This window comes from Pristiophorus japonicus, chromosome 11 (assembly GCF_044704955.1).
Source record: "Pristiophorus japonicus isolate sPriJap1 chromosome 11, sPriJap1.hap1, whole genome shotgun sequence".
Lineage (NCBI taxonomy): Eukaryota > Metazoa > Chordata > Chondrichthyes > Pristiophoridae > Pristiophorus > Pristiophorus japonicus.
This window is the reverse complement of record NC_091987.1, coordinates 127,485,749-127,772,573: the sequence shown is the minus strand read 5'-3', so window position 1 is coordinate 127,772,573 and position 286,825 is coordinate 127,485,749. Positions and strand designations below refer to the sequence as shown.

The window sequence follows — 286,825 nt, the reverse complement described above, 5'->3', positions numbered from 1 at the left end:
CCCCCCCGCCTCCCCACTTCCCCCCCACTCCCTCCAACACCCTCCCCTCCCTCCTCACCCCCCCACTCCCTCCCCTCCCACTCCCTCTCCCTCCCCCCCACTCCCCCCCCGTACACTCCCCCCCCACATTCCCCCTCTCCCCCCCCACACTCCCCTCCAGTCCCCCCCCACTCTCTCTCTCTCCCCCCCACTCCCACTCCTCCCCCCCCAGTCCCTCTTCCCCCATCCTCTCTCCCCCCCCACCCCACTCCCTCTCCCTCTCCCCCCACCCCACTCCCTCTCCCTCTCCCCCCCACCCCACTCACTCTTTACCCCGCCCCCCACCTCTCCCCCATGCCGAAACTTGGACCCTATAATGGGGCAGAATTCCCGACCTCCTCGGGTCTGTACGGAGTGCATATGGATCCGGGAAGACATCGCAAAAGCCAGTTTTTGGCACGTAATGCGTATGCGCCGAAAACCGGCTTTTCCGATCTGTCAAGCTCTGGTTTGACAGATCTTCCGTATCCCCACAGCCAGGACATTCGCATGGGCAAGACTGCGCCATTTACCCATCTCTTGCCCAGCAAATGTCCTGAAAACTCTTGCGCCTGGTTAAAGCAGGCGCAAAGCCTACTTTTACCAACGTAAAAGTTTTAAAACATACAAAAACATATAAAATAAAATTTTAAAAATACATTTTAACGTTAAAAACCCTGCCCACAAAGGTAAGTTTATTTTAAACCATAATTTAAAAACTTTTTTAAAAATCCGAAAAATATATTTTTTCTAAGACTTTATTAACTTTAATTTAAATTAATGTTAAATATGTTAGGTATTTTTTCTATTTTTTATTGATGTTTTGGTGTTGTTGGGGTGAGGATGGGGGGGGTGTGTGTTTCTCAATCATAATAATGAGAACTCCTACTTACAGAGTTCCCATTATTATGAACGAGAAAATACTTTACCTGGGTTAACTGCCCAGCGCCACGTGACTCCAGCTCCAGCTCTACGTCCGTCCAGATGTGCACGCGCTCCGATGCGCAGGGAGAGGCGGCCTCAGGACCGGGATCGCTGGTGGGCGCAGCAGGCAAAGATAAGTGTGCATCTTTTTAACCATTTTCTGCCCGCAGGAAGCAGAGGAACGGGATTTCAGGGCTATTATTTCCTCGTTTGTCCAGCTTGAATTTTGTGGACCTTCCATAAACTTAAGCTCATTCAAAGCTCTGCTGCTTGTATCCTAACTCGCACCAAGTCCTGTTCAGATTTCTGTGCTCACTGACCTACATTGGTTCCTGGTCCATCAAAGCCTCAATTTTAAAATTCTTATCCATAAGTTCAAATCCCCTCCTTATCTCTGCAATTTCCTCCAGCCCTACAACCCTCCGAGGATGCTGCGTTCCTCCAATTCTGCCTCTTGTGCATTCCCGACTCCCTTTGCCCCACCACTGGTGGCCGTGCCTTCAACTATCTAGGCCCCAAAGTTCTGGAATGTACTCTCTAAAACTTTCCACTTCTCCTTAAAACCTAACTCTTTGACCAAGCTTTTGGTCACCCATCCTAATGTCTCCTTCTTTGGCTCGGTGTCAAACTTTGTCCGATTACGCCCTTGTGAAGTGCCTGGGGACAATTTACTATGTTAAACATGCTATATAAATGCAAATTGTTCTTATTGTAATCTTCGAAAGGACCAATCATAGCACTGTAACCCGACTGGTGGATTAATCCTAACTCAGAACGTCGAGATCTGTTAATAACATCGACCTGCGATGGACATAACTTAATAGGAAGTGGATTTAAACTTTGGCCCCAGAAGCTCCATTGAACACCTGCGTGACTCACAAAGGCAAAGAACTTGGACACCTAATCTAGCTGAAACACCGCAGGTTCCTGATGAGAATTCAGCCTCCCCGAGGGCTCAATACCTCCCTCCCAGCCACTTCACCATTGATAACCAAACCAGTCACCAGTTAATCTTCCACATTCGGGTTGCCTACTCTGGTTGGATGTATTCTTGGAGGTTTCATCACATGACCTCTTGTGTCCAATCACACCGCCCAATCAAACAGCCTTTTAGCCCCATCACAAATATTTTTATAATTAACAAAAGTGAGGGAAAAAAACGTAATTGCTTATGATTTTTCTCCTGGGGCTGCTCATAGGAGATTCATCTTTAATCCCTAGAGACTCCAGGAAGGTTGGCAACCCCTCGCTCACATACAAAAAAAGAAGCCACTAAACCCTCATCCAATTATTTCTCATGGTTTGAGTGTTAAGGCTCCAGAAAATTAGATAGTCTCCTGCGAGGCTGGCGATAGGTTTTTGGTCATAAAGTACGCTTGGCTCAGTTGGTAGCACTCTCGGCTCAGTTGGTAGCACTCTCAGCCTCCGGAGTTAGGAGGTTATGGGTTCAAAGCCCACGCCAAGCCTTGGGCACATAACCTAGGCTGAAATTTCAATGTAGGCCTGAGGGAGTGCTGCATTGTCAAACGTTATGTCTCACGGATGAGATGTTAAACCAGCACAGGTGGCTGCAAGAGATCCCAAGGCATTATTTGAAAAGCAAGGGAGTTCTCCCAGACTCCTAGGCAACATTTAATTATCCACCAACACTTAAAAATAATCAAAGCGATCATTGATCTCAGAGGAGAGTGTATACAAGGTGCTCCCAATCTCCCACCCTAACTTTGGCAAGATATGTGTAAACACTTGTCTTTAGGTATTTAAGGATTTGTTGTGAGGCTCCACTGATCTCCTTCTGGAGAAGCCCAGCACAAATTCCAGCCTTCAGTGGCAGCACTCCCACCTTGGAGTTAGAAGGTTGTGGGTTCAAACCCCATTCCAGAGACTTGAGCACATAATCCAGGCTGACAATGCCAATGTAGTACTGAGGGAGCACTGCACTGTCGGAGGTGCCTTCTTTCAGAGGAGACTTTGGGCTGGATTTTTGGCTTTGATGTTTTTGGGGTGATAATGGCGGCGGGGCAGGCAAGTTAGCTCCCGGGAACAGTTTGCGCCTTAGTAAGTTTGGGCAGCTGGGCCCTGTCAGGGGTGCAGCGCTAAGGGAGGCTGTACATCTCTCTTAGGGCGGTAGGATGGGAAACTCCTGAGCTAAAGAGCCGGGCCGGGAGCACTCCGAGAGATGCTGGGGTTGGGGGGGGAGGGAGGGGGGAGGGTGGCGCGGAGACAAAAAAAAAACATTGCCCAGCCACCACAACACAAATCGCAAGAAAAATGTAAAGAAAAAAACAATCACACATACCTTAACATAAGAAATAGGAGCAGGAGTAGGCCATTAGGCCCCTTCGAGCCTGCTCCGCCATTTAATAAGATCATGACTGATCTGATCATGGACTCAGCTCCACTTCCCTGCCCGCTCCCCATAACCCTTTACTCCTTTATCGCTCAAAAATTTGTCTACTTCCGCCTTAAATATATTCAATAACCCAGCCTCCACAGCTCTCTGGGGCAGAAAATGTCATAGATTTACAACCCTCTGTGAAAACAAATTCCTCCTCATCTCAGTTTTAAATGGGCGACCCCTTATTCTAAAACTATGTCCTCTAGTTCTAGATTCCCCATTAGTGGAAACATCCTCTCCGCATCTACCTTGTCGAGGCCCCTCATTATCTTATATGTCTCAATAAGATTACTTCTCATTGTTCTGAACTCCAATGAGTACAGGCCCAACCTGCTCATCTTTCTTCATCAGTCAACCCCCTCATCTCAGGAATCAACCGCGTGAACCTTCTCTGAACTGCCTCCAATGCAAGTATATCCCTCTTTAAATACGGGGACCAAAACTGTATGCAGTAGTCTAGGTGTGGCCTCACCAATACCCTGTACAGTTGTAGCAGGACTTCTCTGCTTTTATACTCTCTCCCCCTTGCAATAAAGGCCAACATTCCATTTGCCTTCCTGATTACTTGCTGTATCTGCATACTAACTTTTTGTGTTTCATGCACAAGGACCCTCAGGTCCCTCTGTACTGCAGCATTTTGTAATTTTTCTCCATTTAAATAATAATTTGCTTCTTTATTTTTTCTGCCAAAGTGGACAACCTCACACTTTCCCACATTATACTCCATCTGCCAAATTTTTGCCCACTCACTTAGCCTGTCTATATCCCTTAGGAGTCCATTACTTACCTCTTTGCTGTCGGGATTGTTGGACCGCCCGATTTCCCAGGGGTTCCCTGTGGGACGTGCTTTGGGATGTACGGGTGGAGCTGAAGTTCAAACTCGCGTCGGTGTCGCAACCAGGGGCGTTGCACACCGGGAGCAGCTCTGCCGCTAAACCGGACCTGAGGATCGCTGGAGGCTGACCACCCAACCAAAACACCTCATCGCCACCATTGGCGCAAAAAACAGAGCGGAGAGGAGCCAAAAATCCACCCCTATAAACTTCAAACTTCTCCGGAGGACATAAAAATGCCCTGGTGTTGTTGGAAGACCAGGACAGTTCTCCCTGGTGTCCTGGGCCAGGATTTATTCCCCAACCAACATCACTAAACGCAGAGTAGTATCTGGTCATTATTTCATTGCTGTTTGTGGGAGTTTGTTGTGTACAAATTGGTTGCTATGTTTTTTAAACTACAACAGTGACTGCACTTAAAGTGCCTCATTGTTTGAAAACGCGCTTTGGGACCTTTTGAGGTCGTGAAAGCCGCTTTATAAATGCAAGTTCTTTCTTTCTAAATAGGTTCGCAGCTCGGTGGATTTTTTTCTTGCGTCTTTGTCGCAAACTGCTGATTTGTTTCTATTTTAAATGTTTAAAAATATCCCAAAAAGCAGATTACCTTCAAGGCTCCGGTTAAATGTAACAAAAGGGCTTTGTGGCCGCCTCGTACCAGCGACTTACCAGGGTCAAGTGGACGATGGTATCATAGCAGAGCCAGCCCAGCACCGCCCGGTCCAGCGGCGAGCAGCGCTGCCCCAAGCACAGCGACAGTGCCCAGGCCAGTGGCACTTGAGCGGCGCACAGCAGCAGCGAGCACAGCGCTGCCCGGCTCAATAGCGGTTCCTCGCCCATCCCTGCGCCTCTGCTGGCTCGGTGCGCACACAACCCAGCGGCCTGCGCCACCCCAGGGCGGGACCAGCAGAGCCTGCTCCATGCTCAGCTGACCTCAGGCTCCAAACATCACTGGGTTCTTCCTCCCCTCTTGACATCTTTCAAACAGTGGGTGCAGTAACCATCAGCGCTATATATTTTGTAATTATTCATTAACTATCTCCCTATTTGATCTCAAGATTTCCCCCCTTTGCAACAGAAAGGGTCATCTCTCAGTGCTCAAACACTGCTGAAACTCCCCGCTAGGGTGGGTCTCTCAGACTGTTGATTTACCAGAATGATTCCTGAACTGAGGGACTTCAGTTACATGGATAGACTGGAGAAGCTGGGGTTGTTCTCCTCGGAGCAGAGAAGGTTGAGAGGACATTTGATAGGGGTGTTCAAAATCACAAGAAAGTAAAACTTGCAGTTATATAGCTACTGGATGTCTCAAAGCACTTTGCAGCCCATGAAGTACTTTTTGAAATGTAGTCACTGTTGTAATGTGGGAAACGCGGCAGCCAATTTGTGCACAGCAAGCTCCCACAAACAGCAATGTGATAATGACCAGATAATCTGGTTTTGTTATGTTGATTGAGAGATAAATTTTGGCCAGAATACAGGGGATAACTGCCCTGCTCTTCTTCAAAATAGTGCCAGAGGATGAGTGAGCAGATCGGGCCTCGATTTAACGTCTCAACCAAAAGACGGCACCTCCAACAGCGCAGCCGAGGCTCCCTCAGCACTGCACTGAAGTGTCAGCCTGGATTTATGCGTTCAAATCCCTGGTGTGGGACCTGAACCCAAAACTAAGGAAATAAGGGAGGGTATCAAATTGAAAACAAAGGCATACAATATGGTGAAGACTAGTGGGAGGCCAGAGGATTGGGAAATTTTTAAAAGCCAGCAGAGAACGACTAAAAAAATTAAGAGAGGGAAAATAGATTATGAAAGTAAACTAGCACAAAATATAAGAAAGTAAGAGTTTCTACAGGTACATAAAAAGGAAAAGAGTGGCTAAAGTAAATGTTGGTCCCCTGGAGGATGAGACTGGGGAATTAATTGGAGAACAGTGAAATAGCAGAGATGTTGAACAAATATTTTGTATTGGTCTTCACAGCAGAAGACCCTAACAACATCCCAATAGTGGATAATCAAGGGGCTATAGATAGTGAGGAACTTAATACAATCACTGTTACTAATGAAGTAGTATTAGGTAAAATAATGGGACTAAAGACGGGCAAGTCTCCTGGACCTGATGCCTTACATCCTAGGGTCCTAAGAGAAGTGGCTGCAGAAATGGTGGATGCATTGGTTGTAATCTACAAAATTCTCTGGATTCTGGGGTGGTCCCAGCAGATTGGAAAACCACAAATGTAACGCCCCTATTTAAATTGAAGGCAGACAAAAAACAGGAAACTATAGACCAGTTAGCCTAAGATCTGTGGTTCAGAAAATGCTGGAGTCCATTATTAAGGAAGCAGTAGCGGGACATTTGGAAAAGCTTGATTCAACCAAGCAGAGTCAGCATGGTTTTATGAAAGGGAAATCATGTTTGACAAATTTGCTGGAGTTCTTTGAGGATGTAACAAGCAGGGTGGATAAGGGGGAACCACTGGATGTGGTGTATATGGATTTTTAGAAGGCATTCGATAAGGTGCCACATAAGAGGTTACTGCACAAGATAAAAGTTCCCAGGATTGGGAGGAATATATTAGCATGGATAGACTAACTATGGCTAACTAACAGAAAACAGCGAGTCGGGATAAATGGATAATTTTCCGGTTGGCAAACAGTGACTAGTGGGGTGCTGCAGGGATCGGTGCTGGATCCTCAACTATTTACAATCTATAGTAATGACTTGGATGAAGGGACTGAGTGTAATGTTGCTAATTTTTTATCCACTCACTTAGCCTGTCTATATCCCTTTGCAGATTTTTTGTGCCTTCCTCTCAATTTGCTTTCCCACTCATCTTTGTATTATCAGTAAACTTAGCTACATTACACTCAGTCCCTTTCTGGAATGTTGGCCTTTATTGCAAGGGGGATAGAGTATAAAAGCAGAGAAGTCCTGCTACAACTGTACAGGGTATTGATGAGACCACACTTTTGGTCTCCGTATTTAAGGAAGGATATATTTGCATTGGAGGCTGTTCAGAGAAGGTTCTCTAGGTTGATTCCGGAGATGAGGGGGTTGACTTATGAGGATAGGTTGAGTAGATTGGGCCTATGCACATTGGAGTTCAGAAGAATGAGAGATGATCTTATAAGGTAATGAGGGGGCTCGACAAGGTGGATGCAGAGAGGATATTTCCACTCATAGGGGAACCTAAAACTAGGGGGCATAGTCCCCGAATAAGGGGCTGCCAATTTAAAACTGAGATGAGGAGAAATTTCTTCTCACAGGGTTGTAAATCTATGGAATTCTCTGCCTTAGAGAGCTGTGGAGGCTGGGTCATTGAATATATTTAAGGCGGGGATAGATTTTTGAGCGATAAGGGAGTAAAGAGTTATGGGGAGCGGGCAGGGAAGTGGAGCTGACTCCATGATCAGATCAGCCATGATCTTATTGAATGGTGGAGCGCAGGCTTAAGGGGCCAAATGGCCTACTCCTGCTCCTATTTCTTATGTTCTTACTCCAAGATGAGTGTGCTACCCACTAAGACACAGACACAGAGGGGTCTGGATAAAGTAGATAGAAACGGTTCCCAATGGGAGAAGGGTCGAGAACCAGAGAACACAGATTTAAGGTGATTGGCAAAAGAACCAAAGGCGACGTAAGAAAAAACCTTTTTGCGCAGTGAGTGGTTAAGATCCAGAATGCGCTGCCTGAAAGGGTGGCGGAGGCAGACTCAATTTTATCTTTCCAATGGGAATTGGATAAGTAGCTGAAGGAAAATAAATGAAGGGCTACGGGAAAGGTGGGGGAATGGGACGAGCTGAGAGCCGGCACAGGCTTGATGGTCCATAGAAACATAGAAAATAGGTGCAGGAGTAGGCTATTCGGCCCTTTGAGCCTGCACCGCCATTCAATGAGTTCATGGCTGAACATGCAACTTCAGTACCCCATTCCTGCTTTCTCGCCATACCCCTTGATCCCCCTAGTAGTAAGGACTTCATCTAACTCCCTTTTGAATATATTTAGTGAATTGGCCTCAACAACTTTCTGTGGTAGAAAATTCCACAGGTTCACCACTCTCTGGGTGAAGATGTTTCTCCTCATCTCGGTCCTAAATGGCTTACCCCTTATCCTTAGACTGTGACCCCTGGCTCTGGACTTCCCCAACATTGGGAACATTCTTCCTGCATCTAACCTGTCTAAACCCATCAGAATTTTAAACATCTCTATGAGATCCCCTCTCATTCTTCTGAACTCCAGTGAATACAAGCCCAGTTGATCCAGTCTTTCCTGATATGTCAGTCCCGCCATCCCGGGAATCAGTCTGGTGAACCTTCGCTGCACTCTCTCAATAGCAAGAATGTCCTTCCTCAGGTTAGGCGACCAAAACTGTACACAGTACTCCAGGTGTGGCCTCACCAAGGCCCTGTACAACTGTAGCAACACCTCCCTGCCCCTGTACTCAAATCCCCTCGCTTTGAAGGCCAACATGCCATTTGCTTTCTTAACCGCCTGCTGTACCTGCATGCCAACCTTCAATGACTGATGTACCATGACACCCAGGTCTCGTTGCACCTCCCCTTTTCCTAATCTGTCCGAATTGCTTCCTTCTGTGCTATAACCATTCTATGACTCTGTCACCATCTGCTGGCATCGCGGGTATACAGCCGTTTTTGTGGTTGTTGTCCCTGGTGGCTGGCTCTGGTAATTCAGGCAGTGTTTGCTGCCCCTCGGTGGCGGGTCTGGGTATTTCAGACGGCGTTTGCTGCACCCCCGGTGGCGGGTCCGGGTATTTCAGACAGTGTTTGCTGCTCCCTGGTGGCGGGCCCCGGTATTTCGAGCGGTGTTTGCCGCCCCCGGGTGGCGAGCCCCGGTATTTCGGGCGGTGTTTGCTGCCCCCCCGGTGGCGGGCCCCGGTATTACGGGTGTTTGCTGCCCCAGGAGGCGCACCCCGGTATTTTCGATGGTGTTTGCTGCCCGCCGGTGTTCGGTCCCGGTATTTCGGATGGTGTTTGCTGCCCCCCCCCGGTGGCGGGTCTCGGTATTTCGGGTGTTTACTGCCCCCCTCCCCCCCCGGTGGCGGGTCCCGGTATTTCAGGCGGTGTTTGCTGCCCCCCCCTGGGTGGCGGGCTCCGGTATTTCAGGCGGTGTTTGCTGCCCCCCGGTGGCGGGCTCCGGTATTTCAGGCGGTGTTTGCTGCCCCCCGGTGGCGGTCCCCGGTATTTCGGGTGTTTGCTGTCCCCGGTGGCGGGATCCGGTATTTCGGGTGTTTGCTGCCCCCGGTGGCGGGACCCGGTATTTCGGGTGTTTACTGCCCCCGGTGGCGGGCCCCGGTATTTCGGGCGGTGTTTGCCGCCCCCCCGGTGGCGAACCCCGGTATTTCGGGCCGTGTTTGCTGCCCCCAGGTGGCGGTCCCCGGTATTTCGGGTGTTTGCTGCCCCCGGTGGCAGGACCCGGTATTTCGGTTGTTTACTGCCCCCGGTGGCGAACCCCGGTATTTCGGGCCATGTTTGCTGCCCCCGGTGGCGGGCCCTGGTATTTCGGGCCGTGTTTGCTGCCCCCGGTGGCGGGCCCTGGTATTTCAGACGGTGTTTGCTGTCCCCTGGTGGCGGGCCCTGGTATTTCGGGCGGTGGAACATTCTCCGGTCTCCTCGGCGGCGGCGGGCGGAGCAGCGCGATGGCGGATAGCAGCGGAGCCGAGAATCACCGCATTAAAAGCTTCAAGAACAAGGGCCGCGATGTGGAGGTGAGCAGGCCCGGGGGCGAGGGGAGGCCCGGGCCTCCGCGCGGCGGTTGTCGCCGGGCCCTGGGTCGCTGTGAGGCGGGGAGCGGTTCCGTCTCTCCCGGGCCCAGCACCTCGTGCGATCACCAGGTTTCCCCGGAGCTCGGGCTCCAGGCCCGGCTCAGCCCGACGGTGAGGCCCATGTCCGGGGAGCGGCCTCCCGCCCGCCGTCCGGCCCGCTTCATTCCCGCATCGAGCGGGGCCTCGGCGGCTTCGCATCGACCGGCAACAGCGGGCCCGCAACCGGGCCCTGGGCCCGGGCCCGCAAGGCAAGCGGGAGACGCCCCCCACGCACCCCACAGGCGTCTTCTCTCCCCCGCCCCTCGGTAGGGCGTCCCCCCCGTCAGATTCCCAGCTCTGTCAGATTTCTTCCCCACATCACCACCCCCCCCCCCCCGTCAGATTTCTCTTCCGTCCCCCCTCTGTCAGATTTCCCCCCCCACTGTCAGATTTCCCCCCTCCCACTGTCAGATTTCCCCCCTCCCACTGTCAGATTTCCCCCCCCCACTGTCAGATTCCCCCCCCCACTGTCAGATCCCCCCCCCACTGTCAGATACTCCCCCCACCCACTGTCAGATTCCCCCCCCCACTGTCAGATTTCCCCCCCCCACTGTCAGATCCCCCCCCCCACTGTCAGATCCCCCCCCCACTGTCAGATCCTCCCCCCACTGTCAGATACTCCCCCCACTGTCAGATACTCCCCCCACCCACTGTCAGATCCCCCCACCCACTGTCAGATTCCCCCCCCCCACTGTCAGATTCCCCCCCCCCACTGTCAGATTCCCCCCCCCACTGTCAGATTCCCCCCCCCCCACTGTCAGATTCCCCCCCCCCCCACTGTCAGATTCTCCCCCCACTGTCAGATTTCCCCCCCCACTGTCAGATTTCCCCCGCCCCCCACTGTCAGATTTCCCCCGCCCCCCACTGTCAGATTCCCCCCCCCCACTGTCAGATTCCCCCCCCCCACTGTCAGATTCCCCCCCCCCCACTGTCAGATTCCCCCCCCCACTGTCAGATTCTCCCCCCACTGTCAGATTCGCCCCCCCCCGCTCACTGTCAGATTCCCCCTCCCCCCCCCACTGTCAGATTTCCCCCCCCCTCACTGTCAGATTCCCCCCTCCCCCCCACTGTCAATATCCCCCCACCCCCCACTGTCAATATCCCCCCTCCCCACTGTCAGATTCCCCCCCCCCCACTGTCAATATCCCCCCACCCCCCACTGTCAGATCCTCCCCCCCACTGTCAGATCTCCCCCCCCCCACTGTCAATATCCCCCCACCCCCCACTGTCAGATCCCCCCCCACTGTCAGATCGCCCCTCCCACTGTCAGACCCCCCCCACTGTCAATATCCCCCCACCCCCCACTGTCAGATTCAGCCCCCCACTGTCAATATCCCCCCACCCCCCACTGTCAATATCCCCCCACCCCCCACTGTCAGATTCCCCCCCCCCCCCACTGTCAGATTCCCCCCCCCCCACTGTCAGATTCCGCCCCCCCACTGTCAGATCCCCCCCCCCCCACTGTCAGATCCCCCCCCCACTGTCAGATTCCCCCCCCCCCACTGTCAGATTCCCCCCCCCCACTGTCAGATTCCCCCCCCCCACTGTCAGATTCCCCGCCCCCCCCCCGTCAAATTCCCCCCCCCCCCGTCAAATTCCCCCCCCCCCCCCAGTCAAATTCTCCCCCCCCCCAGTCAAATTCTCCCCCCCCGTCAAATTTCCCCCCCCCCCCGGTCAGATGTCCCCTCCCCACCCCCATCAGATCCCCCCCCCCCACCTGTCAGATTCCACCCCCCCCCCCGTCAGATCTCGGCCCCCCCCAGTCAGATTTCTCCCCCCCCCCCCCCGGTCAGATTTCTCCTCTTCCCCCCCGGTCAGATTCCCCCCCCAAAATCAGATTTTTCCCCCCGTCTGTCAAGTTTTGCTCCCCCCCCGGGCAAGTCGCATTCTTTGCCACATCCATTGCATTTACTACAACAACTTGAATTTATACATCCCCTTTAATGTAGCAACACACCTGAGAATTGTTATCAGCTTCAAAAATTTGACACTGAGGCATTTGAGACATAAGTCAGCTGGCCATAAACTTGGTTAAAGAGGCAGGTTTTAGGGAGCATCTTAACTGAAGAGAGGGAGATGTGAAGCAGAGAGGTTTCGGGAGGGAATTTCAGCGCTTGGGCTTTAGGTAGCTGAAGGCATGTCCACCAATGATGGGGCAAAAGAAGTAGGATTGCTCAAGGGGCAAGAGTTGGAGGAAGCAAAGATCTCGGCGGGTTGTAGAGCTGGAAAGGAAGATTTACATTTATACAGCACCTTTCACGACTACAAGATGTCTCAAAGCGCTTTACAGCCAGTGACTACTTTTGCAGTGTAGTCACTGTTGTAATGTAGGAAACGTCACCAAGCTCATGGTCTGCAGGGTTGTAGTAATATCCGCCCTCCTGTATGGCTCAGAAACATGGACCATCTACAGTAGACACCTCAACTCGCTGGAGTAATACCATCAATGATGTCTCCGCAAGATCCTACAAATCCCCTGGGAGGACAAACGCACCAACGTTAGCGTCCTCGACCAGGCCAACATCCCCAGCATTGAAGCACTGACCACACTTGATCAGCTCCGCTGAGCAGGCCACATAATTTCCATGTCAGACACGAGTCTCCCAAAGCAAACGCTCTACTCGGAACTCCTTCATGGCAAACGAGCCAACGGTGGGCAGCGGAAACGTTTCAAGGACACCCTCAAAGCCTCCCTGATAAAGTGCAGCAGCCCCACTGACACCTGGGAGTCCCTGGCCAAAGACCACCCTAAGTGGAGGAAGTGCATCCGGGAGGGCGCTGAGCACCTCAAGTCTCATCACCGAGAGCATGCAGAAAACAAGCGCAGGCAACAGAAAGAGCATGCGGCAAACCAGTCCCACCCACCCCTTCCCTCAATGACTGTCTGTCCCACCTGTGACAGAGACTATGATTCTCGTATTGGACAGTACAGCCACCAAAGAACTCCTGTTAAGTGGAAGCAAGTCTTCCTCGATTCCGAGGGACTGCCTATGATGATGATGATGGTAGGAAATGCCTATTTGCACACAGCAAGCTGCCACAAACATCAATGCGATAATGACCAGATAATCTATTTTTAGAAACATAGAAACATAGAAAATAGGTGCAGAAGCAGGCCATTCGGCACTTCTAGCCTGCACCGCCATTCAATTAGTTCATGGCTGAACATGCAACTTCAGTACCCCATTCTTGCTTTCTCACCATACCCCTTGATCCCCTTAGTAGTAAGGACTACAACTAACTCCTTTTTGAATATATTTAGTGAATTGGTCTCAACAACTTTCTGTGGTAGAGAATTCCACAGGTTCACCACTTTCTGGGTGAAGAAGTTTCTCCTCATCTCGGTCCTAAATGGCTTACCCCTTATCCTTAGACTGTGACCCCTGGTTCTGGACTTCCCCAACATTGGGAATATTCTTCCTGAATCTAACCTGTCTAAACCCATCAGAATTTTAAACGTTTCTATGAGGTCCCCTCTCATTCTTCTGAACTCCAGTGAATACAAGCCCAGTTGATCCAGTCTTTCTTGATAGGTCAGTCCCGCCATCCCGGGAATCAGTCTGGTGAACCTTCGCTGCACTCCCTCAATAGCAAGAATGTCCTTCCTCAGGTTAGGAGACCAAAACTGTACACAATACTCCAGGTGTGGCCTCCTCAATGCCTGTACAACTGTAGCAACACCTCCCTGCCCCTGTACTCAAATCCCCTCGCTATGAAGGCCAACATGCCATTTGCTTTCTTAACCGCCTGCTGTACCTGCATGCCAACCTTCAATGACTGATGTACCATGACACCCAGGTCTCGTTGCACCTCCCCTTTTCCTAATCTGTCACCATTCAGATAATAGTCTGTCTCTCTGTTTTTACCACCAAAGTGGATAACCTCACATTTATCCACATTATACTTCATCTGCCATGCATTTGCCCACTCACCTAACCTATCCAAGTCACTCTGCAGCCTCATAGCATCCTCCTCGCAGCTCACACTGCCACCTAACTTAGTGTCATCCGCAAATTTGGAGATACTACATTTAATCCCCTCGTCTAAATCATTAATGTACAGTGTAAACAGCTGGGGCCCCAGCACAGAACCTTGCGGTACCCCACTAGTCACCGCCTGCCATTCTGAAAAGTCCCCATTTACTCCTACTCTTTGCTTCCTGTCTGACAACCAGTTCTCAATCCATGTCAGCACACTACCCCCAATCCCATGTGCTTTAACTTTGCACATTAATCTCTTGTGTGGGACCTTGTCGAAAGCCTTCTGAAAGTCCAAATATACCACATCAACTGGTTCTCCCTTGTCCACTCTACTGGAAACATCCTCAAAAAATTCCAGAAGATTTGTCAAGCATGATTTCCCTTTCACAAATCCATGCTGACTTGGACCTATCATGTCACCTCTTTCCTAATGCGCTGCTATGACATCCTTAATAATTGATTCCATAATCTTACCCACTACCGATGTCAGGCTGACCGGTCTATAATTCCCTGTTTTCTCTCCCCCTCCTTTTTTAAAAAGTGGGGTTACATTGACTACCCTCCACTCGATAGGAACTGATTCAGAGTCAATGGAATGTTGGAAAATGACTGTCAATGCATCCGCTATTTCCAAGGTCGTCACCTTAAGTACTCTGGGATGCTGGCCTTCAATCCCGTTAATTTCCCCAACACAATTTCCCGACTAATAAGGATTTCCCTCAGTTCCTTCTCCTTACTGGACCTTCTGACCCCTCTTATATCCGGAAGGTTGTTAATGTCCTCCTTAGTGAATACCGAACCAAAGTACTTGTTTAATTGGTCCGCCATTTCTTTGTTCCCCGTTGTGACTTCCCCTGATTCTGACTGCAGGGGACCTACGTTTGTTTTTACTAACCTTTTTCTCTTTACATATCTATCGAAACTTTTGCAATCCGTCTTAATGTTCCCTGCAAGCTTCTTCTCGTACTCCATTTTCCCTGCCCTAATCAAACCCTTTGTCCTCCTCTGCTGAGTTCTAAATTTCTCCCAGTCTCCGGGTTCACTGCTATTTCTGGCCAATTTGTATGCCACTTCCTTGGCTTTAATACTATCCCTGATTTCCCTTGATAGCCATGGTTGAGCCACCTTCCCTTTTTTATTTTTATGACAGACAGGAATGTACAATTGTTGTAGTTCATCCATGCGGTCCCTAAATGTCTGCCATTGCCCATCCACAGTCAACCCCTTAAGTATCATTCGCCAATCAATCCTAGCCAATTCATGCCTCATACCTTCAAAGTTACCCTTCTTTAAGTTCTGGACCTTGGTCTCTGAATTAACTGTTTCATTCTCCATCCTAATGCAGAATTTTGTTATGTTGATTGAGGGATAAATATTGGCCAGGACACCAGGGATAACTCTCCTGCTCTTCTTCACAATAGTGCATTGGGATCTTTCACGTCCACCTGAGGGGGCAGGCGTGGCCTCGGTTTAATATCTCATCCGAAAGCCAGCACCTCTGACAGTGCAGCACTCCCTCAGCACTGCACTGGAGTGTCAGCCTAGATTTATGTGCTCAAGTCCCTAGAGTGGGAACCCACAGCCTTCTGACTCCGAGGCGAGTGTGCTACCCACCGAGCCACAGCTGGCACTGGAGGAGGTTACAGAGAATAAGGTAGGGCGAGGCCGTGGGGAGATTCGAACGCAAGGATGAGAATTTTAAAATTGAGGCATACGGGTCCAGGGGCCAATGTGGGTCTTTGAACACTACTTTCACTTTCTCCTCCTCCCACAACAGAAAAATGTGTGGAGAGAGAGAGAACAAATGTTCTTGGAATAAGATAATGACTGCATTTTCCTGAAGTGATGTAGGCTGCCCATGTTGTGGAGGAAAGTGAGTTTGTATCTGATGCCAGAACAAGTTGGTTCAGAGACTTTCCTCTGTGGCTTCTTCATTAGCTCATCCTCTCCAGGCAGGTAACACCATACCCACGTTGAGTTGTCTCGCGTTTGCACATCAAACGCTTCATCCGCGGGTTAGTAGCCGAGTGAACGTTTGGTGCAAAGACACTTTTGCTGTTTTCTCTGTGGAAGCCTTTGTTCTGTTAGCTCATTGTAATGCTTGACGACTAGATTAAATATATCCAGTGTAAAGATGGTAGATACCTGTATAGCGTGTATTTCCTTGTCTGTCGCACTCAACGTTCTGCGTCACACTTTACAAAAAAGTATAAGGAAACGGTAAAATTCTTGAACATAAAATAATGGGGCTAGGATGCCTGCACTTTATTAACTGACCTCTGTATGAACTCACCCACGTCTCAACAGCGGACGCCTTTTAATTGTGCTCTTTATTCTCCAGAGATTTGAGCACAAAAATCTCGGCTCACACTCCAGTGCAGTGCTGAGGGAGTGCTGCATTGTTGGAGGATCCGTCTGTCAGATTAAACTGAGGCCTGTCTGCCCTCTTGGACGGACACAAGATCCCGTGGCACTAATTTTGAAAAAGACCAGGGGTCTTAACCCTGGTATCCTGGTCAATATTTATCCCTCAATCAACATCACTAAAACAGATTAACTGGTCATTATCACATTGCTGTTTGTGGGAGCTTGCTGTGCTCAAATTGGTTGCTGCATTTCCTACATTACAATAGTGACTACGCTTTGGGACGTCATGAGGTAGTGATAGGCACTATATAAATGTAAGTTTTTCTTTATGAACTGAACACTTAGTTATGAACAGTTGGGAGTTTGAAGGGATACAGGTCTACATTTTATATGGTATGATCTCTGATTTACCATGAGCAGTGTCATAGGACATGGATAAGTAATATATTTGATGGTGACTGAGTTTGTGTAGATGTCTACAGAGGCAAAACAATCTTCAGAAAAAAGTTCCTTACTGGAGCCAAGCTGAGGAGTACTTTACAATGTATAAAGTTCCCTGACCAAACAACAATTAAAGTTTGTAGTTACTTTAGTGCAACAAAGGGGCACAGCTCTTCCCCTTAGCACAATATGGAATAATGCTCCTGTTCTTATAAAACAGCATTTGAAAATACTTTAGTTGATACAAGAGCCAGAATGTCTGTAACCCTTAATGATCTTGCCAATCACAGTCTTAAAGAAAGAAAACCAGAATTTGTGCCTGCTGCTTTAAGAAAAAGTAAAATCTCTCTCCCGGTGTTTACACAACAATAGTCTTTGTGGCCTTGAATACAGTCAGTTTTGGACACTACTTTGCTCCTGAGGAAGGATTTAAAGGCCTTGGAAGGGATCATCATCATCATCATCATAGGCAGTCCCTCAGAATCGAGGAAGACTTGCTTCTACTCTTAACATGAGTTCTTAGGTCCAATACGAGAACCACAGTCCCTGCCACAGGTGGGACAGACAGTCGTCGAGGGAAAGGGTGGGTGGGACTGGTTTGCCGCACGCTCCTTCTGCTGCCTGCGCTTGAGTTCTGCATGCTCTCGGTGACGAGACTCGAAGTGCTCAGCGCCCTCCCGGATGTGCTTCCTCCACTTAGGACGGTCTTTGGCCAGGGATTCCCAGGTGTCGGTGGGGATGTTGCACTTTATCAGGGAGGCTTTGAGGGTGTCCTTGCAGCGTTTCCGCTGCCCACCTTTGGCTCTTTTGCCGTGAAGGAGCTCCGAGTAGAGCGCTTGCTTTGGGGATACAGTGCACTAGAATGATACTGGGGCTGAAAGGTTTAAATCCTGAGGACCAGTTGCATAGGACTGTGTTTCCTTGAGTAGAGAAGATTAAGGGGCAATGTAGTTAAGTTTAGGATGATTTAAAGGATTTGATCGGGTCGATAAACTATTTCCTCTGGTGGGAGGAATCCAGAACCAGGGGGCATTATCTTAAAATTAGATTTGGCAGTTCAGGAAGCACTTCTTCACACAAAGGGTAGTGGAAATCTTGAACACTCTCCCTCAAAAAGCTGTTAAGCCTAGGTCAATTAAAAAAATTCAAAACTGAGCTTGATAGATTTCTATTAGGCAAGGGAATTAAGGGTTACGGAACCAAGGCGGGTAAATGGAGTTCAGATGCAGATCATCCATGATCTAATTGAATGGTGGAACAGGCTCGAAAGACTTAATGGCCGACTCCAGTCCTTGAGTTCCTAAATGGACAGAGTTTCATCTTTCCAATAGAATAACACAAAGTGCATTTGATGGTCTGATGGTGCTTTTCTTGTATAAGGGTATCTTGTTTGCCACACTGTGAGCAATGCCTTGGAAGGTCTCTTTTTGTAGCACATTACTACCAGTGCAATTTGTTCAGCAAGCTGATTAATTCAGGCTGATGCCTCTTCTGTTGCAGACTATGAGAAGACACAGAAATGAAGTAACAGTGGAACTAAGAAAGGTAAATTATTCTGTTTTTTCTGAAGCTGCATCATTGTTCCTTGTGCCTTGAACGGTTTTAATGTATAACTAATTGATGTCAATCACTTTAATGAACCCGTGGGCTGCTGTGTGTTTGATGTGTTTCTAACTATATATGGGCTACTGGACCATGTTTTGGATCCTGTGAAACATGTGTACAGGCAACAAAAAAAAATAGTCTCTCTTACCCCCTTGCCTTTCACCAGCACCCTGCCACTCCCACACTGTGCCTTGTGCATCCCAGGTAGAATGGCTATGCTCCAGACACCATCCAGTGCTGTTGTGGATAGTGTGTCCTCTTGCTGTGTCTTGTTTCAGCTTTAGTGTTGCATGTAATGACTGAACTGGGGGGGTCAAGCTGAGTTCAAATACCTACTTTAGTCCAACTCACCTGCTCTTTCCCCATAGCCCTACAATATTTTCTCTTTCGAGCCTTTTGAAAGTTACTGCTGAATCTGCTGCCACCACCACCCTTTCAGGCCGTGCATTCCAGATCATAACAACTCACTGCATTAAAAAAATCTCTTCTCCCTTCGGTTCTTTTGCCAATTATAGGGTATCTTAAATCTGTGTGCTCTGGTTATCGATTCTCCTGCCAGTGGAAACAGTTTCTTCCTATTTACCAAACAAAACCTCCTTCATTTCGAACACCTATTAAATCTCACTTAACCTTCTTGACATTTGTCAAAAGTCTTAAATATTTTGGGATAATACTCTTTGTAGATTCAATGTATTGGTATGAGTTTGTGTTAACTCCTTTCACACGTTTACGGAAAACCCAGTGGACCACATGTGCAGGATGTTTGTGTTGTGACACAGCAGTAGCAAATGGCAAGCTGTCTGGTTAGCCGCTGGCTCCATAGGGTTAACAGAAGCAGAGGACCATCTTCTAGTGTCTTAAATCCAGGACATTTGCCAACATAACTTTAGATATCAGTGTCACTGGATATCTTTGTCTGGAGGTAGGACCCGAGATTAGAAGATGGTCACGCTAAATGGAGCTTACGATTATTAAATGCTTTACCTTTCATCTTGCAAGAGAAGCATGTGACTTTTAAGTTGTTCTGGATTCATTTACATAGAAAAACCCCACCTTTAAATTTCTCTGTAAATGCGCACGTCATGTTAAAAGCACCCTTCAAATAATCTTTGGAGGAAGGCGGGGAAGCAGCATATCGAAGTAACATAGATAGAAACATAGAAAATAGGTGCAGGAGTAAGCCATTCAGCCCTTCTAGCCTGCATCGCCATTCAATGAGTTCATGGCTGAACATGCAACTTCAGTAACCCCTTCCTGCTTTCTCGCCATACCCCTTGATCCCCCGAGTAGTAAGGACTTCATCTAACTCCCTTTTGAATATATTTAGTGAATTGGCCTCAACTACTTTCTGTGGTAGAGAATTCCACAGGTTCACCACTCTGGGTGAAGAAGTCTCTCCTCATCTCGGTCCTAAATGGCTTACCCCTTATCCTTAGACTGTGACCCCTGGTTCTGGACTTCCCCAACATTGGGAACATTCTTCCTGCATCTAACCTGTCTAAACTCGTCAGAATTTTAAACATTTCTATGAGGTCCCCTCTCATTCTTCTGAACTCCAGTGAATACAAGCCCAGTTGATCCAGTGATCCATCACTCAATGGCATTATGTTTGCTTGCAGCAACGTGTCGGATATACTTGTGACCTTTTACTGGTAATGGATCAGTATAAAATACAGGCTGGTCAGTGATGCATTTAAAGCTTATACAACCCTCAGGCCTCAGCTCTTGAGCACCAAAAAGTCCAAAGCTATCAAGACTGTGTGAAACTTTGGCAGCCTATATGTGATTTCTTTTTTACCTACCCAGTTTCTAATAGTTGGTCATCATTGCACCATAGTGAGTTGGCATCAGAAGCCAATAGGTCATTTGCAGTTAGTGCCTTATGTTAGGACAAATGTGCAGCATTGTGTCTGATAATAAGCTGTCATGATATATCGAATGTAAATTGTAACTTTGCTCAGCCTCCAGGCATTCAGGCACGCTATTGCTGCACGTTTAAAGTGTAGTTCTTGTGTGAGCACATTGTAGTGGACTCATTATTGGGGATGCAATTTGAATGTGCAATGATTGTCCTTCAGTGTACCCTGTCGCACTGAGATAACCATATTTAAAAAACCAGGAGATGAGTAATCACAACAGAATGAGCACTTAGATGTTTGCTAAATCAAAATGCTCAGAGATGTCAGTCAGGTAATTGAAAAGGGGCAATTGAAGCTTAATAAGTGCGTGGTAGACTATAGAAGAGTTACTGGTGTGTAGAGGTAATATTCTTTGAGCTTCATGGCCAGACACAGTGATATCTCCGGATTACGAGATCGGGTTCGAGATACTGAGCCTCACCACTTCGCTGTTTCTATTACAATCTCTGGACCAGACTCTGTCAGTTTGCAGTTATTATATCGTTTCTCACTTTTGCTGGAAGGACTTGTTTATATATAATGTGCTTGTCTGCTTTTTGACTTTCTTTGCAAAGCTTTGCTCTGTTTCTCCGATGTTTGTTTGTCTCTGGATAGATTGTGCACTAAACAGCCACATTGTTCCATGCCGAGCAGTGGCAGTAAGAATCGGCGTCCTTGCAGTTTCCCAGGTCTCTGTGCCCTCTCTGGTGGAAGTAGCTCTGTTGCCTTATCCTGATCCAAATTTTTTGTGCAATCCAAATTGCACAGCATCAGCCTTGGATCAGTGGTCGCATTCTCACTTCGGAGTCAGAGCTTGTGGGTTGAAGTCCCACTCCAGGAATTTGAGCGCATAATTTAGACTGGCACTCCAGTGCAGTGCTGAGGGAGTGCTGCACTGTCGGAGGTGCCGTCTTTCGGACGAGATGTTAAACCTAGGCCCCATCTGCCCTCTTTAAGTGGGCGTAAAAGATCCTATGGCACAATTTCGAAGAAGAGCAGGGGAGTTCTCTCTAGTGTCCTGACTAATATTTATCCTTAACCAACACCACTAAAAACATAATGGGTTATTATCTTATTGCTGTTTATGAGACCTTGCTGTGCACAAATTGGTTGCTGCTGTTCCTACATTGCAACAGTGACTATATTTCAAAAGTACTGAATTGGCTGTAAAACGCTTTGGGACATCCTGAGATCACGAAAGACGCTATATAAATGCAAGTCTTTCTCTTCTTTCTCATCCGGGTATGGGGAGTGTACACTAGAATTGTGCGTCGTTGTGATGTATTCCAGAGGCATGAAACGTTCCTTCCTGCGAGCCTTTTATACCGGTGATCGAGTTCTGCTGCAAATCCTGTCATGGATCATTTTAAAACTAAATGGGTTAGGAAAGGTGACTGCAAAAGGTGGTCTGTTTCATCATACTGTGTTCTTGTTGAGATTGGTGTGTTGCACATCCTTCATTGATGACATAGACTGATACAGCACAAAAGGCGGTCATTCGGCCCATCTTAGAAGGAGCTGTCCAATTAGTCCCATTCCCCCGCTCTTTCCCCAGAGAGTTGCCTCCGTTGATTTGGTAATACCGAGTGAAATCCTTGATTGCCGTGTGCTATTTAGCATAAAGAAGGGAAATACAGAAATGCTGGCTTGTCAGAGCCACAGACAGCTTGGAACATTTTTGATGGTAGAACGTGAGGGAAATAGGAAAGGCAAGATGTGTGGCAGTATTCTGTTGAACTGAGGCGCTTTGCGTGAGAAATGACTGTCTAAGTGATTTAAAACACAGCCAGAGTGTTGGGATTCAAAGTGCTTCTTAATCATAGTGTCTTACAGGACAGAGTCATTTTAACAGGGTTTGTTGATGACATTTTATTCATCATCAATTTGGCAGTTGTATGTGGTTTAGCTGGAATCTGTGCCCTCGGAAGACCCTTTAAACGTGTATGCCTGCAGAACTTTAATGTAACCACAACCTGTGCAGAGGGCTGAGACCCTCTGAAGCGGCAGTGTGGTGCCACATGGGGAATACCTGCAGTTTGTTTGACCAGGTTTTAAAGGTGCTCTTATTTTAATAAAAACATAAGCACGGGCTTGCATTTATATAGCACCTTTCATAATTACGTCCAAAAACACTTTACAGCTGATGAAGTACTTTTGACGTGTAGGCACTGTTGTAATGTAGGGAAATAAGAACATAAGAAATAGGAGCAGGAGCAGGCCATTTGGCTATCGCGTCTGCTCCGCCATTTAATAAGATCATGGCTGATCTTCGCAGTAGTCAGTGAGGTCCCACAAATGGCAATGGAATGAATGACCAGATAATCTGTTTTTAGTGATGTTGGCCAGGACACGGGAGAAGTCACCCACGTCTTCAAATAGTGCTATGGGATTTTTTTTTTTACATCCACTCGAGCAAACTGGCGAGGCCTTGGCTTCACGATTCATCTGAAGGACGGGTAGTGCTCACAGTTTGTTATAAGCATCAATGCCCAGAACACGCTCCTGGCAGGGAGGATTAAAATCTGAGCCGGGTGATATAAATAATGTACTGCCTGGTTGGGATCGTCTGTAGTTAACGGTCTCGCACCAGTAGCTACAGTACAAAAGTTCTGTCGGCTTCCCGAGAATTGAGCACGTAATCTCGGCTGACAGTCCAGTGTCCAGCTCCAGAGTGTAGAGCTATTGCAGTGCAGATTAGGTGTATGTCAAGTGATGGCCTTGCTTTAGTTACAATCGGGAACAAAGAAAACCATTATACTTAAAACATTAATCTCGTGGTCACATTGGTTCTATGCGCTTAGACATTCATCTGATCTGGAATAATAAAAGTAATCCTGAATGAATTGGACATGAATGCTCTATCTACCCAGCCAGCTATAGCAGTAGGTATGATTAGAGTGCTGAAGTAATCTTGTTTTTTAATGAAGGTATCTGTTTTTGTTTTTTTAAAAGCCTTTAGCGTACCGCGCTGTGGTTTACTGGGGCGGACCCCGTGCCGCGATTTATCGGAGCCGACCCCGTGCTGTGGTTTACTGGGGCGGGTCCCGTGCCGTGGTTTACTGGGGTGGACCATATCACCACCTTGGAAGTGATGAGTATGCTATTTGCTGCGTTTCTGAGAGTCAGAGATTAACTTTGTCGTGTGATGTGACCATGTCAATCATCAGTGTTGAGGCTCTTGATTGTTTGACAAACGAGCTTCTAAGTTGCTTTTTCAGCCAATTAAAGCCCAATGTCTAAAAACAAATTTCTGCAGCCTCCAAAATTGACATGGTAGAAGGAGCAAATTAATTGATGGTTTTAAACCCCTCCCCCCGCAAGAAAAAAATAGTTGCAGAAAAGATATATTTGGTTTGTTTGGTTAGGTAGAGGGAAAAAGAGTAAAACCAAGGTTTTAAAAAAGGAAGGTCTGAAAGGGGAGAGCATGGAGTAAGTTGGCACAGAGAGACGGCTGTTTAAGTGTCTCTACTAGCAGTCTTAAGTGTTAAAAGTATTTTCTACCATGTAATGTACCAATTCAGCCAAGAGGGCATGTAAGAATCTACTACGCCTCTATCCCAGGTTATAAGCATGAATCAGTGGACTTGCATTTATATAGCGTCTTTCATGATCTCCGGGTGCCCCAAAGTGCTTTATAATCGGTGAAGTACTTTTGAAGTGTAGTCACTGTTGTAATGTAGGAAACGTGGCAGCCAAATCTCTCTCAGCAAGCTTCCACAAACAGCAGTGAAATAAATGACCAAATAATCTGTTTTAAGTGTTGATTCGGGATAAATGTTGCCCAGGCCACCGGGAGAACATTTAGGAAAGCGTTATGGGATCTTTTACATCCACTTGAGAGAGCATCCAAAAGATAACCCCTCTGACATTGTGCATGAATCCCAAAAAGTTAGTTTGCAGATGCAACAGGTAATCAGGAAGGTGAATGGAATGTTGGCCTTCATTGCGAGAGGGATGGAGTACAAAAGCAGGGAGGTCCTGCTGCAACTGTACAGGGTATTGGTGAGGCCGCACCTGGAGTACTGCGTGCAGTTTTGGTCACCTTACTTAAGGAAGGATATACTAGCTTTGGAGGGGGTACAGAGACGATTCACTGGACTGATTCCGGAGATGAGGGGGTTACCTTATGATGATAGATTGAGTAGACTGGGTCTTTACTCGTTGGAGTTCAGAAGGATGAGGGGTGATCTTGTAGAAACATTTAAAATAATGAAAGGGATAGACAAGATAGAGGCAGAGAGGTTGTTTCCACTGGTCGGGGAGACTAGAACTAGGGGGCACAGCCTCAAAATACGGGGGAGCCAATTTAAAACCGAGTTGAGAAGGAATTTCTTCTCCCAGAGGGTTGTGGATCTGTGGAATTCTCTGCCCAAAGAAGCAGTTGAGGCGAGCTCATTGAATGTATTCAAATCACAGATAGATAGATTTTTAACCAATAAGGGAATTAAGGGTTATGGGGAGCGGGCGGGTAAGTGGAGCTGAGTCCACGGCCAGATCAGCCATGATCTTGTTGAATGGCGGAGCAGGCTCGAGGGGCTAGATGGCCTACTCCTGTTCCTAAATCTTATGTTCTTATATATGACAGTCCAGCACTCCCTCAGCACTGCCCTGGAGTGTGTGCTCAAGTTTCTGGAGTGGATCTTGAACCCACAAGCTTCTGACTCCGAGGAGAGTGTGCTACCCACTGAGCCAAGGTTGACATATCATAGAAGGTCTGTGAGTGTGACTGGGAATTGGTTTCCCTTCCACCTCTCCATAATCCTGTTGGTAAGCTTCTGTACTAAGGATACCTCCTTGTAATGGCAGAGCTGAGCCCAGAAGCTTGCCATGTCGCTGTGTGCCCTAAGTGCACTTGTGCCTGCCCAGTTTTGCGGTGAGGGATTTGCTGGGAATTTCACCTTTGATTCCCAGCTTTAGCTGAGATCAGCCATGCCATTACTCAATGAATATACTGTAACCGCAAGGTTAGATCTTCAATCCTTGCTGCGCTAGTGGGATTTTCCGACCAGTTTTCCCCAGCACCCATCTTTGTGGTTTGCCTCGAATTGTTGGTTTGTGCTGAATGTAGGCAGAGGAACAGAGTAAGCCATTCAACCCCTCAAGCCTGTTCCTCAACTCCATTAACCCGTCTTTGATCCATATCCCTCGATACCCTTACCTAATAAAAATCTTTCGATCTCGAGTCTTGAAAATTTCAATTGACCCCCAGCATCTACAGCCTTTTTGGAGGAGAGAATTCCAGATTTGAACTACTTTATGTGGAAAAAGTGCTTCCTGATTTCACTCCTGAATGGCCTGATACTTAACGTTGAGATTGTGTCCCCTGTTCTGGGTTCTCCCACCAAAGGAAATCGTTTTTCTGTATCAACCCTATTGAATCCCTTTTATCATTTTAAACACTTCAATCAGATCATCCCTCAACCTTCCAAGCCAAGCCAAGATTATGCAACCTGTCCTCATAATTTAACCCTTTAAGCCCTGATATCATTGTGTTGCAGCAAGCAGAAAGAGAGAAGAAACAACTTTCATTTATATAATGCCTTTCGAGAGACACCTTGGCTTCACGGCCAATGAATTCTTTTTGAAGTGTGCTCAATCACCTTGTAGGCAAACGCAGCAGCCAAGTTGTGCACAGTGAGGCCCCTACAAAAACCAGAGAGATAAATGACCACTTAATCTGTTTTGGTGGTTTTGGCCAAGGGATAAATGCTGGCCAGGACAGAGGAAACGTTCATCCCATCAGTCTAAACTGGATCCAAACGTGGCTGTTCTGGATGATGAAACCACGGATTCCTAAAGTGAGCTGGTAGGATCAGTATCTACAATAAAATGACAAGTTGACTAGCAGTGCCGATATATGTTTTGACATAATTTCACTCTCAGCTTTGATATCTATAAAACTAGCAAAAAGGAAGAATAACTGACCCCAATCCGACTTGTAAATTTGAGCAATTCCTCTGCAGCCAGTCCTGGCCCGGACTGGTCCCTGCCTGACCCGGACTGGTCCCTGCCTGGCCCGGACTGGTCCCTGTCTGGCGGTCCCTGCCTGGTCCGGACTAGTACCTGCCTGACCCAGACTGGTCCCCGTCTGGCCCAGACTTATCAATGAGACAGTCCTTGGCCTTTGTGAGGCTGGTGTCACTGCTGTTCTGATACTTGCATTGCAACTACACTGGGTCTGCAGACTTTGCACACATGGCAACTAGCGTGGATCTGTTTGTCTTTCCTCCCATCCTTCAAGTACTCTTTAAGAACAAAATCCTCTTGTGCTACCCTGGATGAGAGGAGAGTCTGCCTCTTCTCTGACATCTGCTAGCAGTTGTGAAAGCCCAATGGGCTGATTGTATGAATGCTTGCAATATAGACACACACTTTTTTCCCCCCCTTTTTATATCTTTCTGGAGGAGTGTCTGTCATCAGGTTGTTTCCCAGGAATACTGGTCGATGTAAATGCTGATCGCCGTGCGCTGCGTTGATCTGCAGTCATGTCCACACTGCAGTAATAATAGCAGTGCAGTCCTTTGCAGGCTTATTCACACATTGTCTGCTGTTGATCATCAGGCCCGGTATGTGTTGTACTGTTTTAAAGCTTTGTAAGTGGGATTTATTTTGTTTCCTGCTCCATTCGCTGATTATATGATCGTATCTGCTACTGAACATCAGTCCTTTTTTGGAATTCTTTGGCGTGTTCTAATTTTTTCTTTTCAACTGCCCAGAATTTGTGTTAGAGCTGCCAAAATGAAATTAAGTACTTTTATTTTTAAGAAAAGTTTTATACAAACTTGCCATTTTATGATCCAAATGTCCAGTTAGTCTTGCTTTGTGCAAATCTGCCGTACACCCTGCACGCCCGATAGGCTTTGTGGAATTTGGCACATCAGAACAGGAGAATATCAGCAATGGAAGGCCATTATGTCTAATAAACATAAAATTATGTACATCATGTATTTATATAGCACCTTTAACATAGCGCTTCACAGGAGAGTTATAAGAAAAAACAAACAAATGTGACACCGAGCCACATAAGAATTTACGGCAGATAACCAAAAGCTTGGTCAAAGAGGTGGGTTTTAAGGAGCATCTTAAAGGAGGAAAGAGAGGTAGAGAGGCGGAAAGGTTTAGGGAGGGAGTTCCACATCTTGGGGCGGAGGGAGTTCCAGAGCTTGGGGCCTAGGCAGCTGAAGGCACGGCCACCAATGATGAGCAGTTATAATCAGGGGTGCTCAAGAGGGCAGAATTTGAGGAGCGCAGGCATCTCGGTGGGGAAGATTGTGACCATGGAGAAGTGGTGGTGAGGTAGAGCTGGGTGTCATCAGCCTGAATGAGGAAACTGACGCTATGTTTTCAGATGATGTCGCCAAGGGGCAGCATATAGATGAGAAATAGGAGGGGGCCGAGGATAGATCTTTGGGGGATACTAGAAGTAACGATGCGGGAGTGGGAAGAGAAGCCATTGCAGGTGATTCTCTGGCTACGATTGGATAAATCAGAATGGAACCAGGCGAGTGCAGTCCCACCCAGCTAGACGATGGTGGAGAGGCGTTGGAGGAGGATGATGATGGAGTGGTCAACCGTGTCAAAGGCTGCAGACAGGTCGAGAAGGATGAGGAGGGATAGTTTACCTTTGTCACAGTCACAAAGGATGTCATTTGTGACTTTGACGAGAGCTGTTTCGGGACTGTGGCAGGGCGGAAACCAGATTGAAGAGATTCAAACATTGAATTCCGGGAAAGATAGGCACGGACTTGGGAGGCGACAACACATTCAAGGACTTTGGAGAGGAGAGGGAGGTTGGAGATGGGGCGGAAGCTAGCAAGCACAGTGGGGTCATGAGTTTTATTTTGAGGAGAGGGGTGATGACGGCAGATTTGAAGGAGAGGGGGGCCATATCTGAAGAGAGAGAACCGTGAACAATATCGGCTAACATGGGAGCCAGAAAAGCAAGTTGGGTGGTCAGCAGTTTAGTGGGAATAAGGTCAAGGGAACAGGAAGTGGGTCTTATGGACAAGATGAGCATGGCGAGATCAAGAGGGGAGATCAGAGAGAAACTGGAGAAAGATGTGAGTTTAGGGCTAGGGCAGGGGGAGCCTCAGAGGAAGTTGGCCCAGTGGGCTTGGGAAAGGAAGGGAACTCGCAGAGGCAGCAGATCGGACGGTCTCAATCTTTGAGACAAAGAAATCCATGAGCTCTTCGCACTTGTTGGTGAGTGTGGAGGAGACAGGGGAGAAGGGTTTAAGGAGACGGTCAGCAGTAGAGAATAGTCACCGGGGGTTATCTTTACATTCCAGAATGGTCCTGAAATAGTGAGCAGTTTTTGTAGGCAAGAGTACGACCCGATAATGCTTTATGTGGTGCAGCCAGATCTGGCGGCGAATGGCTAAACCAGTTGTTCCCGCACATCCGTTCTAGTCTGCACCCCTTGGACTTGAGGGAGTGAAAATGAGGCCTGTACCAGGGGGAACGGCCAGGGTGAGAGTCAGTCATGGTTTTAATAGGGACTAGGGCATCAAAGGTGGTGGTGAGGGTGTGGTTGAGCAGATCGGTGGCTGCAGAAAAGTCATGGTGAAAGGAGGGCCAAAGGCTGGACAGTTTGGAGTTGATAAGTGCAGTTGTAAGGGAGTTTGGAGAGAACTATTTCCAGGGGCGGATGCAGAAGGGAGTAGGGTTAGGTGGGAGAAGGGGGATGTGGATGGAGAGTGATACAAGGAATGGTCAGAGATGGCCTTATCTGCAATTGATACGGTAGGAATAACGAGGCGAGGAGAGATGGCAACGTCAAGGGGGTAGCCTTGAAAATGGGTTGGAGAGTTCACATGGAGGGAGAGATTAAGGGAGGACAGGCAAATAGTGAACTCACAGGAGAGAGAGCATGATGAATTGGGATGGAGGTTGAAATCATCGAGTATGCAAAATCGCTCTGTGCAGAGGCTGAGGGACGATATCATGGCAATAACATTTTTATCGTACTTGGTTGGGCGGTAGAGAACGAGAATTTTAAATGAGAGGCGAGAATAAGCTGAGATGTTCAAAAGAGGAGTAGGGGGACAGACCAAGGTATGCTTTGGTGATGATAGCCGCACCGCCACCATGGCGGTCTGGGCGGGACAAGTGGTGGAAGGTATAGCCAGGCGGGGCGGCTTCGTTTAAAGGTAAGATGTCATCATCCCTCAGCCAAGTTTCTGTAGGGGCCATGATATCGATACAATCATCCACAATAAGCTCATGGATGGCAAGGGCATTGTTCGCAAGCAAACGGACATTCTGCAAGGAGATTCGAAGAGGATTGGTGATGGCTGATTCACTGCCAGCATACACAGGGTCAGCGCTTGGAAGGATGAGTTGGATGGGGAGGAGATTGGTAAGGTTAGCTCCCTGCTGGCAAACTGGGCGGTTAGGTTGGTGACCGCGTAGGATGGAACAGTTGGGGTTGTGCCCGTGAGGAGAGTGCCACGATGGGCCCTTCGGCGAATGCCAATAGAGGCAGAGAGGGAAGCTGCAGGCTTGTCTAAAAGGGAGTTGAACCTGGGATGGCAGCAGGAGAGTAGGAAGGTCGAAGAGTAATGAAGGGTTGGGGTAGGGATTTTAGGAGGACAGAGTATCCGAGAGAGGAGAGATGAAAGGCGGCGTGACGACAGGAGAGAACGGTCAGGGCGGGATAGAAAGAAAAGAGAAATCAGGAGAAATAAATGGAAATAGAAGTGAAAGCTCGGGTCCGAAGCGGCAGCCAAAATGCGTACAGGGAAAAACTCAGGTTACCATAGGCTATGTTACATAGTTACATTCCCCACAACAGGAAATGTACAGTTTTGAAATGCAGTAAAACTGTCACAACAGGGTGCTGTTACATCCCTCCCTAGCTGGTGACAAGAAATTAACTGGTCATTTGAGTCTCCCAAATTTGGTCGTACACATGAGGTATAACAGGCATTAATAGGTTAATAGGTCAACTATAGAGTGCAAAACCTTCCTCTGTCTCTCTTGTTGACGATGGCAAGGAATTATTTATTGCCCATCCCAAACTGCTCTGAGGGCATTAAGAGTCAACCAAAATAGTGTGGACATGTTTGTAAGACCAGGTAGGGGTGGCAGTTATATTGGACAGTGACAGTTCTGTTACTTAATGCAGCATTGATGTTAATGAGCTGCTACAAATTCTCCCAATAAGATCACCCCTAAAAATGGAATGCTTGTGTCTGTGGATTTTGTATGTGGGGAAATTTCTCCTATTCCTGAGTTTCTGATTCATTACATTGAGGGAAGGGAGAAAAAGTCTCATTGCTACTTAGCTGGCATATAGTCAGGGGGTGGGGAAAATATCTTGAACACAGCAGTTACGGTCCCTTCTCTGAAGGATATGAGTTAACCAGTTGGGTTTTTATGACAATCTGGCAGCTTTCACAATTATCCCACAAATTCCCACATTTATTTAATTCCCAATTTTCCATAGTTGCATTTGAACTCCTGACCTCAGCATTGCGAATCTTGTACCGTAAGCACTAACAAGCTGTTTATCCTTGGCCTCAACCTAACTAACCTAATGAACTAGATCAACCAAAGAGTAGGAGATGCTCTCGCGTTCTCTCTTCCTCCCCACTTACTCAGCCTGGATTGTAATGCAGGCAAATTCAAAGTACCAGCAGTCTTAGAATTGTTCAAAATTGCTACTCTACTCGTTGCGACTTTGAAAGAATATGAAATAAGACATTGGAGCCCTGAGAACTGCAGGCTTCTAGGGCTGACCAGCTCATTCCATTTTATTTTTAAACTCCATATACCAGTAATAAATACTTAATTGTTCGTTACAAACTCTATGGTATGTAAACCCTTGAATTGAAAAACGGTTTTAAGCAGTTTGTTTCTGAGCACCTTGATTTTGCCTTTCCACATTTCCTCTTGACTCTTTTTCAATCGTTTTCTTTCTCTCTTTATTATACCTCATTCAAAAGTTTCATTTTAACCTTTGTAATGCTTACATTCTAAACTTCCCATTTTTCCGGAGCCTCCACGATTTTCTGACCACTGGGTGATAAGTTCATAGTGATGTTCGAGATTGGTCAGATTGAAAACTGGGAAACTCGAGGTTCAGGGCTGTAAAGATTGAAGTGGTCACACCTAATTGTGACTTGTTTTTCAAATGCCAGGCAGACAGCTCTCCTAGCCAGTTCTCTCAATAGTGTCACCACTAGTCCGGTCACATGCTGGATAGAATCTGGAAGCCCTCCAAAGGCTTTAAAAAAAAATAAAGCCCTATTGAATACAGTGTACTAGATATATAGCTTATCAAAACAGTTCTTTATTATATAATATAAAAGCAAAATACACTATTAATGTCTGAAAATAAAAACAGTAAATACAAGATGTACAGGAAAAGCGAAGAGGGAGGGAACAAAGAATGTTCCATGTATCCCACGAAAAGGCAGGCATTGCTGGGACCCACACTGGTTCCTATAGCAACACCTTTTATTTGGAGGAATTGAGTGGTGTCAAAGGAGAAGTTGTTCAATGTGAGAATAAGTTCAGCCAGGCGGAGGAGAGTGGTGGTGGATGGGGACTGGTTGGGCCTCCGTTCAGGGAAGAAGTGGAGGGTTCACAGGCCATCCTGATTTGAGGGGGGGGCGGTGGGGGGGGATGAGTGGGTATGTGTGTAGAGGGACTGGATGTCAATGGTGAAAAGTTCTTTATTATATCTGCTGGTCAGTCAGCAGTTTCACCAACTGGTAAACATTTAAATTGTGCCTGGAGGCAAATGTCTTCTTGCACAGAAAATCTCAGTCTGTTTAAACATAAAAATTTGACTTTCAGTCTGAATATTCCCACTTAGAAGTGCATAACAGTTAAGAGTCAACCATGTTGATGTGGGACTAGTCACATATAGGCCAGACTGGGTAAGAATAGCAGATTTCCTTCCCTAAAGGACATTCTTGAGCTACTTGGGTTTTTAATGACAAAACAACAACTCATGGTCATTTTTACTTGACACCAGGTTTTTAAAAAAATGAATTCAAATTCTCAATGTCACGGGGAGGATTTGAACTCATGTTCTCTGAAATATTATTCCAGGCTTCTGATTACCAGTCCAGTAACATAACCACTACACTGTCATACTGCTCTTTCTAGCTGCATTTGTGTGGTGATGGGAGTGCCAAATTATACTGTCTGCCTGCACCGCATTGAGTGTGGCAGAGCTGAATGGACTGCACTGTACCCGGCTATAGCTCTGGTGTTTGATTGGAAAAGAACTGATGCTAATCAGAATAATATAGCGCGGTGGTACAGGGGGCAGCTTCGGTGAAAATTATACAGTGATCTGCATAAAGTAAAAATGGGGCAAGACCAGAGCTTGGATGTTGGTGTGATGCAGGTCATGTCAGCATAAGGAAAATCGCGGTGATACCAGCTCCAATAGTGCAATTAAAATGTGCAGCTTTAGATTTCCATGTACTTTCAGCATATAGAGTAACACCATGGTCTGATGTCAAACAGCAACTAATGGTAGATTTATTGGACCCAAGTTTTGGCGCAGCCCCGACCTGGACGCCCGTTTATCGCGCCAGAAAGTGCGCCTAAAAATACTTATCGATTCTCCGGCTCTCTGCAGGTCCTCTGGAGCTGGACGCGGCGCAGCACAAGCTGTGAAAACAGTGCTGGGACCTCTGCACAGGCGCGCTACAGTGGGCGGGCATGTGCAGTAGCTCCAGGCGCCCAAAACTGTGTGGGAGGGGCCAAAGCACGCTGCCCCTAGCCCTGGCCGAATGGGGTCACTGGTACGGCGTGGATCAGGCTGCACCTCCCTCGCCCAGCTCCTGCTTCCTCCCTTCAGCTGGCTCTCAACCCACACCCCCCCCCCCCCAGCTCCCACTCCGACTTCCGACCCGAGTCGACTCCTGACCCCTGACCCCCGCTCCCACCCCCTCGGACCCGACCCAACTCGGCTCTCTCTTCCCCCCCCCCCCCCCCCCCCGACCCGACCCCCACTTCCCCCCCCCCGGCCCGGACCCGATCTGACTCGACTCCCTCTCTCCCTCCCCTCCCCTCCCTCTCTCCCTCTCCCTGCCTCTCTCCCTCTCCCTGCCTCTCTCCCTCTCCCTGCCTCTCTCCCTCTCCCTGCCTCTCTCCCTCTCCCTGCCTCTCTCCCTCTCCCTGCCTCTCTCCCTCTCCCTGCCTCTCTCCCTCTCCCTGCCTCTCTCCCTCTCCCTGCCTCTCTCCCTCTCCCTGCCTCTCTCCCTCTCCCTGCCTCTCTCCCTCTCCCTGCCTCTCTCCCTCTCCCTGCCTCTCTCCCTCTCCCTGCCTCTCTCCCTCTCCCTGCCTCTCTCCCTCTCCCTGCCTCTCTCCCTCTCCCTGCCTCTCTCCCTCTCCCTGCCTCTCTCCCTCTCCCTCCCTCACCCTCCCTCTCCCTCCCTCACCCTCCCTCTCTCCCTCACCCTCCCTCTCTCCCTCACCCTCCCTCTCTCCCTCACCCTCCCTCTCTCCCTCCCTCGCTCCCTCTCCCTCGCTCCCTCTCCCTCTCCCTCCCTCTCTCCCTCTCCCTCCCTCTCTCCCTCTCCCTCCCTCTCTCCCCCTCCCCTCGCTCTCCCCCTCCCCCTCCCCCTCCCCTCGCTGTCAGAAACACAGACACTGACAGACAGAGAGTGAGAGACACAAAGACAGACAGAGAGATAGAGACACAGACAGACAGAGACACACACAGACAGACAGCGAGATAGAGACACACTGGGGGTGGGGTGGGGGGGGAGGGGGCGTCCCAGCATGCTGTTGGAGGGCTCCCGGTGCTGCAGTCGGTAAGTAGAAAATGTTTTATTTATTGATTTTTTAATTAAAAAATTTTTTTTTTTAATTTTTTTTGATTGGTTTATTGGTTGTTTTATTAATGTATTTATCATTTATTATTGATGATGGCTCTTTATTTGTAAAACTGAAGTGTTTAATGTTTGTAAACTTCTCTTTTAAACCTCCACCCCCCTATTCCCTACGCCTGATTTGTAACCTACGCCTGGTTTTCTAAGTGTAGGCAAGGTTTTTCTGAAAAAATCTACACCTACTCCATTCTAAGTTAGTTTGGAGTAAGTTTTCACTGCCTAAACTTTCAAAACGGGCGTAAGTGGCCGGACACGCCCCCTTTTGAAAAAAAAAATCTGTTCCAAACTGAAACTGTTCTAACTGACTAGAACTGGAGCAAACTAAATGCCGAGAATTGCAATTTCTAAGATACTCCATTCTAAACCAGTTGCTCCAAAAAAACAGGAGCAACTCCGACCGAAACTTGGCCCTATTAAAAGGAAAAGCTGTTATCGTTGTATAAACCCATTTAAGATACTGCATCATCTGATAGCAAAGAGTTCGCCATCCTAATTTTTAGCCTGCTGTTCGTCTGAATGAGACATATTCCATACTCGTGTGCCTTGCTCATACTAACCGTGTTAAGTTAACTTGTAGTGGCAGCACGCTGCATGCCCGCAAAAGCTCAATACCACTGTACTGCATCTACAATCGTGCGTCCTATGCACACACCCTACTTCACCCAGTCATGTTCACTTAAAATCTGTTCACCAGTGTATGCACGGCAGTCTGAAGAGGGTCTGACTGATGCTCCTTTATAAGGCGACTTCACCGTGCATTAAGACATGCTTTGGTTTCTGGGACACAGCACTAGCTTCAGCTGTTTAATTGTGAATTTAAGAAGCTCAGTGCCACTCCAGTATCAGACCACCTCAGGGCTTGGCACTGGACTGTGAGCACTGGAAGGATACTGGACTGGGATGGGTGTGTTTCACAGCCAAACCTGATCCTGTCTTCAGACACCTGTACTCGCAGACTTTTCAGACAGCATTAGTAGATAACGATAGACAAGAAATATTTGCATTTATATAGTGCCTTTCACAACCCCAAAGTCCCAAAGTGCTTTACTGTAAATGAAGTACATTTTTTGAAATGAGGTCACTGCTGTAATGTAGGAAACACGGCAGCAAATCTGTGCACAGCAAGCTCCCACAATCAACAAAGTGATTAATAACCGAATAATCTGTTTTTAGTGATGTTGATTGAGGGATAAATATTGGCCAGGACACCAGGGACTCCCCTATTCAAAATAGTGCCATAGGATTTTTTACGCCCACTTAAGAAGGTTTAATGTCTCATCCAAAAGACAGCACCTCTGACAGTGAAGCACTCTCTCAGCACTGCACTGGAGTGTCAGCCTGGATTTCTTTTGTGTGCTCAAGTCTTTGGTGTGGGAATTGAACCCACAACCTTCTGACTCGGAGGCGAGAGTGCTACCAATCGAGCCAATGACTGTGAATAAGAACTTCTGCTGATTTCTCCCTCCACCCTTCGCCCCCCCCCCAAGCCCAAGAATACTAAGGTCAGTTGAGCCCCCACTGACATAGCTCAGCTCAGCTTACTCCACACAGGAGCAGACCTTTTTAATGTGATTTTCTATTGCCGCTTGTTCAGCTTGGATTGCCAGAGATGAGCGTTTGTATGAAAGCTCCCCATCTTTACACGGATGACTCTGGCTTTCTTACCCTGGTGGTACGGTGATAGACCTAGAAAAAAGTAGGATTCTGCTGTCGGGATAAGGGAGCGAGATTGATTAGGAACAATGTGGGAAGCTGAAACACGAGTGTTGATCCAAAGTAAACGAGCGCCAAATGTAAAGCTATCTTACCAACCCTTTGGACTTCACAACAGTTAACTATTCTCTCTACCTAGATTTTGGGACGTGTGGCCAAAACTTGTTTTCAATCATTTGGAAGTTTTTAAAAAGCTGCTCTGCAGTGAGTGTGATATCCTGGTATGGGAGACCAGATTTATAAGGCTCGTATATTCTATTAATGAAGCAGATAGGCATTTAATCAAGCTGGACTTCACATCAAGTTGTGTAATCCAACTGCCATCTGGTCAAATTTTTGTTTCTTGTGGGTTAATAACTAGTATTAATAGACAAAGTGGCCGCTTAGTTCAGATAATAACATTTTGGCAAGCAAGTCGCATGTTGATGCTGTGTGCAAATTAAATGTATTTCTTGTTTTAAAACCCAAGAGGATTGTTTGATGGTCCATGTGCAAGATGCTGCAATACTAGCAATACTAGTGGTAATAAAACCAGATGAATAATTTAGGGTCTTTAAAGAAGTCATTAAAAATAAAACCCTGGGAATCAATTGTCATCTTGTTAATTACAGTGCTGGAGCATTTAGAACCAGGCTTTCTAAGTGCTGGGGGTGTAGGGATAGTTGGTGTTTGCTTAAATAAGAGCAGTGTTTTACAATGTGCCACAGTCGGCAAAGTGGCAGTATCTGTCTTGTTGAAGTTATTTTAAACGGTGTTTCAAAAAGCCTGTGTAGGTATGGTAGTGTAGTGGTTATGTTACTGGACTAGTAATCCAGAGGGTACAAATCCCACCATGGCAGTTTAAAAATTTAAATTCAGTTTAAAACAAATCTGGAAATTAAAAGCTAGTATCAGTTGGCAGAAGAATGAGATTGTCATTAAAAACCCAACTTCAGTAATGTCTGTTCGGGAAGGAAACCAGCCATCCTTGCCTGATCTGGTCTATATGTGACTCCAGTCCCACACCAACGTTGACTCTTAGTTGCCTTCTGAAGTTGTATCAAATCATTACAAATAGCAGTTTGTAGTGTAAGAGGAAGGCCCACCTTCTCAAGGCAACTAGGGATGGGTAGTAAATGTGGCCTTGCCCACCATGCCAGCAACGTCAATGAAAAAAGATGTACCTTCACATGCATTCCTGCAGGAGTCTATCTCTGTGGAGCCACTTAGTAATCTTGCGTTCACTGAAGTCAGTTAACTGCAATAAACACATTATAAGGGCATTTCTGCAACCCGTCATAAGTATATTTTCAATTTAGACAGAAGTAATTTTCAGCAAATGAATAGGTGAGCTTGTTAGCTTGGTTCGTGAAATAACTATCCAGTTGGGCCTAGTAATATGCATGTCATATAACTGCAGCATCCTAGCAGTGTGGTTCAAAAAAGTTGCCTTTCTGAAATATTTGCATTTATATTTAGAAATGAAATGCATGCGGTTTGTGAAAACCATTGATTTGTACAAATTAACGAGTCATCCGTAGCCCCCCTTTTTAAAAAGATGCGCAAGTCACTTGTTTTGCTTCTTTTTAACCCATTGAGACTTTGTACCCAATTCCAGTGTGCTTTGAAAATATTGATGGAGATGTGCAAGCCCCTTGCCCCATTTCAACAGTGCGCTTGTATGGAAATGATCAGAGACTGGATCATTGTTTACCTTTAGCTTCCTGAACCTTTTTGCCAAGCTTTACCTAGTATTACACATTATCTTGTGCTACTAAGGGTTTTCAGTTGTCTGTCTCGCTGAATTCGGACACCTCTCCTTTATTTTTCCCAATGGTAAAATAGTCACAAAATAACGTAGTAATTCCACCATTTGCTTGTCCTCTGATACCACCACCTCACTGCCACTGGTAAATAGTCCAGTGTACCTCTGCAGCCTTCTCTTGCTCTTGATTTACGTAAAGAACACGTTCTTGTTGTGTTTCATATTTTATGCTACATTCCTCGCATGTTCCCTCGGGTCTCATTAATTTCTTGGCCTTCCTCTGCTTGATTTCAGTAGTTCTTCCTATTTTACTACTTCCCTGTACATTCAGAATTTTATCTTTTATACTCCTCAATTGTGCCTGTGACTTCCCTTTTCACATGCATGATCCTCTCTTGTTTGGTCTTTGACTTGTTTCTGCGATTAAAATGCTGCAATATTTATAAAACAAAATCTCCTGAAAAACACAACAACACCAACAACTTGTATTTATATAGCGCCTTTAACATAATAAAATGTCCCCAAGGTGCTTCACAGGAGTATTGTAAGAAAAAAATTTGACACCACGAAATTAGAGCGGGTGATTATGGGGCTGGAGGTGGAAGAGATTACAGAGCTAGGGAGGGGGCGAAGCCATGGAGGGATTTGAAAATGATGGTGAGAATTTTGAAATTCTTGGGAGCCAATGAAGGTCAGCAAACACAGAAGTGATGGGTAAGCGGGACTTGGTGCAAGTTAGGACACAGGCAGCCAATTTAATTTACGTAGGGTAGAATGTGGGCGGCCAGCCAGGAGTGTGTTGGAATAGTACAGTCTAGAGGTAACAAAGGCATGGATGAGGGTTTCAGCAGCGGATGAGCTGAGGCAAAGGCGGAGATGGGTGATGTTATACTGCGGATATGTGGTTGGAAGTTAATTTCTGGGTCGCACATGACACCGAGGTTGTGAACAGTCTGGTTCAGCCTCAAACAGATATTGGGGAGAGGGATGGAGTCAGTGGCTAGAGAACCAAGTTGGTGGCTAGAGAACCGAATTGGTGGTGGGGACCAAAAACAATGGTTTCGATCTTCCCAATATGTAGTTAGAGAAAATTTCTGCTCATACAGAACTGGATGTTAAACAAATGGTCTGACAATTTAGAGATCGTGGAGGGGTTGAGAGAAGTGGTGGTGAGGTAGAGCTGGGTGCCATCAGCATACATGTGGAAACTGATGCTGTGTTTTCGGATGATGTCGTCAAGGGGCAACATGTAGATGAAAAATAGGAGGGGGCCAAGGATAGATCCTTGGAAGACACCAGAGGTAACAATGCGGGAGTGGGAAGAGAAGCCGTTGCAATCTACGATTAGATTGATAAGAATGGAACCAGGCGAGTGCAGTCCCACCCAGCTTGAAGACGGTGTAGAGACGTTGGAGAAGGATGGTGTCAAAGGTTGCAGACAAGTCAAGAAAGATGAGGAGAACGTCATTTGTGACTTTGATGAGAGCCATTTCGGTTCTGTGGCAAGGGCGAAAACCTGATTGGAAGGATTCAAACATGGAGTTGCTTCCACTCCCACGTTTACGTCCACCTGAGCAGGCAGACGGGTCTTTGTTTTTTGTCTCACCTGACAGACAGACAACTGTGACAACGCAGCAATCCTCTGTGCTGCACTGAAGTGTCCGTCTCGATTATGTACTCAAGTCCTGGTGTGGAGCTTGAACCTATGGTTTTCTCATTCAGAGGTGCTACCATTGAGCCAATGCTGAAACTTGATTGATGAAACTTGCGAAGTTGGATTCAAAATGACGCGAACCCTGGAAATTCTGACTTGTGTGTTTGAAGATGTGTTTATCGCTAAGTTTTGAGACTGCCCTATAATTACCTGCTTGCATCAATTCCTGATCAAAATTGCATTGGTTAATAACATAAACCATATTCTGGTTAAACAATTGAGTCCCACTTAATTCTGTCTACTTTTTGTGATACAAGGAGAAAACTGGCATAATTAGTATATTGGATTTGATTCTTATTTCATCTTGGCCCAATTATGTATTTCTAATATTTAGGTTTTAAAAGTAGCTTGCTCATTTGTGAAACTGAACAGTGAGTGTGAATAATTGCGTACACACAAGTACACAGCCCCTTCCAACTGATTATTTGTCACTTTCAGAACAAGAGAGACGAACATCTACTCAAGAAAAGAAACGTGCCACAGGAGGAAAGTTTAGAAGACTCTGATGTGGATGGAGATTTCAAAGCTGTAAGTGTTGTCTTTGAGTTCATTATATGGGGTAATATGTATACCTATATAAGCATTCATTTTTTTACCACTAGGTTTTCTTGTGTGCAAAGGACATTTTTACAAATAGTTGCTACATAACAGATTAACCCAAATCAATGCAGGGATATGGCAGGGGTAGCATCTAATGTCATCGCTAATTGTTTCACAGTAACCTTTTCAGAAAGGAGATCTTGTGAAGTTTGAAGTATTAGTCTGTTTGGTAACACGGGTCCAGATTGGTGAAAGCTAGAGAGACCTGTAATCACCAGCACTTCGTCGTTACACAGCTCAAAGTGCTCTTCCCAGGTACAATTCAAGGTGTATTCAAGTGGACATGGTACCAAAATGTAACATTTTGAAGGAGAGAACTACTCTAGCTGTGTGAAACTTTTACATATTGAAATCCTAGTGACAACACTGAGCATTCTTTGTAAAAAGGCATTGCCTTCAGTTCAAGAATTGGAAACATCTTAATTTTTTAAAACCGTTTTTTTATTGTGATTTGTGGTGTACATATTCTTATCATTTTGTTAAACCGCCACTGGATCAGTTTTTAAAATCGGCTAATGGTGAAACAAATCACACTGCATTTGTGGTGATTACTTTTACCAAACGATACATAAGCAGGAGATGTGAATCTATGCACCTGAATTGCTGCGTTCCATCAATGCTGAAAAATTGGCTATTTTCAGGGTTTGATTTTGCAAATACTGCGTCTACATTTTTGTTGAAAAACAACAAAGGTTAAAGATGGCCAGCCATGAAAGATAAGCAAATTTGTCATTAAGCTTGCACTCAATAAATTTCAGTCCTGCAAAACAGGCAAGATCTTAAGTAGGTTTTTAAAAAATTACTAAAGCGAGAAATAAAAAGATATATAAAATCTGTGTGAATTGAGCAACAGGTGCAGCGCCTAAAATCTGGAACCTGAGGCTGTTTCGGATTCCGGGCTTTTCCGGACTTCAATTTGCTTTCTGACGTCACGAATCCGGAAACACCCGAGTCCAGGTACGGCAGAAAGGGGAGGGGAATTCCCGCTGAAGAACTGTTCGGGCCATCCGGCCCCGCCGAGGATGTCGCTGGGCGGGACCCCACCGAGAAGCTGTTAGCGTCGGGCGGGGCCCCGCCAAGGTGGTGTTCGGGTGGACAAGCCCTGCTGAGGAGGTGTTCGGGTGAGCGGGGCCCCACCGAGGAGATGTTCAGGCGAAGGAGGTCGTCGGGTGGACCAGCAGGAGGCCCCGAGGTAAGGACAGCGGCGGCGAGACCTGAGGTCGGGCAGTGGCGGGGCCCCAAGGTCGGCAGGGTCGTCTGGTCCGAATTCCAAAACATTTTACGGATTCCGGACGACCCCGCCACCGATCGTTCCGGAACTCCGGATTCTCGACGCTGCACCTGTAGTGTGTCTATTTTACTTTTTTTTAAAACAAAGTCTCATTGAGTTCAGCTTAATTTAATTGATTTTGTGCCTTGGATTTTTATTTATAAAGATGCCCGGTAAATTGCAACAGTTGAATTTGGTTGTAGATGATATCTGATAATTTTGTTTGGAAAGCAAGATAAGCCAAAAAAGGCATTTCTTCTTTAATAAACTGGTACCGCATGTTCATCAATTCCATTTCTCTAATAAATACTGGAGTTACTGATGGATCAGCATAAATATGTTAAGTAACCATTTAATGATACAATTCAGTTGCTGTTACAATAAAGTTTTCTGTCTAGCTTTTGGAGCTGGAAAATCTTTTAGATGCTTCTAATGTCAAAATAATTATTCCACCAAAGTATTCAGGGTAGCTTTTCGGACACTGCAATCATATGGGTAGATGGAGTTCATTAACTGTTAGGAATTGTCAATGTTAGACCATCATCATAGACAATAAATAGCCCTGATTGTACGTGCACAATGAGATCTAGCACATAGGGCCCAAGTTAGGCGCAGCCCCGACCTGGATGCCCGTTTTTTGCGCCACATAGTGCGCCTAAAAAAAACTTACAGATTCTCCGGCTCCCTGATGGTCCTCTTTAGTCAGGCGCGGCGCAGCACAAGCAGTTGGGGGCGGAGCTAGGTCCCTGCGCTGAAAACGGTGCTGGGACCTCTGCACATTGGCACTACAATGGGCGCGCATGTGCAGTAGCTCCAGGTGCCCAAAACTGTGTGGGAGGGGCCCAAAGCATGCAGCCCCTAGCCCCGGCCGAATGGCCTCACTGGGGCTGCATGCATAAGGCTGCCTCCCACGCCCAGCTCCTGCTTCCTCCCGACTCGACCCGACCCGCCCCGCGCTCCCCCACCTGACCTGACCTCCCTCTCCCTCCCCCCCCGAACCGACCCGACCCGTGCTCCCCCCTCCCGAACCGACCCGACCCGTGCTCCCCCCCCCCCCCACCCGACCTGACCTCCCTCTCCCTCCCTCCGACCCGAACCGAACCGACCCGACCTCCCACCGCACCCCCGACCCCGACCCGCGCTCCCGACCCCGACCCGCGCTCCCGACCCCGACCCGCGCTCCCGACCCCGGACCCCAGACCCGTCCCGACCCAACCTACCCGTAAATCTGGTGCTGGGGATGGGCCCTGCCCGAAGTCTTGGGCCCGGCCCGTTCAGCCTCCCCCCCCCCCTTCTCCTTTCCCCCCCCCCCTTCTCCTTTCCCCCCCCCTCTCCTCCTTTCCCCCCCTCTCCTTCTCCTTTCCCCTCCCCCCTTCTCCTTTCCCCTCCCCCCTTCTCCTTTCCCCTCCCCCCTTCTCCTTTCCCCTCCCCCCTTCTCCTTTCCCCTCCCCCCTTCTCCTTTCCCCTCCCCCCTTCTCCTTTCCCCTCCCCCCATCTCCTTTCCCCCCATCTCCTTTCCCTCCTTCTCCTTTCCCCCCTTCTCCCTTTCCCCCCTTCTCCCTTTCCCCCCCTTCTCCTTTCCCCCCTTCTCCTTTCCCCCCTTCTCCTTTCCCCCCTTCTCCTTTCCCCCCATTCTCCTTTCCCCCCCTTCTCCTTTCCCCCCCTTCTCCTTTCCCCCCCTTCTCCTTTCCCCCCCTTCTCCTTTCCCCCCCTTCTCCTTTCCCCCCTTCTCCTTTCCCCCCTTCTCCTTTCCCCCCCTTCTCCTTTCCCCCCTTCTTCTCCTTTCCCCCCTTCTTCTCCTTTCCCCCCTTCTCCTTTCCCCCCTTCTCCTTTCCCCCCTTCTCCTTTCCCCCCTTCTCCTTTCCCCCCCTTCTCCTTTCCCCCCTTCTCCTTTCCCCCCTTCTCCTTTCCCCCCCTTCTCCTTTCCCCTTCTCTTTCCCCTCTCCTCTTCCCTTCTCTTTCCCCTTCTCCTCTCCCCCCCTTTCCCCTTCTCCTTTCCCCCCCCTTCCCCTTCTCCTCTTCTCCCCCCCTTTCCCCTTCTCCTCTCCACCCCTTCCCCTTCTCCTCCCCCTTCTCCTCTCCCCCCTTCTCCCCCTTCCCTCCCCCTTCTCCCCTTCCCTCCCCCTTCTCCCCTTCCCTCCCCCTTCTCCCCCATCCCTTCCCCTTCTCCCCCCCCCCCCTCCCTCTATCCCCCTCCCCTCGCTGTCAGAAACACAGACAGAGAGTGAGAAACACTGACAGAGACATACTGGGGGGGGGGCATCCCAGCACGCTGTTGGAGGGCTCCCGGTGCTGCAGTCGGTAAGTAGAAAATGTTTTATTTATTGATTTAAAAAAAATATATATTTCTTATTAATTTTTTTTGATTGATTTATTGGTTGATTTATTGATGTTTTTATCATTTATTATTGATGATGGCTCTTTATTTGTAAAACTGAAGTGTTTAATGTTTGTAAACTTCCCTTTAAACCCCCCCCCCCCCCCCCCCATTCCCTACGCCTGATTTGTAACCTATGCCTGATTTTCTAAAGTGTAGACAAGGTTTTTTCGAGCATACAAAAATCTTCACTTACTCCATTCTAAGTTAGCTTGGAGTAAGTTTTCACTGCCGAAACTTTGAAAAAAGGCGTAAGTGGCCGGACACGCCACCTTTTGAAAAAATAATTCTGTTCCAAAGTGAAACTGTTCTAACTGACTAGAACTGGAGCAAACTAAATGCCAAGAATTTAAATTTCTAAGATACTCCGTTCTACACCAGTTGCTCCAAAAAATCAGGAGCAACTGAGGCTGAAACTTGGGCCCATAGTGTTAAAACGCTCAAGAATAATGGTGACAAAAAAGTTTGTCGTCTAATTTTGCTTTTAATTTATTTTCTAGCAAAATATAACGTTAGATGCTATTCTTCAGGTAAGGAAACTTAACTGAAATTTTTGATGGATCTTTGTAATATGATGCTGCTGCTTTCCAAGTAATTACAGTAGATATGTTCATTTCTTTTTATATTGTACTTATGAATGTAAAATAAGGCACTAATGCATGTTATTTATTCTATAGTTCAAAAAAAATTACATTGAGAATACTAGGTACTTGTTATGATTATAAGGCAGGAATCTCATTCAGCAGCTCAGATAGCTTTTGTAAACAGCGAGATAAAAGTTTGAACAGTTGAAAGCCTAATATCTGACCCCAGAATAAGATGACTAGAACCATTCCAATGTTGCTGTGCTCTTTTTGTAATGTACATAATCCAGAGGAGCGTTAGCAGTTTGAGTCATGCATTTGTTTGGCCTTATCCTGGAGCATTCCTTTAGTATGACAAAATGGTGCTGACACTGACCGTTACTGCTATTTTTTCACACCGGATTATAATTCACATCTCAGAGTTCTCGCTTTCAATTCATTATAAAGCAGTTAACACTGCAGTCCATAACCATCCACACTCCATGACTAGACACTGTGCTGTTACATCAGTATGCCCACTTTCACACTCCTCTTGTCCCTCTTAACCAATCCGCTTTACTGAATTTGCAGTAGTTTATAATGCAGTCGGATTCATTTCAAAACCAGTCACTAACATCTGAATTCTTGTCTCCTCCTGGCCAGTTTTGACTCCTTTTAATGAGGTTCTCCCTTGCATTTCTATATTCCATTTTTACTCTTATCCACGGTGACTTCAAAAACACAGTTTTCATCCCTGCACTCACGGTTTGTGAACCGTGTGATGCAGTGGATTAGAGCTTTGTGAAGCAATGCAATCCAGGAACATTTCTGCAAAAAGTCACATTTTGTAGCCATTTATATAGTGCCTTTCAGGTACTCGGGACGTCCTATGAAAGAGTTTCTTGTGCATCAAGGCTAATTGTTTAAATACACAGAAGACTAGAGTTTATAAAATGTTATTTTTCAACCACTGTAGTATAGAAGTTAAACAAGTCTGCATTTTTTTCCTTACTTTGCTTTATAATTGCAGAATGCAACTAATGAAAATCCAGTCATTCAACTCAGTGCTGTACAGGCTGCAAGGTGAGGTGTTGTGTTGGCTTTGTTATTAACTGCTGAATATGCTGAGACTATTTGCACTGAATTGGTACTTGTGTTAGTTCAATACTGCTTTTCACTGGTACTTTGGTACCTTAATTATATCTTGAATAGATTAAGTATTTTACAGTCAGCCTTGAGCATAAAATACAGAACCATGTAGATGAGCTTTTAATGGCAAATGTGCAAAATCTGGGTTTCAGTATCTGAATGTTAAACTTAACAGCAAACAGACCTTCTCATAGTCCTCGACTCAATGCTGCTCTTATAGCTGTTTTGCAAATATAGGGGGAAACTAGTTTCTCCTTGCACATGTATTTTTAGGTTACAACAAAAACAGCTTGCATTTAATGTAGAATAATATCTCATGGCACTTCTGAGGAGTAATCAGACAAAACGGAACGCTGCAACAAAGAAAGAAATATTAGGAGGCATGACCAAAAGCTTGATCAAAGAGTTGGGTTTTAAGGTGGGTCTTGAAGGAGATGGAAGGGTTTAGGGAAGGATTTCCAGAATACAAGACCTAGACAACTGAAAGCATGTCTGCCATTAGTGAGGTGAAGGGATTGGAGGCCAGATTTGGAGGAATGCAAAGCTCTTGAAGGATTAAGATTTGAAGAGGATTTAGAAGGGAGGGGTGAGACCATGAAGAGATTTAAACACAAGTATGACAATGTTAAATTAGATGCTTTTGAGGGTCCAGGAGCCAATGTAGGCTAGTGAGCACGGGGGTGAGCAGGACTTGGTGTGGAATAGGATATGGGCAGCAGAGTTTTTAATGAGTGACGATTATGGCAGGTGGAGAATGGGAGACCAGCCAGGAGAGGATTGGATTAGTCGAATCTGGAGTTAATAAAGGCAGGGATGAGGGTTTCAGCAGCAGATGGGCAGAGGTGGGTGATGTTCAGGAGGTGAAAGTGGCGGTCTTTGTGCTGGACAGGATATGGAGTCAGAAGCTCAGCTTGGTGAAATAGGATGCCGAGGTTGCAAATAGTCTGGTCAACCTGAGAGTGTCTGAGAGGGAGAGGGAATCGGTAACGAGGGTACGGAGTTTATGGCGGGGGTCAAAGATGATTGCTTCAGTCTTCCTAATGTTCAAGTTTACATGTATACAATAAAAATCTTGCGTACTTGTGCACTTCTGGTCATGCTTTTCTGTCAACATTTAACAATGAAACTGCCTATGTACTTATCTAGAATAGAAATCCTATATATAAACAGTTACCTATAATGGTATAGTTGCTGACTATGGCCAGTGGGTGGCTCTGTGGAACGAGTTTCTGAAGTCTCCATGTTGAATCGGTTGTATGGCCATCTTACTAGTAATTTGAAAAATGTATGTTAGAATCATTGGGCCCAAATTTCCACATGATTTGAGCCTGATTTTTAGGGGCAGCTGGTGGAGAACGGACTATTTTAGAAATCGCAATTCTCCGCATTTTTTTTTCTGCAGTTCTAGTCAGGTAGAACAGTTCTACTTTAGAACAGAATTTTTTCTTCAAAAGGGGGCGTGTCCGGCCACTGACGCCTGATTTGAAAGTTTCCACAGTGAAAATGTACTCCAATCTAAAGTAGAATGGAGCAAGTGAAGATTTTTGTAGAACTGAAAAAACCTGTTCTACACATTAAAAAATCAGGCGCAGGTTACAAATTAGGCGTCCAGAACGAGGTGGGGGGGAGGGGGGCGGAAGGGAACTCATTAAATTCGACAATAAATCCTTATTTATACTTATACAAATATTATACAAATAAATCCAACCTGAATAAACATTTATAAGCAAAGAAAAGATGAAATAAACCATCTTCCTACCTGTGTGAAAGTGCTTCAGGCAGCTCAGCGATGTTCCCGCGAACGGGAGGGAGAGGGGGGGAGGGGCAGGCAGTAACGAGGCAGCAAACAGCTTTCCACTTGAGGTGGAAGCCTTAGTCAGCTCAGCGATGTTCCCGCGAACGGGGGAGGGAGAGGTGGGGGGAGAGGGAGAGGTGGGGTGGGGGGAGGGAGGGAGGGAGAGGTGGGGGGAGGGAGGAGGGAGGGAGGGAGGGAGAGGTGGGGGGAGGGAGGAGGGGGGGAGGGGCAGGCAGGCAGCCAAAGATACAGCAGCAGGCTTCGAGCTGTGAGGGGGATTGAGACCATTTGGACAGGGAGAGGCAGCCACATCGGCAGTTTTATATTTACATTTGCAGAATGGGTGCTGCATTGTCAACACCACGTATTATGCAATGGTTTGCCATCAATTCACTGCATAGGAGAGAATTGATTAGAGCTCACCGCAACAGGAACGTCGTAGCCCGTAGGTTGATGGGCAGGAGACCTTACCCACGTCGACAATATCGAACCAGGCGCTCGTACCTGGACATGAGCGAGGCTGATTGTATGAAAAGGCTGCGTTTTCGCAGAGAAATTGTCACTGACTTGTGTTAATGGAACATGAAACAGTTTTAATGAAAAAATATTTTATTGAAAAGTTAACGTCACTCTAATAAAATATTTGTTGTATCAAACTATACTTTTTAATATGACTCTTGAAGATCACTTAAAAACTTTAAGATCACTTATAAACTTGTAAAGTTACAAAACACTTTCTATGTGAAAAATTTTACACTCTAAGATCACTTAAACTTCAAGATCACTTTTTAGATGCAAAATTAAATAATTTACAGAATGTGCGAGCATTTACACTATAAGATCACTTGAAAACCCTGAGATCACTTATAAGTTGTAAAGTTACAAAACTTACAAAACAATTTCAATTTGAAAAATCTTACACTCTGAAGAACACTTAAACTTCAGGATCACTTTTTAGGTGCAAAATTAAATAAGATACAAAAAAATGTGAGCGCATTTACACTATAAGATCACTTAAAAACCATAAGATCCCTTATAAGTTGTAACGTAACAAAACTTACAAAACAATTTCAATTTGAAAAACGTTACTACAGCAAATAAAGAACAAGAACAAAAGCAGCAAAGAAAGGCTGCAACAATCTCTCATCCACATCTCAGTGAACGTTCACTTCCTCATGGGGATGTCATTTAATTGGCCGGGCTGTGTGCCCTTATTGCAGCAGCTACCTCAACCAGGCCCTCCCTGATGGCCTGTGCCGACACTTGCATGCCCTCCCTGACGGCCTGTGCCGACACTTGCATGCCCTCCCTGATGACCTGTGCCGTCGATTGCACTCCCTCGGACATTCCCTCCCTAAGTTCCCGTGTCATTACTGCTATTTCTCCCGTCAGGCCCGTCAACTCTTCACCTACTGCATTGACGCCACCGATGAGTGATCGGGTAAGCTCATTGGTCTCCATAGCCAATGCCACAATCTGAGCCGCATCTGTTGCACGCTGCATCTCAGGAGAGTGTGTCTCCAATCTCCTTCTCCTCCTCTGCCTGGGTCTGCCTCGTGGCACCACTACACTGGGAGGCGCGGGCACGGACGGTGGGATGCTCGGTGTTGCAAGCGGCACCACTACACAGGGAGGCGCAGGCTGGGACTGTGGGACGCTCTGTGTTCCAGATGGCTGAACTGGAGGGAGAGGCTCGGGCTGGAATGGTGGGATGCTCTGTGTTGCAGATGGCAGCGCTCGAGTGCGAGCCATGGGCTGGGATGTTGGACGAATGGGTGTAAACTGCTCGATGATATCAGCAGCAACACTCGGACCCGAAGCGTCGGAATCGAAACCATAGCGGGTGGAACCAGAACCTATGCGAGAAGGAGGCGTAGGCTGGGACGGTAGTGCAGTGACTGTAGAAAGCTGCATTATACCAGCAGCACCACTGGGACCCGCAACATCGGAAGCGAAACCATGGATGGTGGGACCAAGACCTATGCTAGGGGTTGAAACTCTGATGCCCCTTGATGGGGGCTCATAAACATTAAATTGGAAGCTCCCCCCTGCAGACATTTCAGTCATCGCTGCCATCATCCAGTCTGGATCGTCTGCAGCTGGTTGTACTGGTCCTTGTTCTGTACCCTCAGGATCCTCAGGGTTGGCAGCAGCAGCATCGTCATCATCATCATCATCATGTTCTGCAAAATACATCAGAACAGTCAAATGCTGAACAGCAAGGGAGGGGGCCGGGTGGGTGGCATGAGTACGCTCACACATAGCAGGCCAGGCAGCAGGTTGATTTAAAGGGCCACGATGCATTTTCAGGACTTACCCTCTTCCTCGCGTGCGGGCTCAGCTTGTGCTGTACCAATTGCTTTACTCCATGTCCGACTCATCATAGCAGCTACCCTTTGTTCCAAGGGTATCAGTGGATGCAGATTGGGCATGCCTCCTCCTGTTCGAGTTGCTTCCCTTTTGTTGTGGGCCAATTTCTTCTGCAAAGAGTGAAATATAACTTTTTACAGAGTGTGTCAGTCTGCAAGGTGGGACATACAGATAGCCAGGTTACAATTACGATTAAATAAAAAATGGGAAATACTACTTACACTAACTACTTGACCAAGGTCGTGCCATTTCTTTTTACACTGACTTCCAGATCTCCTGGTATGCACCACTGCGCAGTAATCTTCTGCAACTTGGTTCCACCGTTTCTTCATTTCTTTTGGTGGCACTTTTATGCGACCTCTGTTGCTGGTATCTAGCCCCTGCCATCTCTGCTCAATTACATTCACTAATATCTCAACTTCCTCATGTAAGAAATTCTTTTTTCTTGGTAGAGGTTGATCCATTGCAAAGTTGAATTGGCACTTTTTTTTCTCCAAACACAGTCCTTAATTTGCAGGCACAGGTACTGCAAGTTTAGCAGTGAAAAGCTGAACTCACTGATTTCAGCAGGTGATTTCTTCAGCTGTGCTGCTAAAAGCACTCCCTCACATACAGAAATATCAATAAAATTAAAATACAAGCCTTTGCAGGGGTCCAAGAACAAATCTTCACGTTTTCTGCAGCACTTTCTAAAATGGCCGAGTGCCAATGTTTTTTTTCACACTGCGCATGCGCGAACGCTCCAACGCGTGTGCGCACACGCTCCAACGCGCACGCGCAGCGTTGCCGGCAGGGAAAAAAACTAATTTAAATAGTACCCGCCCCCTCCCACTTACAAAATCGGCGCGAGTGTAGGCTCCGCCCCCCTGCACGTCGCGCCAGGCAGACAAGGAGCTGCAGAACGCACGAGAATCGCGATTTTTTTTTTGGGGGCGCCTGTTTTTTTTCTTGTGGAAACTTGGGCCCATAGAATGGTTACAGCATGGAAGAAGGCCGTTGAGCCCGTGCCGATTCTCAGCTAGTCCCACTCGCCTGCCCTTTCCCTGTAGCCCTGCAATCTTTTTTCCTTCAGATACCTATCCAACTCCCTTTTCAAAGAAGTTGTCAAATTTTGTTTTGTAGCCAGAGAACAATAGTTTTGATGATAGTTTCTTTATTATAAATATTACCAGCAGCTATTTCTAGTCAAAAGTATTTTTTTCTGTGAGCTAAAATTCTAGTTAAACTCTGAAAATTGTATTTTACTATTGTCTCATACTTTTAATGGTACCACAACCACAATTTTTCTCTTCTTGCGTGGTACTTTCTATTGTGCTGCATGGCAGTGGGAAAAACTAGAGGAAACTTATCCATTTCATCCAAGCTAAATGATGGATTGCATGTAATGTTACAGTGAACTGTGAAATCAGGAGTGGTTCTTGTTTACAAGTTTTCTATTGGCAATGATGTCACATTGGATATCTTCGTGCGAAACGGTAATTGGAATAGTATCATTCAATGAGAAAGGGAGGCTACAGAACAGATGTCAGATAAAAAGGTTGAATAATAATTGCACATTAAGCAGCCTACTGTCTAAAAGTTCAAAATACTTTCTGTTGTATACCTGTAAAGCATGCACTCGCATGTTCCGCCACCAGGGAGCGCATCCCCTGAAGTCCCAAAGGATCCCAGCATCCCTTGGGAGTACTGTATATAAGCCGGCCCCTAACGGTCTGCGGGCACCGACCTATAGCCTCATGAAGAATCTTCTGGCTCCGGTGAAACCCACAGATAAGTCGTATGAGGAGCTGTGTACACTGGTTCGGGTGCACCTTAACTCGAGGGAGAGCGTGTTGATGGCGAGGTATCGGTTCTATACATACCAGCGATCTGAAGGTCAGGAAGTGGCGAGCTATGTCGCCGAGCTAAGGTGACTTGTGGGACATTGTGAGTTTGATGGCTACCTGGAGCAAATGCTCAGACACTTTTTTGTACTGGGCATTGGCCACGAGACCATCATAGAAACATAGAAAATAGGTGCAGGAGCAGGCCATTCAGCCCTTCTAGCCTGCACCGCCATTCAATGAGTTTATGGCTGAACATGAAACTTCAGTATCCCATTCCTGCTTTCACGCCATACCCCTTGATCCCCCGAGTAGTAAGGACTTCATCTAACTCCCTTTTGAATATATTTAGTGAATTGGCCTCAACTACTTCCTGTGGTAGAGAATTCCACAGGTTCACCACTCTCTGGGTGAAGAAGTTTCTCCTTATCTCAGTCCTAAATGGCTTACCCCTTATCCTTAGACTGTGACCCCTGGTTCTGGACTTCCCCAACATTGGGAACATTCTTCCTGCATCCAACCTGTCCAAACCCGTCAGAATTTTAAACGTTTCTATGAGGTCCCCTCTCACTCTTCTGAACTCCAGTGAATGCAAGCCCAGTTGATCCAGTCTTTCTTGATAGGTCAGTCCCACCATCCCGGGAATCAGTCTGGTGAATCTTCGCTGCACTCCCTCAATAGCAAGAATGTCCTTCCTCAAGTTAGGAGACCAAAACTGTACACAATACTCCAGGTGTGGCCTCACCAAGGCCCTGTACAACTGTAGCAACACCTCCCTGCCCCTGTACTCAAATCCCCTCGCTATGAAGGCCAACATGCCATTTGCTTTCTTAACCGCCTGCTGTACCTGCATGCCAACCTTCAATGACTGATATACCATGACACCCAGGTCTCGTTGCACCTTCCCTTTTCCTAATCTGTCACCATTCAGATAATAGTCTGTCTCTCTGTTTTTACTACCAAAGTGGATAACCTCACATTTATCCACATTATACTTCATCTGCCACGCATTTGCCCACTCACCTAACCTATCCAAGTCACTCTGTAGCCTCATAGCATCCTCCTCGCAGCTCACACTGCCACCCAACTTAGTGTCATCCGCAAATTTGGAGATACTACATTTAATCCCCTCGTCTAAATCATTAATGTACAATGTAAACAGCTGGGGCCCCAGCACAGAACCCTGCGGTACCCCACTAGTCACTGCCTGCCATTCCGAAAAGTACCCATTTACTCCTACTCTTTGCTTCCTGTCTGACAACCAGTTCTCAATCCACGTCAGCACACTACCCCCAATCCCATGTGCTTTAACTTTGCACATTAATCTCCTGTGTGGTACCTTGTCGAAAGCCTTCTGAAAGTCCAAATATACCACATCAACTGGTACTCCTTTGTCCACTTTATTGGAAACATCCTCAAAAAATTCCAGAAGATTTGTCAAGCATGATCTCCCTTTCACAAATCCATGCTGACTTGGACCTATCATGTCACCATTTTCCAAATGCGCTGCTATGACATCCTTAATAATTGATTCCATCATTTTACCCACTACTGAGGTCAGGCTGACCAGTCTATAATTCCCTGCTTTCTCTCCCTCCTTTTTTAAAAAGTGGGGTTACATTGGCTACCCTCCACTCGATAGGAACTGATCCAGAGTCACTGGAATGTTGGAAAATGACTGTCAATGCATCCGCTATTTCCAAGGCCACCTCCTTAAGTACTCTGGGATGCAGTCCATCAGGCCCTGGGGATTTATCGGCCTTCAATCCCATCAATTTCCCCAACACAATTTCCCGACTAATAAAGATTTCCCTCAGTTCCTCCTCCTTAATAGACCCTCTGACCACTTTTATATCCGGAAGGTTGTTTGTGTCCTCCTTAGTGAATACTGAACCAAAGTACTTGTTCAATTGGTCTGCCATTTCTTTGTTCCCCGTTATGACTTCCCCTGATTCTGACTGCAGGGGACCTACGTTTGTCTTTACTAACCTTTTTCTCTTTACATACCTATAGAAACTTTTGCAATCCGCCTTAATGTTCCCTGCAAGCTTCTTCTCGTACTCCATTTTCCCTGCCCTAATCAAACCCTTTGTCCTCCTCTGCTGAGTTCTAAATTTCTCCCAGTCCCCAGGTTCGCTGCTATTTCTGGCCAATTTGTATGCCATTTCCTTGGCTTTAATACTATCCCTGATTTCCCTAGATAGCCACGGTTGAGCCACCTTCCCTTTTTTATTTTTACGCCAGACAGGAATGTACAATTGTTGTAATTCATCCATGCGGTCTCTAAATGTCTGCCATTGCCCATCCACAGTCAACCCCTTAAGTATCATTAGCCAATCTATCTTAGCCAATTCATGCCTCATACCTTTAAAGTTACCCTTCTTTAAGTTCTGGACCATGGTCTCTGAATCAACTGTTTCATTCTCCATCCTAATGCAGAATTCCACCATATTATGGTCACTCTTCCCCAAGGGGCCTCGCACAATGAGATTGCGAATTAATCCTCTCTCATTACACAACACCCAGTCTAAGATGGCCTCCCCCCTAGTTGGTTCCTCGACATATTGGTCTAGAAAACCATCCCTTATGCATTCCAGGAAATCCTCCTCCACCGTATTGCTTCCAGTTTGGCTAGCCCAATCTATGTGCATATTAAAGTCACCCATTATAACTGCTGCACCTTTATTACATGCACTCCTAATTTCATGTTTGATGCCCTCCCCAACATCACTACTACTGTTTGGAGGTCTGTACACAACTCCCACTAACGATTTTTGCCCTTTAGTGTTCTGCAGCTGTACCCATATAGATTCCACATCATCCAAGCTAATGTCTTTCCTAACTATTGCATTAATCTCCTCTTTAACCAGCAATGCTACCCCACCTCCTTTTCCTTTTATTCTATCCTTCCTGAATGTTGAATACCCCTGGATGTTGAGTTCCCAGCCCTGATCATCCTGGAGCCACGTCTCCGTAATCCCAATCACATCATATTTGTTAACATCTATTTGCACAGTTAATTCATCCTACGAAAACTTTTGACTGTAGAGACACCGACCCTCAGTAAGGCCATTGCGATAGCACAAGCGTTTATGTTCACCAGTGCTAACACCAAACAAATCTCTCAGCACACAAGTGCTAGCAATGTTCATAAATTAACTGGAACTATGTTTGCAAGCAGAAATGTACAAGGCAGAAACTATGAGTCTGCAATAGCCAGCAGGCCTCAGGTGACCCAGATGACTCAGAGTCCGCAACAAAGGATAAATGCAAGGCAATTCACACCTTGTTGGCGTTGTGGTTGCTTCCATTCAGCCTATTCATGCTGCTTCAAAGGGTATGTTTGCAAGAGCTGTGGAACAATGGGGCACCTCCAACGATCTTGCAGACGAGCAGCAAGCTCTGCAAAACCTGCTAACCACCACGTGCCAGAGGAAGATTGGTCCATGGTGGATCAAAGCAATTTCGAGCCTCAGAGAGGAGGCAAATGCTGAAGTACACGGGGTGCACACATTTTCGACGAAATGTCCACCTATAATGCTAAATGTAAAATTGAATGGCTTACCCGTAGCCATGGAACTGGACACTGGCGCTAGCCAATCCATGATGAATAAAAAGATGTTTCAGAGGCTGTGGTGCAACAAGGCACTCAGACCAGCCCTGAGCCCCATCCACACGAAACTGAGAATGTACACCAAAGAGCTTATCACTGTCCTGGGCAGCGCCATGATCAAGGTCACCTACAAGGGCACGGTGCACGAACTGCCACTCTGGATTGTCCCGGGCGGTGGCCCCACACTGCTTGGAAGGAGTTGGCTGGGCAAAATCCGCTGGAACTGGGATGACATCTGAGCGCTATCACATGTTGATGAGTACTCATGTACCCAGGTTCTTAACAAATTTCCTTCCCTTTTTGAACCAGGCATTGGAAACTTTTCCGGGGCGAAGGTGCGGATCTCCTTGGTCCCAGAGGCATGACCCATTCACCACAAGACATGAGCAGTACCTCACATGATGAGGGAGAGAGTGGAAATCGAGCTGGACAGGCCGCAACGCGAGGGCATCATCTCCCCAGTGGAATTCAGCGAGTGGGCCAGCCCAATTGTTCCAGTACTCAAATGTGATGGCACGGTCAGGATTTGCGGCGATTATAAAGTAACTTAATCGTTTCTCGCTACAGGACCAATACCCGCTACCTAAGGCAGACAACCTATTTGCGATGCTGGCAGGAGGCAAGATGTTCACCAAGTTCGACCTGACTTCGGCCTACATGATGCAGGAGCTGGAGGAGTCTTCGAAGGGCCTCACCTGCATCAACACGCACAAGGGACTGTTCATCTACAACAGATGCCTGTTTGGAATTCGGTCGGCTGCAGCGATCTTCCAGAGAAACATGGAGAGCCTACTCAAGTCAGTACCGCACACGGTGGTTTTTCAGTACGACATATTGGTCACGGGTCTGGACACCGCCGAGCACTTACAAGACCTGGAGGAGGTCCTCCAGCGACTGGATAGCGTAGGGCTGCGGCTGAAGAGGTCTTCATGGCAACAGAAGTGGAGTTTTTGGGGAGAAAGATCGCGGCGGACGGCATTCGGCCCACAGACGCCAAGACAGAGGCTATCAGGAACGCGCCCAGGCCACAGAACGTCACGGAGCTGCGGTCGTTCCTGGGACTCCTCAACTATTTTGATAACTTCCTACCGGGGTTAAGCACCCTCTTAGAGCCCCTACATGTGTTATTGCGTAAAGGTGAGAACTGGCTATGGGGAAAAAAACCAAGCAATTGCTTTTGAGAAAGCCAGAAACATTTTATGCTCCAACAAGCTGCTTGTATTGTATAACCCGTGTAAAAGACTTGTGCTAGCATGTGATGCGTCGTTGTACGGAGTCGGGAATGTATTACAACAAGCTAACGTTGCGGGGAAGTTGCAACCTGTCGCCTATGCATCCAGGAGCTTGTCTAAGGCCGAGAGGGCCTACAGCATGATTGAGAAAGAGGCATTAGCGTGTGTGTTCGGGGTAAAGAAAATGCATCAGTACCTGTTTGGCCTTAAATTTGAGCTGGAAACAGATCACAAACCCCTCATATCCCTGTTTGCTGAAAACAAGGGGATAAATACTAATGCCTCAGCCCGCATACAAAGGTGGGCACTCGCGCTATCAGCGTATAACTATACCATCCGCCACAGGTCAGGCACCGAGAACTGTGCGGATGCTCTCAGTTGGGTACCATTGCCCACCACGGGGGTGGAAATGGCGCAGCCTACAGACTTGTTGATGGTGGCGCAGCCTGCAGACTTGTTGATGGTCATGGAAGCGTTTGAAAATGATAAATCACCTGTCACAGCCCGTCAGATTAGGACTTGGACCAGCCAAGATTCTCTGCTGTCCCTAGTGAAAAAACTCTGTACTGCATGGGAGCTGGGCCAGCATCCCCGTTGAAATGCAAGAGCTAATCAAGCCATTCCAGCGGCGAAAGGACGAGCTGTCCATTCAGGCAGACTGCCTGTTGTGGGGTAACCGCGTAGTGCTACCCAAAAAGGGCAGGGAGATGTTCATCTCGGATCTCCACAGCACACACCCGGGTATAGTAATGATGAAAGCGATAGCCAGATCCCACGTGTGGTTGCCTGGTATCGACTCTGACATAGAGTCCTGTGTACGTCAATGCAGCGTGTGCTCAGTTGAGCAACGCGCCCAGAGAAGCACCACTAAGTTTGTGGTCCTGGCCCTCCAGACCATGGTCGAGGATCCATGTCGACTATGCGGGCCCGTTTCTCGGTAAAATTTCCTGGTGGTGGTGGATGCTTTTTCAAAATGGATTGAATGTGAAATAATGTCAGGAAGCACCGCCACCGCCATCATTGAAAGCCTGAGGGCCATGTTTGCCACCCACGGCATGCCTGACATACTGGTCAGTGACAACGGGCCATGTTTCACCAGTGCCGAATTTAAAGAATTCATGACCCGCAATGGGATCAAACATGTCACCTTGGCCCCGTTTAAACCAGCCTCCAATGGGCAGGCAGAGCGGGCAGTACAAGCAATCAAACAGAGCCTTAAACGAGTCACAGAAGGCTCACTTCAAACCTGCCTTTCCCGAGTACTGCTCAGCTACCGCATGAGACCCCACTCGTTCACGGGTGCCCCCGGCTGAGCTACTCAGGAAAAGGACACTTAAAACCAGACTCTCGCTGGTTCACCCCAACCTGCATGTTCAGATAGAGAGCAGCGGCAGCAACAAAATGTAAACGATGGTCGCGCCACTGTGTCACGGGAAATTGATCTGAATGACACTGTGTATGTGCTAAACTATGGATATGGTCCCAAGTGGATCGCGAGCACGGTGATAGCTAAAGAAGGGAGTAGGGTGTTTGTAGTCAAACTAGACAATGGACAAATTTGCAGAAAGCACCTGGACCAAACGAGGCTGCGGTTCACAGACTGCCCTGAACAATCCACAGCAGACACCACCTTTTTCGAGCCCACAACACACACCTAAAGGATCAACGACACCACCCCGGACCAGGAAATCAAAGCCATCACGCCCAACAGCCCAGCAAGGCCAGGCTCACCCAGCAGCCCTGCAGGGCCAACAACACGCCAGCCCAGCGAGGGCACAGCCAACAAATCAGAACAGACATTTGTACCGAGGCGGTCCACCAGGGAAAGAAAGGCTCCCGACCGCCTCACCTTGTAAATAGTTTTACTTTGACTTTGCGGGGGGAGTGATGTTGTGTATCTGTAAAGCATGCACTCCCATGTTCCGCCACCAGGGAGCTCATCCCCTGAAGTCCCAAGGGATCCCAGCATCCCTTGGGAACACTGTATATAAGCCGGCCCCAAGGCCTGTTCCTCACTCTGGAGTGTCTTATTAAAGACTGAGGTCACTGTTACTTTAACCTCCTTGTGTGCAGTCTCATCTGTGTTAGGAACACAACACTTTCAGTTGGAACTGTTAAGTATGTCGAGTAGGTTATTGTTTCCCAGTAATGTAAAATGATTTTCACCTTTCTTCAGGGGTGTCTGGCCACTCCTGTGTTGAAAGGCCAGATTTGGATTAAACAGTGCGGTTTGTTGATGCTGTCATAAGTTAATTGTGCTGCTTTAACTAACGTGGTGCAGTTTATTTAGAATTGGTGCTTTGTAGATGTATTTCTCCACCTGCTAACAGATATGGTAGTGGTTTACGTGATCAAAACATTTGTGCTTCCACTAGCATTCATTACTACCAGATTTTATTTGTTGTAGATGTTGAGGCTAATGGAAAATATAACTTGCGTTTCTAACTTTGTTCCTCAATATCTTGCAGGAAGTTGCTGTCAAGTGATAGAAATCCTCCAATTGATGAATTAATAAATTCTGGAATCTTACCAGTGCTGGTACGATGTCTAGAGAGAGACGACAAGTAAGTGTTGTGATATAGCAGTTTTCAGTGTTTACTTTTCATTAACATATATGAATTGTGAAGGGTATTGAAAGCAAAGTATTGCTGCTTTGTCTGCTAACGTTTATGCTTTCCCGATTGAGAATATGATTTTAAATGCTGCAGTACAATTAGATTAGTGTGCAAAATTAAAGCACATGGTATTGGGGGTAATGTACTGACGTGGATAGAGAACTAGTTGGCAGACAGGAAGCAGAGAGTCGGAATAAACGGGTCCTTTTCAGAATGGCAGGCAGTGACTAGTGGGATGCCGCAGGGTTCAGTGCTGGGACCCCAGCTCTTTACAATATACATCAATGATTTAGATGAAGGAATTGAATGTAATATCTCCAAGTTTGCAGATGACACTAAGCTGGTGGCAGTGTGAGCTGTGAGGAGAATGCTAAGAGACTGCAGGGTGACTTGGACAGGTTAGGTGAGTGGGCAAATGCATGGCAGATGCAGTATAATGTGGATAAATGTGAGGTTATCCACTTTGGGGGCAAAAACACGAAGGCAGAATATTATCTGAATGGTGACAGATTAGGAAAAGGGGAGGTGCAATGAGACCTGGGTGTCATGGTACATCAGTCATTGAAGTTTGGCATGCAGGTACAGCAGGCAGTGAAGAAGGCAAAATGGCATGTTGGCCTTCATAGCTAGAGGATTTGAGTATAGGAGCAGGGAAGTCTTACTGCAGTTGTACAGGGCCTTGGTGAGGCCAAACCTGGAATATTGTGTTCAGTTTTGGTCCCCTAATCTGAGGAAGGACGTTCTTGCTATTCAGGGAGTGCAGCGAAGGTTCACCAGACTGATTCCTGGGATGGCAGGACTGACATATGAGGAGAGGGGATCTCATAGAAACATATAAAATTATGACGGGATTGGACAGGTTAGAGGCAGGAAGAATGTTCCCGTTGCTATGGAGTTCCAGAACCAGGGGTCACAGTCTAAGGATAAGGGGTAAGCCATTTAGGACCGAGATGAGGAGAAACTTCTTCACTCAGAGAGTGGTTAACCTGTGGAATTCTCTACCGCAGCAAGTTGTTGAGGCCAGTTCATTGGATATATTTAAGAGGGAGTTTAGATATGGCCCTTACGGCTAAAGGGATCAAGGGGTATGGAGAGAAAGCGGAAAGGGGTACTGAGGTGAATGATCAGCCATAATCTTATTGAATGGCAGTGCAGGCTCGAAGGGCCGAATGGCCTGCTCCTGCACCTAATTTGCATGTTTCTATGTTGTTCTATGTTTCTATTCTTGCATGCATTATACTTTACTCTCTTACTCCCCCTTAGGTACCCTAAACACAATATTTTGAGATGTTAAGCTATTTTTGTTGCAAACTGAAGCAGGTCTCGACTGGTAATGCATGTCGATGCTGATTTCTAATAAAAATTTAGCTTTGTTCTGATCTAGATTTAACTCTACTTTGCATTGTGAGTATTTGATATGTTGACCAATTGCTGAACTCAAGTATTTTCTTTAGCCTCCTGAGGTGTCTACTGCCTCTTCATATCTCGTTCGCTTTCTCTCTTGATCCAAAATTGTTCATTGACCAAGCAAATTGTCAGGATTATTAATTTCCACACCATTGTCACCATTGACTTGGCTGCAAGAAGCTGCAGGGGGCAGCGGATTGAGTTGCCCACTAAAAACCCCCTCTGTTGAAAATCCTCGCTCAGATGAAGATGCAGGCTTAGGTCGGGAGTCCATTACAGGACTGTCCACATATCGTTATAATATACAGTAAACCCATCATTGCAATTCAGCTGGTGTGTGTTTCAATGAAGGGTGTGCCATAAGGGATAATTCACACTTCAGTGGACCAGCTGATTTGTTTCTCCAGTTTTGTTGGTTCATAATATTTTGCAATATCCTGTGATGCAATATTCACTTTGGTTTGTGCAGGAAAATAAAATGAGTTTGTAAGCTTTGAGGTCGAACAGTTGCCCATGTGCTCTGTAAATGCTGACTGAAGTTGGTGTTGGAATTCATGCTGTATGTTCGTGCACATTGTGGGTGCCTTGGATATAATTTCTGTGCTATGCCTTTGATTTCATAATCAAAGCCAATGTGCCAATTATTGCAAGGAATGTGTGCTGGATCAAGCCCTTGAACTTTCTTGAATGGTGACATTGAGTATTGGAAAGTCAATAATCATGCAGACAGAATGATAAGTTACAGATTGATTTCCTCACTCCATTGAGTTCCTGACCTCAGCCGTGTTGCTGTTTGAAGACAGTAGAGCAGAAGGCACGTGCCTTCAAAGAATTAGTGTCCTTTGACCGCACTCGCTTGCCTTCTACTAGATGGTTTCGAGTGAAGCTGACAGAGGCAAAAAGAGCAATCAAATCAAAGCCTCGTGTGTGTGTCAGGCTCAGATAAACACGTTTGGTTCGATGTTCCCCACCCCCCCCCCCCCCCCCCCCACCTTTGCCAACACCCACGATTGCCAGTGAAAATCACATTTAAAAGAATTCAGATCTTCAAGTTGTGTGGTATCATGGCCATTTTGAGCATGGATTCTCCCTACTACTCAGTCGAGATTGAAGATTTGATTCTCCCCACTCTAGTCAGTTCCTATGCTGAGTTAGAAGGTGCTGAGCAGAAACTGCAGCATCTCCTTGAAGAAGGGTGGGGTGGGTTGAATTTGGTTGTACTTTTGCTGTGCATTTATCATTGGCCTCCCTGTAACTAACCAAATTGGTAGAAACCTAGAAGAGGGTTGACAGACAAGTGGACAAAAATTGTAAAAGAACGAGGATTTGTGTGTTCATTTGAGAGTAAGTACCTTCAACAAAAAAACATCCCATGTGGATATTACACTGGTAACACCGTGTTGCAGGAGTGTAAAAGACACAAAATGGAAGTTGATGAGAGTACTGGGCATTAAGTACCCACTAAGTACAGGTAGAAATGTTATTTCTTTCCACAGTTCAGCTTTTAGCGCAGTGCAAATATCACTAAAGCTCATAATTATATTATTTAGAGTTTAGAAGTGTTTATGATTTGTTGCAGTCGAATAACAAGTGTTTATTGATGTTACAGTCCATCCCTTCAGTTTGAAGCTGCTTGGGCATTGACTAATATAGCATCTGGGACGTCTGCACAAACTCAAGCTGTGGTTGAAGCAAGTAAGTGAAAGAACCAATTTATTGGAGATATTAATGCAATCGTATTATAAATTGTGTTCTGTGTTGGTTACGTATGTCGCTCCATTCCTCATTTTGAACAGATTTACATATAACGATGTGTAAATGAACTGAAGATGATACCATCCGGTACTAAATGTCTCATGTTTTTTCTAAACACTGGCAGTGCTCAACAGAAACCTAGAACAGCATGTTTCCTATAAAACAATCTCTAGAATGACTGTCAATGCAGGAATACTTCAACAGTTTTATAATGTGTGAAAGCACAATGATTGCAGAGAGTACCGTTCTCAGACTTGAATTCAGTGCAAGTATCTTGGACGTGATTAGTTTTTCAATTGGCAATAAATCTAGAAAGGTATTTTAATGTAAATTTCAGTTCTGTACCATTGTATAACCATCCATGCCAAATGTTTCAACATAACTTTTTGTTTATTTTGTGAAAGAGGGAATGTACAAACAAGTGTTTGTTTACAGAAATGTTTCAGTTGTGATGTAGGCCTCTAAAAGTTGACTTACATCCTGCCCACAGCAGTGAGACAGCCTTAGTCAAAATCACTGATGATTTCTATGGCGGTGACCATGGTGCACTATTTCCCCTTGTCCTCCTTGATCTCTCAATAGCATTGAACATGACAAATCCTTCTGTCCTCCTCCACTGTCTCTCATTTCTAATCCACCTTCAGAGGTGCACCCATGACTAATTCTGCACTTCTTTGTCCCATTGAAGCCAGCAGAGTTTCTCCCTAGTCCTTCACTTAGTAATCTCCAGGGTACCACCTTTGGCCCCTTCCTTTTCCTTGTTTGTGCTGCACCTTGCAAACATCGTTTGCAGACGTGGGTCAGTTTCCACCTGTATGCTGTTAACACGCAACTGCACTTGCCACCAATGTCCTCAGTTCCACAACCACCTCCGTGTTATCTGGCTGCCTATCTGCAGTCAAGTTATGGATGAGGCAGAACATTCTACCAAAACTAGCAGCAGCAAAAAACTATTTGACCTTGATCTCGATTTTCAGGGTGCACTAGCCATTGTGTAACCTTGTGTCCTGTTTGATCCCGAGCTGAGCTTCACATACAGCATCCGATCCAACACCAAGATAATACACTTCCAGCTGCCCAACATTCTGTGTTCCCCATCCCAGTTTCTGCCCCTGAAACCTTTATCCAAGCTTTTATTGCCTCCGAGCATGATTTCTTGAATGTTCTCTTCATCTTCCTCCTGAACGTCTCCCTCTACAAACTCCAAATGGTCCAAATCCTACTACCAACATCCTGTCCTGCAGTAGGTCTTCCTCATCCATCATCCCATCCTTGCTGACCTCCATTGGCTTCTGTTTCCCAGCGCACTGTAATTCAAAATACTTGCGGTTGTTTACAAATCCTTTTGTGGCTTTGTTCCACCCCACCTCTGCAACCTTCTCCAACCCACACTGTGCAATCCTCTGATTTTGGTGGTCTCCTAGTAATCCTCATTTGGTGGTAGAACTATCTGCAGTCCTGGCACTACTCTCTGGAATTTCTCTTTAAATCGCTTTGCCTCTTTAAAGGTAACGTTGGCCAATTCTCCTAAATCCTTTACCAATCAATTCTTCTCCCATTCTCCTAAATTCTACTGCTTCTTCCAACTTTCTCTCTGAAGCGCCCAGAGGGTTTTTATTAGGTAATAAAGGTACTGTATAAATGGAAATTGATGTTGATGTGATTGTGTAACTTCTTTCCATCACTAGAAATAAATCTTAAGTACACATTGGCATTTTGATTTTCAGCAGTTATATAATGATTATGCATGCATTTGAAAGTTCTTTTGCAATAATTAAAATATCTTAGAGATAAACTTGCATTTATATAGTGCCTTTAACTTAGAAAACGCCTCAAGACCTTTTACAGACAATAAGGGAACTGAAGCAATGCCATGGAGGGAGACATTAGGAGGAGTGACTGGAAGCTTGTCCGAAAAGTGGTTAATAGAGAAGTGGAGAGTCTTTTGGAGAGTTACAGAAAGTAATACCAAGGCAACTGAAAGCTCTTCCACCTATAGTGGTGTGAAGGAATGGAGGAGGGGTTGCACGAAAGACCACAGCCTGAGGATGGAAGTGTGTGAATGGGGATATGGCTGGAGGAGTGAGGCCATGGACATTGACAGGGAGCCAATGTAGGTCAGCAAGGATGGGAAACAAGGAAAGTGGATCACTTGGACAAGGTGGTGTTTATGGAGGTTTGAAGATGGGAGGCCAGCAATGAGAACATTGGAGAAATTGAGTTTAAAGGTAGAAGAAGCATGGGTTTCAGTGGTCAGTATTGCAGAAGTGGAAATTAGTAATCTTGGTGGTGGATTGGATGTAGGGTTCGAAGCTTTGCTCCAGGTCAAATGGGATATCCAGGTTTCGTAGAGTCTTGTTCAGCCCAAGCAGAATCAACGGCAAAGGAGCAGAACTTATGGTGGAGGCAAAGAATGATGGTCTTCTCGGTATTCAAATGACGGAACTTTTGTCTCGTCCGTGAATTGATATCTGACAGTATGGAGATACTTGTAGGGTCGAGGGAGGTGATGGAGAGCTAAAAGTGTGGTTCCAGTTCCGTGTACATAGAGAGGCAATGGGCAGTAGGTCTTTGAGTAATTTGCGAGTTTTTGTTGCCCTCATTTTGGCAAAGCCTACTTGAAGATTGTCACCAGCACTATGCAATGTTGTGACAAGCTCTATTTAATGTATCGGTATCAATAAGCAAGCTGAAAAATTAAACTTGGGCCAAATATACTTCGTATGCAATATATTTATTGTGTGTAAGTCTTAATTCACCACTAGTGTTACAGTTCTGAATGTTTTCTTTAGACACAACATATTTGTATAGATAAAATCTATAATTGTAGTTATTTTTGCACAATAAAAGTGATGGCATACAAAAATCTTACATTCCCACCACTATTCTACTGAAACCCGAGTGATACCATTGTTGAGCTATTCCTCTGTGTAGTGAAAATTGACAACTTTGACTTAACAGGCAAACTTGTTAAAGGAGCATTTTCATGATTGAGCCTTCAAAACCGAATCCTAAAAATATAACTGCTCGCACAAAATAATCTGATACATCTTAAACCAAGTTAAAACCTGAGATTTCCTTATATGTTCTGTTTACTGCAATTCTCCGATTGTCATGTTGATTGGAATGGAGCTAACATTTTGTGTTTTGGTTCCAGATGCTGTGCCTCTCTTTCTGCGATTACTTCACTCCCCTCATCAGAACGTTTGTGAACAAGCAGTCTGGGCTCTAGGAAATATCATCGGTTTGTATCGCTGTTGAAACCTTTTTTATGCTGTTAAAGCATATGGGATCTTTAGCTTTATAAATAGAGGCATAGAGTGCAAAAACAAAATTACACTAAACTTTTATAAATCACTGGTTAGGTCTCAGCTGGAGTATTTTGTCCAATTCTGGGCACTACTTCAGGAAGGATGTCAAGGCCTTGGAAAGGGTGTAGAGGAGATTTACTGAAATTATACCAGGGTGAGGGACTTGACTAATGTGGAGAGAAGAGAAGCTGGAATTGTTCTCCGAGCAGAGGAGGCTAAGGAAAGATTTAATAGAAATATTCAAAACTATAAGGGGTTTTGGATAGAGTCAATAAGTAAAAACAGCTTCCATTGGCAGCAGGGTTGGTAACCATTGGATACAGTTCTAAGATAATTGGCAAAAAAACCAGAGAGGAGATGAAGAGACACTTATTTTACACAGCAAATTATGATCTAGAATGCAATGTCTGAAAAGGTGGTGGAAGAAGATTCAATAGTAATTTTCAAAAGGGAATTGTATATATACTTAAATGAAAAAAATTACAGGGCTGTAGGGGAGGTGGGTGGGAGAGCAGTGGAATGGGACTAATTGGTTAGCTCTTTCAAAAGAGCTGGCACAGGCACAATGGGCTGAATGGCCTCCTTTGCATTTTGATTCTAGTATTGAGTACCTAAGCTCGACTATTCAAACAAGACACCAAAATGTCATGCATTTTTGCTTTTAACTGTTTTAATGAGTTGGTGAACCAACATTTTCATCAAACTGTTGTGTATGCAACAGCCACAACATTGCTCCTTCCATAAAACTTTCCAGGTTCTCATCTCTAATGCAAACACTTTCATTTTCACTTCTTTAGGTGATGGTCCTCGGTGTAGAGACTACGTCATCTCATTGGGAGTTGTCAAACCTCTTCTGTCCTTCATCAATCCCTCCATCCCCATCACTTTCCTCCGTAACGTCACATGGGTCATAGTTAACCTCTGCAGGAATAAGGATCCACCACCACCAATGGAGACTGTTCAGGAGGTAAATAGATTGGACTACCTTTGTCTCTCTGGTTATTGAGTGAAAATACCATATGCTTTTGGCTGGAACAGACACATTTTTAAAACGACTGGTTAAAACTTGAATTTCTTAGTGCCTTGAACTCATTATAAAATTTCATTATAATAGGTCTGTATAGGTGATGAAGTTTCAAATGTGATGAGACCTCTTAGTTGTAGGGAATGAGTACAATTAAAGTTATTTGTCCATGGTGAAGAGGAATATTCAGGTTTGTCTCGTACTGAGAATTGGTATATAGCAAATTTATTTTTTTCATGTAATCACACCCAAATACCTGTTTAACAAGGGTACACGTCACTTCAACAATGGTGAATATAATGGATACTTACTGTTCCATGCAGCTAGGAATCTTTAAACATGGGAAGTGCAGATGTATTCAATGTTTTTGGAACAATTAGCATCAGCTGTTGGTCCTCTTCTGTTCAATGATGTAGAGTGGTTTACCATTGTAGAGCTTCGTTAGAGCAGAAATGGTGCTGTAATCCATGAAAATAGCCCTGTGATATGTGATAACTTGAAAGGAAATGGTAAAATTGGGGGAATTATTTTAAATTAAATAGAGAGGAGGACAAGGGGCCACTGGTTCAAAGTAGTAAAAGAAAATAAGAAAATTGCATTTATATAGCGTGTTTCATGACCGTAGGATATCCAAAAGCACTTTACAGCGACTTAAGTATTTTTAAATGTTGTAATGTAGGAAACGCAGTAGCCAAATTGCTGTTTGTGGGACCTCGCTGTATGCAAAGAGATAAATGACCAGACAATCTATTTCTAGTGGTGATTAATGGATAAATGTTGTTCAGGACACAGGGGATCTCCCCTGAGATTGTTTTCATTCAGCTAAGAGGGCAAGCAAGTCCTCATCCTCATTGTTTAATATCTCATCCGAAAGACAGCACCTCTGACTGTGTAGCACTCCCTCAGTACTGCACTGAAGTGTCATTTTGGATTATGTGCTCAAGTCTCTGGAGTGGGGTAAGAACCCACAACCTTCTGACTCAGGTGAGAGTGCTACCACTGTTCTGATAGAACAAGGAGGTTCAAACCCAGGATAGTGGAGAGTTGGCTGTTCAGAGCGTCAGCTCAGTTAATTTCGGTGACCTGCCTTAGCAAACAGAAAATTCTAAATCCTGATTACTAGTGACTACGTGCTAGAAAGTGGGTGTATCTGGACATTGGGTCAGGCTGTGTTGTCCAAAATGTCAAACATCCTAGTCGCCTATCTGAGCTCTCATATGAAGAATGGACACTTAGTGGATATGTGGAGGTCTGTTGGTGCTGATTCAACATGCAAATAGTGTATTCAAATGAGAATTGAGTGGAGGTTGAAGATAATGTCCTGGGGTACAATGACATACGTCAGCTGTATAAATAATATAGGATGATTTGTTAATAACCCCGCTTGAAGACCAGTTGCCCTTGAATGAGTGCAGTTGCAGATAAGTATTGACGATTGGCCTATGATTTTTATCATAAAAATCCTCTTGGTCTCAGCTAACTAATTATAGACTCATTTGTATAAATATTTTTAGTTTATAAATATTTCCAGTGCTTTTCCAGCTGACTGAATTCATGTAGGTTTACCGAATAATATTCACGCCACGCACGTGTAAATCAATGACCATTTCCAACAAGAGAGAGTCTAACCACCGCTCCGAGATTCAATGGCATTACCATCGCCAAATGCCCCACAATCAACATCCTGGGAGTCACCGTTGACCAGAAACTTAATTGGACCAGCCACATAAATACTGTGGCTGCACGAGAAGATCAGAGGCTGGGTATTCTGTGGCCAATGACTCACCACCTGACTCCCCAAAGCCTTTCCTCCATCTGCAAAGCACAAGTCAGGAGTGTGATGGAATGCTCTCCACTTGCCTGAATGTGTGCAGCAGATAAAGCAGCATGCTCGATTGGCACCCCATCCACCACCTTAAACATTCACTTCCTCCACCACCAGCGCACTGTGGCTGTCGTGCATAACATCTACAAGAAGCGCTGCAGCAACTCGCCAAGGCTTCTCAGCCGCACCTCCCAAACCCATGACTTCTACCACCTAGAAGGACAATGGCAGCAGGCACATGGGAACATCATTACCTCCAAGTTACACACCACCCTGAATTGGAAATATATCGCCACTCCTTCATCGTATCTGGGTCAAAATCCGGGAACACACTCCCTAACAGCACTATGGGAGTACCTTCACCAAACGGACTACAGTGGTTCAAAAAGGCAGCTCACCACCACCGTATCAAGGGCAATTGGGGGTGGCCAATAAATGCTGGCCGTGCCAACAGCCCACCATCCATGAATGAATAAAAAAAAAATAACCACCATGATCAGATGCTCCTGCTGTCGTGATACATTTTTCCCATATGTTGTATTGCACAGAAAATTGCTGCTGTGAGCCGTAAATCAGTTGTCTTCGGCAACTGTTGAAATTTATATCTCGGCTCCAATAGAAAGTATGAGGAGTTTGTGGACTTTGTCGCTAAGATTCAGACCTTTCGTTTTGCTGCTTCCCCCTTCCTCCTTTCCCACTGAGCCAAACTTTACCTTCAGGGTTCCCTGTCACAGCCCTGATGCAACATCCTTCTCCATTTTCTTCCCTAAGTTGAGCTTCAGACGCCATGTCCTCACCGTTACATAGACTGACTGCTTCCACCTTCATAACATCGTCCAACTATACTCCTGCCTCAGCCCATCCTCTGCTGAAACTCTCATCGTGACATTGGCCCTTATTTTGCTTTCAGCGGCAAAGAATGCCTCGCATTCAGATGCCCACAGAGCTTTCGCGGGCTTGTCAGCGAAGACTTCCAGTCATCCAACATCTGAACAGGGAAAGCAACAGCCAGGCTCTTCAACCAATCAGATTGAAGTATCCTCACAGGGACACACATAGTCTAAACCAGGCAGTTAAAAAACAGAAAATATAAATTATATTTAAATCATGTGCAGGAAGTGAAATAAAGATTGGGAAATGCAGATGGGATTAAGGGAAAGAGATAAAAGACACGAACAGAAATAGTAAAAAAAAAAATTACTTTAATTTTTAAAATTTGCAAAATTAATTTTCTTCTGAGGGAATGAGACACCACATTTGTATAATTAATTTTTCAGGGCCAGAGAGGTTGTTCAGCTATAATTATCACTTATTATGCAATTTTAAAAACTCACTTCTAAATGCACCAGCCCTAACTTTTTGGGCTGTTTTTAATGCGGAACTGGTGGGCAAGTACCCCAAGTTCACTCCATTCAGTGATTTCAGTGCCGAGTCTGTCAGTGAGGACTGCAACAGCACACCCTGTGGAGGATCAGGGTATCTCTGACAGCAACTTCTGGATTTCCGCCTTTGCGCATGTGCGGATGCCGGAAGTTGCTGTCAGATTTACCCTGTAATAACGGCGAGCGCATATAGCCTCACCATTATTCTTACCTCAAAACCTGTGCCATTGTCACCTCCAGACAATCCTCTCCTGGCTGACCCCACCCCCCACCCATCCTTCATCTCTGCTGCCTGTATCCTGCCCCACACTGTCCTGCTGAACCATCAGTCCTGTACTCACTGATCTGCATTGGCTTCCAGTCCACCAACACCTTCAATTTAAAATTTGCATAGGTAGCCATGCCTTCAGCTGCTCTTTGGAATTCCATTCTAAACATGTCTGCCTCTCCTGTTTCTCCCCCCTCCTCCTGCTCCTCTGTTAAGACCTTCCCAATATCCACCTCTTTCGACAGCTCATAATATCTCCTTCTTTGGCTCGTTGTCCATTTTTATCTGATTATGTCTGTGTTTAACACCGTGGGACATTTTTCTACATTAAAGGCGCTATCTAAATGCAAGTTGTTGTGTGAGGCCATTAGATCACATTGCATTAGTCACACAACTTCCTCCCAGCAACCATTATTTCATACATCTTCCCTTCCCACGTTTACAGTCATTATTATCATTGGTACTGGTCACAAATAACCAGTTGGTTATTGCCAGTGATTATTTGTTCAACTAAAAATATGTCCATGTCACGTGTGAAAAGTGTCCAATCATGTAAAAGGTGAAAGAAAAACTTGGAATTGGATACTGATTGTAACTGGTTTGTGCAGCTGTAGTGGTGAGCGTGCAATCCTAAATTGGTTATACGTACCATTTGTTTGTTACTGATCAGCTTTACTTTGTGCTGTTTAATTATTGGTCGAAGAATTTAATCATCTAATACATTATTCCTTTTTCCCCACAGATCCTACCAGCATTGTGTGTGTTGATATACCATACAGACATTAATGTAAGTGATGTACTGGTTCATGGTATGTAAAATGTGCAGTCTTTTGGAGACTGAAGTATTGTTCTCGGATAGATTTGGCTGATTTTAATATAAACAGAGTTTCAAGTGCAGGGAGTTTTCCAGGGAGTTTGGGATTTTTGACTAACTATAAAGCACAGCAATACTATTGTTTTTTGGAGGAACATAACTTTTGAGTAGTTGGAAGTTAAGTAGATGAATGTTACATAGAAACATAGAAACATAGAAAATAGGTGCAGGAGTAGGCCATTCGGCCCTTCTAGCCTGCACCGCCATTCAATGAGTTCATGGCTGAACATGCAACTTCAGTACCCCATTCCTGCTTTCTCACCATACCCCTTGATCCCCCTAGTAGTAAGGACTTCATCTAACTCCTTTTTGAATATATTTAGTGAATTGGCCTCAACAACGTTCTGTGGTAGATAATTCCACAGGTTCACCACTCTCTGGGTGAAGAAATTCCTCCTCATCTCGGTCCTAAATGGCTTACCCCTTATCCTTATGTGTCCCCTGGTTCTGGACTTCCCCAACATTGGGAACATTCTTCCTGCATCTAACCTGTCTAACCCCGTCAGAATTTTAAACGTTTCTATGAGGTCCCCTCTCATTCTTCTGAACTCCAGTGAATACAAGCCCAGTTGATCCAGTCTTTCTTGATAGGTCAGTCCCGCCATCCCGGGAATCAGTCTGGTGAACCTTCGCTGCAGTCCCTCAATAGCAAGAATGTCCTTCCTCAGGTTAGGAGACCAAAACTGTACACAATACTCCAGGTGTGGCCTCCCAAGGCCCTGTACAACTGTAGCAACACCTCCCTGCCCCTGTACTCAAATCCCCTCGCTATGAAGGCCAACATGCCATTTGCTTTCTTAACCGCCTGCTGTACCTGCATGCCAACCTTCAATGACTGATGTACCATGACACCCAGGTCTCTTTGCACCTCCCCTTTTCCTAATCTGTCACCATTCAGATAATAGTCTGTCTCTCTGTTTTTACCACCAAAGTGGATAACCTCACATTTATCCACATTATACTTCATCTGCCATGCATTTGCCCACTCACCTAACCTATCCAAGTCGCTCTGCAGCCTCATAGCATCCTCCTCGCAGCTCACACTGCCACCCAACTTAGTGTCATCCACAAATTTGGAGATACTACATTTAATCCCCTCGTCTAAATCATTAATGTACAGTGTAAACAGCTGGGGCCCCAGCACAGAACCTTGCGGTACCCCACTAATCACTGCCTGCCATTCTGAAAAGTCTCCATTTACTCCTACTCTTTGCTTCCTGTCTGACAACCAGTTCTCAATCCATGTCAGCACACTACCCCCAATCCCATGTGCTTTAACTTTGCACATTAATCTCTTGTGTGGGAGACCTTGTCGAAAGCCTTCAGAAAGTCCAAATATACCACATCAACTGGTTCTCCCCTGTCCACTCTACTGGAAACATCCTCAAAAATTTCCAGAAGATTTGTCAAGCATGATTTGCCTTTCACAAATCCATGCTGACTTGGACCTATCATATCACCTCTTTCCAAATGCACTGCTATGACATCCTTAATAATTGATTCCATCATTTTACCCACAACCGATGTCAGGCTGACCGGTCTATAATTCCCTGTTATCTCTCTCCCTCCTTTTTTAAAAAGTGCGGTTGCATTGGCTACCCTCCACTCCATAGGAACTGATCCAGAGTCAATGGAATGTTGGAAAATGACTGTCAATGCATCCACTATTTCCAAGGCCACCTCCTTAAGTACTCTGGGATGCAGTCCATCAGGCCCTGGGGATTTATCGGCCTTCAATCCCATCAATTTCCCCAACACAATTTCCCGACTAATAAGGATTTCCCTCAGTTCTTCCTCCTTACTAGACCCTCCGACCCTTTTATATCCGGAAGGTTGTTTGTGTCCTCCTTAGTGAATACCGAACCAAAGTACTTGTTCAATTGGTCCGCCATTTCTTTGTTCCCCGTTATGACTTCCCCTGATTCTGACTGCAGGGGACCTACGTTTGTCTTTACTAACCTTTTTCTCTTTACATATCGATAGAAACTTTTGCAATCCGTCTTAATGTTCCCTGCAAGCTTCTTCTCGTACTCCATTTTCCCTGCCCTAATCAAACCCTTTGTCCTTCTCTGCTGAGTTCTAAATTTCTCCCAGTACCCGGGTTCGCTGCTATTTCTGGCCACTTTGTATGCCACTTCCTTGGCTTTAATACTATCCCTGATTTCCCTTGATAGCCATGGTTGAGCCACCTTCCCTTTTTTATTTTTACGCCAGACAGGAATGTACAATTGTTGTAGTTCACCCATGCGGTCTCTAAATGTCTGCCATTGCCCATCCACAGTCAACCCCTTCAGTATCATTCGCCAATCTATCCTAGCCAATTCACGCCTCATACCTTCAAAGTTACCCTTCTGGACCATGGTCTCTGAATTAACTGTTTCATTCTCCATCCTAATGCAGAATTCCACCATATTATGGTCACTCTTCCCCAAGGGGCCTCGCACAACGAGATTGCTAATTAATCCTCTCTCATTACACAACACCCAGTCTAAGATGGCCTCCCCCCTAGTTGGTTCCTCGACATATTGGTCTAAAAAACCATCCCTTATGCACTCCAGGAAATCCTCCTCCACCGTATTGCTTCCAGTTTGGTTAGCCCAATGTATGTGCATATTAAAGTCACCCATTATAACTGCTGCACCTTTATTGCACACACCCCTAATTTCATGTTTGATGCCCTCCGAAACATCACTACTACTGTTTGGAGGTCTGTACGCAACTCCCACTAATGTTTTTTGCCCTTTGGTGTTCTGCAGCTCTACCCATATAGATTCCACATCATCCAAGCTAATGTCCTTCCGAACTATTGCCTTAATTTCCTCCTTAACCAGCAATGCTACCCCACCTCTTTTTCCTTTTATTCTATCTTTCCTGAATGTTGAATACCCCTGGATGTTGAGTTCCCAGCCCGGATCATCCTGGAGCCACGTCTCCGTAATCCCAATCACATCATATTTGTTAACATCTATTTGCACAGTTAATTCATCCACCTTATTGCGGATACTCCTTGCATTAAGACACAAAGCCTTCAGGCTTGTTTTTTTTAACACCCTTTGTCCTTTTAGAATTTTGCTGTACAATGGCCCTTTTTGTTCTTTGCCTTGGGTTTCTCTGCTTTCTGTCTTTTGCTTTTGCCTCCTTTTTGTTTCCCACTGTCTCCCTGCATTGGTTCCCATCCCCCTGCCATATTAGTTTAACTCCTCCCCAACAGCACTAGCAAACACTCCCCCTAGGACATTGGTTCCGGTCCTGCCCAGGTGCAGACCGTCCGGTTTGTACTGGTCCCACCTCCCCCAGAACCGGTTCCAATGCCCCAGGAATTTGAATCCCTCCCTGCTGTACCACTGCTCAAGCCACGTATTCATCTGCGCTATCCTGCGATTCCTACTCTGACAATTGTTGTAATGGATTCTAAAGCAAATTGGATCCAAAGAATTAACAGTGCTTGCTTTTTTTTTTCCTGTGTAAATTTGGTGTCCGATGGTTTACTGCAGCAGCACCTCTAACTTTTCCAGGTCTTGGACAATGCTGTGTGACTGTCCCTAAATATGTGGGTGTAGATAGTGATCTTGCAGCTCGGCTCCTCCTGTGATACCAATTGCCACTCCTGCTTCTGTTAAAACTTCCTCATTTATATTACAAGGGAGTTTCTAGAGCAGCACGATTTCCTTCATTTAAAAAAAATGTTGCACAGGAACAGTTGATTTAAAGTCGTAAACAACTATTGTTTCTTTCACTGAGGAAAGTTCTGTGCAGGCTAGTGATGGTTGGAAGCTCTTTGACCTATCCAGACAGTTGGGAGAACTTCAGCTGCTCAGCTTGCTATTGGCAAGGTTTTTGGCCACCTCCCCTTTGCTTCATGTTGGTTCTCGAGGGGATAATGCCATCCAGAGTGATTCTGAATACCGCCTACTTTGGTGTGCGCCATCTTTTTGTGGCACTTGTGTAACTTTTGAAGTGGCAAGCCACTAACACAAATTTGCTGTCATCGTTTCTTTGCAGATACAATCTGCAGTTGTTAGCCCATTGCTGTTCCATCATGCTGTGTCACAGAATGTTTACATAGTATTTGCAGCACAGAAACATCTAACCCAGTTTATTCACCACAGGAGCCTCCTCTCACCTTACTTCATCTCACACTATCAAGATATCCTTCTATTCCTTTCCCGCTCATGTACTTATCTTACTTCCCCTTAAATGCATCATGCTATTTGCCTCAACTACTCCATGTAGTAGCAAGTTCCACATTCTAAGCACGTTGAGTAAAGAAGTTGCTCCTGAATTTCCTATTGAATTTATTGGTGACTATCTAATATTTGATAAGACGATAAGTTGCAGGTTCATATCTAAATTCAGTTTTTTTTTTTATCAGAGATGTTAACCAGTTGTGATTTTGATGGGATCTAATTATTTTTATTTTTTTAAATATATTCAAGATACTAGTGGACACAGTCTGGGCTTTGTCTTACCTGACAGATGGAGGTAATGAACAAATACAGATGGTGATTGACTCGGGTGTGGTGCCTTTCCTCGTTCCACTTCTAAGTCATCAAGAGGTCAAGGTTCAGGTGAGAAAATATTTAAAAAGTTATAGGGCTAGAAATTCCGCTTTTGACGAACGGTATTTTTTCACCAAAAATACCACTTTTGCTTTGCTACATCTACGAGGCCTAAAATTCAAACTTCAATTTGCACATCGGTAAAAATCGGCTTTGCACAAGGATCTGTGACGCAAACCGTGAATTTTCTGCAACTTTATGCCGAGGCCGATACCGTTGCAAGAGGCCTTGGGAGGGGGGAAAACACTCCCCCCAAAAATGTGTAAAATCAAAAAATATTTACAAGACACAACTATCGAATTGCTGAAAAAGAATTTAAAAAAATAAAAACTTTAACTTACCATTTTTGCAGGTCCAAGGGCTGCAACGCAGCTTTTTACCTGCCAGTATTTTTCGCACTAAATACAGGTGCGCGCTGAGCCAAATTTTTGGTGAAAGCATTATTTCGAGTCTTGCACGGCAGTGGTCCGCTCTCAACGGTACTTAAAAACCGCTGCCGCAAGACGTCTCTAAATTTCCCACCAACCAGTTTTTGAAATATAACAAAAAAACAGGTCGCAAGTTTGGAGAATTTATAGCCCCATGGTGTCTAAAATAAGCTAGAAAAAGAAAAAACATACTTGTTGATCAAAACGTGCAGCTCTCTAAAATTGGTTGGATTTTTATTTCACTTGCAGACTTTTCCCATCTTTGACATTTCTTTGGTTGCCACAATGCTGTGTAAATTTTGACTTTGCCCATAAATATACTGGCACTTCCATTAATATTCATAGCATTAAATAGGATATACAGCACAGAAACAGGCCATTCAGCCCAACTTTCCATGCTGACATTTATGTTCCACTCGAACCTTCTCCCATCTTTCCTCATCTAACTATTAGCATAATCATCTTATTCCCTTCTCCCTCATATGGAACATAGGAACAGGAGTAGGCCATTCAGCCCCTCGAGCCTGTTCCACCAATCAATGAGATCGTGGCTGATCTGCAACCTAATTACATATAGAAACAGAGAAAATAGGTGCAGGAGTAGGCCATTCGGCCCTTCTAGCCTGCACCGCCATTCAATGAGTTCATGGCTGAACATGCAACTTCAGTACCCCATTCCTGCTTTCTCGCCATACCCCTTGATCCCCCTAGTAGTAAGGACTTCATCTAACTCCTTTTTGAATATATTTAGTGAATTGGCCTCAACAACTTTCTGTGGTAGATAATTCCACAGGTTCACCACTCTCTGGGTGAAGAAGTTCCTCCTCACCTCGGTCCTAAATGGCTTACCCCTTATCCTTAGACTGTGACCCCTGGTTCTGGACTTCCCCAACATTGGGAACATTCTTCCTGCATCTAACCTGTCTAACCCCGTCAGAATTTTAAACGTTTCTATGAGGTCCCCTCTCATTCTTCTGAACTCCAGTGAATACAAGCCCAGTTGATCCAGTCTTTCTTGATAGGTCAGTCCCGCCATCCCGGGAATCAGTCTGGTGAACCTTCGCTGCAGTCCCTCAATAGCAAGAATGTCCTTCCTCAGGTTAGGAGACCAAAACTGTGCACAATACTCCAGGTGTGGCCTCACCAAGGCGCTGTACAACTGTAGTAACACCTCCCTGCCCCTGTGCTCAAATCCCCTCGCTATGAAGGCCAACATGCCATTTGCTTTCTTAACCGCCTGCTGTACCTGCATGCCAACCTTCAATGACTGATGTACCATGACACCCAGGTCTCTTTGCACCTCCCCTTTTCCTAATCTGTCACCATTCAGATAATAGTCTGTCTCTCTGTTTTTACCACCAAAGTGGATAACCTCACATTTATCCACATTATACTTCATCTGCCATGCAAACAATGTACCTGCCTTTGGCCCATATCCTTTGATGCCTTTGGTTAACAAGAAGCTATCAATCTCAGATATAAAATTAACAATTGATCTAACATCAATTGCCGTTTGCGGAATAATGTTTGCTGCTGGGGCCTCAACTATTTGCAATCTATATTAATGGATGAAGGGACCGAGTATAATGTAGCCAAGTTTGCTGATGATACAAAGATGGGTGGAAAAGCTAGTTGTGAGGAGGACACAAAAAAATCTGCAAAGGGATATAGACAGGCTAAGTGAATGGGCAAACATTTGGCAGATGGAGTATAATGTAGGAAAGTGTGAGGTTATCTACTTTGGCAGAAAAAATAAAGAAGCAAATTATTATTTAAATGGAGAAAAATTACAAAATGCTGCAGTACAGCGGGACCTGGGGGTACTTGTGCATGAAACACAAAAGGATAGTATGCAGGTACAGCAAGTGATCAGGAAGGCCAATGGTATCTTGGCCTTTATTGCAAAGGGGATGGAGTATAAAAGCAGGGAAATCTTGCTACAGCTATATAAGGATTTGGTGAAGCTACACCTGGAATACTGCGTGCAGTTTTGGTTTCCATATTTATGAAAGGATACACTTGCTTTGGAAGCAGTTCAGAGAAGGTTCACTAGGTTAATTCCGGGGATGAGGGGGTTGACTTATGAGGAAAGGTTGAGTAGGTTGGGCCTCTACTCATTGGAATTCAGAAGAATGAGAGGTGATCTTATCGAAACGTATAAGATTATGAGGGGGCCTGACAAGGTGGGTGCAGAGAGGATGTTTCCACTGATGGGGGAGACTTGAACTAGGGGGCATGATATTAGAATAAGGGGCCGCCCATTTAAAACTTAGATGAGGAGAAATTTCTTCTCTCAGAAGGTTGTAAATCTGTGGAATTCGCTGCCTCATAGAGCTGTGGAAGCTGGGATATTGAATAAATTTAAGACAGAAATAGATAGTTTCTTCAGGGGATATGGGGAGCGGGCGGGGCAGTGGAGCTGAGTTCATGATCAGATCAGCCATGATCTTATTGAATGGCGGAGCAGGCTCGAGGGGCCGTATGGCCTACTCCTTTTCCTATTTCTTACGTTATGTATTCTAGTCCTCTAGATGTAAAAGCCACCATTCCATTAGCCTTTTTTATTATTTTCTGTACCTGTTCATGACATATTAATGATCTGTGTCCCTGGATCCCCAAGTCTCTTTGGACATCCACTGTTTTTAGCTTTACACCATTTAAAAAGTACCCTGTTCTATCCATTTTAGGTCCAAAGTAGATGACCTCACATTTGCTTGCATTGAAATCCATTTGCCACTGTTTTGCCCATTCACTTAATCTATCAAAATGCTTATCAAATCTCCCCTTCATGCATCTATACTATTCGCTTCAACCACTCCCTGTGGTAGCAAGTTCTACATTCTCACAACTCTCTGGGTATAGAAGTTTCTTCTGAATTCCCTATTTGATAAGCCCTATTCAAGGCTAATGTTTCTCATACAGTTTCCAGTGTTTATATTCTTATTTTCCAGTGCTTATTTTAGCCACGTTTCAGTTGCACTAAGATGCTTTCCATTATTGTTTTGTTAAAAGATAAAATTGGATGCAAAATAAAACTAATGCAAAGGTTTGTTGATTCATTCCTGATCAGAGTTTGTATTTGATGGGATAAATGCACGCTCTGTATTGCTTTTAAGACAAGTAAAGTTACTTTATATTCAAACATTTTTTATACAAATTTAATGTATGAAATGTAGGTAAACCTTCCTTAGTTTCAACATATTTTGTTCATGGAATGTTCTGTTTTCTCAGTTGCCACAATTGGATTTGATTTCATTACACTAGAATGTAAAGAATAGAATCGTGGATATTTTGCCTGGGTGCTGGTTTCACTTTTTGCTTGATACTTTTAATATACTGCAGGTGAAACATTGTGAAACAGCAGGAATGGGTTTGCAGAAGTTTTTCCTCGTAGGCTATGGTTTTCTTCCAGTAGGGTGGGGCAGAACCCTTCCTACCTCACTCAGTGACAGTGCCTTTCCTTCTACAGATTTTATTCATGTATTAGTACAAGGACCCTGTGTGTGAGGTCAGTTTCCCAGCGTGGAAGGGAGAGAAAGCAGCACCTTGCTTCTTGATGAGTAACATAGCTAGTCTGCATTGGGAGATATTGAGTCGCTTGCAGGAGGGAATAATGTCAATACAGTAATAAAGCTTGTCATTTTAATTGGTAGTTTGAATAAATTTACAAAAGAGTAGAATCTCACTATCTTTTCCCCCTCTCTATACAGACAGCTGCACTGAGAGCAGTAGGCAACATAGTGACGGGTACTGATGAACAGACGCAGGTGGTTCTTAACTGTGATGTACTGTCACACTTTCCCAATCTCCTGACCCATCCTAAAGAGAAGATCAACAAGGTAACACAAAAGTTGTCATGTTGCCAGTCTGACTTGAGAAGCTCTGTCGGTATCATCAAATAATCTTGTGACAGTAACACAATTTAGCTTTCATAGACTGTTCCCAGTTCTTCAGCTAGCAGTCATAGCCGGTTTCAATTTGAATCTCTTTTTGGTGGATCTCATGGTTGCAACTATCAACACTTAGAAGAATCTGAGCATTATGGTAACAGGTCCTTGCCAGTTTTGCTGGTGTTCTTTTTGGGGGAAATATGGGGGGAGGATTTTCTTTGTTCCAATAGTTCACACCACATTGTTGACTTGTTTAGGTTTAGTTTAATACACCATCGCCCTCGTGCTCCCTCCAAAAATCTTGTTTGCTTTTGCCTTTCTGTAGCTGCAAATATATCAACAGACTCATAGCAGCTTTATAATCCTCCTTGCCCCACTCTCCCCAAATCTAAAGCCTGAGCTTGCTTTGCCAAGTGGCTTGAGTGCACCTTATACTGAATGTGACTGAAAGCCCATCAAGGCCAAGACACAGAAATGGACAATTTAAGACTATTCCCACAAAGAAGGAAACTGTAATGGTATGTAAAACTAATGAGTTTGATAATTGAACTTTAGGCAAAGTAAATATGAGTGTAACTGGTAAAGCTGCATGCAGCAAAAGTAATGTCTGCACTAGTGCATTATCATTTTGAAATATTTATAAAACAGAAATGTAAAATAGTCAATTGTTGGGATGTATAAACCTCCCAGCACTGGATTATACATCCAGGTGTATGTCACTCCGAAGAAACTTTGTACATCTAGTATTTGCACTGCTCGCTGCTGTACCTATCTGAAGGATGTGGTGGTTCATCAGTGGAGTTGCAAGAACAATAGGATTGTGCTAAATTCACATAGTGCTATATGTAAACTGAAGGACTTGACAAGAAAGGAACAAAACTTTGCCAACATTTGAACGATGAAAGAATACGCTGCTTAAAAAGCAACGGATTGAAAGCCAAGAACATTTATATACACTTCACAAGCCTTGCATTATACATAATTACATATTTTACAATGCGTACAGTCAATGTTCCCTTCAATTTTTTTCAGGTGCGCGGCCCCTTTAAGGGACTACACGACCCATTTAAAATCCCGCACATGTTCAATTTTTCCTATTTAAAAGCAGATGAATCAGCTGCGCGGGAGCTGCAGAGCGTGTGGCCGCGCAGCTTAAAGGGAACATTGCTTATTGGTAATGGTTATATGCAAAGTAATAGTAATGAGTTTTTGTTTTTAAAAAACACAACCAGAATCAGTGCAGCCAGAAGCTTAACTGTGCTTCTTGTTCCACAGGATGGATTTTTGGTCCATCCTCTGTTTTTCCAGGTTATCCATATAAACTCCCCTATCCAAAATCACAGCCACCTTGCCATCTGGCATGGCCTTGCTACCGTGGATATGGCCATCTCTGATCACTTCCTTGTATCGCTCTCCACCCATTTCCTCCTTCCCCCTCCCAACCCCACTTCCTTCTAAGACCTGCCCTGGGAAAAACTCTTCCCCAAGTCACTTAGAACTCCACTTTCAAATTCCCAACTACCTAGCCTTAGGCCCGCCATTCAGTACAACATTTTTTGCAGCTACCGAGCTGCTCACAACCCCCCCCTTCACCTTTGATGCCCCAGTCCCTGTTAAAGCCATTATTCTCTCTCAACCCAGTCTTTCCCCCTGGTATCGCCCTCATCTTGAACATTTTTGACGGACAACTGGTTTAGCCATTCATCGCCAGATCTGGCTGGACCATATAAAGCATTATCAGATCCTGCTCCTCTTTGCCAAAACTGCTCACTATTCCAGGATCCTGAAATGCAAAGATGACCCCAGCTTCTCTTCTCCACTACAAACCGTCGTCTTGAACCCCTCTCCCGTCTCCAGCACCCTCGTCTCCAACAAGAAGTGTGAGAAGCTCATGGACGACTTTGTCACGAAGATTGAGACCATCCAATTAGCTGCCTCTGCCGCATCCCTCCTTTCCATTAAACCACTGGGCTAAACTTCCTCTAAGATTCTCCCTCCCTAGCCCTAAACTCGCATCTTTCTGTAGTTTTTCCCTTGTCTCGCCTCATGCCCTCTCCGGGTTCACCTTCTCCACGAGATCCACCTCCTGTTCACTCTACTCTATTCCTACAAACTGTTGCCCACCCAACTTCCCATTCTGGCCCCCATGTCAGCGGATATTGTTAACGGTTCTCTCCTCAGGTACTGTCCCCCTCCCCTTCAAATCTGCAGTCATCACCCATCAAAAAAACCCACTCTTGACCCCTCTGTCCTTGCAAACTACTGCCCCATCTCCAACCTCCCTTTCCTTTCCAAAGTCCTTGAACGGGCTGTTGTCTACCAAATCCATGCACCTCTTTCCTGCAACTCCATATTTGAATCCCTCTACAGGTTTCCGCCCCTGACACAGTACTGTACTGAAATGGCCCTTGTCAAAGTCACAAATTACACCTTGTGTGACTGTGGTACACTAAACCTCCTCATCCTTCTCGACCTGTCTGCAGCCTTTGACACAGCTGACACCATCCTCCTCCAACTACTCCCCACCGTTGTCCAGCTGGGTGAGACTGCACTCAACTCTCTCCGTTCTTATCTATCTAGTTGTAGTCAGAGAATCACCTGCAATGGCTTCTCTTCCTGTTCCCGCACCGTTACCTCTGGTGTCCCCCAAGGATTTATCTTTGGCTCCCTCCTATTTCTCACCTACGCTTCCCCCGCGACATCATCCGAAACCACAAAGTCAGGTTCTAGATGACATAGAAACATAGAAAATAGGTGCAGGAGTAGGTCATCGGCCCTTCGATCCTGCACCACCATTCAATAAGTTCATGGCTGATCATTCCCTCGGTACCCCTTTCCTGCTTTCTCTCCATACCCTTTAGCCGTAAGGGCCATATCTAACTCCCCTTAGAATATATCAATGAACTGGCATCAACAACTCTCAGTGGCAGGGAATTCCACAGGTTAGCAACTCTCTGAATGAAGAAGTTTCTTCTCATCTCAGTCCTAAATGGCCTACCCCTTATCCTAAGACTGTGTCCCCTGATTCTGGACTTCCCCAACATCGGGAACATTCTTCCCACATCTAACCTGTCCAGTCCCGTCAGAATCTTATACGTTTCTATGAGATCCCCTCTCATCCTTCTAAACTCCAGTGTTTAAGGCCCAGTTGATCCAGTCTCTCCTCATATGTCAGTCCAGCCATCCCTGGAATTAGTCTGGTGAACCTTTGCTGCACTCCCTCAATAGCAAGTACATCCTTCCTCAGATTAGGAGACCTAAACTGAACACAATATTCCAGGTTTGGCCTCACCAAGACCCTGTACAACCTCCAGGGAGTAAAACCTCCCTGCTCCTATACTCAAATCCCTTAAGCTATGAAGGCCAACATACCATTTGCCTTGTTCACCGCTTGCTGTATCTGCATGCCAACTTTCAATGATTGATGAACCATGACACCCAGGTCTCGTTGCACCTCCCCTTTTCCTAATCTGCCGCCATTCAGATAATATTCTGCCTTCGTGTTTTTGCCACCAAAGTGGATAACCTCACATTTATCCACATTATATTGCATCTGCCATGCCTTTGCCCACTCACCTAACCTATCCAAGTCACTCTGCAGCCTCTTAGCGTCCTCCTCACAGCTCACACCGCAGTTTAGTGTCATCTGCAAACTTGATGATATTACACTCAATTCCTTCATCTAAATCATTAATGTATATTGTAAAGAGCTGGGGTCCCAGCACTGAGCCCTGCGGCACCAGCTCTACCTCACCATCACCTCTCTCGGCCCCTCCACTTTCTTTAATTTGTCACATTGCTTGTCCGACATCCAGTACTGGATGAGTAGAAACTTCCACCAACTAAATATTGGGAAGACTAAAGCCACTGTCTTGGGTCCTCTGCCACGAACCCTCAGTTCTCTAGTCACCGACTCCATCCCTCTTCCTGGCAACTGTCTGAGGCTGAACCAAACTGTTTGCAACCATGGTGTTGAATTTGACCCCTAGATGAGATCCGGACCACATGTCTGCTCCATCACCAAGGCTGCCAACTTGCACCTCCGTAACACTGCCTGACTCTATAACATCGCCTGACTCCGCCCCTGCCTCAGCTCATCTGCTGCTGAAACCCTCATCCATGCCTTTGTTACCTCTAGACTAGACTATTCCAATGCTCTCCTGGCCAGCCTCCCATCTACCACCTTCCAAAAATTTGAGCTCATCCAAAACTCTGCTGCCCGTATCCTATCTCGCACCAAGTGCTGCTCAACCATCACCCTATGCTAATGACCTACATTGGCTCCCGGTCCAGCAATGCCTCAATTTAAAAATTCTCATCCTTGCTCTCAGATTTCTCCATGGTCTTGCTCCTCCATATCTCTCTAACCTCCTCCATGCCCTACAACTCTCTGATCTCGCCGCTCCTCCAGTTCTGGCCTCTTGCACATCCCCTGTTTTAATCACTCACCATTGGCGGCTGTGCCTTTAGTTGTCAAGGCCCTAACCTCTGGAATTCCCTCCCTAGGACTCTCTGCCTCTCTTCCCCTCTCTTCTTACCTCTGATCAAGTTTTTGGTCATCTGTCCTGATACCTCCTTCTGTAGATTGGCAACAGATTTTGTTTGATGACCCTCCTGTAAAGTGCCTTGGGATGTTAAAGGCGCGATAGAAATGCAAGTTAACATTTTTTCCATTTAACCATTCAGAAGCTTCCTGTTGGTCTGAGGTTTTTGATGAACCTTCTGTCTTCTCATATTTTGCTGTCTTATTTCCAATAGTATTCAGCCTTTTTAATGGATCTCAGTCAGTGGTGGTTTGAATTTTGTGTCCAGAAATAAATCACTTTCAGTGAGACACGTGAAGGCCTTAGAGAGGTAATAGAAAAGATTTACGAGAATGATTCCAGGGATGAGGGACTTCATTAATGTGGATAGTCTAGAGAAGCTGGGGCTGTTCTCCTTAGAGCAGAGAATGTTGAGAGGAGATTTAATGGAGGTTTTCAAAATCATGAGGGGTTTAGACAGAGTAGAGAGAAACTGTTCCTATTGGCAGAAGGGTCGAGAACCAGTGAATCAAAGACGACATGAGGAAAACTTTTTTTTACACAGCGAGTGGTTAGGATTTGGAATGCACTGCCCGAAAGGGTGGTGGAGGCAGACTCAATCGTGGCTGTCAAAGGGGAATTGGATAAGTAACTGAAGAAAAAAAATTTGCAGGGCTACGGGGAAAGGGCAGGGGAATGGGACTAGCTGAAATGCTCTTGCAGAGAACTGGCACGGGCTCGGCGGGCTGACCTCCTTCAGTGCTGTAACTATTTTATGATTCTATTTATGAACATTTTGGTTTGCATAGTGTACCTGCATTTAACTCCATTTCCCCATGGTGCAGCAAGGAGAAAACCCATTTGTACAGAGCCAAAGGCATGTTTTTGGTTTACATTTTTGCCCTTTTTTCTGTTGAAGTGAAGGTGAATGGCCAAGATCCATGAAAGAGATCCAGAAAAGAGTCGGAGAGATGAGGAAAGTTGGGGCGTGCAGAGCTTGGGTTTTAAAAGTCAGAAAGTTGGTGGAGTAAATGATTGAGCATGGTCATGAGGGCCACAGTTTTGAGGTCCTAGGAAAGATTGAGTTTGAGTCGAAGACTATGCAACAAGTCTTGATTTCATCACAGTGAGTGTTTAGGGAGGAGAAAGACCATGCAGGATGGTATATTTGTAGTTTAGAAAGAGGAGAGCTCAGAGGAGTGCGAGCCATAGTGCACTTACTACAGGTGAATTTTAATCGGATGTCTTTTCTTTTCCACTGACGGAATTTATTTTGTGCTGGGTCGTATACAAAGTATACTAAAGACCCACCTTTCTGCATCCATTTAATTCTTGTATTTGTATCTGTGTCTTTAAAACATTTTATAGTCAGAATCTGATGCTGGAGTATAATTTTGAAGATTGCTTGAAAGAGCTGTGGGTCTGAGATCAATTTTTCTTTCTGTTCCATTGGGTACAATTCGATGAAAACTATAAAATATTTTAAAATAGTGAAGCAGTTTCACAGTCTTGCCTGTGAATAGTTTGACCCAAGACTTTTTCTTAAGGTGGGTGGTAATGGCATCGTAAAATTCCCATGTGATTCCACAGTCTGTTAATTAAACAAGTGTTTATAAGACATAAGCCTGCCATGATAGTTATGAACTAGGATGGGAGGCATATTGTAGGTTTTAAAAGTTTGTTGGATAAAATCTGTGTGTGAATGACTGCAAAATTAAGCAGATGACATAGCTGCATATTCATGATTTATGGAGCCCACTGGATTCAGCTTATAAAAGTTCGGTTGAGGGCCGCGCTCGTTTTTGCCTATCTAACATCCAAGACTTAAGTGTCTTTCTCACCATCCTAAACCTATCTCAGTTTGTCTCCTTTTGAATCCATGCAACACTAAATGTTTAGAACACTTGTGGGAGTAGGTGGGATTAGAGCCAATTGTGTTTTAAAGAGCGAACCCTGGAAGCCTTTTTAATCATGTCCACATATTTAACCTGAAAGAAAATGTTCATTGGTGGTCAGAATCTATAGTTGATGCTTTGCTTGAATTGTTTTCTGCAGGAAGCAGTGTGGTTCCTCTCCAACATTACAGCAGGAAACCAGTTGCAAGTGCAAGCTGTAATAGATGCTGGTTTGATTCCCATGATTATTCATCAACTGGCTAAGGTAAGCAAACAATGAAACTGAATCAATATGAAGGTCAAACCTCCTTGCACAGATTGAAATCAGTTCAATGAGAATATTTTTTAAGTGAAATATTATTTAATTATCATAAAGCAAAGGAATTAAGGAGGGTCCGGTTATTTTCACCTGTGCGCCTATGAAACACAGCTCTACTGGGAGAACAGTCCAGATTTATTTATTTAGTGTATTTAGAATCTCACAGCTGGTGCCCCTCACAAATGTTTGGCTCATCTTCTGACTGCCCAAATGCAGGATCTCTAGCAGGTCCCAATTTGAATATGTGTGGATACATGTGATTCCTGGGAAAATGCAATCCACACATTTTGTGACTTGCAACTGAAATGGTGGGACAAGATACACTTAACACTTTGGAAGAAAACGTTTCTTTGTTTTTATTCGTTCCTGGAATGTGGGTATCGTTGGCAATGCCAGCATTTATTGCCCATCCCTAATTGCCCTTGAGAAGATGGTGATGAACCACTGCAGTCCGTGTGATGAATGAAGGTACTCCCACAGTGATGTTGGGGAGTTCCAGGATTTTGACACAGCGACGATGAAGGAACAGCAATATATTTCCAAGTCATGATGGTGTGTAACTTGGAGGGGAACTTGCAGGTGATGGTGTTCCTATGCGCCCTTGTCCTTCTAGATGGTAGAGGTCGCGGATTTGGGAAGTGCTGCCGAAGAAGCCTTGGCGAGTTGGTAGATGGTACACTGCAGGAACGGTGCACCGGTGGTGGAGGGAGTGAATGTTTAAGGTGGTGGATGAAATGCCAATCAAGCGGGCTGCTTTGTCCTGGATGGTGTCGAGCATCTTTGAGTATTGGATGTGCACTCATCCAGGCAAGTGGAGAGCATTCCATCACACTCCTGACTTGTGCTTTGTAGGTGGTGGAAAAGCTTTGGGGAGTCGGGAGGTGAGACACTCGCCGCAGAATACCAAACATAGAAACATAGAAAATAGGTGCAGGAGTAGGCCATTTGGCCCTTCGAGCCTGCACCGCCATTCAATGAGTTCATGGCTGAACATGCAACTTCAGTACCCCATTCCTGCTTTCTTGCCATACCCCTTGATCCCCCTAGTAGTAAAGACTACATCTAACTCTTTTTTGAATATATTTAGTGAATTGGCCTCAACAACTTTCTGTCGTAGAGAATTCCACAGGTTCACCACTCTCTGGGTGAAGAAGTTTCTCCTCATCTCGGTCCTAAATGGCTTACCCCTTATCCTTAGACTGTGTCCCCTGGTTCTGAACTTCCCCAACATTGGGAACATTCTTCCTGCATCTAACCTGTCTAAACCCGTCAGAATTTTAAACGTTTCCATGAGATCCCCTCTCATTCTTCTGAACTCCAGTGAATACAAGCCCAGTTGATCCAGTCTTTCTTGATATGTCAGTTCCGCCATCCTGGGAATCAGTCTGGTGAACCTTCGCTGCACTCCCTCAATAGCAAGAATGTCCTTCCTCAAGTTAGGAGATTAAAACTGTACACAATACTCCAGGTGTGGCCTCACCAAGGCCCTGTACAACTGTAGTAACACCTACCTGCCCCTGTACTCAAATCCCCTCGCTTTGAAGGCCAACATGCCATTTGCTTTCTTAACCGCCTGCTGTACCTGCATGCCAACCTTCAATGACTGATGTACCATGACACCCAGGTCTCGTTGCACCTCCCCTTTCCCTAATCTGTCACCATTCAGATAATAGTCTGTCTCTCTGTTTTTACCACCAAAGTGGATAACCTCACATTTATCCACATTATACTTCATCTGCCATGCATATTTGCCCACTCTCCTAACCTATCCAAGTCACTCTGCAGCCTCATAGCATCCTCCTCGCAGCTCACACCGCCACCCAACTTAGTGTCATCCGCTACATTTAATCCCCTCGTCTAAATCATTAATGTACAGTGTAAACAGCTGGGGCCCCAGCACAGAACCTTGCGGTACCCCACTAGTCACTGCCTGCCATTCTGAAAAGTACCCATTTACTCCTACTCTTATATGAGTCTATAGTGGAGCTTAAACCCACAATCTTCTGACTTATGAGTGAATGAGCCAAGCTGACACTAAAAGGGTCAGAAATAAACCACATAAAGGTGAGGAATGGGTGGAGCTTGGAAGCAAAGTTAACGAAATTCTAAAGACCTGAAAGCAGCACCAATACAGTCAGCAATCTAACAGAGCAAGACGTGTAAGGAAGGACCTTAGTAGGATTGGAACAAAGAATGTGACACATATCCTTCAAAAGGATAAGCATATCTGGAACCCATGCACGCTCCCATAATGATGTCTTTTAACTGGAGGAAGTGTGTGGAGTTAAAGGGGAAGTTGTTCAAAGTGAGACCAAGTTCAGCCAGGTGGTGATTGGGGCTGTTTGCGTCAGCGTCTGACTGGGGAGAAGTGGAAGTCCCAGAAACCACCCTGGTGAGGGATGGTGGTAAAGAGTGATCACATCCATGATGGAAAGGCAACAATTAGATTGGGGCTACAGAATCTGAAATAATCAAAGTGGCAGTGGGCAACAGAGGAGTCATGGATGTAGATGGGTAGATACTGGACAAGGGGAAAATAATAGGGCCAAGGAAAGAGGAATTAGTTTGGTGACTAAACCTCTGACCTGCTTTTGTTGCCACAGTATTTATGTGGCTGGTCCAGTTAAGTTCTTGGTCAGTGGTGACCTCAGGATGTTGATGGGGGATTCGGCGATGATAGTGCTGTTGAATGTCAAGGGGCGGTGGTTAGACTCTCGATTGTTGGAGTTAATTACTATCTGGCACTTGTATGGCATGAATGTTACCACTTATCAACCGAAGCCTGAATGTCGTCCAGGTCTTGCTGCATGCGGGCATAGACTGCTTCATTATCTGAGGAGTTATGAATGGAACTGAACACTGTGCAATCATCAGTGAACATCTCCATGTCTGACCTTATGATGGAGGAAATTTCATTGATGAAGCAGCTGAGGATGGTTGGGCCTAGGTTTCACATATATACAATTGTAAAAATGTTAAATTGCATACTTAACATGAATTTATTGGGTGACAGTAGGAACTGTTTCACTATTCATATGACAGGTGTGATTTAAGTCTGTATTTTACTATCAATCTAACTGAAGAACCCGAGAAGATTGGGGGAAGCAAAAGCTGTGTTCAGCTGGTCTTCCATTGTCGTAGACCATGTTCACAATCCATGCAGAGCATTTTCATCTCCCACTTGTCCTTCTGTCTGCCTTCCTTGTTGAAGCATTTTTTTTTTAAATGAATGCTTTAATCAAGTCTGGAATTTATTTGGCAAGTTCAGAACTCTTTATAGTGTGAAATAGTTAATAAATCTGCATTCTTGGTAATCTTGCAATGAAAGTTGAGCTGCATTCTTTTTGTTGTAGGGAGATTTTGGAACTCAAAAAGAAGCTGCATGGGCGATCAGTAATTTGACAATTAGTGGCAAAAAAGAGCAAGTAAGTGAAAGATACTTTTATAATCTGAGAATTTTGCCACACAGAAGGGTCAGCTCTCAGAAGGAGCTATCTATCTATTTGTTCCCATTCCTCTGCCCTTTCCCCATGATATCCACTTCCCTTTTCATGGATTCTGCTTCTTGTAGCGGCATTCTGTGTCCTAGCAATCCTCTGCACAAAAGGAATTCTCCTAACCTTTCCCTTTGTTCTTTTGGTGGCAATCTTAAGTTTATGCTTTACTGACTAGTAGAACAATTTTTTCCTGATTTGCCTTCTCAAAAGCTCTCAATCTTAGGAACATAGGACTAGGAATAGGCCATTTAGCCCCTCGAGTCTGTTCCACCATTCAGTAAGATCATGGCTGATCTGCGACTTAACTCCATATTCCTGCCTTTGGCCCATATCCGTTCATACCTTTGGTATAACAAAAGAAAATCTATAAATCTTAGATTTAAAATTAACAATTGATCTAGCATCAATTGCTGTTTGCAGAAGAGAAATTTCTACACCCTTTGTGTGCAGAAATGTTTTCTAATTTTACTCCGGAGATTTTTAGACTATGGCTCCTAGCCCTAGACTTCGGAAATACACCCTATCTGTTCTCCTTAATATCTTAAAAAATTTTGATCAAATCATCCCATAACCATCTAAATTCTAGGGAATAAAACCATAATTTGTGTAATCTCTCCTCGTAATTTCACCCTTGAAGTCCAGGTATCACTCTGGTAAACCTACGCTGCACTCCCTCCAAGGCCAATATATCTTTCCTAAGGTGTGGTGCCCAGAACTGCTTACAGTACTCCAGGTGTAATCTTGAGCACCTCAATCAGATCTCCTCTTAACCTTCTTGCTCTAATGAAAAGAGCTTAGTTTGTCGAGTCTCCTCATAACTAAAGCCTCTTATCTCAGGTATGACCATCGGTAATCTCTGCTGCACTCTTACCACGGCCATGCCAACTTCCTAAAGTAAAAAACCTAAAATTACACACCATATTTTAATTGCTGCCTAATCAATTATTTGTGCAAGTTTAGCATTGCCTCTTTGCTTTTGTACTCAATGCCTTTATTTATAAAACCTAAGATCCCATACACTTTTTTTAAAAAACAGCTTATTTTATTATTCATTCATGGGATGTGGGCGTCAACGGCAAGACCAGCATTTATTGTCCATCCCTAATTGCCCTCGAATATAACTGAGTGGTTTGCTAGGCCATTTCTGAGGGCACTTAAGAGTCAACCACATTGCTATGGGTCTGGAGTCACATATGGGCCGGACTGGGTAAGAACGGTAGCTTTCCTTCCCTAAAGGACATTAGTGAACCAGATGGGTGAACCATTACTGATACTAGCTTTTTATTCCAGATTTATTTAATTAATTGAATTTAAATTCCGCAACTGCCGTGGTGGGATTTGAACTCGTGTCCTGGATAATTAGTTGAGGCCTCTGGATTACTAGTCCAATAACATAACCAATATTCTACCGTACCTGTAGCTTTATCAACTTGTCCTCCAACTTTTCCCCCAAGTCTCTCTGCTCTTCTGCTTTTTCTCTTTATTCTTTCTCCCCAAATTGTTTTACACTATTTATCTTATTTCCATATAATTTGTTGATTATCATTTGATAACTCACATGAAGATTACTGGCTTGTATCTGCCATGACATTCGATACTAAGTACCAGAACAGAATGAAATCAGGTAACTAAATCATAGTAAGCATTGTGGGGAGTAAAATATACGAGTCATTTCAAGGCTGTAATTTCACAAGTGCAAAGCCATCCCAGGAGTGTCTCATCTCCAAGAAATGTCCAGCTCCTAATGTAGTTGGCTGTATGCTCACAGAAGTAAAATAGAATGTCTTCCAATACCAAAGAGACTTTCGCACTTGGTTCAAGCAATTTAGTAAGAAAGAAATGTAGGTTTACTGTCCTTCCTCTATACCAAGCACTTACTGTTGGTCACCTTTTTTATTTCTGACCCAACTACTAGGGAACATTCCAAACGCTCTTTAGACATGAGGCCTGAAATAGTCAACCTAATAGTCGAGTTGAAATGACGCAAAGGATTCCTCTGTTCAATTCAACCATTCAAAAGGGGCTCCATATCCAGGAAGGTAGGATTTCTCCTCAAACAAGTAAAGTCCCAACATCCATCATTCACAGAGACTCAATTTCTAATGTGCGTCAGCCCAGTTTGTCTCACTGGATTTGTCCATATGCTGTACCGTGTAAATGTGGCGATGAATCAAGTCAGCACATGCCATGATAATGTTGCTGAGCATTTTGACACACTACTGAATTTCCCATCCAACTTTACTAATGAAGTTGTAGATAAAGTGACAGTGACCCAGCCATATTAACATGGATGAGCGTCCCACACTAGAAGAAATGACCAACCCGATCAAAGTTTCTGGTCCTACTGGAATACGAGCAGTGGTTTACAAATACATTTCCTATTCTATAACTCTTGAGTCCATTCGCTCTTTTGATTAATTTGGAAAGATGATGCAGTCCTTCAGGATCTTAAAGATGTTGCCATATCCAAACATGAGGGAAGTCTTGTAACTACTGGGTCATCTTGCTCTTATCTATTGTTAGGAAAGTACTACCCAGGGCAGGGTGTTTAATAATTGCCTACTTGCCAAGATATCACAAAGTATACTTCCAGAAATGCCACATGGAGTCAGAGAAAATCAACATTAATTTTTTTTAAGGTTCTGCTTGTACCTAGGACGTTAGCCTGTCTCTCCCTTTTTACTGACTGATCTGTGCGTTTTCAGTATTTTCTGTTTTTTATTTTACACATTTTTGTTTGTCAAACGCAAGATATAAATGCCAAAACAGAAAGTGGACAGATCCTCATACTTTATAGTGCTGACAAAAGCACATGGAACAGTCAGCACTGTTGGAATAGAAACTGCTCTCACTAGCAGTGAAGAAACTGAACTCAATACGGTAATGGACTTCACCTAACTCTCAAGTGTGTTGTCAAACACTGCTCTTGTTGATCAAAAAGTGTACGCACTTAGATCAGCAACATGAGTTGCTCCTTTGGCAGGCTAAACAATTTGCATAGTAGGAGAAAGTAACATTTTAAGGATGCAGTGAAGTACAGCTTTAAACTGTAGCATTGATGCAAACAACAAATGGCATTCAGGACTATGACAGTGTGGATGATTTTGCAACGCAGTAGCATCATTGGTAGCAGCAACAACCAAGTGAACAAAACACCATTCACCTGCGTGCACACTGGGTCCATTGAAAACGTAGCCACACATGGGTCCATTGAAAATCAGCAATTCAAACTTGATCAAACCAGATATTTTAGTCTGATGGGATGCTAGGAATCACTTCATTTTACTGATCTCTTTACTATTCAACACCAGTGATTGATCCTTAAACATAGTCATAATGAAACAGTGTAGATTTGTATGTACATTACCCTTTGGTTTAGCCCATTAATGAATGGAACAGAATTCTTGCCCACTCTGCATCATTTATTGAAATGCTCAGGATCACCAAATTTGCAACCTCTTTCCATGTTTTCTCCGTAGAGGCCAGAGTGCCACAGGCAATTACTTGAATCCTTCCCAGTTGAAAATCCTCAGAATGTGTTTGGATGGGAATAGCAGCCTACACACTAGTGATAAAAGCTTGGTTTTTCTATCCCTGAAAGCTGAATTGCCATCCTGTTTTAGTTGTTTCTTAGAAGCCAGATCTGGCATAGCTCCTCTCAACCTACGGCAGATGGTTCAATTCTTGAGAGACTGTTGGATAAAAGTTGTCTGCCATCACTGATCGGTATGCTCTTCAGATCCCCAAATTCCTCCCCTCTGAGGTCATATAATACCAGGTGGAAGAGGCCGATATTGGGCATAGATCGATACACTGACAATCTCCTAGTTGCTGTCTGAGCTTGCAACCCGCATGGGTGTAATGTCTGTAGAACACTTTAAAAGATCAACCTAAATATTGTTGTCAATTAAAGGGTGGTACTTTTAATTGAGAAAAAGGGGAAAACACAATTAAAGTATAGTTAAAACCGATTTATAGTTAGCTGTTTGTATATTTTTAATTGTCTTTCCATAAACCTGTCTTGAGCACGTAGGTGTTGGTACCAGAAATTTTGAAATGCCATTTATAAATGAGTTTGCCCGAAATTCTTGAATGGAACAGGTTTGCAACTTATTTTTTCTTTGATTCTAGGTCGAGTATCTTGTACAGCAGAACGTAATCCCCCCTTTCTGTAATTTACTGGGAGTGAAGGATGCTCAAGTAGTGCAGGTTGTGCTTGATGGACTGAACAATATTCTAAAAATGGCTGGTGAGGAAGCAAGCACGATAGCAGAAATGATAGAGGAGTGTGGAGGTAAGCTTCCAGATCTTGAATTCTTTCTCATTGAGATCCATTTCATTTTTGGCCATGCCCACTTAAATCATGTAAACTGAGAGCGTATGTATGGATTGTAGATCTGAACTTTTTGAAAGCCTGCTGCTCCATTAGTATTTCAAAATGGGTTATAACCTACAAGATCTTCACAATTGTTTTTCTCTTGACAGGTTTAGAAAAAATAGAAGCCTTGCAGCAACATGAAAATGAAGAGATCTATAAACTAGCTTATGAAATCATAGATCAGTACTTCTCTGGTGATGATGTAAGTAGTGAATTGGGTTCTTCCAGAAGCTTGTTTAGTTCACAGGCAGTTGATTTGCAGGGAAGGGGAAAGTGGATATTGGAAATGTGGTCCTGTGTTTCCTGCCGGTCGAGCTGATTCCTCTCCAGGCACCGCGACCCCGTGCCATCCTCCTCACACGTGATCGAAGCACCTGCTTGACCCTTCAAACCCGTACCTGTTCATGCAAACATCTGTCCTCGATGGTGTTGAGCTTCTAGAGTGTTGCAGCTGCACCCATCCAGGCAAGCGGAGAATATTCCTTTACATTCCTGATTTATATCTCGTAGGTGGTTGAGAGACTTTGGGGCGTCAGGAGGTGAGCCACTCGCTGCAGCATTCCCAGTCTCTGACCTGCTCTTGCAGCCACAGTATTTATGTGGCTGGTCAGTTGAGTTTCTGTTCAATGGTGACCCCCAGGATGTTGATGTAGGGTTACTCTGGTAATGTCAATGAGAGGTGGTTAGACTCCCTTTGGCTATAATATGTACCAGACAAATATTAAGGTGAAATATTGAAATGAGGCCAGACAGTGTATTTTCCAGTAGTCCTGGTAAAGGAGATTCTGATTTATTCTTGCCCTTTTAATGCAAAATCTTGACCAGTTAATTTTTTAAAAAGCTTGTGCTCCCAAACTAAGACCCATAGCTTGTTGGGTGAAACCTAGTTAGGAAGCTTAAAAGGAAACCAAGTACCATGGGAACAGTGGCATTTTTTTTTTTAAGAAAAATAAGTGAAAAGCCAAAAGGACAGAGGCAAAGGTTACATTTGTTGCATAATAGTGAGTGCGGAAAAACAGGAAAATTTGTAGATTTTATTTTACAATTTGGGTAGAAGATCATTACAGGTGAGGTTTAGCTCGCAGCTTAACCTCATCTGTAATCCTCTTCTCTCCACAATGTAAAGTAAAAGTTTGCCAGTGTTTTTCAGCGTTGAGTCACTCTGTTCATCCCAACCACCAATCCCCTGCAGTATGCTGAAAGACACTGTTCGGAAAGTAACCTGTGACCTCAATCTAACCCATTATTGTAGCAATAAGGTTTACCTTGAGATCTGGCATAAAAGCTTCAGTAGTCATTGTCGTGTGGAATTTGCATTGTAATAAATTTAAGTCGTCAGGAATGAACAGGTCTGTTGGTATTTCAAAAGCAGGAAACCTGTTTCCCTTGAAGGACTTGCGTTTCTGTCAGGCCTCTTGCTCTATGCTAATGTTCCTCGTCATCATCATCATAGGCAGTCCCTCGGAATCGAGGAAGACTTGCTTCCACTCTTAGCATGAGTTCTTAGGTGGCTGTACAGTCCAATACGAGAACCACAGTCTCTGTCACAGGTGGGACAGACAGTAGTTGAAGGAAAGGGTGGGCGGCGGGGAGTCTGGCTTGCCGCACGTTCCTTCCGCTGCCTTGTTTGATTTCTGCATGCTCTCGGTGACGAGACTCGAGGAGCTCAGCGCCCTCCTAGATGCACTTCCTCCACTTAGGGCGGTCTTTGGCCAGGAACTCCCAGGTGTCAGTGGGGATGTTGCACTTTATCAGGGAGGCTTTGAGGCTGTACTTGTAATGTTTCCACTGCCCACCTTTGGCTCGTTTGCCGTGGACGAGTTCCGAGTAGAGTGCTTGCTTTGGGAGTTTCGTGTCTGGCGTGCGAACTATGTGGCCTGCCCAGCGGAGCTGATCAAGTGTGGTCAGTGCTTCAATGCTGGGGATGTTGGCCTGGTCGAGGATGCTAATGTTTGTGTGTCTGTCCTCCCAGGGGATTTATAGGATCTTGCAGAGACATCGTTAGTGGTATTTCTCCAGCGACTTGAGGTGTCTGCTGTACATGGTCCACGTCTCTGAGCCATACAGGAGGGCAGGTATTACTACGGCCCTGTAGACCATGAGCTTGGTGACAGTTTTGAGGGACTGATCTTCAAACACACTTTTCCTCAGGCGGCCGAAGTTTGCACTGGCGCACAGGAGGCGGTGTTGGATCACATCGTCAATGCCTGTTCTTGTTGATTGGAGGCTCCCGAGATAAGGGAAGTGGTCCACATTGTCCAGGGCCACGCCGTGGATCTTGATGACTGGGGGGCAGTGCTGTGCGGTGAGGACAGGCTGGTGGAGGACCTTTGTCTTACTAATGTTTAGCGTAAGGCCCATGCTTTCGTACGCCTCAGTAAATACGTCGACTATGTCCTGGAGTTCAGCCTCTGTATTCCTTGTATACATTTAATAACAGCATTAGTCTTAATTGATGCATTTGGAAGCATGTGGTGCATTTATGGAAGGATATCTGTCACCCCTGTATCAAACTATTTAGAAGTCTAAAATTTATGCATTTTTTTTTTCCTTTCTTCCCCTCCCCTACTGAAGGAGTCCCCTCCTTGCTTACAAGTATGGTTCCACAGGTGTTGAGTGCCCTCTAGTACTGTCCAATTGTACATTACTAATATGTGATTCTTGGCAGTAAGTGTTTGCCGTTCCACGTAACTGTGGATCCATCAGAGGACAGCCTGTTCCCGGCCCTGCGTGACATCCACGCACGCACTTCCACCGATTTGGGAATCCTGGCCAATTCCGCCCAACCCTAGGGATGCCTATGACAATTGCAGTACCTGTACCCCTACCAGCTGAGGTCCACTAACTCAGCTCAGACTAGGATCAAAACTGGCGATTTCTGAAATGCATCATTCAACTACTAATTGGGTCAACTCATTGAGAATGTAAGCATTTTAAGGAGCAATATGATCCAGTCTGGCTGAATTTTTGTTTACTCGTGCCATCCATTCAGAAGTACAAATATTAAAACTGGCAACTAACTTTGAAGTAAATTGCTTTTCTGTACTTTTGGCTTTGTGATCTGTTTTCTGCAAGAATTATTCAGTAAGGTTTTGTTTGTATTTTTATCCACAAATTTTGATTAAGATACGTTGTGCTGGCCATTTTAATGTGTGCAGTGGACTGGATACTATTATTCAAAATGCATAAATCCCAGTGAGTTTACCCAATGTGTAGCTGAGGAATACAATTCCGAAATTCAAAGTTTTGATCCTCAGTCTGCTGGGTTAGCTAATCTCGGCTGGTTTAGTACAGTAGGGATACGTCAGTTGATATAACAATGACCGTACAATGGGCACAAATTATCTGTCCTTGTGCATTTAGCTCAAAGTTTGCGTGGAAAGTACTGGCTTTAGCATCTTACCTGTTGATACTGATGATGTGTAAATCCTGTCGATAGTCTATTGTCCCTGAAAATAATTACAAGTTCTGCATGTATATTCAGTTTCACTGTTTGAAGCATCGGAGCAGGCTCGAGGGGCTAGATGGCCTACTCCTGTTCCTAATTCTTATGTTCTTATGTTCTCATGTATCATATTGCTTAATGAATAGCAATACACATCTCGATGTAGAAAAAGAACATTTATCACTTTGGACTTGTTCCAGACGTTCTAGTTCCTTTAAGTTTATATTCCTCGTTTTACAGAGAATAATTGGATTGCAAGCAATGAACATGGGGCTATAACCTTGTAAAAGGGTTCAAGCTAAACCTTGAAGCTGCAGCTCAGCGTCAGATAGGTTGTAGCTACTAGCCGAGACCTGAAGAGCCCCAAGTATCTTAATATTTACCATGGGTTAATGAGGCAATTTAAATAGAGGGGAAAGCATGAGGATCTTAAATATTCAAAACCATTTCTTACATAAACCATTTCCAAAAAGGCAGTAGTTTTTTTCTTATATGGTGTTTACTAATTCTGTCTTCTCCTCAATAGATTGATGAAGATCCCAGTCTCCTTCCTGAAGCAACTCAAGCTGGAACTTTCAGTTTCGACCCCACAGCAAACCTTCAAACAAAGGAGTTCAATTTCTAAGCTGAGAAGATGCTGTAGCTTCCCTGCCCCTTGCCAACCCGAAACACCAAAAACAATTCACCAAGCAGAAGTGTGATGGAGGCTTGAGAGACATCCGCGCATCTACATTTGATGCTTTTTGAAAAGCCTAATTATCAATCACTCAGCAATTGCCAAAATTTGCTACCACACGGATTGTTGACACGTGTGCATGATTCTTGTGAGCCCATGAGTAACTATCATATCAACAAACGAGAGTAATCCCCAACATCGCCTGTGATTCTACCTTTCCCTCCCTGGTACCTTACTCCTGTGACAGTAGTAGCCGTCTCACTCACAACGTTACATATTAGGCACACAAGATAGTAGCTCTCTACATAGCACAGGAAGATTTCTGAACGATTAGGTATTTATTAATGGGACTTGGAAAGAGACTTGGCTTTGACGTGTGAAATAGGCTTTTTAGAAGACTTTTCACCGGGGCTTACAATAGACGGATTTGCAAATACCGTAGAACCACCATTGGCCAAAGTAGTTCATGGATGAACCGAAACCAGGATTTTTATTTTTCTGGTGACTGCAAAAACATTTTTTTGCAATAAGGAGGTTTTAAAAAAAAAATCCTGCTTGCATCCATGTTAGATGTGCTTGCACTGCCTCACAGAATAGGGATGGAAACTAAACTTAATGAATGGAGCCAAGTTTAACCACAACTTCTTGACAGTTTGCGCAAGTTCTGTGAAAAGAGCCCCTGCTGATTACTACAACCACTACTAGGAACCTGTGTTGATTTTTTTTTTCCCCTGCTCTTTTGAAGTACTTAACAAATGCTGTGCATGGTGTTTTACCTGAGCTGCAATTATTATATCAATGTGACTTGAGCCTCTGCATTAAGCTGAAAGCAAGATTCACTCACGTTTCATGCTCACGTTCAATCTCTCGCTCGATTAGATAAATCCGAATCTGTACACAAAACAAAAAAGAAAAACACTTAAAATTAGCCATTTAATCTACTGAGAATCTTGCTTCCAACTGTTAGGTGAATCAGTATTTTTTTAAATTTCAGGTTAAGCCAATCCAGTAGTAAAATAAATTGTTGGACTTTTAGTGGGTTTAAACTGTGGAGCTTCCATGTTTGCAGTGACACACAGTCCTTAGACAGTCTTGCATCGTAAATTGACCGTTCCTTACTGTGGATACTGCTGATGGCTGTGAACCAGCAGCTCTTTTTATTAAATTTGGTCATGGACTTGAGCGTTATTGACAAGGATCTAAAGCCACACTTTTTTTTTCCAAATGACTGGAAGCAAATTGATGAAATGTACAAAAAGGAGTGTAAATCTTTACGGGGATTGCAATGTAAGCATTGTATAAGGCTGTACACAGGCTTACAGTTAAGTGTACATCTGGTCCATTAACGTCGAATGCTTTATTTACTGTATTTAAGATGCGCAGGGAGGTTTTTTTTGTAGGTATTGGGCTAGGTGACACCATTCAGGGATGGGTTTTGTTGCCATGGTGACTGGATGTAAACTTTCCCTCACGCATTATTGTAAAGGGACAGAAGATTGCATTTGAGCTAATGTAGTTATCAAGTGTGGGCAGTGTCTACTGTAATTGAATCCGAAAAATGCAATCAAAGCTCTGCTGATGAGTTGTTTCTCATTGATGAACAAAATTGTGCAGGTTTATATCCATCATAATACCTTGCCGCCGAGACTGAGCCACTTTAAAGACTACCATATCTTGTATCTCTAAAAGATACAAGCTTATATAAAACTGCAAGATTTTTACTTGCTGATGAAACTGTTTTAATGATACAAATAGTGTTTTGGCCTCGGTTATTTATATCCTTTTTATAAATTTTAAATTAAAATCTCTCTTTAAGGTGGCTCATTTCAGCTCTTCTGCCTGAAGAATGAGTTGGATTTCATTGTGCCTTTGTTTTTCCTATATATTTTTATGTTGTAAAATCTGCTACATATGGTAACTGCATAATATCCATTCGCACAATATAGAATTTAAAATGTTGTGTGTGTGATTTACTATGTGGAAAGGGACATTCAATATGAAATAACTAGAATCTAAAACTCAATCTCCAGTTTTAAAAACTATCTCCTGTTTTAATGGTCTAAAGGTCAACCCCTCCCCCCCCCTCCCAAACCTCCAAATTCCTCTCCTCTTTTGAGGGTGTTGATTCTCACTGGGATACAATTCAATGGGTATCCCTTCAGCAGCCCTGGAACCACACAAGACACCTGAGCCCAGGAAATCTGGCCCTCCCAGCCCAGCAGCTTGATCCTATTAGCGGTCATATTATTTGTCCCATTTGAATTTTCTTGGTCTGGAGGTTTTGGTAAGGCTGTCTCAATGGATAAATCCTAGAATCATAGAATGGTTACAACACAGAAGCAAGCCATTCGGCCCATCAAGCCCATGCCAGCTCTCTGCAAGAACACGTCAGCTAGTCCCACTCCCCCACCCTTTCCCCATAGCTGTGAGGTTCTTTTTACTTCAAGTATTTATCCAATTCCCTTTTAAAAGCCACGATTGAGTCTGCCTCCACCACCCTTTCAGGCAGTGCATTCCAGATTATAACCACTCGCTGCATAAAAAAGTGTTTCCTCATGTCGCCTTTGGTTCTTTAGCCAATCACCTTAAATCTGTGTCGTCTGGTTCTCGACCCTTCCACCAATGGGAACAGTTTCCCTCTACTCTGTCTAGACCATCATGATTTTGAACACCTCTATCAAATCTCCTCTCCACCTTCTCTGCTCCAAGGAGAACAACCCAGCTTCTCCAGTCTGTCCATGTAACTGAAGTCCTTCATCCCTGGAACCATTCTCTTAAATCTTTGCTGCACCCTCTCGAAGGCCTTCATATCCTTCCTAAAGTGCGGTACCCAGAATTGAATACACTACTCCAGTTGAGGCCGAACCAGTGTTTTATAAAGGTTCATAATGATTTCCACACTTTTGTACTCTATGCCCAGGATCACGTATTCCTTTTTTTAACCGCTTTCTCAATCTGCCCTGCCATCTTCAACGATTTGTGCACATATACCCACAGGTCTCTGTTCATTCATCCCCTTTAGTTTATATTGTCTCTCCTCGTTCTTCCTACCAAAATGTATTACTTCGCACTTTTCTGCGTTAAATTTCATCTACCACGCGTCTATCCATTCCACCAGCCTGTCTGTCTTCTTGAAGTCTATTACTATCCTCCCCACTGTTTATACTTTCAAGTTTTGTGTCATCTACAAATTTTGAAATTGTGCCCTGTACATCCAAGTCAGTAATATATATATTATATATCTCTATCAAGAAAAGCAGTGGCCTTAGTAATCCTCATTCGAACAACACGGTCTATGTAAATTAATGGGAATGTGCATTTAAACTTTATATATGGTCCGGATGGCTCCATGGTACATGCCTATTAGGCCCCATGAATATAAAAGTGTGGACGCTCCTGATAATAGAGGCACTGCAAGTTTCAGAGAGGAAACACTGTTAATACAGTATTTCATTGATATGTTCCTGCCATTCATTTATTTAAGGGGGAAAATGTCATGTGGGGGGGTTGTTTTTGGCTACATGACAAACAAAAATGGTTGGGTTTTTCTTTAAACCTTGGGCTGTTTGCCTTGATGTATTTTGAAGGGGTGAATTTGATGGGCTGTTTCCTGCTTCGACCGGGTGCTTTGGTTGCTGTACTTGTGTCGGGGAGGTGTAGAAAAAAGTATCTCTTTGTATGCTTATTGTGGAGAAACCACACACGGCTCGTTTTTTGGGGGTGGGGAGAAATACCAATCCCAGGAATATATTTCACAGCCAAATTTTTCCCTTTCTCGGAGTTTTTAAGATATTTGACGTCATTAAAACGATTTTACTAATTAATTCCATTAGTGATTTTTGTAAAACAAAAATGTTGTTAAATGACTAATTGGCATTTCCAGAGGGTGAAAATATGATCATTAATCATTTATTTAAGTATGATTTGTGTATAAGGGTTCAAAATTGAAAAAAATATCCCAATGAGACTTCAGGGCAAATCAATGTATCTGAGGAAATTTGATCAAATGTTTAGCCAGTGAGTGGACATAGAGTACAATGGTTGGTAGAATTTTGACCAAAAGCAATTACAGACATTGGCAATCTGAAATAAAAACAGAAAATGCTGACAACTCCGACACAATCTCTACCTGATACATTAACCCTCTCTTCTTCGAGAGGCTGACAGACCTGTGTGTTTACCAGCATTTTGTCTGTTTTTATACAGTGTATGCCACAATTGAGTAAATACTGTAATCTCTGCTAATTTTCTTGCTCATTATAAATCATAACCCACAACTGTGAACACAGTGACTACTTTGCACAGTGGATTTACTGGTAGTGGCCCTATTTGGCATTTTTGAAAAAAATTATTTCCTAGCCGGAGGTGCATGTTGAAACCCAATATGTAGCATAAACTAAACTGAACTATAGTTGGAATGAAGATGATCACTGAACAAGTCTTTTTTTCTTTCAAGACAATATTTATATGAGGTGGTGATTCTATATGCAAAACTGTTAATTTGAAAAGTCAAGTGTGCAGATTAAGCACTGCTAATTCTTATTTTTCTTTTCCTGCCCCTGGAATTGAGAGGCCAGTCCCTGCTCTCTATTCGATTAGCTGATCTCACCTTGACTTGCAGTAGAGGTACTGTAGTTGATCTCCTGGCTCCTATGCTAAGAAAGGGGGTCAAAATCAGCCAGAGCTCCTACTCCTGATCCCTATCCAGTAATCCTGCTGGAAAATGCATGACTGTGGGCATTTGGCAGAATTGAACCTGGTCCTGGTGTTTCCATTGTCAGAACAGCCTGTGGCATGCATTGTCGAGGCTCGTGCATGAAGGGTGACCACTTGGGTGAGGTACTGGAGGGATACAGCTGCACATGCAACCCTAGCGGATCATTTAGTTCAACCAGAGTTATAATTAAGCCTTAAAGGTGGTGGTGATAGGTCACAAAGTACCATGCTGTGCAGGAGTAAGTGGTCCTTTTGAAAAAGAGTAGATATGAACTAAAATGCTGCTTATGTAATTAATTTGATTGAACAGCTTAAAAACTAGAAAAATGTTTTTATTAAAATAATGCCCTTGGCAAGTTTTTTCGGAAGTATGCATTGCCCCCTTGTTGGCTATTACTCAGTTCTCTTGTTTGCCATCAAAATGGCTCTCATCCTTTGGTGAGAAAGCAAATACACAGTAGATTTGTAAACACTTGTAATTTTTGGATCTGTTTGTCTCTTCTTGTTACCATGTGCTTTTAACTTACATCTATTCTTAGGAAAAGAAACTCTTACCAAATTACAGCATTGTATGATAGTAAAGTTTACACATGTCTTATCTATTCACCACTTGCATTCATTATACCCTACATTTTCTTTGAAATATTAAATTCTATAGCCACTGTCTTAAGGCTGAGCATCCAAACCCATATTGCCTCCATCACAAAAATTGCCTGCTTCCACCATTGAACATCACTTGCCTCTGCTCCTACCTCAACTCATCTGCTACTAAAACCCTTCTCCATGCCTTTGTCACTTCCACAGTCAGTTACGCCATCCTCAACCTTCCGTAAGGTTGTACGTCCCTGTCTGGAGTAAAAATAAAACGGGGAAGGTGCCTCAACCGTGGCTAACAAGGGAAATTAAGGATAGTGTTAAAACCAAGGAAGAGACATATAAATTGGCTAGAAAAAGCAACAAACCTGAGGACTGGGAGAAATTTAGAATTCAACAGAGGAGGATTAAGGGTTTAATTAAGAGGGGGAAAATAGAGGACGAGAGGAAGCTTGCAGGGGACATAAAAACTGACTGCAAAAACTTCTATAAATATGTGAAGAGAAAAAGATTAGTGAAGACAAGCGTAGGTCCCTTGCAGTCAGATTCAGGTGAACTTATAATGGGAAACAAAGAAATGGCAGACCAATTGAACAAACACTTTGGTTGTGTCTTCACGAAGGAAGACGCAAATAACCTTCCGAATGTACGAGGGGACAGTGGGTCTAGTGAGAAGGAGGAACTGAAGGATATCCTTATTAGGCGGGAAATTGTGTTAGGAAAATTGATGGGATTGAAGGCCGATAAATCCCCGGGGCCTGATAGTCTGCATCCTAGAGTACTTAAGGAAGTGGCCCTAGAAATAGTGGATGCATTGGTGATCATTTTCCAACAGTCTATCGACTCTGGATCAGTTCCTATGGACTGGAGGGTAGCTTAATGTAACGCCACTTTTTTAAAAAGGAGGGAGAGAGAAAACGGATAATTGTAGACCGGTTAGCCTGACATCAGTAGTGGGGAAAATGTTGGAATCAATCATTAAGGATGAAATATCGCTTTTGGAAAGCAGTGACAGGATTGGTCCAAGTCAGCATGGATTTATGAAAGGGAAATCATGCTTGACAAATCTTCTGGAATTTTATGAGGATGTAACTAGCAGAGTGGACAAGGGAGAACCAGTGGATGTGGTGTATTTGGACTTTCAAAAGGCTTTTGACAAGGTCCCGCACAAGAGATTGGTGTGCAAAATCAAAGCACATGGTATTGGGGGTAATGTACTGACGTGGATAGAGAACTGGTTGGCAGACAGGAAGCAGAGAGTCGGGATAAACGGATCCTTTTCAGAATGGCAGGCAGTGACTAGTGGAGTGCCGCAGGGCTCAGTGCTGGGACCCCAGCTCTTTACAATATACATTAACGATTTAGATGAAGGAATTGATTGTAATATTTCCAAGTTTGCAGACGACATAAAACTGGGTGGCAGTGTGAGCTGTGAGGAGGGCACGAAGAGGCTGCAGGATGACTTGGACAGGTTAGATGAGTGGACAAATGCATGGCAGATGCAGTATAATGTGCATAAATGTGAGGTTATCCATTTTGGGGGCAAAAACACAAAGGCAGAATATCTGAATGGCGGCAGATTAGTGAAAGGGGAGGTGCAACGAGACCTGGGTGTCATGGTTCATCAGTCATTGAAAGTTGGCATGCAGGTACAGCAGGCGGTAAAGAAGGCAAATGGTATGTTGGCCTTCATAGCTAGGGGATTTGAGTATAGGAGCAGGGAGGTCTTACTGCAGTTGTACAGGGCCTTAGTGAGGCCTCACGTAGAATATTGTGTTCAGTTTTGGTCTCCTAATCCGAGGAAGGACGTTCTTGCTACTGAGGGAGTGCAGCGAAGGTTCACCAGACTGATTCCAGGGATGGCTGGACTGTCATATGAGGAGAGACTGGATTAACTGGGCCTTTATTCACTGGAATTTAGAAGGATGAGCGGGATCTCATAGAAACGTATAAGATTCTGACGGGACTGGACAGGTTAGATGAGGGAAGAATGTTCCCGATGTTGGGGAAGTCCAGAACCAGGGGACATAGTCTTAGGATAAGGAGTAGGCCATTTAGGACTGAGCTGAGGAGAAACTTCTTCACTCAGGGTTGTTAACCTGTGGAATTCCCTGGCGCAGAGAGTTGTTGATGCCAGTCCATTGGATATATTCAAGAGGGAGTTAGATATGGCCCTTACGGCTAAGGGGATCAAGGGGTATGGAGAGAAAGAAGGAAAGGGGTACTGAGGGAATGATCAGCCATGATCTTATTGAATGGCGGTGCAGGCTCGAAGGGCCAATTGGCCTACTCCTATGTACTCCTGTTTCTATGTAAACTTCAGCTTCTTAATAACTCTGATACCTTCCTAACCTGCACTAAGTCCCATTCACACATCACTCACTGATCTACATTGGCCACCAGCTCCCAATGTTTCATTTTAAACTTCTTGCCTTATGTTTAAATCTCTCCATGATCACATCCCTACCTCCCTACCTATGTAACCTCCAGCCCTACAAATCACCCGCCAAACTTTCTGTTCCTTAAACACTTGTGCTTCTCCACCATTCCTCATTTAAGACCTTCCTTAAATCCACCTCTTAAGTCACCTCGTAATCTATCTCGCTGTCCATTTGTTTCCTTACACCTCTGAACATCACTTTGGGATGTTTTTCTATGTTAAAGGTGCTATATAAATGCAAGTTGCTGCATCAGTTGGGTTATAAGTTGGCATTGGTACCAACTGAAATGCGTCTCTAAGGCACTCACCCAGTCACTTGTGAACCTGAAATAGTTGAATAGCAGTTGGCTTCTGCCATAGAAGAGCAGAAATAAAACTATAATACCTGTGTTGTTTCTGAATTTGGCGTATATGCCCTGAGAAACTTGTCTCAACTTGGGAATATCCTGGCTACCTTGGACCCAATCAGGCCTGACAAATTGGATAGATACCCTCTAGCCACAAAAAAGGGCCCTTTTACTCCCATTTGCCATACCTCATTTGATTCTCCGTGTGCAGGTGAATTAACTATTCTTGAGTTACACCCGTGTTATTGCAGAAGAATTTTTTTTAAAGCGGGTGGTATTACAGCCTCCCCAAGATAAAGTATATACAACTGCAGTGGGAGGGGAGGAGTTGATCACGTGACCTGCCTCTGATTCCCAAGTTTAGAAGATAGCCTTTTTGTTTATAGAAATGAATGAAGACTATTTACATCAGGTAACCTAGCTTTTATTATAGGTTTGAGATTCCTTACCAATGTAATAGCCTCTCAAGGGGGTCACAAACAAAATAAACTACAGTATTTTGACTGCCATTATTCTCATGTACAGAACTACAATTTATCTTTGGGTTGCACTGCTAAAAAGATGTAAAAGTGAAGTAATGGAATTGAAAGAGGGAAATTACCTAAAAGATATTGCTTACATGAATAAACATCAAAAGTTTTCAAACCTTTTAGTTTAGGGGAAGGGGTGGGACCTAACACACACGGAAATGCTACTATCATTGCAGAAAATATTTGTCAAGTATAGAAATGTAATCATTGCAGATCGCTGGAATCTGCTAGGATCCAGCTTAAAAACCTGTTGTGCTTCGTTCCTAGAATTTAATACGAAAATAGTAAAAGTTATAATGATGGGCATCATTTCTGATTCTCAGTAGAAATTAAATTAAAAATCACTAGTTAGAAACTAGAATGACCAAAGGTGAAGACTGTATAAGTAAAGATGTTCTGAGGAGTCTATGAATTCAGATGCCATAGGGAGAGTGTTTACATAGAAGATGTGCAGTAAAAGAAAGACATGCATTTAAATAGCACCTTTCACGACCACCGGATGTTTCAAACCACTTTATAGCCAATGAAGTGCTTGTGGTATAAATAAAGATGTCTTGAGAAGGAGTCTATGAACTCAGGGGCCATAGGAAGAATGTTTACACAGAAGATGTGCTGTATTGTATGTAACTACCAGATTTTATTGGCCATTTTAGTTGGATTGAGCAGGGCTGAAACATTCCATAGGCACAGTCAGCTTCAGGAAGGCTGTGTCGATGACCTTTTTTGAGAATCACTGGCGTGTTGGCATTCCTCCACACCCCCCACCTTTCACCAAGTTTGCAGTATTGTTTACAGATGGAGGACGTTAGAATGTAAGTATGCTCGAGCAAGATGTGAAATAATTGAGGGATAACTAGAAAAACTGGTTTTGGAAAAGAAAATCATCAGAGCCCAAAATAGATACAGTGCCCTTATGGCACACTCGGCTGTTGAAGGAAGTCAAAGATAATGTAGCAAAGTGTGGAGGAATAGAGGCACCTATGGGTTCAAATACATAATTCCCTTGAAAGTGCTGGTAGATGAATCAATAAATAAGACCAATAGATTTTATAAATAGGGGTATAGAGTAAATGACAATAACTTTTACTACCATGGGTAGTTTTGATGCCTCATCATTAAATGGCCATTAAAGTAAGAGTGTACAGTGTTGGTTGACCAGGATAATACTGGGGATAGGAAACTATTATGAGGAGAGACTAGAGAAACTAGGATCATTTCCATTGGCGCAGCAAAGGCCAAGAAGAGATTTAATAGAGGTCCTTAAAATTCTGAAGCATTTTTGAGGGGTGAACAAGGAAACGATTTCCTCTGGTTGTCAATGATAAGGGGGTATCAGTTTGAAATTGTCACGGTGAAGAGAGATTAGGAAACATTTCTTTGTGGTATTGGATTATGGAATGCTTTGCCACAGGGAGAAGTTAAGGCAGAGACATTAGGGGCTCTATTTTCTTCTTTGCCGATTTTAACGCCCACGAGGATGTACGGGCGATTTTTTTTTGTGCCCGTTTGCGCCGAAAAACAAAATCTCGACTTTCTCCAAAGAATTATTTGAATTTAGCGCAGCCCGTTCTGAAGTTAGCCTGGGGGTGGGGGGCGGTGGGGTGGTGGCGGTGGCGCGGAGCTTCAATCTGCGCTAAAAACTCTGGGCATGCGCGAAAAGTTGAAGTTGCCAGGGCAACTAGAGACGCTGAAGCCCGCTCCTGTCTTTAATTTACAATGACATTCACACTGAAGGATTATCGATTGTAAGACAACTTTACCAAGACACAGACGTCATTCGCAGTTGATCACTGCTGTATTCTGTACCCCAAAATGATAACCTGCTCATTTCTATACCATACAATCCAGCATTTAAAAAGTGAAATCCGCTGGACCCGCTTCAATCCCGGACCCCCGAAGGACCTCTTCCCCCGCTGGATCCACGTCAATCCCTAGCCGAGTGGCCCTCCCGCTCCCGAACATCAACTCGCAGGGACTGAGCGGGGGGCCATTCGACCTGGGATTGCAGCGGGGGAGCCCAGAAATCTTCCCTTGCTCCAAAGAGTTCCCTGTGCGAAAAAAAAGGTAATGTGCATTCTTATTGCCTCGCTCCTATTGTGTGTGCCGCGCTGATTCGTTAAGTTAACATCTGTTTTTTCTTGTGGGGCTTTTGGACAGTGTGCGCCGCGCTGAAAAAAATTGTGGATGGCCAAAATTGATGGCAGTCCACAAAAACGGCGCCCGATCCGTTTTGACTTGTGTCTGCGCCAAAAATGCTTAAACTGGCGCACATGGTTGGCGCCGGCGTCCAAACGTTGGCGAAAGTTGGAAAGTGATTATTTCACACCAAAAAACATTTGGACGCCAAAAACCGGCGCACAATCGTGGCGAAAATAGAGCCATAGATCTTTCAAGGAAACAGTGAAGGAAGATAAAGGTCTACGGGCTGAGAGCAGGGCAGCAGGATTAGTTTTGGATTGCTCCAGCAAAGATCCAGCACAGACACAATGGATTGAATGATCTCTTTTTGTGCTGTAAACTTCTCTGGTTATTATTTCCTCTTTTCCCTCCCATCTGGAACAATCATTTATTCCATGCTGAGGTACTTCCTACTGGGGCAAGGTACCATCCTAGACTGTTGGCAAGTTATTGAATCATGAGCAAGGTAGGAAATCGGATAGGAAAGCTGAGTTTCCTATCATTACTATCTGCACACATGCACATTTCCAGCAGTGGATGGTGATCAAGTGGAGTACCCTGGCCACTTGCCTCCCACTAATCTAATTTCGTAGCAGCCTTATTGCTCATCGGTTAATTTAACACAAGCTGGAGATTGAACTGGGGATCTTCCGCTCTTGTTCAGCCTTGACAAGCTAAGTTATGGAGGGAGCTATAGCTCGGCTTAAGCCTTGGGTTTTCCGTTCCTTTCATTATGGCTGTGAGTTGAAACCCATGAAACAATTCTTGAATGCCAGTATAATTGGCTTGGGGAGTGATGGGGGTAGAGAGGAGTCCCCTAATAATCCCAGAGCATCCACCACAATTTCAGATGTTTTTTGATAGAAAATTCATTTCATTACCAGTTTTTTAAAAATGTTTTATTCGTTGCCAATCTTTCCAATTCTTTGTCAGATCAACTTGTCAGATCATAAACGCCAAAGGTCACCTTGCGCCCAAACAAAGATCACTCTGCGCCAATGATTTTGCTCTTAGCCAAAAGGCCTAGAGCCAAGGCTGCACCGTTCCTGGAAGTACTGCAATACCAGGTTCGTGCCATGGAGGTGGACGGGGCAAGCCCCCCACCTAACTAACCAGTTTTTTTTGTTTTTTTTTTTAATTCGTAGCCAATCGTTCCAATTCTTTGTCAAATCACAAACGCCAGAGGTCACCTTGCACATGCCAAGGATCACTCTGCGCCAATGCTCTTAGCCAAAAGGCCTAGAGCCACTGCACCGTTCCTGGAAGTACTGCAATACCAGGTTCGTGCCATGGAGGTGGATGGGTCAGGTCCCCCACACACCTCCGTGGAGGTGGATGGGTCAAACCTCCCCACCCACCTCCTCCTAACTAACCAGTTACAACAGACACGAGGACTTGTCACCTTCTGCGACTGGGTCAGACTCGAGCTCTATCTGCATTTCACATAGTTGTGCACCACTTTGGGGTTAGAGGAGGGGAACCTGTAGTAAATTCTAGTTTATCCACCAGGGGACAATTATAGTTGTTTAAGGAAGCTATATCCAAAATTCAGGGATATGATCACTTAAATGTCTTTTTATGGTGGTTAAATTCTTCAATGAAATAGATATTCTGTTACACTCCATTCTAGTGGGGTGAGATTGCATTTAAAATCAGGTCTACTCTTAACATTATATAGACGCCAAACAAGGTTCACAACTATCAAAGTTGAACAAATGGGCTCCAGTGATGGTTGAGTGGATAAACGCACAATTGTTCAGAGATCAGAAATGTCCCAGACTTGCTTCATGGTCTGTGCCAAGTTATCTGATCTCGGTGGACACACCGGCAGGAAAATTAGTTTCTTCCTCCAACACTCTGGGGAGTGGCAATATCCTTGAGGGTTCCCTCAATCACCAAGCAGTCCCCCTGCTGGAAACTCGACATTGTTGACATTCTTTGAGCAGGTTCACATGAAGACTGGCAAGTTGGGTGAATTACTTTACGACAACTCATGCTTGTGGAACCGATAACCACTGAGTCACCACCTTCAAAAGAAGGAGTTCTAAAGCTGAAAAAAATTAGGATACTAAACTTACTTTTGTTTACATAACGCTGGTTCTACTGATTTACAATTTCAAGTTAATGCTTTAATAAATTGCATTTGTTTATTTAATTGTCTTCGGAACCTTGCATCCTAGAAGTAAATTTATTTAACAATTGAGAATATGAGTAATGTCCTGAACCTCTTGCTTGCTCACTTCAGGTTGCAGACTCCCATTGTCCTGAATCATTGTTGCTAATAGCTTTTTAAAAAAATAGTCTTGGACCTCAAGAAATACTCATTTGGAGTCAGTTCCTCAATGCATTACAGATTTATACTAAATCAAAGTCTAACTACCTTGTTCATATTCCACCTTGGGACAGGTAGCTAGCCCTTTATGAAACTTGACATAGGATTTCCTCCTTATCCCCATGTAACGGTTCCCTAATTTCATTTGTCTGCTTAGAGGTTATGATGATTTTTTTTCAAAAAAGTTTTTTAGGGCATTAAATTCCCTACCAGAAACACAGTGATAGAAGTAAAATCCATTACAGCTTTTTAAAATGGAAGTGGATAAATATTTGGAGGGAAAAAAATGGGACTGAGTGGATAGTTCAAGAGCTAGCACAGACTCAATGGGGTGAGTGGCCTCTCCCTGTGCCACAACATTGTGAGTCTATGACACTTAATATGGAAGGTATAATTTAAGAACATAAGAAATAGGAGCAGGAGTAGGCCGTACGGCCCCTTGAACCTGCTCTGCCATTCAATAAGATCATGGATAATTTGATCTTGGCCCCAACTCCCCTTTCCTACCTGTTCCTCATGACTCTTGATTCTCCTATAATTCAAGAATCTGTCTATCTCAGCCTTGAATATTCAAAGATTCAGTCTCCACAGCTCTCTCAGGTAGGGAATTCCAAAGATTCATGACCCTCAGAGAAGAAAGTCCTCCTCATCTGTCTTAAATGGGCGACCCGTTATTCTGAAATTATGCCCCCTAGTTCTAGATTCCCCCATGAGGGGAAACATTCTCAGCATCTATCTTGTCAAGCCTCCTCAGAATCTTTTATATTTCAATAAGATCAACTTTCATTCTTCTAAATTCCAATGAGTATAGTCCCAACCTCCTCATAAGACAACCCCTTCATCTCAGGAATCAACTTAGTGAACCTTCTCTGAATTGCCTCCAATGCAAGTATATCCCTCCATAAATAAGGAGACCAAAACTGTACACAGTACTCTAGGTATGGTCTCACCAATGCCCTGTACAGTTGTAGCAAAACTTCCCTACTTTTATACTCCATCCCCTTGCAATAAAGGCCAACATTCCATTTGACTTCCTAATTACTTAAGGTTAGCATGCAGCTACAGCATGTTTCTTGTACAAGGACCCCCAGATCCCTCTCTACTGCAGCATTCTGTAGTCTCCATTTAAATAATATTTTGCTTTTCTATTCCTACCAAAGTGGATAGCCTCACATTTTCCCACATTATACCCCATCTGCCAAATTTTTGCCCTCTCACTTAACCGATCTATATCACTTTGCAAACGCTTTATGTCCTCCTCACAACTTGCTTTCCTACCTATCTTTGTATCGTCTGCAAATTTGTCTGCAATACACTCAGCCCCTTCATCCAAGTCATTAATATAGATTGTAAATAGTTGAGGCCCCAGCATTGATCCCTGTGGCACCCCACTAGTTACAATTTGTCAACCTGAAAATGACTCATTTATCCCGATTCGGTTTTCTGTTAGCCAATCCTCTATCCATGCTAATGTATTACTCCCAACGACATGAGCTCTTGTGTGGTAGGCGGCACCCACCTTATTGAATGCCTTTTGGAAATACATGTTTTTCTACAATAATCTCTAGTGTCATATATAAATTACAAGCGTTTTGTAACAGCTGAACATGGCATTGAAATCGCAGCCTTTAATCAATTAGCTTGTGGTGCAGTCTTCTACATTTCCTATACTAGTAATGTGTGTCATGATGAATACTCACCGGGTGACTTAATGTAGTTTATGTGACTATCCCCAATGAGCAATCAATGATTTTGATGTACACTCATTAAGCTTATTGAGTGATAGTCCACAATTGATCGGAAAGTAACATGAAGTATAATGGACCGAATGTAAATAGATAAAAGAATCTTGCTAGACTTCTATAATAAATTCAAGTCTGCCGCAGATATCTTGCTCTAGTTCAGTGGTGGCACTCGCTCCCTTAAACAGTCTGGTTGTCTGCCTTTTTAAAAATAAAATTGAAGTTCACTATTTCTGCCCTGTACTGTGTAGTGGGGCACAGGAGAGTAACACAAACTCCCATGCGATCTGGTGTGTTTTAAGCACTCCTTTAATCTCTCCGAAGCTGGTCTGAGTTAACACTAGGTGGGGCATCATTTGGTTCAGTTTGTAATCTGTTCCTTCAACAGATTACAAATGGTCATTCATGTGCAGGCATGAATAATTGGTATTCCCTCTTACAAGGCATCATAGTAGAGCCTGATCCCGTTCTCACCTAACCCCTCTGTGCACACTGCCTACCATGGGTCACGGACTCTGGCTTATTTTACCCTTTCCCAGCCCCAGCCTCGGGGGCTAATTGTAGAGCCTCAAATGGTCACCTGGCCGAGATCAATTACCGCAACACAGACCGATGGTTGAACTTGGGGCCATCAACTTCAAATGGCTTTTTACATAGAATATATAGCACAACAGTCCATTTGAAACAAACTGATCTATGCTGGTGTTTATGCTCCTCACAAGCCTCATCCCACCCAAACAGAATATAAAGGGGAGGAAGTTTTGCTACAGCTATACGAAGCACTGGGTAGAGCATATCTGGAGTACTGTTTACACATCTGGGCACAGCACCTTAGAAAGAATATATTCATCTTGGCAGGAGTGCAGCGCAGATTCACCAGAATGTTACCAGCAAGATTACATAAAACTGGGTTTGTATTTCCTGGAATATAGAAAGTTATGGGGTGATTTATGGAAATTTTGAAAGGAATTGATAGGGTAGACAGAGAAAAACTTTTTTCACAGGTGGGGGTGTTTAGAACAATAGGCCATAGTCTTAAAAGCAGAGCAAGGCCACCCAGGAGAAGTTAGAGAATACTTGTTTATGCAAAGGGTTGTAGAAGTGTGGAACTCTCTCTCAAAAAGCAGTAGATGCTAGCTCAACCAATACTTTTAAATTTGAGATCAATACAATTTTGCTAGCCAAGGATATTAAGGGATATGAGACCAAAGCAGGTAAATGGAGTTAGGATACAGATCAGCCATGATCTCATTGAACATACGAAATAGGAGCAGGAGTAGGTCATACGGCCCTTCGAGCCTGCTCCGCAAATCAAGATATCATGGTGAACTTCAACATCAACTCCACTTTCCCACCATATCCCCAGATTCTATTAGGACCCAAAAATCTAGCATTCTCAGTTTTCAATATAGTCAACGACTGAGCATCCACAACCCTCTGGGGTAAAGAATTCCAAAGATTCACAACCGTCTGAATGAAGCAATCTCTCCTCATCTCAGTCCTAAATGGCCAACCCCTTATCCTCAGACTATGACTCCTAGTTCTAGACTCTCTAGCCCCTCAGCATAAGAACATAAGAAATAGGAGCAGGAGTAGGCCATTTGGCCACTCGAGCCTGCTCCGCTATTCAATAAGATCATGGCTGATCTGATCGTGGGCTCAGCGCCACTTCCCTGCCTACTCCCCACAACCATTTACTCCCTTATCACTCAAAAATCCATCCCCGCCTTAAATATATTCAATGACCCAGTCTCCACAGCTCTCTGGCAGAGCCCAGCACCTGAGTACAAAACACAAGGCTGAAAAGTTCGTAACCATTTTCAGCCAGTAGTGTGGAGTGGATGATTCATCTCCGCCTCCTCCCAAGGTCCCCACCATCACAGAAGCCAGTCTTCAGCCAATTTGATTCACTCCACATAATATCAAGAAACGGCTGAGCGCACTGGATACAGCAAAGGCTATGGGCCCCGAGAACATCCTAGCTGCAGTGCTGAAGATGTGCTCCAGAATGAGCCTCACCTCTAGCCAAACTGTTCCAATACAGCTACAACATTGGCATCTACCCGACAAAGTAGAAAATTGTCCAGCTATGCCCAGTGCACAAAAAGTAGGACAAATCCAATCTGGCCAATTACTGCCCCATTAGCCTACTCTCAATCATCGGCAAAGTGATGGAAGGTGTCGTCAACAGTGGTACCAAGTGCCACTTGCACACCAATAACCTACTCATCGATGTCCAGTTTGGGTTCCACTAGGACCACTCAGCTCTGGACCTCATTACAGACTTGGTGCATACATGGAGTAAAGAGTTGAATTCCAGAGGTGAGGTGAGAGTAACTGCCCTTGACAGCAAGGCAGCATTTTACCAAGTGTGGCAACAAGGTGCTCTAGTAAGATTGATGTCAATAGAATTCAGGGGGCAAACTCCATTGGCTGGAGTCATACCTAGCACAAAGGAAGATGGTTGTGGTTGTTGGAGACCAATCATCTCAGCCCCAGCCGACATTAAACCAAGGCCCCATCTGCCCTCTCAGGTGGATGTTAAAGATCCCATAGCACTATTTTGAAGAGAAGGGCGTTCTTCCTGATGTCTTGGCCAATTTTTATCCCTCAACCAACATCACTCAAACAGAGTCATCATCGTCATCATAGGCGGCCCCTTGTATCGAGGATGACTTGCTTCCACGCCAAAAAGGGATGAGATCACAGGTGTTTCAATGAAAGACATAATAATCCAGATCCCGAACTACATCTTGAAGGGTGGAAGATGCCTGTGTGTGGATTTTTTTAACGTGTGGTGGCCGTTGCACATCAGCCACCACACAGGCTTGACAGAGCTAGGCCTTGCAATGGCAAGGATTAACCAAGACAATTGGAGACCAGCTCTGCTGCACGGACCTAGTGAGCACACATACTCCTACTGTCCCTAGATCGGCTCTCCTGGGCCCCCGATTACGTCGCTCCACGATCACGCGCTGCTCCTTCAAAGGAGCAGCATGCGGCCCAACTTGGCACGGCAGCCCCGACTTGCAAGGTCTATCAGCAGGGCGGGGCCTTCAAAGGAGCAGTGTGCAACATACCACTTCAAGGTACAGGAGAGCGACGGCTGTGAAGAGGGCGACTGGATTGGATGTGTGGGCGAGGTTGGGGCGCAGGAGCAGCGAGTGATCAGGTTATCTAGTCATTATCACATTGCTGTTTGTTGGACCTTGCTATACGCAAATTGGCTGCCGTGTTTTCTACATTACATCAGTGACTGCACTTCACTGTACATTATTGACTATAAAGTACTTTGGGATGTCCTGAGATAGTGAAAGGTTCTATAGAAATGCAAGTTGTTTCTTTTTATGCAGACATTCAAATGCAAAGTTCATTGATGAGCGAGCAAGGGTTCTCAGACCATGAATTGACAAATCTGGCTTGCTGTACAATTTCTCCAAATCTTGCTGTGCTCCTATCAACAGGTTGAAGTTTACTGGATGTCTGTCCTTTCACTGTTGCCTCTCAAAACCTTGGCCTGCCACTTGATGCCACGACCGTAGCTTTGTCGACTGCAAGATATTATCCACCAGGAGAACCACTTTATGCCTCAAAAGAGCCTGAACTGTCTTTTTATAAGAAAAATGTTCTCACTTCTCTCCTGATGGCAGACTCTCACTGGGTTACAATTCAACAAGTGCTGGCTACCTCTCAGTATCTCGTCCAAGTGGTTATTCGTCATGTGTGAGCCGAGACAGCAAGTGCTGGTACGTTATTTGATGACGAAGGGCATCCCAGCCAAGCTCGTGTCCTCACCTGCCATCTACCATGACCCTCCCAGCAGGGGCCACTGAATAACAATCAGAAGGAGGGAACAGTGCTGGGTTATTTGTCACATGCCCAGCGACCTACAGACTGATGCCAAGGGGTTGAAATTCCATTGTATGCTATTTTGAAAAGACTGGTTAACACATCCATCTCAAATTCCTCTCCCAAATGGGTTAATGAGCTTGCTAAAATATCATACTGGAGAGCTTGACAAAGATGAATTAACCAGTTCACTAAAACTAGCAAAAAACTTTCAATGCCCAAGTCACATGGTGGATAAATTTTACTGATTGCATCTGATATTCAGTCATATTTACTTATGAGCCCTGAAGGTATACTTTGCTGCTCTAAGTATCTAGGTCTAGTTTCCAACTTGTGTACATATTTCTGTTGCTGTGCAGAAGATTTCTAATAATTAATCGGTGCTTGGAATATTGCAGAGGAACATTAGCTCTGTGTAGCCTGGGAATTTTGGCTTAAGTCAGTGCTTCAGGCATGATACTCCCTAAAATGGAGGATCCAAAAAAACACCAAATAACCTGAAATAATACTTCAGGCCCATACATGTCAGGCAGGGCCGAGGCTGCAACACAAGATCCACCTGGAGCTAGGATGAGGAAAACCAGTGCCTGCAGGCAGCTTCATAACAAAGGTGTTAAGGTGGAATAACTTTGGAAAAGCCCAAGACAACCCCTGCACCCTTGGAGCATACGATTGTGAGGAATGTGCTATGTCATGATCTAATATCAGAGCCTCTCTGGCCGTCCAATTCAAAACTTGTAGTGCTCAGCTGGAGAATGATTACTTAGGTCATGGCAGATAGGCATACCCCTAGGAATATGGAAGATAACAAAAGGTCCTCAATAACTTGATTTCTTCAGAACCCATGCAATATTTCCAGTTTAAAAAAAAATAAAGTAGATGTACAAGCATTTTGTACTGTCAATCATTTTGTAAAGCACAGAAATATAAATGATGTGTTTTTCAATAACAGGTAATTATAATCAGATTAAATGCCTACTCAATAGACTGCTGCTCCAAGCATTTCATCTTCAAAGACAAAACACATTCTAAAGACAAGTTGCGGCATTTATTCCGAATGGATTAACCATCACTATTATAAACAAAATGCAGGAAACACAAGTGTGACAGAATTTGCTCACATCATATAAAAATACATCAAAATAACTGTTACACATCACAGATTTGTATTTGAAACCAAAGGAAACCAACATCACTGCTAATCAGTATTTAAAAAATGATAGACATCTACAGAACATTTTCTTTTAAATTATAAATTTTTTCGGATGTGGGCGTAACTGTCAAGGCCAGCATTTATTGTCCATCCCGAGTTACCCTCAGCAGTTGGTGGTTGGCTTCCTTCTTCAATTGCTACAGTCCATGTTTGTAGGGGGTTGATACAACTGAGTGGCTTGCTGGGCCACTTCAGAAGGCAGTTAAGAGTCAACCACATTGAGTCACATATAGGCCAGATCGGGTAAGGACGGCAGGTTTCCTTCCCTAAAAGGACATTAGTGGACTAGTTGGGTTTTTAACAAAATGTTACTATTTTACTTTAATCGATTACTTTTATTTCTAGATTTTTAAAATTGAATTCAAATACTCGAACTGTGGGATTTGAACTCATTTGTTGGATTATAGTCCAGTAACATAACCACACTACCGTACCCCTATACATTGGAGATATGAAACAAATTGTGTCCAATGTCTCACTCAGCAGGAACTCAGAATAAACCAGGCAACTTTGAAAAGTAACATAGAAACAAAGAAAATAGGTGCAGGAGTAGGCCATTTGGCTCTTCAAGCCTGCACCATCATTTAATAAGATCATAGCTGATCATTCACCTCAGTACCCCTTTCCTGCTTTCTCTCCATACCCCTTGATCCCTTTAGCAGTAAGGGCCATATCTAACTCCCTTTTAAATATATCCAATGAACTGGCATCAACAACAACTCTGCAGCAGGGAATTCCACAGGTTAACAACTCTCTGAGTGAAGAAGTTTCTCCTCATCTCAGTTCTAAATGGCCTACCCGGTATCCTAAGACTGTGTCCCCTGGTTCTGGACTTCCCCAACATCGGGAACATTCTTCCCGCATCTAACCTGTCCCGTCCCATCAGAATCTTATATGTTTCTATGAGATCCTCTCTCATCCTTCTAAACTCCAGTGTATAAAGTTCCAGTTGATCCAGTCTCTTCGCTGCACTCCCTCAATAGCAAGAACGTCCTTCCTCAGATTAGGAGACCGAAACTGAACACAATATTCCAGGTAAGGCCTCACCAAGGCCCTGTACAATTGCAATAAGACCTCCCTGCTCTTATACTCAAATCCCCTAGCTATGAAGGCCAACATGCCATTTGCCTTCTTCACCACCTGCTGTACCTGCATGCCAACTTTCAATGACTGATGAACCATAACACCCAGGTCCCGTTGCACCTCTGCTTTTCCTAATCTGCCGCCATTCAGATAATATTCTGCCTTTGTGTTTTCGCCACCAAAGTGGATAACCTCACATTTATCCACATTATACTGTATCTGCCATGCATTTGCCCACTCACCTAACCTGTCCAAATCACCTTGCATCCTCCTCACAGCTCACACCACCACCCAGTTTAGTGTCATCTGCAAACTTAGACTGTGACCACTGGTTCTGGACTTCCCCAACATTGGGAACATTCTTCCTGCATTTAACCTGTCCAGACCCGTAAGAATTTTATATGTTTCTATGAGATCCCCACTCATCCTTCTAAACTCCAGTGAATACAGGCCCAGTCGATCTAGTCTTTCCTCATATGTCAGTCCTGCCATCCCGGGAATCAGTCTGGTGAACCTTCGCTGCACTCCCTCAATAGCAAGAACGTCCTTCCTCAGATTAGGAGACCTAAACTGAACACAATATTCCAGGTGAGGCCTCACCAAGGCCCTGTACAACTGCAGTAAGACCTCCCTGCTCCTATACTCAAATCCCCTAGCTATGAAGGCCAACATGCCATTTGCCTTCTTCACCACCTGCCGTACCTGCATGCCAACTTTCAATGACTGATGTACCATGACACCCAGGTCTCGTTGCACCTCCCCTTTTCCGAATCTGCTGCCATTCAGATATTCTGCCTTTACGTTTTTGCCACCAAAGTGGATATCCCGACTCTCTGCTTCCTGTCTGCCAACCAGTTCTCTATCCACGTCAATACATTACCTCCAATACCATGTGCTTTAATTTTGCACAACAATCTCTTGTGTAGTTTCACATTCTCTTTTACACAATTTTATGTCACATTCTCCTTTAAATTTAGAAATGGGCATTAAGCTTGTTGAATCTCCTTTTTAAACATATATCCAAAATACATCACCTAACCTGTCCAAGTCACCCTGCAGCCTCTTAGCATCCTCCTCACAGCTCACACCGCCACCCAGCTTAGTGTCATCTGCAAACTTGGAGATATTACACTCAATTCCTTCATCTAAATCATTGATGTATATTGTAAATAGCTGGGGTCCCAGCACTGAGCCCTGCTGCACCCCACTAGTCACTGCCTGCCATTCTGAAAAGGACCCGTTTATCCCGACTCTCTGCTTCCTGTCTGCCAACCAGTTCTCTATCCACGTCAATACATTACCTCCAATACCATGTGCTTTAATTTTGCACAACAATCTCTTGTGTAGTTTCACATTCTCTTTTACACAATTTTATGTCACATTCTCCTTTAAATTTAGAAATGGGCATTAAGCTTGTTGAATCTCCTTTTTAAACATATATCCAAAATACATCAGTTTTAATTATTTTAGTTAAAATTCACCTGATTAAGCCTCCGTGCTCTTCATGAGCCATCTCCATGTGTACCCAAGCAATGCCCATGTGCCAATGTATGCTTCGCCCACCGACACAATGGGTCAGATCTTGCTGGGAAAATAATGACGTGTTAACGACACCCAGTTATTAATATCCAAATTGGCCAGCAAGTTCAGGGGATCAAGAGATATGGCATGAGTTGCTATTCTCCAGAACATGCTGGTTGATTTATGCCGTACACAAACGGCATCTCACCCTTAGTCGCCCCGTTATTTTTAAGAACTTGGTGGATCTGCACATGTCGCAGAAAGTTAGGGTTTGTAAATACCCTTTTAACCACATGATAATTGTTAATGCAAATTTAATCAACCTTTCTGGCCCAGAAAGGGGACAATTTAAACTGTTCAGTTCCCTTCCTCTATGTAGTAAATTCTTCTTAGAGGTTTAAATTTAAAAAAATCTTATTTTTCTTTTTTCTCTCAATCCAATCTTTCTTTCCCTCTCTGTATTTCTCTTTCTGTACCTGATTTTATTCCTGTTTCTTCCTTAATCCTTAACTCTCATTGGTTAAAGAGCTACACTGAAGATCTCACAATTCACTAAGGTCTAAGATACCCCATTGCTCTCACTGTGCCATTATCAGCTCGCACTTCCAACAAGTTACAGCGCAAAAATTTCCAAGCTTAAGGGTGCAGGAAAAAGTCTAACAGCATACGGCACGAGATGCCCTGGTCCAGCAGGATTTGACCCAATGTGAAAAGTACTTGTGCAGCAATGTGAGCAAGGAGCCAAAGCGTAGCTGAAGAGTAGGGGGTAACACAGCTACGCACTCATGTGGGTGGTGAGGTTGCATTAATGCTGCTGTGAGATTTATTTTACTAACCCAGAACAGTTGAAACCAGTAACAAATGAACAGTGATACAGCAGGCGACCGTGAAAAGGCAATCGAGTCAGCTTTCCTAAAACATAAAGGTCACATGAGACCATCACTGGTGGCGGCCATCTTGTTTATGCTAAGGTAGGTTAAAGTCGCACGGGTAGTATTATACAACATTTGAGCAGTGGCACTGAAGGTGTAGTATAAAGACATCTTAAAGATCAGACCCCTGTAAACAGTTTGTTCTTTGATCTCAAGAGATTTTGTTCAGATTCAGAGTGGAAAAACAAAACATATTTATTTTTACAAAAAGACATTCAACTTACATCCATCCCAAATTCTAGTGTTTTTTTTACAATTTTAATCATTGATAGGCAAAATGTGCCAATATTTATTTCATGCCAGCAGTCACAGATTGACAGAGTATTTCAAGCGGCTGCTTTAACTGAATATATATTTATCTAAATAGAGCACAGTATTGTTATTCTAGCGTCGATCATATTCACTTAACACATTCCGCCTCTTTGGCACAAACCAGTTTTGCCACTATGTCCGGACAATCCAAAGCAAACAAAAACAAAATACACACACAAACACACACAGGGAACTCCTGCACTCGTTATGCTCCCTCTGAGTTTAACGTGAGGTGGTGTCACCAACAATTGATGCCAATAGAAAAATGACTGTCACCAGCATTCAAACTGTTTCAATTGCATTTGTTTCCAATGTTTGGAAAAAAAGTGAAAATTCAATTACTCCTGTATGCTGATGCCCGTGAAATTTCTTTTCCAAACACCGAAACGAGCCACCTGTAAGATATGTCCTCTCCACCTCTCTCTCCTACTTTAAGACTCTGCTTAAAAGTTACCTCTTCGGCCAAGTGTTTGATCAGCTGTCCCAATATCTCCTTCTTTGGTTCAGTGTCAATTTGTCTGATTACTCTCCGGTGAAGCACCTGGGGGCATTTTTCTATTCATGTCATTATCCTATTCAAACCACCTGAATTTTAGCTGGGGAAGTCAGAGGGCAGCAGCCATACATGCTGAACAGCAGTCTTGTGACTTGATTTGTGAAGCCCAGCAGTACATATACAGGTGGGAACTTTGTAGCTAGAAAGTGGGCAACAGGAGCAGAATCAAACAAGTCTACTGAAGTTACACTGAGGCTGCAGAATGTAACAGTCAGACCCCACCTGGTGCCGATTACTACATTAGAAAGTTATTGGATTAGGCGAGAGAAGCGGAAGGAAAATAATTCTACCTATGTAGAATATCCATGAGAAAAAATTATAACAGCTTAATCTCTACAGTTTAGTGGGAAGAGAGTTAAGAAAGGACTGCATGGAAGCATGTTAGATGAACTGGATAAAGGAACTCCTGATAGTACCTTAAAATAAGGCAGGATAACTAGTGAAAAATAAGGATAAACTAGTGAAAAATAAATTTAGGGACATCTTCATGCTAGGAGCCTGGAGCAAGCTATCTGGCAGGGCAATATACAGACTTTAGGGGTACTGGTGATAGGCTGTGAGAGTTAGAATATTAGAGGGATGAGCTTAGTTGGTCTTTTATCATCCTTGCCTTTTCTTGACCAGATTTCCTCCCAGCACTTTAGCTTCTCTTTGAAATCACATGTAGATTATGATGGTCTTTCACTGAAGTGAGCTAATCTTTCTCCAGATCTTTCATCATTTTAAGGAGCATTAAACCAATATTTATTGTGTGACCCAGAATTTTCATTACACAGTTCCGCCAAAACTTTGTGATCCTCCCTCACAATTTTGTGTTTAAGGAACTTCACTAAAATACCGAAAGATATTATTAACCAAAAAAAAAAGTGTTTAAAAAGGTGACCTCATTCATTTCGGAACCTTAATTGGTCTGTTCAGTTTTACAACACGAGGATATTGTTTAATGATTCAGTAAATAAGTATTACGAGGTGTGTTTTAAATACTGCCTCTTTAGGTCCCTTCGTCTATTTTCTACAATGGCCCGTCTAATTATAACTAGTTTCTAGGTCACTCTAAATTATTACAATGCTAACATTGATCACCCTGTATGGCTTTTCAGAAACCCGCAAATGAATGCACAAGTACATAATTCACAAAGATAAATTTTTGTTTATGTAACCGTAACGTCGCCAGTTTACAATATTAAAGGATTTATGCAACTAATTACAGAAATTAAGGCAGTAAAAACAACCTTATTTGTGGCTACTTTGGAGATCTGTGCAATTACTTTTATCAAAGACTCAAGAGTACAAGACATTAAAGAACACTCTTTGTGGAGATCATTCACCTTCCCCACAATGTACGGTGCATGCCACTTCTCAAATTTGTTTTGAAAAAGTACATGATTTCAAAAAAACTTTGTATGCTGTATTCTAAGCATAATAGACCTTATGCACAAGTCCAATCCTATGATAAACAATGTGCCAGGAATTAAGATTTTCCATGATTTTAATCAGCCACTAAAGATGAACTTCGAAGTTCTGCTCAGTTCTTTGAAGGTGATGATGGAGCTGATCAAAGTTACTTGATTCAGCCATTTCTCACATCAAAGTTGACAAAGGCTTTTTTTACTTAAAAAAATGAAATTGAGGGAGACATTTAATTATTCTCATTTTCCTTGTTTTGTTTAATCCTGGACACTGCACCCTAAACCTCACTGAGGGGCCAGCAGGTGACAGTGATTCTCTCCACTGCCAACCTTATTCATGCTTGAATGCCAGCTGATCAAGCCAAAAAGTTAAATTCCTGCTAGCAAGGCACCAACAGCCAAATGAAAGAGATACATTTAATCATTCCTTGCCCTCTACCCTATCACAGACAGGAGTCCCCCTTTTGTTCCTTTTCTGCTCCCACCCTTGCTTAAAAACTGTTCATCTCTAACATCTTCCAGTTCTGATGAAAGGTCATTGACCTGAAACATTAACTCTGTTTCTCTCGCCACAGATGCTGCCTGACCTGCTGAGTGTTTCTAGCATTTTCTACTTTAATTTCAGATTTCCAGCATCTGCAGTATTTTGCTTTTTAAAAAAATGAGCCATAATTTTTCAGGAGGAAATCAGTCCAACTGTGACCAAGAGTTGGAGCACTACATGCTACAACTCGATCAGATGACTATAATAATTTTCTGAATGACTGACAGTTTGGTCCTTACATTGTGATTAGTTTTGTGCTCAAAATAGTGTAGGTTTTAATTTCTGAACTATGGTTGTATTTTTGAAAATATTTCACGTGCAATATTGTACTTGTGACAGCATCAACAAAGGTTCGAAAGGATGCAAAACAGAATTAGGAACAGTACAGAGAGAAAGGGCAATGACAAGTAAAGCTGACAACCACAGCAGTGAGATGTAACTGCGACTGGGAAGAAAAAATAAATAAGGGCAGACAAGAATACAGTAAGGACAGAAAATAGTACATCCTATATAGCATAACGAAAGGAAAGCAGATTATAGCATAAAAAACAAAAATAAATACTGAGCAGAGTCAGGTGATTAAAAAATATACAAAAATGTGTACAATTAAAGTGTTTTGAGCCATGTTGCTAGTATAATATCTCATTTGGTATTTATAACTAACATGGAAAATACAGAGATCATGATGGTGTCTGTCTCCTGGACAAACAACTGAACTTTAATAATTTTTTTTAATCTTCCACTGAGAACAACGTGCATAAGGTCTATTATTTACTGCACCTCACGTTTATACATAATTACTCACTTTAAAAATACTGCTTTTTACGTTAAAAAACGTTGAAAGACGAATGCATGATAAACCTGACTTCTGTATGCTGTGTTGCCAATCGTGATACTGACAATTCAAACAACTTACACTTGAGAAACTAAAGACCAATAAAATTCAAAGTTACAGATATCTAAGCAGGACCAGGCTAGGTAACAGTGCGTGTGTGTGTGTGTGTGTGTGTTTACACAGTGTAAATCAGAAGATCTGCTGTTCAAACAAAATCTTTTCAAATCCTGGAGGCGGAGAGCTGTAAAATTCACTGAACTGGCAATCCAAAATTGCACTATCATCAACTGGAAAAGAAAAAGAAAAACAATTAGATAGTTAAGTATGTGCACGGCATTACTGACTGGAATTAAAAACCAGGGTTAAATGTAAGGAAATCTGATTTGGTCATTCACCACTCAATCCCATTTGTACAGATGAAACCGGTTACTACAAAACAGTGCCAGTACTTTGGTCACTGCAACTTGCTATAATACAGCAAGGCATTGTCTTCCAATATCATCAGATGTGTCTTGCAGTAACATGCTGCTGCCCATTTAAAATGCTTACAAGTTTTCAACAATAGTGCTTTATTGCAACGGGCCACAACCAAAAGGGTTGTAAACATGACTAAATATTGTGTGGAATCACTGTCAATGTTCAATGCTCAGTGGCTAGCAGACATCTCTATGTAAAATAACACACTCATTTGTGTAGAAATTGAACTGGCTTTTTAAAAGATGCGTGGCCAGGTACATAATTATGTAATACAGTCACATCAACCCAGCATACAGCTAGAAATTATTCCCATGTAAGCTTGAGTTGAGGTCAGACTATATGTGTAAAAGCACTTGGGTTTGTATCTGTATGACTTTGATGCTAAAGGAGGAAAATAGGACAGCTTTATTTTACAAAGGAAATGGAGTGCTGTCAGCAGTTGGATCTCAGCTATGAGGTTATAACCCAGGCTTGTAAAAAATAAACTAAAACAATGTCACAGAATATCCTTGTGTGTAACCATCAGGCTTAAAGGTTAAGAAAATAGAAACTGTCAAAGGCCAGGGTAAAAGGACAGAAATATATTGAGGATGTCAATATGGCCTAGGTTGTCCACTTGGCCAAAAAACAGAGCAGTAAACAGTGGAGTATGATTCACATCCATCAGCTGAGATCTGAGCTGACCCCAGCAGAGCTCCTGAAACCAGTCTAACTGGAGTAACAGTGGCAGTCGTCGGGAGATTGCCATTTGGTGTGCAGAAACTGGAGGATTTAAAAGTCAATACTTAAAGGGGCAAACCCAAAAGCTTTCCAGTCAAGCAGAACAAACTTTCATTTACTTAGCACCTTTCACTACCTCAGGATGTCCCAAAGCGCTTTACAGCTAATGAATTACTTTTGAAGTGTAATCACTATTGTAGTGTAGGAAAATGTGGCAATCAATTTGAACACAGCAAGGTCTCACAAACAGTAATGAGATAATTGAGCAGATAATCTATTTTAGTGTGTTGATTAATGGTTAAATGTTGGCAAAGGTATTGGGAGAACTCCCCTGCTTTTCTTTAAATAGTGCCATGGGATCTTTTACATCTACCTGAGTGGGCAGACAGGGCCTCAGTTTACCATCTCATCTGAAAGCTGGCTGCCTCAGACAGTTGCACCTCGATAGTGCTGAGCCCAATGTCCAAGCAGGATGCTTAACTAGTGCTGTGGGGGAGGGTTTAAACTAATTTGGTAGAGGATTGTGCACCAGGATGAAGCATTAGAGAGGAGATACAAGGTGCACAGAAGACTGGGAGAGACAAACAGCATTTGAATAAAGAGTGGTTCAGAAATAGGGAGGGGGATCAGACAGGGGGGAAATGCGAGTCGGACTAGGATGGATTTGGAGTGTGTGTGCGTCAGTGCACAGAGTGTGGTAAATAAGGTTGGTGAGGTGCAGGCACAAGTCACCACATGATACTATGATATAGTGGCAATAACAGCGACCTGGCTCAAACAAGGTCAGGGTTGGGCACTTAATATTCCTGGCTACAATGTATTCAGGAAGAATAGGGAAGGAAAAAAGGAGGGGAGGTGATCGTATTAATCAAAGATACTGTTACAGCACCGGAACGGGTAATGTACATGAGAGTTCAAAGACAGAATCTATTTGGTTAGAATTAAGCAACAATAAAGGAGCTATTATGCTACTGGGTGTATACTTATAAGCCACCAAATAGTGGGAAGAAAATAGAGGAATAAATTTGCAAGCAAATTGCAGAAAGTTGCAAGAACTTTAGAGTAGTGATAATGGGGATCTTCAATTATCCTAATACATAATAGTTTAAAGGACAGAAGGGGAGGAGTTCCTAAAATGCATACAAGAGAACTTTCTTGATCAGTGTGTTTCCAGCCCAACAAGGAGGGACCGAATGCTGGATCATGTGGGCAAGTGGAGCATGTTTCAGTGGGCGAGCATTTGGGAAATAGTGATCACAATATCATTGGTTTAGAGTAGTTATGGATAAGGACAAGGAAAAATCAAATGTGAAAATATTCAACTAGAGGAGGGCTAATTTCAGTGAGTTGAAAGGGGATTTGGGCCAGGTCGATTTGAATCAAAGATTGGCAGGTAAAACAGTAAATGAGCAATGGGAGGTCTTCAAAGAGGAAATAGTTTGGTACAGGCTAGACATATTTCCACAAGGGGGAAAGGAAGGGCAACCAAAGCTAGAGCTCGTTGGGTCACTAAAGATATAGAGATATAAATGAAACAGAAAAAGGAGACTTACAATAATTCAGTGGAAAACCAAGCTGAATATAGAAAGCACAGGCGAGAACTGAAATAGGAAATAAGTGGGGCAGAGTGAGCACGAGAATAGATTAGCGGGTAACATAAAAATGAACCCAAACATCTTTTCTAACCATATAAATAGTAAAAAGGGAAGTCAAAGGAAAGGTGGGGCCAATTACAGACCAAAAAGGAGATCTTCTTGTGGAGGCAGAGGGCATGGCTGAGATACCAAATGGGTACTTTGCATCTGTCTTCACTAAAGAAGAGGATGTTGCCAATATAGCAGTAAAGGAGGAGACAGCAGCGATATTGGTTAGGATAAAAATAGATAAAGAGGAGATATTTAAAAGGTTTGCAGCGCTCAAAGTAGAAATGTCACTCGGTCCAGATGGGATGCATCCTAGGTTGCTGTGGGAAGTAAGAGTGGAAATGCAAAGGCTCTGGCCACAATTTTCCAATCCTCCTTAGATATGAGAGTGATGCCAGAGGATTGCAAATGTTACACCCATGTTCCAAAAAGGGGAGAGTGCAGTTGATGTGCTGTAGAAATAAAGAACGGTATTAAAAACAAGGGCATACATAGTGGCCAACACTAGTGGGAGGACAGAAGATTGGGAAGCTTTGAAAAACCAGCAAAGAATGACTAAAAAAATGATTAAGCAAGGGAAGATAGATTATGAAAGTAAACTAGCACAAAATATAAAAACAGATAGCAAGAGTTTCTACAGGTATATAAAAAAGAAAAGAGTGGCTAAAGTAAATGTTGGTCCCTTAGAAGATGAGAGCGGGGAATTAGTAAATGGGAAATATAGAAACATAGAAAATAGGTGCAGGAGTAGGCCATTTGGCCCTTCGAGCCTGCACCGCCATTCAATGAGTTCATGGCTGAACATGCAACTTCAGTACACCATTCCTGTTTTCGCGCCATACCCCTTGATCCCCCGAGTAGTAAGGACTACATCTAACTCCTTTTTGAATATATTTAGTGAATTGGCCTCAACAACTTTCTGTCGTAGAGAATTCCACAGGTTCACCACTCTCTGGGTGAAGAAGTTTCTCCTCATCTCGGTCCTAAATGGCTTACCCCTTATCCTCAGACTGTGACCCCTGGTTCTGGACTTCCCCAACATTGGGAACATTCTTCCTGCATCTAACCTGTCTAACCCGGTCAGAATTTTAAACGTTTCTATGAGGTCCCCTCTCATTCTTCTGAACTCCAGTGAATACAAGCCCAGTTGATCCAGTCTTTCTTGATATGTCAGTCCCGCCATCCAGGGAATCAGTCTGGTGAACCTTCGCTGCACTCCCTCAATAGCAAGAACGTCCTTCCTCAAGTTAGGAGACCAAAATTGTACACAATACTCCAGGTGTGGTCTCACCAAGGCCCTGTACAACTGTAGCAACACCTCCCTGCCCCTGTACTCAAATCCCCTCGCTATGAAGGCCAACATGCCATTTGCTTTCTTAACCGCTTGCTGCACCTGCATGCCAACTTTCAATGACTGATGTACCATGACACCCAGGTCTCGTTGCACCTCCCCTTTTCCTAATCTGTCACCATTCAGATAATAGTCTGTCTATCTGTTTTTATCACCAAAGTGGATAACCTCACATTTATCCACATTGTACTTCATCTGCCATGCATTTGCCCACTCATCTAATCTATCCAAGTCACTCTGCAGCCTCATAGCATCCTCCTCGCAGCTCACATTGCCACCCAACTTAGTGTCATTCGCAAATTTGGAGATACTACATTTAATCCCCTCGTCTAAATCATTAATGTACAATGTAAACAGCTGGGGCCCCAGCACAGAACCTTGCGGTACCCCACTAGTCACTGCCTGCCATTCTGAAAAGTACCTAAAGTATTTACTCCTACTCTTTGCTTCCTGTCTGCCAACCAGTTCTCAATCCACGTCAGCACACTACCCCCAATCCCATGTGCTTTAACTTTGCATACTAATCTCTTGTGTGGGACCTTGTCGAAAGCCTTCTGGAAGTCCAAATACACCACATCAACTGGTTCTCCCTTGTCCACTCTACTGGAAACATCCTCAAAAAACTCCAGAAGATTTGTCAAGCATGATTTCCCTTTCACAAATCCATGCTGACTTGGACCTATCATGTCACCTCTGTCCAAATGCGCTGCTATGGCATCCTTAATAATTGATTCCATCATTTTACCCGCTACCGATGTCAGGCTGACCGGTCTATAATTCCGTTTTCTCTCCCTCCTTTTTTAAAAAGTGGTGTTACATTGGCTACCCTCCACTCCATAGGAACTAATCCAGAGTCTATGGAATGTTGGAAAATGACTGTCAATGCATCCACTATTTCCAAGGCCACCTCCTTAAGTACTCTGGGATGCAGTCCATCAGGCCCTGGGGATTTATCGGCCTTCAATCCCATCAATTTCCCCAACACAATTTCCCGATTAATAAGGATTTCCCTCAGTTCCTCCTTCTCACTGGACCCTCTGACCCGCTTTTATCTCCGAAAGGTTGTTTGTGTCCTCCTTAGTGAATACCGAACCAAAGTACTTGTTCAATTGGTCTGCCATTTCTTTGTTCCCAGTTATGACTTCCCCTGATTCTGACTGTAGGGGACCTACGTTTGTCTTTACTAACCTTTTTCTCTTTACATATCCATAGAAGTTTTTGCAGTCCATTTTAATGTTCCCTGCAAGCTTCCTCTCGTACTCTATTTTCCCTGCCCTAATCAAACCCTTTGTCCTCCTCTGCTGAGTTCTAAATTTCTCCCAGTCCCCGGGTTCGCTGCTATTTCTGGCCAATTTGTATGCCACTTCCTTGGCTTTAATACTATCCCTGATTTCCCTTGATAACCACGGTTGAGCCACCTTCCCTTTTTTTATTTTTACGCCAGACAGGGATGTACAATTGTTGTAGTTCATCCATGCTGTCTCTAAATGTCTGCCATTGCCCATCCACTGTCAACCCCTTAAGTATCATTCGGCAATCTATCCTAGCCAATTCACGCCTCATACCTTTAAAGTTACCCTTCTTTAAGTTCTGGTCCATGGTCTCTGAATTAACCGTTTCATTCTCCATCCTAATGCAGAATTCCTCCATATTATGGTCACTCTTCCCCAAGGGGCCTCGCACAACGAGATTGTTAATTAATCCTCTCTCATTACACAACACCCAGTCTAAGATGGCTTCCCTCCCCATGTTGGTTCCTCGACATATTAAGTCTAGAAAACCATCCCTTATGCACTTCAGGAAATCCTCCTCCACCGTATTGCTTCCAGTTTGGTTAGCCCAATCTATATGCATATTAAAGTTACCCATGAAAGCTGCTGCATCTTTATTGCACGCACCCCTAATTTCCTGTTTGATGCCCTCCCCAACATCACTACTACTGTTTGGAGGTCTGTACACAACTCCCACTAGCGTTTTCTGCCCCTTGGTATTCCGTAGCTCCACCCATACCGATTCCACATCATCCAAGCTAATGTCCTTCCTTACAATTGCATTAATTTCCTCTTTCACCAGCAACGTCACCCCGCCTCCTTTTCCTTTCTGTCTATCCTTCCTAAATGTTGAATACCCTTGGATGTTGAGTTCCCAGCCTTGGTCACCCTGGAGCCATGTCTCAGTGATGCCAACCACATCGTATCCGTTAACTGCTATCTGCACAGGTAATTTGTCCACCTTATTCCAACATGGAGATGGCAGAAACTCTGGACAAATATTTTGTATCAGTCTTTATGGTAGAGGACACTAAAAATATCCCAACAGTGGATAGTCAGGGGGCTATAGGGTGGGGGGGGGGGGGGGGGGAGGAACTTAACACAATCACAATAATGAGGTGGTACTCAGTAAGTTAATGGGACTAAAGGCAGATAAATCCCCTGGACCTGATGGCTTGCATCCTCGGGTCTTAAGAGAAGTAGCGACAGGGATAGTGGATGCATCAGTTGTAATTTGCCAAAATTCCCTGGATTCTGGGGAGGTCCCAGCAGATTGGAAAACTGCAAATGTAACACCCCTATTCAAAAAAGGAGGCAGACAAAAAGCCTAAACATCTATGATTGGGAAAATGTTGGAGTCCATTATTAAAGAAGCAGTAGCAGGACATTTGGAAAAACATAATTCAGTCAGGCAGAGTCAGCATGGATTTATGAAAGGGATGTCATGTCTGACAAATTTGCTGGAATTCTTTGAGAATGTAATGAACAGGGTGGATAAAGGGGAATCAATGGATGTGGTGTATTTGGACTTCCAGAAGGCATTTGACAAGGTGCCACATAAAAGGTTGCTGCACAAGATAAAAGTTCACGGGGTTGGGGGTAATATATGAGCATGGATAGAAGATTGGCTAACTAACAGAAAACAGGGAGTCGAGATAAATGATTCATTCTCGGTTTGGCAATCAGTAACTAGTGGGGTGCCACAGGGATCAGTGCTGGGACCCCAACTATTTACATTAATCTATATTAATGACTTGGAAGAAGGGACCGAGTATAACGTAGTCAAGTTTGCTGATGATACAAAGATGGGAGGAAAAGCAATGTGTGAGGAGGACACAAAAAATCTGCAAAAGGACATAGACAGGCTAAATGAGTGGGCAAATATTTGGCAGATGGAGTATAATGTTGGAAAGTGTAAGGTTAAGCACTTTGGCAGAAAAAAATCCAAGAGCAAGTTATTATTTAAATGGAGAAAGATAGCAGAGTGCTGCCTTACAGCGGGACCTGGTGGTACTTGTGCATGAAACACAAAAGGTTAGTATGCAGGTACAGCAAGTGATCAGGAAGGCCAATGGAATCTTGGCCTTTATTGTAAAGGGGATGGAGTATAAAAGCAGGGAAGTCTCGCTAGTTATACAGGGCATTGGTGAGGCTACACCTGGAATACTGCGTACAGTTTTGGTTTCCATATTTAAGAAAGGATAAACTTGCTTTGGAGACAGTTCAGAGAAGGTTCACTAGGTTGATTCCGGAAATGAGGGGGTTGACTTATGAGGAAAGATTGAGTAGGTTGGGCCTCTATTCATTGGAATTCAGAAGAATGAGAGGTGATCTTATCGAAACGTATAAGATTATGAGGGGGCTTGACAAGGTGGCTGCAAAGAGGAGGTTTCCATTGATAGGGGAGACTAGAACTAGAGGGCATAATCTTAGAATAAGGGGCCGCCCATTTAAAACTGAGATGAGGAATTTCTTTGAGAGAACCCTCTGTTGTAAATCTGTGGAATTTACTGCCTCACAGAGCTGTGGAAGTTGTGTCATTGAATAAATTTGAGAGATAGATAGATCGATAAGGGCTTGTGGGGAGCGGGCAAGGAAGTGGACCGGAGTCCATGATCGGATCAGCCATGATCGTATTAAATGGTGGAGCAGGCTCGAGGGGCCGTATGGCCTACTCCTGCTTCTTATGTTCTTATGTTCGATAAAGTACTGCATAATAGACGTGTTAGCAAAATTGAAGCCCATAGGATTAAAGGGGCAGTGGCTGCGAGGATACAAATTTAGTTATGGGACAGAAAGCAGAGAGTAACGGTGAACGGTTGATTTTTTAGACTGGAGGGGTGTGCAGTGGTGTCCCCCATGGGTCGGTGCCGAGGCCACTGCTCTTTTTGATAGATATTAATGACCTGGACTTGGGTATACAGGGCATAATTCCAAAGCTTGCAGATAACACGAAACTCAGAAATGTAGTTAACAGTGAGGAGAATAGCAACATACATCAGGACACAGACAGACTGGTGAAATGAGCAGACATATGGCAGATGACAATTAACCCAGAGAAGTATGAAATGATTCATTTTGGTAGGAAGCATGAGGAGAGGCAATAGAAACTAAATGGTACAATTTTAAAGGGGATGGAATAGGGAGACCTGGAGGTGTACATACACAAGTCTTTGAAGGTGGCAGGACAAATTGAGATGGCTGTTAAAAAAATATATGGGATCCTTGGCTTTATAAATAGAGGCAGAGAGTACAAAAGAAAGGAAGTTATGCTAGACCTTTATAAAACACTGGTTAGGCCCCAGCTGGAGTATTGTGTTCAATTCTGGGCACCACATTTTAGGAAGGCTGTCAAGGCCTTAGAGAGGGTGCAGGGGAGATTTACTGGAATGATACCAGGGATGAAAAACTTCAGTTACATGGAGAGACTAGAGAAAATGGGGTTGTTCTCCTTTGAGCAGAGAAGATTAAGGGGAGATTTGATTGAGATGTTCAAAATCTTGAAGAATTTTGGATAGAGTAAATAAGGAGAAACTGTTTCCAGGGATTTGAATGGTCAGTAACTAGAGGACACAGATTTAAGATAATTGGCAAAAGAACCAGAGGCGACATGAGAACAAAAATTTGCGCAGCCAGTTATGCTGATCTGGAATGCACTGTTTGAAAAGGTGGTAGGAGCAAATTCAATACTGACTTTCAAAAGGGAATATGATAAATAATTGGAAGTGGAAAGATTTACAGGGCTATGGGGAAAGAGCAGGGGAATGGGACTAATTGGATAGCTCTCTCAAAGAGCTGGAACTGGTATGATGGACTGAATAGCCTCCTTTTGTGCTGTATCTTTCTATGATTCGAATGTAGCATTCCCCTCAGTACTGCACTGAAGTGTCAGCCTAGATTACGTGCTCAAGTGTCTGGAGTGGGACTTGAACTCTCAAACTGCTGACTCGGGCGAGAATGTTACCACTGAGTCACAGCTGGCACCATTAGGAAGTGAAGGCAGATGAGGTATCTCCAATGGCTTAGCCACCTGGACACTGTCTGAACAGCAAGGGAGCCAGCTCTAATGCAAATGAAAAAATGTAAAGCAGTTGGCAGGATCAAAAAAAATCCAAGATTCTGTTAAGTTTATTTCTGTCTTCCCCTCCCAGCATCTAGCAACCCTGAATGCCCACTGCACATGGGCAAGATTAGTGCTGAGTGAAAACGAGGCAGTGATGACAGAAAAGGAGATGTATAACATTTTAATGGTTTTATTTGATTTTGCTGCCACTTTTAATGACCCATGTATCAGCACACCGAGCTCTACTTTAAAATCTTACAATTTTACAAACATTATGTAAGCTACACAGACTGCTAGTGGGATCCCTTGATAACATTTTCTGGAACAAGAGCACAGATGCTTATTTTGTTCTCTGAAAAGCAACCTTGCTGTGTTCTCTGCATCGATGAATGTATAACCAACACCTACACCAGACTCACTGTTTTAATTTAGTGCTGTAAAACTAAACTGGTCTGCAATTAGATTTAGTCCCAATCTGCTCCACTTCCTAGAATATTGGGCACCACACCCTGTGAACTGTGCCCAAACAGGCTGGATTTTCGCCGACTTTACGACCAGGTTTTCGCCACGATTTGACCCTCTGCGGCAAAAACCTGGTCAGCGGGATCCTCGGGCACCTCTTTGCTGTGGCGCTTCCACGTACCGCCGAGGAGAGGTGCGCCGATGTGCAACGGTGCAGACTGTGTTTGCGTCGCACTTTCGGCACTCTCCCGACCCTTACGCCGCGTCCAGAATACTGACAGGCCAGCAGCAGTAAGTATGAAGACCTGCAAAAAGGTAAGTTAAAGTTTTTATTTTTTAAATTATTTTTCAGCGAGTTAGTAGGTAAGGGTTTTTTGAATGTTTTTTGCAATCCCCCCACCCCCTGCCACCATTCCAAGGACTCTCTCACAGCGCTATGGCCCTGGACTAAAGTTGCCAAAATTTGCGGTTTGCGCCGTGAATCCTTGTGCAACGCTGACTTTACCGATGCAGCGCAAATGTAAAGGCAGAAAGTTAGGCCTAAAAATGGTAGCGCAGCGAAAACGGTAATTTTGGCGTAAAATTACCATTTTCGCCGAAAACCTAAAATCTAGCCCGTTAAATTGATAAACCGACCTAATATCCCAAATGATAAGTTGGGAAAAAGATACAGCAGGAGATCAGGAGAATCCTGCAGAAATTCAGGTCCAAATGTCTAAAATAGGTAGAAATCCCAACCTTTTAGAGACCATAATATCAGGAATATAAACCCTTTTATTCCTGATCTCATGACAGTTAGGACATGCCTGCCATCTTTAGTCTGGCTAGGGGATGGCAGGTTGTACAGCAATGTGACTATAAAAGCAGTGCTGTCGTCCATCTAACTGAAGTGCATGCTGCCTGCATGACCAGAGCAGATTGTTACCCTGAACTGTGAAAATACCAAGCCAGTCAGTGATTATACCCCATTTACTGGAAGGGGAGCCCCTGATATCCCGATTGCCGTCGGAGACAATATTGTGAAATAAACAAAGTAGCACCAAGACTTCCTTTGGAAATGGCGCTTCATTTGGTGCCTCTAATCACTGGGTGCCAGCAGTAGCAAAGATGATAAAACAGTGACTGGCAGTGGCAGTTAGGTCACGTCTACCATTTTTGACCTGGCCACAAGATTACTCACCCTCACCCTACCTGAACAGGCAATATGGAACCAGGGGGAATCCTGGCAAAGTCACAAACTTGACTTTGCATTAACTCCACAAACACAATTTTGGAGAAACTGCACATGCATGAATTTTGCACTTGTAGTTATCTTTTGTTACCGAACCTGCCTTGCCGTACAAATATGCAGAGCCAATAACAAGAGGACCATGTTATGTTGTCTTATATTGCGCTGCGCTATTCTATGTTCTGATGTGCCATGCTGTGCTGCACTGTGCCATGCTGCATTATACCAAGCAGTGTTATGTTCTACTTCGCTGTGCAATGTTATATTATGTAATGTTACTTTATGCGTAAAACTGACTTCAGCTTCCCTGGTTTAAGGAGCTGAAAATCATTCAGTAAAGGTAAATCCCAACTCCTGATCACTATCCAATAACCTATGCTGGAAACTTTATATGAATGGAAATGGGGTGGGGTCATGGTCAGGTTGAATTCAAATGTGGTCTGCCCACTGACTTGCCCAAATAGCTTGGCCATACTGTATAGGCTATTGTAGCAAATGTACCTGAGGGCAGCTGGCTCTCATGGAACCATAAATGAGCCAGCACCTTATAAGAGGAGAGGAATGGGGAGGAAAGGAAAGGGTAACAATCGGGGAAATAGATCAGCTTTGAAATCAATTAGATTTCAAATCCGATTGGTATAGAACATTTTCCAATGCAGAAAAATATTTAAAACATGCCAACAAAAAAATTAATCAAATGTGAAATAAATGTTGTGATGGCAGAACACTGATCCAATAACAAACAAATTACAATGCCAGCTCAACTTCATCTGGGTCACAAGGGTCTGAGTCAGCTTGCACACAACATGTTCTGTACCAGTGATCATAAATCTTTGCAGTTAGCACCCCCTAGTGTTTAAAAATTCCCCTGGTACTGATGTGAAGCAGCAGCACCATCACTGAACAATTCCAATTTCTTGGCCACTACAATTATGGTACAGTGGAATCCAAATAATAATAATAAATCCCTCCCCCACCCAAAAATATAGTCTTAAAATTATTTAATTTGAAGCAAGGTCCACTGTAGCTTTATCTAATCCAGGATTATAGTTCTCGGAAACCCATTTTATTGTGCAGAAAGCATTTCCCCATGAATTATTTTTTCTGACTCAGCTCCCTATTTCCTAATTTAGGTTAATCAGTGGAGGTGCCAATTCTAGGATAGAGAGCTGATAGATTTTGCCGCTACTAGTTCAGGTGAAGTTTATAAAAATCTTCTACTCTAAGCTCCTGGCTTAACCTCTTAGGGGCAGAGGAAAGGGAAAACAATTCATCTCAAACCACGATCATCCCAATTTTAATGGTTAGCTCAATAATGGGAATAGCAGAGGCTTGGGAGCATAGTCACCTGTCTGCCAAGGCGGGTGGGAGAAGCATTTTAAAATGGGGGAGCGGGTGGAATCAACAGCCTACATTTTTTGCATTGGGGAGGGGGAAAGAGATCTTTGAGGTCGTCTCCATTTTGTGTTGTGTGTGTGCAAAACAATGCTAAAGTACACCACCAATGATTGTCATGAATGCGAACCTCTTTCCTGACCATGACAGCCCAAGAGGGCAGACTCCCACAGCATTGGATTTTCCCAACATTTTTTTTTACCCGGCAGTGTATGTACAGCAGGGGTGTCCATGTCCAGCCACATTTAGGGCCCAAGTTTCTACACGAAAAAAAAACGGGCGCCCCTCCGAGCTGGGCGCCCGTTTTCCGCGCCTAAAACGGCGCCTAAAAAAAAAAATCGCGATTCTGGAGCGCTTTGCAGCTCCTTGTCTGCCTGGCGCGGCGCCCAGGGGGACGGAGCCTACACTCGCGCCGATTTTGTAAGTGGGAGGGGGCGGGTACTATTTAAATTAGTTTTTTTCCTGCCGGCAACGCTGCGCGTGTGCGTTGGAGTGTTCGCGCACGCGCAGTGTGAAAAAAACATTGGCACTCGGCCATTTTTGTAGTTCTTTGTAGCTGTTTAATTTTTGAAATTTTTTTAATAAAAGCACATTGCCATCAGCACGGAGGCTTCTTGCAACCTTCTCACTGTCACCTCCCCCCCTCCCCCCCAGGAACCAACGGCTGTTTCCTTCCCCCCACCCCTCCTGCTCAGCGGCAACGAATGGCTTTCTCCTCCCCCCCCCCTCCCGCTCAGCGGCAACGAACGGCTGCAGAATTCTCCCTGGCTGAAGCACTTTCACACAGGTAGGAAGGTGGTTTATTTAATCTTTTCCTTGCTTATAAATGTTTATTCAGGTTGGATTTATTTGTATAATATTTGTAGAAGTATAAATAAGGATTTATTGTAGAATTTAATGACTTCCCTTCCCCATCCCCCCCACCTCGTTCTGGACGCCTAATTTGTAACCTGCGCCTGATTTTTTAATGTGTAGAACAGGTTTTTTCAGTTCTACAAAAATCTTCACTTGCTCCATTCTACTTTAGTTTGGAGTACGTTTTCACTGTGGAAACTTTCAAATCAGGCGTCAGTGGCCGGACACGCCCCCTTTTGAAGAAAAAATTCTGTTCCAAAGTAGAACTGTTCTACCTGACTAGAACTACAGAAAAAAAATGTGGAGAATTGCGATTTCTTAGATAGTCCGTTCTCCACCAGTTGCTCCTAAAAATCAGGCGCAAATCATGTGGAAACTTGGGCCCTATGTTCCTGTGTCCTGGAAATCTGACCCTCAAAGCCTAAGCAGTGCTATTTGTCCTTGTACATACTCGCTGGTTTGTCCTTTTTAAATTTCGTGGGCTTGAAGGTTTGGAAAGAGCTGTTCCCAGCACTGTTGCCTCATTGGTGGATAAAATTAGAACACCAATTTAGCAAAGTCAGATACAAGCAAATTAATGGGAACATTAGATGTGGTTCTTGAGATTCCATACTACACACCTGTCTAGACCATGAAGTGTATAAGCTTGGATGTTCCTGTACTACATTGATACTACTACATGTATAAATTGACTTACCATACACAACTGGGTACACTGTGCCCCTAATTCCAGATGCTGGACAATGCATATTTTTTCCATTCAAATAAATGTTCAGTTCCACATGATCATAAGTGAGCCCCTTTTAAAAAAAAATGATTACATTTAATTAAATGATTGCATAATTCTATAGCTAAATGTAACTAATAAACTAAGCTTCAAGACAAAGGTTCAGAATTCACAAGCTCTACTTCTAAAACATGCTTTTTGAAAAAAAAATCTTGTGTGTGAAACACTAATCCCCCTCGTTATGCCTCCTTCCAAATTAATTCTCTGCTGCACCTGTCACTCAGGTTGGAAATGACAAACACAATGCCTGAAACATGGGGTCAAGAGGCAGCTGGGTTTGAATGCACAGCTGCAATCTGTTCATATCTAAAACAAAAGCTCTCGAAGGTGGTTTGAATGCTGTTTTTTTTAAATATCTAAAAGATTTAAGCTTTTTTAAAAAACTGGTTGATTCTCAGCGGCAGAACCCGAATTCTTGCAGTTCTACAGCATGGATTCATTCTGGGGTAAGTTCTCAGCAACCCTCCAGTATCTTGCCCAGTGAACGGCAGCAAGCTATTCAACCATGGGGGCCAACAAAGCTGAGTTTAATGCTGTGCCCGTCACTCAACTTGCACTGGATAAGTCAGGAGCAACAAACCTGCACTGATGTTCACCTTCTTAGTCCAAGAACTACGAGACAAATTCTAGCACTCCTCCTTATCGTGTGCTCATCATCTCACCCACCATCCCCTCCTTCCCTCAACTGCTACTGCCCTGACTGAAATAGGCTATTTCAGCACAACATTTTATTTTATTTATGTTAAAAGATTGCATAAAATAAAATACATTTTCATACAGTTTGTTACACTTTCTGAGTTTAAGATCTGAAATGAACTCTGGGAGCAGGTTTTGCAATGCACCAGCCAGGGAGTGAGTGTGATCACATCCAAGGTGCCAGTAGATTAGTAAATCTATATATGTATATTTCTAGTTTCTATTTTTTGGGAGGCAGCATCGATAATATTAATAGTTTGGTGGCTGCGCTCAGCCCAACACAGTGCTGCTGTGACTTTAGCGAAGGAATGCACATTATATTTTTGTAAAACAAGGAAAAGTCAAATCATCATTGCTAGCTATTTGTAACTTTAAAAAAAACTTTCCAGATAACGGTTTGAAATTAACGCATTGATTTGCCTTCCATTTGCCACTGTACGTGTAATCATTATGTTGTCTTTGATTTAAGAACATAAGAATTAGGAGCAGGAGTAGGCCATTCGACTCCTTGAGCCTGCTCCACCATTCAATAAGATCAAGGGATATGGGGACTGTGCTTTCCTGCACGACCCCCATATCCCTTGATTACCTTAATATTCAAAAATCTATTGAACTCTGTCTTGAATATACTCAACGACAGCCTCCACAGCCCTCTGGGGTAAGGAATTCCAAAGATTCACAACCCTCGGAGTGAAGAAATTTCTCCTCATCTCAGTTCTAAATGGCCGGCTCCTTATTCTGAGATGGCAACCCCTGGTTCTAGACTCCCCAGCCAGGGGGAAACATCCTCCCTGCATCTACCCTGTCAAGCCTTGTAAGAATTTTGTATGTTTTAATGAGATCACCTCTCAATCTTCTAAACTCTAGAGAATATAGGCCTAGTCTACTCAATCTCGCCTCATAGGACAATCCCCCCACCATCCCAGGAATCAGTTTGGTAAACCTTTGTTGCACTCCCTCAAGGCAAATATATCCTTCCTTAGGTAAGGAGACCAAAACTGCACACAATGCTCCAAGTATGATCTCACCAGGGTCCTATATACCTCTCGGGTGGGTTTCTGGTCATCAGAGGTGCGAGCCCAGATTCTGCCATCAACAACAACCTTCACAGGAGTGTCAAAATTAGATACTGTGCCACTGAAGGAGATATTAGGTCATATATTAGGCCTACTCCTGCTCCTAATTCTTATGTTCTTAAGACAAAGAGATAGGTTTTAAGAAGCATCTTAAAGGAGGGGAGACAGGTGGAGAGGTTTAGGGAGGGAATTCCAGAGCTTGGGGCCTAGATAGCTTTGGTCTCCATGTCACTGCATGGCAGTGTCTACATTGAAACAGATGGCAGAGGCAGCAGGGAGAGCTGAAGCCTTCCTACTCCTCCCTGTATGGAGAGCAACGCAGCTTCATTGTCACTCATCTATACTTTCCTTAAAGCAACAGTGCATGCGCGAGAATCAACACTTGTTTCAGCTAGAGCAGCCAGGCGCAAGAGGGAGACTTATCCCCAAAAAAGGTATCGCTATTAAAAGTAAAATAAAGAACAGTGAGGAAATCCTCAAAAATCAAAAGCCCTAGCGAGTATCTGCAAATCCTAAATCCCTTCTTACGTACCACAACATCCCCTTCCTGAGGAAGATTGTTAGCTGGAAGTCGGTTTCGCTCTTCATTATTGTGATAAATGGCTCCGTCGTGCCTAAGCACTAAACTTTGTGCATCCCTACCCAAAGGAATCTGGTTAAGGTTGACTTTTTGGGTAGCAACTCCAACTCCCCAGACTCCTAAAGTAGAAGAAGAATGCAATATGGTTACAATTCATACCAGTTTCCTGAAATCTAAACCACAGCCAAGTTTGCTTTAATTTCTTGAAAAGCATAATGCATGTTTAAAAGAAACCGTAGAAAATATAGAATCTTAACTCAAGACATCAGAGCCCAAATCACAATCCGAGATTCCCCTACATTTGAAGAAAAGCACCAAATAATTTCAGAAGTGCAACAACTGCTATGCTACTTGTAATGAGACCTAAAAAAATAAGAGATTTGTAGCATTAATGTAGCAACATTATGGGTCCAAGTTTCCACATGATTTGCGCCTGATTTTTAGGAGCAACTGGTGGAGAACGGACTATCTTAGAAATCGCAATTCTCCACATTTTTTTTCTGCAGTTCTAGTCAGGTAGAACAGTTCTACTTTGGAACAGAATTTTTTCTTCAAAAGGGGGCGTGTCCGGCCACTGACGCCTGATTTCAAAGTTTCCACAGTGAAAACATACTCCAAACTAAGTTAGAATGGAGCAAGTGAAGATTTTTGTAGAACTAAAAAAACCTGTTCTACACATTAAAAAATCAGGCGCAGGTTACAAATTAGGCGTCCAGAGCGAGGTGGGGGGGGGAGGGGGGGGGGGGGGAGAAGGGAAGTCATTAAATTCTACAATAAATCCTTATTTATACTTCTACAAATATTATACAAATAAATCCAACCTGAATAAACATTTATAAGCAAAGAAAAGATTAAATAAACCATCTTCCTACCTGTGTGAAAGTGCTTCAGGCACGGAGAATGCTGCAGTCAGCCTGAGGTGCCGTTCTTCCCGCCGGGGGGGTGGGGGGGGGAGGAGGAGGCGCCCGTTCTTTCCCACGGGGGGGGGGGGGAGGGGGGGGAAGGAGGCGCCCGTTCTTCCCGCGGGGGGTGGGGGAAGGAGACAGTGAGAAGGCTGCAAGTGCTGATGGCAATGTGCTTTTATTAAAAAAAAATTCAAAAATTAAACAGCTACAAAGAACTACAAAAATGGGCGAGTGCCAATGTTTTTTTCACACTGCGCGTGCGTGAACGCTCCAACGCGCACGCGCAGCGTTGCCGGCAGGAAAAAAACTAATTTAAATAGTACCTGCCCCCTCCCACTTACAAAATCGGCGCGAGTGTAGGCTCCGCCCTCCTGGGCGCCGCGCCAGGCAGACAAGGAGCTGCAGAACACTCCAGAATCGCGATTTTTTTTTTAGGCGCCGTTTTAGGCGCGAAAAACGGGCGCCCAGCTCGGAGGGGCGCCCGTTTTTTTATCGTGTGGAAACTTGGGCCCATTGTGCCAGAGTGGTAAGGCATGGGTTGGCATTTAGAATTCCTTACACCATTGAGTTCATGATCTTGTCCGAGATATTAAGGAAGTGCAGAAATTGAAGCCTAGGCACTATCCAACAAATGTAGCGAAAGAGTAAAAAGTCAGCATTATGGGCTGCTCTCTTGCTCAGAGAGGCCCTGTGAACGCAACTTTAAACAATAAGGAGCCGAAATTGCCCTCCGCCCCAAACGGGGCGCACGTACCCATTTTTTCTCTCTCGCCCCAATCCATTGTGCCGTTGTGTCAGGTCGGTCGCCGCTTTGACTCATCAGCTACAGTTAAAGAGGAGGGCTGCTGCATTTATTTCAGTTAGACTGGGCCACCAGGGAGGATTTCGGCCAGGCCAGCGGTCTGGCACCCAAGAGGGGGATGTCAGGCTGCCTGTTGGTGGCCCGGCCGAACCCGTGGCCACCATTGTCGGGCCGATCTCGGAGTCGGCTGACAATTAAAATAAAATGGCAGCCGCAGCTGTGCGACCTCCCCTTTAAGGACGGACACACCACCCAGTCACAGAATCTTCCCGCCGGGGAAAGCGGTCGGGGGCACCGACCGGCAGCCAATCCGCTCCCGCAGGGTAATTTCACACGCGGGGCGGAAAGGAGGTCGCCGCCAGTCGGTAAGGAGTCGGCGCGTGCCCGACGTGGCGGGAAGACAGCCGGTGTGGTCCCCTAAACCGCTCCAAAAATAAAGGAGGGCACAAGAACTCATACAAACATATTTCCCATTCAGGAACACTTCAGGATAAACCCGTCTAACCTTCAATGTTAATAAGACCAAAATATCTGAGGCTAAATAATCTATATTAAAAGACATGTGTTGGTGGGAATTATTACCGTAGTGTAATATTAATCTTTCAACCAATCATTTCGGAGAAGCAGAGCTCACTGTCCCTTCAGTCAATCATGATGTACTGAGTCCCCCCTCCTCACCAACCAGATCAACAATTTCTGCCAGTGGACTTTCCTCAGCGCCCCCCCCATCCACCGTTACAAACCCAGGAAATCCACTGGTTTCAACAAAACCACACAGCAGAAAGTTGCCGTCTTCTTAAATAGGACCAAATTTTATTAGCATTTCTGAAGTTGTGCCATAGAGACAGGATGTTCTGTCACTCCATTGTAACTTCTCTGATACTCTGTTGTGTATTGCTTTGAATGATAGGGCACGTGGCCACTTAACCCCCATATCTAAACATTTTGAAGCAGCAAAAGCCCCAAACAGCTCATTTTAAGTTCTTTCAATTTTAATTCATAAACGATTATTTATCAGACAAATAGTCAAGCATAAGGCCATTACAGGGTCTTATTCTGGAGTATAGCTTTAAACTAGAGGGCACTGGGTCTCACAAAACACCAATAAAGCCCCAAATCCCATGTAATAAAACCGCAACTTGATTGGTTCAGGGACCCTGGTTATAATCAGTAAGCAGCAACTATTATTAAAGCTATGAAAACTGAATCCAGACACTCCAGTTACAATGGACAGCTTCATCTTCAACTGCAGATGATTCTCTAGCTAAGTGTCTTCAGAGTGGGAGTGAATATTGAGGACTTCAGATTTAAAACACAGACAATCAGAAACACTATTAAGCTGGTCTCCTGAAATGTTAAGGGAATCTAACCTCCCGTCAAAGTTTACAATTCTACAGAAAGAACTTGCAATTATATAGCATCTTATGATATCTTCAGAATAGCCAAAGCACTTCATCGTTGATGAGTACATTCGTCATTTTGCAGTGCAGTCACTATTATGTAGGAAAATTAGTCAATTGGAAACTGGGGTGGTCTCTTCAAAAGATCCATTTACGAGGAGTACTCAAAGCATAAGTCATGGATTAGGCAAATACACAGCGCTTGTTTTAATTCAAGGAACTGGAGGGAGGAAGGTGGCAATAATACATAGGTCTATTTCATTCACAGTGCAGGGCCCAGAGGAGAGACAATAGATTTATTTGGCAAAGTTCAGAGTTATGTTGGTCAGATACAATTTCTGGCAATAACTTGCATTTATATAGCGCCTTTATCATAGAAAAATGTCCAAAGGCATTTCAGAGACATGTAATCAGACAAAAATGGACATTGAGCCAAAGAAGGATTTAATAGGGGGCGGTCATAGAGTTGGGTTTTAAGGAGAGTCTTAAAGGAGCAAAGTGGAGAGGCAGAAGTTTATGCAGGGAATTCTAGAGTATATGGCTCAGACAGCTGAAGGCCAATTGTGGGACAAAGGGATGTGGGGAAAATGCACAAGAAGCCAGAGTCAGAATGGCAGTGGTTTCCTCTAAAATTGTAAAGTTACCTAAACTTCCAACGATTACAGATGACAATTTTAATCTAGTTGGACCATTCTCAAAGAAATATAAAGACTCTTTGGGGCCCTGGGATCTTTTATATCTTGCAGCGAGATAGGCTTGATGGATACATGGATACTATACCATCCTAAACACAAGATTACTCCAAATGCCATGACATGCTTTCAAAAGGAAACACACTTTGAGTGACAAAATGGCTGCTGTAAGGATGGCAGTTCTATGGGTGAGCTCCTCATTGCTTCACCTCTACCCTTGGGAATCTTTGCCATCCTTTGCCCCTTCTCTACCAAATCTTCTTGTTTCCACTGTTCAAATTACCCTGGCTCCATCAGTTGATGCATTTTAGCCCTAACTACAAGTTAACTGATTTAAACCACCTTTACCCATAACCCAATCCCTGTTCTCTGCTTCTCACTCAGCGACTGATTTATTTTCTCAAATTGGTTTCCGAACTCGTGGATTTCTCTGGACATCTAGACTACATTTCTGCTTTGGACAACACTACAAGACTCATCTGCTGTGTCTCTGATTCTGCTGCTCAATTTTTTTTTAAAGTTCCTTTGCTGCTCTATCAAATCATCATAGGCAGTCCCTCGAAATCGAGGAAGACTTGCTTCCACTCCAAAAGTGAGTTCTCAGGTGACTGTACAGTCCAATATCGGAATTACAGTCTCTGTCGCAGGTGGGACAGTCGCTGGAGGAAAGGGTGGATGGGGAGTCTGGTTTGCCGTATGCTCCTTCTGCTGCCTGCACTTGATTTCTGCATGCTCTCGGCGACGATCCCGGAGGTGCTCAGTGCCCTCCCGGATGCTCTTCCTCCACTTAGGGCGGTCTTTGGCCAGGGACTCCCAGGTGTCGGTGGGGATGTTGCATTTTATCAAGGAGGCTTTGCGGGTGTCCTTAAAACGTTTCCTCTGCCCACCTGGGTCTCGCTTGCCGTGTAGAAGTTCTGAGTAGAGCGCTTGCTTTGGGAGTCTCGTGTCACTGAGGAGTGAGTCCGGGGTCGTCGAGAGGCCTACAAAAGGCCGCGAGAGGCAGCGGGAGTTCGTGGTCGCTGAGGCGTGAGTCCGGGGTCGGCGAGAGGCCTACAAAAGGCCGCGAGAGGCAGCGGGAGTTCGTGGTCGCTGAGGCGCGAGTCCGGGGTCGGCGAGAGGCCTACAAAAGGCCGCGAGAGGCAGCGGGAGTTCGTGGTCGCTGAGGCGTGAGTCCGCTGTCGGCGAGAGGCCTACAAAAGGCCGCGAGAGGCAGCGGGAGTTCGTGGTCACTGAGGCGTGAGTCCGGGGTCGGCGAGAGGCCTACAAAAGGCTGCGAGAAGCGTCGGGAGTTCGTTAGTGAGGCGTGAGTCCGGGGTCGGAGAGGCGTGGCTTGTGCAGCTACAGGGAGAAGGCAAAAAAGAAGTAGAAAGAAACAGAAAGGTGACATCACAGCTTAGGGGGTAAGTGATTGGCTGGTGATTGGCGAGTAGTTTTTCTTTTTCTTTTTTATATTAGTCAGTAACATTTAACATTGTTGTTGCCAATTTAAGTGTATCGAAGGGTTAAGTCATGGCAGGAGAGCTCGGTCGGGTGTTATGCTCCTCCTGTACCATGTGGGAACTCAGGGACGACTCCAGTGTCCCTGACGACTACGTGTGCGGGAAGTGTATCTGCCTCGAGCTCCTGGCGGTCCGCGTTGCGGAATTGGAGCTGAGGGTGGATTCACTCTGGAGCATCCACGATGCTGAGAATGACGTGAGTATCACGTGTAGTGAGTTGGTCTTACCGCAGGAGAAGGGTCCACAGCCAGATAGGGAATGGAAGACCAGCAGGAAGAGTAGTGCAAGGAAGGTAGTGCAGGGGTCCCCTGCGGTCATCCCCCTGCAAAACAGATACACTGCTTTGAGTACTGTTGGGGGGGATGACTCATCAGGGGAGGGCAGCAGCAGCCAAGTTCATGGCACCGTGGCTGGCTCTGCTGCACAGGAGGGCAGGAAAAAGAGTGGGAGCGCGATAGTGATAGGGGATTCAACGGTGAGGGGAATAGATAGGCGTTTCTGCGGCCGCAACAGAGACTCCAGGATGGTATGTTGCCTGCCTGGTGCAAGGGTCAAGGATGTCTCGGAGCGGGTGCAGGACATTCTGAAATGGGAGGAAGAACAACCAGTTGTCGTGGTGCACATTGGTACCAACAACATAGGTAAAAAAAGGGATGAGGTCCTACGAAACGAATTTAAGGAGCTAGGAGCTAAATTAAAAAGTAGGACCTCAAAAGTAGTAATCTCGGGATTGCTACCAGTGCCACGTGCTAGTCAGAGTAGGAATCGCAGGATAGCGCAGATGAATACGTGGCTTGAGCAGTGGTGCAGCAGGGAGGGATTCAAATTCCTGGGGCATTGGAACCGATTCTGGGGGAGGTGGGACCAGTACAAACCGGACGGTCTGCACGTGAGCAGGACCGGAACCAATGTCCTAGGGGGAGTGTTTGCTAGTGCTGTTGGGGAGGAGTTAAACTAATATGGCAGGGGGATGGGAACCAATGCAGGGAGACAGAGGGAGACAAAAAGGAGGCAAAAGCAAAAGACAGAAAGGAGATGAGGAAAAGTGGAGGGCAGAGAAACCCAAGGCAAAGAACAAAAAGGGCCACTGTACAGCAAAATTCTAAAAGGACAAAAGGGTGTTAAAAAAACAAGAATGAAGGCTTTGTGTCTTAATGCAAGGAGTATCCGCAATAAGGTGGATGAATTAACTGTGCAAATAGATGTTAACAAATATGATGTGATTGGGATTACGGAGACGTGGCTCCAGGATGATCAGGGCTGGGAACTCAACATCCAGGGGTATTCAACATTCAGGAAGGATAGAATAAAAGGAAAAGGAGGTGGGGTAGCATTGCTGGTTAAAGAGGAGATTAATGCAAGAGTTAGGAAAGACATTAGCTTGGAAGATGTGGAATCTATATGGGTAGAGCTGCAGAACACCAAAGGGCAAAAAACGTTAGTGGGAGTTGTGTACAGACCTCCAAACAGTAGTAGTGATGTTGGGGAGGGCATCAAACAGGAAATTAGGGGTGCATGCAATAAAGGTGCAGCAGTTATAATGGGTGACTTTAATATGCACATAGATTGGGCTAGCCAAACTGGAAGCAATACGGTGGAGGAGGATTTCCTGGAGTGCATAAGGGATGGTTTTTTAGACCAATATGTCGAGGAACCAACTAGGGGGGAGGCCATCTTAGACTGGGTGTTGTGTAATGAGAGAGGATTAATTAGCAATCTCATTGTGCGAGGCCCCTTGGGGAAGAGTGACCATAATATGGTGGAATTCTGCATTAGGATGGAGAATGAAACAGTTAATTCAGAGACCATGGTCCAGAACTTAAAGAAGGGTAACTTTGAAGGTATGAGGTGTGAATTGGCTAGGATAGATTGGCGAATGATACTTAAGGGGTTGACTGTGGATGGGCAATGGCAGACATTTAGAGACCGCATGGATGAATTACAACAATTGTACATTCCTGTCTGGCGTAAAAATAAAAAAGGGAAGGTGGCTCAACTGTGGCTATCAAGGGAAATCAGGGATAGTATTAAAGCCAAGGAAGTGGCATACAAATTGGCCAGAAATAGCAGCGAACCCAGGGACTGGGAGAAATTTAGAACTCAGCAGAGGAGGACAAAGGGTTTGATTAGGGCCGGGAAAATGGGAGTACGAGAAGAAGCTTGCAGGGAACATTAAGACGGATTGCAAAAGTTTCTATAGGTATGTAAAGAGAAAAAGGTTAGTAAAGACAAACGTAGGTCCCCTGCACTCAATCAGGGGAAGTCATAACGGGGAACAAAGAAATGGCAGACCAATTGAACAAGTACTTTGGTTCGGTATTCACTAAGGAGGACACAAACAACATTCCGGATATAAAAGAGGTCAGAGGGTCTAGTAAGGAGGAGGAACTGAGGGAAATCTTTATTAGTCGGGAAATTGTGTTGGGGAAATTGATGGGATTGAAGGCCGATAAATCCCCAGGGCCTGATGGACTGCATCCCAGAGTACTTAAGGAGGTGACCTTGGAAATAGCGGATGCATTGACAGTCATTTTCCAACATTCCATTGACTCTGGATCAGTTCCTATCGAGTGGAGGTTAGCCAATGTAACCCCACTTTTTAAAAAAGGGAGAGAGAAAACAGGGAATTATAGACTGGTCAGCCTGACCTCAGTAGTGGGTAAAATGATGGAATCAATTATTAAGGATGTCATAGCAGCGCATTTGGAAAATGGTGACATGATAGGTCCAAGTCAGCATGGATTTGTGAAAGGGAAATCATGCTTGACAAATCATCTGGAATTTTTTGAGGATGTTTCCAGTAAAGTGGACAAAGGAGAACCAGTTGATGTGGTATATTTGGACTTTCAGAAGGCTTTCGACAAGGTCCCACACAAGAGATTAATGTGCAAAGTTAAAGCACATGGGATTGGGGGTAGTGTGCTGACGTGGATTGAGAACTGGTTGTCAGTCAGGAAGCAAAGAGTAGGAGTAAATGGGGACTTTTCAGAATGGCAGGCAGTGACTAGTGGGGTACCGCAAGGTTCTGTGCTGGGGCCCCAGCTGTTTACATTGTACATTAATGATTTAGACGAGGGGATTAAATGTAGTATCTTCAAATTTGCGGATGACACTAAGTTGGGTGGCAGTGTGAGCTGCGAGGAGAATGCTATGAGGCTGCAGAGTGACTTGGATAGGTTAGGTGAGTGGGCAAATGAATGGCAGATGAAGTATAATGTGGATAAATGTGAGGTTATCCACTTTGGTGGTAAAAACAGAGGGACAGACTATTATCTGAATGGTGACAGATTAGGAAAAGGGAAGGTGCAACGAGACCTGGGTGTCATGGTACATCAGTCATTGAAGGTTGGCATGCAGGTACAGCAGCCGGTTAAGAAAGCAAATGGCATGTTGGCCTTCATAGCGAGGGGATTTGAGTACAGGGGCAGGGAGGTGTTGCTACAGTTGTACAGGGCCTTGGTGAGGCCACACCTGGAGTATTGTGTACAGTTTTGGTCTCCTAACTTGAGGAAGGACATTCTTGCTATTGAGGGAGTGCAGCGAAGATTCACCAGACTGATTCCCGGGATGGTGGGACTGATGTATCAAGAAAGACTGGATCAACTGGGCTTGTATTCACTGGAGTTCAGAAGAATGAGAGGGGACCTCATAGAAACGTTTAAAATTCTGACGGGTTTAGACAGGTTAGATGCAGGAAGAATGTTCCCAATGTTGGGGAAGTCCAGAACCAGGGGTCACAGTCTAAGGATAAGGGGTAAGCCATTTAGGACCGAGATGAGGAGAAACTTCTTCACCCAGAGAGTGGTGAACCTGTGGAATTCTCTACCACAGAAAGTTGTTGAGGCCAATTCACTAAATATATTCAAAAGGGAGTTAGATGAAGTCTTTACTACTCGGGGGATCAAGGGGTATGGCGAGAAAGCAGGAAGGTGGTACTGAAGTTTCATGTTCAGCCATGAACTCATTGAATGGCGGTGCAGGCTAGAAGGGCTGAATGGCCTACTCCTGCACCTATTTTCTATGTTTCTATGTTTCTGTGTCAGGCATGCGAACAATGGGGCCCACCCAATGGAGCTGGTCGAGTGCGGCTGCTGCTCTAACTGAGCTGCTAAAACTCTTCTCAAATCTGGCTTCCGATTTCCTGGACTGCTCTGGACATCAAGACTACACTTCTGCACTGGATTATACTGGATTACACTGCAAGACTCATTAGCTGCGTCTCTGATCCTGCTGCTAATTTTTTTTTACATAACTTTTAAACTGCGTCTGACTCTCTGCTGAGCTGGTTCTACTGGGTTTTCAGCATTGTTGGTTTCTGACTAGCAGCTGCTGTTTCACTGCAGTCCGGTGACTCGTTCCACTGGTTGCTGGCTTGTGGTTATACATTTTCTCCGCCGCTTTTGATCTACGGTGACCTCCAACTTCCGTCAATTTTGCCATCGCCTTTCCGCACCACAACCTCCATCCTCCAATTCTGTTTCACTCAGAGTTCTGACGAAAAGTCATCGACCTGAAATGTTAACTCTGTTTCTCTCCCCACAGATGCTGCCTCACCTATTGAGTATTTCCAGCATTTTCTGTTTTTATTTCAGATTCCAGCATCCGCAGTATTTTGCATTTGTGGTGCCTGGATTTAACTCGTCTGCTACACCTGTCTCCGAACTTGGACAACAGTTTGTCGATGCTCTATTCCGACTCCATCCAACCTACATCAACTTTATCCCTCCATGGGATCTCTGATTTAAACTCTGGGCTCCCTACTATTGACTCCAACCTATTCCCTGCTACTACCAGGAAACATATATCCCATTAATTACCACATAACCAGGCCTATGTAACCTGAGTTTTTCCGTGTCCATTCGGATGGGTACTTTTGGCTGCTGCTCTGGACCCGAGCCGCTCACTTCTGTTTCCATTTTTTTTCTCCCCCTTTTCCTCTCGATCCCTCCCTCTCCTCTCTTGGATACCCTGCCCTCCCAAATCCCTAACCCAACCCTTCGTTACTCTTCGACCTTCCCAATCTTCTGCCACCGTCTCAGGCTTGACTCCCTCTTAGATAAGCCTAGAGCTTCCCTCTGTACTTCTCTTGGCATTCTCCGAAAGGCCCACTGTGGCACTTGCTGCCTCATGAGTAGCTACCTCCACTGTCCCATCCTACTCTCTTGCTGACCTTCCCGCCCAGTGCGCCCATTGGGGGCTAATCTTGCCATTCTCCTCCCCGTCCCACTCACTCCTCCCAGCGCTGACCCTGTGGATGCTGGCAGTGGGTCAGCCATCACCGATCCTCTCTGCATCTCCCTCCAGAATGTCCGTTCACTTGCAAACAAGGCCCTTGCTAGCCATGAGCTTATTGTAGATGATTGAATCGAAACCATGGACCAGTCAGAAACTTCACACCATACCCTTAAATGAAGCCTCCCCAGCTGGCTATACCTTCCACCACTTGCCCCGCCCAGATTGCCATGGCGGCAGTGTGGCTCTCAACACCAAATCACACCTTGGTCTGACCCCTACTCCTCTGGCACTTTCTCCTCCTTTGAGCAATTCACCTTATTCGAGCCCTCTCACGTCGCATTTAAAATTCTCATTCTCACCGTGATATCTTCACTGCTTTCCCTCCCTTAGTTTCTGCACCGAGCACCTTCTCATCCTCATTCTGGAATGCAAAGATAAACCCCAGCTTCTTATCTCTACTGCTTGTCTTCTTCTTAAACCCCTCGCCCTTCTCCTCCACCCTCACCTCCGACAACAAGTGTGAGGAGTTCATGGACTTCTTTGTTTCTAAGATTGAGACCATCCGTTCAGTTGCCTCTTCCCTTCTTTCCCCTAGCCCACCAGGCCAAACTTCCTCGAAGTTTACCCCCCCCCCACCCTAGCCCTGAACTTACATCTTTCTCCAGTTTCTCCAGTCTCCCCTCTTGACCGAGACCCACTTCCTGCTCCCTTGACCCTATTCCCACCAAACTGCTGACTACCCAACTTCCTTTTCTGGCTCCCATGTTAGCTGACATTGTTAACGGTTCTCTCTCCTCAGGTACTGCCACCCTCTCTCTCAAATCTGCTGTCATCACCCCGCTCCTCAAAAAATCCAACCCTTGACCACTCCGTGCTATCGCCACATCTCCAACCTCCTTTTCCTTTCCAAAATCCTTGAACATGTTGTTACCTCCCAAATCCATGCCCATCTTTCCTGCAACTCCATGTTTGAATCCCTCCAATCAGCATTCCCCACCACAGTACCGAAACGGCTCTCATCAAAGTCACAAATGCCATCTTTGTGACTATCTCTCCTTGTCCTTCTCGACTTGTCTGCAGCCTTTGACACGGCTGACCACTTCATCTTCCTTCAACCCTTCTCCACCGTCGTCCAGCTGGGTGGGACTGCACTTGCCCGATTCCATTCTTATCGATCTAATCGTAGCCAGAGAATCATCTGCAATGGCTTTTCCTCCCACTTCAGCATTGTTACCTCTGGTGTCCCCCTTGTTACCTCTGGTGTCCCCCAAGGATCCATCCTTGGCCCTCTTCTATTTCTCATCAACATGCTGCCCCTTGGCGACATCATCCGAAAACACAGCATCAGTTTCCACCTCTATGTTGACAACACCCAGCTCTACCTCACCACCACCTCTCTCGATCCCTCCACGGTCTCTAAAATTGTCAGACTGCTTGTCCAACATATAATACTGGATGAACAGAACTTTTCTCCAATTAAATATTGAGAAGACCGAAGCCATTGTTTTCGGACCCTGTCACTGACTCTATCCCTCGCCCTAACATTTGCCTGAGGTTGAACCGCACTGTTCGCAACCTTGGTGTTATATTTGACCCTGAAATGAGCTTCCGGCCACATATCCACGGCATAACTAAGACCGCCTATTTCCACCTCTAACATTGTCTGTTTCTGCCCCTGCCACAGCTCATCTGCTGCTGAAACCCTCATCCATGTCTTTGTTACCTCTAGACTTGACTATTTCAACGCACTACTGGCTGGCCTCCCACGTTCTACCCTATGTAAACTTTAGGTTATTCAAAACACGGCTGCTCCTGTCCTAAGTTGCACCAAGTTCCGTTCATTCATCACCCCTGTGCTTGTTTGGTTAAGCAACGCCCTGATTTAAAAATTCTCATCCTTGTTTTCAAATCCCTCCATGGCCTTCTCTCTCCCTATCTCTAAATTCTTCCAGCCCCACAAGCCCTCAATATATTTGTGCTTCTCTAATTCTGCCCCCGTGAGCATCCTTGATTATAATTGTTCAACCATTGGTGACCATGCTTTCTATTGCCCAAGCTCTGGAATTCCCTCCCTAAACCTCTCCATCTCCCTACCTCGCTTTCCTCTTTTAAAATGCTCCTTAAAACCTACCTCTTTGACTTAACTTCTGGCCAAATGCCCTAATATCTCCTTAAGTGGTTGTGTCAGATCTCTATTATAACACTCCTGTGAAGTGCCTTGGAATGTTTTACTACGTTAAAGGCACTATATAAATACAATTTGTTGTTGTCCCGGGAGATAGTTAGGTCATCACTGGGTACAGACATTGACCAATGATCTTGGATGATGCCTTTCTGAGAACACCAAGCTTCTATGGGGGAAGAATGAACAATAAATTGCTATTTATTCCTATTTTCGAACAAAGGTTAAAGATTCCGATCAATAAGTACCTGTAGGAAAATAGCAGCTCAGCAGCCTCGGAGGAATCCTTGTGGGAAACTTTAGAGCAGTAAACTTGGGGGACACACTACAAGCTATGCTTCAGTCAGAAAGAAAGAGAAAGCAGAGAGGTTGTCCATACTATGGGCGCAGGGTCACCAGCTGGAGATGTGGCACAGAGTTACATATTCAGAAGAAATACTCGTAGGTTAATAAAGGTTAAACATAATCTTAAATAGTTACTTGCAGAACAAACAGAATTTAGAATAGCTAAGCAAAAATTATTTTGATAAAGGAGATCAAGTGGGAAGGTTCTGTATCTGACGCACCAAGGATTAGGAATAGGACAGGAGAGCGGAAACTGACTGTTGAAATTAAACAGGATTATGAGCTTCTGTACCGATCAGAATTCCAGAGTATTAGGCCTTCTGACCCCAAAACCAGAAAAGTCCCTATCCGATCAATCGGAGGGGCTCATACAGCTAGCCGAGGTGGAAAAGGAAATAAGACTTACAAGGGGTAAGTGATGAGACACATGGTATAACCACTCTACAAAACATTTCTTCCCAAGTTGGGCAAGTATTATTGAAAGCCTACATGTAGTAATGTTCTCATGTCACTGTGCAACGGACATATTATTTTTGTTACAGAACCTCCAGTCCTCCCTCCTATATCTGATAGCACTAATGAAAGATTATGGCCTGATTTTAGTATACAAAGTTAACTGGTAGAGGTGGGGGGGGGCGGGAAGCAGAACCCCCACAATTAAGCTTAACCAGAATGCAGAAGAACAAGACAACAGATGGTTTGAGTTTGATGGATCCAAATGATATGACTGGGCACTCAAACTTCGATATACGGTTTATTTACGGTAAAGGATAAAGGTTGGTTGGAGAGCATGGGGAACCTCAAGTAATCTCCCAAAATAATAATTTTTTTAATGCTCCTACCACAGGCTTGACGTCTCCAAATAATATGCTTCTTTTGTCAGAGCTACTTGCCTATCAATGCTGGCTTAAGATGGACTTATCACATTCTATGGCAGCACCCTTATGGAGGAATGCCCATTTACACTCCACGCCTGGGCAAAAGTGGGAGTGAGCGGTTAAAGATGTGTATGAAGTGCGATTCCTCAAGTCATTCCAGCACATAATTCAGTCTGCCACATTATCAATAATATATGTTCTTGTAATTTAGATGGCATTAAGACCATTCCCAGGACCCTATGGATGCCTCAGAACTCAAGAACTTTAGCCAGCAAAAAAAGCCTACAAAACTAAAGTCTAGAAGATATTTACTTAAATGGGATATAGATAATTTACAAAACTCAACAGCTCTGGGAGAAGGATCTTAGGTTTAAATTGGTCAACCATTTGGTCTAAAATGTCAGCTGTGGTTCAGTGGGTAGCACACTCGCCTGAGTCAGAAGGTTGTGGGTTCAAGTCCTACTCCAGGGACTTGAGCATATAAATCTAGGCTGACACTCCAGTGCAGTGCTGAAGAAGTGCTGCACTGTTGGAGGTGCCGTTTTTCAGATGAGACGTTAAGCCGAGGCCCCGTCTGCTCTCTCGGGTGGATGGAAAAGATCCCATGGCACTATTTCGAAGAGCAGGGGAGTTATCCCCAGTGTGCTGGCCAATATTTATCCCTCAATCAACATAACAAAAACAGTTTATCTGGTCATTATCACATTGCTCTTTGTCGGAGCTTGCTGTGCGCAAATTGGCTTCCATGTTTCCCACATTACAACAGTGACTACACTCCAAAAGTACTTCATTGGCTGTAAAGTGCTTTGAGACTGGTGGTGGTGAAACATGTTTAGTATTCGGGAATGTAGAGATAATGTTGAATTGGTTCAAAATCAGCCACAGATTAAATTATAACATGCATAGAATGGTTAAATTGGACAGCTCAGAGGGTAGATATTTATGTTGTGACACTGGCCTAAAATCTTCTGTAAGCGGGGTTACTGCGGGTGACAACAACTTGAATTTATACAATTGCATTCCATAATCAGGGTAGGGAGCAATTGACAATGGTCCGAAAATATGTGACGGGATTAATATTAGACGTGAAAGCACCACAGTGTTCACCAGATTGATTCTACTAACACTGCTGGTAGTACAGAAGCTCACTCTCCTGGCATGGCACTCAAAAAATCCACCGATGGAATCCCACTGAGTCAATGCAGCCCTCAAGAATATGAATCTGGAGAGACTGGCACTTTATAATGTGGAATGATTGAGCTGTGCCACCTGATTTAAGGAGGCCATGGAGTACAGGATTGAGAAGTAGTGCTATTACATTGTGGATGAATGGCTCTTTGTGTGTAATTGTCCAGGTTCAAGCTTCTCTCAGGGAATTGTGATGTGCATACTGGGATTGTGCTAGAATGGATTAGAAGTGTGTTCTTCAGTTTATTCTCTGTGTCTTCACTGTTCATGATTTCTGCTTGGTGGGTTATTTAGAAAGGGGAATGCAAGGTGGGTTGGGGTGTAACTGGGGCTGAATAGAACATTTATACAGGTGCGACGACCAAAATCCGAAGTTTCCCACCTCGGCCCCCCGAACTCCCCCCACCTCGGCTGCTCGACCTACCTACCCCCCCCCAACCACCGGACGCCCGACAGCCCCCGCCCAATCTCTGGCGGCCCGAACTCAGGCCGCCCTGCCACCCCAGCCCGACCTCTGGCTGCCCCCCCACGACCCGACCTCCCTCTTCCCCCCCTCCCCAACCACACAGTCAACTCGCCCCCAGCGGCCCGATCCCCCACCGACCTCCCATCTCCGGCAGCACAACAACCACCCGCCCCCCCCCCCCCGGCGACCTGACCTCTCCTCTGGCCCGGCCGACCACCGCCTCCCCCCCCCCCCACGACCTCCGGCATCCCAACTGACCTGTCCCCGCAACCCCCCCCCCGCCCCCCCACCGGCCCAGCCGACACCCTGACCTCCGCCTGCCAGACCACCCCCCCCCAACCTACCTCTGCCCAGGAAAAAACATTACGAAATCCAGAAATACCCGGAATATGGAACGGCCTCGGTCACGAGGTTTCCGGATTTCGGACGTCACACCTGTACCATATTCTACGATATTGATGTTTTACACATTGGGTTGAATGTCAGCTTAAGTTCCAATAATTGAAAGTGTATGGTTCACTTTGAAACAAATAACATTTTATTCAGATTCCTGCTCTGAAAAGACCCAAGCAGACCACAGATAAGACAGCAGAACTGCATTTAGATACCTGAATGGAACAACGATAGCAGGCATAGGGCCAAAACAGCTGGCAGAGAGAAAATGCGATGGTTAGGTATTGAGGCCAAACTGGTTACGAAGTGGGCTCCACTAAATGGCCATTAAAGGAATATAATAAGGCGGCCCTGCTTCTTTGTCATATTTACTGACCTGTTGATTGGACTTTGAATTCAAAATAACTTTTGTTCTGATGCAAAGGTGCATTGGCTAGGCAGCCTCCTGTGCCACATATTCTTCTTCCATTTTTCACAATAACGACATCAGTTCCTATGAAGACAGACAGAATTATGAAGGGAATTAGCCATATGAAGAAAATACAAAAGCATTTAAAGAGGTAAATTCAGTGGTGCAGCAAAGTTCAATCTATGCTAAAAGGAAAACCTTGCATTTATATAGTGCCAGCACTATATATTGGGATGTCCTAAAGCACTTTACAACCAATGAAGTACTTTTTGAAGTGTAGTCACTCTGTTGTAATGTAGGAAACGTAACAGTCAATTTGCACAGAGAACAAACAAGTTCCCGCAAACAGCAATGTGATAATGCCCAGATATTCTATTTGTGATATTGGTTGAGGGTTAAATATTGGCCAGGACACTTAGGAGAACTCCCACGCTCTTTAAAATATTGCCATGAAATCTTTTACGGCCACCTGAGAGGGCAGATGGGGCCTCGGTTTAATGTCTCATCCGAAAGATGGGACTGCCGACAGTGCAGCACTCCCTCAGCACTGCATTGAAGTGTCGGCCTAGATTATGTGCTCAAGTCTCTGAAGTGGGATATAAACCCACAACCTTGTGACTCACAAGCAAGAGTGCTACCACTGAGTCACAGCATTACACCTATCATACACATCCTACAGTAAAGTCTGTTACAATGGCTGCTTTTTTTTATTTGTCAGGATAATTATAAGAATACTGTGATTTCTTTAGATCTGTTAGGGTATGGGCTTTTTTTAGATCCGTCATGGTACATCTGGGGTTAAAAATCAGCTTCACACACACACACACACACACACACACACACACACACACGAATGTTCCAGCTCATATTTTGTTGCTGAAATCAGTGTTTGTTGTCCAAGGGAGGAGCCTAATCTAGCAATTCAAAAGAAAACATCTTACGTAATTTGTTCAAATATATTTTTGATTGGCAGCCGCTTTTGAATTTTAACAGTTATTTAAATTTATTGGAGTCTGATGACTTTTTCAAGGCATTTATGAGCTTGTCTTTTTCTTATAATTGAGTCCGGAGCCTTTGTAGAGAATTTGTAGAACGAATAGCTTTCATAGATGGTGTGAAAAAGAAAAGAACTGCTTATAAGGAAATTAGTTTTGGTTGCTGTTTAATAAATTTGTTTGGGAGTTAAAGACTAAGACAAGGACTTGTGTTGCGATATCAGGGCAAGTAAAAACACTTTCTGGGGTGTTAGGAACTAGGGTTACCTATGACAGTTGTCTGAAACACGGAAATATAATTTAAGTAATAATTGAAAAAACTTAATATACAGTATCACACATATATTCTACAGTCATAACAGATTGGGCTCACATTTTAAAAACTCCATCTTTTGAATGGATGCTATTTTCTCCTTAAGACAACAGAAAAATCAGGCCTCTTTTAAATATCAAAACTCAGTTTTAGTGTGCAGCCACTCACCCTCATCAGAAGCACCCATTAGATTATCAATTCTGCATAACTACGATCAGACTGCATCACAGTAATTTTCACCGTGATGAGCATTAAGCAGTCGTTTTATTGCCAGTAATAGTGGATGGAAAAAAAAACAATCCCCCCCACGCCCCCCCCCCTCCAATCATTCTATCTTTACTAGGGCAGAAATAAAATCAAAGTACCCTGTACTGAAAGTTCAGTGTGTGAACTTCACACATTTCTTGCAGCCATCTGACTGATTTACCATCAGTGCACAGCTAAGCAAGCAGGGTGCACAACATTATGTGACTTGTATTAATTGCAACAGTACAACTGCTACTCCAAAAATTCATGGGCATACACATGATGCGAGGTGAACAGAATCAGCTTCAAATTAGCCTTAATCTCTACCACAAATAACATTCGTGAGGATGGCAGCTCAATAGGACTTCTGTTGAGCTTGTTCTCCTGCAGTATATCCATGCTGCTGCAAGTCATTAAAGAGGAACAAGTGAAAGACTGATGGCAGTGATTGTCATCAGATAAAATGACTAGCAATGAAACTACTCTTGGTTACCACATGGGAACAATCATAAGAACATAAGAAATAGGAGCAGGAGGCCGCCATACGGCCCCCTCGAGCCTGCGCCACCATTTAATAAGATCATGGCTGATCAGCTCCACTTCCCCGCCCGCTCCCCATAACTCCTTATCGTTTAAGAAATTGTCTATTTCTGTCTTAAATTTATTCAATGTCCCAGCTTCCACAGCTCTCTGAGGCAGTGAATTCCACAGATTAACAACCCTTAGAGAAGAAATTTCTCATCTCTGTTTTAAATGGGCGGCCCCTTATTCTAAGATAATCCCCTCTCGTACTAGTCTCCCCCATCAGTGGAAACATCCTCTCTGCATCCACCGTGTCAAGCCCCCTCATAATCTTATACGTTTCGATAAGATCATCTCTCATTCTTCTGAATTCCAATGAGTAGAGGCCCAACCTACTCAACCTTTCCTCATAAGTCAACCCCCTCATCTCCAGAATCAACCTAGTGAATTAAACATACAGGGGTATCTGACGATTCAGAAAGATAGGCAAGAAGGGAAAGGAGGTGGGGTAGCTCTGTTAATAAAGGATGATATCAGGGTAGTTGTGAGGGATGATATTGGCTCCAATGAACAAAATGTTGAATCATTGTGGGTGGAGATTAGAGATAGTAAGGGGAAAAAGTCACTGGTCGGCATAGTTTATAGGCCCCCAAATAATAACTTCACGGTGGGGCGGGCAATAATCAAGGGAATAATGGAGGCATGTGAAAAAGGAACGACAGTAGTCATGGGGGATTTTAACCTACATATCGATTGGTCAAATCAAATCGCAGGGGGTAGCCTGGAGGAGGAATTCATAGAATGCATACGGGACTGTTTCTTAGAACAGTATGTAACAGAGCCTACAAGGGAGCAAGCCATCTTGGATCTGGTCCTGTGTAATGAGGCAGGAAAAATAAACGATCTCCTCGTAAAAGATCCTCTCGGAATGAGTGATCACAATATGGTTGAATTTGTAATACACATTGAGGATGAGGAAGTTGTATCAGAAACGAGGGTACTATGCTTAAACAAAGGTGACTACAGTGGGATGAGGGCAGAGTTGGCTAAAGTAGCCTGGAAACAAGGACTAAACGGTGGCACAATTGAGGAACAGTGGAGGACTTTTAAGGAGCTCTTTCATAGTGCGCAAAAAAAATATATTCCAGTGAAAAAGAAGGGCGGCAAGAGAAGTGATAACCAGCCGTGGATAAGCAAGGAAATAAAGGAGAGTATCAAATTAAAAACCAATGCGTATAAGGTGGCCAAGGTTAGTGGGAAAATGTTAAACAACAGCAAAGAATGACTAAGAAAGCAATAAAGAAAGGAAAGATAGATTACGAAAGTAAACTGGCACAAAACATAAAAACAGATAGTAAAAGCTTTTACTGATATATAAAACGGAAGAGAGTGACTAAAGTAAATGTTGGTCCCTTAGAAGATGAGAAGGGAGATTTAATAATGGGAAATGTGGAAATGGCTGAGACCTTAAACAATTATTTTGCTTCCGTCTTCACAGTGGAAGACACAAAAACAATGCCAAAATTTGCAGGCCACAGGAATGGGGGAAGGGAGGACCTTGAGACAATCACTATCACTAGGGGAGTAGTGCTGGACAGGCTAATGGGACTGAAGGTAGACAAGTCCCCTGGTCCTGATGAAATACATCCCAGGGTATTAAAAGAGATGGCTGAAGTTATAGCAGATGCATTCGTTATAATCTACCAAAATTCTCTGGACTCTGGGGAGGTACCAGTGGATTGGAGAGCAGCTAATGTAACGCCTCTGTTTAAAAAAGGGGGCAGGCAAAAGGCAGGTAACTATAGGCCGGTTAGTTTAACATCTGTAGTGGGGAAAATGCTTGAAACTATCATTAAGGAAGAAATAGCGGGACATCTGGATAGGAATAGTGCAAACAAGCAGAAGCAGCATGGATTCATGAAAGGGAAATCATGTTTAACTAACTTACTGGAATTCTTTGAGGATATAACGAGCATGGTAGATAGAGGTATACCGATGGATGTGGTGTATTTAGATTTCCAAAAGGCATTCGATAAGGTGCCACACAAAAGGTTACTACAGAAGATAAAGGTACGCGGAGTCAGAGGAAATGTATTAGCATGGATAGAGAATTGGCTGGCGAACAGAAAGCAGAGAGTCAGGATAAATGGGTCCTTTTCCGGTTGGAAATCAGTGGTTAGTGGTGTGCCACAGGGATCAGTGCTGGGACCACAACTGTTTACAATATACATAGATGACCTAGAAGAGGGGACAGAGTGTAGTGCAACAAAATTTGCAGATGACACTAAGATTAGTGGGAAAGCGGGTTGTGTAGAGGACTCAGAGAGACTGCAAGGAGATTTGGATAGGTTAAGCGAATGGGCTAAGGTTTGGCAGATGGAATACAATGTCGGAAAGTGTGAGGTCATCCACCTTGGAAAAAAAAACAGTAAAAGGGAATATTATTTGAATGGGGAGAAATTACAACATGCTGTGGTGCAAAGGGACCTGGGGGTCATTGTGCATGAATTCCAAAAGGTTAGTTTGCAGGTGCAGCAGGTAATCAGGAAGGCAAATGGAATATTGGCCTTCATTGCGAAAGGGATGGAGTACAAAAGCAAGGAGGTCTTGCTGCAACTGTATAAGATATTGGTAAGGCCGCACCTGGAGTACTGCGTGCAGTTTTGGTCACCTTACTTAAGGAAGGATATACTAGCTTTGGAAGGGGTACAGAGACGATTCACTAGGCTGATTCCAGAAATGAGGGGGTTACCTTATGATGATAGATTGAGTAGACTGGGTCTTTACTCCTTGGAGTTCAGAAGGATGAGGGGTGATCTTATAGAAACATTTAAAATCATGAAAGGGATAGACAAGATAGAGGCAGAGAGGTTGTTTCCATTGGTGGGGGAGGCTAGAACTAGGGGGCACAGCCTCAAAATACGGAGGAGCCAATTTAAAACCGAGTTGAGAAAAAATTTCTTCTCCGAGGGTTGTGAATCTGTGGAATTCTCTGCCCAAGGAAGCAGTTGAGGCTAGCTCATTGAATGTTTTCAAGTCAAAGATAGATAGATTTTTAACCAATAAGGGAATTAAGGGTTACGGGGAGAGGGCGGGTAAGTGGAGCTGAGTCCACGACCAGATCAGCCATGATCTTATTGAATGGCGGGGCAGGCTCGAGGGGCTAGATGGCCTACTCCTGTTCCTAATTCTTATGTCCTTATGAACCTTCTCTGAACTGCCTCCATTTCGTAAATATGGAAACCAAAACTGAACGCAGTATTTCCAGTGTGGTCTCACCAATAGAGCCATAATTTTGGTGTCTTATGAATATAGTAAGGCTTCCTGATTTAAAGCTGTGATTCTTACAATTTATGCTTGGATGTTTCAACCAGTAATTTTAATGTCAGCTTTCAATTTAAAAATTTTAACCTAGGGAATTGTAAATTACCTGTTCAGCTAATGAAACTAGACAGCTTTTTATGAAAAATGTTCCCTGCCTTCTCTGGACTAGGATACAAAGGACCAATTACAGTCGAACTTCACTATAACGGAACCCCTCCTGCACCCGCACCCGCCCCCCCCCCGTCCATGACCAGCAGAAAAGATTGTTATATCGTGGTGTTCACTACAGTAGGGTTTGACGATTTGCTGCATCAGAAAATTGAAGAAATTACCAGTTTGAATTGAACATTATTTTATTCTGTTGAAATTAATTATAGATTGCTTCATATTATTCATGCTTTTCTCAATGTTGCTAACTTGTTAACCAGTCCAAAAATATCTTCATTTGCAGGTAATGGCTGTGTGAAGTTTTGCACAGTTGCTGTCACCTTTTTGAACTCATCCTTGAAGGGGATAACTGGTTCTGTGCCTTCCTCATCACCTGAAGTTTCCTCATCCTCTCCCTGACTCAGTCACTTATTCAATAAAGGCCTCGTCACTCAATGCTGCTCGTGTAGGGGCTTGGTTTCCTTCAATTTCAATTTCCTGTCATTTTGTTTCTGAAATTCCCAGTATATGCATTCCTCTCTAACAGACGGCATCTCTTGCTTTCGACTGCCATTTTCTGCACTCCATCCAGCATGTTTAAAACAGTTCACAAAACACTTTTACAAAATAACATAAGAATTAGGACAGGAGTAGGCCATCTAGCCCCTCGAGCCTGCTCTGCCATTCAAAAAGATCATGGCTGATCTGGCCGTGGACTCAGTTCCACTTACCTGCCCACTCCCCATAACCCTTAATTCCCTTATTGGTTAAAAATCTATCTATCTGTGATATGAATACATTCAATGAGCTAGCCTCAACTGCTTCCTTGGGCAGAGAATTCCAGATTCACAACCCTCTGGGAGAAGAAATTCCTTCTCAACTCGATTTTAAATTAGCTCCCCCGTATTTTGAGGCTGTGCCCCCTAGTTCTAGTCTCCCCGACCAGTGGAAACAACCTCTCTGCCTCTATCTTGTCTATCCCTTTCATTATTTTAAATGTTTCTATAAGATCACCCCTCATCCTTCTGAACTCCAACGAGTAAAGACCCAGTCTACTCAATCTATCATAAGGTAACCCGCTTATCTCCGGAATCAGCCTAGTGAATCGTCTCTGTACCCCCTCCAAGACTAATATATCTTTCCTTAAGTAAGGTGACCAAAACTGCACGCAGTACTCCAGGTGCGGCCTCACCAATACCCTGTACAGTTGCAGCAGGATCTCCCTGCTTTTGTACTCCATCCCTCTCGCAATGAAGGCCAACATTCCATTCGCCTTCCTGATTACCTGCTGCACCTGCAAACTAACTTTTTGGGATTCCTGCTAAAAGAGTTTCATGCACAAGGACCCCCAGGTCCCTCTGCACCGCAGCATGTTGTAATTTCTCCCCATTCAAATAATATTCCCCTTTACTGTTTTTTATCCCCAAGGTGGATGACCTCACATTTTCCGACATTGTATTCCATCTGCCAAACCTTAGCCCATTCGCTTAACCTATCTAAATCTCTTTGCAGCCTCTCTGTGTCCTCTACACAACCCACTTTCCCACTAATCTTTGTGCCATCTGCAAATTTTGTTACACTACACTCTGTCCCCTCTTCCAGGTCATCTATGTATATTGTAAACAGTTGTGGTCCCTGTGGCACACCACTAACCACCGATTTCCAACCCGAAAAGGACCCATTTATCTCTGCTTTCTGTTAGCCAGCCAATTCTTGATCCATGCTAATACATTTCCTCTGACTCCGCGTACCTTTATCTTATGCAGTAACCTTTTGTGTGGCACCTTATCGAATGCCTTTTGGAAATCTAAATACACCACATTCATCGTTACACTTCTATCCACCATGCTCGTTATATCCTCAAAGAATTCCAATAAATTAGTTAAACATGATTTCACCTTCATGAATCCATGTTGCGTCTGCTTGATTGCACTATTCCTATCGAGATGTCTTCCCCACTACAGATGTTAAACTAACCAGCCTATAGTTACCTGCCTTTTGTCTGCCCCCTTTTTTTAAACAGAGGTGTTACATTAGCTGCTTTCCAATCCGCTGGTACCTCCCCAGAGTCCAGAGAATTTTGGTAGATTATAACGAATGCATCTGCTATAACTTCAGCCATCTCTTTTAATACCCTGGGATGCATTTCATCAGGACCAGGGGACTTGTCTACCTTGAGTCCCATTAGCCTGTCCAGCACTACCCGCCTAGTGATAGTGATTATCTCAAGGTCCTCCCTTCCCACATTCCCGTGACCAGCAAATTTTGGCATGGTTTTTGTGTCTTCCACTGTGAAGACCGAAGCAAAATAATTGTTTACGGTCTCAGCCATTTCCACATTTCCCATTATTAAATCCCCCTTCTCATCTTCTAAGGGACCAACATTTACTTTAGTCACTCTCTTCTGTTTTAAATATCAGTAAAAACTTTTACTATCTGTTTTTATGTTTTGCGCAAGTTTACTTTCGTAATCTATCTTTCCTTTCTTAGTCATTCTTTGCTGTCGTTTAAAATTTTCCCAATCTTCTAGTTTCCCACTAACCTTGGCCACCTTATACGCATTGGTTTTTAATTTGATACTCTCCTTTATTTCCTTGGTTATCCACAGCTGGTTATCCCTTCTCTTACCGCCCTTCTTTTTCACTGGAATATATTTTTGTTGAGCACTATGAAAGAGCTCCTTAAAAGTCCTCCACGGTTCCTCAATTGTGCCACCGTTTAGTCTGTGTTCCCAGTCTACCTTAGCCAACTCTGCCCTCATCCCACTGTAGTCCCCTTTGTTTAAGCATAGTACGCTCGTTTGAGACACTACTTCCTCACCCTCAATCTGTGTTACAAATTCAACCATACTGTGATCACTCATTCCGAGAGGATCTTTTACTCGGAGATCGTTTATTATTCCTGTCTCATTACACAGGACCAGATCTAAGATAGCTTGCTCCCTTGTAGGTTCTGTAACATACTGTTCTAAGAAACAATCCCGTATGCATTCTATGAATTCCTCCTCAAGGCTACCCCGTGTGATTTGATTTGACCAATCGATATATAGGTTAAAATCCCCCATGATTACTGCCGTTCCTTTTTCACATGCCTCCATTATTCCCTTATTGTCCACCCCACCGTGAAGTTATTATTTGGGGGCCTATAAACTACGCCCACCAGTGACTTTTTCCCCTTACTATCTCTAATCTCCACCCACAATGATTCAACATTTTGTTCATTAGAGGCAATATCATCTCTCACAACTGCCCTGATATCATCCTTTATTAACAGAGCTATCCCACCTCCTTTCCCTTTTTGTCTATCCTTCCGAATTGTCAGATACCCCTGTACGTTTAATTCCCAGTCTTGGCCACCCTGCAACCAAATTTCTTTAATGGCCACTAAATCATACCCATTTGTAATGATTTGTGCCGCCAACTCATTTACTTCATTTCGAATGCTGCGTGCGTTTAGGTAGAGTGTTTTAATACTAGTTTTTAAACCGTGATTTTTAGTTTTGACCCCTCCTGCAGCCCCTTTATATTCATACATATTGTCCCTTCCTATCACCTTGTGGTTTACACTTACCCCAGTGCTACTCTGATGTTCTTATACAGCTCAGCAACATGCTGGTTTATTTGATAAGATGAAGCATTATAGCACTTTATTTTTCTTTTTAGAACTTGGCAACCTTGCAATTGATCCACTGACATCTAATTCGCCAAGATATCCAACATCTTGCTTAATCACCAAGGCGGTCCCATCAAATAATAGGAAACATGTCACCATTCTGAGTCACTTTTGAACAATGGCATCTTTAGTGCGGTGCCTGGTCCATCACACGACGGAAAGAACTGTTATGGTATTGCTGGGCGATAGCTGTTTCTCATTGGTCCCTGGTCATTACAGAACTATTTCAATGGTAACCACTGCTTATTCATTTTGAGGGCTATGATTGGTAAATAGGAACAATGTGACTGGGAAATCTCAGCTGCCTTTGGTTTGAGATCATTGCAAAGATGGTGCGTCACAAATCTATTTCAACTGAATCTTTTTGGGCTGCAAAAATAAAATGTATTTGCAAATACAAAGGCAAATGGGGAAGGATTCATTTCTATTTATAATATAAAATTTATATATATGCAATACAGGTAAGAGACTAGCAGGAAATATACATTACAATATTTTTCTTCTATATCTTGTTTAAATTTTGTTTCTGAGCCATACTATGGGAGCTCAGCGAACAAACTGAGCCACAGCTGCCTGAATTCTTGTACAATTAATAGTAAAATACAACACAAGTATCCTTTCTCTGGGGTTGGGGAGCGAGTTCTCAAATTTTTAAGTAATACATTCCTGAAATGGCAATTATAAAAACCTTTTTTTTCCATAAAAGAAATCCATGAAGAAATACAAGTTATTAAAGTACTTGTGTCTCCATACTTTAGGAAGGATATTGAGGCTTTAGAGAGGGTATGACATATAGTAACTCAGATGCTGCCTAGTATGAAGAAATACAAATACGAAAACTTGACAAATGGGGGCTGATTTGGATATAAAAATGCAGATTATGTGGCAAAATGTTTAAAATTATGAAAAGATAGGCCAGGGTAGATAGAAGCAGACTCTTTCCAGTTGTTATGGGGTCAAGAATGAGGAAGTTGATACAAGACTAAATGTCAGAGATTTAATACAGAGGGCGGAAGAAACCTCTTCAAGCAGAGAGTTGTGAGGCTGTGGAATTTAATTCAAGGGTTAGTGGTTGAGACAGGAACAATGTCAATAGTCAAGTTTAGATTGGATAGGTGGATGAAGAAAAAGGGTTTGAAGTGATATAACAGGGTGGGTAAATGTGATTAGAACTATTTGCACGTGTGGAGGGCTAAAAGCCTGCATGGACTGGTTGGGCCAAATGGCCTGTTTATATGCTGTAACTGCGATGTATTATTTGTTGAACCTTACTATCATAGAATGTGTTATCGTGACTGGAGTGCCTAGTCATCATCATCATCATCATCATAGGCAGTCCCTCAGAGTCAAGGATGACTTGCTTCCACATTAAAAATCAGTTCTCAGATGACTGTTAAGTCCAATGTGCAGACTTAACAGTCTCTGTCGCAGATTGGACAGACGGTGGTTGAAAGTACGTTGATTGAAGTGCTGTTTTTTTGAGGTGCTTCGGTTGTCATACGCACCTTCCACCGTATGCGCTTGGTCCCCACTTGCTCCCGGCGAAGTGTTCGATGCCCTCACGGATTATTCTCTTCCATTTTGAGCGATCTTGCGCCAGGGATTCCCAGGTGTCGGTGGGGATGTTGAACTTCTTCAAGGAGGCCTTGAGGGTGTCCTTGAAGCATTTCCTCTGCCCACCTGGGGCTCGTTTGCTGTGTCGGAGCTCCAAGTAGAGCACTTGCTTTGGGAGTCTCGTATCGGGCATTACGGATGATGTAACCCATCCATCTGAGTTGATCGAGCATTGTCAATGCTTAGATGCTGAGGATGTTGGCCTGCGCGAGAACACTGACATTGGTGCATCTATCCTGCCAATGGACCGTTGATGGTACTTCTCCAGTGCTTTGATGTGCCTGCTGTGTATAGTCCATGTCTCAGAACCATATAAGGGCAGGTATCACTACTGTGCTGTAGACCATAAGCCTTGTGCCGGTTTTAAGGTTCTGGTCTTCACTCTATTCCTTAGGCGACCAAAAGCTGCACTGGCACACTGAAGGTGGTGTTGGACCTAGTCATCGATGTCTGCCCTTGTTAACAGCAGGCTCCCGAAGTATGGAAAATTGTCCATGTTGTCAAGGCCTCATCATGGATTTTGATAATCGGAGGCAGTGCTGTGTGGCGGGTGCAGGTTGATAGAGCACCTTTGTTTTACGGATGTTTAGTGTAAGACCCATGCTCTTGTACGCTACATTGAACGTGTTGACGATGGTTTGGAGTTCATCCTCCGAGTGAGCGCAGACACAAGCGTCATCTGCATATTGTAATTCGATGGCAGAGGATGGCACGAACTTGGATTTGGACTGAAGGCGATGGAGGTTGAACAGTTTCCCATTTGTTCTATAGATTATCTCCACTCCAGCGGGAAGCTTGCTGACAGTGAGATGTAGCATTGCAGCAAGGAAGATCGAGAAGAGCATTGGTGCAATAACACAGCCTTGCTTCACCCCGGTTCGTACATGAATTGGGTCTGTGGTGAATCCATTGGTCAGGATCACAGCTTGCATGTTATCATGAAGCAAGCAGAGGATGGTGAAATTTTTGAGGACAGCTGAATTTGAACAGTACACTCCATAATCTCTTATGATTGACAGTGTCAAAGGCATTTGTCAGGTCAAAGGCGGCCATGTATAGAAGTTGGTGTTGTTCCCTGCATTCCTCTTGAATTTGTCGCGTGGCGAAGCCCATTTTCGTTGTGCCTCTTAGTGGGCAGAATCCACATTGCGACTCTGGGAGGAGCTCTTCTGCCACAGGGAGAAGACGGTTGAGGAGGATTCTTGCGATAACTTTCCCTGTGGTAGATAACAGGGAAATTCCTCTGTAGTTACTGCAATCGGACCCATCTCCTTTCTTGAAGATGGCCACGATTACGGCGTCTCTGAGATCCCCTGGCATGCTCTCCTCCTTCCAAATACGAGAAATGACCTCATGTATTCACATCAATAGTGCTTCTCTGCCATGTTTTAGACCAGGAGATTCAGTGACTAGTGATAACGTGGTTGACCTGCATCGTCGATGATGCCACAGCGCCCATTGACATTATCTGATGCCAGTGTCTATTGACGCCGTCTGATGCCAGTGCCTATTGGCACCATCTGACTCATTACCAACTGACACCGATTGATGCCACAATGACTGGTAACACAATGCTTTAACGATACAGGCTGATACCACAATGCCCATCGACACCGTCTATTATCACAAAGGCTATGAAACCATCCAATGGCACAGTGACTATTGACACCATAGCTGGCCCTGCATTACGGTCGACACTGGAGGTTTAGGTTTTGGGATTAACGTTAGGGTCAGTAATTCAATTTAGGGGCTTCCACTTAGTGGTCAGAATTAGGTACAGTATTACTATTCGGGTTGCGGATTGGCACTAGGGTTAGAAACCACTATTGGCAATGCGTTGTCAATAGCAGGAGCCCCCATTAACAATTAGAAGTATCCAATAAATGACACCAATGTGCTGTGAAATCAGTTCGCACTCTGGGGGCATCTGTTATGCATCACATCTGCGTCAGGGGTGATTAACTAGAATGACGGACTGCTAACCTATTTAAAGAGGTGGAGTTGAGTTTAATTTTAGATGAAACACATCAAATATGGGTCCTAACGTCAAAGCAAAATAAGTGACTAGCACCCATCCAGAGTCTCGGCCACCCTGCCGGCGCTCCAGTCCTTTTGATCTGCCCGGTTATATTTTGGTGTCGGACAAACATTAAATGTAAGGCATTAAATGAGATGAGGAACCGAGGAGGTCCAGTGGCGGTTGATTTATTTTCTTACGTTAACAGTAACGACAACAATTAAATGCGGCCGCTCGCTGACTCACCCATGTGCTGTGTGTCTAACTGGACGGCGGGCATTTCCTTGAGCTGAATGTGCCCAGAGCCTCCATCTCCACACCACCTCAGACAGCACAACACCGACGCCGCCATCTTCCCGACACTCAGCACTCAACCCTCTGACGTAACACTGTCGCCGAACGCACGCACTGACATCACGCACCCCTCGGCCCGGACACACGCACGTACGCGCCGCCGCTTACGTCACGCACAGCCGCTAACGTCGCTCTTGCCCACCCCCAAACCGCGGGCGCGCGCACGCTCTTTCCACTGACATCGCCCTCTCGGCGGGCAGGCGCACGCAACGCCCCTCCGCTGACGTCAGGCCCGCCTTCCAGTGATAGCGCGCGCTCCCTCCCGACACGTGCACGAGCCTGGACACGGGAGTTGAACCAGGCCCTGAATGGCGCGGCGAAGTGATTACACAAGCAGTTAGCCTCAGGGCATCCAAAAGCACTTCACATCCATGAATGTCACTGCTGTCAAAAGCCTAGAACTCCCTCCCTAACAGTAGGGTACGCAGCCTTCTTGGGCAGAAGTCACCACACGGACTGCAGCGGTTCAAGAAGTCGGCTCACCACCAGCTGCTCGAGGGCAAGGAGGGTTGGGCAATATATGCCAGCCTTGTCAATGAGAAACGTTTTTATTTGCATTGGTTTTGAAGTGCACTCGCAGTAATGTAGACAACGGCAAGAGCCAATTTGTACGCAGCAAGGTTCCACAAACAGCAAAGGAAATTAATGACTATTCAGTGTGCTTCTGGTAAGATTGATTAAGGGAGCAATGTTATCGAGGGGAACTCCGCTGTTCATCGAAAGTGCCATGGGATCGTTTACGTTCAACTAAGCAGGCAGACGGAGCCTTGACTTGACGGCTCTTCAACCAAAAGACAGCACCTCCGGCAATGTAACACTACTTTTCTATTGCACTGAAGTGTCAGCCGAGATTATGTCCTCAAATCCTGGCGTGGGTTTCAACTTATGACCCTCTATCGTAGAAGCAAACTGACTTGTAATCCAAATCTACCTTCACAAGATAAAACGGGCTTGTTGTTGTATTTGCCCTTATCCTGGAGCCCGTGGCAGCCCAGAATTAATGAAGGAATTGCCTGCTTGATGGTATGCCAATTTAAATATTTTAAATAAACAATTTTGATTTTTAATATTTTTTTTATTACTCCGCCGCACTTCTCTCAGTTCACCAGCTTGATGGGACTGCGCTCACTTGGTTCTACTCTTTTCTATACAATCGTAGCTGGAGCATCTCCAAAAATAGCTTCTTTTCTAGCCCTCGCACCGTTGCATAAGAACATAAGAAGTAGGAGCAAGAGTAGACCATTTGGCCCCCTGAGCCTGCTCCGCCATTTAATAAAATCATGGCTGATCTGGTCATGGACTCAGCTTCAGTTTCCTGCCCGCTCCCCATAACCTCGGCCTCCTCATCAACGTGCTGCCCATTGACAACATTATCCACAGTCATTGTGAGGGGGGCTCAATGTTCACATGTAAACTGATGATACCCAGTCTTTGATTAGCTGCAATTTACTCCAGTTAAACATTGGGAAGACAAAAGCCATTGTCTTCGGACTCTGCGACAAACTCCATGCTCTTGTCAATGGCTCCATCATCTTCCCTGGCAACCTCATATTTGATCTTAAGTTATACTTCTTACTCCCTATCCTCTCCATCACAAAGACTGCTTACTTCCACCTAAATAACATTACACACCTCTGGCCCTTTTCAGCTCATCTGCTGCTGAAACCCCTCATCTATGCCATTGTTGCCTCCAGAATCGATTATACCTGTACCAATGCTTTTCTGGCCAACCACCTATCCTATGTAAACCAGCTCATCCAAAACTCTGCTGCTGATATCCTCATCCAGCACCAAAACTTTAAAACACACGAGGCTTAATGATAATAACGTATAAGTGCTTAATGCATTTGAATTCCCCACCTGCCATTTTAACGGACCTATCATAAATGATTTTAAATAAACAAGTTAATGCCTCTGTTATATTTTGGGCCTTTATGTAAGACTTGGTTTTAAAGTCACTGACCACTTCTGTAATAGACCTTGCAACCCCTATGATCTGGAGGGTGCCTTCATCTGCCTGATCTCCAAGTAAACAACCATTAGGCCGAAGGATCGATCAGCGTGCCCTTGCTACTGTCCATGGCTTACTAGAATGTGCCATCGTGTATTTCCCCTAGTTTTCTGTAAGTGAATTGAATATATACTCTATCGGGCTATAAACCAACAAACAATTTATTTAACAAAGAACAGGAAAATGAGCAATAGTCTCTGCAATAGCATGTTTATAGTCATTTACAAACTTGATATCAAAATAATAAAGATGCTTTCCCCTAAGTTATTCTTCAACATAACTAGATCACTGAAAATAGCTGCTCACTTTTTATTTGTATAATTCCCCATCACCCTTCCTGCTCTCTATTATGTACACTCCAACCCCTCCTTAATACATTATGACTCTCTCAGCACCTTTCCACCAATAATTTCTCCTTTCATTCCTGTCTACTCAACTTCATTGTGCCTTTAGGCTCCAAGCTTGCCCTTTCCTGTTCCTTATCTATACTGTCCGTCAGTGACATCATCTGCGAACCGTGGTCTGCTTCAATATGTATACCAAATGTACCAAACCTTACCTCTCTGAAACCACTCTGGACTCTACAACTATTGCTGTGGTGGTCGATTGCCTGTCCAACATCAAGTTCTAGATGAACCAGAACCCTCTTCAGCTCAATACCAGAAAGCCCAAAGCTATTCTCTTGAGATCCCACAGAGAGTTTGTGCCTCAAATGCTGATTCCACCTCTTTCTCAGCTACTCTCTCAGACTGTATCAGAAATGTGCAAGAAGGGGATGATAACAGCAGTTTTTGTTTGATTGTGAGCTGAGCTTTGAATCTCACTCAAGCTGTGCTGCAGTCCAAATAGAAAATAATTTAGTTTACCAGCCGAGGGAAAATAGAATGGGAAATTCAGAATTACGAAGGGTAGGACCTACCAAGATTCTAGCGTTTCCTCATTAAAATTGTTGGCAATAAAAGGAGCAAGGAATCTGTCCATTGGGTCTCGCTGATAGATGCTGACACTGGAGGTCAGCTTGCAGGTTTCCTACTGTTGACCTCAAAAAACTGACAGGCATTTTCCAAGACAAAGTATCTGGGCCCACCCTGGAATCTGGCTAGGTAAATAATGGCTGTTTCTTCACCCATCAAGTTCCCTTCTGGCCTGTTGCATCACCCTGTGAAAGAGAGGGGAGGGGTGCGACTATTTTCTCCTTTGTTGGGGGTTCGAGCTACACTGTTTTTGCAAAAATGCTGATGCAGGATTTGGAGCAGATTTTCTGTGCAATAACAACAACTTGCATTTATATAGCACCTTTAACATAGTAAAACGTCCCAAGGCACTTCATAGGAGCGTTATCAGCAAAGCTTTGACATTGAGTCACATAAGGTGATATTAGGACAGATGAAAGAATTAGGTTTTAAAGAGTGGTCTTAAAGGAGGAGAGAGAGGTAGAGAGAGACGGGAAGGTTTAGAGAGCGAATTTCCGAGCATAGGGCCTCGGTAACTGAAGGCACGGTTGCCAGTGGAGAAGCAAAGGAAATCAGGGATGCGCCAGAGGCCAGAATTGGAGGAATGCAGAGTTCTCAGTGGGTTGTTGTTCACAAACTGTGCACATTTCTATTTCAGTGGAGTCCTAAGGGCCAAGGAAGCTGACGGAAACGGATCAGCCATATTTTCTTGATTTGTTTGAGGTAAATAGATGAAGAGTTAACTTCTTGTACTTTTTAAAATAATTGACCGTATTATGAAGGTGGCCAATTTGTAACTCTAGTTTCCAGCCAAACCTTCTGACTCAGAAACTTGATTAATGGCCTCTTCACTCCATTAGGTACAAAGTATTTCTTGAAGGGTAACCCAGAATAATATATTAATTGGCTGGCTTCCTTCTTTAGGATCCAAGTTACTTTTTGACACTGCCTCACGTTTTTGTTTACATTGAAGCTTGGGCTGCTTTTTTTTCACTTCCCTCCCTCAACAATTTGGTGGAATGTCCCTCTGAAATTTTTGCCCGATGATCTCAGCAGGCTGACTTTGTCTCGCTGATGACATATTTCATGCTGCTCAGAAAATGCAAACGTTGGTCGGATTATTCACTGTGGGAGCAGAACATCAGAGTCAGCTCAGAACTCTGAAATGTGCTTGTTTTGGAGGTTCATTTTTCTGACCCATAAATTATTCTTATACTTCTTCCCTTGTTCTCGCCCAAATTAGCCCCTCAAAACCATGGTATCCCAGTTGTTCAGGAGATCCAGTTCGCTCACATCTCCATGGTTACTGTGAATGTCACTTCCTGTTTGCCCCACTAGGGGGCACTGAAGCAACATAGTACAATAATTTTCCATTCCCCCTCCAATGACCACCTGATCAAGATAGGCAAATCCAACCTCCTGGAGAAGCTCAAGTAGAAATGTCCTTGTAAACTGGGCTTCAACTTGGTCTTTTAAATTGCGACTTTCTGGAGTGCTTTTCAACTTCATCATCATCATAGGCAATCCCTCGGAATCGAAGAAGACTTACTTCCAGTCCAAAAATGAGTCCTTAGGTGACTGAAGAGCTGAAGAGTCCAATATGAGAACCACAGTCCCTGTCACAGGTGGGACAGATAGTCATTGTGGGAAAGGGTGGGTGGGACTGGTTTGCCGCACACTCTTTCTGCTGCCTGCGCTTGATTTCTGCATGCTCTCGGCGATGAGACTCAAGGTGTTCAGCGTCCTCCCGGATGCACTTCCTCCACTTAGGGCGGTCTTTGGCCAGGGACCCCCAGGTATCAGTGGGATGATGCACTTTATCAGGGAGGCTTTGAGGGTGTCCTTGTAACGTTTCCTCTGCCCATCTTTGGCTCGTTTGCCGTGAAGGAGTTCAGAGTGGAGCGCTTGCTTTGGGACTCTCGTGTCTTGCATGTCAATAATGTGGCCTGCCCAGCGGAGCTGATCAAGTGTGGTCAGTGCTTCAATGCTGGGGATGTTGGCCTGGTCGAGGACGCTAATGTTGGTGCGTTTGTCCTCCCAGGGGACCTGCAGCATTTTGCAGAGACATCGTTGGTGGTATTTCTCCAGTGATTTGAGGTGTCTACTGTACATGGTCCATGTCTCTGAACCATAAAGGGGGGCGGGTATTACTGCAGCCCTGTAGACCATGAGCTTGGTGGCAGATTTGAGGGCCTGGACTTCGAACATTGTTTTCCTCAGGTGGCCGAAGGCTGCACTGGCGCACTGGAGGCGATGTTGAATCTCGTCATCAATGTCTGCTCATGTTGATAAGGTGCTCCCGAGGTATGGGAAATGGTCCATGTTGTCCAGGGCCGCGCCGTGGATCTTGATGACTGGGGACAGTGCTGTGCGGCAGGGATAGTTTGATGGAGGACCTTTGTCTTACGGATGTTTAGTGTAAGGCCCATGCTTTCGGACGCCTCAGTAAATACATTGACTATGACCTGGCCTGGAGACGACGAAGGTTGAACAGGTTCCCACTGGTTCTGTAGTTTAGTTCCACTCCAGCGGAGAGCTTGTTGAGTGTGAGGTGGAGCATGGCAGCGAGGAAGATTTTTAAAAGGGAGGGAGAGAGAAAGCGGGTAATTACAGACCGGTTAGCCTGACATCAGTAGTGGGGAAAATGTTGGAATCAATTATTAAGATGAAATAGCAGCACATTTGGAAAGCAGTGACAGGATCGGTCCAAGTCTGCATGGATTTATGAAGGGGAAATCATGCTTGACAAATCTTCTGGAATTTTTTGAGGATGTAACTAGTAGAGTGGACAAGGGAGAACTAGTCGATGTGGCGTATTTGAACTTTCAAAAGGCTTTTGACAAGGTCCCACACAAGAGATTGGTGTGCAAAATCAAAGCACATGGTATTGGGGGTAATATACTGATGTGGATAGACAACTGGTTGGCAGACAGAAAGCAGAGAATCGGGATAAACGGGTCCTTTTCAAAATGGCAGGCAGTGACTAGTGGAGTGCCGCAGGGCTCAGTGCTGGGACCCCAGCTCTTTACAATATACATCAATGATTTGGATGAAGGAATTGAGTGTAATATCTCCAAGTTTGCAGATGACACTAAACTGGGTGGCGGTGTTGGCTGTGAGGGGGATGCTAGGAGGCTGCAGGGTGACTTGGACAGGTTAGATGCAGTATAATGTGGATAAATGTGAGGTTATCCACTTTGGGGGCAAAAACGCGAAGACAGAAGATTATCTGAATGGCGGCAGATTCTGAAAAGAGGAGGTGCAACGAGACCTGGGTGTCATGGTTCATCAGTCATTGAAAGTTGGCATGCAGGTACAGCAGGTGATGAAGAAGGCAAATGGTATGTTGGCCTTCAAAGCTGGGGGATTTGAGTATAGGAGCAGGAAGGTCTTACTGTAGTTGTACAGGGCCTTGGTGAGGCCTCACCTGGAATATTGTGTTTTGGTCTCCTAATCTGAGGAAGGACGTTCTTGCTATTGAGAGAGTGCAGCGAAGGTTCACCAGACTGATTCCCGGGATGGCAGGACATACATATGAGGAGAGACTGGATCAACCGGGCCTTTATACATTGGAGATTAGAAGGATGAGAGGGAATCTCATAGAAACATATAACATTCTGACAGGATGGGACAGGTTAGATGTGGATAGAATGTTCCCGATGTTGGGGAAGTCCAGAACCAGGGGACACAGTCTTAGGACTGAGATGAGGAGAAACTTCTTCACTCAGAGATGTTAACCTGTGGAATTCCCTGCCGCAGAGAGTTGTTGATGCCAGTTCATTGGATATATTCAAGAGGGAGTTAGATATGGCCCATGCGGCTAAGGGGATCAAGGGGTATGGAGAGAAAGCAGGAAAGGGGTACTGAGGTGAATGATCAGCCATGATCTTATTGAATGGCAGTGCAGGCTCGAAGGGCCGAATGGCCTACTCCTGCACCTATTTTCTATGTTTCTATGTTAAGAGGGTTGACGCGATGCCGCAGCCCTGTTTGACCCGGTCCGGACGTGGATTGGGTCTGTAATGGGTCCGTTGGTAAGGACCATGGCCTGTATGTTGTCGTGGAGCAGGCGGAGGATGGTGACGAACTTTTGGGGGCATCCAAAATGTAGGAGGACGCTCCATAGACCCTCGCGGTTGACCGTGTCAAAGGCCTTTGTAAGGTCGAAGAAGGCCAAGTATAAGGGCTGGTGCTGTTCCCTGCATTCCGGACCAGGGTCAAACAGGACTGCGTCATCGCCCCAACCCTCTGTTCAATCTTTCTTGCTGCCATGCTCCACCTCACAGTCAACAAGCTCCCCGGTGGAGTGGAACTAAATTACAGAACTAATGGGAATCTGTTCAACCTTCGCCGTCTCCAGGCCAGATCCATGACCACCCCAACCTCTGTCGTCGAGCTCCAGTACACAGACGACGCCAGCATCTGCGCACATACAGAGGCCGCATTCCAGGACATAGTCGATGTATTTACTGAGGCGTACACAAGCATGGGCCTTATGCTAAACATCCGTAAGACAAAGGTCCTCCACCAGCCTGTCCTCGCCGCACAGCACTGCTCCCCCAGTCATCAAGATCCACGGCGCGGCCCTGGACACCGTGGACCACTTCCCATATCTCGAGAGCCTCCTATCAACAAGAGCAGGCATCGACGACGAGATCCAACACCACCTCCAGTGTGCCAGTGCAGCCTTCGGTCGCTTGAGGAAAAGAGTGTTTGAAGACCAGGCCCTCCGAACTGCCACCAAGCTCATGGTCTACAGGGCTGTAGTAATACCTGCCCTCCTGTATGGCTCAGAGACATGGACCATGTACAGTAGACACCTCAAGTTGCTGGAGAAATATCTCCAAAGATGTCTCCCACAAGATCCTACAAATCCCCTGGGAGGACAGGTGCACCAACATTAGCGTCCTCACTCAGGCTAACATCCCCATTTATTGAAGCACTGACAACACTCTACCAGCTCCGCTGGGCAGGCCAAATAGTCCGCATGCCAGACACGAGACTCCCAAAGCAAGTGCTCTACTCGGAGCTCCTTCATGGCAAACGAGCCAAAGGTGGGTAGCGGAAATGCTACAAGGACACCCTCAAAGCCTCCCTGATAAAGTACATCCCTACTGACACCTGGGAGTCCCTGGCTCAAGACCACCCTAAGTGGAGGAAGTGCATCCGAGAGGCCGCTGAGCATCTCGAGTCTCAACGCCGAGAGCATGCAGAAATCAAGCGCAGACAGCGGAAAGAGCGTGCGGCGAACCAGTCCCACCCTCTCCTGCCCTCAACGACTATCTATCCTACCTGTGACAGAGTCTGTGGTTCTCATATTGTACTGTCAGCCACCAAAGAATTCACTTCAGGAGTGGAAGCAAGTCTTCCTCGATTCCGAGGGACTGCCTATGATGAGGGTGGGTAACATGCTGCGGGATGGAGTCGAGGACACTCGAGTCAAAGGCAGAGACTCAATTGAGGAGATCTTCAAAGTGCTCCTTCCAGCTGGCCCTGACTGCCTCAGTGTCCTTGATCAGTGTTCCCCCGTTCTTGGCCAGCAGTGAGGTGGGGCCTTGGGTGTTTGGGCCATAGGTGGCCTCCCTGCTTTTCAACTTATCAACTTGAAGGATGTCAGAAAAGGGGAATGCAACAAGTTTTGCATTTTCTCCATGTAGTTTCAAATGCTTCCAGATCAGACACAGCATAGCTAAAGGCAGGGTAAAGTTCCCCCATACTCTAACCTGATGATATGCCCTACAAACCCCCTCACTCACTGATATGAATTTTTTTCTCTTCCCGCACTAGCTATCCTTATTGCCTTTCTGAGCAACATTGCCAACTCAATGCCACATTGTGCTGGGTGACGCCAATTTATTTATTGGGCCCATGTTCTCCAGATGCTGAGCTTATTCAGTCTAAATTCAGAACCAACAGACAGAGAAGACTGTCATTCCATCAGTCCAGACTGGATATGAAATCGGGGCTGGAAATTTCCCAACCTTGCACTGGGTTTTTCGGCTCTACTTCACTGTTTTTGGCAGAAAGTGATGCGGCGGGAAATTCCCTGAAGTCTTGCGCCGGTGTTTATTAAATGCAGCTGGGGAGCGGACCGCTGGCGCGCAAGACTGGAAAAAGCACTTTCACCTGATATTTGGCTCGCAACGCACCCTTGATAGGACAAAAAAAACGCTGAGGAAAAACCTGCGTTGCAGCCCTTGGAACAGCGGTAGGTATGAAGACCTGCAAAAAAGGTAAGTTAAAGTTTTTATTTTTTAATTCTTTTGCAGCGATTCGATAGAAAAGGGTCTTGTGAATGTTTTGTGATTTTGTTTTTGTTTTTTGGAATTTTTGGGGGATGTTTTCCCCCCTTCCTAGGCCCAATTCGCAGCGGTATCGGCCTCGGAGAAAAGTTGTAGGAAATTTGCGGTTTGCGCCACAAATCCTCGTTCAACGATGATTTTTAGCGTTGGGCGCATTTTTTACCGAATGGTAGGCCTCGGAATCATAACGGAGTCATAGCGGTATTTTTGGCGGAAAAATACCGCTATGACCAAAAATTGAATTTCTGGCCCCAAGTCTCTGAGGTGAATGGGCAGTGTGATAAACAAATTGGAATGCAAGCTTAACCCAACTTTTGAAAATCCAAGGCACTATACGTCCAGCTAGGCTATTTTCATCCATTATAAAACATGTATGGACTTTGAGAATGCTTTATGTATATCTAAAATAAACAAATAAAATCACAATATCCAGGGATAAATATTGTGTACTTGAGAGCAAAGATTAAAAAAAGATAATTTGCAGTCAGACTTTGAGACCTTACAGATAACAACAACAACTTGTACTTATATAGCACCTTTAACGTGAAACGGCCCAAGGCGCTTCACACAATTTGACACCGAGCCGCATAAGTAGAAATTAGTAGAGCTGACCAAAGGCTTGGTCAAAGAGGTAGGTTTTAAGGAGCACCTTGAAGGAGGAAAGAGAGGTAGAGAGGTAGAGAGGGGGAGAGATTTAGGCAGGGAGTTCCAGAGCTTGGGGCCTAGGCAACGGAAAGCACGGCCACCGATGGTTGAGCGATAGTAATCAGGGATGCTCAAGAGGGCAGAATTAGAGGACTGGTGGAGACTATAGAGATAGGGAGGGATTTGAAAATAGGATGAGAATTTTGAAATTGAGCCGTTGCTTAACCGGAATCCAATGTAAGTCAGCAAGCACAGGGGTGATGGGTGTGCAGGACTTAGTGCGAGTTAGGACACGGGCAGCTGAGTTTTGGAGTTTATGTAGGATAGAATGTGGGAGGCCGGCCAAGAGTCGTGTAGTCACCTGGGAAAGGCACAAAACCAGAGGAAAAAAATACACAAGTTTCGAATGGATCAAAAAAGATGGAAAAAGAAGTCACAAAAGTACTAAATAATATAAAAATATGAGCATAAAGTATGCTTTGAATGTATGCAGAACATAGAAATAGTTTACTGCTGACTTCTAGTGGCCAGAGTATGATAAAACATCAAGTGCTGTCATCATCATAGGCAGTCCCTCAAAATCGAGGAAGACTTGCTTCAACTCTAAAATGAGTTCTCAGGTGGATGTACAGTGCAATGCAGGAATTACAGTCTCTGTAACAGGTGGGGCAGACCGTGGTTGAAAGAAAGGGTGGGTGGGGAGCCTGGGTTGCCGCACACTCCTTCCACTGTCTGCGCTTGGTTTCTGCATGTTCTCGGTGACGAGCCTCGAGGTGCTCAGCGCCCTCCTGGATGCTCTTCCTCCACTTTGGGTGGTCTTGGGCCAGGGATTCCCAGATGCCGGTGGGAATGTTGCACTTTATCAAGGAGGCTTTGAGGGTGTCCTTGAAGCATTTCCTCTGCCCACCTGGGGCTTGCTTGCCGTGTAGGAGTTCCGAGTAGAGCACTTGCTAAGGGAGTCTCGTGTCAGGCATGCAGACGATGTGGCCTGCCCAATGGAGCTGGTCGAGTGTGGTCAGTGCTTCGATGCTGGGGATATTGGCTGAGCGAGAACACTGACGTCGGTGTGCCTATTCTCCCAGTGGATTTGCAGGATCTTGCGGAGGCAGCGCTGGTGGTATTTTTCCAGCGCTTTGAGGTGTCTGCTGTATATAGTCCACGTCTCTGAGCCATACTGCCCTGTAGACCATAAGCTTGGTGCCAGTTTTGAGGTCCTGGTCTTCAAACACTCTCTTCCTCAGGCGACCGAAGGCTGCACTGGCACACTGTACTACAGCTATAACAGTTTGCATTTATATAGCACCTTTAATGTAGTAAAATGTCCCAAGGCACTTCACAGGTGCATAATCAAACAGAATTTGACACCAAGTAGAAGAAGGAGACATTAGGACAGGTGACCAAAAGCATGGTCAGAGGTAGGTTTTAAGGAGGATCTTAAAGGAGGTGAGAGGGAGGTAGCTCCAGTGCTTAGGACCTAGACAGCTGGAGGCACATCTCCCAATGGTGAGGTGAAGGAAGTGGGGGATGGACAAGAGGCTAGAGTTGGAGGAACACAGAGTTTTTGGAAAGTTGTCGGGCTGAAGGAGATTGCAGAGGTAGGGAGGGGCGAGGCGATGGAGGGACTGCAACACACCTATGATTAGTAATGCATTTAGCAGGAAGCTAGATAAGTACATGAGGGAGAAAACAATAGAAGGATATGTTAATAGGATGAGATGAAGTAAATAAAGTGGGAGGAGGCTCCAGCAGAGACTGGTTTGGCTGAATGGCCTATTTCTGTGTTGTAAATTCTATGTAATGAACACAATAACTATTTTTAATTGCTACATTTCATACTTACTGCTGTACACTGCCCATGAATCGGTTGCTTCTTTTGAATTGTATGGCATTTGTAAACCTTTTAAACTCCCATAATGATAATTTTGACCCAATCCATATTAAGTAGCAGAAAAAAATTCCCACTCAGCATACAGATTCTTGCAATTTCACTTCATTTTTCAAGGTACTGATCCAAAGGACTTCTTGTTCTGAAAATTCTGATGCAATCTTTTGTGCAATTTAACTGAATTATTGCCTATAGGGAATGCAACTTTTAGATGCATTTGATAATTGGCAGTTCAGTGGGTGGGCATGGATTTGTGCTGGCTGTTCCCCATGTAATAAAGTTCCTGATCTTATCCATGCCATTGAAAGGCACTGAGCACAGACCCAGTATTTCCCCATAGGGAGGGACTGAAAGTTGGAGGGTTATTTGCAGCATACAACTCTTGCACTCCTCCTAGCAGCTAGATATGGAGTAGAGATCTGAAAGTGACATGGGAACTTATTTTCTTAAGTCAGTGTTGTTCACTCACTGACTAGCCACAGGTGTGGATACGACGTTACTTTTTTTAGCCGCGTGCACTAATTTTTAATAGAAAATGCCTTACACTCACACAATACAGGTAAATGTACTGTACATATGTATATTTACTTAACAAACTCTATCACCATTCAGTAACCAAGGAAGTAAAACACTCACAACAATCAAATAACACGCACACACTCTGCTTCTCGTCTTATCATTTTACCGACAAACGCACAAAAAGGTTAAAGTTCACATGCATATGGTGTGCGTCTACGAGTAATTGAGATCACATGCCAATGATGGTATCTATTACTCATTGTTTATTTACTGATCAGAAAAGCCACATGTGGATTCACAATTAGCTATATGTGGCTAGTGGCTGATGTATTTGACAACACTGCTTCAGGTAGACGTTCTCTTGATGCAGAGAGAGGAGAGAGAAAGGAGAGAAAACCCCCCAGAAAATAACACAAAATAATAGTGTTTTTGTGAAATGAGAAGATTGAACAGTATTAATGTACTGGATGATGCAGTGATCAGAATGATGTTCTTTCACCTATGGGACCTGGGTCTTAAAAGTAGCTCAGATGATGGGATGAAAGTTTATTTTCTCTGATCAGTGTAAGGGTTCTAAATGCAATGAGCTTGAGCAGTCTCAATACAGTTATTGTTGGTTGTAGCTCAAATAGTTCAAGACTGTCCATAAGTTGCCACTGACTTGGCAATCTCACTCATAAGGTCAACCTCAGCATAGCATTAGGATAGGTTTTAGAACAGCATTGTGTGCCAGGGGTAGGTGTGGGGGTACCAAGCACTTGCTGTCACTATATATGTGAACAGTAAAACCACTTTTTGATATGTAGTCCAGTATTTTGAAGTAAGTGTGCTCTTTGTATTTTGTATTTGAGGGGATGCTTGGAAGTCAGTTTTGAACAGGAGAGAAAGGCCTAGAAATGTGTTGACACCATACCCATTTTACAAGAGGCGGCATACGCGCACGCATTCCGTGCCGGAAGTGCATTGTCCACCATATTGGTAAAGATTACAATATAGGCGACCAGGATCCATGCCTGAAGCAGGAGTTATTTTTAAATAGGAAGCCAAACCCCTGATTGAAGCTTTCTTCCTAAAACTGGGCTGCCCTGAACAGTTGGTGTTGGCCTGCCGTGTTCAGGATAACTATGTTTACACGCAGAATAACCAGCAGTTCTTAAAGAGACCGCTGGAGGCCACCACCTTTGATGCAAAAGGGTAGGTGGCTGCCCAGAGCCCTATGGTCAGGAGGACGCCGTGGTAGAGGGTGTTAAGTGAAAAATTTTGAAAAGAGTTCAGGCAGAAATGTATCTGCAAGCTAGAAAATTTGGGGGTAAAGGTTAAGAATACATGTTCATCTTGGATAATGTGATTTTATATATCAAATGAAAGGGCTGGTTAAGAGGAGTGCAAATATGAAAAACATTGAAGCGGAAATGCTCCATTTAGGAGATACAGCACTTTGAAGTTTAATTTTGTTTGCCCAAATCACGTGATATGACATTGTGAGACAAATTTCTTGTTCACTGCTTTTTTGTTATTTTGTGAAACCTGGAAGGAAACAAAATGTCGTAAGTATCTAACAAGATGATGTCAGGGGCGCAGATCAGGAAACAAAAAACTCAGTTAATGACTGCAATGTAGAAAGCTACAGACCTGATGGAAAAATAGTAAATTCAAAGGAGGGGCACCAAAGTACAAATTCGCCCAGGGTGCCATTTTCCTTATGGAATAGCCTCATCATGTAGGCCTCTGTTATTTCCCCTTCCTCCTGCTGCTGTTCTGACTTCATTATAAGGGTGTTTGTGGGGATTCCCATTTGAGTATAAGAGTAAAGATGTCTTACTGCAATTATATAAGGCCCTGGTAAGACTGCATCTGAAGTATTATGTACAGTTTTGGTCTTCTTACCTAATGGCCTACTCCTGCTCCTAATTCTTATCTTCTTATGTGAACCCATGCTAAGGGTTCCATGACAGAAGGGTGGGAAGACTGCCTAAAACTGCTGAAAGACAGCTTGCAGAATCCTTTCTTAGTTGCACAGCTAAGAAAACCTTTCTCGAACCAGTACAGTCAAGGTTTTCAGACAAAAGTTGGCAGCCATCCAAAGCCCGAAAGATCAACCACTTTCTGGTTTGACAAGACATGCAAGTAACTTACCTTTCATTTCTACAGGCTTAACTGAAACCAGGTGCAATTCTAGTGTAAATAGTGGTATATCTGGAACAGTGGCTTTTGCCCTCATTGTCCTGTCATTTGCATAAATACACCACGTTGGGGCAGGTGCATCTTCTACATGCAAGCAATTATACCAGAATTTGACGTGTAATTTAGAAAGGGTGTAACTCTAGTGGACCTTTGCCCCAAATTCCGCTCCCTACCCCCTCCAAAAAAATTCAGAATTTCGGACAGTGTTATTTTCCAGGAACCAATTAAAAATATTTACTTCATGTCTCTGAGACATCCTTTCCAAATTCTTTCATTGGAAATGTGCACCCCTGCCTCACTTTCACATCCCAGTATCCAATCCCCTTGGATTAGTGTAACCTCTGACTCACCATGAGTAAAGCCACAGGAGATCTGTTATATATATTAATAAAAAGTTTTGAGCCTAGCATTTCTGTTACGCGCCAGGGTGTCAAAACCAGGTGTCACACTTCATTACGGATGCTAAAAAATATTTAAAAAAGAAAAGGAAGCCAGTCATTGGCCAGGAGCCTTAAATTTATGGGAAATGACAACAGCTCTGTAATTGATGTCAGCAGTTTATAGGATTTGCTTATACACAGGCCAGGTTAGCAGCCAAACATCACAATTGTGTTCAAGATCCGAGTGTTCTTATGAGTGATTGCCAGGAAATTTATTAATGTGTCTCTTTTCCAGCTTAAAAGGCTTTCTTAATTTTAAGTCAATTATCAACCTAATGCCATGCTCGAAGCCCTATTCAAACACCTCATCTTAGTCATACATAAATCTCTAATTTTTGAAGATTCTTTAAATGCAACATAATAAAAATAATGGCATTACACAGTTGTTCTGAAATTCAACAGAGCTTCTCCCAGTCTCTTGCCAGAATCCTCAACATGAGCTCTTTCCACTGGAAATTCGGTGAGACCCCCACGGAATTTCAGGACCAGTACCTTCAGGAGGAATGCAGTTATATAAAAATTACTCATAATTAAAAAGGCATAAAAAGCTCTCCTGATGGTTTCAAGGCAAAGGCACTATTTCTGAGCCTGATTTCACTCCTGAATCAAAAAAGGAAATGCCGGAGAACACTCAGTGGGTCAGGCAGCATCTGTGGAGAGAGAATCAGAGTCAGCGTTGATGATCTTTTATCAGAACTGGAAGATGTTAGAGATTAAGGGGCCGAAATTCCCCTGTTTTCACCCAGGGGTTGAGAGGGAGCCCTACCGGCTCCTGTGAAATTGCACAGGAGTTAGCGGAGGCGCGAATGCAGTGGCGTCACGCCCGCCGGTAGCGCCCCGGGCCTCTGTGACGGGAATGATGACATCATCGCCGTGCTCGGCGACCCCTTTGACCCCTTTCCGCACCGTGGTGGAAATAGGTCAGCTCCCTGTGAGGCTATCATGGGGGATGCCCGCACCAGCCTCGCAGGTCATGAACTGGGCCGCAGGGCGAAAGTTAAAGGGGAGGTGTGCCGCGTGTTTTTTTTGTTACCCACCTTACCTGTTGGGCCGTTGTGCAGCGATGTCACGAGGTCTGGGCTGCGATCGTGCAGCCCAGCACTCCGTTGGTACCCCGCATCCCTGGTGGCTAAGTGGAGGTCATCAAACGGCCGTCAGAGCTCGCAGCGTCCCTCCCCTTTAACGGAAGGGGAGGGGTATTGAAACGTATAAGCACTATGCGGAGAGGCTGTGTAGCGCTCCGCGATGCGCCCGCGTAGCGTCCCTGATCCTGCCTCGGAAGGAAGTGGAACACATGACATTGCGCACCACTTCCTGTGAGGGGTGGTAACCTGAAATTTGCTTCCAGGACAGAAAAGTCTGGCCCCGCAGAGGTTACCTCCCCCAACTGGGGCTATAGCCAAATTCGCTCCCTAATAGTTTTAAGCAAATGCAGAGCCAGGAAAGGGGGTCGGGGTGGGAGGGGACAGGGTAGAAGGGAAGGTTCTGTGATAAGGCTAAGGGCAGCAGTGATTAAATGGCAAAAGGGATGATGGAGCAAGGCAAAAGTATAGAAACAAAAGATAGATCCAGAGGAGGTGTAAATGGTTACAGCAGAATAGCAGGGGGTGGGGTGAAGCATGGATAATAGGCCACTCCTGAATGGCCTGGCTCTAATTGTAAGATTATGCACCCCAGTTCTGGATTTCCCCATCAGCAGAAATAGTTTCTCTGTATCAACCCTATCAAATCATTTTATCATCTTAAACACCTCAATTAGATTACCCCTCAAACTTCTAACCTCAAAGAAATACAAACCAAGTTTATGCAACCTGTTCTCATAATTTAACCCGTTAAGCCCTGGTATCATTCTGGCGAATCTGTGCTGTACCTTCTCCAAGGCCAATATATTGTTCCTGAGGTGCGGTGCCCAGAACTGAATGCAGTACTTCAGATAAGGTGTGATCAAGGCTCTGTACAACTGAAGCATCCCTTCTTCTCCTTTGTATTCCAACCCTCTTGAGGTAAAGACCATTAGCCTCTTGATTACATGTGTACCTGTACACCAGTTGTTAGTGATTTGTGTACATGGACACCTAAATCCCATTGTTCCTCCACAGTTCCTAGTCTCTCACCATTAAGAAAATGTTCAGTTTTCTCTTTCTCGGATCAAAAGTGGATTACCTCACACTTCCCCCATTGAACTCCACCTGCCATAGTTTTTCCCACTCACTTAATCTGTCTGTGTCCCTTTGCAACTTCTGTCTGTGTCCCTTTGTAACTTCCTGCTCCCATCAACACAACTTACTATGCCTCATAACTTGGCATCATCTATACACTTGGATATATAATTTTCTGTTGCTTCATCTAAGTCGTTGATATATATGTTGAAAAGCTGAGGCCCCAGTTCAGATCCCTATGGAGCCCAACTGGCTACATTCCACCAAACCGAGCATGTTCCCTTTATTCCTACTCTATCTCTTACATCCCAACCAATTCATGTTACAAAGTTACCTCCAATTCCATTTGCTTTCAGTTTTGTTAATAATCTCTTGTGCGGAACCTTATCAAATGTCTTCTAGAAGTCCATATAGACAACATCCATAGACATTCTGTTATCCACCATGTTAGCGACCTCCTCAAAAAATTCAACTAGATTAGTCAGACATTAGCCTGCCCTTTACAAATCCGTGCTGACTCATTCATCAGCTCATACCCGTTCAAGTGCCAGTCATTCTGGAGTAATATTTGCAAATTTTCCAATCCAAAGGCACAGTTCCTGAATCTGGAGAGCTATGGAAAATTATGACAAACATATCTTCAATTTCCTCACCCATTTATTTTATTACTCTGGAGTGGAAACCATCAAGGACTGGAGATTTGTCTACCTTAAGTCCCATTTTTTTCCATTACCATTTAAAAATGTATAGTAAATCCACTAAGTTCCCTTGTTCTTCTGGTATTTTGTCCTCTTCCTCCATTGTGAAACAAAGTACTTATTTAACATGTTTGCCATTTCCTTATTGTCCATTACAGTCGTGCCTGCACCTGTCTTTAATGGGCCCATATTCCCCATTATTTTTTTCAATATATTTATAAAAAAATCTATTGCTGTTGGCTTTGATATCCCTTACAAGTTTTTTTTATATTCCCTGTTTGCAATTATTTTATAACTCCTCCAGTCTGTTGGAACGCACAGGAGATTAATTAGCGTGTTAAAAATCTTGATTCGTGTGCACTTCCTTTACACTTTGCCCTCACGCTTGCTCAATACCCATATGTTATAAAACAGCACACTCTCCGCCTCACTGTGAGTAGCCCTGGTCGTAGATAGACTCCAGATATTTTTTTTACATGTGTAAGAAAATATTCAATAAGAATGCAGGAAATGCATCTTTAGCTGTCTCGTTTGCATATTAGCTGGACGTGTCTCCCCTTCAGAAAACGAGACCTATTTGTGGGTATGTACGCTGGCGTTCTCCCATTGCATGAGTAGCCAGGCGCTGGTGACGAGGCTGCGCCCGCCTCTTCTCCTTCCACCCAGATGGCACTTGCACGCAAACTAGGAAGTTCCTTTGGAGAGAAGCGCCATGATGACAGGGTGCGGCACTGTTGCCAGGTGGGTGGGCTGGTCGTGTTCGTTCTGTAATAGATCGATCAGTTACACACTGCAAGTGCTCAGCAAGTAAAGACTTGGCTGACAGTCGCGGAATAGAAAACGAGTTTGATCGAGTACCGTTAGAGTGCCTGTATATGTGAAAATGTAAACCATGAACCGTAGTAAAATGGATCGAACTCCTTGTAGGTCGCATGGTCCATTTAGTTGGATGTTAATGGGGAGCAGTTGAACTCAGCGGTTTGGATTTAGGGATTAGTCAAGATAGGGCGTAACTGTTATTAGAAAATGTTGTTGGGCCAACCGCATTTGTTGGGAGACAAACGTGCATTTTCCAGTTAAAGGAACATTGTCTTTTAAAGCATTTGCCTATCCTTCATTCACATGACACTGATAACTGAAACACGCATTGCTGTGCTATTTACTTTGCAAGTGATTGAACAATTCAACATTTTTAAGCACAAAAAATGGACTGAATTATCAGTAGATAGTATTTCCTAACGTCTAAAGTGGAAATAACGCTGCTCTCACGCTAACTAAAGAAATAAAGGACAGTATCCAATTAAAAACAAGGGCATACAAAGTGGCCAAAACTAGTGATAGGACAGAAGATCGGGAAGCTTTTAAAAGCCAGCAAAGAATGACTAAAAAAATGATTAAGAAAGGGAAGATAGACTATGAAAGTAAACTAGCATGAAATATAAAAACAGATAGCAAGAGTTTCTATAGGTATGTAAAAAGGAAAAGGGTGGCTAAAGTAAATGTTGGTCCCTTAGAGGACGAGACCAGGGAATTAGTAATGGGGAACATGGAGATAGCAGAAACTCTGAACAAATATTTTGTATCAGTCTTTACGGTAGAGAACACAAACAATATCCCAAGAATGGATAGTCATGGGGCAATAGTGGGAGAGGAACTTAACACAATCACAATCACTAAGGAGGATGGCCCAGTCATCATCATAGGCAGTCCCTCGGAATCGAGGAAGACTTGCTTCCACTCTAAAAGTGAGTTCTCAGGTGGCTAAACAGTCCAACACGAGAGCAACAGAGCCTGTCACAGGTGGGACAGATATTCGTCGGGGGAAGGGGGGTGGTGGCACTGATTTACCACACGCTCCTTCCGCTGCCTGCGCCTGATCTCTTCACGCTCGCAGCATTGAGATTCGAAGAGCTCAACGCCCTCCCGGATGCACTTTCTCCACCTAGGGCGGTGTTCGGCCAGGGTCTCCCAGGCGTCAGTGGGGATGTCGCACTTCACCAGGGAGGCTTTAAGGATGTCCTTGTAACACTTCCGCTGCCCACCTTTGGCTCGTTTGCTATGAAGGAGCTCCGCATAGAGCAGTTGCTTAGGGAGTCTCATGTCTGGTATGCGAACTAAGTGGCCTGCCCAGCGAAGCTGATCGAGTGTGGTTAGTGCTTCAATGCTGGCGATGTTTGCCTGGGTGAGGACACTGATGTCGGTGCGTCTGTCCTCCCAGGGGATTTTCAGGATCTTGCTGAGACATCGTTAAGTAACTAAACTTGGATTAGTTACTTAACCAAAGATGGATAAATCCCCTACACCTGATGGCTTGCATCCTAGGGTCTTGAGAGAAGCAGCGGCCAGGATAGTGGATGCATTGGTTGTAATTTACCAAAATTCCCTGGATTCTGGGGAGGTCCCAGCAGATTGGAAAACTGAAAATGTAACGCCCCTATTTAAAAAAGGAGGTAGACAAAAAGCAGGAAACTATAAACCAGTTAGCCTAACATCTGTGGTTGGGAAAATGTTGGAGTCCATTATTAAAGAAGCAGTAGCAGGACATTTGGAAAAGCATAATTCGGTCAGGCAGAGTCAGCATGGATTTATGAAAGGGAAATCATGTTTGACAAATTTGCTGGAATTCTTTAAGGATGTAACAAACAGGATGGATAAAGGGGAACCAGTGGATGTGGTGTCAAATGCCTTCTGGAAGTTAAAATACAAGGTGCCACACAAAAGGTTACTGCACAAGATAAATGTTCACGGGGTTGGGGGTAATATATTAGCATGGATAGAGGATTGGCTAACTAACAGAAAACAGAGAGTCGGGATAAATGGTTCATTCTTGGGTTGGCAATCAGTAACTAGTGGGGTGCTGCAGGGATCAGTGCTGGGACCCCAACTACTTACAATCTATATTAACGACTTGGAAGAAGGGACCGAGTGTAACGTAACCAAGTTTGCTGACGATACAAAGATGAGAGGAAAAGCAATGTGTGAGGAGAACACAAACAATCTGCAAAAGGACATAGACAGACTAAGTGAGTGAGCAAAAATTTGGCAGATGGAGTATAATGTTGTAAAGTGTGAGGTCATGCACTTTGGCAGAAAAAAAATCAAAGAGCAAGTTATTATTTAAATGGAGAAATATTGCAAAGTGCTGCAGTACAGTGGGACCTGGGGGTACGTGTGCATGCAGCACAAAAGGTTAGTATGCAGGTACAGGAAGGCCAATGGAACCTTGGCCTTTATTGTAAAGGGAATGGAGTATAAAAGCAAGGAAGTCTTGCTACAGTTATACAGGGTGAGGCCACACATGGAATACTGCATACAGTTTTGGTTTCCATATTTACGAAAGGATATACTTGCTTTGGAGGCAGTTCAGAGAAGGTTCACTAAGTTGATTCCAGAGATGAGGGGGTTGACTTATGAGGAAAGATCGAGTCGGTTGGGCCTCTACTCATTGGAATTCAGAAGAATGAGAAGAAGAATCGAAACGTATAAGATTATGAGGGGGCTTGACGAGGTGGCTGCAGAGAGGATGTTTCCACTGATGGGGGAGACTAGAACTAGAGGGTATAATAAAATAAGGGGCCGCCCATTTAAAACTGAGATGAGGAGGAATTTCTTCTGAGGGTTGTAAATCTCTGGAATTCACTGCCTCACAGAGCTGTGGAAGCTGGGACATTGAATAAATTTAAGACAGATAGACAGCTTCTTAACCGATAAGGGATTAAGGATTTATGGGGAGCGGGCAGGGAAGTGGACCCGAGTCCATGATCGTATCAGCCATGATCTTATTAAATGGCAGAGCAGGCTCGAGGGGCCGTATGACCTACTCCTACTCTTTCTTACGTTCTTATGTTTCTTCATATCTCCAGATATAATTGTATAAACAATATAATTTTGAATCCAGACCGGCATTGTGATTCCCACTGTCAGGCTTCATAATATATTGTCACAATTTTGGAGGTGAGAAACTGAACCCAAATGGTATATTTATAGTCAGTTTGGACTAATTAATGTTCATTTTTTGAGATAATCTTGCAAATGGAGAGGATTTAAATATTAAAATCTTAAAAGTGAATGTTGGGCTGTGCAATAATGTAATATCCCCTTCACTAGTTGGATATTGGTTATTAACGTCAGGATATATTTTCTGAAATATGTCCTTAATGCGCTTAAGTTTTAATTTTTAACTTGGTGGCAGGGAAATTCATCTTATGAAGACCCTCCTGTGTAATTCTAACGTAATGGGACTCCGAGCAAGGTCAGTTGGAGTCACCAGTGGTGGAGACACAGACTAGTCGTGGCTGTAGTGATTGATTGTTACTCTCCTATGCAACCTCTGATGCAAGGTGGGCAGAAGCATGCAGCTTCAATCTTGTGCCAATTTGGACAGTGAATCTGGTAAGGCTATTCAACTGTTGAGCCACGGTTTACCAGGAAGTTTACCAGCATCCACATGCGTACCTCTGACAGGAGCAGGAAACTGGTCGAGAGTGTCAATGGAGATCTAGAGCGTTGCTGCGAGCAGGACATACTATATGCTGCAAAGCCCTAAATATGCTCTGGTTTTTTTTAACTGTCCGTCCTTAATAATTTTCTTAGGCAGCTGGATGAGCAAGCCTAGCAGGTTGATGAAAGTTTCGAGGTATGCATGACCATTGTGGTCTTGTCCATTCTTACCGTCTCAGTGTGAATGGGAATCCGGCATGGTAACTTTTTCTGAATAGTGGGGTGGAGAGAAGAATTTCAGGTCAAAGCTCCGATGGAAGGAGAATTTCAGGTAAAGGCCCCGATGTGAGGAGAATTTCAGGTAAGGGCCCCAATGCATATGTATCATCATCATCATAGGCAGTCCCTCAGAATCGAGGAAGACTTGCTTCCACTCCTGAAGTGAGTTCTTTGGTGGCTGAACAGTCCAATACGAGAGCCACAGACTCTGTCACAGGTGGGACAGATAGTTTTTGAGGGAAGGGGTGGGTGGGGACTGGTTTGCCGCACTCTCTTTCCGCTTGATTTCTGCATGCTCTCGGCGTTGAGACTTGAGGTGTTTAGCGCCCTCTTGGATGCACTTCCTCCATTTAGGGCGGTCTTGGGCCAGGGACTCCCAGGTGTCAGTGAGGATGTCGCACTTTATCAAGGAGGCTTTGAGGGTGTCCTTGTAGCGTTTCCGCTGCCCACCTTTGGCTCGTTTGCGATGAAGGAGCTCCGAGTAGAGCACTTGTTTTGGGAGTCTCGTGTCTGGCATGCGAACTATGTGGCCTGCCCAGCGGAGCTGATCGAGTATGGTCAGTGCTTCAATGCTGGGGATGTTAGCCTGGACGAGGACGTTGATGTTGTTGCACCTGTGTTCCCAGGGGATTTGTAGGATCCTGCGGAGTCATCGTTGGTGATATTTTTCCAGCAACTTGGTGTCTGCTGTACATGGTCCATGTCTCTGAGCCATATAGGAGGGCAGGTATTATTACTACAGCCCTGTAGACCTGATATCTCGGGAGCCTCCTATCAACAAGAGCAGGCATTGACAACGAGATCCAACACCGCCTCCAGTGCGCCAGTGCAGCCTTTGGCTGCCTGAGGAAAAGGGTGTTTGAAGACCAGGCCCTCAAAACTGCCACCAATGAGCATATGTCTGCAATGCTAGATTCTGATGCCTTCAGTGCTGAGTCTTTTCCTTCTCTCTCTCTTTATTATTCCTCCTTTTCCAAAAAGAGGCAACTCTTGCTGGACTCCCATTCTACATATTGTGGCAGCCCAGTACCTCACTGCACAGCCATTTCTCATGTAAAGACCCAGCCAGTAAATATTGGAGGGTTGATTGACTATGGCGGCCATTACAGCCGAGCTTGACCATGTCCTCATATAACATCTACACATGTGCAACAGGGGTCATTGAATATAGAAGCAGGTCCCTTACTGATTTTTCTCTTTCTCTCCCTACCCACTCTCCAAGCTGAAGATTCTGAAGCCTTTTTGTAATGCCTTGCTACTGCCCTAGTTGACATTAGCTGACATAGCACTGACCATCTAACCTGGGAGACGACTTGTATGGCTAAGACCACACCAAATGGTGCATTATCTACCGAGGCATTTGACAAAATGCAAACTCTACAGCAGATGATTTCCATTGTAAAGTTTTATTATTGAACCATTGTAATTGTAGAGGTAGATACTTGGGAGGAACAGGTGATTTTGGACCTATGGTTCCCAAAGCTTTCCACTGGGGATTTCTGTGTGTCATTTCTGGACTGTTATAGACTAACTACGAACATACAAACAATTTGAAGAGGGGTGGGTGCAGAAATCTGGGAAATTCCTCTCCGACACATCTTGATGATTAAAACTAGTCCAGGTGATCATTCTGGGCCTGAATTCCCTGAAGTACTAACCGTTTTGTAAGAGGTGATGTCTGCCCTAACCAGAAATCGATGGCATGAGCTGGCAGCCTGTTCCAGAGGTCCACTATTCCCTGGGAAAAGAACTATCTCCTGACATCTAACCTAGAGCTGGCCTTACACAACTTAAAATTGTGACTTCTGGTCCTCCTGAACCTATTTAATTGGAACACAGTCTATTCCCTTCATTATCTTATATCTATGCTTCTCTAAGGTGTAGAGTCCCAACTCTCTTAACCTATCTTGATAATTAACTTGCTGTATACTGGGAATTGGTCTAGTGGCCCTCCTCTGCACCTTCTATAGACCTTAGCCTAACATCTGTGGTTGGGAAAATGTTGGAGTCCACTATTAAAGAAGCAGTAGCAGGACATTTGGAAAAGCAAAATTCGATCAGGCAGAGTCAGCATGGATTTATGAAGGGGAAGTCATGTTTGACAAATTTGTTGGAGTTCTTTGAGGATGTTACGAACAGGGTGAATAAAGGGGAACCAGTGGATGTGGTGTAGTTTAACTTCCAGAAGGCATTTGACAAGATGCCACATAAAAGGATACTGCACAAGATAAAAGTTCACGGGGTGGGGGGTAATATATTAACATGGATAGAGGATTGGCTAACTAACAGAAAACAGAGAGTTGGGATAAATGGTTCATTCTCTGGTTGGCAACCAGCAACTAGTGGGGTGCTGCAGGGATCAGTGCTGGGACCCCAACTATTTACAATCTATATTAACGACTTGGAAGAAGGAACTGAGTGTAACGTAGCCAAGTTTGCTGACGATACAAAGATGGGAGGAAAAGCAATGTGTGAGGAGGACACAAAATCTGCAAAAAGACATAGACAGGCTGAGTGGGCAAAAATTTGGCAGATGGAGTATAATGTTGTAAAGTGCGAGGTCATGTACTTTGGCAGAAAAAAATCAAAGAGCAAGTTATTATTTAAATGGAGAAAGATTCCAAAATGCTGCAGTACAGTGGGACCTGGGGTACTTGTGCATGAAACACAAAAGGTTAGTATGCAGGTACAGCAAGTGATCAGGAAGGCCAATGGAATCTTGGCCTTTATTGCAAAGGGGATGGAGTATAAAAGCAGGGAAGTCTTGCTACAGCTATACAGGGTATTGGTGAGGCCACACTTGGAATACTGCGTTCAGTTTTGGTTTCCATATTTACAAAAGGATATACTTGCTTTGGAGGCAGTTCAGAGAAGGTTCGCTAGGTTGATTCTGGAGATGAGCGGGTTGACTTATGAGGAAAGGTTGAGTAGGTTGGGCCTCTACTTATTGGAATTCAGAAGAATGAGAGGTGATCTTATCGAAACGTATAAGATTATGAGGGGGCTTGACAAGGTGGATGCAGAGAGGATGTTTACTCGGATGAGGGAGACCAGAACCTCGAGGGCATATCTTCGAATAAGGGGCTGCCCATTTAAAACGGAGATGAGGAGAAATTTCTTCCCTGAGGATTGTAAATCTGTGGAATTCACTGCCTCAGAGAGCTGTGGAAGCTGGGACATTGAATAAATTTAAGACAAAAATAGACAGTTTCTTAAACGATAAAGGGTTATGGGGAGCGGGCAGGGAGGTGGAGCTGAATCCATGATCAAATCAGCCATGATATTGAATGGCGGAGCAGGCTCGAGGGGGCGTTTGGCCTACTCCTGTTACTATTTCTTCTGTTGTGTTCTCCAGAGCCTCAATATCACCCACCATGTGAGGAGACCAAAACTGGACACGGTATTCCAAGTGAGGCCTGACCAAGGTCTTGTACAAAGACAAAATAGAATACATTGTATGCTAATCAATTGCCCTATGTATGCACCTTGATAGTGTCTCTGCTCTAGCTATCACTTCATGTACCTTATTGCTCATGTACCTTAGAGATATATCCAGTAGAATGCCCAAATCTCTCTCTTTCTTCTTTAATATCTTTCCCTGAAGGGTGTATGAATGTTGAGCATTCGCCCTGCCCACATACATAACATTGCACTTATCCAAATTAAACATAATTTACCAGTCATGAGCCCAATCTCCCAACACATTAAGATCCACCTGAAGCAGTTGAGCAGTCCTAACACAGATCTTGTATCATCTGCAAATTTACAGATTGTGCCCCCAGATAGAGATTCATTGCTATGATTAGTCAACCACTCCATTATTATTGTATCTTTTTTCTGGCTCCCATGTTAGCTGACATTGTTAACGGTTCTCTTTCCTCCGGTTCAGTCTCTCTCTCCTTAAAATCTGCCGTCATCGCCTCTCTCCTCAAAAAAACAACCCTTGACCCCACTGTGCTTGCAAATTACCACCCCATCTCCAACCACCCTTTCCTCTCGAGTCCTTGAATGTGTTGTTGCCTCCCAAATCCGTGCCCATCTTTCCCGGAACTTCATGTTTGAATCCTTTCAATCTGGTTTCTGCCCCTGCCACAGTACCGAAACGGCTCTCATCAAAGTCACAAATGACATCCTTTGTGACTGTGACAAAGGTAAGCTATCCCTCCTCATCCTACTTGACCTGTCTGCAGCCTTCGACCCAGTTGACCACTCCATCCTCCTCACGCCTCTCCACCATCATCTAGCCGATGAGACTGCACTCGCTTGGTTTCATTCTTAGCTATCTATTCGTAGCCAGAAAATCATCTGCAATGGCTTCCCTTCCCGCAATGTTACCTCTGGTGTCCCCCAAGAATCTATCTTTGGCCCCCTCCTATTTCTCATCTATATGCTGCCCCTTGGAAATATCATCCGAAAAAACGGCGTCCGTTTCCACATCTACGCTGACGACACCCAGCTCTACCTCACCACCACTTCTCTCGACCTCTCCATGGTCTCTAAATTGTCAGACTGCTTGTCCAACATTAAATATTGGGAAGACCGAAGCCATTGTCTTTTGTCCACACCACAAATTGCGTTCCCTAGCCACCGACTCCATCCCTCTCCCTAGCATGTGTCTGAGGCTGAACCAGACTGTTCGCAACCTAGGTGTCATATTTGACCCCGAAATGAGTTTCCGGCCACACATCCGCTGCATAACTGAAAGCGCCTGTTTCCACCTTTGTAACATTGCCCGTCTCCACCCCTGCCACAGCTCATCTGCTGCTGAAACCCTCATCATGCTTTTGTTAGACTTGACTACTCCAATGCACTCCTGGCTGGCCTCCCACATTCTATCCTACATAAAATTGAGGTCATCCAAAACTTGGCAGCCCGTGTCCTAACTCACACCAAGTCCCGCTCACCCATCACCCCTGTGCTCACTGACCTACATTGGCTCCCGGTTAAGCAACGCCTCGATTTCAAAATTCTCATTCTTGTTTACAAATCCCTCCATGGCCTCGCCCCTCCCTATCTCTGTAATCTCCTCCAGTCCCGAGATGTCTGTGCTCCTCAAATTCTGTCCTCTTGAGCATTCCTGATTATAACAGCTCAACCATTGGTGGTCGTGCCTTCAGCTGCCTAGGCCCCAAGCTCTGGAACTCCCTCCCTAAACCTCTCCATCTCGCTACCTCTGTTTTCTCCTTTAAGGCGCTCCTTAAAACCTATCTCTTTGATCAAGCTTTTGATCATCTGCCATATTTTTTTTTTGTGTGGCTCAGTGTCAAATTTATTTGTTTTGTCTTGTAACACTCTTGTGAAGCGCCTTGGGACATTTTAACTACGTTAAAGGCACTATATAAATCATCATCATAGGCAGTCCCTCTGAATTGAGGAAGACTTGCTTCCACTCTTAACATGAGTACAGTCCAATATGAGAACCACAGTCTCTGTCACAGGTGGGACAAATAGTTGTTGAGGGTAGGAGTAGGTGGGACTGGTTTGCCGCACGCTCTTTCCGCTGCCTGCGCTTGATTTCTGTATGCTCTCGGCGACGAGACTCGAGGAGCTCAGCGCCCTCCCGGATGCACTTCCTCCACTTAGGGCGGTCTTTGGCTAGAGACTCCCAGTTGTCAGTGGGGATGTCGCACTTTATCAGGGAGCTTTGAGGGTCCTTGTATTGTTTCTGCTACCCACCTAATGGAGGCTATATAAATACAAGTTGTTGTATCATGTGACTACCAGGATGGTAGAAGGGTAACTAGATGGACTTTAGATTTTTTTGTCTTGCAATTCCTATATTCCTATGAAAACGCAACCAAAACGTTTTTATAGTAACTTATTTGGTCAAAACTTAATATTTTTGAGGTCATTCTTCTATAAAGAGAATTTAAATATTAGAATTGGAATTTTAAAAGCGAAAGTGGGGTTGTTCAATGAAGCAATATCCTTTTCGCTAGTTGGGTATTCAGGTCGGGGAGTGTTCTGAAACACGCTCTTAAGTTAGATGATAAACCAGCAGGTGAATTTGACATATTGTAGACCTTCAGTAGTCATTTGACAAGACATTGTTATCGCCTGGTGTTGACTAATTTGAACCTTTTTCTGCATCATCACTAGCCAGTTATCTGGTGATATTTTTGCAACGGATTTCAGCTGATGGCAGTAATCTCAGGATTCTTTACCTTTAATACATTTTCTTCCACACTCGTGAAATGCAGCCTGGAACGGAGAATTCTCAGTCACGAATTGGCCGTGTAATGAGGGGACCAGTGTATTTCTGAGGAATGTTGGAGGAACCTGATGAGTCAACAGTGCAAAAAGTTAGATACACCATTCAGCACAAGAAGCACTGAGTGAAGGTGTCAATCAAGGAAGATTAAAGATGTTTAAACAAACAGTAGAGGAGGAAGGTTAAATTGAGCCAAGGTTGCTCATTACCAAATGCTGGGCAGATGAGACTATACTTCCATCTTCAGATAGAGAATTGAACCAATGGCTTATACACCTCTAAGGATGAAGAATGGTCAACTGATGGTAAGTGTAAGTATGCTACAATAGTCATATTGTGTATTTAAATCTTTTTTTAATACGGGATGTAAACTAAAGTTTGCTTTGCATTCTTTTTAGGGATTACATGGACAGGGGGAGGGTCAGCATCCACAGGCTACTCTCAATACTAGTCTGTAAGAAGAGGGAGATGTTTGACATCTCTCTTCCTCCTCTCCCATGGACATGATTCAAGAATATCTGCTCCTAATAGCTGGAGAAATGGAGATCATTGACCTCATGAGGTAGGCATATTTGGTTTAACATAAATAATGTAGTTACTGTGTAACCTGTGAATCTAACATAACCAGCAATTAGTTCCTGAATAGATACAAGCCATGGTATGTACCAAAGGGTTACAAGCAAGACTGATGAGGTTTGGACTAAAGGCATGAGCATAATCTCAGTAAAGTGGTTATATTCTCTTTATGTGTAGTTCTGTTTTAGTGAACGTGACAAACTATCTTAAGTTATTTGCCTTTGCTCAAGAGAGTGAGCAGGTGATCTGCTTCCAGGCCTCTTCCATCTTTAATTCAGCCATTAGGAAGTGTGAGTGCGGCTCAGGGATTATTCTTCCTCTGATTTTCCTTCTTTCATCATGGGTATCTGGCTTTTTGCTGATCACTTTCCTGCAGCAACATAATTGAGATGGGGAACTCTGAATGGAGTGCCACAGTTCTGATCCTCGTTGCTCCAACTGAATCATTGCAAACAACAATGATATTGCTCTACTGGGTCCCACCATTATTTATTTTATTTCACTTCCTTTGTAACAATGTTTTCACTCCATTTTAGATCAATTAGTAGTCCTTGTAGGTCCTGGTGTGGTACTACATTTATACAGCTGGTGGACTCTGGCTGACATAACACACACTGTTCCACTCATGTGTTTATGGAGTTGCTTCCCTTCATTGTATGAAGGTTGGATGGTATCCATTGTATTTCACACTGCTGGGCTACCACTCAAATATATTGCCATTATCATTTGATTATAATATTGATCATTTGTATTTGAGGTGTCTCCTGCAGCTGCAGAGCAATTGTAAGGTGGCCTATAAAGTCCAATACGACCATGGTTGTTGCCATCGTGGCATCATACATGTAAATAGATTTAAATAGATTTTGGCTTTTATTCATGGGCTAAAACCAGGCCTGGTTTTAATCAGACAGGAGCATCGTCCCTTGTCTCCAATGTAAAGTGGTGCTCAGAAATGTTGATGTTTCTCAGTGGTCTGGTCCCTCTGCAGTGTCTTAATGGCACTCATTACCATGGTGGAGTTACTGCAGGATCACTGAGGGTGCAAGTCAGCAAGCCTCCACATAAGGGTACGTGCACAGCTGATTTGTAGAGAGGCACTTTCTGAAACTCTTTTTGAACAATGATGATACGTTGGGCCCGAAATTGATCAGAGGCAAGTTCCGCCCATTTACCGTCGAAAAGAACGCTATGATCCTGATGGTACTGGCAGAACTTCCTGGCGGAAGTTTGATGAAAAAATAGAAAAAAAATCGCCTGGCGGGAAAAATGGGCGTTGCACGTGGATTCTCGGGGGTCTTGGTCAAATTAAGTCCGAGGCTAGAGTCGGCCTAGGGAGGGGGGAAAACACAAAAAATATATTAAAATAAAACATTCAGAAGACCCTTTTCCACTGAATCGCTGAAAAAGAATTAGAAAAAAAATGTTCACTTAACCTTTTTTTGCAGGGTTTCATACCTACCGTCCATCGAAAAGCTGGTCCAACTGGGCGTTCCCCCCAAGAAGTAAACGGAGTACAGCTCCCACCAAAGTCAGGCGGGAGCGGTTTTCCCAGAGTTGCACGTTGGCGGTCCGCTCCCCAGCGGTATTTCAAAACCGCCGGCATAAGGCCCTGATGAAACTCCCAACGAATGGAAGACTGCCCAAAAAGGGTCATCAATTTCAGGCCCGTTCTCATTTATCTTTCAGCTCGAAATATAGAATCTTTCTATGGTGTACAAGTAGGCTTTATTGACTTCTAATTTTGAGCTACAATGGCTGCTTTCAATCTTGCCAGATTGCACCTTTAGTCAACTTCCTTCATTAGGAGAGGTGCCTGAATTGTGTTGCCTAAGATAGTCTAACTTGGTAATAATACTGGGGCTTAGAGGGTTTCATTTTGAAGATGATTGCCTAAACTTGGCTGTGGATGCTCGGACAAGTGGAGCTTTCAAGACTAAGGTCGATTAGATTTTTGTTTGGTAAAGGTATAGAGGAATACGGAGTTAAGATGGGTGAATGGAGTTGCGGTGCAGATCAGCCATGATTTAATTGAATGGCAGAGCAAGCTCAAGGGCTGAATGACCTCCTGTTCCTGTGTTCCTATGAAACAACCTACTCATCTCTTGGGAAGGAGCATCTATACTATAGTTTCAGAGAAGGTCATTCAAATCATTTTATATTCATTAGTGTCTTTAGGCAATGTTAACCAAAGTGATGGATGTGACTGTGATCCATGGTGGGATCAGTCTTCAAAATCTGGACTTTATTTCCTTGAGATGCTTGTATAGTCCATAGTGCCTGTGGAGATAGTTTCAAAAAGCTAGAGCACTGGCTTAGCATACCGCACCTGTATTATAGTCTGGTGGATACTGTCATGTATCCTGCATGGCTACTGTTGGTACTGTCACAAGGTGTGCCACCAGAGGGCACAGCAGTGGGAGACTTGTAGGTTACCTGTACAGGTCTGCCTGGCCTAGTATAAAAGGCAGGCCACCAGGTGTGATCCTCACTCTGGAGTTAACAAATAAAGGACTAAGGTCACTACAGTTCAAGTACAACACTTTGCCTCACGGAGTCATCATTAGAGCATCTAAGGACACAACAATTAGCGACAAGATTACGGACTTTCACGTGAAAATGACTACCCTTGATATGTTGCAGCAGTTCACCGATGATGATTGGGACGCCTTCGTGGTGAGGCTCGACCATTTCTTCACAGCAAACGACCTGGCAGGAGACGACCCAGCCGCACTGGCTGATAAGCGCAGAGCTATCCTGCTAACCAGCTGTGGGCCCACTATCTATGGCCTCGTCAGGGACTTGCAGGCACCAGCGAAGACAGCGCACGAGGAGCTCGTAACACTGATCCATAAGCAACTCAAGCCTAAGGAGAGCATCCTCACAGCCAGACACCAATTCTACACTCATCGAAGGCCAGGAAATCGCGAAATACGGCGCAGACCTCAGGAGGCTGGCGGCACTGTGTGATTTCGACGACCACCTCAACGAAGCGCTGCGGAACATTTTTGTCATTGGAATCGGTCATGAGGGCCACCTTCATAAGCTACTGTCGGCGGATACCACAGTCACACTGCAAAAGGCCATCTGAGACAGGCATTCATGACCTCAACCTGCGGTTCTAGGCAGATGACTCACCCCCAAGACTCAAACCCAGCAGGTACTGTGCACAGAGTGGCGCCTTTTTAGAGGCTGGATTGTAGAATGCGAACCCTCTCGGGGAAGAGGGAATAGGCCCCTCGAGTCCCTTAACTCAGAGTCCGCCGAGGGGGGCTAATCGAGTAGTTCCATGCTGCTGTTGTGGAGGGAATCACAAGGCTCCCCAATGCCGCTTTAAAGACTATGTATGCAAAGGCTGCAGCACAAAAGGCCACCTCCAGCGCATGTGTAAGAGAAATATGACTGACTGTGTCGATGAAGAGTCTGCAGATGGTCATGAATCCAGCACGGATTATGAAACGATAAGCAGAGAGGCAGCTCAGCCCCATGAAGAGGTATATAGCATGTTTACCTGCACCACCGAGTGTTCCTTGTTGAGGATGGAAGTAGAGATAGATGGTGTTCCATTCTTCATGGAAGTGGACATGGGGTCGAGCCAGTCAGTAATGAATTAAGAAGCTTTGAGAGGCTATGGGACAATCAAGCTGAATGACCTAAGTTGGTCCCGGTTCAGTCAAAGCTGCGCACCTACACCGATGAACTTATCCCGGTCGTTGGTTGTGCAATTGTAAAGGTACTCCATGATGGCGCAGTGCACAAGTTACCTCTGGATTGTTGCAGGTGACGGACTGACGCTACTCGGAAGAAGGTGGATGGAGAAGATCCATTGGAGTTGGGAAGATTTCATCCCTACAGCGATCGACGTCCTTCGCGATCGGAGGCACAGCAAGCCCTCACAGCAGACCAGTGCAGCGCCTGAGGCACAGACCACCCAGCACGACTGCCTGGAGATGATCCAACTGAGACGACCTGAACACACCTTCCAGGCTCCAGTGCCAGGACTCCGGAGGAAGAAACTCGGATCCAAAGGCGACTTCCCAGCTTCAGTGGCAGAACCCAGGGAGAAGCAGATCACCGCAGTCTACATCGTGGATGGAGGAAAGATGGCCTAAATCACGAGGTGATGCGCTGAAGAAAAAGATGGCCGCGGCCAGATCACGAGGTGCAGCGCTGATGGAGCAACACGTGGCACCAAACAGAGAAGAGGATTGGGGTAAAGAAAGCAAAGGAGGCCTGCAACCCACTACCATTAAAGGGACAGTTCCACACACTCAAGCAATGTAATAGCAACTGTAAGTTAGAGACAAAATGATGATCAGAATTGTGTACATGCAAACAGCGAGAAAAAGTTGTGCAATTGCGATCGGAGCTACAGAGTATCCACTATAAGTAATGAGAAGTCGTGCGATATAGGATTTCAACCCATCGGGAGCACACGGGTCCAGCGAGCTACCCAATTCTGTAGCCTGCATTCCCGGGACCAGAGTTATGCACAATGTAGTGTGGCCACAAGCAGTCAATACACACGAGCTGCAGAGCACGCGATCTCAGGAGGGCAACGACACTGATATCGATACCCTGCCCCTGATCGGCTCCACCTCTCCGGCACCCGATGGCACCAACCGCCACCAGCCTGAAAGAGCAAATTGTGCTAAGGTGCAGCCACCAGACCCCATCGCCACCAAGGCCATACCCGGAAACAAAGGGTCACTCGCTACAGTCCTCCCAAAGGAGACCGGGACAAGCCAGGATCCCAAACCAAACAACGCCCAGGCTAGCGAGTCAGCAATTCCCTGTGCACTGATAGACGACAGCCCCTCAGGGAGCAGCAGCGACCCAGGGCGCAAGAAGGGACAGGGAGGTCACAGGCATCTGTGAACCTGCCCAACGCTAGGAACCATGGCACAGCCCCAAGAGCAGGCAACTTGAGCCAACTGGGTTCCCACTGCCAGCACTGGGCACTGCGCCACCACCAGACTGCAGGGACACCATCCAGCAGTTCTGGAACTAGTTTGTCCTTGCGCACCGGTCACCAACCCGCAGTACGCATCGATAAGGTATCTCACCAGTCTAACGTACTGGTCTCACAACTGAACCACAAATGAATGCAAACTTGTTTTTCTAAACTTGAATGTATATGAACGCACGGAGCCTGTGGCATAACCTATATGTGGGAGGGGGAGAATGGAGTGGTCAGGGACACACACAAATAGCAACCATCAGCACTCTACTGCACCAGCCACTCACCCAAGATTGAAACGACCCGCCAAGGGTCAACCAGATAGAGCTAAGTCCAGAGCACAGTCAATGCAGAGGCGATTTGCACTAAAGGCTTGGGGGAGAGTGTGATCCTCACTCTGGAATTAACAAATAAAGGACTAAGGTCATTACAATTCAAGTACAACACATTGCCTCGTGGAGTCATTATTAGAGCATCTAAGGACACAACAGATACTATTTGTAGTGCCCTGTATTATATGCAAGGGTTTTCATTGTTAGTGGTAGGCAGATTCTTCCTGCTGTGCCCTTGTGTACATATTAATGTTTATGTGTTGCTTTATAACCTGCTGGAAATGATATTTTTATGTTCATTGATGACAGCTTGCATTTGTGCAGCAGCTGCGATGTAGAAGAATGTGCCATGACATTTCATAGAAGAACAAGCATCAAGTCTCTGTGAGGGAAGTCAATACAGATGATGAAAGCTTGGTCAAAGGTATGGGTTTTAAGGAGGTCTTTCAAGGTAGATGGAGGGTGAATGCAGAGAGGGGCAGAGTCAGAAGACTGGAAGAGATGAATGACTGAGAGTTTGCAGAGGTAGGTTGCAGCTAGCCAATGGAGAGGTTTGTAGATGAAGACAAGTGTTTTAAATTTGAGTTTTTTTTAAGGAGACAGGGAGCCATTGTACGTCAGTGAGGATGATGGGCCCATGAGACTTAGTGCAGAGCAGGACGTGGGCAGCAGAGTTTTAGATTAATTAGAGTTTGTAGCGTTTAGGTCAGCAAGTAGAGAATTGGAGTTTAAAAGTGTGGATAGGGTTTATGCAGCAATGGGGACAAGTTGGGGACTGATGTTGGTGATGTTTTGAAGATCGAAACAAGCAGTTTCGATAATGGATAGGATAAGGACTTTGAATTTTAACTATTGGTTCGGCCTGAGTGAATAGCCAGAGAGCAGAATGGAGCTAGTGAAGAGGGAGCGAAGATTTTGGCAAGAGCCAAATTAGATACTTTTGGCCTTTCCACTATTGAACGCAATATCATTAAAAATGGAGGCCCTAATATTTGTTTTTTTGGCACGACATATAGGCTAACGTTCCTGAGTTGTGGGTATTGGCTTTGTATTCAACTCGTAGGCAGAAAAACCTTCATCCATCTCTGTGCAAATAGATTATAATGAACAAAAGCAAAGTCAGGTTAAGTATCCAGAACCATGATTGGCAGTGCCATTATTTTCAGACGTGCTCTTTGCCTCATAGGATCCCAGCCAAACTCATAAGACTTTATAGGGATATGTGTAGATGTTCAACCTGCACCAATGTTTGAACAAGGAATGATGTCCGGTTATGATTAGCTGATGCAGCAGCTTCCATGTGGCAGATAACTGCCCTCCTTGTTCAGTAAAGGTTTTGGGGGGGGAAATGACAGTTTCTGCCAGTTCTAACTACTGAAAGAACAATTTGTACAATATTTTTATTTTTATGCCCCTTTGAAGTTGAATAGTATGTCCTTTTACTATCTGAATTACAACCTGTTGGAAGCCTAATATTCTGGTGAGGTCTTTTATCTTCCTGACCTGCGGTGGTGTCCTCTCTCAGGTCGGGGGGCCATGATGGAGCGCAGGCCTGGAACATCGTGGCCCTCTGACCTGTGAGAGGACACCACCGCAGGTCGGGAGGATAAAAGAGCATACCACTACAGCTTCCAGCGCAAGCTGCTACAAGTATGCGACGGCTTCGAAGTGGGCGACTGGGTGACGTCATCAAAACCCAGGTCGCCGTTTGGAGCGTGGGCAGGAACATCGGTGGGAACCAGGTACAGCGGAAGAGCGGGAAGGTCGGGGCGGATGAGCTGTGAAAGATCATGGCGGAGATGCGGCGAATGTTTCTGTGGCGGAGGCGCGGCGAGAGATCGTGGCTGTGGCGGGGCAAATGTGGACACGGGGTCCAGTAGAGCCGAGGGCCCAGGAGCAGCACGGGCCAGCCCACACTGCAATGTGTGTGTCCACTAGGTCCGTGCAGCAGAGCAGGTCTCCAGTCGTCCTGGTTAACATTTGCCGCTGGATAAAAGCCGAGCTCTGTCAATCTTGTGTAGTGGCTGATGTGCAATGGTCACCATATGTTTAAAAAAAAAAAAATCCACGCACAGGCATCTTCCACCCCTTCAATTGGAACATCATTGAAACATCTGTGAGCCCATGTGGAAGTAAGTCATCCTCATTCGAGGGACTGCCAATGATGATAATGATTCTGGTGCGAGATCTTTCCGGAAACCAGGACCATTCTGCGGCAGACCAAGACTTTGAATTAAAATCAGAAAATGCTGGAAATACTCAGCAGGTCAGGCAGCATCTGTGGAAAAACAGAGTTAACGTTTCAGGTCGATGACCCTTCGTCAGAATGGTGTACAATCCATTCTTTTAGATCATTGGATAGATATTTGTCTGTGTGTAAAGTTGAGGACTTTTTTAACTAAACGGCCATTGGCTTATAATAAAAATGTAGTGAAATATTTTCTCGTTATATTTAAATACGGGTAAATGCAGCTCATCAAATGTCCAGTTAATGCTTCCTGCACTCCTCCCCCCCCCCCCCCCACCGCCCCCCCATCCCCAAGATAGTATATGTGTCCCTTTGTGCAATTCAAATGACTTAGTAACTATACCCAGCTTTAGAGTAACACAAAGTTAACAGCAATATAGTTATTCTTTCCAAAATTATGTTCAGCGTTATTGAATAATGCGTGAACTGCACTTTAGTTAAACTTAGAGAGCTGACATTTGTTGCATTGTATGTTTCGATGGAAAGAAATTACATTTAAAGAGCAGTTTATCTGGGCACCATACCTCAGGAAGGATATACTGGTCCTGGAAGGGCGCAGCACATATTCACCAGAACGATACCGAGGGTTAGAGGGTTAAATTATGAGGACAAGTTGCATAAACTTGGCTTGTATCTGATCGAGGTTTTTAAAATGATAAAAGGGTAGATAGAGAAACTATTTCTTCTGGTAGCAGAATCCAGAACAAAGGGTCATAAATCTTAAATCGTAAAATTAGAGCCAGACTTCTTCTCATAAAGGGTAGTAGAAATCTGGAATTCTTTCACTCAAAAGGCCGTGAATGCTCGGTAAATTGAAACTTTTAAGAATGAGGTCGATAGATTTTTGTTGTGTAAGAGTATCACAAGAACAAAGAAATAGGAGCAGGAGTAGGCCATTTGACCCCTCGAGCCTGCTCCGCATTTAATAAGATCATGGCTGATCTGATCATGGACTCAGTTCTATGTCCCTGCCTGCTCCCCATAACCCTTCACTCTCTTATCGCTCAAAAATCTGTCTATCTCCACCTTTAAATATATTCAATGATCCAGCCTCCACAGCTCTCTGGGGCAGAGAATTCCACAGATTTATATGAGAAGAAATTCCTCCATCTCAGTTTTAAATGGGTGGCCCCTTATTCTGAGACTATGCCCCCTAGTTTTAGTTCCCCTTATGAATGGAAATATACTCTCTGCATCCACCTTGTCAAGCCTCCTCATTATCTCATGTTTAGATAAGATCACCTCTCATTCTTCTGAACTCCAAATCAACCCAACCTACTCAACCTATCTTCATAAGACAACCCCCTCATCTCCGGAATCAACCGAGTGAACCTTCTCTGAACAGCCTTCAATGCAAGTATATCTTTCCTTAAATACGGAGACCAAAACTGCATGTAGTACTCCAGGTGTGGCCTCACCAATACCCTGTACAGTTGTAGCAGGACTTCTCTGCTTTTATACTCTATCCCCCTTGCAATAAAGGCCAACATTTCATTTGCCTTCCTGATTACTTGCTCTACCTGCATACTAACTTTTTGTGTTTCATGCCCAAGGACCCCCCGATGCCTCTGTACTGAAGCACTTTGCAATTTTTCTCCATTTAAATTAAAATCTGCTTTTCTATTTTTTCTGCCAAAGTGCATAACCTCACATTTTCCCACATTATACTCCTTCTGCCAATTTTTTGCCCATTCACTTAGCCTGTCTATATCCCTTTGCAGATTTTTTGTGTCCTCTTCACAATTTGCTTTCCCACCCATCTTTGTATCATCAGCAAACCTGGCTACATTACACTCGGTCCCTTCATCCAAGTCATTAATATAGATTGTAAATAGTTGAGGCCCTAGCACCGATCCCTGCGGTACCCCACGGTTACTGTTGCCAACCGGAAAATGACCCATTTATCCCGACTCTGTTTTCTGTTATTTAGTCAATCTCAATCCATGCTAATATATTACCCCCAACCTCGTGAACATTTATCCTTTGCAGTAACCTTTTATGTGGCACCTTATCGAATGCCTTCTGGAAATACAAATGCACCATATCCACTCTGCTCGTTACATCCCCAAAGAACTACAGCAAATTTGTCAGACATGATTTCCCTTTCATAAAATCATACTGACTCTGCTTGATTGAATTATGCTTTTCCAAATGTCCTGCTTCCTTAATAATGGACTCCAGCATTTTCCCAGCGACAGATGTTCGGCTAACTGGTCTATAGTTTCCTACTTTCTGTCTGCCTCTTTTTTTAAATAGGGGCGTTACATATGTGGTTTTCCAATCTGCTGGAACCTCCCCAGAATCTAGGGAGTTTTGGTAGATTACAACCAATGCATCCACTATCTCTGCAGCCACTTCTTTTAGGACCCTAGGATGCAAACCATCAGGTCCAGGGGACTTGTCCGCTTTTAGTTCCATTATTTTACTGAATACTACTTCTTTAGTGATTGTATTAAGTTCCTTCCTCCCTATAGCCCCTTGATTATCCCGTATTGGGATGTTTTTAGTGTCTTCTACTGTGAAGACCAATACTAAATATTTGTTCAAAGACTCTGTCATTTCCCTTTCCTCATTATTAATTCCCCAGTCGCATCCTCCAGAGGACCAACATTTACTTCAGCCATGCTTTTCCTTTTTATGTACCTGTGCTAGTTTACTTTCATCATCTATCTTCCCTCTCTCTCTTTTTTTTGGTCGTTCTTTGCTAGCTTTTAAAAGTTTCCCAATCCTCTGGCCTCCCACTAGTCTTGGCCACATTGTATGCCCTTGTTTTCAATTTGATACCATCCCTTATTTTCTTAGTTAGCCACTGATGGTCATCCCTTCTCTTACAGCCTTTCCTTCTCATTGGGATACATTTTTGTTGAGAGTTATGAAATATCTCCTTAAGTTGCACTGCTCATCAACTGTCTCACTTTTTAATCTATTATCCCAGTACACTTTAGCCAATTCTGCCTTCATACCTTTGTAGTCTCCTTTATTTAAACTTAGGACACTGGTTAGCGATCCAACTTTCTCACCCTCCAACTGAATTTGAAATTCAACCATGTTATGGTCACTCATTCCTAGAGGATCCTTTATTAGGCGATCGTTTATTAATCCTGTCTCATTACACAGTACCAGATCTAAGATAGACTGCTCCCTGGTTGGTTCTGCAACATACTATTCAAGGAAACTATCCCGGATGCACTCTATGAACTCTTCCTCAAGGCTATCCTGGCCAATTTGCTTCGTCCATTCAATATGAAGGTTAAAATCGCCCATGATTATTGCCATTCTTTTTTTACAAGCCAACATTATTTCTTGATTTATACTCCGTCCAACTGTTAGCTACTGTTGGGGAGCCTATAGACTATGCCCACCAGCCTCTTTTCCCTCTTATTATTCCTTATCTCCACACAAACTAATTTAACATCTTGATCTTCTGAGCCAATATCGTTTCTCATTAACGCACTGATCTCATCCTTTTATTAAGAGTTATTCCACCTCCTTTTCCTTTCTGTCTGTCCTTCCGAATTGTCAAATAGCCTTGAATATTTAGTTCCCAGCCTTGGTCGAGCTGCAACCACGTCTCTCTAATGGCCATCAGATCATGCCCATTTGGATCTATTTGTGCCGTCAACTCGTGTATTTTGTTACGAATGCTGCGTGCATTCAGCTAAAGAGCTTTTAAGTTTTTACCCTTTTTTTCCTGCTTTGACCCCACTTTCTGATTCACTTTTATGTTTATACATTCTGTCCCTTCCTGTCACGCTCTGGTTTTCATTTCCCCCAGTACTACCCTGCTCTATTGCCTTCTCCTTATTCTTTCACTTTAAAATTTTTTTTTTGCTTGGCTGAATCCTCCCCCTCCCCTATTTTCCGTCCCCCCCCCCCCCCCCACTAAATGGAGTTGAGGTACAGATCAGCCACAAGCTATGTCATGTATGTACATTCTGTTTGTAGCCACCAGATGGCGTCATTGTTGGAGGCCACTGAGCAGCACGTACATGGTGCTGCTCAGGTATAAAAGGCCAGCCATTTTGAGAGTCAGGCACTTTGGGCCTAAATAAAGCAGAGCCAAGGTTGTACCTTGCTTAGTTAAACAGTACTCAGTTTGAACCTTTATTGCATACATAACATTTGGTGACGAGAATATAAGAACCTTTGTTTGCGTAATGAGCACGATTGGATTTTTAGAAGGAGGGAGAAGATTGGGCAGACTTTGTGAGCCGTTTGAACCAGTACTTGGTGGCCAACAAAATGAAGGGGGTCGACAATGCAGATCGGCGCCGGGCCGTGTTCCTCACTGTGTGCGGTTCAAAGATCTACGGTCTGATGATGAATCTACTCATGCCTAGTGATCCAACAGATCAAATGTACAAGGAGTTGTGTACATTGGTATGGGAGCACCTCAAGCCAGACGATGGCATCATCTCGAGATAAAGGTTTTATACACACGTTCGATCGGAGGGCCAGGGCATGGCGGAATTCGTTGCCGACCTGAGACGTCTAGCGGGACTGTGCACGTTTGGGACGGTATTGGCAGACATGCTGCGGGACTTCTTTGTGATCGGTATCAACCACGAGGTGATCCTGCGCTAACTTCTGGCGGTGGAGGAGTTGGATTTAAAAAGGGCCATCCAGATCGCTCAATTATGTATGAAGACGTGAAGAACCGAACCTTGGCAAGTACTGTAAATGCGATTGATTCGGCATTTGTCAGAGTGGCACATGGCAGGGCCTATCCGGCTGCATTCGCGAAACCTGTGGCTGCCCAAAGTCCGCCAGTGGGAATGTATCCGACTTCTCTGTTGGCGTTGAGGGGAAATCATCGGCACCAGCAGTGACGATTTAAGCAATATTGTTGCGAAGGTTGTCTGAGAGTGGGGCATCGCCAGCGCAAGTGTGCGCAGATAAACAAGCGAGCTACGACACACCTCGTGGTGGAAGAGAGTCAGACTAGTGTGGATCCGGATACGAAATCCGAGATGCCAGAGAAGGGAGTGAAAGGACTGTACTCCTTCATAACCAAGAGTAAACCAATTTTGATGTGAAGTTTAATGGGATACCGGTATCGATGGAATTGGACACTGGGGCAAGTCAATCGATCATGAATGAGAGGGCATTTAATTAGCTATGAAATACTAAGACTATGAGGCTGAGGCTGAGCCCTGTTAACGCCAAGCTGCGCACGTACACCAAAGAACTGATAAAGGTGATTGGCAGTGCACAAATTAGTGTGTCATATAACGGAGCAGTTCACGAGTTACCGCTGTGGATTGTTCCAGGCAATGGCCCAATGCTGCTCGGCAGGAGCTGGTTGGAGAAAATCTAATGCGACTGGAACGACATAAAGGTATTGTCATCGGAGGAAGATACATGTGCCCAAGTATTGAGCAAGTTCCCCTTGCTGTTCAAACTGGGTATCGGCAACTTCACTGGAGCCAAGGTGCAGATCCACGTGAACTCGGATGTAAGACCCGTCCATCATAAAGCTTGAGCAGTGCCGTATATGATGAGGGAGAAGGTTGAAATTGAACTGGGCTGACTCCAGCATGAAGGGATCAAATCACCAGTTGAATTTAATGAATGGGCCAGCCCCATTGTTCCTGTGCTGAAACGTGATGGTACAGTAAGAATCTGTGGAGACTACAAGGCTATGATCAACAGGATTTTGAAACAAGATCAGTACCTGTTACCGAAGGCTGGTGACTTGTTTGGGACACTAGCCGGAGGGAAGTCGTTCACAAAATTGAACTCGACGTCGGCCTATATGACACAGACGTTGGTCGAGACATCGAAGAGACTTACATGCATCAACATGCACAAAGGACTGTTTATTTACCATAGGTCCCCTTTCGGAATTCGCTCGGCTGCAGCAATATTCCTGAGGAATGTGGAAAGTCGACTGAAGTCCGTTCCCAGAACCGTCGTGTTCCAAGATGACATCCTGATCACTGGTCACGACTCCAAGGAACATCTGAACAACTTGGAAGAGGTTCTACTGCATTTGGATAGAGTGGGACTCCGACTGAAATGCTCGAAGTGCGACTTCATGGCACCGGAGGTCGAATTCCTCGGGAGGAAAATTGCTAATGATGGTATCAGACCTACTGATGTGAAAACCAAGGCCATTAAGAATGCACCCAAGCCGCAGAATGTGACGGAGCTGCGTTCGTTCCTGTGTCTACTCAACTACTTTGATAACTTCCTACCTAAATTGAGCACTTTACTAGAACCACTGCACATGCTATTGAGAAAAAGCGACAACTGGGTGTGGACAGACACAGCTTTTGAGAAAGCCACCAATCTGCTTTGCTCTAACAAGCTGCTGGTACATTATGACCCATGTAAACATTTAGTTTTGGCCTGTGATGCATCGTCATATGGAATTGGTTGCATATTCCCAACAAGCCAATGAGTCGGGGAAACTTCAACCTGTCGCGTATGCATCCAATCGTTTGTCTAAAGCAGAAAGAGCTTTCAGCATGGTCGCAAAAGAAGTTTTAGCGTGTGTGTACGGTGTTAAAAAGATGCATCAATTCCTGTTCGGTCTGAGGTTCGAATTAGAGACTGATCACAAGCCGCTCATTTAATTGTTTTCCGAGACCCAAGGTATCAATACCAACGCTTCATCCCGCATCCAAAGGTGGGCGCTGACATTATCTGCCTCTGATTGTCATTCGCCACAGACCTGGCACAGAGAATTGTGCCGATGCTTTGAGCCGTTTACCGTTGTCCACACCGGAGGTGGAAACGCCAAAACCGGTGGATCTAATGTTAATCATGGATGCTTTTGAAAGTGAAGGAACCCCTGTCACGGCTCAACAAGTTAAGACCTGGACCAGCCAGGACCCGATTTTATCGGTGGTAAAGGGTTGCATTTTCAAAGGGGATTGGTCTGCCATACCTAAGCAAATGGGCGACGACGCCAAACCGTATATTCGTCACAAGGTTGAACTGTCTATTCATGCAGATTGCATATTGTGGGGCAATCACGTTGAAATGCCCAAGAAAGGGAGAGAGAAGTTCATACATGAGTTACAAAGCAAACATCCGGGTATAGTGATGATGAAGGCCATCGCCAGGTCCCATGTATGGTGGCCAGGAATTGATTCTGAGCTGGAAGCATGCGTCCAACACTTGCATGCAGCTCAGCAAAGCACCAGCGGAATCGCCGCTGAGTCTGTGGTCGTGGCCATCCAAGCCTTGGTTCAGGATCCATGTAGATTTTGCAGGTCCTTTCCTGGACGAGATGTTTTTAGTGATGGTGGACACTTATTCGAAGTAGATAAAATGCATAATGTCATCCAGCACATCTACAGCAACTATAGAGAAGAATCTCAATGTCATGTTTGCAACACATGGTCTGCCTGACATAGTGATGAGCGACAATGGGTCGTGCTTCACCAGTCAGGAATTTCAGGAGTTTGTGAAACTTAATGGCATGAAACATGTAAGGTTAACCTGCGTCCCAACGGGCAAGTTGAATGTGCAGTACAAATGATCAAGCAAAGCATGAGGAGAGTAACCCAAGGATCACTGCAGACCCGCTTGTCCTGCATACTGCTGAGTTACAGGACAGGACCCCACACACTCACAGGGGTCTCGTCTGCTGAACTCATAATGAAAAGAGGTCTTAATACCAAGCTATCTCTGATGCACCCAGATTTAAATAGTCATGTTGAATACAGAAGACAAAATCAACAAGGGTACCATGATCGCGCAACTGTGTTACGCGAGATTTCTGTTAATGATCCTGTATATATGTTGAACTATGGTCAGGGTCCCAAGTGGATCGCTGGTACGGTCATGGCCAAGTATTCGTTATTAAGCTCAAGAATGGGCAAACTTGCAGGACACACATGGATCAGACAAAGCTGAGACACACAGACGAGCCAGAACAGTGTGACGAAGAAACCATCGATGACCAACCAACCTACCGGCAGTCTTCAGAGGACTCGAGGGTCATTAGTGAACCTGGAATTTCCATCACGGACCTGTTCAATAAAAATGGACTTGCAATTCCTGACATGGCCACTGTCATCCCCAACAGGTCAGTCATCCAGCCATCAGCCACAACAGACCCTGCGCACTCGCCCAAGGCTGGAATCGAACTGAGATGGTCAACCCGGGAGCGCAAAGCACCGGACCGTCTCAACCTGTGAAAGACTGTGATAAGATCTCAGATGGGGGTATTGTCATGTATGTACATTCTGTTTGTAGCCACCAGATGGCGTCATTGTTGGAGGCCACTGAGCAGCACGCATATGGTGCTACTCTGGTATACAAGGCCAGCCATTTTGAGAGTCAGGCACTTTGGGCCTAAATAAAGCAGAGCCAAGGTTGTACCTTGCTTAGTTAAACAGTACTCAGTTTGAACCTTTATTGCATGCATAACAAGCTAATTGAATGCTGAAGGGCTGAATGGCCTACTCCTGTTCCTATCACATTGGAACATCCCAAAGCTCTTTACAGTCAGTGTTGTAATCTAGGTTGATATGGCAGCCAATTTATCCTTTGTGAGATCAACAAATGAGACGAAGCTCCAGTTAAGTTTGGCTTGTTTATTTTTCTTTTGGTGGTTTTGGTTACGGGAGGAACTTTGGCCAGGACCCAGGAGAACTCCTTGTTCTGTGAGTAGTGCCATGGGATCTTTTTACATCCACCTGAATCGACAGTCAGGCTTTGTTTAACCGTGTGATGCTGTTTATTCTATTCTAGATTCAGCAAGAAGACTGATCCCAAGTGTAAAGGGAATGAGCTATGAGGAAAGATTAGAGAAATTCCAGCTCTACAATTTAGAAATAAGAAAGGGGCACTTCCTTTATCAATAGTAAATGGTGTATACAAAATCATTCCAGACTGTTGCTTTAAAGTAAAGAAGGGGAATAGGTTTAGCGCGCACAACTTTGATTTATTAAAAAGAACCAACACCTAAAAATCAAGATTATCCAGTCATTATCATATGACTCTTATGGGACCATGTTGTGCGCAAATTGGCTGCTGTGTTTCCTACATTATACTTCAAAAGTACTTAATTGGTTGTAAAGTGCTTTGGGCCATCCTGAGGTCGTGAAAAAAGTAAGAGCAGGAGTAGGCCATATGACCCCTCGAGCATGCTCCGCCATTTAATAAGTTCATAGCTGAACTTCTACATCAACTCCACTTTCCTGCACGATCCCCATTTCCCTTGATTCCCTTACTACAACAACAACAACTTGTATTTATATAACACTTTTAACGTAGCGAAACGTCCCATGTAAAATTTGACACCAAGCCACATAAAGAGAAATTAGGACAGATGATCAAAAGCTTGGTCAAAGAGGTAAGTTTTAAGGAGTGTCTTAAAGGAGGAAAGAGAGGTGGAAAGGTTTAGGCAGGGAATTCCAGAGCTTGGGGCTGAGACAACAGAGGGACTGGCCACCAATGGTTGAGCGATCATGGATGCTCAAGAGGACAGAATTGGAGGAGCGCGGACATCTCTGGGGAGGGGAGGGGTTGTTGGGCTAAAGGAGATTAGAGATGGGGCGGGGCAAGGCTAAAAAAAACTCTCAATCTCAATCCTGAATATCCACAATGAGCATCCTCAGTCCTCCGGGGTAGATCATTCCAAAGATTCACAACCCTTGAGTGAAGAAATTGCTCCTCAACCCAGTCCTGAATAGCCGATCCCTTATTCTGAGACTAGGACCCGTAGTTCTAACTCTCCAGCCAGGGGAAACAGTCTCTCAGTAAGCCCTCTAACAATTTTATATGTTTCAATGAGATCATAAGAACATAAGAAATAAGAACAGGAGTAGGCCATACAGCCCCTCGAGCCTGCTGCGCTATTCAATCTGATCATGGCTGATCTAATCATGGACTCAGCTCCACTTCCCCGCCCGCTCCCCATAACCCCTTATCCCCTTATCGTTTAAGAAACTCTCTATTTCTGTCTTAAATTTATTCAATGTCCCAGCTTCCACAGCTCTCTGAGGCAGCGAATTCCACAGATTTACAACCCTCTGAGAAGAAATTTCTCCTCATCTCAGTTTTAAATGGGCGGCCCCTTATTCTAAGAATATGCCCTCTAGTTCTAGTCTCCCCCATCAGTGGAAACATCCTCTCTGCATCCACCTTGTCAAGCCCCCTCAATCTTATACGTTTCGATAAGATCACCTCTCATTCTTCTGAATTCCAGTGAGTAGAGGCCCAACCTACTCAACCTTTCCTCATAAGTCAACCCCCTCATCCCCGGAATCAACCTAGTGAACCTTCTCTGAACAGCCTCCAAAGCAAGTATATCCTTTCGTAAATCTGGAAATCAAAACTGCACGCAGTATTCCAGGTGTGGCCTCACCAATACCTTATATAGCTGTAGAAAAATTTCCCTGCTTTTTTATACTCCATCCCCTTTGCAATAAAGGCCAAGATACTATTGGCCTTCCTGATCACTTTCTGTACCTGCATACTATCCTTTTGTGTTTCATGCACAAGTACCCCCAAGTCCCGCTGTACTGCGGCACTTTTCAATCTTTCTCCATTTAAATAATAACTTGCTCTTTGACTTTTTTCTGCCAAAGTGCATGACCTCACATGAGATGTGCACGAGATCACTTCTCATTCGTCTAAACTCCCATTCTACTCAATCTATCGTCATAGGACAGCCCTCTCATCCCAGGAATCAATCTAGTGAACCTTTGTTGCCCTCTGGGGCAAGTATATCCTTCCTTAGGTAAGGAGACTAACGCTGTACTCTGTACTCCAGGTGTGGTCTCATCAAAGCCCTACATATTTGCAGCAAGACTTCCTCACTTTTATACTCCAACCCCTTTGCAATAAAGCCTAACATACTATTTGCCTTCCTAATTGCTTGCTGTATATACATGTTAACATTGTGATTCGTGTACAAGGACATGTAAATCCCTCAGAATACAAACATCTACTAATCTCTCGTCTTTTTTAAAAATAAAAGTCTACTTTTCCTTTCTTCCGACTAAAGTGGATATTTTAACACTTCCCCACATTATTCTCCATCTGCCACCATCTTGCCTAATCACTTAATTGGTCTATATCCCTTCACAGCCTCTTTACATCCACTTCACAGCTTACTTTCCCACCTAGTTTTGTAACATCAGCAAACTTGGACATAGTACGCTCGGTCCCCTCATCTAAGTCATTGATATGGCTTGTAAATAGCTAAGGCCCAAGCACTGATCTTTGCGGCATTCCAATAGTTGCATGCTGCTATCCTGAAATTGCCCCGTTTATTCCTACTTCCTGTTTTTTGTCTGTTAACCAATCCTCAATCCATGCTAATATATTACCTCTAATCTTTTGTAACAACCTCTTGTTTGGCACCTTATCGAATGTCTTCTGAAAATCCAAATATACTACATCCACTGGTTATCTACCTTATCTACTCTGCTAGTATCAGCTGTGGCTTAGTGGGTAGCATACTCACCTCTGAGTCAGGGGAAAATGTTGGAATCAATTATTAAAGATGAAATAGCAGCGCTTTTGGAAAGCAGTGACAGGATCGGTCCAAGTCAGCATGGATTTATGAAAGGGAAATCATGCTTGACAAATCTTCTGGAATTTTTTGAGGATGTAACTAGTAGAGTGGACAATGGAGAACCAGTGGATATGGTGTATTTGGACTTTCAAAAGGCTTTTGACAAGGTCCCACACAAGAGATTGGTGTGCAAAATCAAAGCACATAGTATTGGGGGTAATGTACTGACGTGGATAGAGAACTGGTTGGCAGACAGGAAGCAGAGAGTCGGGATAAATGGGTTCTTTTCAGAATGGCAGGCAGTGACTAGTGAAGTACCGCAGGGCTCCGTGCTGGGACCCCAGTTCTTTACAATATACATCAATGATTTAGATGAAGGAATTGAGTGTAATATCTCCAAGTTTGGAGATGACACTAAACTGGGTGGCGGTGTGAGCTGTGAGGAGGATGCTAAAAGGCTGCAGGGTGACTTGGACAGATTAGGTGAGTGGGCAAATGCATGGCAGATGCAGTATAATGTGGATAAATGTGAGGTTATCCAGTTTGAGGGCAAAAACACGAAGGCAGAATATTATCTGAATGGCGGCAGATTAGGAAAGGGGGAGGTGCAATGAGACCTGGGTATCATGGTTCATCAGTCATTGAAAGTTGGCATGCAGGTACAGCAGGTGGTGAAGAAGGCAAATGGTATGTTGGCCTTCATAGCTAGGGGATTTGAGTATAGTAGCAGAGAGGTCTTACTGCAGTTGTACAGGGCCTTGGTGAGGCCTCACCTGGAATATCGTGTTCAGTTTTGGTCTCCTAATCTGAGGAAGACGTTCTTGCTATTGAGGGAGTGCAGCGAAGGTTCACCAGACTGAATCCTGGGATGGCGGGACTGACATATTAGACTGCATCAACTGGGCCTTTATACAGTGGAGTTTAGAAGGATGAGAGGGGATCTCATAGAAACTTACAAGATTCTGACGGGACTGGACAGGTTAGATGCGGGAAGAATGTTCCCGATGATGGGGAAGTCCAGAACCAGGGTACACAGTCTTAGGCCATTTAGGACTGAGATGAGGAGAAACTTCTTCACTCAGCGAGTTGTTAACCTGTGAAATTTCCTGCCGCAGAGAGTTGTTGATGCCAGTTCATTGGATATATTCAAGAGGGAGTTAGATATGGCCCTTGCGGCTAAAGGGATCAAGGGGTATGGAGAGAAAGCAGGAAAAGGGTACTGAGAGAATAATCAGCCATGATCTTATTGAATGGTGGTGCAGGCTCGAAGGGCTGAATGGCCTACTCCTGCACCTATTTTCTATGTTTCTATGTTGTGGGTTCAAATCCCACTCCAGGGACTTGAGCACAAAAATCTAGGCTGACACTCCAGTGCAGAGCTGAGGAAGTGTTGCATTGTTGGAGGTGCTGTCTTTTGGATGAGACGTTAAACCGAGACATCGTCTGCGTTTTCGGGTGGACCTAAAAGATCCCATGACACTATTTCGAAGAGGAGCAAGGGAGTTATGCCTGATATCCTGGCCAATATTTTTCCCTCTATCAATGTAACAAAAACAGATTATCTGGCTATTATCACATTGCTGTTTGTGGGAGCTTGCTTGTACGCAAATTGGCTGCTGCGTTTTCCACATTACAACAGTGACTACACTCCAAAAGTACTCCATTGGCTGTAAAGAGCTTTGAGACGTCCGGTGATCGTGAAAGGCGCTATATAAATGCACGTCTTTCTTTAGTTACACCCTCAAAGAACATAATTTCCTTTTGACGCTGGCTAATCATATTGTGATTTTCCAAGTGCTCTGTTACCACGTCCTTAATAATAGTTTCGAGCATTCTCCCTCCTACTGATGTCAGGATAACTGGCCTCTCGCTCCCTGTTTTCTCTCTCCCTTCTTTCTTGAACAGCAGAGTTACATTTTCAACCTTACAATCCATGGAGATAGGAAGGTAGAAAATGAGCTCATGCAAAAACATGGCGGCTGCCTTGGAGGAGACATTGGATGTGAATCGTGGAGTGCTACAGAAAATGAAGAAGCTAAGGAATTTTGGAAGATCAAAACCCATGCATCCACTATCTCTGCACCCACCTCTTTTGAACCCCTAGGATATAGCCCATCATGTCCAAGGGATTTGTCAGCTTTTAGTCCCTTAATTTCTCCAGTATTTTTTCTTTACTAATATTAATTACCTTAAGTTCCTCAATCTCCTATTTCCCTTGGTTCTCCACTATTTCAGTATGTTTTTTGTGTCTTCTATAGTGAAGACAGATACAAAATATTTGTTTAAGGTCTCTGCCATTTCTTTATTCTCCATTATAATTTCTCCTGCCTCTGCTTCTAAGAGACCCATGTTTACTTTCACTAATCCCTTTTTACATACTTGTAAAAGCTCTTACAATCTGTTTTTCTTTTTCTTAATAGTTTATTCTCTTTCTAGTTTCACTATCAATTTATTGGACATCCTTTGCTGATTTTTAAAACCCTCCCAAACCTCAAACTTGCTGCTCTTTCTAGTAACATTGTCAGCCTCTTTTAATCTGATACTATCCATAACTTCTTCAGTTAGCCATGGTTGTACCACTTTTCCAGTGGAGTTTTTATTCCTCAAGGGAATGTATATTCATTGAGAATTATGAATTATTTATTTAAATGTTTGCCATTGTTTAAATTTAAGACCTTAGTTTCTGACTTCTACATCACTCTCAAACGTAATATGAAATTCTGTCATATTATGATCACTCTTCCCCAGAGGCTCCTTTACTAGATTACTAATTAACCCTGTCTCATGCCATACTAGCCTGTTCCATAGTTGGTTCATTGACCTATTGTTCTAGAAAACTGTATCAAATGCATTCCATGAACTCATCCTCCAAGCTACTTTTGTCAATTTGGTTTGCCCAGTCTACATGAAGATTAATATCCCTGACGATTATTGAATTACCCTTGTTACATGCTCCTCTAATTTCCTGATTTATACTCTGTCCAATGCTCTGATTACTGTTAGGAGGCCTATAAAACTACTCCCACAAAAGTTTTTGCTTTTGCTTTGTTATTTTAGATCCACCCATACTGACTCTGTATCCTGATTTTGGGGGTCCAAGATCCTTTCTCAATACTGCTTTTATCTCATCCTTTATTATCGGGATTACCCCACCTTATTTTCCATTTTCCATAGCTTTTCTAAAAATCAAGTATCTGGGAATATTTAGTTCCCAACCTTGATCACCTGCAATCACATTTCAGTAAAAGCTACTAGATCAAACCCACTTATCTCTGTTATTAATTCATCTATCTTGTTATGAATGCTTTGTGCATTCAGATATAGCATCTTGAATTTTAGCTTTTTGCTGATTTTTCCCTGATGTTGCCATAGTCGTTAATGCCGTATTACTGTTAAATAAATGCAAGATGCTATATAAATGCTGCCAGTTTTTCTTACTGAATAATAAAAGGTGATATATAAATGCAAGTATTTCTTTAAGTATAAAACCAATTTTAGAATGAACTTCTTTCACCAAAGGCTGATGGGTGTTTGGAATAACCTACTGGGCATTGTCATAGAGGCAAAAATCTTAGAAAGGTACAAAATGCAGCTGGATGCTATAATGGGAAATTGGGTTACTGGAGGGTCGAGCTTCATTAGACTGGCCTTTTGTTGACTTAACTAATCTTGTGTTGTATCAGACATTATTTGCGCTTCATTCAACTGAGTCCATGAATGTAGCATTCTGCTGTGATTGCTCTGTTTCAATTATTTTGTTAAAAGGAGCATAGTAAATAGACAAAGATACATAGGATTTGTCATTATCAGCAGATCCCTGCTCATTGCTGCATTGTGAGAAATTAGACATTTAACATATTTCTAACAAACTATCCAGTGAAACAGTACTATTATGGGTAGTGATTTAAACCTCAACCTTTTAGTACAAGTTTCTCCTTTAAAAGGCAAAGGTGATATTTTGGATGTGTAGTGAATGTCTGTATAATAGGTGAAGTGCTAAACTCAGCAATTTAATAAGCTGGTTACAGTGTTCACTGCCACAGTTGTTTAGGTTCATCAGGCATAGGATTTTTTTGGGTGCAGGAACAGACCATTCGGTTTCTCACACATCAATTTTACGTACTCGGCATTTCCCTCAAATCCTTCGTTCTCCAGAAACTCAATAAATTGTGCCTCAAGTCTATTACATAGAAATATAGAAAATAGGTGCAGGAATAGGCCATTCGGCCCTTCGAGCCTGCACCACCATTCAATAAGATTATGGCTGATCATTCCCTCAGTACCCCTTTCCTGCTTTCTCTCCATACCCCTTGATCCCTTTAGCCATAAGGGACATATTTAACTCCCTCTTGAATATATCCAATGAACTGGCATCAGCAACTTTCTGCGGCAGGGAATTCCACAGGTTAACAACTCGCTGAGTGAAGAAGTTTCTCCTCATCTCAGTCCTAAAAGGCCTACCCCTTATCCTAAGACTATCTCCCCTGGTTCTGGACTTCCCCAACATTGGGAACATTCTTCCCGCATCTAACCTGTCCAGTCCCGTCAGAATCTTGTAAGTTTCTATGAGGTCCCCTCTCATCCTTCTAAACTCCACTGTATAAAGGCCCAGTTGATCAAGTCTCTCCTAATATGTCAGTCCCCCCATCCCAGGAATCAGTCTGGTGAACCTTCGCTGCACTCCCTCAATAGCAAAAACGTCCTTCCTCAGATTAGGAGACCAAAATTGAACACGATATTCCAGGTGAGGCCTCACCAAAGCCCTGTACAACTGCAGTAAGACCCCTCCCTGCTCCTATACTCAAATCCCCTAGCTATGAAGGCCAACATACCATTTGCCTTCTTCACCGCCTGCTGTACCTGCATGCCAACTTTCAATGACTGATGAACCATGACACCCAGGTCTCATTGCACCTCCCCCTTTCCTAATCTGCCGCCATTCAGATAATATTCTGCCTTTGTGTTTTTGCCCCCAAAGTGGATAACCTCACATTTATCCACATTATACTGCATCTGCCATGCATTTACCCACTCACTTAACCTGTCCAAGTCACCCTGCAGCCTTTTAGCGTCCTCCTCACAGCTCACACCGCCACCCAGTTTAGTGTCATCTGCAAACTTGGAGATATTACACTCAATTCCTTCATCTAAATCATTAATGTATATTGTAAAGAGCTGGGACCCCAGCACTGAGTCCTGCGGTACTCCACTAGTCACTGCCTGCCATTCTGAAAAGGACCCGTTTATCCCGACTCTCTGCTTCCTGTCTGCTAACCAGTTCTCTATCCACGTCAATACATTACCCCCTATACCATGTGCTTTGATTTTGCACACCAATCTCTTGTGTAGGACCTTATCAAAAGCTTTTTGAAAGTCCAAATACACCACATCCACTGGTTTTCCCTTGTCCACTCTACTAGTCACATCCTCATAAAATTCCAGAAGATTTCTCAAGCATGATTTCCCTTTCATAAATCCATGCTGACTTGGACCGATCCTGTCACTGCTTTCCAAATGCGCTGCTATTTCATCTTTAATAATTGATTCCAACATTTTCCCCACTATTGATGTCAGGCTAACCGGTCTACAATTACCCGTTTTCTCTCTCCTTTTTTAAACAGTGGTGTTACATTAGCTACCCTCCAGTCCATAGGAACTGATCCAGAGTTGATAGACTGTTGGAAAATGATCACCAATGCATCCACTGTTTCTATGGCTATTTCATTAAGTACTCTGGGATGCAGACTATCAGGCCCCGGGGATTTATCAGCCTTCAATCCCATCAATTTCCCTAACACAATTTTCCGCTTTATAAGGAAATCCTTCAGTTCCTCCTTCTCACGAGACCCTCAGTCCCCTAGTATTTCTGGAAGGTTCCTTTATGAAAACAAAACCAAAGTATTTGTTTAACTGGTCCGCCATTTCTTTGTTCCCCATTATAAATTCACCCGAATGTGACTGCAACGGACCTCTGTTTGTTTTCACTAATCTTTTTCTCTTCACATATCTATTAGAAGCTTTTGCAGTCAGTTTTTATGTTCCCAGCAAGCTTCCTCTCATACTCTATTTCCCCCCTCCTCATTAAACCCTTTGTCCTTCTCTGCTGTATTACAAAATTTTCCCAGTCCTCAGGTTTGCTGCTTTTTCTGGCCAATTTATATGCCTCTTCCTTGGATTTAACACTGTCCTTAATTTCGCTTGTTAGCCATAATTGAGCCACCTTCCCCATTTTATTTTTATTTCAGAGAGGGATGTACAATTGTTGAAGTTCATTCATGTGATCTTTAAATGTTTGCCATTGCCTATCCACCGTCAACCCTTTAAGTATCACTCGCCAGTCTATTCTAACCAATTCACGTCTCATACCATCGAAGTTACCTTTCCCCAAGTTCAGCACCCTAGTCTCTGAATTAACTCTTTCACTCTCCATCTTAATAAAGAATTCTACCATATTATGGTCACTCTTCCCCAAGGGGCCTCGCACAACAAGATTGTTAATTAGTCCTTTCTCATTACACATCACCCAGTCTAGGATGGCCAGCCCTCTAGTTGGTTCCTCGACATATTGGTCTAGAAAACCATCCCTAATACACTCCAGGAAATCCTCCTCCACCGCATTGCTACCAGTTTGGTTAGCCCAGTCAATATGTAGATTAAAGTCGCCCATGATAACTGCTGTACCTTTATTGCACGCGTCCCTAATTTCTTGTTTGATGCTGTCCCCAACCTCATTATTACTGTTTGGTGGTCTGTACATAACTCCCATTAGTGTTTTCTGCCCTTTTGGTATTCCGTTCCTCCATCCATCCAGATTCCACATCATCCAAGCTAATGTCCTTCCTTACCATTGCATTAATTTCCTCTTTAACCAGCAACGCCACCCCACCTCCTTTTCCTTTCTGTCTATCGTTCCTAAATGTTGAATACCCCTGGATGTTGAGTTCCCAGCCTTGGTCACCCTGGAGCCATGTCTCCATGACGCCAATTATATCATATCCGTTAACTGCTATCTGCGCAGTTAATTCGTCCACCTTATTGCGAATACTCCTCGCATTGAGGCACAGAGCCTTCAGGCTTTTCTTTTTAACACCCTTTGCCCCTTTTGGATTTTGCTGTAATGTGGCCCTTTTTGCTTTTTGCCTTGGGTTTCTCTGCCCTCCACTTTTACTTTTCTTCTTTCTATGTTTTGCTTCTGCCCCCATTCTACTTCCCTCTGTCTCCCTGCATAGGTTCCCACCCCCTGCCATATTAGTTTAACCCCTCCCCAACAGCACTAGCAAACACTCCCCCTAGGATATTGGTTCCGGTCCTGCCCAGGTGCAGACCGTCCGTTTTGTACTGGTCTCACCTCACCCAGAACCAGTTCCAATGTCCCAGGAATTTGAATCCCTCCCTTCTGTACCACTCGTCAAGCCATGTATTCATCTGAGCTATCCTGCGATTCCTACTCTGACTAGCACGTGGCACTGGTAGCAATCCTGAGATTACTACTTTTGAGGTCCTACTTTTTAATTTAGCTCCTAGCTCCCTAAATTCGTCTTGTAGGACCTATCCCATTTTTTAATCTATATCGGTACTTATATGCACCATGACAACTGGCTGTTTACCCTCCCCCTTCAAAATATCCTGCACCCGCTCCGGGATATCCTTGACCCTTGCACCAGGGAGGCAACATACCATCCTGGAGTCTCGGTTGCGGATGCAGAAACATCTATCTATTCCCCTTACAACAGAAACCCCTATCACTATAGCTTTCCCACTCTTTTTCCTGCCCTCCTGTGCAGCAGAGCCACCCACAGTGCCATGGACTTGGCTGCTGCTGCTGCTCCCCTGTATCTGTTTCGCAGGAGGATGACCACAGTGGACCCCTGCAATACCTTCCTTCCACTGCTCTTCCTGTTGGTCACCCATCCCCTATCTGGCTTTCTAACCTTTACCTGCGGTAAGACCAACTCACTAACCATGCTATTCACGTCATTCTCAGCATCATGGATGCTCCAGAGTGAATCTACCTGCAGCTCCAGTGCCGCAATGCGGTCTGTCAGGAGCTGCAGCCGGATACACTTCCCGCATATGTAGTCCAGTGTCCCTGACTTCCCACATCATACAGGAGGAACATAACACCTGTCCGAGCTATAATGCCATTACTTAACCCCTAGATTAACTTAATTTGGCAACAATAATGCCAAAGGTTACTTACTGATAAAAAAGAAAAGAAAAAGAAAAAGCTGCTCACCAATCACTTACTCTCTTGGCTGTGACATCACCTTTCGATTTCTTTCTACTACTTTTTTGCCTTCTCTTCCTGCTGCAGCTGCACCTGCACCAGCAGGCCTTTATAGGCCGCTCCGATGTTCCCGAACCTCTTGCTGTGATGTCACACTTCATTTTTTTTTCCTCCCAGGTCAGGGAGTCAGCACTGGTGGGAAAACAAGACAAAGCAACACCTCCCACTCCCACTTGCCCAAACTGTCCCTCTTACCTTTGCACTCTGACCTGCCACTGCACTCCGAGCAAGACTGCACCAAGCCCCCTCTTTTTATACTGTTCCTGGCTGACTCACCACTGGCCTGTTTAGGGAACCAGTTTTTACTAGCTGTCCAATTAACTAAGTTAGCTTGCTTGTTTGTCTCTGCTTAAACCTACAAGAATCCTATCTGTTTAATATTGCAGTTTTACTTAAACTTGTAATCTTATTTTACCTTTAGAAGCTACTAGAGATTGTCACTAGTAATTTACACCAACCTTGAAATGGTTTAAAACTGTCTGCTTCACCGCCCTCCTTGATTACTTACTTCTAAACTCTCTTACTCTTTGGGTGGAATAGTTGCATCCAACTTCTCTTTTGCTCCCAACTTAGAATCATAGAACCATGCAGCACAGGAGGGCAATTAACCCATTCTGTTGGCTCTTTTCTATGTTTCTATGAAATGTTGGTGTTCAGAGGGACCTGGATGTCCTTGTACACAAATCACAAAGTTAACGTGCAGGTACAGCAAGCAATTAAGAAAGCAAATTGTATATTGGCCTTTGTTACAGGGGGATTTGAGTATCAGAGTAAAAAGTCTTCAATTATAATCAGTCCCTGGTGAGACCGCACCTGGAATATTGTGTTCAGTTTTGGTCTCCTAATCTGAGGATGGATATACTTGCCATAGCGGGAGTGCCAACGAAGGTTCACCAGACTGAATCCCGGGATGGGGGGGGATTTGTCCTATGAGGAGAGATTGAGCAGACTGGGCTGATATTCTCTAGAGTTTAGAGATTGAAACATAGAAAATTCTTAAAGCTTGACAGGGTAGATACAGGGAGGATGTTTTCCCCCCTGGCTGGGGAGTCTAGAACCAGGGGTCACAGTCTCAGGATAAGGGGTCGGCCATTTAGGACTGAGATGAGGAGGAATTTCTTCACTCAGGAGGGTGGTGAATCTTTGGAATTCTCTGCCCCAGAGGGCTGTGGAAGCTCAGTCTTTGAGCATATTCAAGACAGAGGTGGATAGAGTTTTGAATATTATGAGAATCGATCAGCCGTGATCCCATTGAATGGCAGAGCAGGCTCAAGGGGCCAAATGGCCGACTCCTGCCCCTTATGTTCTTGTGTAAGTTGGTTGGGAGATGGGTGACAGAGTTTGGGGAATGGGTCAGGACTGAATTTGGCAGGGTGTCATTTATGGTGCCCCCGCCCCCCCCCCCCCCGGGATCTGTACTGGTGCCTCAGCTCTTCCCTGTATTTATAAATGACCTGGGTGAAGGAATAGCGAGCCATATATCCAAGTTTGCCAACGATACAAAGTTAGGAGGCCCAGTAAATAGTGCAAATGGCAGCAGAACATCGCAAAGGGACATCGATAGTTCAGGGAGTGGGCCAAACTCTGGCAGATGCAGTTCACATTGCACCCGAGAAAGGGCGATTGGTGTATTTTCTAAATGAGGACAGATTGGATAGGCTGGGTTTGTTCCCATTGGAACAGAGGAGGTTGAGAGGAGACCTCAGTGAGGTGTACAAAACTTTGAGGGGCCTGGATATAGTGGATAGCAAGGGCCTATTTCCATTGGTGGCGAGTCTAGTACGAGGGGGGCATAGTTTTAAGGTGGGTGGTGGAAGGTTTAGAGGGGATTTGAGGGGGGGGCTTCTTTACGCAGAGGGTTGTGGGGATCTGGAACTCGCTGCCTGGAAGAGTGGTGGATGCAGAAACCCTCAGCACTTTTAAGAGATGGTTGGATGGGCACTTAAAGTGCAGTAACCTGCAGGGTTACAGACCTCGAGCTGGTAATTGGGATTAGACTGGATGACTTGTTGGCAGGCGCAAATATAATGGTAAGTACTGCAGGGAATCGAATACGGCCAGGGTGTGATCTCCTGGACTAGTGTCGATCGCCTGGATGGGTCGGAGAGGAATTTTCCCAGATTTTTTCTCCCTAAATTGGCCTGGGTTTTTACCTGGTTTTTGCCTCTCCCAGGGGATCGCATGGCTCCGGTTGGGGAGGAGTGTAGAATGTTTCAGTGTAAGGGGTGTCGCAGTTGTGTGGGGCGGACTGGTTGGGCTGGGTGCTCTTTGCCTTTCCGTCATTGTTCATAGGTTTATATGTAACCTTCAGGGCTGCTGACCGAGGGCCATGTGGCTCTTTGTCGGCCAGCGCAGACACGATGGGCCGGAATGGCCTCCTTCTGCACTGTAAATTTCTAACCCAATTAGTCTCACTGCTTTGCTCTTTTCCCCCAAGCCCTGCAGATTTTTCCTTTTCAAGTGTATATCCAGTTTCTCTTTGAAAGTTACTATTAAATCTGCTTCCACCATCCTTTCAGGTAGTGCATTCCAGATCATCATAACTTGTTGCATAAAAAAGCATTCCCCTCATCTCCTCTCTGGTTCTTTTGCCAATTATATTAAAACCTTGTCTCTGGTTACCAACCCTCCTGCCAGTGGAAACAGTTTCTCCTTATTTACTCTATCAAAACCCTTCATGATTTTTGAATACCTCTATTAAATCTTCCCTTAACCTTCTCTGCTCTGAGGAGAGCAACCCCAGCTTTTCTAGTCTCTCCACGTAACTGATATCCATTACAAACTTCCTGTTTTTAAATTTTATTCCTTGGTGTTTGAACTAAATAATTTTCCTAGATCAGTTTTGTAAATTTCCCTCACGATCTTAAACTTTGATTAGGTCCCCATGACTGCTCTTTTCAACTTGCTTAACCTTTTCTGGAATCCTCTTTGCTGCTTGCCTCTCATGCCTCTCGAGAATAACGGTATCTTTCTGACCATGTCATTTAGATAATCAGAACTGCACGCACTACTGCAGATGGGGTCTGACTAATACTTCCTACAGCATCTGTACTCTCCCTCTGCTAGTTCAAGCTAGTTCCTCATTTTCTCTTTTTATTGTAGCTAAGCACTGTCCTCATCCAGTATAAACATTGGATCACTTTCCTGTTCCATTTAAGTCATTCACAGAACAGGATCAAGCATTTTTTTGAAGATTCCTTAACAACCATATTAATGTTTTTAACACAATTTATACATAACGAACATTTCCATTCAAGTCTTGTAACATGATGATGTGTTAGAGCCTGTTACAATATAGTGATTGTAATTCAATCCTTGGTAGGTTGGGATGAACAGTTTAATGTGTTTGTCGTTTTTGAGTTTCAGACAACATGATCACTGTTCTTTTTTCTCCATACAGCATCTTGAGTATTAACCTCCACCCATCCAAGGAGGTTCCAGCTGGCAACCAAACTTGTCCGGAGCCTTGGAGCAGAGTTTGCTTGTGTCATGAAAATTCTGTTCAAAAAGTACAGGGAACCAAGTTCCCTGCTGGCGAGCATCCACTGAACTAGAACCAAGATATTTGTAAAGATTGAGGAGGAGCAAAGGAACATCCAACTCAAGACTGTGCCCTGACTACTGTCTGCACAAGCTGCTCATGATTAGCCTCGAGGAGCAGAGATATAAGAAGTTCTGATGCACCATCTTCTACCTGTGGGATCTACCAACACCCCCAGAACATAGATACAGTTGTCAAGGTGGTCCAGGTACATTAAGTGAAGGGACTTGTATGACAAATGCATGTTTTCCTGGATCTTTGTCTCCTTGAATTAACATGGCAAAGCATGATTTTAGTGTAACTAAAAAATAATGGATTTTAAAAAATCTACTTGGCCATATATTTTAATTTACGTGACAATTTGACGTTGTTTTGAATTTAAATTTAGAAATGTGTTTGATTTTCTCTTTAGATAAAAATATAATTTTGCGTTGTTTAATTATTTGAGAACACTCAACTGTTAAATGGCTTTTTAATTCAGTAAAAATAAATGCTTAGTAAGAATTTCATAATTTTTTCCATCAGGGTGATTAGAATACAATTGTTGTTTGATGCATCACAATGCCCAAGTATATGACACTGAATTATTAATAAACATTCATTTGTTTGAAAAGCTGCTCTGTTATGTAATAGAGTTTAGCTGCATTTAAAATATCTTTGTACTAAATGTCTAAAATAGCGCAAAGTTAAATTGCTAAGCAATTTTTAATTTACAACAAAAGGAATTCTTATTTACCACTCAATGGTTTGTGTCTGAAGAAAATACATGCGTTTGGAATTCCATAGCTGCTACCTTTTTCTGCCCTAATTCTTGCTGAGCAGTTGGATGTGACTGTTCATTGCTGCATTGCAATATCCCATTATTGACAATATACAGCCCTCGCAGACCTGATGGAGGACCTGTCAGATGTCCTTAATATGAAAGATGAATGAAGGACAGCTTGATATTCTCCAGCCTGTTATCTACGTGTTATTTCCACTTTAAGGAAGGTGGCCCTGAACAGGGTGGATTATTGAAAACCTCAGTAGGATATAATTGACACACTCCTTTCCTGCAGTGGCTATTAAAAGTATCACCAAGAAAGGCATGGAGACTGGAGCCTTTATACAATGCAGACAGCCTGCAAGATAAAATACAGTGAAAATGTTCAAGGTATACACTTAAGCACACAGACGAGCCTTGGCTCAGTGGTAGCACTCTTGCCTCTCGGTCAAAAGGTTGAGAATTCAAGACCCCCTCCACTGAGTTGAGCACGTAATCCAGGCTGACACTTCAGTGCTGCACTGTCGGAGTTAATGTTTTGCGGATGAGACATTAAACAGAGGCCCGTCTGCAGGTGTATGTAATAGATCCCACGCCACGATTCGAAGAAGTGCAGAGGAGTTATCCCCAGTGTTCTGGTAAATGATTATCCCTCATCCAACATCACTTTAAAAAAAAAAACAGTTGAATTGGTCATTTATCTCCTTGCTGTTTGTGGGACCTTGCTGTGTGCAATTTGGTTGCCGCATTTCCTGTATTACAACAGTGTGACTATGCTTTGTACTTCATTCATTGTAAAGTGCTTTGGGATATCCTGAGGTGGTGATAGGCGCTATATAAATTACACATTTTCCTTTACAGGTTATAGTTATGTACACAAGTGTTTGGAGAAATAGTATATAAATGAAGCAGCAAAAATGTTCTGTGATAAAGAGTTTACTTCAGAAACATAGCAACACATGACATTGTTATAGAATCTGGTGAACAAACAAATTCACGAGAGCTGAATTGATTATCAAACGTCATGTTCACCTGCCTTAACATGAAAGAAATTCCAAAGCACTTGCGTTAGTCAACTTGGTTGTTCTGTAACACATAGTGTGCTTATTTTTTCAGATTTTGTATAGTCTTGGGAGTTGTGATGGGAATGAGTGTCCTTTATGGCCTCCATAGGAACAGGAGTCGGCCATTCAACCCCTTGAGCTTGTTCTGCCATTCAATTAGATCATGGCTGATCTGTGCTCAACTCTATTTGCCCACCTTTGCTCCATTTCCCTAGGTACCCTCTCCTAATAAAAATCTCAGTTTTGAGAATTTGAGATTTCTGCTACCTTTTGTGTGAAGAAGGGCTTCCTGATTTCACTCCTGAATGGCCTGGCTCTAATTTTAAGATTATATCCCCTTGTTCTGGATTCCCTCTAGAGGAAATAATTTCTCTCCATCTACCTTATTGAATCCTTTTAGCATATTAACAGCTATATTAGATCATGGCTCAATCTTTTCTACTCGAGGGAATAAAAGCCAAATTTATGCAATCGTAATTTAACCGGCGCCATTCTGGTGAATCTGCGCTGCACCCCCTCCCAGGCCAAGATAATGCTTCCTGAGGTGCGGTGCCCAGAATTGAATGCAATAATCCAGATAGTCTCACCAAAGCTCTGCACAACTGACCAAGGCTCTCTACAACTTGCCTGTGGGAGATGATGCCTCTCCTGAAATCATTGAATAAATTTACTGCTTTTCATTTTTGCTGGACAATCCTAATATACCTCATTATTGTTTACAGATTGACAAAATATACAAGATTTTCTTACACAAACTGTTGCGTATGCCAATACATTGTAACATAATGCCAAGTAATTAGAAAGACAGCTCTTGTCGTCTTCAAGCATGTTGACTCCTGCATCATGTATCTCTCGTGTGCCACATGACCTCTACTATGTAGTTTAACATGATCTTTGAATCTCTTCCACCTGTTCTTTAAGAATACAATCCTGGGTCGGAGCTGCATCCTATCTCATTGCTTGGTGCTGATCTGTCCAGTCTAATTTCATGTGTTCACAATATCTAGAGGGGGGGGGGGGGCCAAGTTTGTGTTTACATGAAAACTACAATGGACCGATTCAGAGGTGCGGTTAATACTGCATCATATTGTTTGTGGTTGAATTGTACATCAGTATTTCTGGTCTTATTTATAGGGTAGATATCCAGAGATTCTGAAATGAGATGCTTTATAAGAATTGTTGACGATTCAGTACTTGTTAACTTGTAATTTAATATGTCTTTTAACTTCCAGCATTGTTGAGCAGATTCAATCTGGCCAGTGATCCAACCAACACTGATAACGTCATGTAAACAATTTTTGTAACAATTTTTAAATGCAATACTATTTCTATTTGTTGTGTGTTTTGTTGCCTTTAAAGAATAATGTCACTGTCTCTCGGGTAGGGCTGAAATGCATGAAGTTTTATGGGGATTCTGACTCCCATCTAAGTTTGGCTTGTAAGCCTAAAAACTTCTTGTAATCTGGCACCTTTGCTGAATGTTGATGCCGTCATAAACGGCATGCATTTACAGCTGGCAGTGTGTTCTTGGCTACGATGATATAAAGATACAGCACTATGTATTTCTAATCATTTCTAATCGTGGTCAGAACATCTAGCCCATAGTGATAAATGAAAATGTTCAGCACCATGCTCCAACTCATTAGCAAGTCCTTTAAATGGAAAGTGATTTTTTGCTTTTCAAATTGAATGTTTATTTTCTTTTACATTAATCAAAACAATTCAGCATGTAATGAAATTGATATTTCACACCTAAATGAATTAAAACATTTTCTATTTCTCTTGCGATCACAAGCTAAATGTACGGGAGGAAGGACATTTGGTTCACCTAATAGCATCCAACTGCTTCCTAAATAACTCCAGGGTTTTGGCCTCCCATCACCCTACCCAGAAGTCTATTTCATATTTGTGTGAGGAAGGAGTTGACCGTAGTCCTAAATTGTCAAGTTTCAGTGTGTGCCCCCTTCTCTTGCTGTCGCAGTTTAACTTTGGCTGCATTTGCATTACAATGCAAAGCTGTTTCACTTTGCGCTGATGCCTAGAAGTTGTTGGTGTAAATCCAGAGCAAAGTTCCAATCTAATTCCAGAACAGCATGGAATGAGACAATTATAGTGTGAATGCACCCTTTTTAGTACTGCGCCTAATTTGCCTTTTCTATATTGTCCACCATCTTGGATATACTTCTAACATCGCTCTTATCCACATACTTTGAAAGCTAAAGAGCTTAATTTTCTCTCTTTTTCTTGCAACATAGTCCATATGATGCTAAGGATCAGCTTATTGGCTCTTCTCCATCCTGCCTCCACAGCTTGAATGTATCCTTTGTGTGACTACAAATGGACACAGTACTTAAGGTACAGGCTGATCAGAGCTCTACAGATTTAGCATCAATTCCTGCCCGTTGTAGTCTGCTAAATTGGTTATAAAGTTCAGCATTTCTTGATTGCTGTACTGCATTGACTGTACACGGTAAATAAATTAATCACATTATTTAGTAAAATATAATCTGATTGCTGAAATCAAATCTGTGTTACTGGTTCAATGATGAGTCTATTTTCTCTGCTGGGAGAAATCAAGAACAAGGGGACATGATCTTAAAATGAGAGCTGGCCATTCAGGAGTTAAATCAGGAAGCACTTTTTCACACAAAGACTAGTAGAAATCTGGAACTCTCCCCCAAAAGGCTGTTGATTCTGGGACAATTAGAGCTTTCAAGACTTGAGATAGATAAATAGATTTTTATTAGGTAAGGGTATCGAGGGATTATGGAGTTGAGATGCAAATCAGCCATAGAATCATAGAATGATACAGCAGAGAAGGATGCCATCATGGCTGTACCGGATCTTTGAAAGAGCTATCCAATTCGTCCCATTTTGCAGACCTAAGCCCATAGCCCTGCAAATTTTTCCCCTTCAAGTATTTATCCTTAATAATTTTTGAAAGTTGTTATTGAATCTGCTTCCGTACCACCTTTTCAGGGAGTGAATTGCAGATCATCATAACTCACTGCGTAAATAAATAAAACATTCTCCTCATCTCGCCTCTGCTTCTTTTGCCAATGACCTTAAATCTGCATCCTCTGGTACTGACCTTTCTGCCACTGGAAACAGTTTCTCCTTTTCTTATTTACTCTATCAAAACATTTCATGGATTTTTAACACCTCTATCAAATCTTCTCTGCTTTAAGGAGAACGACCCCAGCTTCTTCGGGGTCTCCACGTAACTGATGCCCCAAATCCCTGGTATCATTTGAGTAAATATCCTCTGCATCCTCTCCAAGGCCTTGACATCCTTCTAACGTGTTGGTGCCAGAATTGGATGCAATACTCCAGCTGGGGCCTAACCAGTAGTTTATAAAGATTTAACAGAATGTCCTTGCTTTTTTACTCTATGCCCTCTGTTTATAACGCCAATGATCCCATATGTGTTTTTTTAACAGCCTTCTCAACTTGTCCTGCCACCATCAAAGATTTGAGTACATACACCCCTGTTTGGAGAAATAGTATATAAATGAAGCAGCGAAAATGTTCTGTGATAAAGAGTTTACTTCAGAAATATAGCAATCTACTCTGTTCTTGCACCCCCTTTAAAATGGTGTACCATTCCGTTTATATTGCCTCTCCATATTCTTCCTACCAAAATGCATCACTGTACATTTCTCTGCTTTAAATTGCATCTGCAATGTGTCTGTCTATGTCCTCCTGAAATCTGTTACTCATTGTTTACTACATTTCTGAATTTTGTGTCATTTGCAATCTTTGAAATTGTGCCCTGTACACCCAAGTCCAGGTCATTAATATACATTACATCAAAAAGAGCAATGGTCATAATACTGACCCCTGGGGGACACCAATGTATACTTCTCTCCAATCAGAAAACAATCATTCACCGCTACTCTCTGGTTACTGTCTCTTAACCAATTTTGTATTTACGCAGCCGTAGCCCCTTTAATCTCACGGGCTTCAATTTTGCCTTGTTTCCTACATTATGACGGTGACTACACTTCAAAAGCACTTCATTGCCTGTAAACTGCTTTGGGGTGACCTGAGATCATGAAAGACGTTATATTAATACAAGTCTTTCTACTTTTAATAAGTCTTCTTGCATGGTATTTTATCAAACATCTTTTGAAAGTCTATATACCCAATATCAACCTTCATCAACCCTCTGTTAGTCAAACAGGATTAGCCTTTAATAAATCCATACTGGCTTTCATTTATTAACCCATATTTTTCCCAGTAACAGTTATGTCTCTGATTGTTCTCTCCTCACCACCGACGTTAGGCTGACTGACCTGTAGTTGTTGGGTTTATCCCCCCCCATTTTTAAACAGGGGTGTAACATCTGCAATCCTTTAATCCACTGGCACCACTATCTTATCTAAGGAGGATTGGAAGATTGTGGCCAGAGCCTCCGCAATCTCCACCTTTACTTCCCTCAGTAATCTAAGATGCATTGCATCTGGACTAAGTGACTTTGCTACTTTGAACGCTGCCAACCTTTTAAGTACCTCTTTATCTATTTTTATCCTGTCCAATTTCTCTTGCTACCTTCTCCTTTACTGTAACATTGGCAACATCCTCTTTTTTAAAGAAGACAGATGCAAAGTACCCGTATAAAACCTCAGCCATGCCCTATGCCTCCACAAGAAGATCTTTTTGGTTCCTAATCAGCTTCACCCTTCCTTTTACTATTTTTGGGTTCTCTCTTATGTTGCCTGCTAATCTATTCTCACACTCTTTGCCCCTCTTATTTCCTTTTTCAGTTCTCCCCTGTACTTTCTGAATTCAGAGAGTGCAAACTAGACATATTCCCTCTGTATTATGAGCCTGACATTTATGATAAGCCTCCTTTTTCTGTTTCATTTTAATCTCTATATCTTTAATGATCCAGGGGGTTCTAGCTTTGGATGGATGCCCTTCCTTTCTCCCTTATGGAAATGTATTTAGTCTGTACTCTTCTTTTGAAGGTCTCCCATTGCTCATTTACTGTTTTTCCTGCCAATCTTTGGTTCCAATCCATCTGGGCCAGATCCCCTTTCGACTCACTGAAATTAGCCCTCTTCCTGTGAGTATTTTCACATTTGATTGTTCCTTGTCCTTTTCCATAACTATTCTAAACCTGATATGATCACTGATCCCAAATGCTCTCCCACTGAAATATGTTCCACTTGCCCCATTTCATTCCCCAGAACCAGACCAGATCCAGCACTGCTTCCTTCTTCATTTGGCTGTAAATGTACTGATCAAGAAAGTTGTCTTGTACACATTTCACAAATTCTCCCCCTCTTTGCCCTTAATGCAGTTATTTTCCCTGTCTATATTAGGATAATTGATGCCCCCACTACTCTTAGTTCTTGCATCTTTGTGAAATTTGCCTGCAAATTTGATCCTCTGTACCAAGCAGTGCAATATCTCCTCTTCCTTAATTCTAACTAAATAGATTCTGTCTTTGAACCCTCAAATACATCGCCCTTTTTCTGTACTGTAACAGTATCTTTGATCAATGCTGCCACCCTCCACCCTTTTTTTTCCCTTCCCTATCTTTTGTAAATACATGGTAGCCAGTTCCCAATCCTTCCCTTCTTTGGGCCAGTTCTCGGTTATTGCTACTATATCATAATCGCATGTGGCAATTTGTGCCTGCAACTCACCGACCTTATTTACCATGTTCCGTGCATTTACGCACATGCACTCCAAACCCATCCTAGTCTAACTCACATTTCCCCCCTGTTTGATCCCTCCTATTTCTGAACTACTCTTTATTCCAATGCTGTTGTTTCTCTGTGCTCTTCTCTAACGCATCATCCTCGTGCCCCCTACCATACCACACTAGTTTAAACCATGTGATCTAATTGAATGGTGGAGCAGACCCGAGGGGCTGAATGGCCTACTCCTGTACTCCGAGTCAATTTATTGATTAAATTTCTGCTGTGTTAGAATTCTTTCGGTTTCACTCATGGCTGTTTGCTAATGGCAACAGTTTTATTGGCATTCAGTATTTACACCTGCCACACAGATTTTATCTTGCTCATTTTCTAGCTCCATTACTTTCCCTTCCCCTTAAAGCCAGTTCATCCCGTTCAGTTTTAAATGTACCTGTTGAAAATTGCCAGATGTGCTTTGTTTTAGTGAGAAAGCAGAATGTGAAATGGAAAAGTTTTCACTTTTGGAATCCGTGTCGAGTATAATTAGGCTTGGATGCAGAATTTGTCATGCTTTTCTGGGAAGACTGTTCTCTTTATTCCAATTCACGAGTGTTCAATTTTAAAGACCTTTGTGTTGGGGACCCATCACCATCGAGGGCGAGGTGGCTTGCAACTCAGGTTGAAAGAACAGCGTTTAAATTCAGCTTCCCAGTTCTCCTTGAAACAGCATTTTAAAGCTTTATGATTTGAATATAATTAGCACTAGATGATGGGAAAAGGCACCTACCATTGCAATGGAATTCAAATAAATGCCTGAACATTATTAAACGCATTGGTGTACCTGCTATGCCCAACTTGACTTCACAGTGGGAGTAGGAGGGGAGGAGGTGAGCTTTCCTCTATTATATGTAATGTAATTTATGGAGTAAATTTCCATTTTTTACCATCTGAGCAGTTATCTGGTGGAGCAGACCGCACGCCATTGCAGAAATCAATGGTATGAAAACTCAGGTGGTTCTACAGTGGGCGAGCGATCTGCCGTGCCAGATTACTGCCCAGGCGACGAAGACAAAAATGGAACTTGTATAAATGTTGTTTGCGATACATGTAACACACAGCCCCCCCCCACCACCAAAAAATATTGTATTCATTTGATAATGTTTCATATGGTCGCTTTCATAAAATGGTCTGGGTTTCTTTTATAGATTTCTAAATACTAATTTATAATTGAAATGATTTTCAGACCACGGGGATTGTCCAGTGGGAAGGTAGATGGTGATGTAGAGTACTGAGAGGATATTTTCATCATTAAAAAGGGTCGAGCTTACCTGTTGTCTCTGTTTCCTTAGCTGCACGGTAAGTGCCATTTTTTTGTTGTATGACTTCATGATGTGCCAATCTATCATTTTGGGAATGAACTGTTGGTATTATTGAAATTGGTGATTGAATTTCCAGATACATTTGTTACTCAGATGATGCTTTTAAGCCAGTAAAATTCAGTTATCCAAATACATGTCACCATCTTTTTAATTAGTACAGGTATGGTAGCATAGTGATTATGTCACTGGACCGGTAATCCAGAGGCCTGGACTAATAAACCAGAGAACGCAAATTCAAATCTCATTACAATTTTGGAATTTTAATTCAATTTATAAAAACAAATCAGGAAATAAAATCTTTGCAGGGTACCAGCAAAAGTAACCATGAAGCTGTTGGATTGTCATAAAAGTTCATTGTCCTTTAGGAAAGGAAACCTGAGGTCCTTACCCGGTCTGGCTTGTGTATCACCTTTGACCTGTGCCACACAACTTTCTGATGAATTAACCCTTTCTTTCCCTGCACCCAAAATCTGAAATAAATCTCCCCAAACTAAGGTCATGTTTGAGATATTTTAAAAACACATCATAGTCACATTGATCTTCATTGTAGTGCTCCAATTTTGGTTGTTCTCAGGATGTGTGTGGCACTGGCAAGGCCCCATTCCTAGAATCCCTCAAGGTTACTGGACCTTATCTTGTGACTGTAAAGTTGATTTAGGCTTTAAAATGTTTTTATTTGTTCATAGGATGTGGGCGTCACCAGCCACATTTATTGCCCATCCCTAATTGCCCTAGAGAAGGAGGTGGTGAGCCACCATTTCAGATGGCTGAAGAGTCAACCACATTGCTGTGGGTCTGGAGTCACATGTAGGCCAGACCGGGTAAGGATGGCAGATTTTCTTCCCTAAAGGACATTAGTGAACCAGATGGGTTTTTACGACAATCCTGTAGTTTCATGGTCACCATTACTAATGCTAGCTTTTCATACGAGATTTATTTAAATTCCCCAGCTGCCGTGGTGGGATTTGAACTCTAGCCTTGGCCTCTAGATTACTAGTCCAGTGACATAACTACTATGTTACCGTACCCTGGACAATACAGGCTACATTGTGAGATAATCAAATGTGTCTTGCTATAACTGGTAATATTCTTGGCTCAAAGCAGTGGTGGGCCAATCCTCGGAGGCTTGAATCTCAGTCCTTTGCATCATGCTTTCCTAAATCCCAACTTTAATCACCTAAAGTATCTAAATTCTGGTCCCAATCACTGGAAACAGTGCCAAAACCCAATCTCTGACAGAACAGATTGAATTCCAATTAATTGTAGTGCTAGCAGTAAATTGCAGCCAGAAGGCAAGGACTTAAAAATAATCTTTTTTAAAATATATAATAGTTAAATCAGATACAGTCATGCCTGCTGTAAATTTACACAGAGAATCGCAAGAGAAGCAAAGTAGAAAATCACTTCTTGCTTGTAATATAGGGTCCAAGTTTCGGCCTCAGTTGCTCCTGATTTTTTGGAGCAAATGGTGTAGAACGGAGTTTCTTAGAAATTCAAATTCTCGGCATTTAGTTTGCTCCAGTTCTAGTCAGTTAGAACAGTTTCACTTTGGAACAGAATTTTTTTTTCAAATGGGGGCGTGTCCGGCCACTTGTGCCTGTTTTCAAAGTTTCGTCAGTGAAAACTTACTCCAAACTAACTTAGAATGGAGTAAGTGAAGATTTTTGTACGCTCAAAAAAACCTTGTCTACACTTTAGAAAATCAGGCGTAGGTTACAAATCAGGCGTAGGGAATGGGGGGAGGGGGTTTAAAGGGAAGTTTACAAACATTAAACACTTCAGTTTTACAAATAAAGAGCCATCATCAATAATAAATGATAAAAACATCAATAAATCAACCAATAAATCAATCAAAAAAAATTAATAATTTAAAAAAAATCAATAAATAAAACATTTTCTACTTACCGACTGCAGCACCGGGAGCCCTCGGGGAAAGGAGGAGGGGGGAGAGGAGAAGGGGAAAGAGGGAGAGGAGAAGGGGAAAGGGGGAGAGGAGAAGGGGAAAGGGGGAGAGGAGGAGAAGGAGTAAGGGGGGAGAGGAGAAGGGGGGAGAGGAGAAGGGGTAAGGGGGGGAGAGGAGACGGGGAAAGGGGGGAGGAGAAGAGGAAAAGGGGGGAAAGGAGGAGGGGGAGAGGAGAAGGGGAAAGGGGGAGAGGAGAAGGGGAAAGGGGGAGAGGAGAAGGGGTAAGGAGGGGAGAGGAGAAGGGGTAAGGGGGGAAGAGAAGGGGAAAGAGGGGGAGGAGGAGAAGGAGTAAGGGGGGGAGAGGAAAGGGGAGAAGGGGAAAGGGGGGGAGAGGAGAAGGGGAAAGAGGAGAAGGGGGGGAAAGGAGGAGGGGAGGGGAGGAGAAGAGGGGGGAAGAAGGAGGGGAGGAGAAGGAGGGGAGGGGAGGAGAAGAGGGGGGGAGGAGGGGAGGGGAGGAGAAGAGGGGGGGGAGGAGGGGAGGGGAGGAGAAGAGGGGGGGGGAGGAGGGGAGGGGAGGAGAAGAGGGGGGGGGGGGAAGAGGGAGGGGGGCGGCCTCCATACAGCCCCGAAAGGTGTTGATAGAAACATGGACAAAGAAACATAGAAAATAGGAGCAGTAATAGGCCATTCGGCCCTTCGAGTATGCACCGCCATTCAATATGATCATGGCTGATCCTCTATCTCAACATCATATTCCCGCTTTTTCCTCATACCCCTTGATGCCTTTTGTTTCTAGAAATCTATCTATCTCCCTCTTAAATCTATTCAGTGACTTGGCCTCCACAGCCTTCTGTGGCAGAGAATTCCACAGGTTCACCACCCTTTGAGTGAAAAAATATCTCCTCATCTCGGTCCTAAATTTCCTACCCCGTATCCTGAGATTGTGACCCCTTGTTCTAGACTTCCCAGCCAGGGGAAAGGTACATTCTGCTATGACTGTTGTAATGCTGTATTTTCCCACACTCCCTAGTCTTTTTCTGAGAATCAGATAATTTCTCTTCAAGTTAATGATGTGATGTCGAGGGTAACAGTTTTCCCTTTGGATTCAGAAGTATGGCATTGTTTGACTTGTCCATGAACTTTCCTCTCCGTCCTTGTGCATTGTCTATTCATTACCTAACGGCCTGGCTGAGATCAAGCATTCATCAGGAGATGAGTGTATTGAATTCATGGAATTTTTATATGTAAACAATTTATTGTGTTGTATTTAACTTTTGCCATTCCACTTAATGAGGGTTCCAACGCAAACCAGCTAATTGTTTATTGCATTATATTTTTGAATATATATTCAAGATCTTTATGAAGTGTTCATTGTTTTCTATTTTTCTTAAATAGAATGCAATGGAGTTGTTTGAAGAAGACTTGACCTGTCCCATCTGTTGCTGTTTATTTGAAGATCCACGAGTTCTCTCTTGCTCACATAATTTCTGTAAGCGATGTTTAGAAGGCATCTTGGAAGGAAGTGGGAGAGGTATGCAATGGAAATTCCCTTTTAAATGCCCAACCTGCCGCAAGGAAACCCCTGCCTTGGGGATTGGCAACTTGCAAGTGAATTATTCGCTGATGGGAATAATAGAGAAGTACAACAAGATTCGGATCATACCTAAAATTCCGACCTGCAAGAAGCACAATGGGCAGCCACTGAATATCTTTTGCTCAACGGACCTTCAATTAATCTGTGGGTTTTGCGCTACCATGGGAGACCACAAAAGACATTCCTTCTGTGCCATCAAGGATGCCTACAGAGAGGAGCGAGAAGCTTTTGATGGGCTTTTCCAGGGGCTGGAAACTTGGCGTTCTGCTGATATGCAGTCGTGTCTGGAGACATTTGAAAGCAACAAGAAAAAATCCCTGCAGTCAATAAGCAAGGACGCCCATAAGGTGATGGAATATTTTACAAAAGTGCAGCACACACTGGAGCAGAAAAAGAATGAGGTACTTTCAGATTTTGAAACCATGAAGCTGGTGGTAATGCAGGCCTACGATCCAGAGATAAATAAATTGAAGATGATTCTAGAGGAACAGAAAAGAGCTTTTGCTATCGCAGAGACCTTTAAGGATGTCACTGACCCAGTTGCATTTCTGCAGCAGATGCAGGAGTTCCGCAATAAAATTAAAATCATCAAGGAAACCCCATTGCCTTCCTGCACAGATGTTGAGGTGCATCCTGTAATGAAAAATTTTAACACCAGCCATTGGGATAGGGTGAGGCTGAAGGATGTTGATAAAGTTACTTTACCTGCCGAGAATTACACCTTCAGATTCAAAACCCCCGCTAAAAAGTCATGCAGAGGCCTTGCACTTTCCGTTATTTGCCTCCTCCTGATTTTTATCATGGCATTCTTTCATCGTGAGGTAATAATTGAGAGCGTTGAGGCTTTGAAAATTCACTTGACCACACTCACTAGTTTATTGCACTATAATGAGATTGTGGAAATGCTTTCACTTGGCTGTCAAGGGTGTAAAAATATTATCCACCGGCTGTGGCAGGATGTAGCAGAATTTATGCAAATATAAAATACTGTAATGGGAATGAAGGATCACTGCTGCACTACTAAAACAATAATTTCAACATGTGGGATCTCTGGAACCAGATATCTGGGATTTCTCCTTTTCACAAACAAAAGGTACAAAAAATTGTAATGTGGCCACGATTATTTTGAACATTTAGTACTTCAGTGAACAGGGGATTTTATTTTTCTGTTCAAGTTTTTAAGTTTACGGCAATCGTGATTATGATGTCGTCAGATAGACATATTTTAGCTGTTTAATATTCTGCTCACATGACTGGAAACTGTTGTAAATGAATAACAGTTTCCCTGCTCAGATTTATTTTTTCTTGTGGTGATACACAGAGGACCATGAGTGATGATTAGCATTCTTCTAAACTGCCACCTGCATTGTATAATCCAGAACGCACATGCACACGCAGAGTGATGCATATCTGCTTCTATAAAAACTATCAGCGCAGCTTTTCATGAACCAAAATGAATCTCTCATTTCTGTGTGTATTTTAATGGATGAAATACAGTGCTGTGCACATCATTAGGAATGTACTGCAGTATTTTATTGTATTTGTAGACTGAAGCTGATTCTGCATACTAGTGTTTAATAAACGTTTTGATCATTTACAACTACCTATAATTATTTTAGAAATTAATTCAGCAACACTCGATTATTAGTCGATTTTATTATAACACTGCCATGTAATATTTGCATAGATTGCCAACTACATTGTGAGACTATTCTCCTTCCACATCTTTGACAACTTACGTTCTATAAATAAAGGGGTGACTCGCACACGGAGCAACTGGTAGATCAGATTTTATGCTTTGCATTTTATCCAGTAGATAAACTACATGTCATGGGTCTGCTAAAATACCACCCATAAATCTTCTTCCAGATTTTAGGGGATAGCACTTCCATCACTATGGGTGATGGACAATAATCAAGAATAATGAACTGCAGTAAGGTGACTAGTACAGATATTTGTATTAAAATATCAATTACAGTATATTTGACACAGCCTGATTTGAAAACTGGAGGGGGCGGGGTCTGAATCGGCGGTGGTTTCATCCGCCCCCCCCACTTCGGAGCATGTGGTCCGAGAGATTGCAATACCTGGGCCTTTCTCGCATATGCCGACAAGACGCTGAGTGGGAATGAAGTCACCACCACCAGCAGGTAGAAACAGACCCAGCAATTTAAGTGAAGAAGGAGAGAGGGGGATTGGCAAAGTTCGTAATCTAGGGTTGATGAAAAGCTTGGGGAGGGAAGGCCCAAGGTATCCTTGTGAGGTCAGAAGGAGTACTACTGCTCCATCTGTTAGCTGTTTTGAGTAACATGGAAATCGTTGACTGACCATCAAACTTATTAGTGCCTGCCTTGCTAAATAGGTGAGGACTTCCCAGAAGATAATTAATCAAACATTAATAAAACATGTAGAAAGATAAATCTATACAAGTAAAAGTTTTGCAACCTGTGCATGTTTGAGGGTGTAGAAAAATTCTCAGTGGGGGGCAATGTCCATCAGGTGCAAAAAATTTTGATTAATTCTTGGTGAGGCAATAAAAAAGAACACTTAAATTTTACTCAAAATTCTTTCCAAGTCCTTTCTAAACACCCCACAACATATCCCTACAAATCAAATCTATGACATAGGAACAGGAGTAGGCCATTCAGCTCCTCGTACCTGTTCTGCCATTCAATTAGATCATGGCTAATAGAAACATAGACACAGAAAATAGGTGCAGGAGTAGGTCCTTCGAGTCTGCACCGCCATTCAATGAGTTCATTGCTGAACATGCAACTTCAGTACCCCATTCCTGCTTTCTCGCCATACCCCTTGATCCCCCTAGTAGTAAGGACTACATCTAACTCCTTTTTGAATATATTTAGTGAATTGGCCTCAACAACTTTCTGTGGTAGAGAATTCCACAGGTTCACCACTCTCTGGGTGAAGAAGTTTCTCCTCATCTCGGTCCTAAATGGCTTACCCCTTATCCTTAGACTGTGACCCCTGATTCTGGACTTCCCCAACATTGGGAACATTCTTCCTGCATCTAACCTGTCTAAACCCATCAGAATTTTAAACGTTTCTATGAGATCCCCCCTCATTCTTCTGAACTCCAGTGAATACAAGCCCAGTTGATCCAGTCTTTCTTGATATGTCAGTCCCGCCATCCCGGGAATCAGTCTGGTGAACCTTCGCTGCACTCCCTCAATAGCAAGAATGTCCTTCCTCAGATTAGGAGACCAAAACTGTACACAATACTCCAGGTGTGGCTCACCAAGGCCCTGTACAACTGTAGTAAACACCTCTCTGCCCCTGTACTCAAATCTCCTCGCTATGAAGGCCAACATGACATTTGCTTTCTTAACCGCCTGCTGTATCTGCGTGCCAACCTTCAATGACTGATGTACCATGACACTCAGGTCTGTTGCACCTCCCCTTTTCCTAATCTGTCACCATTCAGATAATAGTCTGTCTCTCTTGTTTTTACCACCAAAGTGGATAACCTCACATTTATCCACATTATACTTCATCTGAAACTCCATTTACTTGCCTTTGCTCCATATCCCCTGATACCCTTTCCTAACAAAAATCTATTGCTCTCAGCCTTCAACATGTCAACTGACCCAGTATCCAAAGCCTTTTGGGGGAGAGAATTCCGTATTTCCACGATCCTTGTGGAAAAGGTGCTTCCTGATTTCACTCCTTAAATGGCCTAATTTTAAGATTGTGTCCTCTTGTTCCGAATCCCCTCGAGGAAATAGTTTCACTGTAATCACCCTATTGAATGCCTTTATCATTTAGATCACCCCGCATTCTTCTAAGCTCAAGGGAATACAAGTCAAGTTTATGGAACCTGTCCTCTTAATTCAACCCTTCAAGCTCTGACATAATTCTGATGAATCTGCACCGTACTCCCAACAAGGCCAATATATGCTGTGCCCAAATCTGAACGCAGTATTCAAGATGGGGTCTGACCAAGGCTCTGTATAACTGAAACATAACTTCATAATTTTTTGTATTTCGACTCCCTTGAGATAAAGGCCAACATTCCATTCGCCTTTGATTACTTTTTGTACTTGTTCTGTAATATAATATACACCTAAATACAAATTAACATTTCTGAAAACAAACCACACAACTCACTTGTTACACCTTCACCAGCTTGTTTCCACTGGCCCCTCTCTTCCTTTTTCTCCATGTTTGTTGACCTTACTCCATTCACAAAGCTCCCAGGTTGCAGGGTATACTTGAGTTGCCATTGATAATGGGGCCTACAAGGCTGGTTTTCTAACGCAAGTAAAAGACAAGGGGACTGAAATTGCCCTCCGCCCCAAACGAGTCGCACCTACTGTTTTTGAACGGTTCCGTGGGGCAGACAATCCGGAGAAATTCATGTGTTGGCGCTTTTCTTTTAAAGCGGGGTGGAAGTGGGGGCGAGGCGGAGTGGCCGGCGCTGCAAGGCATCGACGCCGCACTGATGACATCATCGCGCTGGCGTGTCACAACATCTCTCCCCATCAGTTAAAGGGGAGGCCCACTGTGAACTCTGCATCCACTTTAGTGGCAAACACTGGGCCACCAGAGAGGGTTTCAGCCGGGCCAGCGGCCTGGCACCCAAGAGGGGATGCCAGGGTGCCTGTTGGCGACCCGGTCGAACCCACGGCCATAATTGTCAGCCTGACCTGGCAGTCGGCTGAGGAAAAAAAAAATATGGAGTGGCCGCCAGTGCCATCTCCCCTGTAAGGGTGGCCATGCCGCCAAGTCACAGAAATGGAAATGACACAAAAAGCTGTCTGTGGCACCAACCGGCGGCAGCACCACTCTCGTGGGGCAATTTTGGGAAGGGGTTGGCGCATGCACAGCGCAGCGGGAAAACGGGCGATGTAGTCCCCTACCCTGCATTAAATGGAAGAAGGGCAATTTCTAAAATGGCAGCCCCTCTGCGGAGACTCGCCAGCCAGTCCGCACCGACATGTGGCCGCTGCTTTCAGGGGGCCATGGGCCTTATAGAAAGGGGCAATTTCGGCCCCAGGGTGTTGTTCCAAAATTCCTGGCTTCTCTACAGGGAAGGTACCCAGGGACTGCCACAAATGGGGCGAGCATCCATCCTCTTTATGCAAATGACCCCATTCCTGGGTTTTGACAACAGGGTTAAGGCTGGAGCAGACTGGCAGCTAGAGGTCCCACCCCTGTAATTTGGAGGCGGAGCAGGCCTCCAGGAATTTCAAGCTCGGAATCGTTCCATGTATATCCATTTGTACCTATTTAAAAGCAAACCGCTTGGAGCAGTCTGTCTGCAATGCCCCATCTGCTTTTTTATACAGATAGACCTTGCTCTCAATCTTTTGGACCACCACATGTACTAACTCACCTCCTCTTTCTCAACCCCCCCCACTAAATGTGGTTTTATTTTCCCTCATTCCCTTTTAGCATCTCTAGCTCAATCCTCAACCAGAAACAGAGCCCATAAATTCCTGTAAAAGGAAATGAAGATAGTTGCTTGAAAAAACAGGAATATTAAAGGATATGAGAAGTGAGCAGGAATGTAATATTAGATTAGGTGCTTCTGTGGGCAAAAATGCTTCTGGCCAAATGGCCCCATTCTCTGCTGTGGTATTCTATAAAAATCCAGTGAACAAGATTATTGTAATTGGGTGTAATTGTTAATCCCCTGAGTGTAAATTCGCAATGAAAATACCGTTCGGAAATGACGAGGCCCCCTCACAAAAAACTACTGGGAAGTTGTTGAGGGGAAACCTCACTTTGAAACACATACACAACATACTTATTCAATCCTGCTTCCAGCAAGAGAGGGAGATTGTGTGACACAGTACACAGAATTAAATTACTCTTTGTGATAAGTTTTTATTTTGAATGAAGCTGTCGAACTAACAATGCACAAGGGAGAACAGCAGGCTTGTCAGGTTTTTGCGCGTCTCCCGAGTTGGTATCTTAGCCAGTACAGTCTTTACAAAATGCGGATGCCATTGTTCTTGCTATAAAAGTCTCCATCAAATCTATTGCTGAAGGACACAGGCTTTTTTGTCGGGGGGGTGGAGGGGTCACGTTTCACTTCCAAATGTAAACACACCAACCATAATACCAGATGCCAGAGGCAATAATCATTTGTCTCCGTTTGTTGGGAATCCCTCACAGTAGCATTTCCTTGACAGCGCTGCTAGGTATGTATTATGTGTACAGCTGAGTTGCCTGGAAACAAGTCAGAAACTAGCGTGTGGCCTTCAGCCGTTGGGTTGACTGGTGAGAGAACTGCAGCCATTGTGAAGAGGGTTGAAATATCCAGCCTTGCAGAAAATGAGTAAGGGTGAGGTTATCATTCTGAACATTGGTGGGATGAAGTTCACCACCTGTACTGCCACCCTCAAGAGATATCAGGACTCCAAGTTGGCACGCGTGTTGGAAGGAGGTGACCCTGACATCCGAATGGTCAACGGGCAACTTTTCGTAGACAGGGACGGCAGTTTGTTCCAGTATATTCTGGACTTCCTGAGGACCCGCCAGATCACCCTTCCTCCCGAATTCTCAGAGTACGACAGGCTGGCGAGGGAGGCAGATTTCTACGATCTGCCGTCCTTGGTCGATCTCCTCAACCAGGATCGGCTCAGGCAGAGGCTCGAGATCCTGGAGGTGAGGTACTCCCTCCAGGAAACATACTCCTTTTTCAGGGTTTTCTGTTCCTGCAACAGCACCGTCGAAACATTAGCCGGTCGCATTGCGGTGTTTGCAGAGCAGCCGGGCCAAAACTGGAACCATTCTGTCTCGGCTCACGATCCCTTGGTTTCAATTCCATTGCAGAGACCTTCTCACCACGATCTGGTCTTCCAATGTGGAACCAACTATTCAGCTGGGGACGAGTTCTCAACCAGGTAAATACCCAGTTCATCAATCTCCTCCACAAACCCTCTTCCAATATTTCTGAACGCATAGAAAAGAATTAAGTTGTTCATATAGCGCTTTTCATCAACTCAGGATGTCCCAAAGCGGTTTGCAACCAATGAAGTACCTTTTGAAGGGTAGTCGCTGTTATGTGGGAAAGGCAGCAGCCAATTTGCACACAGCAAGCTCCCATATACAGCAATGTGATAAATGACCAGCTAATCTGTTTCTTTTAACTGATGTTGGTTGAAAGTTTTATTTGCCTCGAACACATTGAAAATAATAGAAAGAAAAAAGAAAGACTTGCATTTATATAGCGCCTTTCACGACCACTGGACGTCTCAAAACACTTTACAGCCAATGAAGTACTTTTGGAGTGTAGTCACTGTTGTAATGTGCGAAGAGTTGAGGGATATATATTGGCAGGACACCTAGGAAAACTCCCCTGCTCTCCTTCAATTAGTGCCATGGCAGACTTGACCTTGGTTTAAAAACTCATAGATGAATGCAATGTATTTATTGTTCCTCAGAAACCATATGAATTTCTTTTACCGGATTCACTGGCAACATATTTACATTTAATTTTTGAAATGTTTAACGTATATGCCTTTGAGAACTCCTTCTGGCAAAACACATTGCAAGGGTATCTAACCATCAATAGCTATAGAGCTGATAACCAATAGTGTACAATGCCTTTAGAATACCTTGGTTACAGGGACAATGAAAGGTTGAAGACTATTAATAAAAGCTTAGAATGAAAGAATGCCCAAATCTACTTCCCAATCGGCTTCAATGTATGTAAGATCTACCTCTGTTTGTCTCTGAATTTGTGCATGCATAAAACAATGTAGTACATAAGAACATAAGAAATAGGAGCAGGAGTAGGCCATTTGCCTGCTCCGCCATTTAATAAAATCATGGCAGATCTGATCATGGACTCGGCTTCACTTCCCTGCCCGCTCTCCATAGCCCTGTATTCCCTTATCGCTCAAAAATCCATCTATCTCTGCCTTAAATATATTCAAAGACCCAACCTCCACAGCTCTCTGGGGCAGAGAATTCCACAGATTTACAACCCTCAGAGAAGAAATTCCTCCTCATCTCAGTTTTAAATGGGTGGTCCCTTATTTTGAGACTAGGCCCCCTAGTTTTAGTTTTCCCTGTTGCTCGAACGGCAATTTCACTAGTCATGTGACTAGTAGTTGGCTGCGACGGTTCTTGAGTTAAATACCAAATGACACACTAGACAATGACGGTACAGTTAATGTTCGTTTAATACAGAAGAAGTACAAGTCTCACCCCTTATACTTTATAGTTACCCAATAGGTCCCTGGATGATCAGTCTGTCCTAACATTGTTCCGTCAAGGGTCTCTTCCCTGGTGCCTACTTCTGCCGAGTGTTACTTCTACGTCCTCGCTATGGACTGTCCGAACCTGCCTATCTTTATAACCCTGCTTTTCATGCCTAACTAGTCGAGTTGGTACCAGTAAGTCTGAGGTGATCAGGGTCTTTCCTGCTGTCGAGTTGGTGCCAGTAAATCTGAGGTGATTAGGTCAGTAAGTCTAAAGTAATTAGTTTCTTTTCTGCTGACTTGGTCTTTGTGTTGGGGGAAATTGGCTCCACTTTGTCTGGCCAGACCAGTGACCTTATGGCCTGCACTTCCACATTCCTCCCTTTGATCAATCATCATCATATATATATAATGATTTGATCACAGTAGGGTTTCGGCTTTGATATGGGATCCTCTTTGTACTTGTCCTCTTCTTTCAATATTAATAATTTCTTTGTTTTCAATTCTCATAGGTCTCAACAGGTGAGTGCAGAAGCTTGCTTTGGGTATCAGGCAAATTTGTGTTCCGTCATGGTAGGTCTTTTTGGTGGCGGTGAAACAATAAGTCCCATTTCCCAAATAGGCACTCCTGACGAATGTTTGGGCCTTCACATACAACATGGTCGGAGTACAGTTCTTGGCGGTGCTGTTCTTGAAACCACACACTGCAGTGTTTTTGCAGCTGGCATCCCTCTGGAGGATGGGATTCCTTGTTCGAGGTCAGACTCTGAATTTGGGTATTATTGATCCAGGTGGGGATTCTACCCTCTTTAGTTTCCTGCAGGTTTTCCTGTAATTATTCTACCATCCAGTTTCCATAACTTGCGACTGAGTTTGGTTCTCTGCTTTCTTGGCAGTATTGGTTGATAGTCTGAGCTTTCCAATATGGTGACCATTTTTTTCTCCAGCTTATCGTCATTTTTGTCCTGCCTCCGTTACCTGTCTCTAATTATTATTTAAACTATTTAAAACATGCTTTATTTGTCCAGTCAATCCCTTTATCTTAGCATTCAGATTAGTAATATCTAAGGTATTGACTGTGGCCATTCCTGCCCCGTTCGCTGTACCTGTCATTTGCAATGCTTCTTTTCCACCTACTCTTACTTTCCGTCTTATTCAGTCCTATTTCTGGTCTCAACAGTAGTGAAGTCAGGTCCTGATACAATTTCCTTAAATTGTCCGAGCACCAGTTGGGCAACTGAATATTACTTATGTTAAGTACAACAGGTATCAACTCATACTGTACATTATCATCAAATTACAGTAATAAACAAACACTCAAAACACAGAAATGTTCTGATTCCACCCCGTAGGATAATAAAACACAGTATCAGTTGCTCTCCTTACGGAATAGGTCTTCTCAATCTCCTCGAACCCGGGGCACAGCCAGGCAAAGGTATAGGATGGTTTCTCGTCCACGCGACTGTGTTCCGTTCTCTCTCTGGGAACCGTTGTCCTCGCTTCATTCTCCTGGCCAGGGGGGTGACTCGAGGTGTGAGACTCATAGCTTCGAAACTCCGTGACAAACTGTCAAACTTGGTGCCGTCTCATCGTGGAGGGCACGGACTTCGTCAGATATCCCTGGGGCGGGTACCTGGTCATCTTCTGAATCATTACCTTCTTTGGTGGCTTCCACTGAACTACTTGCGGCCTCTAAATTTTGGATGGGCGGCAAAACGGGTATTATACCTTGGGCTGAGATCGGGTTAGCTGTTGGGTCGGGTGGGGCGAGTCCTGTCTCTTCTGAATCTAACATGACGTCGTAAATGTGGCTGTTCATTTTCCCAAAGGGTTTTAGCTGGTTAAGGTGGTGCCACTTATACTTCCCTTGGCCATACATGACCTTGAACACTGAGGCGCTAGACTTTTCCATTATACTAAATGGTCCGGCATATTTTTGTTTCCTAATTTCACTGCGGCAGCCATTCTAGCAACTTCCAAATACTTGATCAGGTTTGACATGTATTTCTCTGAGGACAGGGAAGTTTTCTGGATCTCGTTCAAATCTAATCCCATGAAGGTTTGGACACCTCTCATGACTCTTCCAGTCATTAGCTCTTGGGGTGAATAGCCTGTAGAGGCTACCACTGTGTTTCGGATGGCCATTAATACATAGGGGAGGACCTTGTTCCAGGACATGTGGTTCTGCCGTACTAATTTTCGTAACATTGTTTTTAAATGTCCAATTCATATGCTCTACCACTCCGCTTGATTCCGGGTGGTAGGCGATATGAAATTTGTGTTTTACCCCTGCCAATTGCATGACCTGTTGCATAACTTATCCCATGAAATGTATTCCCTGGTCAGAATCGATGCCCTCTGGCAATCCCCATCTGGAGAACACTTCTTCCATAAGTATTTTTGCGGTTGTGGCGGCCGAGTTATTGTTAGTTGGAAATGCTTAGATCCATTTGGAGAATACGTCCACCACTACTAGGATGTATTTCTTACCACTGGGACAGGTGGGTAAAGATCCTACATAGTCTATCTGAAGTTGAGTCCAAAGGCCCTTGCCCTGTCTAGTATGTCCTAATTCTGCCTGGGTTTTGCACTGTGTCGGATTGTTCTGGGCACATATCAGACAGTTTTTGACATACCCTTCCATTTCTTGCTGTATTCCAGGCCACCAGCATAGCTCCTTCAATTTGGCCACGATTCTATCTATTCCCTGATGCCCATTGATCCTGTAGTTCGGGGGAGGGGGTCATCTCTGAAGAGTTAAAAGTGAAAGTTTTCATGCAACACACCCACGCATCATACGTTCCGGTGGGTACCTCGAATTGCTGCATTAAGTCTGACATTTTCCATATTCATCTATTGGCTGGGTCATAGGTTAAATTATAAATTCTCATAAAATCAATTCCTATATATCTGTCTCTCCCATGATAGGTGGAGTGGATAGGTGTGAATGATGAAAGAAATAGTGCCCCAATCCTATCTCTAATGGCTTAGTGAATGTTGCCATTAGACTATGGCCAGTAAAGCCACTAAGAAAGACTTTCTGGTCACTCATTTCGTCGTGTGTGAATTGGTGTTTACTACTGCGGTAGGTTCTAGATCCTCCCGTGTCCTATAACCTGCTGTAATGCGGCCACTAAAATTTGTACTGGGTCGTCGGCTGCCTTCCTGTGGCTCTGTGGCTCAGCACCCTCTTAACCTGGCTTCCCCCCTTTCGGGAGCCTACAATTCCTGCTCCAGTGTCCCAAATTCCCACAGTTATAACACTCTTGGGATTGACCTACATTATTTGACTCTTGACAAGGTGTTGCTTTCTACTTGTACAGAGTGTTACCTTTTTTTCCTGCATTTTATCAGTTCGGCAAACACGCATACTAATGCTTGGTACCACGCATACCAATAGCTTATACATTACAATCGTTCTCTCTTTCATGCATAATAGCAGTACACACCCTTTTCTCCACTGGTCCACATTCTTGAATTGGTCGGAAAATTTTTATTTTAAAATACCAAACATATGTGATTGCCTTATGTCCGGAACTAGAGGTTTTTCACACAATTTAAACCAACCAAAATTCCACCATGGCCAGAATTAAAGTTTGGTTTTCACAGGTTAATTAACCTCAATAACTCCAAATTAATTCAAACTAACCAGTGCCAGTTGCAAAAACTATACAGACACACACACACACACACACACTTAAAGACAAGTTACAAACCATCCACATGCTTTTAGCTTTACCATTCACACTGAAACATCAGAGGTTTTTAGTCCAGCTTTCCTCTACCCGTGCCCATATCGGGAGCTGTCTGATAGATATGCATGCACTTGTCCCTTTTGGACTGTGGATTTGGGGTTTTCCTGATACTCTCTCCATGCACTAGTCATGCGCCTAATGATCCATGCTTCTGTGTGGGTCTCATCAGAGGCTTCAAAATATTTTACCGATGCTTTACCATGAGCATTGGCGTGGGAACATAAGGTTTACCGCCACTATGAACTTAGGGCATCTGTCAAGGTTGTTCTATCTAAACCTGCCCCAAAGATGGTTTTAAATACAACCCACAATCTTCCTGCATAGGTGACAGGGTGTTCCTGGTCTCCTTGTTTAAATTGGGCCATTTCGTCTACTAGGTTTTTACTATCTACTCCAGCGGCTGCCTCCGCGGCTAAGCACATGTCAGTTAGGGTGCCTGTGCCTCACTGTTGTTCTCGGAGGAGAGCTCCGAAAATAATGAGCCCCACACATAGGGGTATAAATGTAACCGTCACCACTTCGTCTAAACCACCCGTTACTGCGGTCTGGTCTACAGCTGCTCTCCATAAGTGGTAGTTTTTCCTGTTGAACGGGGTCACTTCCTTAGCTAAATCCTTCAACTGGGTTATGGAGAAGGGGGGTCACGTATGTGGAGGGAGCATTGGCACCTGCTCCAGGAGTGCGGGTAGCAGTTACGGGGTGCATGGGGATAGGATCGCTCCTCAGGGGTCCTGGATATGGGGGTGGGTCATGGCCGGGTGTCTGTGGGGGTGGACGGTACTCCCAGCGGTCTGTATCTGAGCTACAATCACCGCTGCAGGGGTCACATTTACATGTCCCTCCCTATTTTGGCGAAGCACTTGGGGGCCATCTTCCCAAAAAGCATGCATAACACTCTTTTGCATGATCAACTGTGTTCGTGAAATAACTTATTCCCCGGAATACGGAGTGAGCTTTGCGAATCATAAACAGTTTATTAAACAGAGCGCTCTGGGAGAGACGCCGTGGACTCCGCAGTCACAGCAGCTGACTTCTCGTTTAAGCAGAGTCATTTATACATTGAAGTAAACAAGTATAGAAAATCTCATTATTGATAAGAAATCGCCTGACCCATGAGTCATATAACTGCCACTGCCTTTGTCTGTCTACATGACGTCTGTATATGATTATACGGTTAAATGGTTTATGCTAGAGAGTGACCTCATCCCTAATTGTGCAACTGCGGATTTTCCACCCCCTGCTGCCAAGCTGCCACTTGTCTGATTTCCCAGCAAGCTCTATTTACTCCAACAGTCCCTCCTGTGGTTCATGGGGACAGGAGGAAGCTCCCACCCCTCTGAACCATTATGCCCTGGACCCTTCTGCTGATGTAGTTCCTCTCACCACCTCTTCTGGTGTTTTGCTTGATGTTCAGCATGTATGGGGTTCGCCAATCCTGCGATTCCCTGCTCTCAGGCTGTGGTGGTCCTACAGCCAAATTCCTTTCTTGTGAGTGTTAGCAATGTTGGAGTAACGGGATCCGGGCTGGATCACTTGTTGATATTCAGCGGCTGGGACTATCGTTTCTCCCATTCTGGCACAATAGCACTTTACCAGCATAACCAAGAGATACAGCACTATTATGACAACAATTGTAACAAATCCCTGCATCATAAAGCGTACTCCCTTCCAATTATCGCACTTGTGCCTCCATTCTTGGCTAAGATAAAGCCTAGAGCCATCCTGTTTTGTAAAACCATTGTGCGTATTGCCACGGTTTTGGCGCTTATGCCTTCCAGCGCTTCAACTGTATCATTGGCAACCCTCTTCGAGTAGGGAGGCCAGGAGTTTTATTTTGTTTATTGCTTGGGCAACACCATAGGAGGGTGCTATGATAGCAAAGAATTGGGCGGTCTCACTTATATCTCTTTTTGCCAAATGAGGGTGTTGCGTCAAAGACCTCAGATGGTGTACGTATGGGACCATGTAAGCCAGGTAGCAAGACCTGGTCCACTTCAGTGGTAGCCAGGGGTACGCCTTATGGCCACAGACAAAGTATGTCCCATTATATGGGCTTTATGATGTTACCACCTCAGGGGCCCATGCATCAGTCAGGTTGCTACCATCCGTTAGGTTCTGGAATATTATGCGACTATTATCTGCGTCATCAGTTACGTTAAAATATTGGGAGCCCTTACCACGCCCCATTGTTTGCCCTCCAGTCTTGTTTCTAATGAAACAAACCGACCCGAGTGGTTCCCCTATTCCTGAGGTATTAGTAAGAACCAGGAACAGGGACTGACAACTTGTACTGTGCTTGGGCTGGTACCATCCTGTGTAGGTTTTTAATGGGTGGCTTGCTTGTTCCCATTCTGCCGCACTTCCCTTCATACTAACTACATACCTTCCACCCCCGTTGGCTAGACTCCCTTCTCTTGTCTCATCCGCGGAGGAGGCGTTCTGGTTGATGCACCATTCTGCCACCTCCGACAGGTTGAGTGGTACGAACCTCAGCAGAATATCTCCTTTGCGTAAATTGGGACATATGCGCATACCCAGCAGCTTGACAAATTTTTAGCTTTAGCATACGTATATGACATGTACAAGAACGTGTTAACATGTAATTCCCATTTTCTCCGGAGGGCCGTACCTTCTCCCCATTGGCTAACACCGAGGAAGCAAAACACAGATAAAGCGTACAGCACTTTCATTTTCATTGTTACTTATTACTCTATACTTTATCAATCTCCCAAACCCGCACGCAACATGTTGATAGAAGATGTGTCAGGGCCTTCCTGTCAATAGTAATAACGAGGTTTGTTAAGTGTTAGGGCTCATATACTTTAAGCTGGGACCAATGTTTCCATTGTCCCTTTCCCTTAATGTCCACACAAGCACAAGTATCACTGCTAAGCACGACCTCATAGGGTCCTATCCATTTCGGGGCAAAGCCCGGTTTTCCCGGTATGATCTTGACCATTACCCTTGTCCCCGCCGGGAGTACTTCAGGGAGAGTGGTCAACTTAAGGTTATCATCTCTTTCCTTTTGGTCAGAACGAACCGTTTTCCTCATATTTGCCAATTGCTGACTCAATTCGATGAGGTAGGTTCGTATTCTATCTTTCAATGGGCCCACCTCTGTTCCTCCCGTGGCGATGCCCTCGGGCAGCAACATTGCCCGTCCGGTCATCAGTTCATACAGGGTAAATCCGGTAGTGCAACTGGGGGTCACTCTTAATTTTATTAGGACTACCCATGTTTGTCCGGTGACCTGGATGGCCTTCCCCAAAGCCAATTTTAATGTTCTATTCAATCGTTCTACCATACCCGAGCTCTGAGGATGGCAGGGAATGTGGAACCTTTGTCTGAATCCCAATAATTTACAAACCGTTTTCATTACCGATCCCGTAAAGTGTGTGCCCTGGTCCGAATCTATTTGCAATGGTACCCCCCATCGCGGAATTACCTCCTCTGCCAAGATTCGTGCCACGGTAGTTGCCTTGCAATTTCACGTCGGAAAGGCTTCTACCCAACGGGTGAATTAGTCTATCACCACCAAGCAGTATTGTTTTCCCCAGGAAGCTGGGAGGGGTCCAGTGAAGTCTATCTGGACGTTTTCCCAAGGTCCCCGCGGGTGTGGCTGATGTGCCATCCGGACCTGTACCGGTTTTCCACTATTGTGCTGTGCGCATATAATACACCTATGGCAATATCGGCCGACGTCCGGCCTCAACCCCGGCCACCACCAGTCTTTCATAATTGCAATTGCCATTGGAACTCGTGCGGTATGGCTCGCGCCATGGTGTAATTACATTAACATCTGCCTTATACAGGATGGGGATACTACTCTCCCGTCTTTCCTCCACACATGGTCCGCTTCCATTTTTGTGCCCATTCCCTTTCTCGGCGGCGGGGATATCAGCATGAAGCTATACTATATTTATCCTTTCCTGTTCTACTCTTGCGGCCGCCACTTGTTCCACCCGTTCCGACTCTAAGGCGTCTGCGCGGCCTTGTCAGCCGCTTGGTTACCCTCCTGTTCTTTCGTCTTAACCTTCTGGTGTGCCTTAATCTTTATAACTGCTTCCTGTGTCGGTTTACTTGAGGCTTCTAATAGGTTCCTAACTCTTTCTTGATGATTAACGGGCTCTCCGCCTGTGGTGATAAAGCCCCTGCGTCCCCATGCGGTCATATAGTCATGCACTACCCCAAATGCGCACCGACTGTCCGTATAAATGTTTACGGTTTTTCCTTCTGCTAGCTTCAATGCTTCCGTGAGGGCCACCAATTCAGCTACCTGAGCCGACAGGCTCCCATCTATTTGTCCCGATCTCTCAACGTCTAAGTGCTCGTTCACCACAGCCCACCCAGTCCGCGGGGCCCCATCTATATATTTATGTGACCCACCTACGTAGAAGGTGAGCTGCGGGTCCTCCAACGGTACATCCTTCAGCACTTCCCATGTTCACTTCCTCATCCACTTCCTCACATTCATGGAGACTACCTTCCCCCATCATCCCCTCTGCTGGATTCTCCTCTGTGTCTCTGATTATCTTGACTGACTGATCGGCGGGTAGTAACACTGTCTCCCACCTTGCCCGGAGCATGTTAGAGACAGACCTCAGCCTTCCAGTGTTTAACATTTCCACAATGGTATGTTTGGTATGTAGGATAATATCTCCTGTCATTACCACTGGTTCACTGACTTTTACCGCCCATGCAGCACAGTTCAAGGCGGCTACACATCACAATAGTCCCTCTTCTACCAGCGACATTTTAGTAGTGTAATATGCCACCGGCCTCTTTCTATCCCCATGATCTTGTGCCACTACTGCTGTGTAAAATCCTGCATGATTGTTACAGAATATATGGAATGGCTTTTGCATATCTGGCAATCCCAGTCCGGGTGCTGTAATGAGGGCCCGTTTTAACTCCATTATAGGCTTCCTGTTGTTTCGGGCCCCTGTCTACCTCCGACGTGGCCGGAGGGGAGCCCCTCACTGATGCCTGTATAGGTTCGACTATTTCTGAAAAATTGGGAATAAAGCTCCGGCTGTAATTAAAAAGACCCAGGACCTTCCTCACCACCCCCGTTACAGAGACCGGACGAGGCATTCGTTCTATGGAACTCCGCCGGTCTCCGGGCATGGTTCGTTGTCCCTGCGACAACTGTTGTCCAAGGTACGTGACCTGGGCCAACCCTATCTGTGCTTTCTTTGGATTTACCTTAAACCCGCCCTCCAGCAGTGCTTGCAATACCACGACCAGCACAGCGGTGTGCCCCCTTTCATCCTCTGAAGCGATTAGGAGGTCGTCTACATATTGTAAAACTGTACTGTGGTACGGTGTCAGGTCTACTTTTTCTAATAAAGCACTCATGGCCTGGTGGAAGATGACTGGACTATTGTGAAATCCCTGTGGGAGTCTTGTCCAGGTATATTGCTTTGCCTCGACTGTAAAGGCGAATTTGTCCTGAGACGCCCGGTCGAGGGGGATAGACCAGAACCCATTTGCTATATCTAAAACCTTATGAGTGGGGCTGAGCCGGTTAAATATTGTGGCCGGGTTGGCCACAATCGGGTATACCTTCGAGGTGACCTTATTTAGGGCCGTGTAGTCGATCGTAAGGTGGTACGACCCATCTGGTTTAGACACTGGCCACACAGGGGAATTAGTAGTGCTTTCAGCGTGTCTCATTATTCCTCTTTTCTCCAGCTCCTTAACTATCTCTTTAACCGCCTGTTCTGCTTCCGTTTTAATGGGGTACTGTCTGTGGGCGGTATGGGCTGGTCCCTCGACTGTAATGGGCGGCATAACCACCTCTCTGGTATCTTGCTTGTCCTTAGCCCAAACTGCAGACAAGGCACTACATACCGATCGATAGATTTCCTTAATCTTTGTCCAATCTTGTGCCAAAACTTGCGCACTTCCTACCTTGGCCGTATGGCGGGTATATTTGGTGAGATGTGTCCTGGCCCCATTTGCTTCCGGCCAGTGCAATTTAGACTGTCGGGCATCTATCAAGAGGTTAAGGTCCCTCATGAGGTCGGACCTCATGATGGTACCCTCGTTATTCTTACACATATAGAACTGTGCAGGTATCATTTTCCCATCTATTTCTACCACCTGCACTGTGCTTTTATACGCGTGGACTTGTTCTCCTCCTAAGCCCACTATCACTATTTTATCCTTGGTTAACAGGAGGGGTATGTTGGTAATAGAGACCGAGCATCCTGTGTCCACTAACATTTCACACTGTCGGCTCCCCATTAGTGCAGACACATACATTTGTTCATCTGACCCTCCTTCCCTGGGGGCCACAGACCGTCAATAGCTGCTCCCTGACTTCTTGAGGTATTCACGGTACTCGTCGCTCCCTGTTTGTTGTTCGAGGTCCCAGGGGCCGATGTTTTACTGGCCTCGGCCTGTCCCGCCCAACATTTCTCCGCTAGGTGTTCCACCTTTCCACAATTCTTGCAGACAGATTTCTGGACTTTACAGGCCTTTGTCATGTGCCCGGCCTTACCACAATTAAAACAGGTTCGGGGTTGGGTACCCTGCGCCTGTCCTGCTGCCCCTCTCTCTTGTTTTATAGTTGGGCCCCCAGGTTCTCACTTTGCCTCTTGGGCATCTACGTTACTAGCTCACCGTACTACATCATCATAGTTGGCGGCGGCAACCACCCCCATTTTCAAAATCTTTTGGTGTTCGGATGATAATCCCTCCTTAAACATTTGGACAAAGGCTGGGTCATTCATTGTGGCATTTGGCTGTCCTGATGATTCCTCATAGGCAGCGAACAGTCGTTCCCCGTATTCTGACGTCCCCTCTCCCTTTATCTGTCTGTATGTCATAATTTTTCCCCAATTAGTGGGAGCTGCCCCGAGGGCGGTTTGGATGGAGGCCTTAAAGGCAGCAAAAGGTGCCCGTTGGGCAGCTCTGTCTGCTGCCAGGACAACATTCGAGGCCCAAGTCCCGTCCCGATAATTTGCATTAGCCTGGGCTCTCCACCAATCCTTCGGGCACTTGGCCCTGACCAGTTGATCGATGTCCCTAGGATGTAAGTCATGTACATCCCAGGTCTCGTCAAGGGCCTTCTAAAATTCTATGTTATTACTCCTTGGTTTCAGAGACCTAAGGTCCTTCAGGATGGTTTGTTTCTCCAATGGCGTAAACGCGGGATATTTTGCAGTTGGGTTTGCCGCAAGTTCTCCCCCTTCTCACTGGAGCTGCTTTTATTTCTGTGACGCCGTCACCCCCTTCTCCGGTCTGACCCTCCATTTCCGGAGGGGCCGACGCCACGGGATATATTGGCGCATATGGGGGCGGTATTTCTCATCCGAACATTTCTCCTGATGCGCATGACCTATTTGGTGTACCGGTTACATTTTCCAATTGTTTCTCTAATTCTCTGATTCTTTTTGTTTTGTATCTGTTGTTTTCTTCCGCTATTTCCTGTAACTGTGTAATGAGATAGGATTAATAAACAATCTCCTAGTAAAGGATCCTCTAGGAATGAATGACCATAACATGGTTGAATTTCAAATTCAGTTGGAGGGTGAGAAAGTTGGATCTCAAACCAGTGTCCTAAACTTAAAAAAAGGAGACTACAAAGGTATGAAGGCAGAGTTGGTTAAAGTGGGCTGGGAAAATAGATTAAAGTATGGGACAGTTGATGAGCAGTGGCAGACAGTTAAGGAGATATTTTCTAACTCTCAACAAAAATATGAGAAGGAACGACTAAGAGAAGGGATAACCATCCATGACTAACTAAGGAAATAAGGGATGTATCAAATTGAAAACAAGGCTATAGTAAGGACATATTATTGGTGACGAGAAACTGGGATTTAAACCACGTGAGCATGGCCACTAGCAGCACAGACGAGAGGTACTGTGTTGGTGATGATTGGGACGACTTTATTGAGAGACTACAGCAAAGTTTCATCACTAAGGAATGGCTGGGACAGGATTGGGCCGACAAACGCAGGGCTCATCTCTTGACGGTTTATGGATCCAGGACGAACTCCATGATGAAGGACCTTCTAGCGCCAGAGAAGCCGGCGGAGAAGACTTTTGAAGAGCTCAGTAAGTTGATCGGGGAACATTTTAAACCAGCGAGCAACATGCACATGGCAAGACACCGGTTTTACACGGACCGGCGGCGAGAAGGGCAAAGCGTTCCAGACTTTGTGGCAGATCTCCGGCGACTGGCGAGCCTATGTAAGTTCCCAGATGCACACAGAGCGGAGATGCTGCGAGACTTTTTTATTGAGGGCATCAGGCACGCTGAAGTTTTCAGGAAACTGATTGAGACCAAAGACTTGACCCTGGAAACGGCAGCTCTGATAGCCCAGACATTTATCGCAGGGGAGGAAAAGACCAGAATGATGTTTTGCAAAAATCTTGGTTTAAATGCAGCAAATGGACAAGGAGTCAACATTGTTAACGCGGCACACAGTTCTCCAGGCAGACAGGCAATCGGACATGCCCGAGCATGTAGTCGAACCCAAAGGGGGAATTCAACAGAGACAATGGCTAGTTGAACAGCGATTCATGTCATCGCAAGGGACAATGCGGCCAGTAATGGGGCCATCAACACCTGTTAATGGTGCGCTTAAGGACAGTTACAGAGACGATCAACTGGTAATGGACCTTTTGTTTCCAACAACAGCTCATGTTGGAGGTGTGGAGGCAAACTAGGGGGGAGGCCATCTTAGACTGGGTGTTGTGTAATGAGAGAGGATTAATTAGCAATCTCATTGTGCGAGGCCCCTTGGGGAAGAGTGACCATAATATGGTGGAATTCTGCATTAGGATGGAGAATGAAACAGTAAATTCAGAGGCCATGGTCCAGAACTTAAAGAAGGGTAACTTTGAAGGTATGAGGCGTGAATTGGCTAGGATAGATTGCCGAATGATACTTAGGGGGTTGACTGTGGATGGGCAATGTCAGACATTTAGAGACCGCATGGATGAATTACAACAATTGTACATTCCTGTCTGTCGTAAAAATAAAAAAGGGAAGGTGGCTCAACCGTGGCTATCAAGGGAAATCAGGGATAGCATTAAAGCCAAGGAAGTGGCATACAAATTGGCCAGAAATAGCAGCGAACCTGGGGACTGGGAGAAATTTAGAACTCAGCAGAGGAGGACAAAGGGTTTGATTAGGGCAGGGAAAATGGAGTACGAGAAGAAGCTTGCAGGGAACATTAAGGTGGATTGCAAAAGTTTCTATAGGTATGTAAAGAGAAAAAGGTTAGTAAAGACAAACGTAGGTCCCCTGCAGTCAGAATCAGGGGAAGTCATAACGGGGAACAAAGAAATGGCAGACCAATTGAACAAGTACTTTGGTTCGGTATTCACTAAGGAGGATACAAACAACCTTCCGGATATAAAAGGGGTCAGAGGGTCTAGTAAGGAGGGGGAACTGAGGGAAATCTTTATTAGTCGGGAAATTGTGTTGGGGAAATTGATGGGATTGAAGGCCGATAAATCCCCAGGGCCTGATGGACTGCATCCCAGAGTACTTAAGGAGGTGGCCTTGGAAATAGCGGATGCATTGACAGTCATTTTCCAACATTCCATTGACTCTGGATCAGTTCCTATGGAGTGGAGGGTAGCCAATGTAACCCCACTTTTTAAAAAAGGAGGGAGAGAGAAAACAGGGAATTATAGACCGGTCAGCCTGACCTCAGTAGTGGGTAAAATGATGGAATCAATTATTAAGGATGTCATAGCAGTGCATCTGGAAAATGGTGACATGATAGGTCCAAGTCAGCATGGATTTGTGAAAGGGAAATCATGCTTGACAAATCTTCTGGAATTTTTTGAGGATGTTTCCAGTAAAGTGGACAAAGGAGAACCAGTTGATGTGGTATATTTGGACTTTCAGAAGGCTTTCGACAAGGTCCCACACAAGAGATTAATGTGCAAAGTTAAAGCACATGGGATTGGGGGTAGTGTGCTGACGTGGATTGAGAACTGGTTGTCAGACAGGAAGCAAAGAGTAGGAGTAAATGGGTACTTTTCAGAATGGCAGGCAGTGACTAGTGGGGTACCGCAAGGTTCTGTGCTGGGGCCCCAGCTGTTTACATTGTACATTAATGATTTAGACGAGGGGATTAAATGCAGTATCTCCAAATTTGCGGATGACACTAAGTTGGGTGGCAGTGTGAGCTGCGAGGAGGATGCTATTAGGCTGCAGAGTGACTTGGATAGGTTAGGTGAGTGGGCAAATGCATGGCAGATGAAGTATAATGTGGATAAATGTGAGGTTATCCACTTTGGTGGTAAAAACAGAGAGACAGACTATTATCTGAATGGTGACAGATTAGGAAAAGGGAAGGTGCAATGAGACCTGGGTGTCATGGTACATCAGTCATTGAAGGTTAGCATGCAGGTACAGCAGGCGATTAAGAAAGCAAATGGCATGTTGGCCTTCATAGCGAGGGGATTTGAATACAGGGGCAGGGAGGTGTTGCTACAGTTGTACGGGGCCTTGGTGAGGCCACACCTGGAGTATTGTGTACAGTTTTGGTCTCCTAACTTGAGGAAGGACATTCTTGCTATTGAGGGAGTGCAGCGAAGATTCACCAGACTGATTCCCGGGATGGTGGGACTGACGTATCAAGAAAGACTGGATCAACTGGGCTTGTATTCACTGGAGTTCAGAAGAATGAGAGGGGACCTCATAGAAACGTTTAAAATTCTGATGGGTTTAGACAGGTTAGATGCAGGAAGAATGTTCCCAATGTTGGGGAAGTCCAGAACCAGGGGTCACAGTCTGAGGATAAGGGGTAAGCCATTTAGGACCGAGATGAGGAGAAACTTCTTCACCCAGAGAGTGGTGAACCTGTGGAATTCTCTACCACAGAAAGTAGTTGAAGCCAATTCACTAAATATATTCAAAAGGGAGTTAGATGAAGTCTTTACTACTCGGGGGATCAAGGGTTATGGCGAGAAAGCAGGAAGGGGGTACTGAAGTTTCATGTTCAGCCATGAACTCATTGAATGGCGGTGCAGGCTAGAAGGGCTGAATGGCCTGCTCCTGCACCTATTTTCTATGTTTCTAAACACACAGCCAGAGCTTGCAGGTATCAGCAATATACCTGCAGAAATTGCAACGTCAGCGGTCACTTGGCGCGTATGTGCAGGAAGCCTGCAGCCAGGTTGATGTACGAGGAGGACGGGCCCGATGTAAGCCCTAGGAGGCCAAATGGACACTGGGGGAAATCGCTGGAAGCTGAAGTTCAGCAAGTTCATGTTGAACACATATACAATTCATACACCAGGATGCCACCGATAATGATGAAAGCGCTCCTCAATGGCATTCTAGTATCAATGGAGCTAGACATGGGGGCCAGCCAGTCCCTGATGAGTATCAAACAGTTCGCCAAGTTGTGGGTGTCCAAGGCCAAGAGGCCAAAATTATTGCTGATTGACGCACAGCTACGGACATACACAAAGGAGATCATTCCGGTGCTAGGCAGCGCCACGGTAGTCATGACCCACAAAGATTCGGAGAACAGGTTGCCACTCTGGATTGTCCCGGGGGACGGTCCCGCACTGCTGGGGAGGAGTTGGCTTGCTGTCATGAACTGGAAATGGGGCGATGTCAATGCAATTTCTTCTGTGGAGCGAATATCATGCGCACGGGTCCGGGACAAATTTGACTCACTATTTCAACCCGGCATTGGAACTTTCATGGGGACCAAGGTAGTGATTCACATAAACCCGGACACCAGGCCAGTACACCACAAGGCCAGAGCGGTGCCGTACGTGATGTGGAAAAAGATAGAAGACGAATTGGACCACCTGCTGAGGGAAGGCATCATCTCACCAGTCAAATTCAGTGACTGGGCGAGCCCGATTGTGCCGTGCTCAAGGCGGATGGGTCGGTCAGGATATGTGGTGATTACAAGGCCACCATCAATCGGGTATCACTCCAAGACCAGTACCTGTTACCGAGAGCGGAGGACCTCTTTGCGGTGGCAAACATTTTTCAAAATTGGACCTGACTTCAGCTTACATGACCCAGGAGCTGGTGAGTGAGTCGAAGAAGCTGACCACCATCACGACACACAAGGGGTTGTTTGAGTACAACAGATGTCCGTTTGGGATTCGCTCGGCCGCCGCGATCTTTCAATGATAAATGGAAAGCCTCCTCAAGTCGATTCCAAGGACGGTGGTTTTTCAAGCCGACAACCTCATCATGGGTTGCGAGACTGAAGAACACTTCCACAACCTGAATGAGGTGCTCCACAGACTGGACCGGGTAGGTCTGCGACTGAAAAAGGCGAAGTGCGCCTTCCTAGCTCCAGAGGTAGAATTCCTGGGGATGAGGCTAGCAACAGACGGGATCAGACCTACTGCGTCCAAAATGGAAGCGATCCAGAGAGCACCCAAACCCCATAACACAACGGAGCTGCGTTCGTTCCTGGGGCTCCTGAACTATTTTGGTAACTTTCTTCCCAAATTGAGCACGCTGTTAGAGCCACTACACGTGCTCCTACGCAAAGGTCGCGAATGGGTCTGGGGAGATAGCCAGGAAAGGACTTTTGATGGAGCATAACAAATTGCGTGCTCTAACAATCTGTTAACGCTATATGACCCATGTAAGAAACTTGTTTTAATGTGCGATGCGTCATCCTATGGGGTCGGGTGTGTGTTGCAGCATGTTAATGCCAAGGGTCAGTTACAGCCGGTAGCTTATGCCTCCAGAAGTCTGTCCCAGGCAGAAAGGGGCTGCGGGATGGTAGAAAAGAAACCGCTTGCATGTGTATGTGCAGCAAAAAAAAAAATGCACCAGTACCTGTTTGGCAGGAAATTTGAGCTGGAGACAGATCACAAACCCCTAACGTCCCTTTTGGCCGACAACAAGGCCATAAATGCAAATGCGTCTGCTCGCAAACAGAGGTGGGCACTCACGTTAGCTGCCTATGATTATACAATTCGGCACAGACCGGGCACTGAAAACTGTGCCGATGCACTCAGCAGGCTCCCATTAGCCACCACCGAGGGGGAAACCGAGCATGCTGCTGAGATGGTCATGGTTGTTGAAGCTTTCGAAAGTGAAGGCTCACCCATGACAGCCCGTCAGATCAAAGTCTGGACAAATAGAGACCCGCTACTGTATTTAGTCAAGAAATGTGTCCTGAATGGGGACTGGGCAGCCATGTATGGGGCATGCACTGAGGAATTTAAACCATTTGACAGGCGCAAGGATGAACTCTCGATTCAGGCCGACTGCCTACTATGGGGAAACTGAGTAGTCATGCCCCAGATGGGCAGAGAGGCGTTCATCCGAGAACTCCACAATGAGCACCCGGGCATTGTCATGATGAAGGCAATTGCCAGGTCACACGTTTGGTGGCCAGGAATAGATGCAGACCTGGAACTTTGTGTTTGCAGGTGCAACACGTGTGCCCAGCTGGGCCATGCGCCCAGGGAAGCCCCCCTTTGCCCCTAGTCCTGGCCCGCCAAGCCATGGTCACGCATCCATGTGGACTACGCTGGTCCTTTCATGGGAAAAATGTTTTTGGTTCTAGTAGACGCCTACTCCAAATGGATCGAGTGTGACATTCTCAATTCAAGCACATCCTCTGCCACGGTAGAAAGTCTACGGGCAATGTTCGCCGCCCATGGTCTACCGGACGACTTGGTCAGCGGTATTGGCCCGTGTTTTACAAGCATTGAGTTCCAGGACTTCATGGCAGGAAATGGTAATCAACTATGTCAGAATGGCACCATTCAAGCCGGCCTCAAACGGCCAGGCGGAACGAGCAGTGCAGATAATCAAACGGGATGCTCAGAATCCAAGGAGGTTCCCTACAAAGCCGCTTATCACGGCCCCTGTTGGCCAATAGATCCCGACCACATTCGCTCACAGGGGTTCCACCCGCAGAGCTGCTAATGAAAAGGACGCTCAAAGCCAGGTTATCCCTCATACACCCCACCATGAAAGAAATTGTTGAGAGCAGGTGCCGGTCACAATGTGACTACCATGACGGGAATGCGAGGGCGCGATGTATTGATGTCAATGACCCTGTCTTTGTCCTCAACTATGCTGCAGGGCCCAAATGGCTTGCAGGCACTGTGATTGCCAAAGAGGGGAATAGGATTCTGGTAGTTAAACTTACCAATGGACAAATCTGCCGCAAACACGTGGATCAAACAAAAAGGAGGTGCAGCAACCCCATAGAAGAAGCAGAGGAAGAACATGATGTAGCGTTCACTTCACCACAGGTGACCGAACACCGGAACAAAGTGGAGGAGAGCCCAGTCATTGTGGGCAGTCCGGACAGGCCTGAGGCACCGCAAACAGCAGACACTCAGGTCAGCGCCCAACAACCAGAGCCCCAACTCAGGCGCTCTACAAGGGAGCGTAAACCACCAAAGAGACTTAACCTGTGATTCCAATAAGACTTTGGGGGGGAAGTGATGTCAATTTTCAACTGTCATTGTAATCCATGTATAAAATGACCTAAGTTGTACACCGTGAGAACACTGACCACTAGGTGGTGAACTTGTGGGAGACACTCCTAACCTGGACTTTCAGGTATAAAAGGGGAAGCTCCACCCACCTTCATCTATTCAGTGCTGGCTAATAAAAGGACTGGTCACATAGTGACCACCTCTCTAGTATGGGCCTCGTGTGCATTTGTACTGTATAGTAAGGACATATTAGCTTCCACTTTGCAGTGACACAAAAGTGGGAGTATAATTCTGTAGTTCATTAATTTGGAGAAGTGAAACCATTGGAAATTGGCGAATTTCAAATTGTTTTCCAGTTTGCAGATGGCTGTATAACTTCAGTCTGTCACAGGCTATCTTTTTGGACAATCAAGATTTAATATTGAAAAGCACACACCCAACTGCACTGGAGTGTCAGCCTGTATTAGGTCTCTGGAGTCACTTAGAATTATAATTTCAAAACATTTTGATATTTGCTATGTTCAACTTATCTAAAGGTTTAAACAATGCACATGTGTAGTAAATTTGGGTTGCACGTTTTCCAGTTCCTAAGATTTGTTTTCAAAATCATTCCAGAAATGTTGTAATATCAGGACATATCATAACACAATCACAATGACTAAGGAGGTGGTACTCAGTAAGATAATGGGACTAAAGGCAGATAAATCCGCTGGACCTGATGGCTTGCATCCTAGGGTCTTAAGAGAAGTAGCGGCAGGGATAGTGGATGCATTGGTTGTAATTTACCAAAATTCCCTGGATTCCCAGCAGATTGGAAAACTGAAAATATAACGTCCCTATTTAAAAAAGGAGGCAGACAAAAAGCAGGAGATTATAGACCAGTTAGCCTAACATCTGTGGTTGGGAAAATGTTGGCATCCATTATTAAAGAAGCAGTAGCAAGACATTTGGCGAAGCAAAATTTGGTCAGGCAGAGTCAGCATGGATTTATGAAGGGGAAGTCATGTTTGACAAATTTGCTGGAATTCTTTGAGGATGTAACGGACAGAGTGGATAAAGGGGAACCAGTGGATGTGGTGTATTTGGACTTCCAGAAGGCATTTGACAAGCTGCCACATAAAAGGTTACTGCACAAGATAAAAGGTTACGGGGTTTGGGGTAATATATTAGCAGAGATAGAGGATTGGCTAACTAACAGAAAACAGAGAGTCGGGATAAATGGTTCATTCTTGGGTTGGCAATGAGTATCTAGTGGGTTGCTGCAGGGATCAGTGCTGGGACCCCAACTATTTACAATCTATATTAACGACTTGGAAGAAGGGACCGAGTATAATGTAGCCAAGTTTACTGACAATACAAAGATGAAAGGAAAAGCAATGTGTGAGGAGGACACAAAAAATCTGTAAAAGGACATAGGCAGGCTAAGTGAGTGAGCAAAAATTTGGCAGATGGAGTATAATGTTGGAAAGTGTGAGGTCATGGCAGTTGGCAGAAAAAAAATCAAAGAGCAAGTTATTATTTAAATGGAGAAAAATTGCAAAGTGCTGCAGTACAGCGGGACCTGGGGGCACTTGCGCATGAAACACAAAAGGATAATATGCAGGTACAGCAAGTGATCAGGAAGATCAATGGAATCTTGGCCTTTATTGCAAAGGGGATGGAGTATAAAAGCAGGGATGTGTTGCTACAGTTATTCAGGGTATTGGTGAGGCCACACCTGGAATACTGCGTGCAGTTTTGGTTTCCATATTTACGAAAGGATATACTTGCTTTGGAGGCAGTTCAGAGAAGGTTCAGTAGGTTGATTCCAGAGATGAGGGGGTTGACTGATGATGAAAGGTTGAGGGCCTCTATTCATTGGAATTCAGAAGAATGAGGTGTGCTCTTATCAAAACATATAAGATTATGAGGGGGCTTGACAAGGTAGATGCAGAGAGGATGTTTCAACTGATAGAGGAGACTAGAACTAGAAGGCATAATCTTAGAATAAGAGGCCGTCCATTTAAAACTGAGATGAGGAGAAATTTCTTCTCTGAGTGTTGTGAATCTGTGGAATTCGCTGCCTCAGAGAGTTGTGAAAGCTGTGACATTGAATAAATTTAAGACAGAAATAGATAGTTTCTTAAATGATAAGGGATTATGGGGAGCAGGCAGGGAAGAGGACCTGAGTCCATGATCGGATCAGCCATGATCATATTAAATGGCGGAGCAGGCTCGAGGGGCCGTATGGACTACTCTTGCTATTTCTTATATTCTTATGTTCTTATATATAGGAAAATTATTTTCAGGAACATAAGCATGGTAAAAGTTTTTCTGCAATAAACAACTTAGCTCTGAATTCAGTGGATAAATTTATGACTCATTCCTTTTAATAATGATTATTATATGATCTGTTTCAGGTACGTGTCCATTCGACCTGATCAAAGAAAGCTCATCAATGGCAGCAATGTCCTGGGATTACTCATAGATACTTTATTAAGAGAGCAGTTCCGTCTTATAAGCACCAGGACAGTTTCCCCCAAGGAAAAGATTGAATGTTACACTTTTGAACGAACTAGGAGAACTGAACTTCTCAGTATGTCCAATGAGCAGGAAGGAGCAAGTGCAAATGCAGGACATTTTAAGGCAGTAAAATCACAGTCCAAAAGGAGGTAACACACTGCACCATTTAAGAACTGTTAATGAATTGGAAAACCAGACTTCAACAGCAGCCTATCTTCATGATCATGGTTTGCACGTAACAACCTGCCATTGCTGGCTTAGGCAGCCTCTGGCAGGCCAACATAATACAAAGTTCCTCAAACAGATGAATACTGACGGAAGATCATTTTGCATTTGTACTCGGTAGCTGTGTCCCTTCATGGCTGAGGAACCCATTTGCTAGTTTACCCTCCAGGTAATGGATGGAATAGTGGACTCCATGCACCAGTCCTATCCAACCAAATTTCCAGGCACTAAGAACATTTTCATGTTTCGAACCAGCAAGTCAGTAGGGCAAAACCCATCAGAGATAGATGTAGGCAAATCTTGGTTTCAATTGACATTATTCCACATTTTTGTGCAGCAACATGAGAAAAGGTTTACATGGATCTCTTGGTATATAGGACTTCTAGATACTCATATGCCCCATCTCCAACATCACTTGCAAGGCACCTGCTAGGCAGCCCAGTTCTGTTTTCCTCCTCATTGCAGAACACATAAAAACAGCTGTTGGCTTTAATAATTACATAAGCAGCCAGGAATCAGTACTTTGACATACTATAGAGTTTTTATGGCAGGGCAAAAATGTTTGGCCCATCTGTAATTACAGAATGTTCCGAACAAACAGTGAAGGTATGCAAGCCACTCACGCAATACCTCTTACAACACATAAGGAGAAATGTAATTGATATGTTACCATTGTTCTTTTATTTTGAAAGATAGTAAAATTCATTAGCCATCAATAGGAAGAGAAACCTACAAGAGACAAATAGAATTTTAAATGATTCCATGGGTTACTGAGAACTGAATGTTTATGTTCCTGATCTATGCAGGCATCTACTTTGTGTTACCAACAAAGAGTGAAAGATCTTCTAAAATACATGGGCCACACCAGGTCAACTATTTTAAAATGTAGAGGGAAAAATAGGCTGAAAGAATAGATTAATATGCAAACAATATCGCCTCAAACTCAAATGGGGTATCGTGTATTCCTTTAAAATTGACTAGTTGTCAGTTAACACCTTTATGCACTGCTCTGAAAAAGAAACTGTAGATACTTGCACAACTACTCATTATATCAAGGAGCACACTGTGTATTTGGGAGTAGCAGATCACAACATTACTCGTCATAAATCTTTGCTCATTACACTCTAATTAAACTTTAGGCAATCAAGAGGTCAAAAAGAGGATCTGTTCTCCGACATGTACGAAGAAGTTTTTTGTTCCTAAATTAGATTGAGTTACTAGTTTAAATTTCTAATGGTTGCATCAATGTAAATACCAGGGGTTTCCTGTAATTTGAATGAGCTCATTGTTTGACCATTATGAATGGCCAGATATACCTTAGCCAACAAGCCTGTGTGTTGGTAAACTGGTGAGTTCAGAATCTGTGTATTGATGTGAATCCTGTCAGGATCTACAAATGCATAAATATATTGAATTTAATCTTTTTGCATATAACATTGCCAATTGCCTTTATGAATGTATTGTTAGGTTTGTCTGAAAATATGATTTCAAAAGAATTGAGTTAAAAGCTGATCTGCAAAACTGTTCTGAAGTTCTTAGTGTCTGTTGATTGATCTAATGGAAAGCTCATTTTAATCACTTTTCATGAGGGAGATGATTTGATACAGTATGTTACATTGGTATAGAAAGAACCAACAGCATTCATCGTGCCAGTAGTTAGAACTTTACAAAACTAAAGACTACTTTAATTCTTCAAAAAAGTTATTATGAAGGGTAATTGACCCATTGTGGAGTTTTGATAATGCCTGTATGTTTCATAATTACATTCCAGTAACATTTTCTGTGTCACATCTCTATTTTGTTTATAAATAAACTTAGATCTTATAGTTTGTAAATTGTGGTGTGAGTTCAATATACTTCAATCCAAAGTGAATTTTGTAATGGAGCAAGACTATATTTAACCTGGTAAAGTGACTGCAAATAAATTAATTAGTGCAATGGAAAATTACAGCTTCTGGAGTGTAGGAAGCAATGACAGCGGACAGAACCAATGTGAAATTGTTGAGAATTAAAATGATTATGTAAAAATCCAAAATTATATGAGAATAAACAATGTACCCATTTCCAGTTCAAAAAAGGACATGATGACGCACAGACTCAGCCATGAAGGGCATTGGCATACATGCAGCCAATCTTGGCCAGAGTAAAATAACACAATAACAACATTGGTCTTTCATCTCTGGGTGCTGGGTTTAAATGTAGCCTAAACTGCTCAGATGAAAGTCTCCTCTTTACAGGCTCTTAGCTGAAATGAGTTTCAGTAATTCTAATACAAAAGCAAAATACCGTAGATGCTGGAAATCTGAAATAAAAACAGAAAATGCTGGAAATACTCAGCAGATCAGGCAGCATCTGTGGTGAGCTAATCAACCTGTTTCTCTCTCCACAGATCCTGCCTGACGTGCAGAGTGTTTCCAGCATTTTCTGTTTTTATTTTAGTAATCCTAATCCAATTCCAAAGGTCATGGGCCCACAGCACAAAACTGCATCTAATATGCCATTAAAATGATGATCTCACTTAAAGATGTCACAAGTTAGCTGATGTGGGATATGGAAGTATGTCACACTGGTGCAGTAAGCAATGTTGAGACACACTAGCGGTAGTGTATCGCAAAGACCTTGATTTTGACATTGGTATCATTACAAAATAAATTTTACTAAAACAGGAAAAAAACAAAGCCTTTTATAACTTCAATTGGAATAACTAGCCCCACTATAATTATCAGCTTGTTTGAGCTTTAAGTAGAAACTAGTACTTGGGTGCCCCAAAATCCACCAGAGCAACCAATCCAAATAATGTGCATAGTGAAGCAAAAATATAGAAACAGTAATAACAATGCAGATTGTCCTGACTTCCCAACATACAAAATGTTGAATAATGTGCTTCTTTAATTGTTTGCATGTTTATAAATATTTAGAGGCATTTGGAATTAGTGCTATTATCACTGATCTCATAGCCATGAATTCTCTCCCAACGGTCTATTGGAAAATATAAAACAAAAAGTTATTCGCTTTGCAAGGATCAGAGATCTCACTGTCTGAGATTTCCTTTGCGAGCCTTGGAGATTAACATAATCTGCACCGTAGCCAACTTCTTGATGCCACTGAAGCAGAGTTTAAATAGAAATTTTGCAGGTATACACCAATTTATTAATGGAACAATTCTGTTCAGACAATGGTTTACAATTATGTATTGCGTTGAGTTACTGATATGGTTGTGTAGGATGTGCGGAATTACCCCTTTCCCCGTCCAACAGTTTATAGAGCTCGGACCTGCGGAACAGACAACTTAAAACAAAGATTTCTGGAATAGGTTCTCTTTACTTAAAATTAACGAGATTATAAGCATCTAATAGTACTGTTACACACGGTAATCCCGGATTACAAATAAGCATGCACAGATCTATTCCTTTACTTTAAGCTCAAGCGATCATAAGTAACCTTATACGTATTAACACCAGCGAGAGGTCGGTTCGGCAGTGACTAGATTTAGCTCTTTAACTGGCAACTGACCAAGTTACTCCCGACTGCAGCACCAAATGTCTTTTAACAGCACTTTTTATAACATGCATGTCTCAAGCCATGTGACAAATGGTCAGCAATTGGTTTTCTCTTCTTATCAACGAATCAGTTAATCAATGGGCCCCAAGGCAGGTTACACCATTTGTCTGAAGATGTTCCAGTTCTTTGAAATAGCCCAACCATTTGTTCTGTGAAAAACAGCTTGCAATATTCAGCAGTTTTATTTTACATTTGTTCAGCAAAAAATCCTGTTGGCCTCGTGAGGCATGCGAGTACATAAAATTTGGTCAACTTTAAGGTTGGTCAAGTTACAGCAAACTTTTACAAAACTTACAATAGTTTATGGTCATTCCACAATTGTTGAAAGTATTTCAACCATTTGTTAAATGGAGGTCCATGACCATGGAGGTTGCGAACCACTTTGAAAGATTATGTTAGGTTCTGTTATTATAATAAATTATGTTCCTCTTGCCAGGTTACTCTATTGGCTATGGGGTTTGGTGGATTTATGATAAAGACTGCTTCCATAGAACTTACCCCACAATGAGTTCAACTTTCTGCATTAGTGCCATAGTGTGCCAAAGCATTGCAGGATGGCAACTTTGTGGCTTGTTAAACTATTTAAACAATTATGGAAAATATTATTTTGATTTAAGTTTCATTTTCAGTAAATTAGAATAAGAAAACAGTTGACAGTTAAGAGGAAACTAGACACAATTAATGTCAAACAGCCCTAATGGCTGCAGAGAGTGACCCTGGCCATTATTTTTTTTTTAAAGCCGAGCACTTTCCAGCCACCAATAATACAACTGCTGATGCTTTCTCTCTTGCTTTTCATGAAAGTGCATTCAAAAACTGGAGCCAAACCCAATTACACAGGCAAGGTGGTGCACTGGTGCTTTGCTTATTAAGAGTTCATTAAGCAGCAGATAACAAGACTCGGTCTTCACTTCAGGCGCACATTGTGTTGATGTGCAGTGAAAGCTGGCATTCAAGCAGCGCTGGGGGTGCCAGGCAATGTCCAGCTGGAGCAGAGCAGGAGATACCATGTGGAGCTGTTGAACTATTTCAGTGCACACAGCAGCACAGCTGCAGCAGCAAGTCTCACTTTGGTGAAGATATTGGAGGAGGAGGAGCAGAGGAGGAAAAGCAGGGGGGGGTCAAAGGTTTTATGAGGAGGACCATCAGGATTTGCTACTATGCTAAGTAGTGTGTCTACCACAGGTATCCAAGCTTCCTGAAACTCAGTGAGAAATATTGTTTGAGGCTACACCTCACCAGGAAAAGCTATTCATGAACTGTCATGTCCTGGGACCTGGCCTGCAGTAACATCAGCTGTGCCACCCATCATGTATTTAACTGTCATTGTAATCCATGTATAAACTGACCTAGGTTGTATACCGTGAGAACACCGACCACTAGGTGGTGAACTTGTGGGAGACACTCCTAACCTGGACTTTCAGGCTCCACCCATCTTCTCCACTTCAGTGCTGGCTAATACAGGTTACTGGTCACAGAGTGACCTTCTCTCGAGTATGGGCCTCGTATGCATTTGTACTGTATAGTAAGGATATATTATTGGCGATGAGAAACTGGGATTTATGCGAACATGGCCACTAGCAGCACAGACGGGAGATACTGTGTTGGTGATGATTGGGACAATTTTATTGAGAGACTACAGCAAAGTTTCGTCACTAAGGAATGGCTGGGACAGGATTCGACCGACACACGCAGGGCTCATCTCCTGACGGTTTGTGGATCCAGGATGTACTCCCTGATGAAAGACCTTCTAGCGCCAGAGAAGCCGGCGGACAAGACTTTTCAAGAGCTCAGTAAGTTGATAGAGGTACACTTTAAACTGGCGAGCAGCATGCACATGGTGAGACACTGGTTTTACATGCACCGGCGGTGAGAAGGGCAAAGCGTTCCAGGCTTCGTGGCAGACCTCCGGCGACTGGCGAGCCTATGTAAGTTCCCAGATGCACGCAGAGCGGAGATGCTGCGAGACTTTTTTATTGAGGGCATCGGGCACGCAGGGGTTTTCAGGAAATTGATTGAGACCAAAGACTTGACCCTGGAAACGGCGGCTTTGATGGCCCAGACATTTATCTCAGGGGAGGAAGAGACCAGAATGATGTTTGACAAAAATCTTGGTTTAAATGCAGCAAATGGACAGGTAGTCAACATTGATAACGCGGCACACAGTTCTCCAGGCAGACAGGGGCAATCGGACATGCCTGAGCATGTAGTTGAACCAAAGGGGGAATTCAACAAAGACAATGGCTAGCTGAACAGCAATTCATGCCATCACAAGGGACAATGCGGCCAGTAATGGGACCATCAACACCTGTCAATGGTGCATTTAAGGACAATTACAGAGACAGTCAGAGACGATCGACTGGTAATGGACCTTTTGTTTCCAACAACGGCTCATGTTGGAGGTGTGGAGGCAAACACACAGCCAAGTTGCAGGTATCAGCAATATACCTGCAGAAGCTGCAACGTCAGCGGTCACTTGGCGCGTATATGCAGGAAGCCTGCAGCCAGGTTGATGTACGAGGAGGACGGGCCCAATGTAAGCCCTTCGAGGCCAAATGAACATTGGGGGAAATCGCTGGAAGCTGAAGTTCAGCGAGTTCAGTGGAGCACATATACAGTTCATACACCAGGGCGCCACCAATAATGATGAAAGTGTTCCTCAATGGCATCCCAGTATCAATGCAGCTAGACACGTTGGCCAGCCGGTCTCTGATGAGTATCAAACAGTTCGGCAAGTTGTGGGCGTCCAAGACCAAGTGGTCAAAATTATTGCCGATTGACGCACAGCTACGGATATATACAAAGGAGATCATTCCGGTGCTAGGCAGCGCCATGTTGTCGTAACCCACAAAGATTCGGAGAACAGGTTGCCACTCTGGATTGTCCCGGGGGATGGACCCGCACTGCTGGGGAGGAGTTGGCTTGCTGTCATGAACTGGAAATGGGGCGATGTCAATGCAATTTCCTCTGTGGAGCGAATATCATGCTCACAGGTCCTGGACAAATTTGACTCACTGTTTCAACCCGGCATTGGCACTTTCATGGGGACCAAAGTAGTGATTCACATAAACCCGGACGCCAGGCCAGTACACCACAAGGCCAGAGCGGTGCCGTACGTGATGCGGGAAAAGATAGAAGGCGAATTAGACCGCCTGCTGAGGGAAGGCATCATCTCGCCAGTCGAATTCAGTGACTGTGCTAGTGCTCAAGGCGGATAGGTCGGTCAGGATATGTGATGATTACAAGGCCACCATCAATCGGGTGTCGCTCCAAGACCAGTACCCGCTATGGAGAGGGGAGGACCTCTTTGCGACGCTATCCGGTGGCAAATTTTTTTCAAAATTGGACTTGACCTCAGCTTACATGAACCAGGAGCTGGTGAGTGAGTCGAAGAAGCTGACCACCATCATGACACACAAGAGATTGTTTGAGTACAACAGATGTCCGTTCGGGATTCGCTCGGCCGCTGCGATCTTTCAGCGAAACATGGAAAGTCTCCTCAAGTCGATTCCAAGGACAGTGGTTTTTCAAGACGACATCCTCATCACGGGTTGCGATACTGAAGAACATCTCCACAACCTGGAGGAGGTGCTACGCAGACTGGACTGGGTAGGTCTGCGACTGAAAAAGGCGAAGTGCGTCTTCCTAGCTCCAGAGGTAGAATGCCTGGGGATGAGGGTAGCAGCAGACGGGATCAGACCTACTGCGTCCAAAACGGAAGTGATCCAGAGAGCACCCAGACCCCGTAACACGACGGAGCTGCATTCGTTCCTGGGGCTCCTGAACTATTTTGGTAACTTTCTTCCCAAATTGAGCACGCTGTTAAGAGCCGCTACACGTGCTCCTACGCAAAGGTCGCGAATGGGTCTGGGGGGACAGCCAGGCAAGGGCCTTTGATAGAGCACACAATTTGTTATGCTCCAACAATCTGTTTACGCAATATGACCCATGTAAGAAACTTGTTTTAACATGCGATACGTCGTCCTATGGGGTTGGGTGTGTGTTGCAGCATGTCAATGCCAAGGGTCAGTTACAGCCGGTAGCTTATGCCTCCAGAAGTCTGTCCCAGGCAGAAAGGGGCTACGGGATGGTAGAAAAGAAAGTGCTTGCATGTGTATATGCAGTAAAAAAAATGCACCGGTACCTGTTTGGCAAGAAATTTGAGCTGGAGACAGATCACAAACCCCTAATGTCCCTTTTGGCCGACAAGGCCATAAATGCAAATGCGTTGGCCCGCATACAGAGGTGGGCACTCACGTTAGCCGCCTATGACTATACAATTCGGCATAGACCGGGCACTGAAAACTGCGCTGATGCACTCGGCAGGCTCCCACTAGCCACCACTGAGGGGGCAACCGAGCATGCTGCTGAGATGGTCATGGCTGTTGAAGCTTTCGAAAGTGAAGGCTCACCCGTGACAGCCTGTCAGATCAAAGTCTGGACAAATAGAGACCCGCTATTGTCTTTAGTCAAGAAACGTGTCCTGAATGGGGACTGGGCAGCCACGTACGGGGCATGCCCTGAGGAATTTAAACCATTTCACAGTCGCAAGGATGAACTCTCGATTCAGGCCGATTGCCTACTATGGGGAAACCGAGTAGTCGTGCCCCAGATGGGCAGAGAGGTGTTCATCAGAGAACTCCACAATGAGCACCCGGGCATTGTCATAATGAAGGCAATTGCCAGGTCACACGTTTGGTGGCCAGGGATAGATGCAGACCTGGAACTTTGTGTTCGCAGGTGCAACATGTGTGCCCTGCTGGGCAATGCACCCAAGGAAGCCCCCCTTAGCCCCTGTTCCTGGCCCGCCAAGCCATGGTCACGCATCCATGTGGACTACGTAGGTCCTTTCATGGGAAAAATGTTTTTGGTTCTAGTAGACGCCTACTCCAAATGGATCGAGTGTAACATTCTCAATTCAAGCACATCCTCTGCCATGGTAGAAAGTCTATGGGCAATGTTCGCCACCCATGGTCTACTGGACATCTTGGCCCGTGCTGTACAAGCATTGAATTCCAAGACATCATGGCAGGAAATGGTATCAACATGTCAGAACGGCATTGTTCAAGCTGGCTTCAAACGGCCAGGCGGAACGAGCAGTGCAGATAATCAAACAGGGGATGCTCAGAATCCAAGGGGGTTCCCTACAAAGCTGCTTATCACACCTCCTGTTGGCCAATAGATCCCGACCACACTCGCTCACAGGGGTTCCATCCGCAGAGCTGCTAATGAAAGGACGCTCAAAACCAGGTTATCCCTTATACACCCCACCATGAAAGAAATTGTTGAGAGCAGGCACCGGTCACAATGTGACTACCATGACGGGAATGCGAGGATGTATTGATGTCAGTGACCCTGTCTTTGTCCTCAGCTACGCTGTAGGGCCCAAATGGCTCGCAGGCACTGTGATTGACAAAGAGGGGAATAGGATTCTGGTAGTTAAACTTACCAATGGACAAATCTGCCGCAAACACGTGGATCAAACAAAAAGGAGGTTCAGCAACCCCATCGAAGAAGCAGAGGAAGAACACGATGTAGAGTTCACTCCACCACAGGTGACTGAACACCGGAACCAAGTGGAGGAGAGCCCAGTCACTGTGGGCAGTCCAGACAGGTTGAGGCACTGCAAACAGCAGACACTCAGGCCAGCGCCCAACAACCGAAGCCCCAACTCAGGCGCTCTACAAGGGAGCGTAAACCACCAGAGAGACTTAACCTGTGATCCCAATAAGACTTTGGGGGTAGGTGATGTCAATATTCAACTGTCATTGTAATCCATGTATAAACTGACCTAAGTTGTACACCGTGAGAACACTGACCACTAGGTGGTGAACTTGTGGGAGACACTCCTAACCTGGACTTTCAGGTATAAAAGGGGAAGCTCCACCCATCTTCTCCACTTCAGTGCTGGCTAATAAAGGTTACTGGTCAGAGTTTGGGCTTCGTGTGCATTAGTACTGTATAGTAAGGACATATTACTACCAGTAGCAGTAAGCATTTAACTTTTATACTAGAGTACTTTTAGGCACCAGACAACTTCACAGGGGTGTCAGTTTGTGGGGTTTTCTGCATGCCCTATTTTAACAATGTAATTATGAGTATGTTCTGCAGAACCTCTGAAGAGAGCAACTGGATCTACCAATATGCAGAGTTTCCAGGCTATGGGTATGATCAATTATGCAATTCAAGGGCATGTGTGCAACCTCACAGCTTTCATTTTCAGGAAACGTTACTGCTTTATGACTATTTACATGTTAAGCAACCACAAGATAAAGATTATGCATATCAATGCAGTTTCCATGGTGTACTCAAGATGATGCCTATCCTAAGGGAATCATGGGACCCTCAGTACCTCTGGGTGAGAACAGGTTGGCTTCTCTTGGGTTACCTGCTTTAAATTTGGTGTAAGCCATCATGCAGCTGTACAAAAGCCTCAGCAAACAGCAGATAATGAGCCATAGTTGAGAGACAGAAATGTCAGAGCAGATACCTCTGTTGCTTGAAAAATAAATGCAATGTTTGGACTGTTGGACCTATATACCATAATGCGGTTCAACATTGGCATAAAGCACAGACATGACTGTGGATGAAGAGCAGCAAAAGGTGTCAGCAGAAGCAGAAGTTACTGAAAAAAGCAGAATCGATAGGCCAGACCCAAATGGAAGAGTTCTTGCACTGACCTGCAGATTACCGTTCCAGCAAGCATCAGCACAAATTCATATACAGCAAGTCAGAATTCTTCACTCAACATTTTCTTTCACATTGTTTGCTGATCATATTTTTATTCTCATTATTTTCTTAGTCATTAAAATGATTGCCTTTACTTTGTTTTTATTGACATTACTGGCTGTGTTTAACATGTGTGGTTTCTTTCATTTATCACATGGACAAAAGGAGGACTGGAGGCTTCCTGCAACGTTTCTTGAAGAATTTGGCCTGGAAATCCTGGCCTCCCCAGGTCCGTATGAAGTTTCTATGGACCCCGGAAGGCAGCGGACAAGCTGGTTTTCAGCGTGCAATGCACCTGGGCTGAAAACCAGCTTTTCCGATTTGTCAAGTTTCTGGCTGGACAGATCTTGCGCATATCGGGAGCGAGGACATTTGCAAGAGCAAGATTGCGGGATTTACGCATATCTTTCCCAGCAAATGTCCTCAAAACTCTTGCGCCTGATAAAAACGCAGGCGTTAAGAGTTTAAAAACTTAATCAAAAACATGATTAAAATAAAATTAAAAAAACATATTTATGTTGAAACCCTGCCCACTCAGGTCATTTTATTTTAAACCATAATTAAATTTTTTTTAAAAAGGGCAAATTTTTTTCTTTAAAAAAAAACTTTTCTATCAACTTTAATTTCTATAGTGTTATTTATGAGTTTTTGTTTAATGTTTTATTAGTGTTTGGGTGCGTTTCTCATTCATAGTAATAGGAGTTTCGGATTTACAAAACTATTACTATGAATGAAAAAATACTTTACTGTGATTGGGTGTCCACAGGCCCACGTGACTTCTGCGGCTGTCCCAACGTGAACGCGCTCCATTGCGCAAGAAGAGGAGGCCTCGAGTCCGGGATACCTGGCGGGCATGCGACCAAAAAGTAGGTGCACATCTTCCCTCCTATTTTTAGTTGAACGCCCGCGGGAAGAAGAAACAAGCTTTCTGGGCCTTTGTGATTTTGCTGTATGACTACTTCAACATGCATGTGCCGAGTTGGTCCGGTCCGTGTTCCATGAGTAGCCAAATTTGTTCTGTTTGTGAAGGGATGGATGTTTTTTGTGACTTTGTTCGCCACTTGCCCCGTGGCATGCAATGTCAAGGTGCTGGCAGCAACTTGGAACCCATTTAACTGTTGCTGTGATTCTACACTTTGTTTGTGAATGAGATTAGTCCCATTGATCTGTGCAATCGTACACGGGTGCACTGTCTCGCAAACTGTCTCTCAGTTTCTCAGAATGAGCTTCCAACCATGTTGAAGACAGCCATTATCATGTTTTGGATTGCAGAGTCCAACACCTCAGCAAACTCAGAGTATTCTTGAAAGATGGTGCCCGATGCCCTCTTCAGCAGATGCCACTGGGCTGCATTTGAGCAGTATAGAGCATCAAAGACAAATATTACTCCATGACAGCACACAATGACCGACAGGTGAACTCTGATTAGCTACTCAGTTGTGCATTAATACACTCAATCTTGCAGACACCCAGGACAAAAATCGCATTTAACACAGTCTCAGTGTGCCAACAATTTCCACCGCCTTCCCTTGGAGATGAGATGAAGAGGGGCTTTCAAGCTCTGCTATAATTAAAGGGTTAAGAATGGATCTCGGAACTAAAGTAGGCTTTTGTAGTGGTCAACTTTACAAGCTGTGTAACCCGAGGACAATTACAAATAGCTAAACTGTTGAACCACAGGAGGCCCAGAGGGACAGTTAAACAGGGCAAAGGGTCAGAAGTGACACATTGGAGAAACTCCATCTGGTATAAGACATAGGTGAATGATTGTGTGATGTGAAAGGGAATTCATCAGCAATTGTGCACGCGGGCTTTGGGCCAATTAAACGGCATAAGAGGACGGTGCCCGAGGCTGATATGCATCATTAAATGTATAAAAGATTGCTTGGAACTTTATCATTGGAGAGGCCTGGCTACAGACAACCAACAGGCAGGTTGCTCACCAGTGCAAAATAAAGACTACTTGAATCTTCGAACCCAGACCTGGTGTTGAGTGTTTATTTGAAATACTCCACTCCATGAGAGAAGAAGTGGTAGCTGAAGGCAAAGTCAGAGATAGGTTTTAAGGAAGTTTTTGAAGATGCAGAGTAACGAACAAAGCGGGGGGGGGGGGGGGGGGGGGGAAGAAAGGGGGTATTAGGAAGAGAATTCCAGTGCAGGAATGTGATGGCTGAATGTTTCACCACTGAGTGAAGGAGGGATGCATGTGGGGATGTAGGGTTGAAGATGATGGGAGAAGTCAGCGAGGGATTTGAAAATAGCAGTTTAAAAAAAAAATGGTGAACATACTGGAGGACGATAGAACCAATGTTCACATTTCTTTTTCAGTTCCTATTCAGATACCATGCATTTCTGGCATTTTCTTTATTTTTCCTCCTGGCTTTGATTAACAGATTTCTCAAACTAAATATATACTGAATGTGAAGTGGATGTCATTAAAGTGTAAAAAAAAAATCAACAAAATTGTTACTATGGTTCAGTTGTGATCTGATACTTTTAATCACATACAAGGGGGTAGAAATTGGGTCTTGTGCAATAGCACCAATAGTTCGCCTGTTTCACACCCTGCTCGATATTCAGTTCTTTCAAAGTCAGGGAACTGAATATGGGGTGGAAAATATAATGGACAGCCAATTCAATACTGCCAGTTTTACACCACCACTCAAGACCAATTTCTACCACAAAAGCTTTGTGGTATTTTAGATGTCAGTCAAATTTGTATCTTTCAATCAGAGAAATCAAAATCAGTTACAACCACAGACGTGGTACACACTGATTATAACTAGGTACATTAATAAACATAACTCAGATGTGTGTCAGTGAAATTGATGACCATTTAGAGCCAACAAAATATCAAATGTTTTTCTTTTAAGTATTGAAAAATATTTTAAAGTTGATATATCTTTTCCCTAAACTTAAGTCTTACAGCCTACATTTAGATAGCACCCTTCCTAAAATTCAGTGCCCAGAATTGGACACAATACTCCAGTTGAGGCCGAACCAGTGTTTTATAAACAAACCAATCATCATAACTTCCTTGCTTTTGTACTCGTGGCTCTTACTTATAAAGCCCAGGATCCTATATGCTTTTTAAACTGCTTTCACCTTCAATGTCTGCAGGTCTCTCTCTTCCTGCACCCCCTTTGGAATTGTACCCTTTAGTTTATATTGCCTCCTTGTTCTTCCTACAAAAATGTATCACACTGTACTTTCCTAAATTAAACTTCATCTGCCACGTGTCCCCCCCATTCCACCAGCCTGTCTATATCTTCTTGAAGTCTATCCCTATGTTCCTCACTGTTCACTATACTCCCAAGTTTTGTGTCATTCGCAAATTTTGAAATAGTGCCCTGTACACTGAAGTCCAAAAAAGCAGTGGTCCTAGTACCAACCCCTGAGGAGCACCGCTGTATACCTTCCTCCAGTCTGAAAAACAATCCTTCACCACTTCTATTTCCTGTCACTTAC

The 286,825-nt window shown here is 44.4% G+C and overlaps 5 protein-coding genes across 16 annotated transcripts in view; 3 read left to right on the top strand and 2 right to left on the bottom strand.

Annotated features, from left to right (window-relative positions):
* Positions 1-5,010, bottom strand: part of ebpl (EBP like) — a 29,747-nt gene extending 24,737 nt beyond the window's left edge. Inside the window, exon 1 of the mRNA XM_070894033.1 lies at positions 4,840-5,010. Coding sequence (XP_070750134.1) covers positions 4,840-5,010 — 171 coding nt within the window. The remainder of the gene's footprint in view (positions 1-4,839) is intronic.
* A 4,752-nt stretch (positions 5,011-9,762) lies between these two features.
* On the top strand, positions 9,763-102,283 carry LOC139276276 (importin subunit alpha-4). The gene is made up of 17 exons (XM_070894026.1): positions 9,763-9,893; positions 18,278-18,322; positions 39,746-39,835; positions 44,055-44,084; positions 45,148-45,200; positions 58,568-58,663; positions 61,731-61,816; positions 65,034-65,120; positions 65,985-66,154; positions 70,429-70,473; positions 74,997-75,128; positions 79,258-79,386; positions 86,016-86,120; positions 89,528-89,599; positions 93,803-93,965; positions 94,157-94,251; positions 98,021-102,283. The coding sequence occupies exons 1-17, from the start codon at positions 9,825-9,827 to the stop codon at positions 98,117-98,119; spliced, it is 1,566 nt and encodes a 521-aa protein (XP_070750127.1). The 5' UTR covers positions 9,763-9,824; the 3' UTR covers positions 98,120-102,283.
* Positions 102,284-121,817: 19,534 nt separating this feature from the next.
* Positions 121,818-171,539, bottom strand: spryd7a (SPRY domain containing 7a). 2 transcript variants are annotated; one of them, XM_070894024.1, is made up of 5 exons: positions 171,398-171,539; positions 158,269-158,385; positions 141,860-142,026; positions 139,466-139,568; positions 121,818-125,590 (listed from the first exon to the last, which is right to left on the bottom strand). In XM_070894024.1, the coding sequence occupies exons 1-5, from the start codon at positions 171,501-171,503 to the stop codon at positions 125,493-125,495; spliced, it is 591 nt and encodes a 196-aa protein (XP_070750125.1). In that variant the 5' UTR covers positions 171,504-171,539; the 3' UTR covers positions 121,818-125,492. The 2 variants fall into 2 exon arrangements, with proteins under 2 accessions (XP_070750125.1, XP_070750126.1); XM_070894025.1 differs by lacking the exon at positions 121,818-125,590 and adding an exon at positions 134,999-135,595.
* Positions 171,540-171,752: 213 nt separating this feature from the next.
* Positions 171,753-245,584, top strand: trim13 (tripartite motif containing 13). Of its 11 annotated transcripts, XM_070894015.1 has the most exons (12): positions 171,753-172,528; positions 175,128-175,192; positions 200,221-200,536; positions 200,630-200,793; positions 206,406-206,520; positions 231,511-231,859; positions 232,710-233,052; positions 234,711-234,765; positions 235,734-235,833; positions 240,370-240,482; positions 241,192-241,326; positions 243,804-245,584. In XM_070894015.1, the coding sequence occupies exon 12, from the start codon at positions 243,810-243,812 to the stop codon at positions 244,983-244,985; it is 1,176 nt and encodes a 391-aa protein (XP_070750116.1). In that variant the 5' UTR covers positions 171,753-172,528; positions 175,128-175,192; positions 200,221-200,536; positions 200,630-200,793; positions 206,406-206,520; positions 231,511-231,859; positions 232,710-233,052; positions 234,711-234,765; positions 235,734-235,833; positions 240,370-240,482; positions 241,192-241,326; positions 243,804-243,809; the 3' UTR covers positions 244,986-245,584. The 11 variants fall into 11 exon arrangements, with proteins under 11 accessions (XP_070750116.1, XP_070750115.1, XP_070750113.1 ...); XM_070894014.1 differs by lacking the exons at positions 234,711-234,765; positions 241,192-241,326; XM_070894012.1 differs by lacking the exons at positions 232,710-233,052; positions 234,711-234,765; positions 241,192-241,326.
* A 4,715-nt stretch (positions 245,585-250,299) lies between these two features.
* On the top strand, positions 250,300-272,995 carry LOC139276274 (putative potassium channel regulatory protein). The gene is made up of 2 exons (XM_070894023.1): positions 250,300-250,871; positions 272,740-272,995. Exons 1-2 carry the CDS (start codon positions 250,300-250,302, stop codon positions 272,993-272,995), a joined length of 828 nt encoding a protein of 275 aa, XP_070750124.1.
* The last annotated feature ends 13,830 nt before the right edge of the window (positions 272,996-286,825 follow it).

Excerpts from the sequence above, each read along its gene's own strand:
- LOC139276276 (XM_070894026.1), top strand. The coding sequence starts at position 9,825 with ATGGCGGATAGCAGCGGAGCCGAGAATCACCGCATTAAAAGCTTCAAG. Across the intron at positions 18,323-39,745 it reads TAACAGTGGAACTAAGAAAG|AACAAGAGAGACGAACATCT; the intron begins GTAAATTATTCT and ends TGTCACTTTCAG. Across the intron at positions 39,836-44,054 it reads TGGATGGAGATTTCAAAGCT|CAAAATATAACGTTAGATGC; the intron begins GTAAGTGTTGTC and ends TTTATTTTCTAG.
- spryd7a (XM_070894024.1), bottom strand. The coding sequence starts at position 171,503 with ATGGCGGCGTCGGTGTTGTGCTGTCTGAGGTGGTGTGGAGATGGAGGC. Across the intron at positions 158,386-171,397 it reads GTTAGACACACAGCACATGG|GAACTGATGTCGTTATTGTG; the intron begins GTGAGTCAGCGA and ends CTGTCTTCATAG. Across the intron at positions 142,027-158,268 it reads ATTCAAAGTCCAATCAACAG|GAGTCTGGGGAGTTGGAGTT; the intron begins GTCAGTAAATAT and ends CTTCTACTTTAG.
- trim13 (XM_070894021.1), top strand. The coding sequence starts at position 243,810 with ATGGAGTTGTTTGAAGAAGACTTGACCTGTCCCATCTGTTGCTGTTTA.
- LOC139276274 (XM_070894023.1), top strand. The coding sequence starts at position 250,300 with ATGAGTAAGGGTGAGGTTATCATTCTGAACATTGGTGGGATGAAGTTC. Across the intron at positions 250,872-272,739 it reads GGGGACGAGTTCTCAACCAG|GTACGTGTCCATTCGACCTG; the intron begins GTAAATACCCAG and ends GATCTGTTTCAG.